Here is a 260,825-nt window from a genome sequence, read left to right on the forward strand (position 1 = left end):
TGGGGAATTTCTGACTTGTACCTCACTTGAGTTTAGGTCCTTGGAGGTGCCCATTAAGCTGATTTGATTGGTACCCTCTTCAGTTCCTTCTTCTTGCAACTTATTGATCCTTTCCAAAAGCTCTTTCATATAATCTATTGTGTCTCCAAGTATAGATGTTCTGTCCATCTGCCATTTTTCACATTTATTAACCCTTCAATTAATCTTTACCAAATAGTAATTCACACAAATTGTCAAAACTTGTAGGGAAAATTTGCGCAGCATCAGAAGCAGATAAAAAGTAAAGTTTAGTTAGTGATTTTCACGCTCTCCATCTTTCAGAAAGTTAACATGATTGAAACAACAAAAACAATGAAATGCCACCATTTTAAAACATAAAAATAAAAAGAAGATTGAAACTTGGACAAATGGAAAAGTTGGATCACCTTGCTAATCTTTGGGACAATTGATCTGAGCATGGAAAGGCGGTCATTCAAGCGCTTCCTTCTTCTTCTCTCTGCCATAAGATTCTTTGAAGGCTGCCCTTCTAACTTCTTAGACTTACTGCTTCTCTTTTCACCACACAATCCCATGGTAAAAGCTGAAGGAATAATGTGATGATCTGCTGCTTGCTGGTCCATCTCAACTTTGCAAGTACTGAGATTATCATTGTTCTTGCTTTCTTCCAACTCCAAGCAGCTGCTGTGGTTTTCACTCCCAAGAAAATTACCAAACTCTTCATCTTCCACCATTGGAGGGTAATCTTGATGATCTGGTGGTGGAAATGGAGGAGGGGTAGTAGTGCCATTGATCTCTGGGACTGCACAGAGCCCATCAACGACAAAAGGGTAGGAGGAGGAGGAGGCAGTAGTGGTGGTGGTGAAGGGGCATTCTTCAAAGCTTGATTGTGTGGAGAATCCGACAAATTGAGGATTAAGTGAGGAAACCAGAACTGGGTTCTCTTCAAAAGAATCTAAACTCCATCCATTGATGGGAAATAACTCATTCAATCCAGAGTTGAAGCTGCTCCAACTGTCTCTTCTTGGAGCGAGTAGCAGTTCCTCTAAGAAACCATGTTCGCTAAGCTCCATCTCTCTCTCCACACTGCTCAAGGAATAGTTACTAGGAAATCTAGAGAAGAGGCTTAAGAACATGAACTAGTTGCACTTAAAAGTTGAAAGTATACACACACGCACACACACACACATATAGATATATACACACAACGTTGGCAATTTTTTGCACTTAATTAAATGTCTCCAACGATTTTGAATTAGGTAATATTTTATTAGGTGTAATAGACAAATAAACGAAATATTTGAATTGATATAAAGTGAATTTCATAATTAATTTCTCTTAAAATAAAAATCCCTTTAAATTGGATATGTGTGTCTATATATATATGTGTGTATATATATACACTCATTTCACATCAAAGAGAGATTGTCATGGGTCGAACTTGCCACTACCGTGACGTTGTGGACTACTACTAACACCAAGCTACATATGTCTTTTAAAAATAATGTTATTGTGAAACAGACTTATAAAATTATGTATAAATCTTCTACACATGACATTTTATTGATAACTTCAGATGATAACAAGTTACACGTAAACTTTACACACCAGAATGCATTATAAAAATATAATGCATTACATAGAGCTAAAGCTATAGCCCTAAAGATTGAAATGGAATCTGCTTTTTCCTCTCTTCATTCTCTTTCTCTCTCTCCTACTCAAATCTCAAGGTGAATTTATGTCCTTTTCATCAAATTAATAATCAGACAAATTTATAATTTAAAAATTCAAAAGTTTGGCCCACAAATCTGTCTGATCCGAAAAAGGATGCATTAGCATCAGATTGTCAGGCGTTTATTTTTCTATAAGTTCTCAATAGGACTGGATGTACATGCAGATACGCGTAACTTGTCATGGATAAATACGCATAATTGTCCCTAATTGAAATTAACAATTTAATTTGTCTATTTGTTCAATTTGTTCTATGTGATTAGTGCAAGTAACCTAATTAACTATCTATCATGTCCTGGCTTAAGGAATAATCAAGGAAACAGGAAACAAGGTTTGCATGCGCACGCGTCTTGCGAAAATAAATATAGGGGGTGTGATATCTACATATTCCTTTTTTATTTATCACACACTATTTTAATTTTCAGCCATCGAATCGGATGAATTGACGAAGATCAACAGATAAAAATTAACAAGGATGTGTAAAAAGTAAAAAGTGATATGTGGATAGCACACCCCATAATAAGTTCTTAGCCCCCTCGTGTTCCCTTACCCTTTTCTCTCTACTTCTCGCATTTTTTATTTTATCTTTCTTTCTCTATAAAAAAAAATAACATAAAATGTTGACATGATTTAATTATGATCGTTCAAATAAGAAGTGAATAAAGTGAAGGAAAAAAAGAGGGGAGCTAATTTCACTTTAATATTTTAACGTTTGTTGGCTCTTTTGGTATGATTGGATTGGATACAACAAAGAAAATGTTTTTTATTTTTTATTTTTTAATTTTTTTTTTCACAGAGAGAAAGACTTGGCTCTTTAAGGATTAAGGAGGAACTCCATTATAAAAGATCTTGTTTGTACCATACTTGACCAATCTCGAAACTACTAAGCACCGGTCAACAACATACTGTCAAGGACTCATAAGACTTTTCCTCCAACCAGGAGGCCAATCACAACACGACACATGTCTGTATCAGAGGCCAATCACAGCGCAACACGTGTCGATGTCAGAACAAAGCTAGAAACTCTCTTCTATAAAAGGGGATCATTCTCCCACAATAATCCCTAATGTCATTTGTACTAAACTATTCACTAGAACTCACTAAAAGAGAGCTTGAACCTATGTATTTGTGTAAACCCTTCACAACTAATGAGAACTCCTCTACCCTGTGGACGTAGCCAATCTGGGTGAACCACGTACATCTTGTGTTGTTTGCTTCCCTATCTCTATTCATTTACATACTTATCCACACTAATGACCATAGCAACGTAGCGAAGGTCACAAACTTGACACTTTCTATTGTACCAAAGTCCTTGCCGATTTTGTGCATCAACATTTGGTGCTGTCTGTGGGAATCGTACTTATTCCTACTTTCTCCAGCTTTGTCAAGCTGGTTTCCACCATTCGCACACTTTCTTTCGACCAGGCACCCTTCTCCAACATGGGGAGTGAAGGGAGCCACAACACGCAGAATGACGCCCCCTTCGCACTTAGTGCAAAGCAACGAAAGAAGGAACGAAAGAGGTTTGCTCTTCAGGCTAAAGTCGATGAGCTAGAGGCTCAGAACAACAAGATAGTGATAAAGAATAAGATCCTCCAGGAGCAGTATGAGAAACTCTTCGGAATGCTCCAAGAAGCTAGGCATACTTAAACACATGAACTCATCGCCCCCGGGGAAGTCAACCACCACCTGGGTGCCCCCTAACACGGGGGATCACCTGCCTTCAACATGGATATCCCTAATGGGGAGCGAGTTACTCATCAAGGTGTTGATCAATATGAGACATCTCTCGACCCAGCTGCTTTGACCCGAAGCAGGAGATGTGGAGGAAGGCACCTTCTTGCAGAAGGAGTAGAAGGATCAAAAACCGTTTATCGCGACTGTCGGGACTTCCTGAGGCAACGTCGAGAGAACCCCATCCATATAAGCTCGAAGGTCAATGATCCAAGGGTTTCTAAAAGGTTCGGTCCTCTCCCATGCCCTAAGCCAATTGCCAATCTAGGGAATAAGTGACATGTCCTAGAGGAATATGAAGTTACAGGGGACTCGGGGGTGTTTCGACAGGCTCGCCCTGGAAGTAAGTACGGTGAGTCCAAAGAAAAATCCCATGCCCTTGACCAAGCTTTCCTACTTCCAATAGGAGATGGAGACTTACGGAAGAAGGATCCAGCAGTACCTGACTCCATTCAGGACCCCATTGTCTTACAACTCCTTGAGGAAGTAAACAAGTTGAAGGCCAAACGTCAGACTGAAATACCTGACTGGAACCAACCTAGGCCTAGCCCTTTTACAAGGAGGATCCTCGACACCCCCTCTAAGCAAAGACAAAGCAGAAGCTTGGCTTACAACTCTACAATGGAAGGGAGGACCCGATTGAACACCTAAACCTCTTTGAGTCTACCATGGCATACCGGATGCACACTGACGAAGAACGATGTCTTCTCTTCCCCTCTACCCTCTTTGGCGGAGCTCTGAATTGGTATTGCCGTTTTCCACCTGAGACAGTAGACTCATTTGAGGAACTGAGGAAACTATTTGTCTCTCAACACATCTTCCAGACAGATCGCTTGCATTCCGCAGATGACTTGTACACTATTCGCCAGAAGCCGGATGAGTCACTACGAAAGTATGTCGGTCGCTTCAACCATGAGTATTCTCACTGCGCTGAGGCAGATGACAAGACCGCCCTTAAAGCCTTAACGGCAGGCCCACGTGATTGTTTTTTCAAGTACATGATCAATGCTAACACTTGGAAGACTTACTCTGAGGTAATATCACATGCTTATAACCATGCCTCTGCCAAGGCAATGACATATCAAGGGAAACTCCCTACAGCCATCCCTTATCAGCAAATGGGGAGTGGAAGCCAAATCCAACCGAATGAGAAAACCTCAACCTTCCAAACAGCAGCGATGCTTCCCCCTGCCCTACCTAATACCTTGCCAAGTCAACAGGCGTATCATTCTCAGGGTAAGAGGAAAGACTTCCATCCTCACCAGTCCCATTTTAATAAGAAGAGTAAGGGGCACCATCGCGATAACCAAAGGTATCACCACGATAATACCCGCCCCTAGGCAGTCAATGCAGTGGGCCAAACACGTGTCAAGAATGGTCCTACCCCGAGGTATGAGACATACACACCTTTGAACGCCACATGCACGACTATTTACCCCAGTATAGCTCACTTGATACCAAAGCTAAGGCCGAGGGAGCCAGATTTCAAGTCCACAAAGAACATAGGCATGTTTTGTGGTTACCACGAGTATAATGGCCATGACGGCGAGAAATGTATCACTCTCCGTGATCATATTGAAGCTTTGGCACGTGAAGGAAAAATTGACCAGTTCTTCCTTCACCCTCCAAAGGATAACTGCAACCAATGCCAAGTGAATGTGATATATTCCATAAGCGGTGGCACACCCATATCTGAATCTTCCAACAGGGCCATGAAAAACAATGAACGAACGTTGAGGCCTGGCCACCAAGTGTTTCACGTGGAAGACATCAAGAGAGGCAAGTATCAAAAGCCTAACTGGGATCCAATATGTTTCTACCTTGAGGAATAAAGAGGTATCATTTATCCTCACAACGACCCATTGATTATGGAGGCTCACATAGCCAACTTTGATGTACGACAAATCCTGGTAGACATGGGGGCGTCGGTCAATATCATGTTTGCTGAAGCTTTCAAAACACTTAATGTAGCTGAACACTTGCTCGATAACTCGGTTTCTCATTTGATAAGCTTCTTTGGTGATGTCGTGCAACCTTTAGGGAGCGTACATTTACCCTTCACCATCGGTACAGGCCCGTACACGTCCACCATCACCATTAACTTCTTGGTAGTTGACTGCCCAACGGCATACAATGTCATCTTTGGGCGCACAGGCATTAATGATCTCAAGGCCATGGTATCCACACATATGTTGTTGATGAAATTTCCAACCCCGTATGGCAATGGTTACATCAGAGGAGATCAGCTTAGTGCACGATCATGTTATAACACTTCAGTCAAGCAACAACACTTGCATGTACCCAAAGAAACATTTTCTATACATGACCAAGTTATAAAGACCAGCTCGAACAAAGCGAACATGGATCTTCACAGTGGTATCAGTCAACTCGACGATCTTCGAGATGACTCTTTCACCCAGCAAGCACAACTTGCTGAAGAGTTGGAGAAGGTCTCTATCTCAAAAGATTATCTAGACCACATAGTGAAGATTGGCACCACTCTGTCACCACCCATTCGGTTGACGTTGACCTCTTTTTTGCAAGAGAACACTGAAGTCTTCGCCTGGTCATACGAAGACATGCCAGGCATTTCTCCCGATATCATTTGTCATCGCTTGAGTATTGATCCCAAGACCAAGCCAGTGAGACAGAAGCAAAGATCTTATGATGCTGAACGATACGAGGCAATGAAGGCAGAAGTTGAAAAACTCAAAAGCATAGGCTTCATCCGTGAAGTCAATTATCCAACATGGGTAGTAAATGTGGTCATTGTTAAGAAAAATCCGACCAAGGAAAGTCTTTTGCTTCAAAAGATCTTGTGGAGAATGTGTGTCAACTACACCGACTTAAACAAAGGATGCCCAAATGATAGCTTTCCCCTTCTTCTCATTGATAGACTTATAGACTCTACAGCAGGGTATGAACTCTTGAGCTTCATGGATGCTTACTCAAGGTACAACCAAATCCTCATGAACCCTTCGGACCAAGAACACACGCCTTTCACCACTGATAGAGGACTATATTGCTATAAAGTTATGCCATTCGGCCTAAAGAATGCAGGGGCGACTTATCAAAGATTAGTCAATTCAATGTTCGCTGAACAGATTGGGAAAAACATGGAAGTTTATGTTGATGATATGTTAGTCAAAAGCAAACATGCTGATCAACATATCTCCAACTTGTTTGAAACATTCTTCATCCTGAAGAAGTATCGAATGAGGTTGAACCCCAACAAATGCGCTTTCGGTGTGGGCTCTGGAAAATTCTTGGGCTTCATGATTAGCTAATGAGGCATTGAAGCTAACCCTAAGAAGATGAAAGCAATCATGGACATGAAAGAACCCGTAACCTTAAAAAACATCTAGAGCTTAACTGGCAAGGTGGCAACCTTGACCAGGTTCATCTCTAAGGCTACAGACAAATGCGCTCCTTTTTTCAAAGTACTTAAGGGAAGTAAGAAGTACATTACATGGACCGATGAATATGCCGAAACATTTAAGAATCTCAAGGATTACATGAGTAAAGCCCCTCTGCTTTCCAAACCTGAAGTTGACGACACCCTAATTATCTATCTATCTGTCTCAGCTTCAGTAGTTAGTTCTGTCCTCATTCGTAGAGATGGTAGTATCGAATGACCTGTCTACTACGCTAGCAAGGCTCTACAAGATGTGGAGACACGATACTCCAACATTGAGAAATTAGCTCTAGCATTAGTCATGTCTGCTCGGAAACTTCGCCCTTACTTCTAAGCACATTCCGTCATCGTGCTTACCAATCACCTCCTTCGACAAATACTTCAGAGTCCTGATACTTCGGGGCGACTGATCAAATAGGCCATAGCACTGGGAAAGTTTGACATCTCCTACCACCCAAAGCCAACTGAAAAGGGCCAAGCAGTTGCAGATTTCATCGCCGAATTCACTTATCCCGTTGACATTTCTCCTACACCTGAGGCAGCGGCTTTATCACCCTTGGAAACTCGGAAGGAAGAACCAACACTCCCAATATGGACTCTATATGTTGATGGCTCATCCAACCAACAGGGCTGTGGAGCAAGACTAGTCCTGACTACCCCCAACAAAGTGGCAATGGAGTATGCTCTTCGCTTCAAATTCAATGCGTCAAACAATGAGGCCGAATATGAGGCCTTTTTAGCAGGCTTACGTTTGGCCAAACACCTTGGAGTTAAACAAATAATATCTTCAGTGACTCCCAATTGGTGGTTAACCAAGTCACGAACAACTTTGACGCTAAGGATAACTCCATAACAGCGTATCTTGCGCAAACGCAGCTTTTGCTCAAGCACTTCCCCTACCAGATCATCCAAGTCCCTCGAGCGGCAAACAGTCATGTAGACGCTTTGGCTCGCCTTACCTGAGCAGTGGAAGACAAGATTAGGAGAAAAATTCATGTCGAATTGTTGGCAACACTAAGCACTATGGTCACAGAAGTGTGCAACTTACAACAGGGGGATAGCTGGATCACCCCAATTTATAAATTCCTTGTTCATGGCACCCTCCCAAATGATAAAGTCCAAGTTAAATAGATTCGATACAAGTCTACCCGCTACCTGATCATTAATGACCAACTCTACAAGTGAGGTTTTAACCTACCATACTTACGGTGACTCATACCTGCGGAAGCGAAAATTGTCCTTCGAGAAATACATGAAGGAGTCTGCGGAGATCATGCTGGATCTCGATCCCTAGCACACAAGGCTTTTCACCAAGGATATTATTGGCCAACACTCCACCAAGATGTTATCAGAATATCCCGCTCATGTGATAAGTGTCAACGTTACGCAACTAGTCATCACTCCCCTCCCGAGCCACTTACTCCTATGATCAGCCCTTGGCCTTTCGCCCAATGGGGACTTGATTTGATCGGCCCAATGCCTGTAGGAAAGGGCAAAGTCCGTTATGCAATCGTTGCAGTTGACTACTTCACAAAGTGGGCCGAAGTAGAACCCTTGGCAACCATTACTGAGGTAAAAATAGAAGACTTCGTATGGAAGAACATCCTTTGCAGATTTGGCATTCCTAATGCGATAGTCACGGACAATGGGCGACAATTCGACAATAAGAAGTTCAGGATGTTCTGTTCTAAGTTTAACATCAACTTATGTTTTGCCTTCTCAGCTCATCCCCAATCTAACGGACAAGTTGAGGCCATCAACAAAATAATCCAGCGCACTTTGAAAACCAGCTTGGACAAGGCTAAAGGTTGTTGGCCAGAATTTGTAACCCAAGTTCTTTGGTCATACTGCATTTCATATCGGACTTCAATAGGAGAAACTCCATTCTCACTTGCCTTTGGTACAGAGGTTGTTGTCCCAGTTGAGCTTGAGCAAGCAACGTTCCGAGTCCAGAACTACATGCAAAGTGAAAAGGACAAACAACTCATCCTCAACTTGGATTTAGTCGAGGAACATAGAAACCAGGCTCACTTGAGGAATGTCGCCTACAAGCAGCGCATCTCCAACTACTATGACTCAAGAGTCAAACCTCGCTCTTTCAAAGTGGGGGACTGGGTATTGAAGAAAAGACTACTCTGTGACAGAGTCTTGAGTGAAGGCACGTTTAGCCCAAATTGGGATGAACCGTTTGAAGTTATTGGCATCAGTCGCCCTGGTTCTTACAAGCTTAAGAGCTCCGATGGCAAGACCCTTGGCCATCCATAGAACGCTGATCACTTGAAGTACTATTACAAGTAGACTCACACTGTACAAGTGTTGAGCTACGGCCATTCGGTATCCTATGTAATGAAGGCCATTTGGCATCAATTCAATAAAAAGGTGATTTAGACAACTTGGTCCTAACTCCCTTACATCCCTATCACTGAAACGCTCATGTTTTAAGCTTCAACACGAATGCTTACAACATGAAATAAAGTCTAAGTATATGTCAACATGACTTATATCCAAACAAGGGATCCCTTCATGCATAGCAAAACATTCATAAGCATCACTTATGTCAATCAACATAAACATCATACATTCCAACACATACATACATAAACATCATACATTCCAACACATCCATACATAAGCCAACTGTGCTTCGAACGGGTTCAACATACTTTGTGTCATTTGGCACTTGCTACAATGTGCCTCGACACCTTGCCCTTATTTTCACCAACCAAGTGATGAAATGTGAAGAAAGAACTCATCTTCATGCCACCAATGAGGTGATGAAATGTACAACCTGTACTCTCCTTCATGCCCCTAACTAGGTGATAAAATGTACAACCTGTACTCTAATATCATTTGGTAACTTGCCACTCGTGCCACCAACCAAGTGAAGAAGGAACTCATCTTCGTGCCACCAACCAGGTGATGAAATATGATGAAAGGTGATAAAGGAACTCATATTCGTACCACTAACCAAGTGATGAAAGCAACTTACCATTCATTCCACCAACCAGAAGACGAGTGATATAACTTGTACATGTGAACTCCTAGCATTCACAAATAATAAAAAACCCTCAAGCTTTACAACTCAACTAGGGGAGCACTTATGCCTAACAAGAGTTATAGTCACCAACAAAGTCTTATTGCAAGCCAACAACGGCTTCAGTGCATGGTATACGAAGATCAAGCACTTCAGCCCTCTTACATCTGCTTCAGACATTTCTCCTCTGTAACAATACAAACACTACAACTTGTAGAAAGCTTCACACACTCTTGATCAAGACTGTTCGAAGCAAATTCAATTTATATGGTTCATCCAAACCTTCGACTACTACAACGTGTGGCTTACATCACAATCTCTTGCTCAACAGTGTGGAAGCAAAATTTATATATGTTGTCTCTCCCACATTTTCAAATTTCTAATTTTCCCAAAAAAAAAAAAAAAAAAAAAAAAAAGAAAAAGAAAAAGAAAAAGAAAAAGAAATTGGGAAATTCAACAACTTCAACAAATGGAGAACAACTCTCAAAAAGCTTCACACACTCTTAATCAAGATAGTGTGAATCAAAATCAATTCATGGTGCCCAACAAAGCTTCAACCTTAAAGCTTCACCTACAAAGTTTCAACATCAAAGCTTCACCACAAGAGCTTCAACAAATGGAGGGCAACAACAAATGTCAAAAGCCTCACACACTCTTGATCAAGATAGTGTGAAGCAAAATCAATTTATGGTGCCAACAAAAGCTTCAACAAGTGAAGGGCAACAACAATTCTCAAAAGCTTCACACATTCTTGATCAAGATAGTGTGAAGCAAAACCAACTTATGGTGCCAACAAAAGCTTCAACAAGTGAAGAGGCAACAACAAATGTCAAAAGCCTCACACACTCTTGATCAAGATAATGTGAAGCAAAACCAACTTATAGTGCCAACAAAAGCTTCAACAAAGGAAAGGCAACAACAAATCTCAAAAGCTTCACACACTCTTGATCAAGATAGTGTGAAGCAAAATCAATTTATGGTGACTAACACAAAAGCTTCACCTACAAAGCTTCAATACAAAAGTTTCACCTACAAAGGTTCAACTCTCAACTACAAAGCTTTAACATCAAACAAAGCTTCAACATCAAACAAAGTTTCATCAACGGAGAGCAACTACAATCCTCAAAAGCTTCACACACTCTTGATCAAGATAGTGTGAAGCAAAATCAATTTATGGTGCCCAACAAAGCTTCAACACAAAAACTTTACTTACAAAGCTTCAACACAAAAGCTTCACCTACGAAGTTTCAATACAAAAGCTTCACCTACAAAGCTTCAACACCAAAACTTCACCTACAAAACTTCAACATCAAAGCTTCACCCAAAAAAAAAAAAAAAAAAAAAAAAAAAAAAAAAAAAAGAAGAAAGAAAGAAAGAAAGAAATGAGCCTAGGCCTCCCTTTCTTTGGGCCTAACAACTTTTATACCAAATATATATGAAGGAGGAGTTTTGGGCAACCACTTAGAAAGGAAAATGGTGAAGTTTTGTTTGGAAAATTGCCTACTAGCAAGACACCTCCCTCGATCGGAGACTTGGGGGACTCCTACCATATACCACTACACCTTGGTACTCAGAAATTTCGTGACTACTCAGTGCCTTAGATTTTTCAAGTCCCCAACCGAGAAGTTTTCCTCACTCAAGAAATTAAGGGAGCATTACTTCAACCTATAGGGTTTACCACGAAGTTTCAACATGCAAACTTCAACAAAATAAAAAAAATTCAAAGAACTTAATGGAGGATACCTTAGTGTATTTAACACAACACGTTGAATGAAGTAAAGCTTATTTATTGATATCTTCGATAAATTACAAATACGTGCATACACATGAATCAAAACAAACAAACAGGAGGGCGCATTCACAAAGGCTGCTCAGGAGAAGTCTTAACACTCAGCAAAGCCCCAGAAATAGGAGGCACCGGAGGGTGATTATTTGGAGCCTCAATACTGGGCAGAACCCCAGAAAGAGAAGACACCAGAGGTTGATCATTTGGAGCTTCAGTATGTGGTACAACCCCAGAGGACGAAGGCAATAAATGCCTTTCGAACAAACTCACAAACCTCTGATGATCATTTAAAATCTGATCCTCGGATTCCTGTAACTGGTCAAGCTTTCTCTTCATGGTTGTAGCATAGCTATGTGTAAGCATGTGCAACTGTCTATTCTCGTACTTAAGCCCTCTGATCTCCTGTTTGAGACTTATCACTTCAGCCGCCAACGATTCAACTTGGCGAGTTCGAGCAAATAGGCGTTGGGCCATATTAGACACAAAACCTGCACATTGAACATTGAAAGCCAGAGAATCCTTAATAGCCAACTCATCGGATCGTTTGGAAAGTAGTCTGTTGTCTTTGGGAGTAAGAAGATTCTTGGCTACCACCGCAGCGGTCATATCATTCATCATCATAGAATCCCTAATAGTAAGGGGACCAGTATGAGATAAGAAGGATGAGTGCCATATGTTATCTTGAGGAGACATGGCTACCTCTTCTACAACATTCAAGTCCAAACGACGGTCGGACGGGACATACATTCTCAGAAAAGATGAAGAAAAATGAGGTACAGTAAGTCTCAGAAGTACGAAAATAAGGGAAAAATTCCTACAAGCAATAACTTTCAGAACAGACTCCTTGAACTTAATTGGTGCTCCTATAAAAGAAAGAGCCAGATCTTCAATAGGGCTGCTTGTTCAAAAATCGAAGAGGCACCACTCTCCAAATTTCGAGAAGCGGATTTCCTGAGTTAAAATTTATTAGCAATCTTCACACGCGACATCAGTTCCTCGGATACTAAGGACAACTTTGCCAAAGAACTCTGACAAAGTTAAGACAGGTAAATGTTGAAGGCCCAGTTACCCTACTATTACCCATAAGGATAAAGGAACAGCAATACTGCTTGATTATTGGAAAATCCTTATGTATGTCAACCTCTATGCTCCGTGGCAAAGCAGACTTGCAAAAATGCCCAACCTTTCTTCACATCTGAGAAAACACTCCCAACAAGATTGCTTGCCCAGAAATCGAAGAGGCACCGATCTCCAAATCTCGAGAACTATATCCCCAACAAGATTGCCTGCTCAGAAATCGAAGAGGCACCGTTCCCCGAACTTCGAGAAGTCGGATTTCATTGGATAAAATTTGTCCACAATCCTCACACGCAACATCAGCTTTCTGGATACCACAGACCACTTTTTCAAAGTGCTCTGACAAAGTTAAAACACGTGAACCTTGCAGCGACCACTACATTGCTTTGACCGAGAAGGGTAAAGGAACAGCAGTACCACTTGCTGTTGGGACAACTCCTATATATGTCGACCTCCATCCTCCACAACCAGGCAGACTTGCCAAATAAAAAAAAATGCTCAACCCTTCCTTACATCCGAAATGGCACTCCCAATCTAGCCTATTGAAATACTCCGTTTTCTTCTCATTCGATAATACCCATGCTAACCAGCCACATCAGAGCAAGAATATCTCATAGCATCAGGGTTAAAAGCAAGAGTATCCCATATCATGCTTTTTCCCAGTCTTTTCCTTTGCCCTTACTCTTACCTGCAGGACAAGGAGAAAGAATGCAATCAATCGGAACTTGAAATCAAACTTCCGATCTAGAATTGATTACCCGGAACCTTTGCCTGGTCGCTTGCCTAGCATTGCTCTCGAGTACTCATCCCCAACTGTTGTCAAGGTCATGAATCCCTTTGGCAAATACCTCAGAACAGTTGGGACGATATTTGCTCTTTACACTGAAGCTACCAAGCATGGATGAGTCACTGAAAAGTAGTGCTCTGAAGGACCATTTAAATACAAAGGTTGCGCACCATTTCTGTTATACAAAAGATTGAAACAGAAGGTTCAACAGCGAGCTAGAACATATCACTACAGTACGACGCCCTTCTTGTGGAACCGCACAATCCAGACGGAAGAGTCTAAGTCAAATCCAAGCTCGGCATCATTGCTCTAATTGAAGAGATCGAGAAACCTCAACAGCTTTTTGCTAGCACTGTCGTCGAAGAAGAAAGCTTCGCCATACCACATCTACTACTTTGTCAAACAGCAAAAGTATCCCATATCATCAGGATCGAACATACTCCAGGTTTGACAGACTTGTTTTGACCCTCAAATTCTGGAGTCGGCTCGCTCATTTGGAGGAAACCAGAAAACCCTCCAGCCCAGTTCAAGAATACACCTGTGGAAAGTCAAGTACAACAAAGCATGTGCCGATTCGTCCGTCTTCTCAAAAACCAAGAGTACCTCATATCATCTCTTCTCCCTGTTTCTTCTCTTTATTCTTATTGATGAATGAGAGACAGAGAGAATAAGTACAATTAGCCGGAACCCAAGATCAACTTACCGATCTGAGACTAATTGCTTGGAACCCTGATTGCTTACCTTGTTTGTCACCTCATTCGGCAGATCTCCTCGCTTAGAGACTTGGGGGACTCCTACTATATGGTTTGTATTGCACTTGACCAAACCCGAAACTACAAGTAAGCTTCAAATGAAAATGATACATTACCTTGTGCGTCAACGCCAACTAAAGATACCATTCCTGGATGAAGGAAAAGTACTTCCAAGAGAAGATGCCACATCTACTTACAGGACAGAGAAAGCAAGTGAAGGCGACACGACACTTCGGTACTTGGAAGTTTCGTGATTACTTAATGGCTTAGATCTTGTAAGTCCCCAACCGAAGAGCTTCCCTCACTCGGGAACTTAGGGGAGCACTGTTTGTACCATACTTGACCAATCTCGAAACTACTAAGCACCGGTCAACAACATACCATCAAGGACCCACAAGACTTTTCCTACAACCAGGAGGCCAATCACAACACGGCACATGTCGGTATCGGAGGCCAATCACAGCGCAACACTTGTCGATGTCAGAACAAAGCTAGAAACTTTCTTCTATAAAAGGGGATCATTCTCCCACAATAATCCCTAATGTCATTTGTACTAAACTATTCACTAGAACTCACTAAAAGAGAGCTTGAACCTATGTATTTGTGTAAACCCCTCACAACTAATGAGAACTCCTCTATCCCGTGGACGTAGCCAATCTGGGTGAACCACGTACATCTTGTATTGTTTGCTTTCCTATCTCTATTCATTTACATACTTATCCACACTAATGACCAGAGCAACCTAGCGAAGGTCACAAACTTGACACTTTCTGTTGTACCGAAGTCCTCGCCGATTTTGTGCATCAACAGATCTCGTGATTTATTTACAGAATTTTGTGTCCATGATCATAACCATTCATTTATATGAATTAGTTTATCATTAGGTCATTAATGCTAATCCCTCTTTTTGTACTACACCTACTCATAGGACGAGAAGAAGATAAGAAAAAGCAAAGTGTTCTCTATGTAAAGATCATCTCAAAAAGCAATTAAAACTAATATTGTTTAGTCATCGAGTTTTATAAAAATAGATGAACGGCTTCGGAAAATCATTATGAACTGTATATATATTTGTTACAATTGATTGACTAAACAATCTTAGTTTTAATTTATTTTTTGCAAAGAGGATCTTCAGAGTGATTTATAATATGAATGGTTCTGAACATCAACACGAAATTCTAAGAACAGCCTACGAAATATTTTAAGGAGGAACTCCTCCTTAACCTTAAGGAGCCAAGCTCTTCTCATATTAATACAAAAAAATACTAGAAAGGGTGAATTGTGTCTAAGACCGTGAGTGCAAAAGTAAATGCTCTTGATCATGATTGACCATGCTTTAGTGGGTTGTCACACGTAACACCAATTCCATATCGATGACTCTATTTGATTTGATTTGGGTTTCAAAGATTTTTCGGGTTCAATGAGGTCTAGAGGCGGCCCACTAAGATACCATGTCATAGTTTTGAAAAGAGTTCAACGGCTCACTACTAATCCACATCAACATTCTTCTCAGCTTAATTAGATATAGTGCAATTTAATAGGTGTAGGGTTTTGTACAAATAGTTCTCGATACAATTGGTAGAGGAACCATGAGATTCCAATTTTTTCATATATATCATTTGTGAGTTTATGTACTTCAACACTACAAACCCCTTTGAAGTATTTGTTGAAAAATTAACTACATGTAAGCGTGAAGTAGTACACAATTACCGCAAATCATATATAGCAAAGAATCATAGTTTGTTAATAAAAGGTACAAAATCATCACTTGTAACATGGGTAAGATCTGTTAATCTAAATGAAGGGTGCTAATATTGCTAATAGCCTTGCCCATCAATTTTTGGAATTAATCTATTCTCCACCGATGGTCACCAAATCAAGAATTTGGGACATAACATCCAATGTCAATACTTTTTTTAATTTGGGGGAAAACATAAATGGCAAATAGCCGAACATACATTATTCTTTTTACGGGAAAACAGAATTCTTGCATGAACATGCATGTATTTCCCTTGCAAGGACCTGTATATATAATATATGCGTATATCGATCCAAATTATCAAACGAATTGAAAACTTTAAGACTAGCTTAGGAATTGATTCTTTTCACTAATAAGCATAATAATTTTTTAACACTAGCACGGCGGCGCGGCCCCAATGTATATATAATTACGACAAGCACATGTCAAAACTGTAGGTTTATCGTCCTGGACTGGAGACTACGTAATGGATTAATAATCATTAATCTTGTATTAAGAGTCAAACTATTCTCTGGGGCGCATCTTTTGTCTTATGCTTTGTCTTAGGTATCAAGATTGGATGTTCGTGTCCTTTAAGTATTTGTTAGAATTAATGAGCATTAGTTAATTGTTAACCCACTAGGATTGTACGTTAATCTCCCATATTAAATATTGATTATAAATGTGATCACTGGCGTTTACATAAACGGTGGAAAAACTAATTTACATGTTGCAGAGCGCAGACAGAGAGTTCAACAATAATATTATTGAAGTTGGAGGGAAGGGGAAAAGGGAGGTGGATTGTCTGCTCTCCCATTTTTATACTCTTTTCATGCTCTCTTATTTGTGTGGTCACGGTCACAGTTAAGCCACGTCAACATTTTATATTCCTATTACTTTTTGTTTTATTATTTCTATAAAAATTAATATAAAATATTGACGTGACTTAACTGTAACCACACATCATAGAAAGACATATACATAAATACATACATATACATACATACATACATACATATATAGATATATATATATATATATATATATATATATATATATATATATATATAAATCTGGTCTAGATTTCGTATGGTTGACATCACATCCTAATGGTAATGCCATTGTCTTAATTTAATTATTTATGCATATAAAAGTTGTACGTGACACATTATTAATCTTTCCATTTGCACTAACAAGAAAATATTATTATAGGAAATTTTATTTTTATCTTTGGCAAATATGACTTTTAAACTAAAACCATGAGTAAGATCAAAATCTAATTTTAATCCCTTGATACATTAATCAACTTATTTATTAATTATATTTTTGATGTTTTAAATATTTCTCTTTTTTAATGTATTAATTTTATTTCGTTATAATTATAATTTTCATTTCATTCATCATAATATATTTTTGTTGTAAACATTTAGATAAATTAATTTTTATTTTACAATATATTTCGATATAGTTTGTCTTCTTATTTTATGTACCTTAAATTCATTATAATACATTTCGGTGCATACATTTAGGTGCACACATTTCAGTATATATATTTGGATACAAACATTTAGGTACATTAATTCAATATAATACATTTCGGTACATTAGTTTAATATAATACATTTCGGTACACACATTTAGGCACATTAGTTTAATATAATACATTTCGGTGCATATATTTGGGTACATACATTTCAGTACTAACATTTAAATACATTAATTCAATATAATATATTTCAGTACTAACATTTAGGTACATTAATTGAGTTTTTCAAGTTTAAAGAATGTTAAATAAAATTAATAAATTTAAAAAACTTTGGTTTGGTAAAAAAAATATATTAAAATGTGTATATTAATAAATTTAAATATTTAATGGGAGACATGAATAAAATACACATTAATTATTTTGAATTAAGAACACATTAAAGAACTATAATTAATATGTAATATAATACCAAGTTTATTTTAAATTTCAAACTTTTTCAAAGATTAAAGTTAGAAAATCCCATATTATTATTCTTACGATAACCTTTTAGGACACTGTTTTTGAGTAGTCTTTTCGTTGTCTTTCCTTCTGTTTATAGGATAGCAAACTCAAATAATGAAATCAATAGATGAGTCATTCAACTAATACAGACAAGAAATTCAATTATTTATTATATATAATGATGGAGACGCATTCGTGGAAATATTTTTTTTTACGCAACTTTTGACACATATTTTTTAGAGCCCATCTAGAAGTTAGTATTGTATTTTAACAATTCGTATTGTCTATCTTTTAGGTATTTCTTCAAAGATTATGTCTACCAAAATCGCCCAGATGTGGAAACCGTATGACCGCTAGATTAAAGGGTTTAGAATTTCTGTAAAAAACAATATTGTTTATTTTCCTATATATTTGCGCTTCTCATCTCCTTTTTCTTCACAATTTTGTTCACCTTATTCTTCAGAATTTTTTTCGTCATGAGATGGAGGATAAAAATAAGGATGATGACGTGATCGACGTTGACCCAAATAATTTGATGCATTATTTTTAGTTCGCGCATGCGATTGCTGTAGCCATGGGGAACAATTGTCCTACTGCGGAGTGGCGTTCTTGGAAAGATGTCCCAGAGAATGCGAAGAAGGCGGTGATGGATGAATTATTAGTAAGTATACTGTTGATGGATCAATAATTAATTTTGTGTTATATGTTAGAATTAATTATTTGCATATATGTGTAACAGTGTAAGTATACTCTTGATGATGATACAAACGAATAGTTGATGAAGTTGATGGACGATGCATTAGTGGGAGGTTACAATAGGTGGCGTTATGAAGTCCAGGTCCAGCAAAATGGAGGACCATCGAAATAGTAGTTTTAAATTTATGTTTTATATGACAATATTTAAATTTAAGGTACTTTTTATAAGTTATGTATTTCGACTTAATTATGTTTTAATTCATGTTTGGTTATTTAAATAATTGGATGGAGTAAAATATCAATCTATTAAGGTATTAATTGAATGGAATATAATATAATTTATTTAAGGTATTAATGATTTAGTGTATTAAGTGTTTGGAATATAATATCAATTTATTTAAGGTATTAATTATTTAAAGTATTAATTGAATGGAATATAATATCAATTTATTTAAGGTAGTAATTATTTTTAGAATACATATTATAATTGAAAATTTGTTGGTAATTATAAAGTTTACGTAAACATTGGTAAACTTTAAATTACAATAGTTTGTCGCAAAAACCTTTGCACGACAAATTTTGTCGTTGTGCAAACTCTTGTGCGACAAAGGTTTCATTGTGCAAGGGCGATCAGTTATTAGACAACGTATTTGGTGCATCTGAATCAGAGAAATAAATACTGTATTTATTGCATGTGTTTGCGCGACAAATTTTTCATTGCGCAAAGTCCCTAACCTTCCTATAAATATGCACTTCTGCTGTCCTTATTCTTCACAATTCGTTTTGAAAATGCTTTGCAATTCTGATGATTTTAATTAGTTCGTTCTTTGAGTGTTGGTATGATGGTCGACAAAGGTGCACATTCATCAAAGGCAACAGATGGAGAAGGTTTTGGAAAAGGTTTGCGTTGAAATTTTTGCATTTTGCATAAAGTTTTTATTTAACTTTAGTATTATGAAATTATTTTTTGTTGATAGACAAGAAGAAAAGAGCTGCGGTAAGGGTTCGACACACATATGGGAAGAGCCACTACCGAATCACTACATACAAAATAATAAGGGTTGTGAAGTCTGATAAGCGCGCTAGCTTTTCGTTAGACGTAGGAGAAATGGTGGGTACCAAATGTGATGCGGATTGGGAGTCTTGGAGAGCCATCCCCGAGGAGTTGAAGATGCACATGATTGATGAGTTAGCTGTATGTGCTAATTTCATTAGTTAAATAATAAGTATGTTTGTTAAATATAATATAATAGTGAGATTTTAATTTATTAATTTTTGCATGACAGGCCAATTAGGACATTGACAAAAGTGACCCAAATCTGATGAAGGTTATCGACAATGTGTTCAAATTGAGATTCTGGGAATAGAAGTTTGATAATGAATGCGCTGCAGCACTACAACACTACAACAAGAACAACAAGTACCGGCAGATGAGTAGAATATATTTCTTATTTTAATATTATTGCTTATTTAATAATTATATATGAATTTTAATTTTTTTTAGTATGAAATTTTTTTATTAAATATGTACTTGATTTTTATTATGAATGAAATTAAATATGCATAAATGGTATTATTTATTAAATATGTATGTGGTTTGAAAAAATTTGAAGAGTTAATGGAAATATCCCCCCCCCCCCACCGCCAAAAAAAAAAAAAAGAAAAAAAATCACACACACACACACACACACACATGTGACGAACCATTGTTCGTCGCGCAATGGGTTTAAAAAACCAGGGAAAGTCAAAGGCGTGCAAAAAGTTGAAGGCCACGTACGTCAATGTCCCAAAAAAAAAAAAAAAAAAAAATCACGACGAACAATTGTTCGTCGCGCAATGGGTAAAAAAATCCTGGGAAATCGTAGTCTAATGGCGACAAAATTGTTGAAGCCCAAGGTTTTGTGCGAAGATGGTTGTGTCGCGCAAAAGTTCTTCACTTTACTAAACTTAATCAGATTGCAGGAAGGCAGAAGTTGCAAAACATTTGTGATAGGAGCATATTCATGCGACTTAAATGGCTTGTTCTCGTGCATTTACGTTATGTTTCTTTAGTTATTTTAGTACTTTAAGCTATTTTCGTGTGTTTGTAGGTTCTAAGGGCAAGGTATGCAAAAGGATGCCTTTTGGTGCCTTTTGGAGCAAATTAGAGATTGGAATGGATATCATATGCTTGGAGCCAAGAGGATGGACGAAATTGAAGACTTGAAGTAGGAAAGTTAAATCCTAAAAGACCTCATGTTTGAGCATCATTGAAGACTCCTACGCATTTTAGAACACAAAAACAACATTCCTTGCAACCTTAGGACATTATCGTATGTTTCCTTGTGTCTCCCTTCCTTGCCATGCAAGGAAGGGCCTTGTTCCCTATTTTAAACACTTAAACCATTCACTTAACATATCATTCATCACATATCATACACTTATCATATCATTCACTTATCATATCATACACTTATCATATCATTCACTTATCATATCATACACTTATCATCACCACTTATCACTTATAATAACCACATATCATATCACTTATAACCATACACTTATCACTTATCATACCCATAATCATTCACACCTTGCAGCCACATTCATCACCAAAGAAACCATCATTTCAGCACATTCCCTTGCATTCCAACCAAAACCGTGCACATGCTATCACCATGCATTCACATGCACTTGTTCCTCCATCATTCCATCCTTTAAAACATTGCACATGCACTTTAATCATTCAACACATGCACTCCCATTCTTTAATCCATGCAGCCACACATTCACCCACATGCATTTCCACCCACATGCTCTCCCATTTCAGATTGCATTTCCATTCACACACCAACACATCCCTTTGTGCCGTGCACTTTAATCATTCAATTCATCCATTCCACATGCTATTGCAGCCACATGCATTTCTCTTTTCATTTCCAGATTGTCCCCTTGCACATGCAGCCACATATTCATTGCACATGCATTTCCAACCCACATGCATCCTTTAATCATTCAAACATGCAGCCACATTCCTTCCTAGCTGTCATGTTCCCCCCATTTCACCTATAAATAAGGATTCTTCCACATTCAGAAATTCATTCACTCTTCCATATTCCAGAAATTCGTCAAAACCTCTCCACACCCTTGCAGCAGCCACCAAAACACTTTTCTCCTCCATTGCAGCCACTCCAACCACTCCCCATCCATTCATACACAAACCCTATCATTCTACATCATCCATAATCCCCAAAACTCACCTTAGACCTTGTGCAGCAACGAAGAGGAAGATAAGAGGGCCTAAACGTTCATACAATTCAAGTTTGAGTTGTTGGAATGTTTAGGTGTTTCTTTGATTTCAATGTTTAATTTCAATACTCTTTGTTTTGTACGAATGAGGAATGGAAGAGAAGAGGGCCTAAACGTTCATACAATTCAAGTTTGAGTTGTTGGAATGTTTAGGTGTTTCTTTGATTCTCTTTGTTTTGTACCATGAGGAACTAAAACCCCCTTGGCTAGGGGGTAATTCGAAATATATGTTTATGCTTGCATTTTGATTTGATTACTTCTAATTACGTTTCATAAGTTGTGAATTCAATTTGTTTAACTGTTTTATTGATAACCTATTTATGTATGTTTATTGAGAGTGCACGCTTAATTTTCATGCATGAATATGACGCTAGAATATAAGTGAGTTTCACCTAATAGTTATGAACTTATATTCACAAGTAGTGGAGGTTGCTTATAAACAATCGCGTTAAATAAATTCTTGGCATAAGTTTCATGCAATCATAGTAACGAATGCCTCGTCAACACTTATAGTTTTCAAAGAACTTAATGATTCTTGCTTGTATCTCTATTATGCAATTCATGTAGGGAACTTGTGGGGAATGCTTTGGGTTGTCGTATGCAATCATCCAATTCATTAACTTAAGGAAAACTTGACGGTTAATTTAAGCGGACCTAATTAACCCGGGGTGATGAGAATTCATGGTTTATTGAAATGCAATTGGAAATCATTTTATTATGCAAGTGTAACATGTGTGGAGATGAACCCCTTAGCTATTCTATCATCCATTCATTCCATTTCATCAATTTCATATTTACATTATGTTTTAATTGCAATTTGTTCATTTAATTTAATTTCGTATAAACCTAAATCCCCCTTTACTTTAATGTCAAATTAGTTAGAAATCAATTTAGTTTGTGTTTTTAAGAGTCTTGAGTCAAGTTACAACTTAATTTCGTCCAAATTTGTGTTTATACTCAAAACTGCCCAGAAAGTGGTTTTTAGGCAGATTTGAGTGTGTTTGTGCTGTTTTGAGTCTTTTGGTTTGTTTTGGTGTTTTAAAGTTTAGTTTTGCATTCTTTGAGTCTAGTATAGTGTTTTATATTGTGTTTTTACGTTTTTGAGTCAAATCCAAGTGATTAACAATCCCTCCTAATCCCCGGTCCAGAACGATCCCTACTTATACTTATACTACAATTTGACAAAAAGAGGGTTTAATTTGTGTGCGTATAAATCTCGCATCAATTTGCAGCAGCTGCCTTCCCCTGGTGAATTTCCAACAGTTTGAGGTATCATGTTTCTTAACTAAGCTATCTAAATTAATTTCCATTCATTTAAATTGTGTTGTATGTAGTTTATAAGTGTTGTGACACAACCCGACCGAGATCGAGGCATGCTGGCCGTCACGTGGAAGTGACGTAACCATGTGCATAGTGCGGAAGCTAATAAATAATAATAAAAGTATGAATAGATAAAAACCAGCTATACACAAAATAAAAACATACATGTGCAAGCTTAAGTGTGAAAACAAAGTTCAGAGCACGAAGACCTAACGCAGTCAGGGAGAAACAACACTACATAAACACACCCAAAGATGGTCCTACACTGGTGATAATCTGTCAGTTATGCCGGGAAAATCCTCTGGGGAGCCACCACAAGTGCTAGCCAACTAGAACCTGGAGGGGCGCAAAACAGAAAGTGTGAGTGGGCAAAAACAAAACTTTTCAAAAACCATTTCATAAACAAAGTTCTAACCCCTCGCCGTAAAACTTGTATACTTCCCAGAAAATAGAATATACATATATATATATATATATATATATATATATATATATATATACAAGCCATGCTCAGAAATATGCCATGCCAAATGTCTCGAAATAAAATGCAAATGCTCAGGTAACGCCAAAACAATGCCATGTAATCTGTCAGCCGGAGTCACCTAACGTGACTTGTACGGCTGAATATAGAGCTCAAATCTCCATCTCACTAAGTATACCTCTACACGAGTCGGAACCACCTAAAGTGGTCTGTATGACAGGATTGGGTGTATAATAAGTACGCTCAAGTGCTATGATCACGTGAAAGTTGGGCGAATAATCGCGGGTCACCTACGAGTCGAAACCACCTAAAGTGGTCTGTACGACAGGATTGGGCACCTAACTTGGATCCAAGATGAGCGTATGGTGCGGGAGGTGAACATCACGTAAAGGACTGTGCCCAACTCTGGGCAGGAGCACTAACACCGGGGGTGCAGGTTATGAGCTCTCTATGCATCTTAAATCACTATTGAACATAAACATAAATCATAACTCACCTGACACTTACCTGTGCGTCTGCAGCACCAACACATAATACATATGCAACTAATAATGCATAAATAAATGGCAACCATATGCATGGCGTATAAACGTTTCATTTCACTTTCTGGGAATAATATAAGTATATAGGTATATACGGAAAACCAAAGCCCACTCACTGCTATGTAGAAGGGTCGTAACCTCTTTGCCTCGAGTGATCGTGCTCGTCCTCGAGATAAGTCTCACCTATATGCGAAACAACTATAAAAACGTTAATTTTAAAGCACATAACCAACCATACGAAATAACTTCTCATACAAAGCTTAAATGGGGTGTATGAATACACCAACGTGATCTACTCAACCTCAGGAACACCCCCATATTTTTAGAAAAATTTTCCGACGCTGTACGCGCCCTCACGCGCCGGCCAAGGCACGGCCACACGCATCGCCCACGCGCAGGCACGTGCCTGGCATACTGACGGCATTAGTTAACGCCGTCAGGAATATTCCGTTAAATCTAACTGATGCCATTAACGCCGTTAGGAATATTCCGTCATCTTCTCCGGCCAAACTCCAGCGCCGTCGCTGGCGTCGGAAAACCGGGAAATTTATAAAACTTCGCATCTTCTTCGTTTTTCAACCAAATTTCACAAAATTGGTACCAAAATGAAGCTTACAACAAGAAGAACAAATCCATACCACTTCAACCACTAAAACCCACAGAATCTAGTCGGGAAAACACCACCAACTCCTGCTAAACTTGTAACTCACGATCCCGACGTCCAAAACCTTCAAACGAACCACCCCGAGCCTCCTAAGGACCTCACCAAGCTTCCTACAAGCTTGAAATTCCCAAAAACATAAGAATTAACGTGTGCATGAACAGTGACCAAATCGGGGGATCCTGAGTTCGATGTGAAAACGAAGGTATCCTGACCTGAAATGGGTATGGTTGAACTCCTAAGGACCTCAAGAGCACGAATATGTAATTTGTTTCCTCGATCTGTGAAGGTTTCAAGGGTTTTGGGTGTCGTCTGTACAAAAAGAATAGGAATGAGAGAGAAAGAGAGAGAGCTCGGGACAGGGTAGAGGGAATAGGGGAGAGGGGTGATGATGATGATGGATGTGTGGCTGGGATGCAACCAACCAAAAACCCAAAACAACCACACAAACAACAATTATCCATTAGGGGCAAAATTGTCATTTCACCCCTACGGTACGAAAAGTTCGGGATGGGCTGTCACATGTTCTGAGTTTATGTATTTGTATGCAACCATTTTTGTATGGATGTACAAAAAATGGTTTGCAATGTTCATATGAGATTAGTTTCTCGGTTGACAACTAGTTGGATTTCGCAAATGGATGTGAAAGCATGACTGTGGTCCAATTAATTCTTGAATTGTCCCAATTTTTTGGACAATTTGAGATTGCACATTTACATGTTGTTGTTTGCGGTTCATGCATTAGAGTGTGACCGTGGGATATGTGGTAGTATCTCTTTGTGTTCTTCGTAGTTTTTTGTATCTACGTCACGTCGTGCACTTGAAGAATTGCAGGGAGAAGTTGCCAAACTTTTTCCATGCTCGAACTCTAATGTGTTGAAACCGTAAATTACAACACGTAACTGTGCATTCTCGAATGAGATAGGATCTATACCGAAGGCATAAGGTGGCATGTCATAATTGAAGTTGTTGTAACCATTGTAATTGTTTTTTTTGGTTGCAGGTGAAATTGACAAACAGTGGATACATAATCCTAACAGATGTGCTGATGAATATTTGGATGGAATAAATCAGTTCATCGATTTTGCAATTGCAAACAACCGCAGTTCAACTCAAATTCGGTGTCCTTGTAGAAAGTGCAACAACTTTATGATTGAATATTTTGAAACTCTTTGATACCATTTAGTGAGAAATGGGATGATGGAAGCCTATACTACATGGAATCATCATGGAGAACAAATACAATATGCTTCATCCTCCGACACTATCTGAGCAGTGGATATAGTTGACGTTCTTGTGGATCCAAATGATCAAATTATGGACATTATCAATGATACTTTTCCAACCGCTAGTTCGAATACGAATGTGGAAGTAGAAGATGGCGTCCCTTCCACCATGGATAATGAAGCATTTGAAAAATATGAAAAACTATTAAAAAGTGCCAAGCAAGAATTATACCCTGGTTGCGAAGGATTTTCGATGCTCACGACCATTGTTGAGTTGATGCATGGAAAAACAAAGTTTTGTATATCGAACCAATGTTTTGATTACTTTTTAGGAGTTTTCAAGAGGATGTTTCCAAAGAACAATTGCCTTCCTAAAGATCATAAAAGTGCAAAGAAGGTGTTTAGTGGTCTTAGATTGGGATATGAAAAAATTCACGCGTGTAAAAATAATTGCATTTTGTTCTACAAAGAGAATAAAGCGTTGGATAAATGCCTTGTATGTAATGAGTTGCAGTTTAAAATGACATCTCATAATAGAAGAATGAAGATTTCACAAAAAGTTATGCGTTATCTCCCATTAAATACCAGGTTACAGCGATTGGATATGTCGACGCATATTGCAATCGATACGAGGTGACATAAGGACAAATGGGTGGATGACGATGTTATGAGACATCCTGCAGATGGAGAGGCTTGGAAAGAGTTTGATCGGTTGTACCTCGAATTTGCACGTGAGCCCCAGAACGTTGGATTGGGACTTACGACAGATGGGTGTAATCCGTTTGGGGTTCTAAACCAATACCACATCACTTGGCCAATCTTCGCAATTCTATATATGCCTTAGAAGTGTATGAAAAAAGAATTTATGATGATGACGTTGTTAATAATCGAAGATCGGGGCACGTGTATTGATGTGTATTTACAACCATTGATCGATGAACTAAAAGAATTATGGAAAAATGGTGTTCCCATGTACGACAAATCTACCGGGAATATGTTCACTTTGAGAGCAGCCGTGATGTGGACTATAAACGATTTTCCTGCGTACGCTATGATGTCTGGGTGGAGCACTAAAGGCTACTACGCATGCCTAATTTGCAAAGAGGACACGACGTCTAATTGGCACGCGAGAAAAGTTTATTACCTAGGGCATCGTAAGTGGTTGCTGTGGGACCATGAGTGGCGTCAGAATGAGACAGCCTTCTTCAATGGCACAGAGCTTTGGCCAACACCTAGAGAATGGTCCGACGATGAAATTTTGGCTCAGGTGAATTGGTTGGATTTTTCTCCGTTAGGCAAGTCCATAAATAGGACAAGACGAGACACACATCTAAACTGGACACACAAGACGAGGTTGTTCGAGCTCCCGTACTGGTCCAAATTAAATTTGAGACACAATATTGATGTAATGCATGTTGAGAAAAATGTGTTTGATACACTAGTCGAAACTATACTAGACTTTAAGGGAAAAACAAGGGACACAATAAAAGCTCGGATTGATGTGGAAAAAATGGGCATTAGGCCAGGTTTATGGATGACGAGGGACGGAGACATAGCCAGAAAGAAGCTCGCATCGTTTCTGGTGAAACAGGATAAGAGGAAAGAGTTTTTGTAGTTTCTATCTTCTATAAAGCTTCCAGATGGGTATGCTTTAAACATCGACCATTGCGCAAATGTGGATAGAGGTAAATTTTCCGGCCACAAGAGTCATGATTGTCATGTCATACTTCAACGCCTTCTCCTAGTGGGAATTTGACACCTCTTGCCTGAAGACGTGGTGAAGCCGATTATGTTGCTGGCGAGATATTTTTCTCAATTAATTGCAAAAACTTTATGAAAGTCCAATGTTAAACAGTTGTGCGACGATGTTATTGAAGCACTATGCAAGTTTGAACAAATATTTCCTCCATCTTTCTTCACAAGCATGATCCACATGATGATTCACTTGCCGGATAAGACACTTCTAGCCGGACCCGTCAACTATCGATGGATGTATCCAATTGAAAGGTATATAATTGCCATAAATACTTTAGTTCGTGATGTATGTAGAAGTACAGTAATATTATACGATAATTTCTTTATTGATACAGATTACTGGGTGAATTAAAAAAGAGTGTACATAACATGACAAAGCCCGAATGATCAATTGTGGATGCGTAAGTCAGCTTTGAGTCCTTTACATTTTGTGCAATGTACCTATAAGACGTTGAGACTACGTTCAACTGACAACTGCACAATAATGACGGTGGTACGAGAAGTGAAAAAATTTCTGTTTTTTCGTAGCTGATCGCGATGACAAGCTTTGTACAAAAATAATGGGGTACATGTACTGGGTGCGGACAACATTGCAGACATTAATTTCTATGGAAAACTCCCAAGTGTTGTGCAATTGCTTTACATAGACCAATGTCAAGTTATCCTCTTTAAGTGTCACTGGTTTGATATAAACCCACGTCGGGTTGGAGGTGTTAAGTAAGACGATGGTTTGCTATCGGTTAACACTAACAGATGTTGGTATAACGATGACCCATACATTTTGGCAACAATGGCTAAACAAATTTTTTATATAGATGACCTTAAGGCCGGGAGGGGATGGAAAGTAGTTCAAAAGATTGAGCATAGATGGTGTATGATATTGTGGACCGAGATCCTGCTGCTGATGAAGATTACGGTAACATTGCTGACCAACAATTGGGGTTTTCAACGACATTTGGTGCAGATACACTGCGGGATATGACTATTGTATAAGAACCGTATTAGGTAGCTGGAGGTCCTAAAATCAAAATACGGATCGATTCCATTACGATTGACCTCTGGGATTTACCGTGATACAATGCACCCAAGCGCACGAACGACGATATTGGTGCGTCTACAGACGAGGAGGAATGTGAGTCTGAATCTGACGATAGTGATGATCTTTATTCTAGTTTAGACGAGGATTAATGAAAAATTGTGACGTAGATTAATTAAATGTATTGAATGGTATTTAAAAATGTTGTATACAAACAAAAGTTTCCTTTACAATTTGTACCAAAATTAAATTAAAAAAATTTATTTTTTATTTAAACCGAAAAATAAATTAAATTTACAGTTATGCACAACGACGTTTTATAAATAGTTGTCGCTCAAATATTAAAAAATTCAATTTTATTTTTGTAAAAATTGGTTGTGCGACGAATGTTAAAACGTCTTCGTTGTGCAAACATGTAAAAATTTGATTTTTTTTTCTCAAAATTGGGCGTGTTTGTAAGTTGGCGCCTTCAATTCATTTCGCACAGATATTTGTCTCAGACTCAAGCTCATCTCTCTCGTTTGTAATTCGAACTCTTCTTAGACCCAAGCTCCCCCCCCTCTCTCTCTCTTTCTCTCTCTCTCTTTCTCTCCATTCAGTCAACCTCCTCACTCTATCTCTCTCTATCTCAAACTCAATCTCAATGTCTCCCTCTCTCTCTCTCTCTCGCACTTCATCGGTTTCTCTATCTCTCTATCACTTTCTGGTTTGAAACCACAGCACTCCGATGCCACACTGCACGCAACTTTCCTAGGTAAGGACCCAGTCTAATTTATCTCCTTAATTCAATTAATTTTAAGTACAATTTTCTGAATTTTGAACTTCAGTTGTTTTAGTTACAACATTTAGGGATTTAAGGTTGGAATTGGGAAGCTTGGGTTAGGGATTTAGGGTTGGAATTGGGAATCCTGGTTTAGGGATTTAGGGTTGGAATTGGGTATCGTAGTTGCTCACGGTGTAGGGTTTTTGAATTAGGGTTCGAATTACAGATTTACAAGTTGGGGAGTTTATTTATTTATTTAGGGTTTTGAATTATGAGAAATTAGTAGGGAAGGGAATTTAGATGTCTAATCATTGTTGATATAGCCCTGTGTTGGATTGGTGAATGTTCTGAATTTTTTTTATTTATAACAAGCTAACAACTAATATTGCTTTTTTTTCTTCTGTTGGATTGGTGAATGTTGGATTGTTGAATCGTACTATATAGAGCCCTGTGTTGTCATTGTCCTGCGAAAATTAAACTGAATTTGTTTATGTTCAATTCCCCAATATAGTTGATAGGAGTCTAGGGAATTTCCTAATGGTTCAAATTATTCTTACCATTCGTTGTATATATACTACTACTGTTTTCACGAAACATTCAACCCTGTGTAAAAGCAGAAATGAGGCAGATTTGAATTGTTTAGCTAAGAAGGGAAAAGAAAATAGTTTAGTTCATAGATGATAACCTCTACAATACCACTTTAGATGTAAGTATTGCTTAACATATACATATACATATATATATATATATATATGTGTGTGTGTGTGTGTGTGTATGTGTGTGTGTGTATTGCTTAACATATACATATATATGTGTGTATGTGTCACATCCCGGCCTGGGCAGGACCACTTCCCGGGCCCGACTCCACCGTAGCATGATATTGTCCGCTTTGGGCCCCCAGCACACCCTCATGGTTTTGTTTCTGGGAACTTACATAAGAACTTCCCGATGGGTTACTCATCCTGGGAATGCTCTCGCGCGCTACTCGCTTAACTTCGGAGTTCCCATGGAACCCAAAGCCAGTGAGCTCCCAAAAAGCCTTGTGCTAGGTAGAGATGAGAATATACATATAAGGATCACTCCCCTGGACGATGTGAGATGACACAATCCACCCCCTTTAGGGGCCCGACGTCCTCGTCGGCACACCACAACCAGGCTTAGGCTCTGATACCAAATTGTCACATCTCGACCCAGGCGGGACCACTTCTCGGGCCCGACTCCACCGTAGCACGATATTGTCCGCTTTGGGCCCCCAGCACACCCTCACGGTTTTGTTTCTGGGAACTCACACGAGAACTTCCCGATGGGTTACCCATCTTGGGAATGCTCTCGCGCGTTAATTGCTTAACTTCGGAGTTCCCATGGAACCCGAAGCCAATGAGCTCCCAAAAGGCCTCGTGCTAGGTAGAGATGGGAATATACATATAAGGATCACTCCCCTGGGCGATATGGGATGACACATTATATGTGTGTGTGTGTGTGTATAAGTATTGCTTAACATATACATATACAAAATAAAAATTAGTTGCATGATCAATGATATTAGATACTAATGTTATAGTGATATTGCACAGTGTAGAAAAACATGAATGATACGCTGAGAAAAAGTTGAAGTGCTAAAGTATGATTAAGACATTCCCAATTACATTATATTAGTTGGTCTGTTTGTCACTGTCTTCCTCACAATGACATTGTCATTGTCTGTTTGTCATTGTCTTCCTCACATGAACAAAGCTCTCACTCACTTCCTTACAGTGTTACTGTCTGTTTGTCATTTTCCAATCATATTTAGTAAGGACCTATCAAAATTGCCTAGATGTAATTTATGTATGAATAATTTTTAGGTAGCAATTACCTTGATACAACAATAAAAGGTTTTATCTTCCCCCTCCCATAATCTTCAAGCTAATACATATTCTGTAGCTGTCAACAGTGGAAACTTTTGTATTATCTGACCAACTTCAACGCCATTGTTTTTCTCCATCTGTAACTACTCATGCTGAATCAGCATCTTATCCCATTGTTCTCTGTAATCATTGTCCATGTACAAGTCTCTCAGCTTCTCAGGAGAGCAATTCTCAAATAGCGTCATACTCAAGTATGTTAAAAGACCATCCTGAATGTAAGAAAAAAGATGCATAAAATTGGGTTGGGATTCAGGGATTTAGGGCGGCAACGAGGATTCTTTGGTCTTGGGGAAATAAAGCAAGGTCTATGAAACAATCCTTGACAAGGGCCATTTCTATATTCAGTCATCTAAGCAACTTTTGAGAAGTACAAGCAAATTTTTCTCTAAATCAAGAATAGAAGATCCTTTAGATAATTCTATGTTTGATTCTCCATTTGTCTATAGGCTGATTACGAAATGACATCCCTTTCATGCATGAGTTTTTTGCTTTATTTTTTTATGATATGTGACATGCATTACAAAGTAAGCCTTCATATTGGAACCTATTATGTGAAATGCTTTGGTATTTGTACAAGTCAGAAAATAAAATGGAGCTTCTATCACTCTTTGGATACATAAAGCATCTATTGTGATGTTTGTGTGCTTGAAAGATCGAATAACTTATAATTAGTGGCTTCAAGCGTTGAATAAATCATGGTTTATGGTTTTTTGGGTTTTCTTGTGTTGTGTTCATTCACCTTATATATGTCATTGAAGTGCATATAATAATTTGATTATCTAAACAGATTCATGATAGTTTTTGTAGATGTCGAACTTAATATCAAACCAGCGGGTCGCTAGTAGTGGTAGTGAGACACCTTCTCAAGGAGGTATGATAGGAGCATATTCATGCGACTTAATTAGCTTGTTCTCGTGCATTTATGTTGTGTTTCCTTAGTTATTTTAGTGTTTAAAGTCACTTTTGTGCATTTTCAGATTATAAAGCCAAAGTGTGCAAGAAGATGCAAATTGGAGTCTTTTGGAGGAAAAGAGGAACGAATGAGTTGAAGACTTGAAGAAACGATGAATTCCTACTCCAACGAGGATTCCTACTCCAACAAGGATTCCTACTTGAAGTAGGAAAGTTAACCCTAGGTTTCCCATTTTGGTAACCTTTCCTAATCTTAAACGTCCGTATTTACTAGCCACTTTGAAGGCCTTGTAGGCACTTTAGGACACAAAACAAAGGCCCTAGCCCCCTTAAACCTCTTTGCCTTGCCTTTCCCCTTCTTCCCTTCCCTTGTCGTGCAAGGGGGGGGGGCAATTTTGTCCTAGGTTATGCACTTAAAACACATGCTCCTAACCCTAGCTGCACCTTGCAACCACTTCCCTTTTAATTTCTGATTTAATTTCCTAATTCTAGTAGCCTTTGACTTAATTTTAGTTTATAAAAATTAGCAAGGGTTTTATTTTCTGAAACCATATATATTTTAAACCCTAGCCGCACCCTATTCTCTTCATTCACACTTTTCATTCATTCATCATCCCATATCAGCCGCAACTCCCATCCATTCTTCAATAACCCTAATTCCACATCTCAACCGTACCCTTTATTCTCCCTAGAGCCTTTTGCTTTTCATTCATTCTTTTCATATTCAGCCACATTCATCATTCCCACTCTAAGCCGCAGCCACCATCAACCCTAAAACCTTGTCAGCCGCAACTTCCATCCATCTCCCATCTCTGCCGCAACCTTCCCTCCATTGCAGCCACCATTCCCAACCTTCCTCCACCACTCATACCCCTTGCCGCACCACCATATCCCCATAAACCCATCTACAACCCAGAAAATCATCCCAAAAATCCATAAAACCTTCTTTGCCGCAGCAAGAAGAAGGAGAAAGAGGAGCTTGAAACATGCAGAAATTCAAAGTGGATTCGTTGGGCGTTTTAGGTGTAATCAATCTTTTGTTCTCTATGTATAATTTCAATTTTGTTTCTCTTTATGTGAACATGAGAGGCTAAACCCCTAGTTAGCTAGGGGGTGATTCGAAACCATGTTTATGCTTGCAATATAAATTGATTACCTTCGGTTGAAATTTCATGATTTGTGGATTCAATTCGTTTAACTGCTTGATTGATAACTTATTTGTGTATGTTTATTGAGAGTGCACGCTTAGTTTTCATGCATGAATATGATGCTAGAATATAAGTGAGTTTCACCTAATAGTTACAAACTTATATTCACAAGTAGTGGAGGTTGCTTATAAACAATCGCGTTAAATGAATTCTTGGCACTAGTTTCATGCTCATCATAGTAACGAATGCCTCGTCAACACTTATAGTTTTCATGTTGCTTAATGATCTTTGATTGTATCTTTATTGTGCTATTCACGTAAAGGACTTTTGGAGAATGTTTTGAATTGTGTATGCGCTGTCCCATCCAATTCATTAACTTGAGGAGAACTTGAAGGTTAATTTAAGTGAACCTAATTAACACGGGGTGTTGAGTTTCATGATTCATCGAAAGACCAACTGAAAATCATCTTGTATGCAAGTGTGACATGTGTGGAGAAGAACCTTCTAGCTAGCATTCCATCCATATTTTCATCAAATTCATATTTACAATCTGTTTTAATTCCAATCTGTGCACTTTGTTTAATTTCATCAAAAACTAAATCCCCCTTTACTTTAGTGTCCAATTTAGTTAGAAAGTGTCTTAGTTTGTGTTTCTAAGTGTTTTGATTCAATTTATCACCCAAATTCGTCCAAATTAGTGTAGGTGCTCAAAATTGCCCAGATTGTGTTTTTAAGGCAGTTTTGAGTGTTTTGGTGCTGTTTTGAGTCTTTTGGTTTGTTTTAGTGTTTTAAGTGTTTAGTTTTGCATTCTTTGAGTCTAGTTTAGTGTTTTAACCTTTGTTTTACATTTTTGAGTTAGTTTCCAAGTGATTTAGCAATCCTTCCTAATCCCCGGTTTAGAACGATCCCTACTTATACATATACTACAATTGTCAAAAGAGGGTTTTAATTTGTGTGCTTATATATTTCGCATCAAGGTAATGTTGATGGCAACTCCACACCTGATTTGGACACAACGGGTGTCCCTTTGGTTGCGCCATTGGGGCCAAAGGTGTCTAGTACAGCTGCTGCATCATTGACTTCTTCGGTGATGCATCCTGTCCCAAGCGCTCGATAGACTCATCGACGGCCCCAGACTTCTAAGGAGGCTCAGCCATTTGGTGACGCTTCCTCTGTCCATGGAGAGGCATCCTAGATAGGTAAGTTTGCTCTTTCCCTCCCTCCTGCCTTCTCCTCCTATTCTGGTGTATATTAATGTAGATAGCTTATATGCAAACATATATAAATCTCTTTACGCTGTCGTTTTTTGTGGGATCAGACCTGTGCATATAGATGTCCATAAGCTCATAAACATGAGCGATTAAATTAATAGCATCAAGCCCTGACCGAATGCCACATGTCTCATAAACATATTTAATCCCAGACAAGTTGTTTCTACAGTTTTTATTACCACAATAAGTCTTTAACTTTATTTCCTTGAGTTACCTTTGTAGTTTGGTGTAATGTAATTGTTGAGTTTAAATCTTCATGGACACAATCTTAAGCTAATATTTGTTTTACACCCTTAAACAACCATTTTATTCTATTTATTTCTCTTAATCTCACACCTCGAGTTTTGGGGTGTGACAATTTTGCTCTTAGCAACTAGAGGCATAAAGTGCAAATTTACTGCATTATTAGTTGCAGATAATCAAATTTCCACCTAAAAGGTGGATATTCAAAATCCCACCATTTCCCTTCAAGTATAGAATGTGAACTTGTCTTGTATAATTAAAATGTGAACCATAATATAATTAAGGAATCTTATCCTCTCTAATAATTGAGCAGCAACATTAAAAATATTTGATGCAAATCGAACTGATCTTTTAATTTATGCTGAGAATAACATACATGCTAGCTAGTTATTTTGAATTGTGATTTTGACCTATATTAATGATTGTTAAGTAGCACTGAGAAGTCATATCAACAAGTTGTAAATTTTGTTTTAACATCCCCATTTGGTATAAACTGTTTGAATTGTTGGGTGGATGTGTTGTTTATGTTGTTATATTGTGTGCAGGTTTTAGGAAATGTTATAGTTTTAGGGGAGGTTCTGCTGGATTTTTGGTAGAAAATAGAAATCGTCTAATGTTTACTTTGTTTTTTTGGTAGGTAAAAAAAAAAAAAAAAAAAAAAACCAGGGGCCCTTGCAGACCACAAAAGACTTCTTAGACCACTCGCACCACAACCCAGAAGATCACCATTACGTGGGATCCTCGACATCATGCGGCTGCAACAAAGGAGCAGCATAGTGTGTTGGCCATCGACATTGGTTGCGTTATCAGGAGCCACTGCCGCCTCAGGTGGGAGTCATGGAGAGCTGTTCCACAAGAAACCAAAGATGCCGTGCTTTATGAATTATCGGTAAGTATTTTCAACCTCAAATACTACATTTTTATTAAGGTATACAAAGATTATAAATTTGAACTACTATTTATTTGTTGAGTTTTACAACATCACTATGAGTTCTCCAACCTCGATTCCAACCAAATGGAGTACATCAATGACCTTTGCTCCAGTAGGTTCACTCAATAGAAGAGCGACCTCCACAAACATTATGAGCTATATGACGGTCCGGAGGTCGCTTTAGAAGTTGGGTGCCCTATGGAGTTGCTAGATCGTCGAGATGAATGAGAGTGGCTCTGCGGCCATTTTCAAGATGAGAAATACTTGGTGTGTATAATTTATATTTCAATAATATATTAATAAAAAATTTTACAATTTAAAATAAACATTTCATTTTTTTCATTGATTTGTTAAATATATGTAAACTAATATGTTTTTTTTTTTTAATTCAACAGAAAAAAGTGAAGGCAAACTTAATCAATCTGTCGAAGAAGAAACTTGTTCACCAATCCGGATCACGATGCTTCTTTTATAGGTTGGAGGAGCGATGTAAGGTAACTGTATATTTATTTTAAGTTTTCAATCTTTTTACTCTTTATTACACAATTGGTAATCTATGTTAACACTTTTTAAAAACTTTCAGGGGGGGTCAAAGTTTCTTGAAATTGACATGTTCAAGGAGGTGTACGTTTGGCCCGGGGATGAGCTGACGGAGCAGCTTCATGTAAGTTCTTTCACATTTATAATATTCAATTTGTATTAATATTAATTACATTTATATTCAAATTAGTTTGTTTTTCCTTTTTTTTTTCATTTTTCTAGTCCACCATGATGGAGAAGGGCCAGACAGTTCTGAAGGAGGTGGCTTCCCAGCTTCCCCTAGAGACTCCTAATCGAGGAGGTGTTTCCCCCTGAGGATGCTGGGTTTCAGATCATGACCGACACACTTGATTAGACCCTCAGTTGTTAGCATGGGAATGTTCACCAGGGGCTTGGGAAAACTAGCCTTCAGGATCTGTCTGCCTCATCCTCCAGGCAGGGAATTGAACGGGTTGATACGCTGACATCTGAAGTGGTTGGCTTGAAGGAGCAGATTAAGGCTTAGCAGTCTCAGATTGCGGCCTAAACAATTTTCATGAACCAAATATGTCGTGCATTTCAGATCTCTGGCATTCAATTCCCCGACGTTGAACTACCTCCATAAATGACCTCCCAGCCCCCTGTAGCAGCAGCTACATCTTCCTAGCCTTCCCCCCCCGGTTGCAGCAGCTACGATCTCCCAGCCCCCTGACACAACAACAACACCACCAACAATCGACGATTGTGACGTCAAAGACTTCTTTTGTTAGTTTTTTTTTTAATTGTTTTAGAATTTAAAAATACTTTTTTCCATTGTATGTACATTTACAATAATTTTTCAATTCAATATTCTTCTTTACATTCTCTATTTTTAATTTCATTAAATTCACTTTTACATAAACGGAAATTTTTTTTTTTTTATAAAACTGATTTACAAATAAATAATAGATTATTTAAAAAATTAATTTTAAAATTTCATGGCGACGACCTCTATATCCGTCGCTTAAAATTTTGTGGGTCGAACGGAACATCCGTCGCGCAAGACTTTGAGGGTCGAACTCGTGTCATTGTCACACAAGAGTTTGGGGGTCGAAACTCAGTTTCGTCGCTCAGTATGCGCAACGATCACGACTTCCGTCTCGCAATCTGCATTTTGCACGACGATGGAATTTCCTCTATCGCACAATGCCTGACGTCACGAGCATTAAGCGACGGAGTCTTCACTGTCCAATGTTTCCAGTGACGGTTTTTCCCTTTGCGTGATAGTTTCCCCTTCGTCGCCCAAGATGTTATTCCTATTGGTGACAAGGAACAATAAGATGAAATTAATGTGTGAAGACTCAATCCTAACTTCCAACTAGTAATCCAAACACAATGAAACTAACAAATTCTCTGAATGGTATCTTTACAATCAAAACTATTAAAATTGAAATGTATCCAAACAAAATGAAAATAACGAATTCTCTGAATAGTATCCTTACAATAAAGACTATTGCTAATATGCAATTCAAACAAGAAAATCGAGGAATTGATAATTATGTATCCAAAATTTGGAAGCTAAAGGTTCCACTTAAGATTAAACTTTTGCTTGGTTATGTGAACACGAAAAATTCCTGAAACAAGAAACAAGAATACGTGTACAAAATAATATTTTTGTGTTTAATGATTTTGGGGTTACGATCTCTCTCAAATTTGGTCCTTTGATTCTATCTTCGTAAGGTGTAGGTTTGTGGATGAGTTGTTGATCTAAAGGGTCGTCGGGGCTTGATCTAAGGATGAACAGTTGATGAACGGATCTTCAAGGGGCGTTGGGCTTGATCTTGAAGAATGGGTGTATGGGTTTGTTGAGGTTGTTGATCCAAAGGGCCGTTGGGGCTTGATCTTAGGATGAACAGTTGATGAATGGATCTTCAAGGGGCGCTGGGCTTGATCTTGAAGAATGGGTGTATGGATTTCTTCAAGGGCTTTTGGGCTTGATCTTGAAGGTTGATGGATGAGTAGATCTTCAAGGGCTTTTGGGCTTAGTCTTGAAGAACGATCGGATGTGTGGATTTGTTGAGGTTGTTGATCCAAAGGGCCGTTGGGGCTTGATCTTAAGATGAACGGATGATGAATGATGAACACTTTCTTCAAGGGGCCGTCGGGGCTTGATCTTGAGTTGGTGGGAGTTCTTCAAGGGCCGTTGGGGCTTGATCTTGAAGGAGGATTTGACGAAGAACGAAGAGTGCTTTCTTGATCCTTCGGGATTTTCTTGAGAGCCTTAGAACTTTAAGGCTTCAAGGTTTTGGTCCCCCTTGTGTGGGGAGTATTCTCTTCCATTTTGGGAGTAGAGAAATGTATTTGTGAATTGGTTTTCCCTCTTCCTCTTGATGGAGAAGCCTATTTATAGGCTTTGAGAGTGAATCACCACCATTCATTTTTTTGGTGAAGTGAGTGGAGGTTGTAGGTGAAGTGAGTGGAGGTTGTAGGTGAAGTAAGTGGATGTTGTAGGTGAAGTAAGGTGAAGTAAGTGTGTGAGGTTGGTGAAATAAATAAATATTGTAATTTTAATACATTGGTTAACATTTATTTTACCGAAATTTCGATGTCTACAAATGCCCCCACTTCAAGGCGCGTTGTAGACATGTGCTTGTCACGTGTAGAAGATGCGTTTTGAAGTCCCTTAATGTAGATGTCAACCCAAGGGCCGTCGAGGCTTGATCTTGAATTGGGCTGGAAATTTCTTCAAGGGCCATCGAGGCTTGATCTTGAGTTCGACTGGAAGATTTTCTGGTTTCCTCCAATCGTTGATTTTCCACAGGCTTAATCTTGAACTGGGCTGGAGGATTCTTTTGGTCTCCCCCGAAGGTCTGAACTTAACTCCTTTTATCTGGAGTTGAATTTGATTCAAGGGTGGTGAACACTTGATTTTGAATCGGACTTGTGATTTCTTCAAGGGCCATCGAGGCTTGATCTTGAGTTCGATTGGAAGATTTTCTGGTTTCCTCCAATCGTTGATTTTGGTGATGATTTTGCCGTACACAGTTTATGCTCTTGCGGGCCAGGAGCGTTTGGTTGTCACCTTTTAGGCTCGTGCGAACGAGGAGCTTTTGGTGTCGTTTGCAGTTTCAGCTCGTGCAAGCAAGGAGCTTTTGGTTATCGCCTTTTAGGCTCGTGCGGACGAGGAGCTTTTGGTGTCGTTTGTAGTTTCAGCTCGTGCAGGCAAGGAGCTTGTGGTGCCGTTTGCAGTTTCAGCTCGTGCAAGCAAGGAGCGTTTGTTGTCACCTTTTAGGCTCGTGCGAACGAGGAGCTTTTGGTGTCGTTTGCAGTTTCAACTCGTGCAGACAAGGAGCTTTTGGTGCCGTTTGCAGTTTCAGCTCATGCAGGCAAGGAGCGTTGGTTGTCACCTTTTAGGCTCGTGCTAACGAGGAGCTTTTGGTGTCGTTTGCAGTTTCAACTCGTGCAGACAAGGAGCTTTTGGTGCTGTTTGCAGTTTCAGCTCATGCAGGCAAGGAGCGTTTGTTGTCGCCTTTTAGGCTCGTGCAAGCGAGGAGCGTTTGGTGCCATTTGCAGTTTCAGCTCGTGCAGGCAAGGAGCGTTTGTTGTCACCTTTTAGGCTCTTGCGAGCGAGGAGCTTTTGGTGTCGTTTGCAGTTTCAACTCGTGCAGACAAGGAGCTTTTGGTGCCGTTTGCAGTTTCAGCTCATGCAGGCAAGGAGCGTTGGTTGTCACCTTTTAGGCTCGTGCGAACGAGGAGCTTTTGGTGTCGTTTGCAGTTTCAACTCGTGCAGACAAGGAGCTTTTGGTGCCGTTTGCAGTTTCAGCTCATGCAGGCAAGGAGCGTTTGTTGTCGCCTTTTAGGCTCGTGCAAGCGAGGAGCGTTTGGTGCCGTTTGCAGTTTCAGCTCGTGCAGGCAAGGAGCGTTTGTTATCGCCTTTTAGGCTCGTGCAGGCAAGGAGCGTTTGTTGTCACCTTTTAGGCTCGTGCGAACGAGGAGCTTTGGTTGTTGTTGTGGATTTGTCAAGCGATCTGGGAGAGGCGTTCCTCGCAATCTTCATAGGAAGGAGCCTTGACCGAGTAATTGAAGAAGTCTTCTGGGAAGAGGTCGCACATTGTGATGGGGATGGACGATCTTTGTGTCGAAATTTCATCCAACACTTTCACATTGTTCTGGAGGTTGACAAGAGCTGCTTTGCCCCCTTTTCGAGTGATAAACTTGTGGACAAGATGGTTGCTGCTTGTCTAATTTCTTCAAATGGATCTTGGAGAGACGCTCCTCACAATCTTCATAGCAAGGAGCCTTGACCGAGTAATTGAATAAGTATTCGAGGAAGAAGAGATCACGCATGAACGATCTTTGTGTTGAAATTTTCATATTGCTTTGGAGGTTGGCGAAACCTGTTTTGCCCCCTTTCTGATTGGTGCACTTGTGGAGAAGACATATGTTTCTCATGCAGTTTCTTCGGAGTGACATGAGTCCATCCTTTAATTTCACTTGACTTGGAGCATGCCCCCAACGGTCGAGGTGAAGACTTTGAGTCGAAAGAGCCAGAAGTGACGTCTTTCTTAGGGATTTCATCTTCAGTGCCATCCTCTTGGGTTTGTTGGCATGAAGATTTGCCAGTGTGGACGATGATGCGCCTCCTTACCTTCAATGGTCCTTTTGTGTCAACCTCCAAGGTTGCTTGGCGCTTCATCCTTGAAGGAATCGAGCTTCGAACGTCGTCTTTTCCTACTAGACTGTCGAGCTTTTCTTCCTTTCGCGTTGTCTTCCTCTTTCTAGAAGGCTTCTTGGTTTCTTCAAGTTTTTCCAAAGCCGATCGTTGCGGAGGAGAGCTAGCCTTGTTGCTTTGTTTCTTAGGTTTTGACAACCTTTCAAAAACAGAGCTTTGGCGTGTTGGCCTGTTAAGCTGTTTGAACACGGAAGTTCGGTCTTGCCCACCAATGTGATTAAGTGCCAAAATTCTGGGTTTTGAATGATTCAGCCTATCGAAGACTGACACTCGAATGAGAGGTTTAGGCTCCTCTTGATTTTGTTCAATGCTTACGCTGATGTGTTGAGCGCTAGCGTTCTTCACTTTGCTTGAAATCTTCACGGGTAATTTTGGTGTGAAGCCAAGTCCGGCTTTGTTGTTGTCAACTCCGTAAACATGCTCCTTCAACTTCTTTTGAGTTTTGGTGAGGTCACGATCTTTGTCGTTGACGGTGTTTGAAACCTTCTTTCCAAGATTTGAAGAGGAAGCAAAGTCATGCCTAGCCTTTGACATGAGTTCCTGCATTTGGGTTGAAGCCTTCTTCGGTTCTCTTAGTTGGAAGAGAGCTTGGTTTCACTATGACACCATGTTGCGCCTCCAGACGGTTGATGAGTCTGGCAGTTTGCAAGTTTTTCTCATCTGCAGTCTTTATCAGCCTTGCAATTGTTTCCTTCATCTGAACCAGCTGTTTTTCAATGGAGGTAGTGCCGATGGTCATGACTTATTCTTTGTTTGAAGCCATGGAGTGTGCTTGAATATCTTGAACGGAGACAGAGATGAGAGGTAGAGATGGTCCCACTGGGCGTGCCAAATTTGTGAACACGAAAAATTCCTGAAACAAGAAACAAGAATATGTGTACAAAATAATATTTTTGTGTTTAATGATTTTGGGGTTACGATCTCTCTCAAACTTGGTCCTCTGATTCTATCTTCGTAGGGTGTAGGTTTGTGGATGAATTGTTGATCCAAAGGGCCGTCGGGGCTTGATCTAAGGATGAACAGTTGATGAACGGATCTTCAAGGGGTGTTGGGCTTGATCTTGAAGAATGGGTGTATGGGTTTGTTGAGGTTGTTGATCCAAAGGGCCGTTGGGGCTTGATCTTAGGATGAACAGTTGATGAATGGATCTTCATGGGGCGTTGGGCTTGATCTTGAAGAATGGGTGTATGGATTTCTTCAAAGGCTTTTGGGCTTGATCTTGAAGGTTGATGGATGAGCAGATCTTCAAGGGCTTTTGGGCTTAGTCTTGAAGAACGATCGGATGTGTGGATTTGTTGAGGTTGTTGATCCAAAGGGCCGTTGGGGCTTGATCTTAGGATGAACGGATGATGAATGATGAACACTTTCTTCAAGGGGCCGTCGGGGCTTGATCTTGAGTTGGTGGGAGTTCTTCAAGGGCCTTTGGGGCTTGATCTTGAAGGAGGATTTGACGAAGAACGAAGAGTGCTTTCTTGATCCTTCGGGATTTTCTTGAGAGCCTTAGAACTTTAAGGCTTCAAGGTTTTGGTCCCCCTTGTGTGGGGAGTATTCTCTTCCATTTTGGGAGTAGAGAAATGTATTTGTGAATTGGTTTTCCCTCTTCCTCTTGATGGAGAAGCCTATTTATAGGCTTTGAGAGTGAATCACCACCATTCATTTTTTTGGTGAAGTGAGTGGAGGTTGTAGGTGAAGTAAGTGTGTGAGGTTGGTGAAGTAAATAAATGTTGTAATTTTAATACATTGGTTAACATTTATTTTACCGAAATTTCAATGTCTACAGGTTAATGCTCCAAAATCGATTAAATAATGGACATAAACCTGCTAGATTTACAAATATATGTACTGTGTGTAATTTGTATTTAGAAGATATATCTCATCTTTTCAATACATGTTATTTTGGTACACTCGTGGAATATTCTTACTAATATGGAATTACTAAGCCATCTGATGATATAAATTTGATTTCTTGTATCATGTCAATTTTGAATAATGTCTGCCTTTACTTAAAAAAAATGTCTTATAGTTTGCTGAAAAATATGGAATTTATGTAATAAAGTAATTTAGAATCAACAACCTAATATCAGGCTTATGTCCTACACATTAAGAGCTATTCCTTAGGTTATTGGCAAGCAAATAAAATCACTTTTAATAATTGGAAAAAGAAAAATATTTCCTTCTATGGTTGGAAACCAGTTAATAATCATTGTTTTAAACTATTTCCGTTGATGATAAGTAAAAGCTAATGGTCAAGCTGCTGCGGGTTTTTTAGTAATAAAAATATAACCGTTACACCAAGAAACCCCCCCCCCCCCCAGCTTTCCCCTTCGTACCAATTTTATTAATAAAAATATGTGAAATTAAATATATAATTGTAGCACTTCAACCATTTCTAAACATGATTAAGCATGGTAATATAGAAAACTCGATTGTACCTAAAGATCCAAACATTATGGACGATTGAGAGGTTAAGAACTTCATAAAAACAAACCAATTTTCGCCAAATTTCCACATAGGAACCCGGGTGGTTGCCGGATCGTCTAAAAGGTAGAAAAAATGCATGTGAAAGTTCTTTGGAGACCCTTCGAAAATTTGATACAGGATTTTTTTGTGTCTATTAAGTGTTTGACGAAACGCCTTACAAAAATATCTTTTCAACATTTGGCAGGACATGTCGATAACACTCGACATGGGTCAACATCACTCATCAGATTACTTTGGCATTTGTTGATATGAATGCATATGATGATATGTTCACCAAATGCTCCACAAATTTTCTCCCTCAAATTTTCGGCGTAATACAAAAAATGACCTATCGGAAAATATGTTTGTATGATGCAGTGAATTATGTTTATAAAATGAAAATGACCTTTAGAAAAGTAAATTAACGAGGCCTCTAACATCACAATGCCTATGTCACTTAGTATTATGGTCAAATGGTATTTCACTTTACTTGTAAGTAAGAGATTTTAAGCTCGATTCTCACAAAAACGAATTTCAACCATATTATTGCTAGTTTATTGTGAGACTAAGCCCATCTCCTCCATCTTGATGTAAATAATATCGTTTGTTAAAAGAAAAAAACATCACTCAGCCTATATGTTATCTCCTTCAACGTTTGGAAAAATACTATGAATTGACATTTTTTTAAGAATTATTAATAACTAACATAGGATAGGCATGTCAAATGTGAACCTACGTGAATCTCAGGCAAATTTACCCATTAAAACAAAAAATTAAAATAAAGGTGGTTTAGTCAATCAATTGTAGTAAATAGATAACGGTTCTCAATGTTTTTACCTAATCCGTCCATATGTTTTTATACAATTAGATGGCTAAATAATTTCATATTTTACTATTTTTCTGCAAAGATGATCTTTACAAAGTATCTTATAATATGAATGAATTTGATCATGATAATGAAATTCACTAAATCAACGACGTCGTGAATTAAAGATGAGCTCCTCCTTATTCATTGAGGAGCCAAATTAATTTCAACAATTCTTACCCAACATAATTCGACATATTATGTAGCTTATCAGTTATTTTGATAGGTTGTAACATCTAACTTTAAAGAGAGAAATAATTATATAAACGGATGAGCAAATTTGACAGTGGGGAACATGTGTATATCCATAAAATTAATGAAGTATTGAAACAATTATGTGCATAGGATATATAGGTGGTAGGAATCGGGATTAATAGACGCATGAAACAATTTGTGTTTAGCTCGCATGGAACAATTTCTGTCGAGCTGCAAAATCATCTAAAAAAAAAGCGGTTTTGGTTGTGAGGAGTGACAGAAAGCGATGTCATCAGTTGGTGGTATTCGTACGTGATTGTGGCGTTTGCATTTGCATGAATTCAAGAATCCAACGTCGCCCACAATATCATCTCACTTTTTCTCAGTACGATACCAAAACCGCTTTTCGTTCACTTTTCCATTTTCTGCATGACCTTTCTAGGGTCCTACCCACAGACTCCTCCTTCCGCGAAGAATATGTGTATGGAATGAATTCATCGCAATCATCGCGTTTCATTCGAATAAATAATGACATGTATAAATTTTTTTATCCATGTTATTGTTTTAATGTGACATTTGATGTTAATATAAGTTGTTCTCCTCCTTCTGCACGTTGATTTTGCGCTGTATTCGAGAATTGTGCGAGAGCTCAGCTTATTAGCTGCTGAATGGCTGATGCACATTTGGCATGAGAGTATCTGTGTATTGGGCTCATGAGTGGGTGACTCTCACTCTGAAAACATGTTAATCGTCCGGTGACACCTTAATTAGATAATATACAGATAAGTGGTGAGAAATTTACACGTTATATTATATCACTTAATGTTGTGTTATTAGTGTGAAATATTACAGTTGCGAAGAACTCGCTTTATTTAATTTCACATCCACAGTCCTTAAAAATTCATTCAGTGTGAGTGCATGATGCTAGAAAATGTATTGTTGTGTAGTCTAACTAAATCACTTAGATTATAAAGTGTAGATTTATCATAAGATTATATATCGTTGACGCAAAACAGTATTAAAGTATAAATTAGTTATGCGACTTTGATGGTATTCCAATCCATACAATTAATACACTTTTCTATGTCATTGTAGTTGGCTTTTCGTGAAATGAAATCAATGGATGCATGATAGGAAATGGGAAGCTCCATATTTCTCTCTCACTTTCGGTCACTGTAATCTTGCTTTTCTTTCCTATCTGATATGAAAGGTAGTAGTAGCACAGTACTCATCTCTTCTATTCTACTTTCCAAACCGATCTTCGCACTCCAAAAGTTATGGTTGAAGATCATATATACTAGTTAGGGTGGGTTGGAAAAAGCGAAAATCGAACTGAACCGAAAGTTATTGATTCGGATTCGGTGATTTAAAAATCAAACCAAATTGAACTAAACCAAATTAAATATAATTAAGTTTATTTATTTATTTAATATTTGAGTGTTTATATTCCAAGCCCAATTTAAGTTTAGACCCAAGTTTCACTAGTAGAGAAAACGGCTTGCTCGACGAAACAAATTTCGTCGCCTAAGTGGCACTTGTGAGATGAAAAAATATATTCGTCGCATAAAAAAGTCAGGAGAGGGAAAAAAAAAAATTTATGCAACGAAATTATTCGTTGCTCAAGAAAACGTGGGAAATTTTTTTTTGCCGCCAAATGTTTGCGTGACGAAAATTTCCACATATTCATCGCGCAAAGTTTCACTGAATCGGTCAATGCCTTCACATGCTTCCATTTATTGTGCATTTATGACACGTGTTGCGCGACGAACAAAGCAGTTTGAACGACGAAGGTGTTCATCACCCAAAGTGTCCTGAGTGCTATATAAACACAGTGTCAGAACCCTAATTTTCAAAGATTTTGTTTCAAAGGTAATGGCCAATTCGAGAGAAGGTTCTGGCAAAAAGAAAGTTGTAGTGCGAGTAGAGAGGTATCGACGTAATCAAGCGCCCTACCTTGAAGACAAAGTATGGCTGATGCGTACGTTGAACTTAAGTTTGAAATTGGGGGTTTGGTGCAAAGGGAATGCTCTGCCGAGTTTGAGTCTTGGAAAAAGGTGCCTGAGGAGTTAAAGAAGTCCATGCTGGGGGAGTTATTGGTAAGTTTGTATTAAATAATGTATAATTATTTTTGTTAAAAAAGTAGTATTTTTTAAATTACTAATTTATTGTTATTGGCATTAATGTAGGTTCATTGGGATGTTGATGAAACCGATGAGAAGCAGTGGAATTTGGATGAGCTTTTCAAGAAGCATTTCCAGTAGTGGAAGTTTGATGTGCTGCAGGATGCGAAGCGAGGTCCTGTTGCCCCAGAGGAGGAGGATTGAAGTTGAATTGTGTGTGTATATATATATATTTTTTTTTTTATGAAATAAGATTTTTAGGACTTTATATTTGATTTTAATTAATAAATTTATGTTATGTGGATGACTATTAATATTTACATTAATTATAATATGTATTTGGGATAATAAATTAGTTTTGTTAATTAATTTGGTAATGTTTTGACACACCCCGACTCAGAAAGTCCACTTGGACCCTGAATCGAGCTGTGCTGGCCGACACCTGGAAGGTGATGAAGCCATAAAATGTGATAATGTATAAAAAATGAATTTGAATCTAAAAGTGTCTAAGTACCAGAGTGCGCTACGAGTGGGAGCGAACCCATTTCACACGTGATGTCAGAGCATAGGTAAGGTACAGTAGTGTGGGTAAGAATCATACCCTCAGAAATATCCATCAATACTAAGATTCGCCACAGATTCTTATCGATACAAACTCAGTAGCTAAAACCTGGAGGGCACCAAACAGAAGGTGTGAGTAAGCAATAAAACGAAGCTTCCCAAAGTTATTACCTCTCTAAAAGTAATGCCCTAAATGTAAAACCCGTATCGTTTTCCATAAGACAGTACAACATATATACATATATCCAAACCGTACTCAGAAATGACCAAAACCACGGTTTGCCATCAACTCCACCATACATTAATAAGTAGGCTAAATGAACTAAATCAATACAAAGTGATATATCAGTCAGAGTCACCTATAGTGACCTGTACGACTTATCCATATCTCATCAATCCTGGCTAGTATATAAGTCGGAGTCACCTATAGTGACCTGTACGACTTATCCATATCTCATCAATCATGGCTAGCATATAAGTCGGAGTCACCTATAGTGACGTGTACGACTTATCCATATCTCATCAATCCTGGCTAGCATATAAGTCGGAGTCACCTATAGTGACCTGTACGACTTATCCATATCTCATCAATCCTGGCTAGCCAACATCTCAATAAGTATACCTACACACGAGTCGGAACCACCTAAAGTGGTTTGTACGACAGGACTGGGTGTAAATAAATACGCTCAAGTGCTATGATCACGTGAAGACTGGGCGAATAATCGCGGGTCACCTACGAGTCGGAACCACCTAAAGTGGTTTGTACGACAGGACTGTGCATCTACCTTGAATCCAAGGTGAGCGTAAGGTGCGGAAGGTGAACATCACGTGAAGGACTGTGCCCTGGCCACGGGCGGGAGCACTAACACCGGGGTGCAGGTTTATGAGCTCTCAATGCATCTCAATATAACACGTGAAACTCATGGCAACTAGTACGACAATATCGAAGTTGCCTAACACATAACTGTAGTCATGCTATAACTCAATTGATTCAACTAATACCATAAACTCACCTGAACTTACCTGGGTGTCCTGAGTTCACATTTGCACTTGAAAGCATTCCCAATAATTATATGCAAGTAATATACATATTGATATACCATGATGCAATCTAATACTCAACCATGTCGTAACATTCTCAATTATAAACAATACGGTGTGAAGTGTACAATCAATAACGCCCTACTCCTGAACTACTTATTTTCAGGGATAATTATCCATGACGACCCAATTAACACTAATTTAGCTAACTAATTCATAAAACTAAAACTTACCTTTACCAATTTCCTTCGCATTACTCAATTTCCCAAGCAAGGCTTTTGTCTCAAATATTTTATGGATGCATCTAACGTCTCGTTAGACTGCCTACGTACCCTAAACAGGGATCAAGCCATTCGTAGTTCATATAGTACTTCAAGCATTCACAATAATTATATATGAAAGTAATATACCTAATCAATTTAAAAGTGTCGATAGAACTCTCAACAATATGTACGATAAGAAGGAAAATATCCACTTACCTGGAGGCCACGCTATGATTCTCTAGCGTACACATCGAGGCGTCCTGAATGATTGGTCCCTGCCACGAAGTCCAAAAGTGGACAGAAGATGGTCAATTTTGCCCACAAAGCCAGCGGGTGCCTAAAACTTCCCAACGTCGATTCGTCGTCTACGGTGGTCCAACGGGGTCAAGGTTGGTTGCGTTTTGCTCCTGGGATGATGGGCTACAAAGCCCAAGTGGTGGCATCGGCCATCGCTTTGCCGATTTGCCGAAAAATCGAAAAGGGTGGCCGGAGCACCATTGATTTTCGTCAACTTTCGTGACCTCAAACCGCCCCATACCATGGTTAATCAAGGTGGTTCTTGGGTGGGTTTTGTAGAGGGGAATGAGAGCTTCAATATGGTGGTGGTGGCATCGAAAAACTCCACCGGAGTTGGCCGGAATCGGCCTTGGAAAATGGGTGGTCACATATGTCGGGTATGGGTGCGCGGGAAGCTTTCCCTTTTTTTTTTTTCCTTTTCTTTTTTCTTTCTTTCTGATTGGCTGCAAGCTTCACTTCTCTCTTCTAATTGGTTCCTTGTCCCTTTAATTTAATTGGTCCACTAATCCCACAAGGTGGGAATTCAAATATTTAAATAACCAATTTTAAACGTCCATAACTATACCGTTATAATCCGGACTCGCAAACGGCTTTCGCCTATACGTTCGTACCAATGAGTACTATGAGGATATGCTAAAAGAATAAGTCCCACATCTCTCAAGTCGATGGTCAACAGAAGTCAAAGTCCTTACCTCTAGGACAATTTCGTAAATTCACGCTTTTAAAATAAAATAAAAACGTAAAATTTGGAACGGGTTGTCACAGTTTAATTAGGTTTGAGTTTTTTATTTAGATTAAAATAAAAATTAACATTAGATAAAAAGAAAGCGGAAAATAAAAAAAAAAATAAAAAATATGCATTTTGCACGAAGAAAGTAGTATTCGTCGCGCAACTTGTTTACATAAATAATTTATAAAGTAAAAGAAAAAAAAATGTAAACTTGAGCGACGAATACATATTAGTCGCGCAAAGTGTATTTGCGTGACGAATATTGTATTCGTCGTGCAAAATCATTCGTCCAAAAGTTAACTTTATAATCTGGATTCAGCTGCAGAGGCTTGGGTTCAATATGAGTTGATGTGAAAATTATACGCACACAAATTAAACCCTATTTGTGACAATTGTAGTAATGATGTAAGTAGGGATCGTTCTAACCGGGGATTAACTAGGGGTGCTAAACACTTTAAACTGACTCAAATAAATAAAAACAAGTTTAAAACACTATACTAGACTCAAAGAATGCAAAACTAAACTTTAAAACACTAAGACAAACCAAAAGACTCAAAATACTTTAAAAACACAAACTAAATTGATTTCTAACTAAATTGACACTCCAAGTAAAGGGGGATTTTGATTTTGACGAATTTGTAAACAAAACTTAAAACTTTGTAAACGAATAGATTTTAAAACGAATTTGGATTTAATGAATGGAATGAAGGCTAGCTAAGGGGTTCATCTCCACACATGTTATACTTGCATATAAAACGATTTCCAATTGCTTTTCAATAAACCATGAATTCTCAACGCCCCAGATTAACCGTGAATTGCACTAATTAACCCTCAGATTTTCCTAACGTTATTGAATTGGATGATTGCATACGACAACCCAAAACATTTCCCACAAGTTCCCTATATGAATTGCATAATAGAGATAGAAGCAAGAATCATTAAGTTCTTTGAAAACCATAAGCATTGACGAAGCACTCGTTACTATGAATTGCATGAAACTTATGCCAAGAATTTACTTAATGCAATTGAGATCATCAACTTTTACTACTTGTGAATATAATTCCATAACGATTAGGTGAAATTTCCTTATATCCTAGCATCCAATTTATGCATGATAATTAAGCGTGCACTCTCAACCAACACACACAAATCAATGTAATTCACATAGATAAGTAAATTGAATTCACAACTTATGAAACACAATTAGAAGTAATCAAATCATATCGCAAGCATAAACATGTATTTCGAATCCCCCCCTAGCAAAGGGGGGGTTTAGTTCCTCATACGTACAAGACAAAGATAAGTAATTTTAACCATTGAAATCGAGGAAAGGAAAACACCTAAAAATTCCAACAACTCAAACTTGAATTGTATGAACGTCTAGGCCCTCTTCTCCTCCTCTTTGTTGCTGCACAAGGTGTAAGGATAGGTTTAGGGCCTTAGGTGTATGGAGGAATGGATGTGTGATGGTAGGGTAGTGTTTTGGAGGGATGAGGAGTGGTTGGAGTGGCTGCAATGGAGGAGTAAATGCTGGAATGTGGAATGGGAGTGCACGGCACAAATGCTGCTGGAATGGATGGTTTTGCACGGCTCAAGGATGCTTTCGTGTCTTGGATTTGTGTATGAATGAATCCCCCCTTTTGTGGCTGCAATGGATGTTTATTTATAGGTGGATGAATGATTAAAAGAGGGAATATGACAGCTAGGAGGGAATGATTAAAGAGGGAATGCATGTGGAAGTGTGGCTGCAATGAAGGAGAAAAGCTGGAAAATGCTTGCTGTTTTGCACGGCAAAGGATTTGTGTTAGGTGATGGGTGCATGTGTTGGCTGAATTATTTGTTGGGAAAGCATGTGAGGGAATGATTATGGTGAATGCATGTGGATTAAAGAGGGAATATGGAAGATAATGTGCTGCAATGATGAAGTGGGAAGCTGGAAATGCAAAGGGGGAGCCACGGCAAACAAGGGAAGTTGCTGGAATTGAAAGGTTTTGCACGGCTAAGGCTTTGTCTGATTGGGCTAGGCCCTTTGTTTTATGTCCTAAAGTGCATACAAGGCCTTCAATTTCGTCCAACACTTTGGCTCCAAGCATAAGCTATCCATCCTTAGCCCAAAAGTGCTCCAAAAGGCTCCAAAATGCACTTCTTTGCTCCTTTAGCCCTTAGAACCTGAAAACATACGAAAATAACTTAAAAGACTTAAAGAACTAAGAAATAACAACGTAAATGCACAAGAATAAGCCAACTAAGTTGCCTAAATATGCTCCTATCATGAGTCTCTTACATTTTGTGGAATATATTTAAAAGATGTGGAGACGACTTCCAATATTCCTTAGTGCAATAATGATAGGGGTGTGAGAAAGGAGAAACTTTCTGTTTTTGCCCAATGTGCACGACCCTTTGGAGATCCTGTACGAGGTGAATCGTTTTCCAAAAATGACATTGAGGTAGCGCATTGGTTCGTACTAAACAATTGTGATGAGATAATGACATACCTAGCTGAGCATGAAAAGATGATGATGTGAGAACATCCATCACATTTGTATGCCAAGAAACACCGAGAATTGTTTCCATAGTGGTTTCTCGAATATGTAAGTTATAAGTGTTTTGTATTTGACATATATATTGTAGTATTTAATTTTCTCAAACTAACAGGTGTATGTTTTTGTATAATGTTAGGTGAATAGATTGAAAGCATTGAATTTTCCCACTTACAGTGAAGAGTTATATAACTTGGCGTTCGGCCCGATTCATGCTAATTTGTTCTCAAGTTCCCATGTTAACAACGTCAAGTTTTTGGGAATTGCACAAGATGACAAGTTGTGTATGCAAAACAGCGGTGCCCATGCCCCAGGTAGAGGCGAAAGTACGCACATTGATTTCTATGGCAAACTAACAACTGTCGTGCAATTACTTTACAAAGACCGATGCCAAGTGATCATGTTTAAGTGTTGATCATTTCATACAAACCCAAATAGGTAGGGAAGTGTTAAAATCGACAATGGCTTACTATCTGTGAACATTGTGGATGTAAATTTCTTCCTCAATGATCTTGGACAAAATTGCACCTACAAAACAAATAACACCTTAGGTCAAGGCCAAGAGCCTCATGCGCCCACTATGATTGGGGGCGGGGGCTTTGGCTGAAGAGCCTCCGATGCCAAAGTTAGAATTTAGAGAGAAAAGTGTTTGAGAGTTTTGGAGAATTTTAGCAATAGTGTGGAATCAGGTTTTGGTGAAAATTGGAGCCAATATATAGGGCATGGCCGGTCCTATTTGGAAGAAAGAATGGACGGCCCTTGGGTATTTTTTGGGGTGTAATGAGTGATTTAATTGGTGATTAATAGATTAATTAGGAATTAATCCATTAATTAGCCAATTAACCTCCACTTAAATGGAATGTTATGTAGGTTATAAAATAATTACCTAAGATGAGGATGGATGAGAATATCGTTGAATTGGTTACCTATTTTGGACACTTTTGACTTGATTGACGGATGATTGTCCACTGCCCGCGCGTAGGAATCCTGGTATGCCTCAAGGGTATTTTTGTCCTCTTTTATCCAAAAATCTACGTGTCGCCTTGTGAATATTTTTGGCTCCACAAATGCCCCCACACTTGCTGAGCTACTCGTAGGAAATGGCAGTAAGTGTAGAGATCTTCTTGCTTGAGCAAACTTAGGATTGCTTCCTGTTTTGATGAAGATTCCCTCTTTAATATGAAATTAGATCCTTCTAGGAAAGGGAAATAAATTTCTCTCAAAGCCTATTTAAGTCCACCTTAAGTGGGTTATTAAATCAACTTTGGATAGTGATTTATTCTACCTTACAACAGAGAGAGAGCTTAGAGGATATTTGTTCCCCCTCCTCTAGCAATCTTCTACACCTTGCCCGTGCAAAGGACCATATTTCGTTGTTTTCTTTGTCTTCTTCGTGCCGCACCAGTGTTGTCGCAGGGCAACCGTCAGGGTAATGCGGCACAACGGCTGGCAGGGGCTAGGAGTCGGTTTGGCATGGGCTGAGAAGGTGTTATGGCAGGGATCATTACTTGGGCTGCTCGGCTTGGCTAGAGCCAAAGGCAGCTTGCGCGGTTGGGGCCGCAGATTGAGGCGCTGGGGCGCAATGCTAGACGAGTCGCATGGCTTATGTCTTTTGGGCTTTTGGACTTGACACGGGCCAGGCTGGTGATTGAGAGAGATAAGGAGGTTGTGGGCCTCATGAGCTGCTGAAATGTTGGGCATGCAGGCTTCTTGCCTGCTGGTATGAGAGAAAAAATGAGGAAAAAACCAATATGGGTTAAGTTCCCCTACTGAGTACCGTGAATATCGTTGGCTTCTTAGTTCTCTTTGTCGGGAGAAATGTGGGTTACTCTCTTGAGAGAAGGTAAAGAGGACCAAGGCAGATACTTTAGCTCGTCTGATCGTTATCGTGGAGCCTACTGTGAATGAAGGTGGAAAGAAAATATCTTCCCCGTCTACTCAAGAGATGCTGGTTAAGAAAGAACTGAAGATTTCCTCCACTGCTCGTGAGGGTCCACCAATTGTCAAGAAGCCTGTGATTGACATGACTTTTTCCAATGGGAAGAAAAATAAGGCTGCTAGATCTGAGCTTGTGGCGCCTGCTATGTCAAGAATGGCTAATTTAATTGTTGATAGTATTGCTCAGTGTAGAGGTCTTGTTATGCCCCTAGTGCCAAGGTCTATGCCAAGACGTCCGTTGGGAACTAAGTCCAGTTCTCATTCGGAAAGGCTTGCTATTATGAAGAGCGATAAGGTGGACTCTGCTGCTAAAGTGGCGCTAAGGCTTACTTTCTCTGTTGCTGAGGCTGATTTGCCTGTTGGGAAAGAGAAGACTGCTCACGTGGGCAGCTGTGAGAAATCCACTAAGCCTGCTTTTAGGGAGGCTGCTGAGGTATGTGTGCTCTTAAACCAAATCTGCTTGAAGACATGGACATTTGTGCCAAGTTTGTTGATGGCGTTTGAAAGGTTTGTTTGCCCAGTTGTTTTGTGAAGCATACGACCCAATATAAAAGGACTGTTTGCTTGCTATGATGCATATATAGTAAGGCTCAGATTCAAGATCTTGAGTTTGCAGTTTCTGAGCTTCATTTCGCTGCTTATGCAAAAGATAAAGAGTTGATTGCTGCTTATAATCAAGTAATCCACTTCAAGAGAATTGTCGATAAGCTTGAACCCCAAGTGTTGGAACTTTGAGGTGTACTAAAGATCAACGAAAGTTTGAAGAAAGAAGTGGATGAGCTGCAACGCGTCTGTGTTGGTCTGCTCGAGGAGCATGAACAACTGAAGGGTGAGAATGGTGGGTTCAAGCTTTCGAGACCTTCTCTATTTCTCTGGAAGACTTGCTTGCTTTTACTTTTGAGGCTTCCATTGGTGAAGTAGTTGAAGAAGTTGGTGCCCAGGCTAGGGCAGCTGGGGGTGAAACGCTGGATGATGCCGTTGTTAAGAGTGTCACTGCTGCTAAAGGTGTGGTGACCGAGTAGTCGTAGGATGTCTAAGCTACTAGAGTGTAGTCTTCTAGGTAGCCTTTAGGATTTTCTTTGTCTTTCCTTGTAGTTCTTGTTTTTCTTGAACTCCTCTGGCCTTTTTCAAGTTGTTTATAAACATCCTTCCTTCGTTTTTTTCATCTTTGTTTCTTTTGTTCATGCCTTAAGCTTTAGACTTGATAGACTAATGGCAGGCGTGCTACTTTTCTATAAGCAGACAGGCCCGCATAGTCTATGCAACCATAAGTGTTGGTATAGAACTTTGAAAAGTTGTTAGCCATAGGGTTGGCAGCCGGATGCCTTACTTATAGAAGCAGACAAATCCGCGTAACCACTAGGCTGTTAACCTTGGCTTTGTCCAATTCTGTAGGTTGTGTAATAAGTATCACAACATTTTAGGACTTGGTGTAAGTTGTTCCGCACTTGGCTGAGGTGAAGCTTATCGACTATGTAGCATGTCGGCAGTGGATAAAGCTTTGTATATGCATACGAGCTTGTTTAACCTTTCACAAGAATGTGGAGTTGTATAAGTCTAACATGGCTTTACTGCTCGAATGGCAAACCGTAGGCAGTCTTATGGAAACCGTAGGCTACCTTAGTGCACTCGGTAGCAGCTTTAGGGTTCCAAGGCAGCCGTGCATCAGATATACTGCATAATGTGCCCTCTCCATCTCTAGAGCCTGGTTCCTCACAGATTAGGCCAAGAAACCCAAAATCTTTCAGTTAGCTAAGCCTTGAAAAAGACCATTGTGGCTACTTCTAGGAATCCCGGCGCAAGCCATCGTGCATCTAGTTATCCTAGGGCAGCCAGACTCATCCATGTCTGGATATTCGGAGTGTAGAGCATGGTTGGTCCATCGGGGGGCGCAATTCTTGCAACGAGTCTCTAAGAAGGGCAAGGTCTTCTTTTGAAGTGCAGGAGTGACCAGTTGTTGTAAGCATGCAGCCGAGCCAAGTTATGATTACTTTTGAATTCCTCATTAAAAAACGAGTGAAACGAACAAGAACTTAGCTATAAGGTAAGAACTTCCTCAAATTGTAAGCGCTCTACTACTTTTCGATCTTTTTGTCGTTTCATGATGGCGAGGGTGTAATTACTTTAGCCGCCTACTGTGCTGATCTTATACGGACCTTCCTAGATGGGATGCATCTTTTTGGAGCCTTCTCTATGGGCAATGATGAAGGCTTTTCTTAGGACTAGATATTCGGGTTGGAACTGCCGGATCTTGGCCCTTTTATTATAGCTGGAAAGGAGCTGCTGCTGGTAGGCTGCGATGCGGGTGATGGTCTGCTCGCGTTTTTCTTCTGCCAGATCTAAGCTTGTGGCCATCTCCATACTGTTATGCTCAATGCTTAGTAGTAGAGCGGTGATACTTGACTTCATGGCATTGGGATGAATGATTGCTTCTGAGCAAAATGCCAAAGAAAAAGGAGTATTACCGGTTGCTCGTCTTTTGGTGATATGTTATGCCTGTAGATATCCAGGGAGTTTGTCTGGCCATTTTCCCCTCTTGTTGGTAAAGGATTTCTTGAGGCAGTCGAGGATCATCTTGTTGGATGCTTCAGCCCGTCTATTGCCTTGAGGATATCTCGGCGTGGACATCTGCTTCTTAACGTCATACTTTTGGAAGAACTTCGCCATACCTTTGCTCACGAATTGCAGGCCATTGTCAGTGACGATAGACTATGGGATACCAAATCAGCAAATGATGTTCCTCAATATGAAGTGCTCTATTTTTGTTTGAGTCCTGGTAGTCTTGGGCTCTACTTCTACCCATTTGGTGAAATGGTTGGTTGCCACGATCATCATGCCTCTGCCCTTAGTAGCAAGCGGCATAAGTCCTACCAGGTCGATTGCCCACTGTATGAACGGCTAAGGACTCATATGCAGGTATAGCTCGCTGGCAGGCAGTACTGGTATCAGCTGGTAGGGCTGGCAGCGGTCGCACTTTTGTACTAACTCCTTACTATTCATGGAGCTGGGGCCATGTTACATGTAGCAGGAGATGCTCAACTGCTGGTATCGGACCATTCTAGAGCTAAATTATGGAGCAAGGGTTGGCTAGGGCCGTGTGACGCACAACAGGAGGTGGTGCTCAACTGCCAGTACATATTGCTCCTATGTAGAATCTTTTGGGGCGACGAGGACAAAACTTGCTTCCTAATGTGTCATTCTAGTGTTTGTCTGCCCTTGGCGTGTCTTTTGGGCTGAGTCGTTGCGTTCGTCAGAAAACTTTGCATCCGCTAGGTCTACGCCTTTATCATCGCGCGTTTGGATTGGGCGGAATAATGCATCATGAGGATGACTGCATGTGTTTAAAGGTAAAACTTAAGCTTTCGGGTTGCAACAACTATCGCTAAAGTTAGCTTTTGCATTTCTAATAGCATTGAAAAAAGCTTTTGAACTATGGAATACAGGTAGTCGAGCCCCCAGCTCTTTTCGTATGATGGTAGAGCTTATTGCTGCTTCAGATACCATCAAACATGTGAATCAGTCTTCCTCTGCTTCCGGTTTAGATAGTAGGGAGGTGATGTCGGGTACTTCTTCAAGTCCTTGAATGTGCATTGGCAAGCCTCATCCTAAAGTGCATGCTTCTCTGCTAGAGTGAAAGAGTCTGCCAGAGTTAAATCTTCTTTCATGATTAATTTTCCGAATAGCGGATGGTCTGCTGGAAGTCCTTTTTGGAAGGCTGCTCTAGGTATCGAGTCATTGCATCCGACTATCTTTGCCTTCTCTGCTTTAAACCTCTTCATATAGTCACGAAGTGACTCTTTTAGGTTCTTCTTGACGTTAAACAAATGGTCGGACTTCTTTTTGATCGAGCGATATGATGAATATTCTTTGGTGAAAACCAAAGAAAGTTCGTAGAAACTCCGAATAGATTGTGGCGGCAGGGTGTAGAACCAATTTTGTGCCTCGCCTTGTAGAGTGATGGCGAATATCTTGCACATGAGATCGTCGTTGTTTCGATAGAGGATCATTGTGCTTCGATAATTCTTTAAATGTCTCTCCAGGTCTTTTTCCTCTTTGAAAGATGTGAAATATGGCATGTTGAACTCGCGTGGAGACTTTGCCTGCTTGATCTCATCCGTGAAAGGTGACCTGCTTATGTTAGTCATGTTTCGTCGTAGTGCCTCGTCGGTGACCTCTTTACGTTAGAAATCACACAATCGCTTAGTTAAGAGTCTCTCGACTTCTTCCTGGATTTGTCTTTGTTGGGGTAGTGGAGCTCTCGGCTGCCCTCAACCTTGACTTGCTAGTTTAGGCTGCTCTCCCATGTGTTTGGCTCGTTTATGCCACAGATGCAGTGAGTGTGGTACGTTCCTAATAGGCGAGGCGTTTCGCATGCTGCTGGTTGAACTTGAGCCAGATTGAGTGACTGTTTCTCCCCATCCGTTGTGCTGTCTACTTCGATGTGATGTGGAGGATGCTCCTTACGGGCCTAGCCACGAATGAACGCTTCGCTTAAAAGGCTGTTCATATTGATTATCAGAGTGTGGCCTCAATTATGAGTGTATGTTCGTCGAGAGTACACACTTCTCCATGCCCTAAGACGGGAGTATACGTTATCTCGGGGGCTTAATCGGGAGTGTACTCTGCCCGAACGCTCGGTTCGTGGCTGGTCGAGTGGCTGCTTGTCGGGATGCTGCTAGAAAAATTCTTCATTTTCCCTTGTCTTACTTTGGGACACCTCGTCTGGGGCACGTTGTATCTTGGTATGCTGCAAGAATTGGTTCACCATGGTCGTCTACTGTGCGAGGGCGCTCGTCAACTCTATGACTTAGCGAGACAAGTGTTGTTTTCCATTTGGGTTGGAAAAGTTTGGAAGGAATGCATCTCTTTGAGCAGTGGAAGTGTGGTAGACTTCGAGCACGAGATTTGAGTTGGGAAATGTCAAATCCGCAGAAAAATGTGGTAAAAATGCTCCCGGTTTGATCATCGGTTCGGAAATTTGGAGCTGGGATGCTTGAACTAATCTTGGACCGATTTAGGCTGCTAGGAAGGCCACGGGAGCAGGCTGTGCCACGAGAGTAGGCTATGCCACGAGAGTGGGCTACTCGGTGGGAGCAAGCTAGGCCACGAGAGTGGGCTGCTCGACGGGAGCAGGTTGGGCCACGGAAGTGGGCTGCTCGGCGTGTGGCACAAGTGAGTGCGAGGCTTGGGCTCAGGCCCATGCAAGCTTGGATGGCACCGCTTAGGCCATGGTGGAACCTTGTAGTGGTGGTGCCACTCCGCCTATGACCACGTTTAGCCTTGCGGATCGCTGCGGTCCCATTTCTTAAGTATTGGAATTTTCACTTGTGGAATTTTCTAAATTTCTAGCCATTATATTCCTCTTTTACGTTTTATCAAAGAATCTTTGCGAATAAAAAATTCTAATAATAAGAATGTATGAAAAATACAAGGGGACTAGAAAATAGAAAAAATAGAGAAAAAATCTTTTTACACGATAGTCTTCTACGAGTATGGATCTCAACTCTCAAAGAAAGCACCAATTTGTGGATGCAAACTTCTTCCTCCTTGATCTTGGACAAAATTGCACCTACAAAACAAATAACACCTTAGGTTAAGGCTAAGAGCCGCACGTGCCCACAATGAATGGGGGGGAAGGGCTTTGGTCGAAGAACCTCCGATGTCAAAGTTAGAATTTAGAGAGAAAAGTGTTTGAGAGTTTTGGAGAATTTTAGCAAGAGTGTGGAATCAGGTTTTGGTGAAAATGGGAGCCAATATATAGGGCATGGTTGGTCCTCTTTGGAAGAAAGAGTGGCCGGCCCTTGGGTATTTTTTGGGGTGTAATGAGTGATTTAATTAGGAATTAATCCATTAATTAGCCAATTAACCTCCACTTAAATGGAATGTTATGCAGGTTATAAAATAATTACCTAAGATGAGGATGGATGAGAATATCTTTGAATTGGTTACCTATTTTGGACACTTTTGACTTGATTGACGGATGATTGTTCACTTCTGGCGCGTAGGAATCTTGTTATGCCTCAAGGGTATTTTTGTCCTCTTTTACTCAAAAATCCACGTGTCGGCTTGTGATTATTTTTGGCTCCACAAACACTAATAGAACTTGGTATGGTGACGACCCTTACATTTTGGCAAACATGGCAAAACAGATTGTGTATCTAGATGACCCTAAAGCCGGGAGAGGTTGGAAAGTTTTTCAGAAGATGGATAAAAGGAATGTGTATGCTATACCAGAACAAGACCCTACTGATGACGACGTCGACAACGTCACTGACCAACGTTTAGAATCTTTAATGGAAATGATGCGAAAATACTTCGAGATACAAATCTTATCCAAGAACTGTTTCAGATACAAGGAGTGGCTTCAATCGAAATACTAATTCAGTCAATTACAATTGACCTTGGTAATCTTCCATGATACGATGGTGCAGTGGCCCCGACCTATAACAATGACGTACCTATTGAGGAGGAGGATTGGGAGACCGAAAGTGATGATAGCAACGGTAGCGAAAGTTATTATAGTTCGGATGATGAATAATGCAATTTATTTGTGACTTGCTATGTAAAACATATTAAATGAATTTTTTTTGTAATTTATTTATCTTATGTTATAGATAAATTGTTTTTATTTGAATAAATATAAATTTAAAAAAAATTGACTCGGATTAAATTTTCAGCTCATTGTGCGACGAACATGAACATATTCGTTGCTCAAATGCTATTTGCACGGTGATTAATTTCTCTTCGTCACGCAAGGAGGTGAAAAATTTGACTTTATGGGTAGGCATGAAAATAATTTCGTTAAAATTTGAATTTTTTGCACGACGAATATCTTATATTCGTCGCGCAAGAACCTTGGGATTAAATTGAAAATCGCACACACTTTCCCCTCACCTCTTCCTCTCTGTAAACTCTCCCTCCAATAGCCATCTCCCTCAACTCTCCCTCGCACCCTCTTTTCCTCCTCCGACAGCCCTCTCTCTTCCTCCTCTAACAGCCATCTCTCTCTGAGGTAATTTTCAATTTACTTAACTCTAGTAAATTTAGGAATTAGGGTTCTAACGTCCCTTGATTTTTATAATTAATTGATTTATGGTTGCTCGAAATCTAATAGTTTGAATATGGGTTCTAATCTGCTTTGATAATTGCTTTGCTTTTTATAATTGATGTTTATACACATAATCTATCAAGTGCAAATTCATGGTAGGAGGGAGAGGGTAGTATGACAAAGTTACTGCCATTGATGGGTTGTGCCAGTTGAAGAGCTATGTTATGTTAGTTGTTCTGATATCCCAAATCTCGCATACCTATTGCAGTGGGAAGACAGTGGCTGCTTTAGTAAGGCCTAGGAAACTACATATATATGAACAAGCAGTCGAGGGAAAATTAGGGAACATCTCTGGAATTTGGTGCAGTATAGAGTTAGAGTGAGCTGATTGTATAGAAGGGTGACAAAAGCTCTTATCATGTGAATATTAATTAGAAAGCAACAGGATGAAATGCTTAATTGCTTTTCTAGTCATGTTAAAAATGTCAACATTAGCAATTGGTCTGAGAAGGGTTACTTTTGAGTTGTTTGAGTTCAATTCAACAAACATAAGTACTCATTCGAGACTGAATAACCATTGAGGTCCATAAGTGTTAAGAAGAACGTGGGTATGAGATATTAAATTATATATGTTTTGGTAAATTTGCTTTCATCCTGAATAATTCATGATTTCTCTACAAACCCGAATTTCAGTATTGATTGAACATTCTTAGTAGTGTAGGCGAATATGATTTTCTTATATTGTCGTATGCTTTCTCATGCAGCGCGTCAAGATGGTTGTTGCATTATCTGTCTTTAGTCTTGTGCTTGTTGTGCTTCCCTTTTCGGATTGATGAGTGTGGAGTGGGGTGGTGGTGTCGGTGGAGTTGAAAGGGTTGTTCATTACATTTCATTATTGTTATAACCATCTAAGAATTTAGCTTTTACTTTAGTTTGGAGATCCTGTTAGAGCTCAATCTGTATTATTGGAAACTATTATGATATATTGAGTATCCCAGGAACTTGTCTATAGAAAGTCTTGTTGCTGACAAGTGAGCATTTTTTGTTAAATGAAGGCAAACTAGAGGTCAAAATAAGGGAGAACCAAAGCTAGCTAGATAAGAGAATAAAGATTTTCACGTCATGTGAATGTAATGACAGCTAATGGCTGACCCAAACAAAAAAAGAGAACGAGGATTAGCTTCTTGTCCAAGTCTATAAGGATATGATTTGTAATCTATTATATATATATAAAGAGAACACAAAAGGTAAATAGTGTTTTGGTGTCATAATGCTTTACCAAAATAATTGGACAAAAATGCCCCCAAAACAAAAAACTTTAAAGGCATCCCAAAATATTGCATCAAATAAGGCAAGGGCATTTTCGCCATTTTAATAGTATTTTTTTTTAATAATTAATGATTTTGTGTTTTTTTTATAGTTTTTTTTTAATTCGTACCTCACAATAGGCTAGCAATAATGTGATTTAATTTATCTATTTTTAAACACGTTCAAAACATCTTAACAAACGTGTAATGCCAGTTATAAATTCGCACGCAGATAATAATGTGATTAAATTAGTTGTCAAATGATTTTTTTTTTTTTTTGGTAACAAATGATATTATCTATACTAAGTGGGAAAGAGGTGGGCTTAGTCTCATAATGGGCTAGTAATAATGTGATTCAATTAGTTGTTTATTAAACATCAATTTATCTATTTTTAAACACGATCAAAACATCTTAAGAGACGTGTAATGCCGATTATAAATTCACACGCGGATAATAATGTGATTAAATTAGTTGTCAAATGGTTTTTGTTTATTGTTTTATTTTTTTTAACAAACAATATTATATATACTAAGGGGGAATGAGGTGGGTTTAATCTCATAATGGGCTAGCAATAATATGATTCAATTAGTTGTTTATTAAATATTATTCTCTCTATTTTAAACACGTTCAAAACATCTTTAGGGACCTGTAATACCAGTTATAAAAAAACCTTTTGCACGCTAATAATAATGTCTTAGTTGTCAAATGATTTTTTTCTTTTTTTTTAACAAACGATATTATCTATACTAAGGAGGAGGGGGCGGGCTTTGCCTCACAATGGGTTAACAATAATGTGATTCAATTAATTGTTTATTAAATATTATTTTCTCTATTCTTAATGTCAATTTTATAGAGACTGATTTTATTATGTGAATTCAGTAGTTTTAATTGGGTTATGAAGGGTTTCTTCTAGCATGATCTAAGATTATTCATTTACTTCAAATATTTTACTTTTCTTCTAACATGATTTAAAATGTATAAGTCGCGCGTAACATGCCGTGATTCAAAAAATACCTTCTGCACGAGCGTGAGCCTGTGCATGAAGGCTAGTTTTGTATTCAGTTGACTAGTGGTCACCACTAACCTTAGGATTAACGAGAACAATTGAAAAATGTTGCATTATTACCCATGTTCACATGTTTTTTTTTTCCGTATATTTTGAGGTGGTTGCTTTTAGTTCTTAGGAGTGATGTTGTAAGTTTATGCTTCCGATACAAAACTAAATAAAGATCTTTTCAACATGATATTGGTTCATAATCCTATAAGCACAGAAAAGTGATTATTGTGGTCATTTTCTTGTTTGATTTTGAATTGCCACTGTGGTTTTTGTTTTCCTTTTCTAAGTTGCATTCTTCACACATGTTATATCTCAAACAAAAATTTCACTTGTACTATACATTAGAGATTTGGGTTGTGATAGTGCACTTGAATTACTATTGCATTCCCTAATCTTGAGCTAAATATATGTGGTTGGTGTTTATTTTACTATGTTTACTCTTCATTACACAATCATTGCAGCTGAAGTCTCTCTCTCACTCACTCATACACTAGCCAACACATAAAGCAAGGGTCATACATACAGAACATCCACAAACAACCCTTACTCCTCTCAAGTTGGTTGACTAGAAGAAAGGGTACTAATTTTTCTTTGATTGCAATTTGTTTGCAATTGCTTTCTTTAATAAGGTTTGCTATCCTATCAAGAAGGATGAAATATGTTTTACAAGCTGTCATATTCATGCATTGTTATATTTTCAGTTTAACAAATTGAACACTTGGGCAAATAATACTACTAATTGATTGAACACAACGATGAAATACATGTTCATATTCGTCTTGCTTTCTTTAATAAAGTTTTGCATGGCTTTAATTCGATTGATCAACAGTCTAGAGAGCAATTTATTATTTTCTAATTGTGCAGATGTCGCGGCTTAATAGAAGTCGGAAGGGGGGACGATTGCACCCCGTTCAATTCCCCCGCCCGTTACTTCAGCCGCCAATGCTATAGTAGAAATGGACCCCAAATCGGTTAATCTGGTTGATTCGGTTGATCTGGTTGGTCCTCGGGTCTCCCATGCGTTGGCGTCGTCAGCCTCTTTAGTGGTGTTACCTATTAGCGCCAGGCGTGGTCACCACTGTCCCCGCACGCCCGACACGACATCGGCATCCACTACTAATGCCTTGGGGTCACAACAAGGTAAAGTTAAATAACTCCCCTTATTGCCTTGTGAATTTAGTTGTTCATATATTAAGTGCAATAAAAAATTTTACATACTGCAACTGTGCGTTAGGTCCAAATTTGGCTTATTCAACTGTTGTGATAGTTTTCGGATATCATATATTATTCATTACAATGTCCAGGGTTTGGAAATTGTTGTAACTTTAGGGGAGGTTATACCAAAATTTTAGTATAATTTGTAGTGTTTGTTTGACTGTTTTTTATTTTTTTTCAGCAAAGAAAAATACCAGGGGACCTTGTTGTCAATTGAACACGGCAAAGGTCACCCAAGTGACCAACAGATGTATCATGATCGGACATGACGACTAACATCGGGCTGCACCAACGCTGGAGCAGCATAGCACATTGGCCCACGACATTGGTCAAGTCATTCGGACCTATTGCCCTATGCAATGGAAGTCTTGGAAGGCAATGCCAGATGAGGTGAGGACGAAGGTGCGCGCTTATTTGTCGGTAAGTATCCTGCCTTTTTATTGCTTTTCCTTTAAATTTTATATATTTATATTACTTAATGTATGTAATTAATTTGTTACATTGTAGATGAACTATAATTTTAACGACATCAACGACGATATGTTGGCATACGTCAACATGCTCTTCGCTGAATGGTACAAGCAGTGGAAGAGCAACCTGCACCAATATTTTGAGACATTTGATGATCTGCAGGTTTCTTTTGTAAAGGGTTACTCGAAGGAGTTTGAGGATCGAGAAGGTAATTAGGGATAGCTCTGCAGTCATTTTCAAGAGCCAGGCTATGTGGTACATTTTTTTATATTAAGTCTAAAAGTATTACACATTTCTTACTAATGTTTATTGATTTTTTTTTATATTTCATTTAAATTAGAACTAATACATTTATTTTTTGTATAATAGAAGAAGGCGAAAGCCAACAAAAACAATTAGGAGAAGAAGACTCTTCTCCACCATTCGGGTTCGAGGCCCTTCTCATTAAGATGGAGGCACGACATCATGTAATAATAAATCTTTTCATATTCAACTTTTAATATGTCAGTAATAATTTTTTTTTTTCACACTAACATTTTTCTTATCTTGTTCTATTCAGGGGGGTTCAAAATTCCCAGAGATCGATATCTTTGGAGACGTTTATGTTCGACTTAGGGATGAGTTAGCCAAGTCCTTTCATGTAAGTATTCTTCAATTGTAATTACTATCTTACACATTCAAGTATCATGGTTATTATTTGAATGTTATTATTAATATTTCATGTTATATTACACAGGCAACAATGATGGAGAAGAGGCAGTTGGTTCTTCAGGAGTCCACCTCCCAGCTTCTTCCCGAGACTCCGCTCGATTCTGTGGATCCCACTGAGGATGCGGGGTTTTAGATCCTTACAGACACCTTGGATCAGACTCTTAGGCGGAGGCCGATGACGTATTGTAGGGGAAGGGGAACGCCCGGCGGCGGGAACCTAAACCCTCTTCATCCTCACAATTGAAAGGCGAAGTGATAGTTTTGACAGCAGATGTGGCCGACCTTAGGACTGAACTCATCTTGTACAAGAGCCAGATGTCACTAATCGTACAAGATCTCAGTCAGTTCGACATTCGTCATTCGGATATTCGTCCCCTGTCAATGTCTGAGCCCTTCCAACCCAAGCATGCCCAGAATTCCTCATTCTTTTCTTAGTCCCTTACTTTTTAAAGATTTTCCTTGTGCATGCATTTTATATTTATTTTCAATAAATTATTTTTCTCTTCATTACAGTTTTTAATTGCAATTTAATTTTATTATTTTATTACAAAATTAAAACCAGAACAAAAATATAAATTAAATTTTTTTTTTCTTTTTCTTTTTGCACGACGAATACCTTCGTCTCGCATAATTTTTTGCGACTAATCCATTTTCGTCACACAAGAATAACTTGTCATCACACAAAGTTTTTAGAGACGAAGATTAGTCATCCCATGTTTGTATTCTGGAATTTTGTGCGACGAATACATTCGTTCCTAAAACTTTTGTGCGACGAAGGCCAAACCGTTACACCTTCTTCTTTGTGACCAATACTATTATTCGTCGTGCTGAGTCTTTCTTCACGATCTTTGCACGACGGATTCTTCTTCGCGCAGACTGTTGCATAACGAAAATATGCTTTATGCGACCAATTTGTGTTCGTCGCGCTAATAGTAAAACATAGTTGTGTTTTAAGCTTTTGTTTTAGGCCAACCATTAATCTATAATCCAAGTCCTTTTTCATTCCCCACCCAACCTTTTTCTTTCTTCCATTTTTTTTCTCCCCATCTGACCCTCTACTTTCTTCCTTTTTTTCTCCCCACCTGACCCTCCCTGCATCTTCTTTCTCTTTGTTTCTTCTTGCATCTTCTTTCTATTTCTCTTTTTTTTTTCCCTTACTTTCTTTGAAATGGAAAAACTGTAATCAAAGTTGTAGAGCATAGACCAATTTTCAAATTTAAAAAAATTAGGTTTTATAAAAAAACTGAACCGAATAAAAACCGAAAAAAATGAACCGAACCAAACTGAAATTTCGGTTTGGATTTGATTTTGGCAAAAAACCGAACCGATTGAAACCAAACCCACCCCTAATACTAGTAATTAAAAAACTAGCATGTCTTTAAGGGAAGGGTGGGAAACAAAAGAAACCCCAAAATTTGGGCTTAAAACCTCTTAAAGGCATGTATTTTGGAAGTGCGAATTTTGGAATTTTGAGTATGGTGGTGGGAATTTGGGACTAGTACCCACCGCAGATGGATAAGATTGCAAGTGAACCAGAGAGCCCACATTTCAGCAACTGCAACTTGAAGAACAAATAAAGGCAGGCCCTACCTATTAGCAGAATAAAAGGAGATGGATTCCATGGGGGTGTGCACATGGAAGGCGCAAGCTCTACTACCGAGATTAAAGGGCAGTTGGTGTTAGGACCAAATTCCCACACCGCTGTGGATGGTGGAGACCTTTTTAGAATATAATTCTCGTTCTAAGCTGGCAAAATTCTAGAGGATATCTAGAAGTAGATATTGCATCCTCTTTACGAGTGTGATTACTACGTCACACGCCATTTTCTAGATTGTAGGAATAGCAAAATCTGGCTGATTCCATACCGATTCAGATCCTCGCGTCTTGCGGAACAAGCATGGTCATTCTCAGCAATGTCGCTTAGACTTTGCCCACTACTCCGGAATAGTATGATGATGGTACCATCGCTCCGCTCAAAACTGTTAAGTTCATGACCAGACTTTTAAGGTAATTGCATTCCAATCTGTCTTACTCCTGCCTTGAAAAATCATGGTTCAACAGTTGGCATTCAATGGTTGAGTGTCTTTAGGGTTTTTATCTAGTGTCACGTGCCCAGTGGAATCAATTTCCAACGACTATTTAATGTGTGACCTAGAATTTTTTACCGTTGTAATCCATTTGTAAGTTTTAAATTTTTTTCAAAGGTAAAAAAAAAGAAAGATTCAACAGCTCAAATTTAAATCCAGAGGTCAAAATAATATTATTAATTATTCCAAATCAGAACCTATACCAAAACTTCTGCAAAACTCTATAAACACTCATCAATTTGTTCACAACTAATCCATAAAAAAAAAATTCATTTTTCTCATATTTTACTACCAAATATCTTCAATCATTCCATTCTTCTTTTAAATTTAGCTCATATGGTAGACAAAGAGAGCGTTAGAAACGCCTATTAGCTTCCTATTGAAGATGTCGCCTTATGCTTAGTTTGGGTGTCGATGGCCCAAGATGAATCTGTTGGTCGCTTTCAAACATTTAATACCGTGTGGGTAAGTATTTGCAAAAAGTTTCTCACCAACAATTCAGGCACTGTAAGGGAAAATTTGACTACGAGGATGTAAGGCTCACTTCAAAAATCTTAACCAACAATGTCAACTATAGAGTTGATCTTTAGGATACCGACCGGAGATGATGTGGGTGATCCACAGTGGTAAAAAAAAAAAAAAAAAAGTACAACAAAATGAGATAACTTATTCTAACACTTCCCCGGTGATTTCATTCATCTAACCTTGCAATAGATAATTCTCATATTGTCATACACCAAAACTAAGTCACTAGAAATCACAAAGGAAGCTAGGACACATAACAATCAAGTACTGTAACCAGGAACCCTAAAATATAAAAAATTATTACTCAATACAAATAGGAAACATGTGAGAACAAATAAAGTCCGGAGTATATAATCACCCCATGACACAAGAGATACTTTCATGTAACCATCATATGCAAACATCTATTCAAATGGATAGTTGAAGTAATTAATGAATACGTGGCAAACATTCAATTGATCGGTAACACCATTAAGACTATGCATTCAAAAGAGAATTTCTCCTACGATACAAATGACCAGCTTGTTTAAGTTTCGTCATGTTGGTTCCTCTCTTGAAACAAAAACAGCCTTTAAAAAAGTCCCAATTTAGAACTCAAGCAAAATTTTAATCCATAACACCTAACTTTGGGCCGCTATTTTAACACAGATGTCCTTAATCTTTTTATTTTTTTTATTTTTTTATATTCTTTCCTAACATGATTTTATGGTACTTGAGTCTCAATATCTTATCCTCAAATTAGTTACGCATGAATGATTGGTAGTTGCTGATTTATGGTCCTTAAGTTCTTGAATTATTGAAAAGTGAGATTTTCCTATCTTAAAATTACACATTAAAATTTCAGTTCAAAATTTATTTTCCATGAATGATGCGAAACGAATGTGACACACAAATTAAACCCTATTTGTGACAATTGTAGTAATGATGTAAGTAGGGATCGTTCTAACCGGGGATTAACTAGGGGTGCTAATCTACTTGGAATTGACTCAAAAACACAAAAACTAAACTTAAAGATTCTTAACAAGACTACTATGACTCAGAATAGCTTTGAAACACTCAAAACTGCCTAAAACAATCAAATTGACTCAAACAGAAACTAGAACTTAATTTGGACGAATTTAAAAGTGTTTGTGACTCCAAATACTTAAAAACCAAAATAAGACAGATTATAATGACTAAGACTTAACAAAATATGGGGGGAATTGTGTTTGGACGAGATTAAATTAAATGGACAGATTATAAAGAAAACAGATTGTGAAACAAATTGTGATAGACCAATGGATGATGGAATAGCTAAGGGGTTCTTCTCCACACATGTTACACTTGCATACAAGATGATGTTCAGTTGGTCTTTCGATAAATTATGAAACTCAACACCCCGGGTTAATTAGGTCCGCTTAAATTAACCGTCAAGTTCTCCTTAAGTTAATGAATTGGATGGGTTTGCGCAACGCAATTCACAACATTCTCCAAAAGTCCTTTACGTGAAAAGCACAATAAAGATACAATCAAAGATCATTAAGCATCATGAAAACTATAAGTGTTGACGAGGCCTTCGTTACTATGATGAGCATGAAACTAGTGCCAAGAATTCATTTAACGCGATTGTTTATAAGCAACCTCCACTACTTGTGAATATAAGTTCATAACTATTAGGTGAAACTCACTTATATTCTAGTGTCATATTCATGCATGAAAATTAAGCGTGCACTCTCAATAAACATACATAAATAAGTTATCAATCAAACGGTTAAACAAATTGAATCCACAACTTATGAAATTCCAACCAAAGGTAATCAATTCATATTGCAAGCATAAACATGGTTTCGAATCACCCCCTAGCTAAAGGGGGTTTAGTTCCTCATACGTACAAGACAAAGAGAATTGAAATTAAACATTGAAATCAAAGGAAAAGAAACACCTAAACATTCCAACAACTCGAACTTGAATTGTATGAACGTTTAGGCCCTCTTCTCTTCCTCTTTGTTGCGGCACAAGATCTAAGGATAGGTTTTGGGATGGTATTTGTATGGAGGAATGGATGTGTGATGGTGGGGTAGTGTTTTGGAGGGATGGGGAGTGGTTGGAGTGGCTGCAATGGAGGAGAAAGATGCTGGAAAATGAAAGGGAATGCACGGCAAAGAATGGGCTGTTTTGTGTTGGTGTGTTGTGTGCTTGTTTTGTGTTGAATAGGAATGGTGTGTATGAATGCATTGCATGGTTTTATAGGGAGAGAATGGATGGGAGAGCATGTGAATGGCAGCTAGGAGGGAATGATTAAAGAGGGAATGCATGTGTAATGACAACTAGGTTGGTTGGTGGAAAGCTGAAAATGCAAAGGGGAATGCTGGAAATGGGATGGAAGTGCACGGCAAAGGTTGTGTGTTTGTGATGGGAGAAAATGGATGAATGATTAAGAGTGCATGTGGGTGAATTATAGAATGGGAAAGCATGTGAGTGACAACTAGGGTGAATGGTGGCTGCAATGATGAAGTGGGATGGCTGAAAATAGGGGTGGGAGGCCACGGCATTGGTTGTGTATTTGTGATGCATGTGGCTGAAATTGGTAGGTTATGCATGGGTTAGGATGGTTTTTGGGAAGAGAATGGGCTAGGCCCTTTGTTTTATGTCCTAAAGTGCATACAAGGCCTTCAATTTCGTCCAACACTTTGGCTCCAAGCATAAGTTATCCATCCTTAGCCCAAAAGTGCTCCAAAAGGCCCCAAAAGGCTCCACAATGCATCCTTTCGTCAAATACGTCTTATGATCCTGAAAACACACAAAAGAAGCTTGAAGAATTAAAATAACTAAGAATTAATAACATAAATGCACGAAAACAAGCCAACTAAGTTGCCTAAATATGCTCCTATCAAATTCCCCCACACTTAGCTTTTGCTAGTCCTCGAGCAAAACAGAAAAAACAAAACAAAACCTAAACCTTCCAACAATGGTCTCAGGGGTTCCCAATGCACATGACATGTTCAAGAACATTACTCACATAGATTTTAATCATCCTTACACTTAAGTACATACTTAATCATAGTCACCACATATTAGTTCACAATTAAGCATTTAAAACCATGTTTGGAATGTAGTAACATGCCTTAGAGAATTTGCTCAATTCCTTACAAGATATGCACTCAATTTTCACTCAGATTTTCTAACTACACACCCTAATCTAGTTACATGTGAGAAGATTGATGTAAACATGAAAATGAACACTCACATATATGTATCATAAAGAAAGCAATTTCTGGAGTTAATAAGCATGTTTAGGTATGATCTCATGAATGGAATGCTACTACTTAGATGCGAGAACCAGTGACACCATATGCTCATACCAAGTTCAAACTCCACAAATTGAAACACATAACACTCAAGATTGAAGTCACGGGTTGTACTGGGGCTTGGGGTGTTTGGATAACAAAGAAAGGATAAGGAAAACAAAGGTTCTTAAAGAAATAGTGAGCAAAACACTTGAATCAACTTAGAATTCACTTTTGAATGAAAACTCAACTTTTGAACAAAAATGAAGAACAAGCTCTTTTTCCTTTCTTTCTTTCTTTTCTTTTCTGTTTTTCTTTTTCATACGTTTTTCACAATTTTTTTTTTCTTTTGAATCTCAAAACATACATAAACACTTAAGAACAAAACATTCTCTCCCCCACACTCATTTTCTTTCATAATGTAACTCAAAAGGAATTCATTTAAGTCATGCTCACTATCTTTTAAGAACAAGGGTGTGGACTGTCCTAAACTAGGCTAGGTGAGGATAATGTGGGTTAACAAAGAATAAAAGCTAAACAAAGCTCGACGGGGTTAAAACTTACAACATATACGAAATATGGGAAGTAAGGCTATTTGGCTATGGTGGCAACTACACAACTTCATCTTGATATATGTTATGCAATTCAATGTCATGCTTTGAATGAAACGGATATAAGTTCTAGCATTTAGTTCTATCATGATACAATTGCATTCTAAGTAGCAACCAAGCAAGGAATAATGAGATCATGCAACAACTTTAGAAAACAAAGAATCACAGATTATAACTCTCCAAAGAAGGTAATGGCTCGAGTCTCACAGGGATGTAGCGTTATTATGAGTTCCTTCCTTCAAGCATGTTACAAAAACTGATTTTTTTCTTTATGATTGCATGTGAATTCATAAATTATAACCACAACCAAGCATAACTCAAAGAGTAAATCAAACTTTCATCCAAGTTTATAACTCTCTTTAACAGCCATGTAATTACAAACCAAATCCTCATCATCATTGTGTTGGAAGGTACCCTAAGACACAAACACACAAAAACGACTCAAAACACTCTTTTTAGGTTTTTCAAAACATGTTTTTCAAATTTTTATGTGATTTTCGGAGTTATAAAACAAAACACACTAAAACACTCTAAAATAGCTTAAAAAAAAAACACTTAAAAACAACAAGGAACAACATTGGAAGTTATGGGTGATAAAATCCCATGAATTTGCATCAACAACATTAGTTACCCCTCCCCCCCCCACACTTAAATCAAACATTGTCCTCAATGTTTTAAGCATAGATTCACACAAAACAGAAGTAAACACATAAATAGCAACTAAACATACTAAACATGGCAGAATGTAACTAACAAAGAGAAGAGTTTAGGGATGCAAATCTGGTTATGGAGTGTAAATTCCATCTTCTCCTTGGTGATTGCATTAAGGCTTGATATTGGTGATTCCACAGGCTTAATCTTGAACTGGGCTGGAGGATTCTTTTGGTCTCCCCCGAAGGTCTGAGCTTACTCCTTTTATCTGTTTCTTTGTTCAATCTCTCCAATTCGTATTGAAGAGGGTTAGAGGATAACTCAACATAGTTGTTGCGCTTGTCTCCACATGCTTCAATGTATCATTTTTACTTGCCTTACTTGCTCCCCTTGCAGAAGTGGTCCCTTCTCTGGAAGTGTATCAACCGTTGAAGATGACTACTCGAGAGCAACGCTAGGTAAGCAACCAGGGAATAGATTCCAGGTAGTCGGTTCCAGATCGGAAGACTGACTCCAAGTGCCGGCTGATTGCTTTCTTTCACTTTGCTATGCGAGTAAGAACAAGGACAAAGGAAAAGACAGGGAAAGAGCATGATATGAGATACCTTTTCTTTTGCCTTTGATGATATGAGATACTTTTGCTTTTGAAGAGGCAGCGAATGAATCAGCACATTGGGGAAGGAGAAAAATTGAGTATTTCGAGAGGCTTTGCTGGGAGTGCGCCCTCGGAGGTGAGGAAGTGTTGGGCATTTTCTTCAGGTCTGCCTTGCCACAAAAGATGAAGGTCGACATATATAGGGATTTATAGCAAGTGGTGGTACTGTTCTTTTACCATTGTCGACAAAAGTTTTGATCCAGCAAATCAGGCTTTTTGAAAAAGAGTGATGACTTTTCGATCCTTGAATAAGCGGCCCAGCTTTTGAGGTTCGGAGAGTGTTACCTCTTTGATTTCTGAACAAACGCTTCTTCGATTTTTGAGCAAGCGTCTCTTCGATTTCTGAACAAACGCCTCTTCGATTTCTGATCAAGCGCCTCTTCGATTTCTGAATGGCAAGTAGTAGTGCGGATGCGGCTCTGTCACCCACGCTTGTCGGCAAAAGTGTGTAGTTGGGATGATGACCTCCACGCGTTTTCAACTTTGTCAGAGATCTTTTGACAAAGTTGAACGCGTTATCTGAAATGCCGAGATTGTATCTGAAAAGCGTTGCCGAACTTTACGCAAGAAAATCCGACTTTACGCAGGAAAATCCGGCTTTTTGAATCGGTGGTTGTGTCGTCTTTCCTTTTTATAGAGGTATCGATCACCTCCAACATGCACACTTTGAAGATTGCCCATTTGTGAAAATCGTCTCCGGCCCTTTGAGATTTAACTCCATCCACCCTTCTCTTTTAACACCTTTGAAAATGGCTAACCCATCTAATATTTGCTTAGATTTGAGTCTCAGCAGTGATCCGGGTGCGCCGCCTCAGGCTAAGGTATGGTGCCCGTCTTTCTTATCTTCTAATGGCCCTCTTACAGGTGAAGACTCTGTGATGACGGATGCAACAACAGCTACGATAGTAGCTAGGAACCTCCTCACTCCTAAAGATAGTAGGCTGCTTTCAGGATGGTCCGATGAGTTGGCCGTTCAAGAGTCCCTAGCTCTCAGTGTTCAGTGTGCGGGCTCTGTGTCCAACATGGGCCAACGCCTACTTGCTCGATCCCGTCAAGTTGAATCATTGATGGCAAAGGTGGAAAATCTTAAGCAAGAGATCAAGCAGCTTAAGTACGAGAATAGAAGTTTGCACGTGCTTGCAAATAATTATTCGACGGGCATGAAGAGGAAGCTTGATGAGCTGCAAGAATCTGAAGGCCGAATTCAAAGTGACCGTCAAAGGCTTTCGGCTTTCCTCCAGAGGCACATTTTTCCTGCATCATCTAGCGTTCCACCAAGTATTGAGGCCTCGAATGATCCATCTTCGATGCCTTCCGCTCCTGGAGTTTCGAAAGAAATTTTCTGTTTAAGGATACCTCCATAACCGATTTCAGATGCGTCGGTTTCGACTATTTTGAGAGAGCCGGGAGTTGGAATGCCAAGGCAAGGCAAAGTCTTGACATGATTTTTGATCTGTTTGACAATGGAAGTATGATTTTGTGACCATGATGGAGGATTTTCCTTGAGACGATCAAACAAGGGCTTACATTGTTGACGCAGATGAGGATAAAATTCTGAAACATAATTGAGAGATCCAAGGAATCTTTGAAGCTGGGTTTTATCAATAATTTGATCTGGAAATTTATCAGCAAACTGGATGACTCGATCAATTGGTTGGATGGTAGACCTGTAAATATGGTAACCTAAAAATCTAACTTTGGTTTGAAATAACTTAATCTTAGATGTCGAGACGACTAACCCATTATACCTAATGATCCTAACAAATGCATGCAAATGCTTCCAATGCTCATCTATTGATTTTGAGAAAATTAATACATCATCAATATAAACAATCGAAAAATGGCTGTATTGATTAAAAATTTCATTCATGATATTTTGAAATTCACTTGGTGCATTTTTCAAGCCGAAAGGCATTACATTCCACTCGTAATGTCTGAAAGGAGTTACAAAAGCAGTTTTGTATTTATCAGATTCATGAATTTGAATTTGCCAAAAGCCTGATTTCATATCAAATTTAGAAAAAACAGTTGCCTGAGAAAGTCTTTTTATCAAATCTCTTTTGTTAGGAATTGGATATCGGATCCATTCTAAAACATCATTCAAAGGTTTGTAGTTGATAACCAATCGTGGAGCGCCGCGTTCTAATTCTACGTTTTTCTGGACATAAAAAGCAGGGCAAGACCATGGAGATTTGCTTTTACGGATAATTCCTTTTTCTAAAAGTTGATTAATTTCAGTTTTACAAAACTCTAAAACTTCTTGATTCATTTGAATTGGTCGTGCTTTTGTGGGGATTTTTTATTCAACAAAATCTTTAATATAAGGTAATTTAACAATATGCTGTTTTCTATGCCAAAAAGCATTGGGGAGATCTGAACAGATTTCTTTAGTAAGCTTATCAGAAAACTGGGAAATAGAATCTAATAAAACTTTATTTGTGAGTTGTTCTTCAACTCTTTTGTGTCTAATTTCGTCTTGTAAAAACGCAATTTGCTGGGATTTTGCAGTAATCTGGTTGAGGGTTTTTGAAACATTATCTTTTTGAAGTTGTTTTAACTTTTTAAGATCTGTTTCCATGCAAAATTCAAAAGTAATTTTTTGGCCAAAAACCTTGGTAGAAATGCAGTTATGATGAACTTTGAAAGGATAGATTAAAGCAATGAAAGGGAGTCCCAAAATGACTGGATCAGAAATATTCTTGATCAAAACAAATGGAGTTTTAAAACAAACATTTTGTTGACAAACGTGAGCTTTGGGAATTTCATAGTTTAATTTCATCGGGGATTGATTTGCAGCGCTAAGTGTTTCTGTAGACTTGTGAAAATATTTAGTAGGTATTAACCCTTCTTGAATGCAATTTAAATCTGCACCTGAATCAATTAAAGCGATGGTTTCTAAATGAAAATCTTCGATTACTATCGTAAATGAAAATCTTCGATTACTATCGTAACTTTAGAATACCATTTTCGAATTCTTATTTTGTCTAAAAAACTTAAAACAAGTTCTTTTGAAGAAGAAGATTTAGCTGAGTGAGCGTCGGAATCGGAATTTGAGGAAGAATCATCTTGTTTTTGGACGAGCTCTTGCGTACGTACTCTACTGAGTTGTGAACGAATTTCGGTATTTTCGGATTTTAAAAACTTAATTTCTGATTTAATTTGATTAATCTCTTTTTGTAAATCCTTGATGGTCAAATCCTTTTTTGGTTTATTAAACCGTTCCAAAGTGGTGCTGAGAGAAATCTTTTGAGAAGAAGTTTGACTAGTGCCAGGTTCATGAGGAGAAATCAAATTTTTGAGTTTTTTCAAATAAAAATATTTTAAATCAGGGTCATCGACTTTACTAATTAATTCCATTAAAAACTCTTCTTGTTCTTCTTGCTTGTTAAGCACTGAAATTTTATTACAACAAGTGTCCGTGCACCCAAACTTAATGTTTGGCGAGGAGACGTCGCTAGAACTGCTAGAGTCGGAGACGGAAAAATCGGGATTTTTATCAGATTGACTAGAGTCGGTATTTCTAATTTCTAAAGCCAGAATAAGTTGAACTTTCTCTTCTTCAGAGATTTTTAGTTGGTTAATAACCTTTTTAACCTTGCATTCATTTGCATAATGACCAAATTTACCACACTTGTAACACTTTCCCTTTTTATTTTGAAAATCCTTTGTAGACTTTCGAAAAGGTTTTTTGTTTGAAGATGGTTTTTCATAAAATTTATTTGTTTGAAAAGGTTTGTTGGAAGATCTTTTGTTTTTATAAAATCTGGATTGATGTTTAGAAAACTTGCTGGTTTGTTGGGCTTTTTTCTTTTTACTCGAATGAGCGATTGGAGGTAAACCATATTGTTCACAAAATGTTCCAAGTTCGTATTTAGCAATAGATTTATCTTTATGAACTTGTTTTGAAATCTTCATGTCGATACACATTTTCAATCCTTCCTTTTGAATAACATTAACTATGTTACCATAAGTAAGGGTATGATAAGGTATGACACCTTCTTCATTTACTAAAACATTTCGAATTTTGTGAGCAAAAAGATTTGGTAAACCATTGATAAATTTTTCTTTCCAAAAAGGTTGATTACTATCTTCCCGAAGCATAACTCTGGATATGAAAACATCTTTATACCATCTGAAATCACTTAAGGTTGGACACCTTAAATTACTCAGTTGGTCGTGAATACGCATAGTAACGTTGCTGGGTGTTCCTATAAAGTGTTCTATAATCGTATAAAGTAAAGTATTTACTCCGTCGGGTATTCCCTGTCCTATCGTTTCGTCAAAAATGGGAAATCCTTCCTCATCTTTTTTGACCGCAAAGCGTATTTCATCTCTGGACTGAGAAGTTAAGTGCTTCTCCCACCAAGAATGAAGCATTCCAGTGAAACCAGTGACGAGAAGATCAACGATTTGTGTTTGTGTAAAATTGTGATTTGAAATATAGCTATTAGCAACCATGGACATGTGTTGAAGTTTGTTCAAAAGTTCTTGTTCGGATAAGCCATCTATGTTCCACTCATAAAGTTTGTCGACTGAAACTGAAAATTGATTTTGAATATTTCGTTCTTCAAATTGAAGGTCAGGAGGAGTTGGCCTGGGATACCAGTTTTTTGTGAGAGAAGTAGGGTTGACCGGATGAGTACGAATACGTTTTAAATCAAGAGTTGGTTGAAGATCAATGTTGTGAAAAGCATTTTCAATATTTTGAATAGCAGAACTAGTTTCCGTGTCCTGAGAAGAATCTGGATCAGATGTGTTTTCTTCTTCGACAGAAACATCATTGTTTTGCAAAACATTAACAACTTTTTCTTTTTTGAGCTCAGTGAGCATATGATCAATTTTTTGTAAAGTAGTCATAGATTTTAAAGCAGTGGAACTTGAAGCAGTATCAGTAAAATTTACTAAAGGTTTTTCTTTTTGAGAAGATTTTGGTTGAGACAATTTGTCAATTTTTGTTTCAATTTTGTCTAACTGTTTTCCAATAGTATGAAGACTTTGGTTTGTAAAATTATTCTGTTCAATGACAGGTTTAAAACCAGAATCTTCTTTTGGAATTTTGAAAGGAGTTGCGGGAATGTTGGTATTACCGGTGGAAATCAAAATAGTTTCTTTGGGAGGATGACTAGAAGAAATCAAAGTTTTGTCTTCCTTAACCCAATTTTCTTTGGTAACAACCGTAACTTTATTTTTTGTTTCATAATGTTTTTCAATAAAATCAAAGAAAGATATTTCAAATTGGTATTGTTCTACAAAAGCTTTCCATTCAGCATAAATGGCTAGCTTTTCTTCATCACAATACTTTTTTCGAAAAATATTTCTTCTGGGGATGTTTTCCTCAGAAGCGATGTCAGCTTTAAGCTTCCTCCATCGTATTTTATGTGGTTTGTTTAAAACAAGTAATTGGTGATTCACCGATGTTGTTTCAAAATCAGAAGGAGTTAGAGAAGTGGGCTCTTCTTGGTTTGGAGGATGATAAACAGGATGTGCAACTTGTGAAGAAGTGTCGACAGACTTTAATTTGATTAAATCATTGACTAAATCTTGTTGTGCAGCTTCCTGCTCTTTTAGTTTTTTGTTTACTAAAGATTTGATCAAATCTTGATCTCGACCCAGTCTATCGGTTGACGTGGATCCAGAAAAAGACTGTCTGCTAGGAGCAAAAGATTTGTGTGAAAAAACTGATTCACAAGATTTTCTTGCTGGACGATCAAAATTGATTTTAACTGTGCCGTTAAAATATTGTTCAATGATGTCAAGATTAACAAGACTGTTTGGGACGGAAACCGGCTTACTTTCATTAATTAAACACCAATCTGAAGGGAGACTGATGTCTGACCACCTAAAGGTTCTTGGTACTCTTATGTTTGCGCTTTCTTGGGTTGTTTGGATCAAAAGAGTGTGGTCGCGAGGACTTTTGTTCAAAGCTTGAAAATTCATGTTTGTGCCAGTGACTTTGTAATAAATTCTAAAAATAAGTGCCAAAGGTTGTGTTCCTTCCAGGACTTGGTATCCGGAGGTTTTGATATTAAGAGTAAGAGCTTTTAAAACATGTGGATCTGAAAGACTTATTGTGAGATCGGGAAAGCAATCAAAATGGATAGGTCCGTTGTAAAGACTTGATTCAATCATTCCAAGAATACTATCGTTAAAATCAGTAAATCGGGCGTCACGAAGACATAAAAGAATAGACGTATTAAGACCTTTTCGTGTTAAAGGTTTAACCGCGATTTGAACTAAACCAATGTGAAGATAGTTATGACCGTTTTTGCGATGCGCTTTGATTTGTTCTGGAGAAAATAATTGACAAGTCTCATGTTCTTTGCTAAGAGCATAAGCCTTCTCAACTGTTTTGACGTGATGTTCGGATTTAAAAGAGGTCAAAGACCATTTTTTCTTGTAAATATTTTGGGTTGAAACTTTTGGAATGTTCCAGTCGGAAAAATCAATACTTTCGTCTGTTTGAAAATCCAGTTTTTGTTCTTCATTGACAATGTCAGGTATAGTTCCTAAGTTGGATCTAGAGCTAGTGCTGGCCATTGAACTAGATCTAAATAATCTACTCATGATATGCACAAAACAAGTATACTATATGCAAGACTTAAAAGATTCACCTTCCTCGTATGTCTAGACTCTTCCCCCGCTCATGCGCTCCGCTCATGCCTCTCCTGGGACTTATTGTTTGGACCACGTCTTACTGTTTGGCTGGAAGAAAGAAGAACTGAGGACCGACGATTAAGAAATGCAGATAAGATACAAGTATGTGAATAGCAATGGACAGATTAGATAGATGCTAATGCAATTACCAACCACTTGGCTCTGATACCAAATGGGGCGGAACTAACAAGTGCAGGCGGCAAAGCCGTCCATAGAATTTAAAGTGCGGAAGTAAAACATATAAAAACAGAGTAGCATATCAAAATAATGAATTAAATATTTCTCCCTCATCCCATTATTGCTTGTATAAGAAAAATTCATAGTTAATCAACGATTTACTACCAAATTGGGGAATGATAAATACTTATTATATCTATTTGTAATCCCCAACCCTATATCAAGTGTAGTCTTCACCAAGAATACTTTTACATATAAATACTAAATCCATGTATGTGACAAAAATTGGATGATGAAGAGACAATTCTGTAGAACATGTGTCTGGCTTGATAATGACTTTACATTATATAAATTGGCCAGGGGACTGTAATTTGCATCTTTGTACACTTTTTGAAAAATGATTGGCCACATCCATCCAAGTGCTCCTTGCCTTGCCTTCGCGAGTGATGTATTCAAATCAATAACTAAGGTATATATAAACAAGGGAGAGAATAAAAAGGAAACAAATAAGTAGAGAAAGAAGGTTCAATCATTCAGATACTTGTTAGAAATATTCAAGCAGTATTTGGAGCATGTGAATATTATACAACTCTAAATTTAGCATTAGCTACTTTACATTGCTTTGTGGAATTTAGAAAAAGACAGAGAAGTTTTAGACTATTGTAAGCGGTGAATTGTTTTAGTGGTTACGACTTTGTTCTTTTTTTTTTTTAGTTTAAATTAGAAGTAGTAATATTAAAAAGAATATTGAGCAGTAAGTTTCCTAACGACCCATTAATTTCCTCATAACCATTTGCTGCTAAGGAAACTCTCAAAGTGAAGCGTTTCATGAACTCTCTAACACTCACAATTTTACGTTAATTCCCATCCCAATAGCATAAAACAATTTGCCAAAAACATGAAATGACAAAAAATCCATAAAAAAAATCATACTTTTGAGAGAATCTCTTAACACTTTTTTTTTTTTTTTAAAGGGCAGTGTGGAAAAAAAAAAAACTTTTCTCTTAATAAAAAAGGGTGGATTTTGAGGCGAATTTGTTTTCCTTTTTGCTTGGGAGTGGGAATTAGCAAGTGAAATTTTTTTGACATGCATGTTTTCATCCCTTGGTTGCCCTCAAATTGTTTGATATTAGGTAGGGTTGGGCTTTGGATGAACCAATGCATATGTTTGTCCTAGGTATGTTACTGGGTGGACAGCAATGTAGCCATGAACACTTGTTTTTCAAAGGGCTTGCCCAATTTACTAGCATGTCAAAGATTTGTTTTGTAACAGCGATGAAGAAGCTTGTCTCTCTCTTTCGATTGCTCCTGTTAAGGAGCTTTGTAATCAACAATGCTCGGACCTCTTTGTCTTATTCTCCATTGCGATCGATCACTACATTAATGTGTAATTTCCTTAGGGGCCGTACTCTGTTGGATATCAAAATTGCCTAATTGATTAAATTTGCAGTACATTGAGAGCCATGCGGAAGCATGCATTATTTATCGCAAGTAATGATGAGGAGAGAGGTGCAGACAATATATAATGATATCTTGTAGAATACCACCGATTCATCATGCATGCCTGCAGATGATTGCTAATCACAAGAGTTAGTAGCATTCAATTGCTTTTATCTCCAAGTCAACTGGGTTTTCTAGAAAAATCATATACAACAAGTTATACTTACAAGTCAAATGGTTGGTGGTTTGACAATGGAAACCGTATAAATTTGAGACTGCTTTTTAGAGATCATCTTTAAAAAAATTCACTAATGATCATATCGAATAAAGCTGTTATTAGCGCGTGTATAACAAATTGCACTCATAAAAATCTGTTTATCATGCATTTTTTATAGTGAAGTAAATAAGAAAGAGGAATGTAAGATACATTTTTTTTAAAGAAAAACTAATGAAAAAGGTTTGAAAACTTTGAGTTTTAATGATAAGGACAAAATAAAGGGTAAGGTGAATAGTAACAGAATTGATTTTTTAGTGTAAAAATGTGGTTTTTCGTTAAAATGAACAGTACCGCGGGCTTTTCGTTAAAATTCTCTTTTGTTTAATACTAATAACAATACCAAATCGAAAATAGTTTTTTTTTTTTTTTAACGATAAATTTTATTAGATTAGCTACTAACGAAGTTTGAACCCACGCTATCATGCAAGAACTCTACTCTTTTAGTTTAGGCATTTGATTATCATTCTACGTTTAATCAAAAAGACTATTCGTTCATTTATTTTATTTTGGTGACGTTAAATAATTAAACAATTTAGAAAGTACAGAGTTTCAACTATGAGACCACAATGAGAGGAGTAATCCTACTAACAATTCTACTATATATATATATATATATATTTTTTTTTTTTAATTGTTTTTTTCACGTTTATGCTCTTTTCGATTCGAAGCTTTTGAAACTACTCCAAGCCTCCAAGGGTTGGTTTTATTAACCTTGTCTCATAATCATATCAAAATTAATTGGACTTTCTAAGGAGATAATATGTATGAACCCTACTTCTTCAAGATCCTTTTCGAATAGAGGAATTTTTTAGTGTCTTGAGAACACGATCTGATACACTAAGTGTCATAATATAAATGGTTGAATTTTTTTTTCTTCCAAATATTCAACCACTTATATTATGACATTTGGTGTACCGAGCTATATTCCCTACACACTGAAAAATCTCTCTTTCTAATAGACTTTAAGGACCAACAAGCGTTCTTGTCTGCCAAATCCTCAACTGGGTTTTTGTACCTAGTAATAATTTCACTTTCAAATTTTGTTTCATTAAGGGAATTAAAGTTATAAACCTCTACCTAAAAAGTGGCTATTTGTGGTGGAAAATTCTCTAGGGTCCAAATATACTTGAACCCTTCATGCACAAGCTATAGCTTTACTGCACATTTCTTAACTTTATCGAATCAAATTGAAACTTGGATGTCTTTAGTGTTAACTAATTCAGATTCACGTGTCAAAGTTCCAAATCTATATACTGTAATGAATGTCATCATTGTTCTGAGTTTGTCAAATTCATTATTGTGAATCGAATCAATCGATGATTCTTTTGCAGTCATCATAACAATCTTGCCAAGTACATATTACAGCTCAAAGTATATCTTGCGAATATGAAGGTGTTTTTGGCGAGGTTTGATATCAATTAATTTGTGTTCTACTGCAGTCAAGGTCTTTTTGGCAATCAAAAAGAGTTCTTAGGTTTTGATGATCCTCATGTATTATAGGAAAACTAATAAAAATGGTTTAAAATTTTTGAGTTTTAATGATAAGAACAAAATAAAAGGTAAAATGAATAGTACCATGATTGACATTTTAGTGTAAAAATATGGTTTTTCGTTAAAATGAACAATACTAAGAGCTTTTCATTAAAATTCTCATATTATTATTTGGACTGTATTAATATATAAAATGGTCATAGTTTGTAATTTGTTAGCATTGCGACACTCATTTTCTTGGAACGATGCTACATTTTGATACAAATTCATATTACATTGATGAATACTGTATCCTCAAAAACACATAGGCAAATGAAACTTATTGCATATGTACGATTCATATAATAATTGTGTTATATAAAACACTGTAAAACCTTTTATTTTGTGTGAATGGTTTTCATTAAGATAAAGAGTAATAGGTACAAGAGACTGATACATAGATTAATCAAGATCTTGAAATTAAGGCCCATACAAGCTATTATGCGAGTTAGACTCCAACGTGAATGAAAAGCAATGAGATGACTGTAAAGTAACCAAGGAGAAGGACTCCTTAAATCAAGAGACTGACAGACTTTGCTTTACTCAACTTTCCCCCTCAAGTTGAATGGATGTTGATTATTCCTAACTTGCAGAACAAAGTCGTGATTTGGTATAAGCTCTGTGACTTTGTGAAGAAGTCGGCTGGCTGTTCCATGGTTGAAATGTGAGATGTCCTAATCATTTTACTTTGAACCTTCTCTTGTACGAGGTGGCAGCCAATTTCTATGTATGTTTGGTTCTTTCGTGAAAGATCGGATTCAAAGCGATGTGAAGTGCCACATTATTATCGCAGTATAACTTGATTGGATGTTTATGTTTGATACACAACTATTGTAAAACATATTCCAACCAAGTGACTTCACAACAAGTTGCAGCCATTGAACGGTACTCCACCTCTACATTGGAATGTGACACAGTTTTTGTTTCTTAATCTTACAGGGGATCAAGGATTCAACAAGAATTACACAATATCTGGTGGTAGAACGACGTGTGTCATGACATCTGGCCCAATCTGCATCACAAAAAGCATTCAATTGAATGGACTTCTTGCATAGAGGATAATACTTTGCCCTGGTGTATGCTTAACATGTTGTAAGACTCGGTAGGCTTCCTCTAAGAGTGGAGTTTGAGGCTTCTTCATAAATTGACTCGAAATGTGGACATCATAGACCAAATCAGGGCGCGTGATCGTCAAGTAGACTAGTCGCCCGATGAGCCATCAATAAGAAGAAGGACCAGCGATGCATTTTCCCTCGTCCTTCCTGAGTGATAAGTTTTTCTCCATATGAGAGGTGGCTGGTTTCACGCCAAGGTAATCTGCATCCTCAAGTATTTTAAGGGCATATTTTCACTGTGAGGGAATATTGAGCGCCCTTGCTAGAGTGAGCAATTTCGATACGCATAAAATATTTTAATTATCCAAGGTCTTTCAACTTGAATTGCTTCATAGAGGAGAGATTTGGTGTTCTCAATTGCTTGTATGTTATCCCTTGCCAAGATAATGTCATCAACATAGACAAGGAGGGCAGTGAATTTACCATCGTGGTTTTGGACGAACAATGAATAGTTTGTCTTAACTTACTGATAACCTGTCGTTCTAAGAGCACAAGAGAGTTTGATTAACCATGCGGCACTCTTGTTTGTGGTTTGTGCAACGGTTCATAGGAATGAAACAGGGATCCAAAATTCGTTAATTTCGTTAGGTATATGTCCCTATCAAATTTCTTTATTTAATTCATATACTTCCAACAGCATGTGTTGGTTAAGTAACAAAGATGTAAGGAGGGGGAAGAGATCTCTTATTTAAAATATATTTCATGTGTCTCTTTATTTGACAAATTCATGTATGCATGCGTGAGTTATGGCATTCTCTGAATAAAATCCCGTGAGGGGGAAGCAACTAACCTAAATCTTGTATTATAATCATTTGAAGGGGACCTGGTGTAGTTTTTGTCAGTTCATATATCCACATTTTTAGCTACTATCTAAAAAGAAAGAAATACTAAGAAGATTTTCTTAAAAGTGGGATTATCTATAAACTGTTTATCACTTAATATTTTTCGAATAATATTTTATAATGTTGACATAAGAATTAATATCCAACTGTGAGATGCCAAATAATTATTAGAGAGTCTCACTTTTAGCTTTTCTCCCAAAAAAAAAAAAGAAAAATTGGTTGTCATGGTTGGCATATGTCATTTTTTCTAAAAGATATTTTAAACAACTAGACCTTTGGAATTTTTGTGATTCACAGATCGTTTTATTTTATTTAAAAACATTTAATTAAGTTTCTGTTCTGTGTTGATCTGAAACTTAATCATCCTTTGGATAAAGAATTGATACTTAATTTCAATTCAAGATTGATTGCATCTAAAGTGAATCACGGAAGGTCCTCTACTCAAAGACTTCATTTCATGAGAATATGTATTTGTGACCTCTATTTATACTCTATTTGCAAAGTTATTTTCTTATAGTTACATGAACTACAAAGAAACTAGATGTTGACTATAGAACTCTCTATGATACGTGATTAATAAGTGTTCAGCGTGTGAAAATCGAGTTGTATTACGCGGGTCATGTCATATTCTTGCTCTTGTAAGCAATTAATCAACCAAAACTGTTGACTAGTTCGCGTCGGTTTTGAGTCATATTCTTATGTTCCCACCACAGCTTCGCAGTAGTCCAAGTAAGATAACACTAATGTTCATAGTGTAAATAGCAGATTAGAAAAATTGATTCGGAGAAGAGGTTTGTTTGCTCACATAACTTGGTCCATTGTGTTGTACGCATGGAAATATTCTTTGCTCATAGCCAAAGAAAACCACTTACATATAACGAGTTTATTACCACATAATATCCTAATCTAATAATGTGATGCCATGTGAAGAAAAATTTATACATACCATCGTGATATTTGACCTGAAACACCACATGCAAAAAATCCGTTCTATGTAAGTTCTCTTTGACAAGGCTAGCTACTTTTCGAAAGTGTAATTTTAATGCATGTTTTATCCGCAAATCACCCTTTTTCTGATAATAATTCAAAATTTGGAAGAGAATTATTATTGACACTCTAAAAATCTCATTTTGCACTCTAAACTTTCTATAATTAGAAAGAAAATTATTATGAAAAAATGTAAAATAAAGTTTTTAGAATGCTAATAACAATTCTCATTTAGAATATGAAAATAACATGTCATTATCACACACACAAAAATATGGTGTGGGTTGGGTAAGGATAGCTCTTAATGGCCCAAGTTCATAATTCGATTGTTGGTCCATCCATTCAATTTTGTCTTTGCAAATGACTCATAGCTTGTCATTACAATACTGGCTTTGCAAATGATTAGTTTTTTTTAATAAACTAATTTTTTTAAAAGCATCACAATTCTAAGCTAGCTCCATATCTATACTAATAAACAGAAAGCATTCGTATTTATTTTTCACGCTATATAATTAATTGTTAAGAGAGAAGAATCTGTAGAAATTAAATTAGAACTATATAAGTATATATGTACGATGGATTTATGTCATCGAAATAAAGCAATCCGCTAAAATGGCAATTTCATACTTTGTATTAATAAAGATCAATAGTTTGCTGGTGTTAGGCACTGTATAAATCCGAGATAAAAAGATTTTGAAACCTATAACAAAAATCCAAATCCAAACTCTGTAAATCTTAGCAGAAAAAGTGCGTCGTATGCAAGTTTGCAAGTAGAGTCTTTCCCCCAATACAGGAGAAACTCTTGGAACTCCAACATTCCTTCTCTGTACTCGATGCCTCATCACTGGAAATCCCTCTTCCTCCTCCTACAGCTCCTCAATCTCTGCTCCACCAAATCCCAGCCGTTCACATCATCATCAAATCCCCATCTTCAATTCCCATGCAAGCCACCCCACCACAGCTCCTACCCTTTCTGCAACAACTCCCTCCCGATCCCCACCAGAGCTCAGTCCCTAATTTCCCTCCTTACCCTCCAAGAAAAGATCCAACAGCTCTCAAACAGCGCTTCTGCAATCCCCAGACTTGGCATCCCACCTTACGAATGGTGGTCCGAGTCCCTCCACGGCATAGCCACCAACGGCCCTGGTGTCTCCTTCAATGGCACCATCCCTTCAGCCACAAGCTTCCCACAAGTGATTGTCACAGCAGCTGCTTTCAACAGGACTCTCTGGTCCTCCATCGGGGCAGCCATTGCTGTTGAGGCCAGAGCAATGTACAATTTTGGGCAAGCTGGGTTGACTTTTTGGGCACCCAATATCAATATCTTTAGGGACCCCAGATGGGGGAGGGGTCAGGAGACCCCTGGGGAGGACCCCATGGTTGCTTCTGCTTATGCTGTTGAGTTTGTGAAGGGTTTTCAGGGTGGGGGAATTAGAGATGGTGGGCTTGGAGCGAGGACAGTGTTGGAAAGTGATGAGAGTGGTGATAGTTTAATGCTCTCTGCTTGTTGCAAGCATTTCACTGCTTATGATTTGGAGTCGTGGAGGAATTTCAGTAGATATAGCTTCAATGCTGTGGTAAGAGACTTTCCTTTCACTTTCTGATTTTCTTGGAATATTTAGCTAATTTTAATTTCATTTGGGTTTAAAGTGTTTTATAGCTTGTGCAAATTCAGTTTTGTGTATATCTGCAAAGTTGTTAAATTGTGGGTGAAAATTGAAATAAAAGGACATTGTGGGATTTGGAGTCTAATTCATTTCTTTTTAGTAGGTTTCAGAACAAGATTTGGAGGATACATATCAGCCGCCTTTTCGAAGTTGTATACAACAAGGTAAAGCTAGCTGCTTAATGTGTTCTTACAATGCAGTAAATGGGGTTCCTGCTTGTGCACAGAAGGATCTCTTGGATAAGGCTCGGAACGAGTGGGGATTCAAAGGGTAAAAGTTTCTTCTTGCTCTTTCTTTGAAAAAAATTATAATTGAAAATATTACATACTCAATCTTGATAGATTAACAACTCTCATATCATATATTACTTATAGATATATCACCTCAGACTGTGATGCTGTGGCCACAGTGTTTGAATATCAGAACTACACCAAAAGTCCCGAGGACGCAGTTGCTGATGTTCTTAAAGCAGGTCTTTATCATTGTTTCTTTCCATTAAAATTTTTGAAAGTTTTGTGCATTGACTATTAACGGCAAATGTTTGGATTAGATTTGTTTTGAGAAGTTATAAATTTGATTGCCTATTTGTAGGGACGGATATTGATTGTGGCACATACTTGCTTCGAAATACTCTATCTACAATCAAACAAGGGAAGGTGCAAGAGGAAGACATAGACAAGGCGCTTCTCAATCTTTTCTCTGTTCAACTCCGTCTTGGGTTATTTAATGGAGATCCCAGAAAAGGGAAATTTGGTAGGTTTGGAGCTCAGGATGTCTGTACCTCAGAGCATAAGACGTTGGCACTTGAGGCAGCAAGGCAGGGAATTGTGCTCCTTAAAAATGATAAGAAGTTTTTGCCTTTAAAAAGGGGTGTTGATTTTTCCTTGGCTGTCATTGGTCCATTGGCAAACAATGCAAGTTTGCTGGGTGGGGATTACACAGGTAAGATTTACTACACTACATGTTTTACTAGAGTGCCATATTATATAAAGTTTCTTGGACTCTATATGTAGATATATAGATTTTTTCAGTTATTGAAATGGCAATTTGATCATGAAAATTAGAATGGCTTCCACCTCTCCATCAAAGTAGAGATTTATCTTACTACTCTTCGTTCAAAATCTTTGCATATTTTGTGATTAATTACTGGGTTCCAAAATTTTCTGTTTACGTTTTTCAGATGTTGTTACTCAGAGTTTAAATTACTAACCAAGCATAGTAATTAGAGCATATCATGAGAGCCATTAGGCTAAAAGATGTTCTGTGGTTTTGGTTCTTTGATTATAGGAATTCCCTGCAACCCAAAGAGTCCTTTTGAGGGTCTTCAAGAGTACTCAACTAGAACATCTTATGTAGCTGGCTGCCAGGATGTACCATGTATGTCTGATGCTGGGTTCAAAAAAGCAATTTACGCTGCAAAAAAAGCTGATTTTGTTGTTATAGTCGTCGGTATTGATGCATCGCAAGAAAGAGAAGATCACGATCGAGTTAGTCTTCTCTTACCTGGTAAACAGATGGCCCTTGTATCTTCTGTGGCTGCTGCAAGCAAGGGACCAGTGATTCTAGTTCTTGCTGGCGGTGGACCACTTGACGTAACATTTGCCAAAGAAGATATGCGAATTCCAAGCATTCTTTGGATTGGGTACCCTGGGGAAGCTGGCGGGAGAGCACTAGCAGAAGTCATCTTTGGAGATTTTAATCCAGGTAAATATTTGGACAACATGAATATTCTATTATGGAGTTTATGTTTTGCATAAAACGAAATCACGTCTACATGCAGTCCTCTAGAATGGAGTCGCTTCTCGAAATATAATTGTAAAGACGAAATTTAAAATTGATACAGAAACAGGACGCATTGTAAATGGCATGAGTAGATTTTGATTTTCGAAGGCAAAATTTAACATGATGACTTGATATGATTATAAATAGGTGGAAGGCTGCCTATGACTTGGTATCCTGAGTCATTCACCAATGTACCAATGAATAATATGAACATGAGGGCTGATCCTTCTTTAGGTTACCCTGGAAGAACCTACCGGTTTTACAGTGGGGACAGGCTATATGGATTCGGGCATGGGTTAAGCTATAGTAGTTTCACTTACAATATCGTATCAGCGCCAAAAAAGTTAAGTTTATCAAAACCCTTCAAGGTAGATTTGAGTAAAAATGTACTACACCAACCCGGAGATGTACTTGACCATTTACACATTGATGAGGTAACGTCGTGTGATTCTTTGAGATTCTTTGTTGAAATCGTTGTGAAGAATAACGGAGACATGGATGGAGGCCATAGTGTGATGTTGTTCTCCAGAGTGCCAAAAGTAGTCAAGGGTGCTCCACTACAACAGCTGATCGGATTTAACCGTGTGTATACGGTTTCAAACCAATATACTACAGCATCCATTCTAGTTGATCCCTGTACACATCTAAGCTTTGCGGATGAGCATGGGGAAAGGATATTGCCATTGGGTGAACATGTATTAATGGTAGGAGATATACAACACTTTGTCTCAGTTGAAATTAGTTAATGTAATTTATGTCAAACAGACGCTTGAAATTTAGATTGTACATGATATGTGCGGATTAATATGCACATACAATACTTGGAAATAACAATGATTCTTGATGAGCATTCTATTTTATGACACAGTATATTGTGAATTTGGAAAGATTTTCTACTCATGCACATTTCAATTTCAATCTACAGATTCAAAGAGCTCCACAAGAAAAAGGATGAAAATTGTTATTAAGAAAAGAAACTTAAGGCGACACTAATTCGTTTTAAGTTTTTTATTATTGGTTTTTACTTTTTGTGTTAGCGATAAAGGAGAAATACGTGAGATATGATGGATCAAGAGGAGTGGATGATGGTGTGAAAGATGTAGAAGAAATTGGATATGCACCTAAATGAAACGGAAAACAGAGATTCAAAGATTCCAACCAAGAAAAATACATCAAGTAAGCTCAGTTTTCCTTTTCATTTTTCAATGAAACAACACCAAGTAAACAACCAGTCTTGGAGTACATGGCAATAGAAAAAGGTACAAGGACCTCATGTTTTTTCTGATAGAAGATGAACCGTCCTAAATGTTGTAGTAAAATGTTGGCAAGGAAATGCAGTGACAAACCAGTATTTCGATGCACAGAGAAATTATTTCTCTTCATTTCTTACTTACCTGCCATGATATTTGTCAAGCGAAACTAGAATCTCATTATAATTCACCACATTAGACGACCAGGATGCATGCTCAAGACAATAAAAGGCACCCGCAACGTTGTCAAACTTGGCACCTTCAAGATCAAGCCCGTCTTCTTCAAGATCAAGCTGATCTTCTTCACGATCAGTTCTTATCAAGTGATCGTGAACACACTCGTCTTGTTCTGCTGTGGGAAAATCCTTGCTTGAACCTTTCGCCACAACCATACGACTTTCCATATGGACCGGATAACAAAATACTTAAGACAACTTGAATTTTTAGATTTGCAATTATGCCAAGTTTCAAAGATGTGTGTTATTTTAGGAATTTAGGGTATTCTTTGTACCGCAATGAATTGTATAAGAAAGAACAAACAAATGCACGAGGATCTGAAAAAATCATTCTCAACTTTGAGTCTTCTGTTTTGAATATATATTTAATCAAGTATACAATTAAATAATCAAACATACTTATCTGTTAGGGCACTACCATGGTTTGAACTAAGGTTTTTCACCCGTTGGATGGGTCTTTGAGTTGTTTTCCTCGTTCATTTTCAACGAAGCATTTGAGAATCCCAGTGCATATCTTGGAGTAGATATTGCATCCTCTTAGAAGTGTGATTACTTGCGGTGCATACAATCTCTAGATTGTGGAACAACCATGGTCAATCTCAATGAGGCTCCAAAACAAGATGATAGTTGCATGACTAATCTATTTGTGCAACTCCAAGATGGAAGATTTTTAGTCCATGACCAGACTACGAAGGCGAACTTACTCTGATCCACTTTACTCAAGATAGTTGCAGAGGAAACCGAAGTAATATGTTGGTTGGACTTCTTCATGTGTAGGAATCTGGATATATTACGGTCATGTGGTGTAGGAGTAGTTTGGATTCCTAAAATTCTTTTTCTTACTCCATATGCCCCTGCCCTTTTTCATTACAAGCTAGTAGTGGATGAGGACAAGTATGGAGTTGTCATGCAGTTCTTTGTGAGTAATTTTAGATTTTAGCTTGTCGGAGTGGACTTGCATTGGTTGTAACCTAACCGTTAACTTGATCATGACTGTGTGTTCTGAACTCATAGGTTGTTGCGGATTGTTTGATATGAGTTCGAAGGAACAATCTTGAGGAATTATGCAGAGAATTCCAACCTGCACTATGACTGGTAAAACAACAATAACGTTGTCCATGTAACTCAAAATTGTGTTTTGTAAAATTTTATAGAAAGATTTCACGATGGTGTACGAAAAAAAAATCTATTTCACTTTAAGGAAATACAGTTTAGCCTGTCAATTAACAGTGCTGCTACAATGTGCCGGTTGGGCTGGCTTGTGTTCAGCTTCTTTGCATGCCAGGTTTGATACCGTTATGTCTTCCTGAAAATTCTAAAAAAGAAAGAACATTGTAGCTCTCTTTGTTTCTTTCCAAGCATATATGTCATGTCATCGGAAAAATCGAGAGGGGTGTGATATCCACACACCCTTTTTTACATTTCACTTACGCTTCTAATTTTCGACCATTGAAACAGATGAATTGAAGAAGATCAAAGGACAGAAATCAACAAGGGGTGTGTGGATAGCACACCCTAAATCGAGAAAGCTTCAAAATCTTCGTTTTTCCACAGTTGTGCAATTCTGACAGGAATGTAGCTTCGATTGTTTTTGTTAAAAAAAAATTGGAAGGATTAGTTGTGTAGAAAATTCTGAAAATTTGACACAACAATCTTTAGCATCTTAACTTTTGTCCCTCCACTGGTCTTGTGTCGAAATCATCCAGGAAGTCAGTTTTCCGCTGAAAATCATTCAAGTGCGCATAATGGGTTTTAGGCATGATTACATTGCCCCTAGAGCTTTGCGAGCACTTGCTCCAATCGGAATGCAGATGGACTCATATTAAGTTGCACGAAAAGCTGATTGTAGACTTCAGATGAAAGGCCTACAAATCAAACTTATGATGAGGTATTTCGTCCACATAGAGCCAAACTTGCCTTTGCTTCCTAGCTTGGAAGGTCTTTGTGAACTAGGTCCATGTTTGTTACTTTCGGAATAAGCCAAGTTTGGCTGCATTATTATGTGCCTTTCCTAACCATTTAGTCGGAGCTTGCAGCGAATAGCACCTTGTTTTGATCCGATTCGGGGATTCTTTGGCATAGACAAGCTGAGAGTCTCTGCTAGGCGGAGTTGTGATGTGCTCTGAATGAGATGCCCCTAGTTCATTGCGCTTTGGGTCAAAAGCGGAGCTGCGTTGTAGAATTGTCATGGTCCGTTGTTTAGTTCGAAACTTCGAAGAACTCGAGACGAAACTCTAGAGTTGAACTTTATGCCTTTTTCTAAGGTTGACCTTTCCCCCAATGAATTTCTTCCCATGATGACTTCATTATACTTGTCAGAATGGTGTTGGATTGAGTTATTCCAATGTTGCATGATCAAAAAAACAAAAAAAAACAAAAAAAGAGGATGTGCAATCAACACATATCCATTTCGCAAATCCATAACATGTAGTCAGACAATGCTCCTAGTTGCTTCACGTTAAAATGTTTTAAACTTTCAAAACAATTAAGATATTGGAAGAAAATAAACAAAGGTAGTACAAACCATCATTTTTGTGTTTGCTGGAAGAACCAGTCCTTGATCATGGACAATAGCAACAACAAGTTCATTAAAAAAGCATTCTTCGTGTGAGTCACTAGAATTGGTGGTTGTTATGAACCGCAAAAGATTTCCTTTTTAGATCATCAGTGAAACCCCATCTTTAGGATATTTTGGCTTTCATCGTCGCTCGTGGTAAAGGATGCTGATAAAGGAAACATGAGTTTAGCTCTCAATGAGAGCACCAATTGTTGGAACCAAATTTGCGCGCATTAGCCGATGGAGGGGAGATCCAATCAAAATTTGCCTATGATCTTTCCCGAGAGGAGAATGGGATTGATTAGGCAGTGTAGTTGAATCCAGATTGGACTACGTACATATGTCCGAGTAAGAGAATCAAACCACCGATGTAGTTCTAAAGAAGAATGGTGTGAAGTGTGTGAAACCATTTTTCTTTAGAACTATGGCGGGGCGTAAAGGAGATGATTCCCCATGATATGTCTATGCGTAGACGGTGGCATATATGCAAGATGAGACTCTGTTAGACATAGAGAGAATATGTGTGTAGTAGTTTTATAGAGAAGATGAAGAATTGTCCATGATAAATGCCCAGACTAGAGTATTTATAAAGAACTTCTTAAGAATCCTTGTAGGGAGAGTAATCCCAGTGGGAGTTTATAAGAGATCCCAGAGGTTCGCTCGGATGGGCTACTATACCATACCTTTTGACGGAAGACTATCTAGGAGAAATTCTAGGATAAGATATCCAATCCTCTTAGGATTACAATTATGTTGTCTAACCCCCAACCCCAAGATATATTAATTTGACTTGACTTGGGGCTTTCTTACTTGTGAGATAAGTAATATCTTCAATGGGCTTAAGTCTAGTATGTTGGACTAAGGTTGTAGACTATGCTTCATGGCCACATGCAATCCGTTGCTTCTTACCACCCAAGGTGCCACATGTCAAGAGCCCAGAAGATCATCCCAAAATGTCCATTCAACGACCTTAATTGCACGGACCAATGACGTAATATTGAGTCCATACAATAACATTATAGCTAACATAGCTCGAGCCAACTAATACACAACTTCAGATTCCTCAAAACCAGTTTTTGCTTTGCTAGTAACAAGGAAACTTCAACCTTGCAAATTGTTAATTACCCTATCCACTTTTTTTTTATATTTAAATTTAAATACTCTTGAGCCTCAAATTGGCTGCCAGAGAATAAGGCTGCTCCTATACTATGCCAAAGTTCTTAAACCACTTTTTATCAAAAAAAAAAAAAAAAAAAAAAGTTCTTAAACCACTTCATTAGGAATATATTCTCACTTATTTTTGTTTTTATTGTTTTTTTATTGAGATAATCTTTATATAATAATTTATAATATGAAGTTCTATCACATACTTATTGGTGACAGTATCTTCTATTATTTCAAAGAGTCTAGGGTTTATACATATAGTTTAATATCTTAAAACTTGTTTGGATATGCTTTTAAAATGATTAAAAGCGTTTTCGGTGAAAATATTTTTGAAACCAATCCTTAATAAAAATGTAAGTAAATTTTAGAAAAGCACTTAAAGTGCTTCCTCGAAGAAGCATATAACTAGTGCTTCTTGCAAAAAATACTTTAAATGCTTTTGGAATAAAAAAACATTTTCTTTAAAAGCGCTTTCAGTCATTTTAAAAGCACATCCAAATAAGCCCTTAATAGATAGAATGTTGTGTTTTTACCTATGTATCCCAAGTTCGAAAAGATTTATCATCCTCTAAATTATTGTAATACTTTCAAATCATCCCCACTCTCCTTAATAACAATTTTTTTTTTTTAATGTCTATGGTTTATATTATAAATTAGGGTATTACTATATAAAGATTGAAACCCATAACTTTTTCACGAATAGTTAATGTTTAAACACGTACGCTTAAATGGAGATAGAACTTATTCCTCTCAAAGGCAGTCCATTTGAAAATTCCAAAACACGTGACCGAAAGCAGAATAAAGCCTACAATTGAACAAGAAGGCTTTTTCTAGGGAAATAAACGATTCATTCCAACTGGATCATTCCACATCACATGATCGTTTAGAATTTTGGACTAAAAATAATAATTCCTTTACATTCTTCATCTCATCAAGATAAAGCCTGCAGTATAATAATATCATTTCATCGTATGCGATTGGTATAAAGGCTTCGCTGTTTTCACATTTGGAGGAGTTGTTGCATTAAAATTGTTATCTTATATTTTTAAAAAAAATTAATGAAAATGATTTGAAAACTTTGAATTTTAATAATAAGGACAAAATAAAAATTAAAGTAAATAGTATCATAATTGATTTTTTTAATGTAAAAATATGATTTTTCGTTAAAATAAACAGTATCGAAAACTTTTCGTTAAAGCTCCTTAATATTTTTAACAATTGAAGTTTTTTTTTTTTTTTTTTGATCAAAAAGTAGACTGGTATTATTAATAATCAAAGACGACTTGATACATTGACATCAGATAAACAACACGTCGCCCCGCACGAATAACTCCATAGAAAAAAGTTCTTTATCATTGCCGTCACGTCATCCCCCACAACCTCCCAAAACTTATGGTAGAAACCCCTACTAAAACCATCCGGAGCCGGAGATTTAGTAGGGTTAATTGAAAAACAGCCTCCTTTATCTTTTCCTCATGAACCGGACCAATAAGATCATCATTATCCTCCTCCCCCACTTGATTCTTTGCGCCTTAGTAGCTCCGCCTCTGCTTCATTCCACACGGCGGATTATACATAAATCCATTTTTTCCCACCGCCGAGGACTCGGTTCCGTATGCAAAAGTAAAGCATGGTTGGATCCTTCCAACTTGCAACACAACGTGCTGCACTTTTTCTTCCGGATATGCCTGCCTGAGTCCAGCTCACAGATGCTAATTTAGCCTGACCCAAGCGGTCTTGAACTAGCTAGTCATTTCCCCAAGTAAAGTCTTCGTATGCAGAAGTAAAGTCATTTTTCCAAGTAAAGTCTTCGCATGGACCCAGCTAGCCTCGTATTCCCACCCTTTCGTATGCAGAAGTAAACATTTGTCCTCACGTAACCGGGTTTCTCGTGCCAAGAATAAAAACTAGCTAGCACTCCTCTTTCAAGAAAAAGAAAAAAGAAAAAAGAAAAAAGAAAAAAGAAAAAATTAATAAGCTCTCTAAAATAGTAAATTTTGGAGGGAATGAAAAACAATTTTTTTTTTTTTGTCGAAGGAATGAAAACAATTAAAATGTTTTCAATTTCACATACGGGTGGCAAATCACAGGGACTCGCGGAAGAACGAAGCAAGAACACATTCGAGTACCCATGAGATAAAGAATAATTCATGTAAATAAGTATCGCTTGTAAATTAATTTGAAAAATTAAGAAAATCTTACTTTAATTGATTAAGAAGTTCTTGCAATAGTCAGAGTCTAACTGATATTTTTACCATTAATGGTAGGAAGATTACATTTTTGTATCATATGATGTGGCAGATGACTAGCGGTGGTAGAAACCAATAATTTCTATGCACATCGGTGTAGGTTCAATCTTTGCCTATTTCCTCCCCCAAACGTTTAACAATTTAACCTTAGTAAAATTATAGTTTGTTAAAAAAAAAAAAAAAAAAATCCAATATGAATAAATTTATTAATTGACATGACATGTATTACAAAAATGTGATCTCCATAGCATTTTCCTATTTGTATTCACTTACAGGTGACAGATCTAATGTTCAACTTATATAGATGATGAAAACTTATTATATTTGTATTATATTTAGTACTTAGTGTCTGGCCTAACTCAATGTCTCACCCCTCCCTTTTTTTTAGGAAAACTAATGAAAATGATTTGAAAATTTTGAGTTTTAAGGATAAAAACAAAATAAAAGCTAAAGTGAATAGTACCAAGGTTGATTTTTTAATGTAAAAATGTGGTTTTTTTTTATTAAAGTGAACAATACCAGAAGTTTTTTTGTTAAAGTGCCCTTTTGTTTCCTGTTTACTCCCTCCCTCTATTCTTTAATTTCTCTTTGGTTGGGGATTGCAATACCAAATATAAAAAAAAAAAACTAATGAAAATGACTTAAAAACTTTGAGTTTTAACGATAAGAACAAAATAAAGGTAAAATGAATAGTACATGAGTGAATAGTACATGATTAACATTTTAGTGTAAAAATGTGGTTTTTCGTTAAAATGAATGGTACCAAGAGATTTTCGTTAAAGTTCCCAAATAAAATTACCAATAAAGATTAAATTAATTTTAAAATTGATCTCACTCACTCTTCTCCATGTGCTTGCATGCCTGCTCAGTCCGGTATCTAAGATATCTATTGACAAAATTCTTCTTAAGGTAAAAATACTTTATAGTTTTCAATAACAAAATAAAATTATGGACAGAAAGTAAATTCGAACAAATCAATTTTTTAATTCTTTTTCTTTAGGCACATGTCATGATAGTATAGCTCTAATTTTAAATTTAAAAAATAAATATCTAAACATTTCTCTCAAATTCCTCTCTTTCACATATTTTTTTTCTTTTCAATTTTTTTAATATTTACACAAACATAATGTCTGAGCATGCATACTCACTCTAGTATATTTACTATAAAAAAATTTGAATATAAACTTAATAAATTGATTTTTTTTCCCTTAATGAACATGATCAATGACTTTATCTTTTAAATGGCTATTCACGCATCTATTTTTACTTTTCATACACTCTCGTTAATCTTATCTATTGATCTTCTTCAATTCATATAATCTGATGGATGAAAATTAAAAAAAGAGTGTAAGAGGTAAAAATTTGTGTGTAAATAACACTGCCCTATCTTTTCTACCAGGCAATATTTTTAGCTGCTTTGATTTAAAATGAAAAAAATTCAAACTTGATGTAACAGACAAATATACTATATCAATCGATATAAACCACTCGTGCGTAATAATTTGATTTGAATTTGATTCAAGTTCTTAATAACATTAAAACATAAGAAAAATAATATAGGAGTGCCCGAATCATATCCTGTGGGATATCAAGAAAAGAAAGAGAGGAGAGACAGGAACGTTGAGAGGGTGGAAAAGAAATTAAAGTGCATTAAAGGTGATGCCTGCAATTTTCGTATATATAAAAAAAAAAAAAAAAAAAAGGCGTGTGTGGTTTGAAACCAGAACCTTTTCCACATTTTACTTATTACTACTATAAAAGCAATAGAAACCTGAGTTTTCCCTTCCCATAACTCTCAGTTCGCCATCTACTGAATCTGCCCTTCCTTTCAGTCCAAAAGCTTGAGTCCTTCTCCGTCACCATTTAGCAGAAATGGCCGACCAAAAATATGGTTATCCCTACCCTGCAGTTCAAGGTTATCCCCCTCAAGGAGGTATTTTCTGAACTAATTTCACCTTTTTATGTACCAAAAAAAGTTTATTTCAGTTGGTTTTTTCAGGTTATCAATTTGCGCCTTCTCTTTGTTGCCCTTTGTTGGTCTCAAAACTCAACTTTCTCCCCTGGTTTTAAGCATATATAAGTTTTCTTTTTTGCTCTTAATTTGTAGTTAATCAACAGTAAGTGTGCTTTTGTATTTCTTAACATGGATTTGTATGTAATTAATTATAAATATTAGTTTCCTAATACCAATCTTCTATGTCACTGTATGTGATGGATTCTTGTTTGAGTATAGTTTAAGCTAGTTTTATTAACGCTCCAAAATATTCATCGTGCGTTCGTTAATTTACTCCATACATGATGACGGCTTTGAAGTGCCAGAAATAGCTCAGTAGTTTAGGTCTTTTTTAATTTACTTGTAAATTTTTGTTTTAAGTTATAATTTTAATTTTGTGTAGGTTATTACCAAGGCCCTCCAGTAGTGGCACCTCCACAATATGCTGCTCCTCCACCCAGGAGAGAACCAGGTTTCCTTGAGGGATGGTAATTAAACTTTCTCAACTATCTCTTATCTAACATGAAATTCATTTTTTTTTCTTTTCTTTTTTTTTTTTCTGGTTAGTTTCCTTTTCTTTCACAATTAAAATCTAATTTCTATATATGTTATACCTAGTTGTTGATGATCTATTTTTGCGTTTGTTGTTTGGATGTGGTGTCAACAGTCTTGCGGCTTTGTGTTGCTGCTGCCTAATTGACGAGTGTTGCTGCGATCCTTCTATCCTCTGTTTCTTTTAGAATTAATATATATCCATTGGATAATTCCACAACCATATATTGTTGTATAAGTGTAATGCTTCTTGATTGCAAATTATCTTTAATTCGGTAGAATTTATGTACAAGACTACTAGTTGTTTCTGTTCTGCAATCTATGTATGGTATCCATAATAGTTATATATCTTCTTCATTCACCAGTTCAGCCAATATTAGATAGACAGATTCTAATACAACATCAATACTAACTGACATCGTGGCACAGAATGAGGTGTTAGGGTTTAGGGCTAAAGTTTTTATACACTTATAGTCGTTCAGCAATGTAATGCTTAATTTTAGCTAGCTCACGATGTGCTCCAATGTTGGTTACTATCATCGTTTTTGGAAAGGTAATTCTCTATTTTTTTCAGCTATTTTTAGTTCTGTCTTGTAGATTATTGTAGATTGAGTGAATCAAATGAAATCAACAATCTTGATTAAACAAGTGTACGTAAAAAGCTGAAAAAAAATGTTTATTATTTCTCTTATTTTTCTTGTTGGAGTGAATTATTGAATCTTATGATACATTTAACTTTTATAACATGAAAGGGATGCGCACGTCACATGTATATAATGTTCACCTGATGATGATGCCCCAAGTGACGTTTCACTCGCATGTGTGAACAAAGTAAATGGCGAAGGTAGAACATAAAAATTCAAAACCGATTTGTTTACTTCTTGGACTTTAGCTAGCATTTGCAATGATGTCAGTGAGGACACGTAAGTCCCCACATTTTGAATTTTGGATCACAAGCTGACAAGGCGATGGACCTTCACCAGTTGTCCTCCAAGACCTTCAGAACCGCGTGGGGCTGGATTGATGAATTTTAAACACGACGATGGATTTCTTTAATTTTTATTAAGATAAATGATAAGGAAAAGAAGATAGCCAATGATGGCACCCTCAAACGGTGGAGTCGTGGCATGATTGCAACGAAAATTCTAAATGCTCCGGTGTATGACCTGTCTTAAAACAATAATTAAACGATAATAAATGCTTGGATGTATGATACATATTATCGTGCGCTCAAAAATTATAATGAATAGAACAATAATATTAACTTTTCTTCCTGAACGATCACATGATTAAAACTCTCACATTTTCTACAAATCTACTTCATAAGCTAGAAAACATGACAATTCAAGACATGATAATTTTCTTTGCATCACAATTTAAAGATTCATAATTGGATGGACACTCATGTCAATATGGCTAATTGAAGTCCCATGACAGCACAACCAACCTAGTCTAGAGAAACATTTGAACATAAAAATAAGGAAAGCGATGTTTTTTTAAGGAAGTCCTGGGGATTGATGCCAAGCGACTAAGGAATTAGAAGTGCACTATATGAACACTACAAAGTCGCGTAGAAGTGATTTATAAATAAGTAGCTCCTTCTAAGTAGGTATTTACAAATCATTCTCATATGCCTTTATATATGATGTAATTCTAATCCGTCCTATCTAACATTTTGTGATCTATTACTAACTAACCTAACTTCAATTCCTTGGGACTTGGAGATTTCTCCTATGAACATATCTCAAAATAAAATCTGAAGTACTTAGGGTTAGTCCGCTTCAATCAATCCTATCTAACATTTAGATCACCTATTCTTGTTTAGGATTGAGTCAATCAATATTTTGTACTTTTAAGGAGGGGTCAATCAAGAGAAATCTAGCAACTGTTATTGACCTTAATTAGTTGGAGAGAAATAATTCGCTCACCTTTAGTTGAAGAGAACAGCAGTTTTTACTAATCGATGTTAGAAAATAAATATTCATCAGATATGAAATTATTTATTGACTAGAACAAATTTCCTATTTTGTTTAAGGGTTTACCTAGGTTTCTCTTAAAAAATAAAAAAATAAAAAAATCTAAGTGACCCTTATAGTAATGTACCCAAAAATATATAAGGATACATTTTATTACACACACACACACACACACAAAACCGCATGGGTACATAATAGGAACAAAAAAACAAGGGGGAAAAAAAAAAGGAATCATGTCAAACTAAAAAAGAATTGTTGCAGTCCTATTAAATTAGGAATGTGATTGTATAAATCCTAGTGTATCTAGGAATATCTCTTATATTCCTATTAGGAGTTGATTACCTATTAAGAGTTGTAATCCTAAAAGGGTAAGGAATTAACCTTCCCTACTATTATAAATAAAGGCATAATGGGGTGGAATAGAACACACCTCACAATTATGCATCTCTTTCCTCTCTCTACTATTGCCACACCCTCTCTCTATGACCTCCATAATTGTTCAGTAAATTATGCCTAGAACACGTTATCAGCACACTCTTGACGCTGCACTAACAAGAGAATTTATTCTTCAATCGAGGGAGTATTACATTTTAATCATTCTTTTTATGATTAATTTATTATTTTATTGAATTGATATATATATATATATATGCTATTGATTCAATTTAATTTTTCTATGTTAAACGTGATACAATGCATTGGAGATGCAATTCTGGCTTTCCGAGAAGGATCTTCTACAAATTCAAAGGTTTTTATTGTTTTCTGTAAATCAAGTACGCTTAAAATAAAGTAAGATATTTGACATGACCTTGAAGCATGAAAACATTCCGCATGATGCATGAAACCCCTATGTTTATATTTTCCTTCCGATATATATATATATATATATATTCTGCAAATCAGGTACGCTTAAAATAAAATAAGATATTTGAAACGACCTTGAAGCATGAAAACATTCAACATGATGCATGAACCCCCTATGTTTATAGTTTCCTTCCGATATGTATATATATATATATATATTGTATATGTTCATATATTTGTTTCATGCATTAAGCAATTTTACTTGCTATGTGGAATTTGTGAGTCAATGTATATAAAATAAATTAGAAGCAAATTTTGGGTTTCCTAAACCCTAGGTTCGAAATTTTTTTTGGGTAATCCTTGGCATCACTGTGGCAACACCATGGCGTCACCGTGGGATGGCGTCGACAAACTGGACCAGCTGCGCAGCCCTTTTGGGCCTACTGCTCCACAGCAGACACAACCAAGCCTTGACTTGGCTTACATGTCATACGGGCCTGAAAGCCCTAGTTCACCCGAGCCCAAACCCACATGCCAGAAGCATGTTGGGCTTGTTCCCAGGCACGGGCTTGCAACCCTGATCCCTTGTCTCGGCCCACGCCAGCAAGCTGCCATGCTTGCTGGGCTTGTATTAGCCTCAACCCGCAGTTTTTCAGCCAGCCCATGTGGCTGGGCTTTATCCCTTGGACCCGTGGCCTGCAGCCCATTTCCGAGCACCTCTTTTGCTCACGACACCCAACCCTATCCTTTGGGCTATGCTATTTTCGACCCGATAATATTATTCTAATATTATTTTGTTTCTACAATTGACCATGTTTGGTCCCGATTTATTGAATTAATTAAAAGTGACCTAAAGTCCATTAATCCGATAATGAATCCAAAATTATTAACTTGAAGATCACTTTTGGACATTAACGATTCAACAATTTATTTTTATACCTTAAACTGTTGACATACTTTCGTAGTAACGAAGCTCTCACACTTAAGTTCTCGAAGAAACTCAAATCCACTACACTTAGTTGTATATTGCATTCTGTGTTCTTGAAGGAACCTCTCTTTTATGAACTAAACGTTCATAAACTAAATTGAACCTGTAGTTTCAAATTTAGTGCCTTTGAAACCCGAAGTTTTCATAAAACAATACACCCATTAAAACCCGACATTTTTCATGAAAACCATGTCTTAGAACTTGAATGTTCTAACTTTGATGCTTATGGATGATTCATTCCCATAACACTAATCACAATCTTGTTCCCTCCAATTCAGTGGATTGTCGAACTGTCACAAGTTCGATTTTCCTAAGGATGCTTCTAATAGAAACCACTTTATGTAGGGTACAAGACGTGAATCTCCACTGACTATCAAGAATCTAAGAAACCATTGTAGCCAACAATGGCATGGAAGAGTTGAATAAGCCTTTGCCATGATCTTCATTCGAAAACTTATGCTCGAAGCATTACAAATAGAAATACCTCCTAAACGAGGATTCCATGGCTTTTTGGCTCGCTCATATGGACAGTCTAATCATGAAAAACATTGCTTAAAGCACACCATGATTACGTCCATGAATGAGTACAATTCTGAAGTTTATAAATCTAATTGAATTTTGACTAGAGAATACTTTTCTCGTCCTTCCATGTTTCTAACTCGCTCCTAAAGCAGTAATGTAGAAAGTGGAAGTTTACCAAATTCTTGAATCTGATTACTACCACAAATGTGAGAGAAAGGTATGGCTTTATACCCAGTTCGGGGTCTGTCTGTCTCACAATCTAATTTCGAGTTTGTTTTTACAACATATGGTAGAATCAGGGCTGCCAAGGTGTGGCGTCATGCCCGAAGTATGATCCTTGGCACCTAAGACCTAAAACTTCAAGAATAAGGGATAGTATTCCCAAACCTTAACCCTGCAGAATCTACTTCCGTCTCGATGGAATAGATCATTGGTTATGCACCTGTTCGTGCCCCTGCCAATGTTGTTGAGGAGTACCATTCTCGTAGTCAATATGTGAGATTAATTTTGCTCCATTGAACATCGTTGGAAGAGCAAAATTTTGACATGGATAGCCTTGTTGGCCAAATCCTCTTAGTAAACTATTTACTTTGTGAACATTTTTCCATGTTCTTGGATTCAAGTTTGGTGTATGTTTTACTTATGGATAATCTTATTGATATTGTCCTCGAATATGAGTTAATTGAATCATGTTTCTTAATACATGTGACCAATTCAATTAAACACGTGATTAGGTAGGAATGTGGGAAAGTTAGTTGTCTGGATGATTGCGATACTACGCACGCTAACTTTACACCTAAATCACATCTGTAACAATGACTTCAGGTCTATCCAACCTAATTAAGAGCATTGGCACGCTCCTCGTTGTATGAATGGTACCAAATTACCATTTAAGGGACCTTAAATTCTCCATGTCGTTGAGTTTTCAAGGATATTCGAGAGAACAATGATCATAAATGACACCACTAAAAATAGAGTGGAATATCTTTGTACCACCTCCTAAAATGAGCCTGAAGCTTTGATTTGGGGCCAATGGGTTGTCTCCTCACTGGGAACACACCACATGTGGCCAGCCTGGAGCTTGGTGATTGAGCAGTTTACTTAACTTGGCATGACCTTTTTGGGACACTTAGGTCAAACAATGATGCTACAACATATCTCCTTACTTGAAGTAAGGATCTTGTGCCTACAAGCACACTTTGCCAAGCATGCTCATTAGAAAATTGATTTTCTAAATCGTCCCTTGCAAAGATACGAAACGACTTTCTTTTCACAGTGGATTCAAAGGAATAAATGTGGACTAATCCAACCAAAATGCGGACCATATAAATACTTATGGTTTTGGTTGATGAATCGACAAACTGGTCACATGTTTGTCCATACACATTGCTGCTAAACCTCATGGCCGATTAAGGGCTCACCACCATACTTATCCCTTAAGGTTCGGGAGACTAGATAATGCCAGAGAGTTTATATTGATGGTTTTTGATAAAGTATTGCATGTATTTTGGGTTTATAATTGAACATCGAATTCCCATGTTCACCCCCATATAGCCTTGCCTAGTGATCATAAAGCGCAACTTAAATGATTGCCCGAATTTTGGTAAACGTCCTAAGTTTTCAGTTTCTGCCTAGGGCTATGCAATCTTGTACGCAGCTACGTTGGTTCGCCTTGAGGCCCATTGCCACCTAACCTATATGATGTTATAGTTGGTTACTAGGTATGAACCTGACAATTTTCGTATTTACACATTTGGGTGTGCATTCCATGTGCCAAGTTGTGTCGCCGCAATGTACCAATATGGGTCCTTAAAGAAGGATGTGAATCTTTGTCAATTATGATTCTCCTTCACACTAGCTCTCTTAGAGCCATTGCACACGATCTTTTTACCGCTCATTTGTGAGTTGGTCACTTTAATGAGGCAGTATTCCCGCCATTAAAGGGAGATAAGAACGTCAACGTTCCTGTAGAAAGACGCGAATTTTCATGGACATTGGCCACTATGTCTCATCTCGATCCCTATACCGCACAAGTGTGATAAGCAAGTGTGATAAATTCTAGCTTTCAGAATGTTGCTCCAGACGCATTTCTCTGATCTAGCTAAAGTGACGAGATCATATACCAGTTGTAAACATGCCTGCAATGATAGACGTACTTAACAGACGTTGAGTCAACATCCCTAGAAGGTGTGTCGCCCCTGTTGGACGATTTGGACGCCCCAGTTGGACAGTCCGGTACACCGGTGGATAGCCAATCAATCTGTCTTGGCCTGAAGCACGACAAATTACTCAGTTCATAGGATTCACGTCTCTAAAAGAGGAAGACACGGCACAATAATGAATCCATACTTGATCGCTGTCTCAAATCATTTCCATCTCATGAGATTAATCTGGATTACTCCCAAGACTTGAAGTTCTTGGTCCAGTATACTAGTTTGGATGAGCTAAATGGAATTGAAATGAGATTACCATCGATGATGTTTTCACTTATATGGTAGCTACCGACATAAATGAAAAGCGATGACATCAAACCGTGTTCCGTTGATTAAATGACAACGTAGAACTGATTGGACAACTAAAGTTACAATCTAGGTCAAATTCCTTACCAAAGTGTGTTTTGGACCTATCGTTCCTACACTGCCCAAGGTAACCCCGTTGTGTTACAAGTGGGAAATGAAGCATTATGAGATGAATGAAATAGTGCGATATGATGCACGCCTTATGACGCAAGGTTTCTCTCAAAACGTTATGTGATTGATAGCAGCATTATGAAATGTAGTAAGCGCTTTCTCCATAGGGATATAGATACAAAGATTTACATGTAAGTTCCCGAAGAATTACATGGACTGGTTCAAATAGTTCCAAACCATGGAACACCTTCTTAACTTGTTTTGAGGCGTTCACTTATGGATTGAAAAATCCGACAGATGGTATACCCGTCTAAGTGATTATTTGATCAGTCAAAGATATGAATTATGCCCTTGCTTGTTAAACTATGAAGTCTTATTCCGAATTGTTAGAGTTATAGTTTATGCCATTAACACGAATCTCACTAAAACTCCGGAAGAGCTTGAGAAAACTGCCTCACACCTGAAGATGGAATTTGAGATGAAGGATCTTGGGAAAACTCGTTTATGCCTTGACCAGAAGTTGAAGCATTGTTTTGACGGTATTTTGGTCTACCAGTCGAACTACACCCTAAAGGTGTCACCTTTTAAGTATATTTTTGATCGTCCATATGTTATATGCAAATGAGACCCTTGAAAACGTTATGGAATCCGAAATTCCATATCTAAGGTTTAACTTTACGCTTTGTTGTACTTAGCTCATTGTATTAAGACAAGACATCTCCTGCACTGTTGATCTTGGTAAAGATGCAGCACCACGCCTACACGCAGCCACTGAATTGGTATTAAAGACGTACTCTGAAGGTACTATGAATTTGGGCAAATCAAATCCCGACGCATCTCGAACGAATCCGACCTCCTGATCCTTGAAATGATGATTGTCTTGTTTGTTATGTTGACGCATGTTACTTATCAAACCTACATAAGGCAAAATCCCTAAATGGTTATGTCTTTACCGTTAAGGATATCGCAATATCTTGGAGGTCCATAATATAACCTTGTGAAACCTTCGAATCGTTCCAAGACTCACCTCACTTTACTACGCCACAAGTGAGACATGGTTAGAAGTTCTTGTTGAGCATATTCGAAGTACTTGTTGTTTTCATCCATCATTGAGTCCCAACAACGATCCATGAAGACTATGATGCATGTATCCACCCGATCAAGCCATGCTACATCAACGAAGTCAACACCAAGACATATTACGTCTACATCTACATCAGCAAAGCATCAGGAGATTGAAGTCATGCAAGCCGATCCCAAACAACCTTGCCGACCTCTACACGATGTCACTACTGAAGTCAATCTTATCCTGTGGGATAACAAGAAAAGAAAGAGAGGAGAGGAGAGACAGGAACGTTGAGAGGGTGGAAAAGGAATTAAAGTGCATTAAAAGTGATGCCTACAATTTTCTTATATATAAAAAAAAAAGCGTGTGTGGTTTGAACTTCGAAACCAGAACCTTTCCCACATTTTACTTATTATTACTATAAAAGCAATAGAAACCAGAGTTTTCCCTTCCCATAACTCTCAGTTCGCCATCTCCTGAGTCTGCCCTTCCTTTCAGTCCAAAAGCTTGAGTCCGTCTCCGTCACCGTTTAGCAGAAATGGCCGACCAAAAATATGGTTATCCCTACCCTGCTCAATGGGGTTATCCCCCTCAAGGAGGTATTTTCTGAACTAATTTCACCTTTTTAGGTACCAAAAACAGTTTATTTCAGTTGGTTTTTTCAGGTTATCAATTTGCGCCTTCTCTTTGATGCCCCTTGTTGGTCTCAAAACTCAACTCTCTCTCCCCTGGTTTTAACTATATAAAAGTTTTCATTTTTGCTCTTACTTTGTAGTTGATCAACATTAAGTGTGCTTTTTGTATTTCTTAACATGGATTAGTATGTAATTAATTATAAATATTAGTTTCCTAATACCAATCTTCTATGTCACTGTATGTGATGGATTCTTGTTTGAGTATAGTTTAAGCTAGCGTTATTAACGCTCCAAAATATTCATCGTGCGTTCATTAATTTACTCCATACATGATGACGGCTTTGAAGTGCCAGAAATAGCTCACTAGTTTAGGTCTTTTTTAATTTACTTGTAAATTTTTGTTTTAAGTTATAATTTTAATTTTGTGTAGGTTATTACCAAGGCCCTCCAGTAGTGGCACCTCCACAATATGCTGCTCCTCCACCCAGGAGAGAACCAGGTTTCCTTGAGAGATGGTAATTAAACTTTCTCAACTATCTCTTATCTAACATGAAATTCATTTTTTTTTTTTTTTCTGGTTACTTTCCTTTTCTTTCACAATTAAAATCTAATTTCTATATATGTTATACCTAGTTGTTGATGATTCTGGTTACTTTCCTTTTCTTTCACAATTAAAATCTAATTTCTATATATGTTATACCTAGTTGTTGATGATCTATTTTTGCGTTTGTTGTTTGGATGTGGTGTCAACAGTCTTGCGGCTTTGTATTGCTGCCGCCTAATTGACGAGTGTTGCTGCGATCCTTCTATCCTCTGTTTCTTTTATAATTAATATATATCCATTGGATAATTCCACAGCCATATATTGTTGTAAAAGTGTAATGCTTCTTGATTACAAATTATCTTTAATTCTGTAGAATTTATGTACAAGACTGTTGTGCCTTGGCCCGTTCGTTAGTGCGGAATCGAGATTCAGATTACACACACACAGTTGAACAAAATAAAATACAAGAAATAAAGACACCGAGAAATTTACGAGGTTCGGCAAAAACCTGCCTACGTCCTCGGAGAGATATTGCTCTTCACTATGAAAAAAACAGTATAAGTTACACATGAGTTAAATCGACATAACCCAATCCCATAACCCTTGTACACCCACTCACAGAATTTTCCCAAGAGCATCACTCTAACCCAAGAGTTCTTTCACAAGAGATCTTCCACTCTAGCTCTCTTGATTTCTCTCACCCATGCCCATGGTAGAGCCAAATGCTCACACCATCTCTTTTGGATGCTTTCCTTCTCTCATCCGTATCCTTGTTTTGCCAAATGCTCTCTTTTTATGCTTTTCTTAATCCAAGCCTTCTCCCACAAAACATGGCTTTGAAAAAGCCACAAAACATGGAGCAATTTAAGCCACAAAACAAGGAAACATTTGGCCATTATCCAACAAAGACTACTAGTTGTTTCTGTTCTGCAATCTATGTATGGTATCCATAATAGTTATATATCTTCTTCATTCACCAGTTCAGCCAATATTAGATAGACAGATTCTAATACAACATCAATACTAACTGACATCGTGGCACAGAATGAGGTGTTAGGGTTTAGGGCTAAAGTTTTTATACACTTATAGTCGTTCGGTAATGTAATGCTTAATTTTAGCTAGCTCACGATGTGCTCCAATGTTGGTGACTATCGTTGTTTTTGGAAAGGTAATTCTCTCTTTTTTTCAGCTATTTTTAGTTCTGTCTTGTAGATTGAGTGAATCAAATGAAATCAACAATCTTGATTAAACAAGTGTACGTAAAAAGCTGAAAAAAAATGTTTATTAATTCTCTTATTTTTCTTGTTGGAGTGAAATATTGAATCTTATGATACATTTAACTTTTATAACATGAAGGGGATGCGCATGTCACATGTATATAATGTTCACCTGATGATGATGCCCCAAGTGACGTTTCACTCGCATGTGTGAACAAAGTAAATGGCGAAGGTAGAACATAAAAATTCAAAACCAATTTGTTTACTTCTTGGACTTTAGCTAGCATTTGCTATGATGTCAGTGAGGACACGTAAGTCCCCACATTTTGAATTTTGGATCACAAGCTCACAAGGCGATGGACCTTCACCAGTTGTCCTCCAAGACCTTCAAAACCGCGTGGGGCTGGATTGATGAATTTTCTCCCTGTTGTTTACCTACTTGCATTCATTTCTCTTAATGAGCAGATTGGACAACTTAGCTGTTATTAGTGCTAGCATCTGTTCTTACAGGAAGAGAAATCTTGGTTGAGCAGGTAAAGGAACGAAGCGAGGAGAAAAAACACTTTACATTACAGGGGGGAGGAATGATAAAGTAAAGTTTAAAGACGACGATGGATTTCTTTAATTTTTATTAAGATAAATGATAAGGAAAAGAAGATAGCCAATGATGGCACCCTCAAACGGTGGAGTCGTGGCATGATTGCAACGAAAATTCTAAATGCTCCGGTGTATGACATGTCTTAAAACAATAATTGAACGGTAATAAATGCTTGGATGTATGACATACACTAAAATAATGATCGTGAGCTCAAAAATTATAATGAGTAGAACAGTAATATTAGCTTTTCTTCCTGAACGATCACATGATTAAAACTCTCACCTTTTCTACAAATCTACTTCATAAGCTAGAAAACATGACAATTCAAGACATGATAATTTTCTTTGTGTTATAAATAGGTCAAAGTTAGAGAGATAACATTTTTAACGGTAGGTGCAAGGTAGATGTTAAATGTCACACTAAAAATATAGCACAAGAGGATAACAAATAAAAAGGCAGAGGAATGGATGATGTTACTGATATTTTTCTCTCGTTCTCTTCTTCTTATATTTTCTGTAACTTGAAAACATGCGGAGTGCTCTATCTATAGAGCAACTCCAAACTAATACATTAACTGCATATTGAAATTTACGACATTTCGTCTGACAATACAATCTCTATGTATTCAACTTTTACTTTGCATGGGCATTGAAAACTTTTGCCCATGCTGAAGACTTTTGCTAACATACTGTGTGGGCATTCATTGCCATCAGACTTTTCAACACTCCCCCTTGGATGCCCACATATCAACATGAGTTGCCTCGTTAAAACCTTGCTTGGAAAAACCTAATGGGAAAAAACCATAGCGAAGGAAAAAGAGTACAACTTTCCTGGATCGTTGATATAGTGTCAAGTATGCTTATGTTGCCTCGTTAAAACCTTGATAGGAAAAACCCAATAGGAAAAATCCTAATCGAAGGAAAAATAGTACAACAAGCATGTATCATGGATACTCCCCCTGATATGTATCTCCCCCTGATTCCGCATTCTCCAAATTTAGCTGTTTGGTAAGTCGACGTAATCCGATGCCTTGCACTAACTTCTGAAACGTGCACTTTGGTAGAGATTTGGTGAACAAGTCTGCCAGATTTTCATTTGAACGGATTTGTCTGACTTCAATAACTTTAGCCTTCTGAAGCTCAGGAGCATTGAAAAACTTTGGAGATGTGTGTTTAGTTTTATCGCCCTTGATGAATCCTTCCTTCATTTGGGCAACACAGGTTGCATTATCTTCATAGATGATAGTTGAGTTGTCTGTCTTCGAAGCTAGACCACATGAATTCCGAATATGATGGATCATTGATCTTAACCAAGAACATTCACGACTTGCTTCATGTAAAGCAAGTATTTCTGAATGATTTGAAGATGTGGCAACTAATGTTTCCTTGGTTGAGCGCCATGGGATTGCTGTATCTCCATTCTTAAACACATATCCAGTTTGTGAGCGGGCCTTATGCTGATCAGAGAGGAAACCAGCATCTGCATATCCAATAAGGACTTGGTCATTTGTGGAGTTCTTTGAGTAGAAGAGACCCATGTCTGTTGTCCCACGAAGGTATCGCAATACATCTTTGATACCCTTCCAATGGCGAATTGTTGGAGCAGAGCTATACCTTGCTAACAAGTTAACTGAAAAAGCTATATCTGGTCTAGTACATTGTGCTAAATACAACAAAGCACCTACTGCACTCAGATATGGTACTTCTGGACCAATGACCAGTTCATCATCTTCTTTTGGACGAAATGGATCTTTCTTAATTTCCAAAGAACGAACGACCATTGGCGTGCTTAGTGGATAAGCCTTGTCCATACCAAATCGCTTCAGAATTTTTTCAATGTAAGCTGATTGGTGGACCAAAATTCCACTAGCACAATGCTCGATCTGCAGGCCGAGACAATATTTTGTTTTTCCAAGGTCTTTCATTTCAAATTCGCTTTTCAGATATTCAGCAGTTTTATTGAGCTCTTCAAGAGTTCCAACTAGATTCATATCATCAACATATACTGCCACTATAGCGAATCCAGAATTGGATTTCTTAATGAACACACAAGGGCAAATAACATTGTTGATATACCCTTCTTTGATCAAATACTCACTGAGACGATTATACCACATTCGTCTAGATTGTTTCAGCCCATACAATGATCGTCTTAATTTGATCGAGAGCATACCTCGTGGTTTGTTACTTGTTTCAGGCAACTTAAGTCCTTCTGGGACTTTCATATAGATGTCAGTATCTAATTCTCCATATAGATACGCAGTGACGACATCCATAAGTCGCATGTCAAGTCTTTCTGAAACCACTAAACTTATTAAGTAACGGAACGTAATTGCGTCCATTACAGGAGTGTATGTCTCCTCATAATCAATTCCAGGTCTTTGAGAAAAACCTTGTGCAACGAGTCGTGCTTTGTATCATGCGATCTCATTTTTCTCATTGCGTTTCCTTGTGAATACCCATTTGTAACCCACGGGGTTTACACTAGGCGGGGTTTGGACTACTGGTCCAAAAACATTCCGCCTTTCCAAGGAATTTAATTCTGCCTGGATTGCATCTTTCCACTTAGGCCAATCCTGTCTCTGTTTGCATTCATCAACAGAGCGAAGCTCAATATAATCACTTAAGATGATTTCAGTGGCTACTGCGAATGCAAACATATCATTGATGATTATTTCATTATGATCCCACAATTCATTTGTACATGCATAATTTATAGAGATTTCTTTGCTTTCATGTACTTCTGTCTCTTCAGGGACATATGTCTCATCAAGGACATTTTCTTTTTCTGGAAGTCCAGAATCATGAATTGTGGATGTATCATTCATTTTCTCTTCCTGAATGATTTCATTTGGATTCAGTTGTGCCCTCGACTTTCTCTTTCGAGGGGCTGAATCTTTTGAACCTTGGGGTCTACCATGCTTCAGGCGTGCACCAGATAAATCATTCGCTGCCACTTTATTTTGTCCAACAGGGACATCAATTCTTGCAGGTGCATTTGCAGTTGGTATATGTGATTTTGTCACTTTCATAGCATCATTAAATGCATCTAGCATTTGATTGGCAATGCTTTGAAGATGAATAATCCTTCTCACTTCATTTTCACATTGAATGCTGCGAGGATCAAAATGAGACAAGGTGGGAACAACCCATGTCAGCTCTTTCCGTTATTCTGGAATGATTTTTTCTACCCCTAATGACGGGAAAATTGTCTCATCAAAGTGACAATCAGCAAAACGAGCTGTAAACATATCACCTGTCAAGGGTTCCAAATATCTAATGATAGATGGTGAATCAAAACCCACGTAAATTCCCAGTCTACGCTGAGGTCTCATTTTAGTGCGTTGTGGCGGTGCAATAGGCACATAAACAACACAACCAAAAACTCGTAAATGGGAAATGTTTGGCTGATGTCCAAACACGAGTTGTACTGAAGAGTATTGATGGTTGGCTATAGGTTTCAATCGAACCAATGATGCAGCATGTAAGATGGCATGTCCCCATGTAGAGACTGGTAATTTGGTTTTCATAAGCAGAGTGCGAGCTATTAACTGAAGTCGCTTGATCAATGCTTCTGCTAAACCATTTTGAGTATGGACATGAGGAACAGGGTGTTCAACATCAATGCCCAAAGTCATGCAATAATCATCAAAGGTTTGAGACGTAAATTCACCAGCATTATCAAGTCGGATTGACTTAATGGGATAATCTGGGAACTGTGCTCGTAACTTAATTATTTGAGCAAGAAGTCTCGCAAAGGCTACATTCCGAGTAGACAAGAGACAAACATGTGACCATCGGGTAGATGCATCAACCAAAACCATAAAATATCGAAATGGTCCACATGATGGTTGAATATGCCCACAAATATCCCCTTGAATTCTTTGCAGAAATGATGGGGATTCAGCATCAACCTTTAGTTGAGATGGTCTAATTACCAACTTCCCTTGAGAACAAGCTTTGCAAGGGTTATCATTTGAGGCAGCAATGTGTCTGCTCATTAATGGATGTCCATTAGAGTTGGTAATGATCTTACGCATCATGGTAGATCCTGGATGACCCAGACGGTCATGCCAAAGCATGTAAACTTTTGAATCAATGAACTTCTGGTTTATGACAGTATGTGATTCAATTGTCCTTATGTATGTATAATACAATCCACTCGACATACCACACAACTTCTCCAATATACGCTTCTGGGTATCATTAGAGGTAATGCATAGATACTCCACATTTTCTGCACTTTTTGTTTCAATGTGGTATCCATTTAAACGTATGTCTTTGAAACTCAACAAATTTCGAGTAGATCGAGCGGCATACAATGCATTCTGTATGGACAATATTGTTCCATTTGGTAACATAATCTGGGCTTGCCCTGAACCTTCAATTACATCTGAAGGTCCTGATATTGTTGTTACCCCTACTCTTGTAAGTATTAAGCTTGAGAAATACTTTCGATCACGAAGTATTGTATGTATGGTTGCACTATCTGCAAGATAAATATCTCTGCCATTTCTCATGTTCTGAGAATAACCACAGTTTTTATCCATGCTCTCTGAGTAAGAGAATCAGAGTTAAAAGCAAGTTATAACAAGAAATTTACATGCCACTTTTATTGAATCTGAAATACTACAAGTTCAGCATAATAAAAGTACATCAATGATTCAATCGGACCGGTATACTTCATTTCCCCTTTCCACAATAAAGTCTGGAACATCTAGATGAGTTGTGTTCAACTGCCCTGATAAGTCAAACACCGAATCAGGTATATCCATTGGTCTAGCCTGGTTGAGAAAATTGGTTTCGACACCCTTCTTCTTGAGGGAGGCTTGATACAGATCCACTAGATGTTTTGGGGTACGACAAGTACGCGCCCAATGCCCATTGCCACCACACCTATGGCAGGCTCCTTCAGAGTTCCTGGGAGCATTGTTCATATGAGCTTTGCCTTTGTGGCGATTCGCATTTTTGAAGCTCGGGCCTGAATTATGCCTCGGAACCTGGTTGTGAAACTGAACTCCACGGTTCTTGCCTTTCCTATTCCATCGACCTCGCTTGTGGCCACGTCCTCGTTTATGATTATCACCACCAGAGGATGTGGCGTTCACTTCGAGGGAAGCAGCATTCACTTCTGGGAATGGTGCAGATCCAGTAGGTCGGGAATGATGGTTTTTCATCAGGTGCTCATTATTCTGTTCAGCTACTAAGAGCACAGATATCAGCTGGTTGTACTCAGTGTAGCCTCGTGCTCTATACTGCTGCTGCAGGAGCACGTTGGAGGCATGAAATGTGCTGAGAGTCTTTTCCAGCATATGTTCCTCAGTAATAATGTCCCCACAGAGCTTCATCTGAGAGGTAATTCTGAACAATGCAGAATTGTATTCTGCCACTAACTTGAAGTCTTGGATCCTCATATGAGTCCACTCATAGCGGGCCCTTGGAAGAATCACCGTTGTCTGGTGATTGTATATGTTTCTCAAGGCATTCCAGATAGCTAACGGATCTTCAACTGCTAAGTACTCGCTCTTTAGCGCCTCATCAAGATGACAGCGAATGAAAATCATAGCCTTTGCCCGATCTTGAGAGGATGAGTTGCTCTCTTCCCTGATGGTATCTCCAAGATTCCCTGCTTCCAAATGGATCTTGGTATCCAGTACCCAGGTCAGGTAATTCTTCCCGGTAATATCCAGGGCAGCAAATTCAAGCTTCGCCAAGTTCGCCATTTTCCTTTCTGAAAGAAAATGAGATGTGTAAGAACTTGCAATAATACGTATTCCTGGAGGAATATGATGTTAGAACTTCTGGTTCTTACAAAATTTTCATTTTGATCTTCAGGCCAAAATGATAAGCACTCGAAACTTCTGGCTCTAGATTTTCAGGGTGAATGAGGAGGGCGATTATACCGCACCATTCTCATTGAAATAATGTAATATAGAATGGGCGATTATTCCGCACCACTCAAGTAACAGGAAAATTAAATATGCAGAGCAATGTGGGCGATTATACCCCACCACCTAAAATTGCAATGAAATTAAATAGCAGGTAAATTTATATATGCAGGGTAGGGTGGGCGATTATATCGCTCCACCTAAAATTTGCAGTAAAATTAAATCTGCAGTCCAAGATAGGCGATGATACCGCACCGTCTTGGATCGCAGTAAGAATAAATTTGCAGTTCAAGATGGGCGATTGTACCGCACCATCTTAGATTGCAGTAAAATTAACATAAATAAATACTGGGTTAGTAATCAATCTCTACACCAAACAAGTAATCAAAGATGTATGTAACCGTTAGATTAAGAACTAAGAGCAGGCATGGAGCAAACAGCTCATCGTGAGGATATACCGCGCAGTTGAGGCAGAGGAAGAAGATGAACAGTAAAAACCTTAAAGGAAACATTTTTCTTTCTTTCGTTTGTTCGGCGAAGAGAGATGAGAGAATAATTATATTTAGAGACTCGTGCTGATAACGTGTTATAAATAGGTCAAAGTTAGAGAGATAACCTTTTTAACGGTAGGTGTAAGGTAGATGTTAAATGTCACACTAAAAATATAGCACAAGAGGATAACAAATAAAAAGGCAGAGGAATGGATGATGTTACTGATATTTTTCCTTCGTTCTCTTTTTCTTATATTTTCTGTAACTTGAAAACATGCGGAGTGCTCTATTTATAGAGCAACTCCAAACTGATGCATTAACTGCATATTGAAATTTATGACATTTCGTCTGACAATACAATCTCTATGCATTCAACTTTTACTTTGCATGGGCATTGAAAACTTCTGCCCATGCTGAAGACTTTTGCTAACATACTATATGGGCATTCATTGCCATCAGACTTTTCAACACTTTGCATCACAATTTAAAGATTCGTAATTGGATGGACACTCATGTCAATATGGCTAATTGAAGTCCCATGACAGCACAACCAACCTAGTCTAGAGAAACATTTGAACATAAAAATAAGGAAAGCGATGTTTTTTTAAGGAAGTCCTGGGGAATTAGAAGTGCACTATATGAACACTACAAAGTCGCGTAGAAGTGATTTATAAATAAGTAGCTCCTTCTAAGTAGGTATTTACAAATCACTCTCATATGCCTTTATATATGATGTAATTCTAATCCGTCCTATCTAACATTTTGTGATTTATTACTTACTAACCTAACTTCAATTCCTTGGGACTTGGAGATTTCTCCTATGAACATATCTCAAAATAAAATCTGAAGTACTTAGGGTTAGTCCGCTTCAATCAATCCTATCTAACATTTAGATCACCTATTCTTGTTTAGGATTGAGTCAATCAATATTTTGTACTTTTAAGGAGGGGTCAATCAAGAGAAATCTAGCAACTGTTATTGACCTTAATTAGTTGGAGAGAAATAATTCTCTCACCTTTAGTTGAAGAGAACAACAGTTTTTACTAATCGATGTTAGAAAATAAATATTCATTAGATATGAAATTATTTATTGACTAGAACAAATTTCCTATTTTGTTTAAGGGTTTACCTAGGTTTCTCTTAAAAAAATAAAAAATAAAAAATTCTAAGTGACCCTTATAGTAATGTACCCAAAAATATATAAGGATACATTTTATTACACACACACAAAACCGCATGGGTACATAATAGGAACAAAAAAACAAGGGAAAAAAAAAAAAAAAGGAAACATGTCAAACTAAAAAAGAATTGTTGCAGTCCTATTAAATTAGGAATGTGATTGTATAAATCCTAGTGTATCTAGGAATATCTCTTATATTCCTATTAGGAGTTGATTACCTATTAAGAGTTGTAATCCTAAAAGGGTAAGAAATTAACCTTCCCTATTATTATAAATAAAGGCATAATGGGATGGAATAGAACACACCTCACAATTATGCATCTCTTTTTTCTCTCTACTATTGCCACACCCTCTCTCTATGACCTCCATAATTGTTCAGTAAATTATGCCTAGAACACGTTATCAGCACACTCTTGACGCTGCACTAACAAGAGAATTTATTCTTCAATCGAGGGAGTATTACATTTTAATCATTCTTTTTATGATTAATTTATTATTTTATTGAATTGATATATATATATATATATATATGCTATTGATTCAATTTAATTTTTCTATGTTAAACGTGATACAATGCATTGGAGATGCAATTCTGGCTTTCCAAGAAGGATCTTCTACAAATTCAAAGGTTTTTATTGTTTTCTGCAAATCAGGTACGCTTAAAATAAAGTAATATATTTGACACGACCTTGAAGCATGAAAACATTCCGCATGATGCATGAAACCCCTATGTTTATATTTTCCTTCCGATATATATATATATATTCTGCAAATCAGGTACGCTAAAAATAAAATAAGATATTTGAAACGACCTTAAAGCATGAAAACATTCCACATGATGCATGAACCCCCTATGTTTATAGTTTCCTTCCGATATATATATATATATATATATATATATATATATATATATATATTGTATATGTTCATATATTTGTTTCATGCATTAAGCAATTTTACTTGCTATGTGGAATTTGTAAGTCAATGTATATAAAATAAATTAGAAGCAAATTTTGGGTTTCCTAAACCCTAGGTTCGAAAATTTTTTTGGGTAATCCTTGGCATCACTGTGGCAACACCATGACGTCACCGTGGGATGGCGTCGACAAACTGGACCAGCTGCACAGCCCTTTTGGGCCTACTTCTCCACATCAGACACAACCAAGCCTTGACTTGGCTTACATGTCATACGGGCCTGAAAGCCCTAGTCCACCCGAGCCCAAACCCACATGCCAGAAGCATGTTGGGCTTGTTTCCAAGCACGGGCTTGCAACCCTGATCCCTTGTCTCGGCCCACGCCAGCAAGCTGCCATGCTTGCTGGGCTTGTATTAGCCTCAACCCGCAGTTTTTCAGCCAGCCCATGTGGCTGGGCTTATCCCTTGGACCCGTGGCCTGCAGCCCATTTCCGAGCACCTCTTTTGCTCACGACACCCAACCCTATCCTTTGGGCTATGCTATTTTCGACCTGATAATATTATTCTAATATTATTTTGTTTCTACAATTGACCATGTTTGGTCTCGATTTATTGAATTAATTAAAAGTGACCTAAAGTCCATTAATCCGATAATGAATCCAAAATTATTAACTTGAAGATCACTTTTGGACATTAACGATTCAACAATTTATTTTTATACCTTAAACTGTTGACATACTTTCGTAGTAACGAAGCTCTCACACTTAAGTTCTCGAAGAAACTCAAATCCACTACACTTAGTTGTATATTGCATTCTGTGTTCTTGCAAGAACCTCTCTTTTATGAACTAAACGTTCATAAACTAAATTGAACCTGTAGTTTCAAATTTAGTGCCTTTGAAACCCGAAGTTTTCATAAAACAATACACCCATTAAAACCCGACATTTTTCATGAAAACCATGTCTTAGAACTTGAATGTTCTAACTTTGATGCTTATGGATGATTCATTCCCATAACACTAATCACAATCTTGTTCCCTCCAATTCAGTGGATTGTCGAACTGTCACAAGTTCGATTTTCCTAAGGATGCTTCTAATAGAAACCACTTTATGTAGGGTACAAGACGTGAATCTCCACTGACTATCAAGAATCTAAGAAACCATTGTAGCCAACAATGGCATGGAAGAGTTGAATAAGCCTTTGCCATGATCTTCATTCGAAAACTTATGCCCGAAGCATTACAAATAGAAATACCTCCTAAACGAGGATTCCATGGCTTTTTGGCTCGCTCATATGGACAGTCTAATCATGAAAAACATTGCTTAAAGCACACCATGATTACGTCCATGAATGAGTACAATTCTGAAGTTTATAAATCTAATTGAATTTTGACTAGAGAATACTTTTCTCGTCCTTCCATGTTTCTAACTCGCTCCGAAAGCAGTAATGTAGAAAGTGGAAGTTTACCAAATTCTTGAATCTGATTACTACCACAAATGTGAGAGAAAGGTATGGCTTTATACCCAATTCGGCTGGAGTCTACCGAATCCAGTTCGGGGTCTGTCTGTCTCACAATCTAATTTCGAGTTTGTTTTTACAACATATGGTAGAATCAGGGTTGCCAAGGTGTGGCGTCATGCCCGAAGTATGATCCTTGGCACCTAAGACCTAAAACTTCAAGAATAAGGGATAGTATTCCCAAACCTTAACCCTGCAGAATCTACTTCCGTCTCGATGGAATAGATCATTGGTTATGCACCTGTTCGTGCCCCTGCCAATGTTGTTGAGGAGTACCATTCTCGTAGTCAATATGTGAGATTAATTTTGCTCCATTGAACATCGTTGGAAGAGCAAAATTTTGACATGGATAGCCTTGTTGGCCAAATCCTCTTAGTAAACTATTTACTTTGTGAACATTTTTCCATGTTCTTGGATTCAAGTTTGGTGTATGTTTTACTTATGGATAATCTTATTGATATTGTCCTCGAATATGAGTTAATTGAATCATGTTTCTTAATACATGTGACCAATTCAATTAAACACGTGATTAGGTAGGAATGTGGGAAAGTTAGTTGTCTGGATAATTGCGATACTACACACACTAACTTTACACCTAAATCACATCTGTAACAATGACTTCAGGTCTATCCAACCTAAATAAGAGCATTGGCACGCTCCTCGTTGTATGAATGGTACCAAATTACCATTTAAGGGACCTTAAATTCTCCATGTCGTTGAGTTTTCAAGGATATTCGAGAGAACAATGATCATAAATGACACCACTAAAAATAGAGTGGAATATCTTTGTACCACCTCCTAAAATGAGCCTGAAGCTTTGATTTGGGGCCAATGGGTTGTCTCCTAACTGGGAACACACCACATGTGGCCAGCCTGGAGCTTGGTGATTGAGCAGTTTACTTAACTTGGCATGACCTTTTTGGGACACTTAGGTCGAACAATGATGCTACAACATATCTCCTTACCTGAAGTAAGGATCTTGTGCCTACAAGCACACTTTGCCAAGCATGCTCATTAGAAAATTGATTTTCTAAATCCTCCCTTGTGATAGGAGCATTTTTAGGCGACTTAACTACCTTATTCTTGTGCATTTGTGCTATTATTTCTTAGTTAATGTCGTATTACAACTCAATTTCGTGTGTTTGTAGGTCATATGGGTCAAAGTATCAAGAAAGTGCATTTTGGAGCTATTTTGGACACTATGGGGATAGCTTGCATATGGGCTAACATGGATGGACGAATTTGAACTTCAAGAGGCTAGATATGTGATAAGAAGAGGAAGGAACTAAGCTAAGGACAAAGTGGATAAGGAAGGAGCTCAAAAGAGGAAACCTTATCCAAAACATTATCTAAACATTATCCAACCTTATCCAACATTATCCAATTATCCAAAACATTATCCAAATCTTATCTCATCTTATCCTATCCAAACCTTATCATGTCTTACTCCTAATTGCATGGGGACCTAAATGGATAATTCTAGAACCTATTTCTAGAAGCATCCTATTCTAGAAGGCCCAAATCTGCCACAAAACCTATTCTTTCTATAAGCCCTAGAAATGTGGCGCCCCAATCCATTCTAGAAGGCTTTGGCTTGCCTTGCAAGCCAAGCAACCCTCTCCCCTAAGTCAGCCGCACCTCCCTAGGCCCAATCCCTTTGGGATTCTGATTTCCAAGGCCTAATCCTTGTGGATTTGGGTATACAATTCCTTTTATAAAACTATGTGGGCCAAAAACCTCTTCCTAGGTGTATTTGACAACCCATGGCCGAATTCTAGGGCCCTAATCCACCAAATCTGCTAAGTAAACCCTAATCTAATAAACCCTAGGACTATATAAACATATTTTCAGCCACAAATTCGTACCACCCCCTTATGCTATTCAGAAACCCTTGTGCCGCACCTCCATTCTCCATTCTTGACCTCCATAGACCTCCCTCCACATCCATACATCTCTGCCGCACCCTTCCCCACCATAATCAACCATCCTCCATCCCTCCAAACAAGAAAACACCACCCAAAACCACCAATTCCATCACCCAAACTTTGTGCCGCAGCAAGGAGGAGGAAGAGGAGCCAATCTGTGCATCGAATTCATCTTGGATCGCTGAGCAATTAGGTGTATTCTTTCTTATGATTTCAATGTTTAAATTCAATACTTTTTGTTGTGCAAGCATGAGGAACTAATCCCCCTTTGGCTAGGGGGGAAATTCGAAACCATGGTTATATTTGCATGATGATTTGATTACTTTTAGTTGTGATTTCATGAATGATGAATTCAATTTGCTTATCTGTTTTAATTAAAACTTGCTTATGTATATGAATTGAGAGTGCACGCTTAATTTGCATGCATAAACATGATGCTAGGGTATGAGGGAACTTCACCTAATCGTTGGGAACTTATATTCATGAGTAGTTAAGATTGTTGGTCACAATTATGATAAGTGAATTCTTGGCATAAGTATCATGCGCTTTCATAGTTACGAATGCCTCGTCAACACCTATGATTTCCATAGAACCTAATGATCTTTGATTGTCTTTCTATCATGCGCTTTCATATAGAAAACCTTTAAGGAATAATTTGATTGCAATGCGCTATTTCCATTCAATTCAATGACCTAAGGGAAATCTGAGAGTTAATTTAAGCGTACCTAATTAACTTGGGGTGTTGAGGTTCATAAATTCATCGAATAAGCAACTGGAGATTATTTTGTATGCAAGTATGCCATGTGTGGAGAAAAACCTCCTAGCCATCTCACCATCCATTTAATTCCACCAATTTCGTCAAAATCTGCCTAGTTTACGTATTTGTTTTGTTTTGTTTATTTTCGTCCAAAACCAAATCCCCAATTGTCTTAGAGTGTCTAATTAGTTCAAATATGTTTTAGATTGTGTTTTTTAGAGTTTTGAGTCAAGTTAGAACCAATTTTCGTCCAAGTTTGTGTTTAGGCTCAAAACTGCCCAGATTGTGTTTTTAAGACAGTTTTGAGTGTTTTTAGCCTATTTTGAGTCTTGTGAACGTAGTTGAGTCTTTTTACGTGAGTTTAAGTGTTTGAAAGGTTAATTTTATTTATTTGAGTCAGTTTAGAGTGTTTAGCAATCCCTCCTAATCCCCGGTGTAAGAACGATCCCTACTTATTTATATGCTACAATTGTCAAAAGAGGGTTAATTTGTGTGTTAAGTTAATTTTCGCATCACCTTGCAAAGATACGAAACGACTTTCTTTTCACAGTGGATTCAAAGGAATAAATGTGGACTAATCCAACCAAAATGCGGACCATATAAATACTTATGGTTTTGGTTGATGAATCGACAAATTGGTCACATGTTTGTCCATACACATTGCTGCTAAACCTCATGGCCAATTAAGGGCTCACCACCATACTTATCCCTTAAGGTCCGGGAGACTAGATAATGCCAGAGAGTTTATATTGATGGTTTTTGATAAAGTATTGCATGTATTTTGGGTTTATAATTGAACATCGAATTCTCATGTTCACCCCAAATAGCCTTGCCTAGTGATCATAAAGCGCAACTTAAATGATTGCCCGAATTTTGGTAAACGTCCTAAGTTTTCAGTTTCTGCCTAGGGCTATGCAATCTTGTACGCAGCTATGTTGGTTCGCCTTGAGGCCCATTGCCACCTAACCTATATGATGTTATAGTTGGTTACTAGGTACGAACCTGACAATTTTCGTATTTACACATTTGGGTGTGCATTCCATGTGCCAAGTTGTGCCGCCGCAATGTACCAATATGGGTCCTTAAAGAAGGATGTGAATCTTTGTCGATTATGATTCTCCTTCACACTAGTTCTTTTAGAGCCATTGCACACGATCTTTTTACCGCTCATTTATGAGTTGGTCACTTTAATGAGGCAGTATTCCCGCCATTAAAGGGAGATAAGAACGTCAACGTTCCTGTAGAAAGACGCGAATTTTCATAGACATTGGCCACTATGTCTCATCTCGATCCCTATACCGCACAAGTGTGATAAGCAAGTGTGATAAATTCTAGCTTTCAGAATGTTGCTCCAGACTCATTTCTCTGATCTAGCTAAAGTGACGAGATCATATACCAGTTGTAAACATGCCTGCAATGATAGACGTTGAGTCAACATCCCTAGAAGGTGTGTCGCCCCTGTTAGATGATTTGGACGCCCCAGTTGGACAGTCTGGTACACCGGTGGATAGCAAATCAATTTGTCTTGGCCTGAAGCACGACAAATTACTCGGTTCATAGGATTCACGTCTCTAAAATAGGAAGACACGGCACAATAATGAATCCATACTTGATCGTTGTCTCAAATCATTTCCATCTCATGAGATTAATCTGGATTACTCCCGAGACTTGAAGTTCTTGGTCCAGTATACTAGTTTGGATGAGCTAAATGGAATTGAAATGAGATTACCATCGATGATGTTTTCACTTATATGGTAGCTACCGACATAAATGAAAAGCGATGACATTAAACCGTGTTCCGTTGATTAAATGACAACGTAGAACTGATTGGACAACTAAAGTTACAATCCAGGTCAAATTCCTTACCAAAGTGTGTTTTGGACCTATCGTTCCTACACTGCCCAAGGTAACCCCGTTGTGTTACAAGTGGGAAATGAAGCATTATGAGATGAATGAAATAGTGCGATATGATGCACGCCTTACGATGCAAGGTTTCTCTCAAAACGTTATGTGATTGATAGCAGCATTATGAAATGTGGTAAGCGCTTTCTCCATGGGGATATAGATACAAAGATTTACATGTAAGTTCCCGAAGAATTACATGGACTGGTTCAAATAGTTCCAAACCATGGAACACCTTCTTAACTTGTTTTGAGGCGTTCACTTATGGATTGAAAAATCCGACAGATGGTATACCCGTCTAAGTGATTATTTGATCAGTCAAAGATATGAATTATGCCCTTGCTTGTTAAACTATGAAGTCTTATTCCGAATTGCTAGAGTTATAGTTTATGCCATTAACACGAATCTCACTAAGACTCCGGAAGAGCTTGAGAAAACTGCCTCACACCTGAAGATGGAATTTGAGATGAAGGATCTTGGGAAAACTCGTTTATGCCTTGACCAGAAGTTGAAGCATTGTTTTGACGGTATTTTGGTCTACCAGTTGAACTACACCCTAAAGGTGTCACCTTTTAAGTATACTTTTGATCGTCCATATGTTATATGCAAATGAGACCCTTGAAAACGTTATGGAATCCGAAATTCCATATCTAAAGTTTAACTTTACGCTTTGTTGTACTTAGCTCATTGTATTAAGACAAGACATCTCCTTCACTGTTGATCTTGGTAAAGATGCAGCACCATGGCTACACGTAGCCACTGAATTGGTATTAAAGACGTACTTTGAAGGTACTATGAATTTGGGCAAATCAAATCCCAACGCATCTTAAGCGAATCCGACCTCCTGATCCTTGAAATGATGCTTGTCTTGTTTGTTATGTTGACGCATGTTACTTATCAAACCTACATAAGGCAAAATCCCTAAATGGTTATGTCTTTACCGTTAAGGATATCGCAATATCTTGGAGGTCCATAATATAACCTTGTGAAACCTTCGAATCGTTCCAAGACTCACCTCACTTTACTACGCCACAAGTGAGACATGGTTAGAAGTTCTTGTTGAGCATATTCGAAGTACTTACTGTTTTCATCCATCATTGAGTCCTAACGACGATCCATGAAGACTATGATGCATGTATCCACCCGACCAAGCCATGCTACATCAACGAAGTCAACACCAAGACATATTACGTCTACATCTACATCAGCAAAGCATCAGGAGATTGAAGTTATGCAAGCCGATCCTAGACAACCTTGCCGACCTCTACACGATGTCACTACCGAAGTCAATCTTCCAGACGCTTGTCCGAGGAATTGGTATGCCTAACTATTCATATGCAATGCTTGTAGTTCTCATTTGGAAGTTATGTCAAACTTAGGGGGAGTATCCAGAAGTATACTCACTTGATCTTAATGTACACTTTTTCCCTATGATTAGGAGCATTTTCCCCATTGGGTTTTCGCTACCTAACTAGGTTTTAACGAGGCACCCATTTTGTGTTGATCATACCCTTGTGAGCTCTTCTATTTGCTTCCAAAAGACATATAGCTTTGACTTAATGCAACTTCTCACTTTTCTCCTTAGTCTATGGGTTTTTCTCCCACCTTGGGTTTTACCCTAGAGAGGTTTTGTGAGTTTTACTTTTTCTCTTTTTATGCATTCTTTCTTTGATCTGAGACTCGCATTCGCTCATTGTGCTGACGACTTCATCAACTGTACTTACTTCATCGCTGAAGACCTGATGCGTCATTTACTTGAGTATTTACACAATCAAAGGGGAGTGTTGCAGTCCTATTAGATTAGGAATGTGATTGTGTAAATCCTAGTGTATCTAGGAATATCCCTTATATTCGTATTAAGAGTTGATAACCTATTAAGAGTGGTAATCCTAAAAGGGTAAGGAAATAACCTTCCCTACTACTATAAATAAAGGCACAATGAGGTGAAATAGAACACACCTCACAATTACATCTCTTTCTTCTATCTATTATTGCCGCACCCTCTCTCTATGGTCTCTATAATTGTTCAGTAAATTATGCCTACAACAAGAATTTAATTGTATTAAAAAGGATGATATTAGTTGCCTGAAAGGAGGAGTTAAACACTTAATTAAATTCTTAAATACTTATTTATAATAAAATAATATAAAATATTGAATTGCCAACTAAAATACTTATGTGGAAAGAACTAAGGAATCAAAGGACTTCGATCCAAAGTTGAAAAAACACAAGGTTTCAATCAAAGTATACCTTAGCCTAATTTTGTTTTTAATATTTTTGGAAAGGCAATGTAAGCTTTAATGAGTATGACAATATCATTAACCTTCAATTTCAAATTTCCAAAAATATTATTCAAGTTTTTTGGTTACAAAGTAAAACATCACAACAAAGAACAAGAATTAAATATAGAATATGATCAATATCAATGTGACTGCTGGACTTATTAAATTATAGTCTCTCAAAAACTTGCTTACCAAGTCTTGTTATTTGCTTAAAAATAATTATTTATGAATATAAAGTGTGTTATGTGCATTGTCTTATTATTATCTTTCAGCGTCAATCGATCAGTAATGCTAGCCGTGAAACATTGGGAAGACAGGGAACCTCATAAGCCCGTCCTTACAGTGTAAACCATCGTGTTCGCCGCAAGCGAAGTAGTAAGGCCGCCACCTTTGGAGCACAAACTCAAGGCCATCTCCACCACCTTGTGTCTAATTTCCCACCATTCTTGCTCGACTCAAGTCACAGTTCAAGAAGCTCTGAAAGTCTTGGAACAAGTACACGCTGTGAAGACGTATGGTGTCACTTGGTGGTTCATACTTGAAAACTGCAAACACCCAAAACACCATTTATCATGTAAATACTTGTTCACTTATATTCATAAAGGAAAAAGCGTTGCTCATATCAAAACAAATCAAGGAGACTTGATGAAAGTTTTCATTGTTGTAAATCGTTTGTTTGACACATTATGTTATTAAATTGTCGATATATAATTTACAATAGAAATTACATCCAAGACTTTAAACAAACTCAAATCTTTTTTGGTTTCAATAGGCTAAAGACAAGGAATCGTTTTTTTTTATACAACAATACACACACACACACTGTAAGGGGTGATGGACGAATTAGTATTGAACTAGTAAATCACAAGATTCGAACCTAAACCTCTTACTTACAAGTGAATATCTGTACTACTAAACCGTAGTACTAAGTGGCAATGACTAGAGAAGCTAAAGAAGTGACATTTTTGCAAACAACAATTTAAGGGGGGAAATGTACAACAATTTTTTGAGTACTCACCTAGAGTATCCTTGATGTAAATTGGACCATTCTCCAAAGCCCAATCTGTGTAGTTAAATCCGAAATGCCAATTTTCCGATCCACCAACAACGATCTTGTTGGGTCCCTTGGTCCAATTGAGGTGGTACGATCCATTGTTGAAACCCCAGCCTGTGTAATTACTATATTGCCAATGTTTGTTGGCTGTGCTAACTGCCAGCATCGAAGCAATTAGCACCATTGCTAATGTAATTTGTGCAAAACTCGAACCCATTGTTTTCTATCAAATGCAAAAACTCAAGCGATGGAGTGGTGAAATTTAGAGGATAGAGGGGAATGAAACTTGAGTTGTGGTGAATACATATTAGTAATATGGGTTCTTTTATAAGCCAATTAAGTAGTGCAAACTGGCCAAATTGACACCTTTTCAATATTGGTGGGTAAAACAAGGAAAAAAAATGTTGTAAAATTATAATGCTGCTCCTAATTAAGTTTAAGTTTCCCTAATTAAGTTAGTCTTCCACTTAATGTCTCTTTCTCCCAGTCTCTAATAAACAATTACATGCGTAACGTGTTTGTTATGTCAAAATTAGTTTTGTATTTTCTTAATAGCCAGAGTTAATATTTGGTTTCTTTGGAGGTTCAAATTTTAACAAGCCTTTAGACTCAAGTGTTGCAGAAGGTAAGAATCACATTAATTTGTTATGGATGTTGAGATAACTTACCTTACCACGAGAGTTAGAAGTATTATTCATTTTTTTTTCTATTTGATTTCTATGATATTCGAATTAATTTAGTGTAAATAGTGGAAAAGGAATTCAAACTTAAGCAGAAAGAGAAAATGATATTACTCTAATCAACTCAGCTAAATATAAGTTTGCTAACATGTTTTGTAAATATAAAATTGTAACAACCTCCGAAGTCTACTGAGGACCCTTTTTTTTTTTTTTTTTTTTTTTTTGGTGTAGCAAGGTTTTCACAACTTCATTAAACCCACAAAACAAATTTACATGAAAGAGGTCCGACCCCAATATATAACCCAACACGAAGTTGTGAGCCCAAAGAAAAATAAAAAACCGAAGAAACTAAACAACTTGCATCTGCCGCCATCTTTGTCGGAAATATCCCATCCAACGCTCCAGAAGCGGAGAAAAAGAAAAGCATCCTTCAAGTAGCGCGCGCACACAAGCCCTGTTGGTTCTCCTCCCTCTTAGCTTTCTATTGGAGAGTTCTTCAAAATATTAAACACAGTTTACATTAAAAACTTCATACTGTTGCAATCATATTTAGAATAGCAAAGTGATTGTGTAAATCTTAGTGTATTTAGGGATATCTGGAATATTCCCTAAAGTAGATATTATCCTATTAGATTTGTAATCCTATTAGGGTAACGATTTAACCTATCCTACATCTATAAATAAAGGCACAATGGGGTGATATAACACACACCTCACAATTAAATCTCTCTCCTCTCTCTCTTATTGCTGTCGGCCCTCCCCCTCTCCATTCCTCTAGAATAATTCAGTAAATTAGGCTTATAACACGTTGTCAGCACGCTCTTCCCAAAAACTAAGGAACTGAAGGATCGTAGGAGGAGGCTTTCTTCTACAAAATTTATAGGCTTTTATTTGTTTTCTGTCAATCAGGTATGCTTAAAATAAAGTAAGAAATTTGAATCGTCCACAAAGAATGAAAATATTCTCCATGATGCATGAACCCCCTATATTTATATTTTCCTGCCGATTGTATATGTTTCATATATTTGTCAATATATATATACATATATGTTTCATGCATTACACAATTATTATTTTGCTACGTGGAATTTGTGAGTCAAAGCATATAAATAAATAGAAGCAATTTAGGGTTTTTCAAACCCTAGAAAAGTCAACAAAAAAAAAATGGGAATTTATGCGGCATGGCTGCGGCTCGTCGCTGCTCCGTTGCTGGCACTACTGCTGAGCATTGTCATTGGCTTACAGCCCAACTGCGTCGAGCACGATACCAGGATGGCGTCATTTTGACGTCTGGACCACGGCAACAACCCTCTGGTCTTTGCTGCGCCTACACGGACCCCAGGCCTCAGCCTGGTAAGGGTTATCATGGACCTGCAGTCTCTTTAGCCCAAACCAGAAACCTTTTGAGTTGTTGGCCTTTGTCCCGTGCCCTAGGCCCACTTACAGCAAGTCCATGTCGTTTGCTGGGCTTTGCTAATCCTCGGCCCAACTCACCAGCAGCTTTAGATGCAGAAGGGTTTGAATTGCCTCGGCCCAAACTCTAAAGCCAGCTTTGGCTGGATTTCAATGCCAACCCGCAAGCCAACTTTCGGTTGGGCCTGCTCCCGTACCTCGTTTTGGCCCAAACCAGCAGCTTTTGCTGGTGGGCTTTATCCTAGACTCAGCTTAATCCATATATGGGCTGCACCCGCAACCCTTCCCAAGGCCCAATAGCCTTTAGTCGTGCTGCAAGGCTTAAGGCTGGGCCACAATATTTTTTTGCCCCAATGCTAATTTTTGGTATTCCCGTGTTATAAATCATACCCCATTATTTTAATTGGGGTACTTTGTTTTACGCTAATTAATTCTAATCTAATTATCACTTGGTTTATCACCAACTGAAGCTAATATGACCCGTATATCATTATTTTGCTTCCACAATCGACCCCGTTTAGTCTCGATCTATTAAATTAAATAAAAATGATCCGCATTCCATTAATCTGATAATTAATCCAAAATTGTTGACTTGAAGATCACTTTTGAACATTAACGATTCAATGATTTATTTTTCTACTTTAAACTGTTGACATCCTTTCGTAGTCCAAAGCTCACACACTTGAATTCCCAAAGTAACTCAAATTCACTACACTTAAATCAGCATATTGCATTTTGTATTCTTGCAAGAGCCTCTCCTTTATGAACTAGTCATTCTTAAAACTAAATTGAACTTGTAGTTTCATATTTAGTGCTTTTGAAACCTGAAGTTTTCATTCAAAACTTACCACATGAAACTTGAAGCTTTCATGCTTAAATTAAACCTACACATGTTTATAGAACTTGAATGTTCTACGATGTATATCTATATATTACCATATAACTAACCACGTTTTTGTTGTACCCTCTGTTTTAGGGACATTTCAAACTTGAACAAGCTCCATTTCACCGCTTTGGAAGTATCTGGAAGAAACTACCTAAAGTGGATTCAAGACGTGAAGCTCCATCTTATCGTGAGGGGTATTAGAGCCACCATTGAGGAACCTACCGACGACGACCTCGTTGATGAAGCCGAGAAAGTTACTACAATGATCTTTATTAGAAGACACATCCATGATGCACTGCAGACCGAGTACCTTGCTTAGGAGGACGCACACACCCTCTGGCTTGCTCTGGCCGATCGTTTCAATCACTAGAAAGACATTTACTTGCCTGAAGTAAGGCATGACTAGCAGTGTTTACGCTTCTAAGACTTTAAGTATGTGAATGAATACAACTCTGAAGTTTGTAGAATCCGATCACTGTTTAAGTTCTGTAAAGTGGACTTAACTAACGAAGATCTCTTAGAGAAGACCTATTCGACCTTCAATGCCACAAATATTGTCTTGTAGCAACAATATAGGGCATATAAGTTCACCAAATTTTCGGATTTGATCTCTGGACCAAATTTTCGGATTTGATCTCTGTTTTACTTCTCGCTAAAAAGTAGAACCAGCATTTGATGAGAAATCATCAAGCTCGACCCACTGGCTTGAACGCTCTGCCTAAAGCGCATGTGACTAATTCTAGCAGCCACAAACGACGAAAGAACAGTTGTGGCCGTGGTAATGGGCAGCAAGCCCCACCATAGACCCAAGGTCAACAAGGCAGAGACCCACCCAAGGGAGGAAATTTGACCTAGAAACGCCAACCTTTTGCCCTTAACACCCCAAACTTCAAGAACAAGGGAAAAGCTACCGTTCAATTGGCTTTCACTGAATTGGACATGTTCTACCGCTGTGGATCAAAGGATCATTGGTCACGGATATACTGAGCTACCCCCGAGGCTATTACCAAGTATCATTACCGTCGTGAGTCTAACTTTGCCCATGCGGAAAATCTCAAAGATACTACCACATCCATAGAGATATCAGATTTTCAGGAGGCATAAACTCCTATGGAGGAATAAGTTTTATTCTTCTATGTTTTTAGGGTGTTTTTACCCCCAATGGCTGAACCCACTAGGAGTGGCCGAACCCCTTCCTAATTTTTAGGTTTATGGTTTAATTTTTGGACAGTTTTTTCTAAGTTTTTGGAATAAATTGTTTGGTTTAGTTTGTTTTGAATTATGGATAATTATTTTTTTATGGATATTATTTCTCGATTGATTAATTGAATGAATGGAATTATATTTACACATGTGACCCATTCAATTAATTTATTTCTAGGTATGACTAGTGGGCAAGTTAATTGTGTGGCTGATAGTGCTACCACACACACCATCTTACGTGAGCGACATTATTTTACTAACTTCGTACCTAAAAATGCACCTCTGACAACCTTCTCAGGCTCATCCAACCTGATAGAAGGATACAGAAATGCTCGTATAATGTTGTCCAACGGTATTGTCTTAACCATTAAAGAGGCACTCTATTCTCCACGTTCTGGAAGAACGTTGCTAAATTTTAGAGATACTTGAGATAATCAATATCCTGTTGAAACCATTGAAGAAAATGGTTCTGAATTTCTTTGTATCACTTCTTACGAATATAGCCAGAAGCGTATTCACGAGAAGCTGGAACGTGGGTTGTACATCACAACCATTCGCGGCATAGAGACCCATCATGTGGCCGACCTTGTGCCTGAGTTCCAGAGCATTCTGCTGCTTTGGCATGATCGTATGGGACATCCCGAACGTGACATGATGCGCCATATCCTCAAATCATGACATGGGCATCATTTACCTCCATATGTTGAATCCCCGCCATGCAAAGCTTGTTCTTTGGGGAAGTTAAACACTCAACCCTCAATTACAAAGATTATTCACAACCCTTCTAAGTTTCTTTAGAGGATTCAAGGGATATTTATGGATCTATCCAACCAACATGCAGACCATTTAGATACTTTATGGTGTTAGTTAATAAATTGATATGTTGGTTACATATCTGTTTATTGTTCACACACAGCGCTGCATTTGCAAAACTCCTACCACAAATTGTTAAGCTTAGGGCTCACGACCCTGATTATCCGATCAAGTTGATTCGACTGGATAATGCTGGAGAGTTTACATCACAGACCTTTGATCATGATTGCATGTCAATTGGGAATGAAGTCGAACATCCTGTACCCTATGCTCGCACCCCAAACGGCCTGGCAAAAACTTTCATAAAGCACCTTCAATTGATAGCTTAAACTTTGGTTATGTGGACCAAACTACCGGTATCTGCTTAGGGCTATGCAATATTTCATGCAGCTATGTTGGTTCGCCTGAGGCCCACCGCTACCCAACCTCATTCACCATTACAATTGGTTACTGGATATGAGCCTGACGTCTCGCACTTACGTGTGTTTGGGTGCGTAATCTATGTGCCAATAACGCTGCCACTACGTACCAAAATGGGTCTTCAAAGAAAAATAGGAATCTATGTTGATTATGATTCGCCATCAATTATTTGCAACTTAGAGCCCTTGACCGGAGATATCTTTACTGCACGTTTTGCAGATTGTCACTTTGATGAGACAGTATTCCTATCGTTAGGGGGAGATAAGAACGCTAACGTTCCTATAGAACACCGCGAATTGTTGTGATATGCTCCCACTATGTCTTATTTAGATTAGACCTGGCATTCGTGTCTTGTTTCTCGTGTTCGTGTCGTTTTCATGTCATACCCAATAGCTTAACGGGTTATGTCGTGTAATACATATTAAAGTAAACTAGTAATATGACCCGATTCGAAATCAACCAGTTAATATTATCAATATGACCCGACCCGTTACCCCTTAAGAAAAATATATTTTAAATCAATAAAAATGAAAATGAAAAACATAATTTGACCCAAAAAATGTACAACATAATATTAAATTAGTATATACATACTAAATTTTGGAGTTGACCTCTTCATGAAAGTTGTAAAGATTTTCATTACGAGTGATTACATTTTTCACACTTTTACAATAATTATTATTAATTTTATTAATTTTGCACTCAAATAAAAAACATTGTTCATGAGATTTGGAGGGTTTTGAAATTCTAAACTACCATGTAACCATCATCTAAGCATTGAGAATGCAATTATAAACATTTATTATGCTTTCCCACCTTTCAGACTTATACATTAATGATTATGAATTTTGTTTATTTTGAACTCCCTTAAAAATACTATTCATGAGAGTTTTTATGGTTTTAAAAACTCAAACGATCATATACCCATCCTCAAAGCGTAAAGGATGCGACTACGAGCGTTCGCATATTTTTTGCACATGTAAATTAATTATTATAATTTTTTTAATGTGTTTGGTATTTTTAAATTACTTGATATTTTTATTTTTAATATGTTTTATGATTTTTAATCTCAATATTTGCCTATAATATCCTATATAAATAAATAAACCTTAAATTTTAAAATTTAAAATTTATATAGAATAATAATTAATAAGCAATATATACATATTCATTATATCTATTGTATTTTATAGTAAGTTTTTTTTAGTAGTTTAAAAAATTAAAATCATCAAAATAACTTTTTTCTTATCGTATCGAAATAGGTTACCAATGTGTTAGTCTTGTGTAAACTTGTTAAGGACCTGTTATTAACTGGTTATTATTGTGTGACCCGATTAGTTATCGTGTAGACCCGAAACCCGTTATTTTCGTGCCTTTGACGTGTCGTGTTAACGGGCCTTGTAAGAAATTGCCAAGTCTGATTTAGATCCCCGCATTGCCTAGTCTGAAACTGAAGTGCAGCATATTGTAGATCTTCAGAGCATTGCTCAAAGCATGCCGGATGCTTTTACTAATCCTGCAAAGGTGACAATATCACATATACCCACTGCAAACACACCTGCAAAGATCGACATACATAGAGTACGTCGTAATACCACCTTGGAAGGCTGAACCGTCCCTGAGGGTAGGGCGGCCACACCTCCCAAACGACCCGATACGCTGGCTACTAGCCAATCATCTGCTCCTACCCTGAAGTGTGGCAGACCCCCTGGTTTAAAGGATTCACAATCCCGAAAGAGGTAAACAGCATAAACTAGTGACCTTAGTCTAAATCCAACCATCGTTTACTCATATGTTCCAACACATGATGTTATTCTTGATTACAGTGATGTCTTAGATGAGACATACCGACCTTCCGAGAATTGCGAGATTTCGGTACATTACAAAGTATAGGATAAGGTTTGGAATAATAATGAGATGATCGTCGACGATATATTTGCATACACAGTAGATACTGACATCATGCTTAGCGATGACATTAAACCACATTCCATTGATGAATGTCGATGTAGAACGGATTGGTCAAACTGGAAACAAGCAATCCATGTCGAACTCGATTCGTTTGCGAAACGTAAGGTGCTTGGGCATGTAGTTTTTATTCCACCACATATGAAGCTCGTGGTCTACAAGTGGGTTTTCATAAGGAAGCGTAATGAGAAGAATGAAATAGTGCGATACAAAGCACGCCTCGTAGCGTAAGGTTTCTCTCAATGCCCTAGGATTGATTACGAGGAGATGTATTCCCCCATAATGGATGTCATAATGTTCTGCTACCTTATCAGTTTGGTAGTTTCTGAAAAATTGAATATGCAGCTTATGGACGTGGTAATCATTTATCTCTATAGGGATCTAGATACAAAAATCTGCATGAAAGTTCCATAAGGACTTCTATTGACTAGTTCAAATAGTTCTAGACCACGGAACACTCTCTCGATTAGATTGAGGAAATCACTCTACGTATTGAAACAATTTTGACTAGTGTGTTATAACTATCTGAGTGAATATTTAACAAGTCAGGGTTATGTGAACAATGAACTATACCTATGTCTGTTCATCAATAAGTTATATTCCAAATTTGCGATCGTTGCAATTTATGTTGACGACATGAACCTTATCAAACTCCTGCAGAGCTTGATGAAATTGTAGTTCACTTGAATTCGAAACTTGAGATGAATGATCTTGGGAAAACTTGATATTGTCTCGACTTGGAGATTGAGCATTGTTCGGATAGAATCCTAGTACATCAATCAAACTACACCCAAAGGGTGTTGCAACATTTTAATGAGGATAAAGCAAAGTCTTCGAGTACTCCTATGGTCGGTCGGACTCTAGATGCTCAAAGAGATCCCTTTCATCTAAAGGAGGATGATGAAGAGATTTTGGAGCCTGAAGTTCCATACCTAAGTGAAATTGGTGCTTTATTGTACTTGGCTCTATGCACTAGATCCGAAATCTCCTTCGCTGTTAATCTTTTACCTAAATACAGCAAGGCACCTACACGTAGACACTGGAATGGTGTTAAAGACATTTTTTGCTACCTCAAGGGTACAACAAATTTAGGCTTGTTCTACACCCATGAATCCTCGAGATGAGCAGCCTTGTTGGTTATGCAGATGCTGGTTATCTGTCTGACCCACATAGGGCATGTTCTCAAATGGGCTATATCTTTATCATTAGAGACACCGTTATATCTTGGAGGTCTACCAAGCAAACGCTAGGTGCAACTTCTTTAAACCATGTTGAGATTCTCGCCTTGCATGAAGCATCACGTGAGTGCTTTTGGTTAATAGCAGTCATGGAACATCTTCTAAGCACTAGTGGTTTTACTACCATTGTTAACCTTTCTACGACAATCTTTGAAGACAATGCAACATGTATCGAGTAGTTAAAGAATGGATACATCAAGGGAGACATACAAAGCATATAACGCCGAAGTTTTTTTATTCTCACCAGCAATAACAGCATCAGAACATTGAAGTCAAGCAAATCTGTTCCCAGGACAACCTGGCCGATCTCTTCACCAAGTCATTGCCCAAGTTTACTTTTCAGAAGCTCATCCAAGGAATCGGTATGCGTAAATTATCTAAGTTGAATTGCTTGTAGTTCTTTTATTTGGAAGTTATGCCTAACTCTGGGGGAGTATCCTCTTATTTGGAAGTTATGTCTAACTCTAGGGGAAAATCCAGAAACATACTCACTTGATCTTAATGTACTATTTTTCTACGATTAGAAGCATTTTTTCCACTAGATTTTGTTCTATCTAACGAGGTTTTGATGAGGCACCCATCCTGGGATGATCATACTCCATTAAGTTCACTACCTTTGCCCCATATGACATTTGTTTTAGACATTATGCATACTTTTCACTTTTCTCCTTAGTCTATGGGTTTTTACCTACCCTAGGTTATACCATAGCAAGGTTTTGTGAGTTTTACTACCATTGCATACTTTCTTTAAATTTGAGACTCACATTTGCCTGTTGTGTTAACAACTTCATCAACTGTTCTACCTCAACTGCTGAAGACTTGATGCGATGTTTTGTTTGAGTATTTACACACTCAATGGGACGTGTTGCAGTAATATTTAGAATAGGAATGTGATTGTCTAAATCCTAGTGTATCTAGGGATATCTTGGAATATTCTCTAAAGTAGATATTATCCAATTAGAGTTGTAATCCTATTAAGGTAAGGATTTAACCTATCCTACTACTATAAATAAAGGCACAATAGGGTGATATAACACACACCTCACAATTAAATCTCTTTCTTCTCTCTCTTATTGCCGTCGGCCTCCCCATCTCTATTCCTCTAGAATAGTTCAGTAAATTAAGCCTACAACACATACCATAATACATTCAACCTGAATTATATTTAGGGGTATGTAAATGCCAAAAACAACTGAGAAGAGTTCAAGGCTGAATTCAACCTTAATTAAATTTACATATTTCGACAAGGGAAATGTTAGGGATACCAAATTTCTAAATCAAATTTTGTAAATCAAGTATGTTTATGATTGCATTATTACTTAAATATTGATTAACGTGCTTATTTTATATTGGTGACTCATCATTTGGCTTGCAAATAAAAAATATATTATTTATTATTAAATAAATAATATAATTATTATAAATATTATATTAAATATTATAATGAATGTAAGGATAAGTCGTCTCGTTAAACAAGTTCGAATCTTCTTAAAAAAATGAAGCTTTATTTACCGTAGATAAAATAACATAACAAATAAAAACTGGGCATCTAACAAGTATGAACAGGGGCATTAGGCAACTACTCTCACATGACTAGGTGTTTCCTTTTGGTGTTCCTCAGCACACAAGTTATCAAATGTGTTTTCACTACCCTTGACAAGGCTTCCGCATCAAACACCACAACCACCACAACTACCGCCACTACCACCGCAACCTCCTTAGCCACCACTCTTCAGCATACTTCCACAGCCACCACCACTACCACAATCACCGCTACTACCGCAGCCACCTTAACCCTACTCTTCAGCATGCTTTCACAACCACCACCACAACCACTACCACAACCACCACTCTTCAAAATGGCTCCATAGCCACAACTCAAATGACTACCACAGCTGCAAATTTTCACCATGTTTCCACATTCTCCACCACAACCACTGCCACATCGTATAGATACCTCACTAATTGTTACATTTCCACACCAGCTACCTTATCCTCCAACGCAGCCACCATCTTTTTTTAGCATCATTGCATCTCATTGAGCCGTATCATTGTTCTGCTCAGCCTAGGTTACTCTTGAAGAGGTCAAGCTGGTTGTTTTGATGCCCTTATGGGAGTCATGGCTCTCATTATTCCTCAACTACACCACCCATCTCTTTGGCATTAACAGCCAAAATGTCATATAGTTCCTTTTTCAGCATATCAGATGATATAAAAGCCAGCGTGATCCTAGGAACTAGAATCCATCCTTCCTTCACCCTTTCATTTTTTAAGTAAGATAAAGGAATTGTTTATGAAATATGACAAAGCGAGAGAACTAGGGAAGTGATCACACAGTAGTCAGTACCCAGACATATCTGGATTTTAAGTTAAGCAATGCCACTACTTTGCCATAAGGATCTTCAGCATAAAATTTAACCAAGGTTATGAAATCTTGTTCATTTATGTTTGTCTGGGTTCATTGTCTTGCTTTCTTCCGCGGAATATTTTGACATGTATCAAGAGATAAATTTAGGAAACATAATATAGTGTTGTATGCAAGCCTTTCTCTTCATTTCCTGGTTGAAGAGGCCGTCTGCGTATATATACACAAAGGGGGAAAAGGAACTAAAAATATGAATAATTATGATTATTAGGAAACATGCGAAGTGATTCGAGCAAGGATGCATACAATCTTCTATGCATTTCCACATACGGCAGTAAACAATCAATGCTCAAAATTTGTATGTTAACAAATTAAAATATAGGACACTTAGTTGGGTTGAAATATGAGCTAAATGAAATGGACACAAAAGTTCCAATAATTCAATCTTTAAAGTTCGGCTACATCTATTGTGTTGCTCGGATTCTATTCATTACAAGACTAAAAATAGCAGTCGGCTAATACATGAACCTTTTTTCTCTTTAGATCTTCTTCCCAAATACAGAATGTGCTTACCCCCCGCCTTGTATAGGCCCTCATGAACCCCTAGCCTTGGGCCTTCACAACTTAGCATTTAATGCGCCACCTACGTAGACTAGCATACTAAAACTTTTTCACCTATCAACCAGGTATTTGGCAATGAAGTGATAGGCGTTCAGTTAAGAAAGCGTGCATTTTCAAAATGGTGCGAGCCGAGCATCTCGCTCGGCCTTCGTTATCCCACCCCGTCTCTCTGAGTGCTGCTCTAAGCACGTTTACATCCCATCTTGGGTTTCTATCACTGACTGTAGTTCACCATGTGGCCTGATTGTCCTTTAATAGACTTGTCCCTATAGACTTATGCCATAAAGTTGTCAGACTGCCCACGTGCCCCTAGCGTTGGAAAAGTACTTTACATATCTTGATCGGACTGGAATTATAAGCGGTCGGCTTTAGCACATGGGATCATTCTTTTTTGAACCTCTCGGGCCTTAGGTTTCTTGAACTTCTTGGGGCTTTTCATGGCCTCCTTTCTGGCCTGCACCATTACATGGGCCTAAAAAGTGCCTTATTAAAAGATAGTAATGTAATTTCGCACAAACCAAACTTTGCTTTTTTTGGTTTCAAATCTTGCCCATATGTCATTATTGCATCTTTAATTTTTTTTTTTTTTTTTAAACTTCTCTCTCTCTCTCTCTCCCCTTTCTTTCACTCACATTTCCCTCTAGCTTCTCTCTTTTTCCATATTATAGTTTTTTTTTAATTTTATATTTACGAACACAGTGGTTGTGATTCATCTAGTTATAACAAAATAATATAAGATGTTAAGTTGGCAACTAAAATATTGATGTGAAAAGAAGTCAAAGGACTTGAATCAAAAGTTGGCAAGATACAAGTTTCAATCGAAGTAATATCATCACTAGAGAGAAGCCTAAATTTCCTTTTTTTTTTTTAATTTTTTGAAAAGGCAATGTAAGCTTTAATTAGTACAACAATATCATTAACCTTCAATTTCAAACTTCCAAAAATATTATTCAAATGTTTTTGTTAAAAAGTAAAACATCACTACAAAGAACAAGAATTAAATAGACATGATTAAACCAATATGACTATTGAACTTATCAATTATAGTCTCTCAAAACTTGCATACCAAGTCTTGTCATTTGCTTAAAAATAATTGATTATGAATATAAGGTGTGTTGTGTTCATTGTCTTAATACTGTCTTTCAGCACCAATCGATCATGAATGCTAGTGGCGAAACATTGGGAAGACGGGGAACCTCATAAGCCCATCTTTACAATATAAACCATCATGTTCATCGCAAATGAAGTAGTAAGGTTGCCGCCTTTTGAGCACAAACTCAAAGCCGTCTTCGCCTTTTTGTGTCTGATTTCCCACCATTCTTGCTCAACTCAAGCCACAGTTCAAGAAACTCTGAAAGTCTTGGAACAAATACACGTTGTAAGGACGTATGGTGTCACTTGGTGGTTTATACTTGAAAACTACAAACACCCAAACATCATTTATCATGTAATTGTGGAGACTTGATGAAAGTTTTCATTGCTATAGATCGATCGTTTGACGCATTATGTTACCAAATTGTCGATATATTATTTACAATAGAAATTGCATCTCATGACTCCTGTGGTGAGAGCCCCAAACGTTCAACATCGTGTTTCTAACTAGCAACGATCTTCCTTTATGTCCCTCATATTTGGCAACAAACATGATGGTGATCCTCTGTTGGTTGAGGATTTGGCGCAAGCCAAACGAAGCTGCATCTTATTTCCCTCTACCTATGCTCCAACTACATCTGCGATGGCTGCGGTTGGGCAGCCCCGCCGATCGCCATGAACTAGGTCACCTAGAACTGCAGTAGTTTGCGGAACGACCCAATAGTTCAAGCTCTAGAAATTCTCATTTCCCAACAAGTTCCCCAACTTCTCTTTCTCTGTGAAAGAGAAGTGCGATAGGAAGATATGTTTGTATGTTCAAAATCATTTGGGTTTTTGTAATTCCTTTTCTGTTTCTAGTTCTGGTAATTTAGATAGTCTTGCATTATTTTGGTCGGAGGAGATCCCTCACCAAATTTTGTCCTCTTATGTGCATCATATTAATGCTGAAATTGGTATGGCTGATGATGTTTGTCAATGGAGGATTACTGGTTTTTATGGTTTTATCGCCACTACAGAAAGGTACAAATCTTGGGATCTCATTCAGTCTCTGAGTACTGTGAGCTCATTACCCTGGCTTATTCTTGGGGGTTTTAATGAGGTGATCCTGGCCTCTGAGAAATTTGGAGGCAAGGTGAGTAGCTATTCCCAAATGCAATGTTTTAGGGACGTGGTTCGACATTGCAACCTATTAAACTTGAGTTTTGAGGGTGATTCCTTCACTTGGGCGAACTCAATTACAAAATGTCGTTTAGATTGCTATCTTGTTTCTCCGGATTGGCGACTACTGTTGAATTATTTGAAGGTTATCCATCTTGCTCCATTGACTTCAAACCACATCCTTATCCTCCTTAAAGTACGGCAAGGCCCATCACAGGTTCATGGAAAGCACAAATAATTCCGCTTTGAAGAAGCGTGGCTCCAACTAGAGGATTGTTCACAAGTGGCCTTCGCATAATGGTCTAAAGAGTTCTATGACACCTTCTCTTTAAATGCCTGTGAGAAAATTAAAGCAGCTAGGGTTGAGCTACTAAAATGGAATCACTATTTTTATTCGGTTAAGGGGGAGATATCTATGATTCTAGAGAAAATGCGAATGCTCTTTCAGTTTCTGTCTGCATCTTCAGAGTGGGAACTTGGAAGCACCCTTCATGGTAAGCTCGAGTCTCTGCTCTCCCAAGAGGAAGCTCACTAGCGTCAGCTGTCTAAGGTTGCTTGGCTTCACGATGGGGACAAGAACACAAAATACTTTCATCAGAAAGCCTTTAATCAGCATCGAAAAAACTGCATCAAGGGTCTTTTTGATGTGAATAGGGTCTAGATACAAGTTTGGAGGATATTCAGCAAGTGGTGGTGGACTATTTCTCTCAAATCTTTTCCTTTAATGAGTTACCCCAAAGATGAATCAATTCTTACTTGCTTCTTATTCGAATGAAGAAATTAAACATGTCATTTTTCAAATGGATCCCCACACAGCCTCTGGCCAATACGGAATACCCCCTATTTTTTTCCAGAAATTTTGGAGCATAGTTGGCTCTGATGTCACCTGTCTTGTCCGGTCATTTTTGTCCACGGGACATATCTTGTGACAACTCAACTACATGCTGGTGTCCCTTATTCCTAAGACCACGAATCCTCAAAACATGACTCAACTTCGTCTAATAGCGCCTTGCGATGTCCTTTATAAAATTGGAGCTAAGGTGATTGTTAATCGATTGAAAAAGGTTCTTGATTATGCTATTTTGTCTCAACAATGTGCTTTTATGCCTAGGCAAGTGATTTCAGACAACTCCCTTATCGCCTCTGAAGTGGGCCATTATTTGCATAATCTTCGGAGGGGTAAACGGGGATATATGGCTATAAACCTTGATGTGAGCAGAGCATATTACAGGATGGAGTGGACCTTTCTCCATGGGATGATGATTAAGTTGGGTTTTGACTTAGCTTGAGATTATTATGAACTGTGTCTGCTCAGTTTCTTATTCCTTCCTTGTCAATGGCGAGACCATTGGTCACATCATTCCCTTTCGAAGGCTTCGATAAGGAGATCCTTTGTCCCCTTACCTCCTTCTGTTATGTGCAGAAGGACTGACCAGTCTAATAGCTAGGTTTGAGCGTGATGCACACATTCACAGTGTCTCCATTTGTCATTCGCTCTTATTATTTGTCAATGACAGTCTTCTGTTTCTCCAAGCTTCTTTTCAAGAATGCTGGTACTTGAAAGAAATCCTCCATTATTACGAGATGGCTTCAAGACAATGCATTAATTTTCAGAAAAGTGCAGTTTCTTTCAGCCCTAACATTAGGCATGCAATTTAAGACTAACTTGCTACTTTCCTGGGGGTCACCAGTGGTTATTGGTTGTCGACGTTCCGAGTGCTTTGCCCATATCAAAGACTGGTTATGGAAGAAGCTCAAATACTGGAAAGATAAACTTCTTAGCGTAGCCAGGAAATAGGTTCTCATCAAAGTGGTCAAACAATCCCTCTTCTGGATCTATACAATGAATTGTTTTCTGCTGCCCAAGATGTTTTGCAATGATCTACAGTGCATTCTATGTCGGTTTTGGTAGAGGGACAACAAGAATTCACGATGCATTCACTGGCTCTCATGGGAGAACTTGTGTCGTCCAAAAGAGAATGGTGGGCTCAGCTCTCGTTCCCTCTATGACTTCAACCTTGCTCTTTTAGCTAAGCAGAGATGACGGCTCCTTCACAACCCAAATTCCCTCGCCTCTATTAGCAATGGCTGACGCGACCCCACTTGTTTCGACCCCTTTGTTCCCACCCCGACCGATGTGCTGTTGAGTGGGTCTTAGATATGATTGATGAAGAAACATCCTCGTGGAAGGCATATCTAATCAATGCTTTATTTCCTCCAGATGAGGCCGCTCTAGCTCTCTGTATTCCGTTAAGTGGAAGGCTTCCCCCGGATATATTAATGTGGCACAATGATTCCAAAGGTGTTTTTTCGGTTAAGAGTTCCTACAAAGTTGCCTATGGTATGCGGGATTCACCATCCACATCGTCTGCAAGTATTCTAATGGGTTCAATGTGGAATTCCATCTGGAAAGCTAAGGTTCCAGGTAAAATCAAGATGTGCGTTTGGAAAGCTTGTCATAATATACTCCCTACCTATTCGGCGCTGTTAACCAAAGGGGTGGCTGTCACGCCCCGATCCCAACAAACGTCGAGAATCGACACGTGACAAGGAAAATAACGTTTGTTGAATACGGTATGAGCGACTGAAGGAAATACTTTAAATGATAACCCAAATTAATATGAAGATAATTAAGTTCACCACTTGATATTTACAAATATGTACATTCCAAAAAGAAGTACAACCTTCGCCAGACCAAAAGCAAGTTCAAGATGCTCAAAAGAAAGTCCCAAAATAAAAAGTACAAGAGTGAATCAAGGGTAACCTAACGCTCCAAGTCTTTGATACCGCACTGCTACCCCCACCTACGACCGTCTCGAAGTCTACTCAACCTTCACCTGTAAGTTCAGTGCCTCGAACCCACGCTAATGCACCTTAGCACGAGAGTCAAGGCATCACGTTCTATCACCTCCTGGGGCCGAGTCCAATTTGGCCGGGAAGGCCCTCAAATTGGCTCGCACCCAACGAAACCCTAAGGTGGGTGTTCTTCAATTCGGCTTCTTTGGTGTTCCAACGCCCCAATCACCAGTTGGGTCTTGTTCCTGGGTCCAAGGGAAGTTGAATAAGGGTGATGGTGAATGGTGACACTCACCGGAATGACGAATCGCCGTTGAGAATCACTGGGTTCTCCGGTGGAGTTCTACCTGAAGTAAGCCTCAAACAAACTTGATTTTTGGTGGAGATGGAAGGAAGGAGATAGTCAAGCAAGTTACAAGTGAAGTAGATAAGAAGGTCAGCTGAGAACCGGAGGAATTGGCTTGAAATTAGCAGGTTTTAATTTATGTTGGTGAAGCATACGGGTGACAAACTAAGGGGGGGGGGGGAAATGTCCCCTTCTCACCTCCCTCAACGTCTTTTTATAATCCCCAAAAAAAAAATCTGATTGTTCCCTTTAGAAAAAACTAACTTAACCTTTACCCACTTATGGAATTTAATAATTCCCACAATCTAAAGTTCACAATTCAAACGTCCGTAACTATACCGTTATAATTCGGACTCGCAAACGGCTTTCGCCTATGTATTCGTGGGTTCGAGATCTATTAAAAAAAACTAGTTGTAAATTCCAATTGTCAATGAGAGATAAAGATTGATTATGAAACTTCCAACTCAATGCCAAATCAATTTCTAAACTTAAAATTAATGGTATTAAAATTAACTAATAAAGATCACGTAATCACGAAATACGAATTTAAAATACGGGGTACATAATGCATGGTGAAATTCCGGGGATGGGATTTCACATCCTTCCCCCCAAAAAAAAAGTTTAGTCCACTAAACTCGACGCACCTGAGTCAAATAGATGGGGATGATGTTGGCGCATTTCCACCTCTGGTTCCCAAGTTGACTCCTCCACCCCATGATTATTCCATAACACACGCACCAACGAAATGGTTTTGGTGCGGAGAGCTTTCTCTCTCCAATCAATAATTTCAACCAGGTATTCCTCATAAGTGAGATTCTCCTTAACCTGAATAGGCTCATAAGAAATGACATGGGAAGGATCACTACGGTACCTCCGGAGTGAAGAAACGTGGAACACTGGGTGAATGTGAGACAACTCGGGAGGTAGAGCAAGGCGATAGGCAACTTCGCCCACTCCTTCTAGTACCTCAAATGGTCCAATGTATCTTGGACTAAGCTTCCCTTTACGCCCAAATCTAAAAACGCCTTTCATAGGTGAAACCCGTAAGAAGGCATATTCTCCAATATCGAACGTCACCTCACGTCGGTGAGGATTAGCATAACTCCGCTGTCTACTCTGAGCGGCTAATAAATGTTCACGAATCATAGAAATTTTTTCAGCCGCAACCTGTAACAACTCTGGTCCCAATAATTGACGCTCTCCTACTTCGTCCCAGTATAAAGGAGACCTACACTTCCTCCCATAAAGTGCCTCATATGGTGCCATCTTAATACTAGCCTGGTAGCTGTTATTATAGGCAAATTCAATCAAAGATAGGTGTTTATCCCAATTGCCCTTCAATTCAAGTATGCAAGCTCGAAGCATATCTTCCAACGTCTGGATAGTGCGTTCGGACTGACCATCGGTTTGAGGATGAAAAGCTGTGCTAAAACTTAACTTAGTTCCCATAGCATTATGAAGGCTACCCCAAAAACGTGAAGTGAAACGAGGATCACGATCAGAAACGATGGATACTGGAACTCCATGCAACTTAATAATCACATCCAAGAATAGTCTTGCAAGTCGTTCAAGAGTATAAGTTTTCTTAACAGCAATAAAATGTGCAGATTTCGTCAATCGATCGACGATCACCCAAATAGAATCGTGTCCATCACGAGTTTTCGGTAAGCCTGTCACAAAATCCATGGTAATGTATTCCCATTTCCACTCGGGAATAGGGAGTGACTGAAGTAAGCCTGCAGGTCGTTGATGCTCTGCCTTAACTTGTTGACAAGTCAAACAATGTGCGACGAACTCAGCAATCTCTCTTTTCATATTTCCCCACCAGAAACTCTCTCGAATATCTCGATACATCTTTGTACTCCCAGGGTGAACGGAAAATGGGGAAGTATGAGCCTCCTCCATGACCTCCCTCCGTAGGTTTCTAACATCCGGAACACAAAGTCGAGTCCCGAAACGGAGTACACCACTGTCAGAAATAGTAAAATCGGGCCGAGTACCTGTTCGTACTTCATCCATGATCCGAACTAACTCTGGGTCCTCACTTTGGTTTGCCTGAATTCGATCAATTAACGTAGGTTGCACCGTAAGGGTTGCGAGGAGATGATCTCCACCCTGATCAATCAGCTCAATCTCCATTCTTTTAAGATCCTCTGTTAACTGACTGACCTGAAGTGGTAAAGCTGCGACACTAGTTAAGCGTTTTCGACTCAAGGCATCAGCAACTACATTCGCCTTACCAGGGTGATAGAGAATCTGACAATCATAATCTTTCACCAGCTCTAACCATCGTCTTTGTCGCAAGTTTAGCTCTCGCTGGGTGAAAATATACTTAAGGCTCTTATGATCTGTATAAATCTCGCAAAACTCCCCATAAAGATAATGTCGCCAAAGCTTTAATGCATAAACCACCGCAGCTAGTTCTAAATCATGGGTGGGATAATTAAGTTCATGCGGCTTAAGCTGGCGAGAACCATAAGCCACCACATTACCGTGCTGCATCAGAACGCAACCTAATCCCTTACGTGACGCATCAGTGTATACTACAAAGCTTCCAGAACTAGATGGAAGTGAAAGAACAGGTGCAGAGATGAGTCTCTTCTTTAGCTCCTCAAAACTAGCCTCACACTCATTATCCCAAACAAAAAGAGTATTCTTCCTTGTCAGTTTCGTCAGAGGAAGCGCCAATGCTGAAAAACCTTCAATAAATCTGCGATAATATCCAGCTAAGCCCAGAAAGCTCCGAATTTCAGTCACCGTGGTAGGTCGACTCCAACTGACAACTGCCTCCACTTTAGCAGGATCCACCTGAATACCATCCCTAGAAATCACATGGCCAAGAAATCCAACACTTTCTAACCAAAACTCACATTTGCTAAACTTAGCATACAACTGATGGTCTCGCATCGTCTGTAAAACAAGTCTTAGATGTTCCTCATGTTCTATTGCACTCCTTGAATAAATCAGAATGTCATCGATGAACACCACCACAAATTGATCAATAAACGATCGGAACACCCTATTCATCAAGTCCATGAATGCAGCAGGGGCATTAGTCAGACCAAACGGTAAAACCAAGAACTCATAATGACCATAACGAGTCTGAAAAGCTGTCTTTGCTATGTCCTGATCTCGGATCCTCAATTGATGATAACATGTCCTTAAATCTAACTTACTAAAATATTGAGCACCTTGAAGTTGATCAAACAAGTCATCAATCCTCGGCAAAGGGTATTTATTTCGGACTGTCACCTTATTAAGCTCACGATAATCAATGCACAAACGCATAGATCCGTCCTTTTTCTTCACAAAAAGAACAGGAGCACCCCATGGTGAAACACTAGGGCGAATCAAACCTTTATCCAACAACTCCTGTAATTGAACCTTAAGCTCCCTAAGTTCCAAAGGTGCCATTCGATATGGAGCCTTAGAAATAGGTGTGGTCCCTGGCATAAGATCAATGATGAACTCAATTTCCCTCACTGGGGGCAAGCTAGGCAACTCAACTGGAAACACATCAGGAAACTCCTTAACTACAGGGATGGCGTCAACCTCCCTATTTCCTTGATCGGTGGCCATGACGTGAGCTAGATAACCTTGACACCCATGTTTCATAAGTCGCCTAGCCTTAGCGGCTGATATCATTGCTGGTGGTGGAATAGGTTTACGATCTCCATCAAACTGAAACTGAGGTCTACCAAGTGGTCGAAAAGTTACCACTTTCTCAAAGCAATCAAAATTCGCACGATACAAGGATAAGTAATCCATGCCAATAATGACATCTAAATCTCGCATTGGAAGAATCATCAAATCCATTGTTATTTCACCCTGGCCCACCCTAGCCTCACACGATCAAACTACTTGAGTAACAATATAAGGTCCCGAAAAAGGTGAGGAAATAGAGTACGTCACATCCATTATCTCTATAGGTTTATCCAAAGACCTCACAAAATTATTTGATATAAATGAGTTCTCAGCCCCAGGGTCAAATAATGCTTTAGCAGGGAGTGAATCAAAATAAATAATACCTGTGATTGTGTTCGGTTCCGCCTCAGCCTCTAAAGTAGATAATGCACAGACTCTACCAACTCGTTGAGTACCTGCCTGAGACGTCCCAACTCCACTGCCCTGGGCCCCAACTCGCTGAGAAGCTCCATTAGACTGCCTACCACTTTGCTGCCCAGTCCTCTGCTGACCCGAGCCTGAATGTGCTACAACAGGCCTACTCTGTGCTGAAGATGCCACTGAGCCCCCAATACTGGCAGCAGGTCTGCCGGCACCACCAGCGGTAATATGGGGACAATCACGAAAGAAGTGACCAATCTCGCCGCACCGGTAACAAGTCTTAGAACTGGCTCTACATGTGCCATTATGTCCGCGTCCGCAATGAGCGCAAATCCGTGGAAGTGTCTTATGTGCCTGGTCATGAGATCCCCTGGAATAACTCTCTGAACGACCTCCAGAAGAAAGTTGGGGTCCACGTCTAAACGTGTTCTGGGTACCTCCTCGGAAACGGTTCTGATGACTCGCCCCGGTAGTATGCTGGGAGCCTCCTCTCGAAGTAGCCTGGAAATCCCCACGAGAAGTACCCTGGTATTCACTATGTGACGATCCTTGAGAACCACCATACAAGAATCCCTGACGCTTTTGGAATTTACCAGAAAACGCATCGGATGTCTGACCCTCTGCCCGGGCCCTCTTCCTATGTTCCCCACCTTCCCGTGCATCGCGCCCTTCATTAATCTCAGCCGTGCGTGCACGATCAATTGCCTGAGCGTAAGAAGGCAATCCTTGGACCGATAATAGATTTCTGATACTAGGCTTGAACCCCCTAATAAGTTTCTTCGTTTTCTTATCTTCAGGAAAAGGCTGAGAGAAACGGTAAAGTCGAGTATAACGGGCCACATAATCAGCAACTGTATCAGTACCCTGCTCCACAGTGGCAAACTCAGCCTCCAACTCATCTCGAAAAGACTCGGGAAAATACTGCTCAAAGAATGCAGTATAAAACCGCTCCCAAGTAAAAGATCCCCTGGCTAATAATAAGGGACGGGTGATCTGCCACCACTCATAGGCCTCACCTTTCAACATATACGCTGCAAGATCAACCTGTTCCTCAGATGAGCAACGCAATACAGTGAAAATTCTGGCGATCTGATTGATCCAGGTCTCAGCCGCCCACGGATCAGCACCACCATCAAAGGAATGCGGCTTATGGGTACGGAACTCCCCGTACAAAGACTTCTCTTTGCTAGAAGCCGCCCGAACATGAGTCTGCATCAACTGTGTCAAATCCTCGATGGCCCGAAATGCTCCATCGGGTCCATCATAATCATGGCTAGCCTCCTGACCAGAAGCAGGAGTGCCCTCATCGGGAACATCATCCCCAAACTACTGAGTAGTACCGTGTGAGGTCGACATAATGTCTGGTACAAAAAGAATTTAACGTAATCATATAAACAACATTCGAGAGACGAAATCATGGACCAATCAAGGTTCATTACTTAACCCACCCAAGACTTCTCACCCTAGGGTTAAGGTATGAAACCCTGAACCTAAGCTCTGATACCACATTAATTGTCACGCCCCGATCCCAACAAACGTCGAGAATCGACACGTGACAAGGAAAATAACGTTTGTTGAATACGGTATGAGCGACTGAAGGAAATACTTTAAATGATAACCCAAATTAATATGAAGATAATTAAGTTCACCACTTGATATTTACAAATATGTACATTCCAAAAAGAAGTACAACCTTCGCCAGACCAAAAGCAAGTTCAAGATGCTCAAAAGAAAGTCCCAAAATAAAAAGTACAAGAGTGAATCAAGGGTAACCTAACGCTCCAAGTCTTTGATACCGCACTGCTACCCCCACCTACGACCGTCTCGAAGTCTACTCAACCTTCACCTGTAAGTTCAGTGCCTCGAACCCACGCTAATGCACCTTAGCACGAGAGTCAAGGCATCACGTTCTATCACCTCCTGGGGCCGAGTCCAATTTGGCCGGGAAGGCCCTCAAATTGGCTCGCACCCAACGAAACCCTAAGGTGGGTGTTCTTCAATTCGGCTTCTTTGGTGTTCCAACGCCCCAATCACCAGTTGGGTCTTGTTCCTGGGTCCAAGGGAAGTTGAATAAGGGTGATGGTGAATGGTGACACTCACCGGAATGACGAATCGCCGTTGAGAATCACTGGGTTCTCCGGTGGAGTTCTACCTGAAGTAAGCCTCAAACAAACTTGATTTTTGGTGGAGATGGAAGGAAGGAGATAGTCAAGCAAGTTACAAGTGAAGTAGATAAGAAGGTCAGCTGAGAACCGGAGGAATTGGCTTGAAATTAGTAGGTTTTAATTTATGTTGGTGAAGCATACGGGTGACAAACTAAGGGGGGGGGGGGGAAATGTCCCCTTCTCACCTCCCTCAACGTCTTTTTATAATCCCCAAAAAAAAATCTGATTGTTCCCTTTAGAAAAAACTAACTTAACCTTTACCCACTTATGGAATTTAATAATTCCCACAATCTAAAGTTCACAATTCAAACGTCCGTAACTATACCGTTATAATTCGGACTCGCAAACGGCTTTCGCCTATGTATTCGTGGGTTCGAGATCTATTAAAAAAAACTAGTTGTAAATTCCAATTGTCAATGAGAGATAAAGATTGATTATGAAACTTCCAACTCAATGCCAAATCAATTTCTAAACTTAAAATTAATGGTATTAAAATTAACTAATAAAGATCACGTAATCACGAAATACGAATTTAAAATACGGGGTACATAATGCATGGTGAAATTCCGGGGATGGGATTTCACAGTGGCAGTGGACAACACCTATCTTTTCTGTAGTTTCTCTCCAGAGTCAGTGCTACATGTGTTTAATTCTTGTCCTTTCGCCTGCTCTATCTACCTCATTGCCAACTTGAACCTTGTTGTCCCTCATGGTGTCTCAACCTAGTTTTGTGAGTGGTTTTATCATTGCGTGACCTCGTTTTCTGCCGATCAACACAATATGTTTTTGGTGCTCATTCACTCAATTTGGCGGGCCAATAACATGTTAATATGGGAGGATAAACTTGATAACCCTGCTTTGATAGGCTATATGGCCAATCTTTTTTTGCACAATTTCCTTAAAGCCCAACCTGCTATTCCTCCCAAACCTTTTGCACTCGCCATCCTGCTGGTGTGCTCCCCCCTCCGAATAGGTAAAAACAAATGTTGATGGGTCTTTCTATTCTGCTGCGAATTTGGGGGGTGTTGGTGTAGTTTTTTGTGACGAAGCCGATAGCTATGCAGGAGGTTTTGTCCGAAAAATACCACATGTGACTAACCCCAACATGGTTGAACTTATGGCTACTTAGGATGGGATTCTATGGGTTGTGCAGCGGCACTGGCAGCAGTCATTTTGGAAAGTGACGCCCTGCAGGTGGTTCAAGACATCGGTAGCTTGAATAAGGGCTTCTCGCCTACTGATCTCTTGGTTGAGGATATCAGAGAAGGTCTAAGAGTCTTTGTTAAATCTAAGGTTATTCATGTTCGTCGATCAAATGTTGTGGCACACTGTATGGCCAAGTTGGCCTTGTCCTCTAATTTCAATTCTTGTTGGTTTGAGGAACCTCCAGATTCATTGTCGGAGGTTGTTCTACAAGACTGTATGCTTTCTTGATATTTGATGAATAAATCACTATCTTTTCTTCTCCAAAAAAGAAAAAAAAATTTAAGTGCAAAAGTAAAAAAAAAAAAATTAAGTGCAAAATAAAAAGATAAAATGTTAGAATCACAAATTCGTTTCTCTAGTTTCCTAATAAAGTTATGAAATAACACTGTGGAAGCAAGAACCAAAAAACTGATAAAAATACGACACGGACTTAGCCAATGGTTTGACTTGATGTATTTTTCTTTAACAACCGAAAAGAGGGTCAACCATTTGCTTTGAGTTTGAAAGTTGGTTGAAAATGGAAAAATAAAATTTTGGGCATTGCGATTTTAACCGAACTGCTAGAGTGGAGGAAAACAAGTAATAAAAAGGGCGACTTAAAAGTTGTGGAATGTGTCATGTTTGAGGGGAAAACTGAATGTCATACGTTTGTTCATATACTCATGACATCAATAAATTAGACAAAATCATACGTTTTTAGAATAATGAGTTATTCTTCTTATATCACGACCTAACATTATTTTATCATATAAATGTCATTGTTCGAACAGTTGAGTCAAAATGACTATAAAAAAAATCAAGGGGGAGATCACGAACATCTTTCAAGAGCATATCAAAAGTTAAGTGCAGTTAGAGAGCATTGAAGTATGCTATAATATTGTGCGATACGATGATGACATCATCTAAAACACAACATTAGTTCCAAAATTATTGTAATAAGGTTTTTTGTGCATTAAATGGCTCACATGTATTAACTCTTTGATGAGTAATTTTTAGCGTGAATGTAACACATGTTAAATTGGAATGAATTAGTAAGACTATATTAAATGTTAGATGGTGTTATTTTTAGTTCTTTTTTCTCTTTCAAGATATAAAATTAAAATAGTCTTAATTAACTTTATATATATATATATATATATATATATATATATATATTATCAATATTAAGTGGAGAGGGAGAGTTCGAAACTATTACAATAATTAAAGAGAGGTAGGGGGAGTTTCATACAAGTACTTGGATAAAATTATTAGTAAACTTGCTTATACTACCACTCTTCCTATATTTCTTGTGTGACCAAGAATGAAATTATCTACATCTCTATGCATCTCTTATTATAAGTACTAACCATCAACCCATTTATCCCTCGAAGGTAGTCTTTGAAATTTCTAATTCTATCGAAACTTTTTTGCATGCTACTCAGGTAACTGGCTCTTGAACAACTGCTCCTCCATTTACCGGTGGTACCTGTCACGTGGACTCCTCCAAGCCCGGGGTTTATCAAGCTTAATGTGGATGCTAGTTGGGAAGCGTCATTGGGCTCGAGTTTTGTTGGGCTGGTTGCACGAAACAATGCTGGGGGTTTTTTGGGTGCAGGTAGATATAGTGTGAAGGCTCGGAGTGTGGCTATGGCAGAGGCGTTGGCTGTTAAGATTGGATGTGAGCTTGATCATCAGTTGGGTTGGCATTTTGTGGTTCTTGAATCTGACTCCTCTGAAACCATTTTAGCTTTGTGGGACTCACCTTCTAAGGGCAGGTGGGAAGCTTTCCCTCTTCTTCAGCAGTGTATTCGCTTGGGAGATTCTTTCCATGTATGTCGCTAGTCTTGGATTCAGCTAACAAGGCTGCACACTTTTTGGCATCATGGTGATGTTGGGAGATGAGCAATGGGGTTTGGGTTCACAGACCTCTATCTTCCTTGGTTTCTGTGCTTCGCAATGATGGACTTCCTTGTCCACACTAGGTATCTCAAAGGGTAGTGTAGGGAGTGACGTTTTAGCATCAGATGAGGTGTCGGGATCCTTGTATCTCCTTGCATTGCCTGTTTATGATGTAGTTTCTGGATGTTTGCCTCTTTGTAGGCTTACTTGTACTCTTTTGGTTGTTTTGCCCATAAATCTTATCTAGTTTTCAAAAAAAAAAAAAAAAAAAAAAAAAAAAAAAAAAAAAAATGGCTACTAGGGGTCCACATTATCACTGAACGCCATTAATATCTTCACTTAATGCTGTTGATCTAATAGAAGTCTAATTTTCAAAAAGTTGGGTAGTCTTATCAAATGTTTTAAAAGGTTAAAAACAATTTGAAATCAGGCGAGGTAAGGTGGTTATCTATATTTAAACTAAAATCCATTCTTCTTTTACCTGTTCATTTTTTAGGTAAGATAAAGGAAGTGTTTATGAAATATGACAAAATGAGAGAACTAGGGAAGTGCGCACAATAGTCAATACCCGAACATATCCAGATTTTAGGTCAAGCGATGCCATTGCTTTGCCATAAGGATCTTTAGTAGAGAATTCAACCAACGTCATGAAATCTTGTTCATTTTTATGTTTGTCGCAATGTTTAGGTTCATAGTCCAGCTTTCTTCCACGAAATATTTTGATATATATCAAGAGATAAATTTAGGAGACATAATCTAGTGCTACATGCAAGCAGCCCTCTTCATTTCCTAGTTGAAGAGGGCGTCTGCGTATATGTAAGCAAAGATGGGGGAGGGGAACTAAAAATATAGATAATTATGATGTAATTCCGAAACATGCGATTTGACTGGAGCATGGATGCATACCATTTTGTATGCGTTTTTACACACGACGACAAACAATTAATGCCCAAAATTTGCAATTTAACAAATTAAAATATAGGATCCTTAGGTCTTCACAACTTGACATTTAATGCACCACCTACATAGACTAGCATACTAAAACATTTTTGCCTATCAACCAGGTATTTAACAATGAAGTGGTAGGCATTCAGTTGAGAAGGTGTGCCTTTTCAGAATGGTGCGAGCCAGTGTCCCTATGCCCCTAGAGACTTGTGCCATAAAGTTGTCAGCCTCCCACATGCCCCTGGTGATTGAAAAGTTCTTTACATATCTTGGTCGGACTGGGGTTATAAGCGGTCGGCTTTAACATACGGGATCATTCTTTTCTAAGCTTCTCGAGCCTTGGGCTTCTTGAACTTCTTTGGGCTTTCATGACTTCTTTTCCGGCCTGCACCATTATATGGGCCTAAAATTGCCTTGTTAACAGGCAATAATGTAATTTTGCATATACCAAATTTTGGTTCTTTTTTTTTTTTTTTTAAATCTCGTCCACATATCATCATAGCATCTTTAATTTTTTTTTTAATTTTAAAAACCACATTCTCTCTCTCTCTCTCTCTCTCTCTCTCTCACTCACATTTCTCTCTAACTTCTCTCTTTTCCATATTATAGTTTTTTTTTAACTTTTATATTTACACACACAATAGGTGGGCTTCATCTAGTTATAACAAAATAATATAAAATGTTGAGTTGGTCGAGCCTTGGGCTTCTTGAACTTCTTTGGGCTTTCATGACTTCTTTTCTAGCTTGCACCATTACATGGGCCTAAAAGTGCCTTGTTAACAGGCAATAATGTAATTTTGCATATACCAAATTTTGGTTTTTTTTTTTTTTTGTTTAAATCTCGTTCACATATCATCATAGCATCTTTAATTTTTTTTTTTTTTTAATTTTAAAAACCACATTCTCTCTCTCTCTCTCTCTCTCTCTCTCTCTCTTCTTTCTTACGCTCACATTTCTCTCTAACTTCTCTCTTTTCCATATTATAGTTTTTTTTATAACTTTTATATTTACACACACAATAGGTGGGCTTCATCTAGTTATAACAAAATAATATAAAATGTTTAGTTGGCAACTAAAATACTGATGTGAAAAGAAGCCAAACGACTTGATCGAAGTAATATCATCACTAGAGATAGGCGCTTAAATTTCCTTATTTAAAAAAAAAAAATGAAAAGGCAATGTAAGCTTTAATTAGTACAACAATATCAATAACCTTCAATTTCAATTCCAAAAATATTATTCAAATTTTTTGGTTAAAAAGTAAAGAGTAATAATGCTAGGAAAACTAAATTTGGAGACTAAAATTGCAAACTAAATGAGCACGTCTTTCAAGACTTAAGTACTAAACCAATCATCAACTTTCATGTCCTTTGGTTTTTAAAATTTAGTCCCGAAATTGAGTCTCCATAACATTACTCAAAAAGAAAACATCACTATAAGAACAAGAATTAAATACAGGACATATCAATACCAATGTGACTGCTAAACTTATCAAATATAGTCTCTCAAAAACTTGCATACCAAGTCTTGTTATTTGCTTAAAAATAATTGATTATGAATATAAAGTGTGTTGTATTCATTGTCTTTCAGCACCAATCGATCATTGATGCCAGCCGCGAAACATTGGGAAGATGGGGAACCTCATAAGCCCGTCCTTACAATGTAAACCATTATGTTCACCGCAAGCGAAGTAGTAAGGCCGCCACCTCTTTAGCACAAACTCAAAGCCATCTCCGCTTCCTTGTGTTTGATTTCCCACCATTCTTGCTCGACTCAAGTCACAGTTCCAGAAGCTCTGAAAGTCTTGGAACAAGTACACGCTGTGAGGACGTATGGTGTCACTTGGTGGTTCATACTTGAAAACTGCAAACACCCAAAACACCATTTATCATGTAAATACTTGTTCACTTATATTCATAAAGGAAAAAGCATTGCTTATATCAAAACAAATCAAGGAGACTTGATCAAAGTTTTCATTGCTGTAAATCGTTTGTTTGACACATTATGTTATTAAATTGTCGATATATAATTTACAATAGAAATTATATCTTAGACTTAAGACCTCTTATTTACAAGTGAAGAGAGATACTACTAGATCGTAGCACTAAATGGCAAAGACTAGAGAAGCTAAATAAGTGACATCTTTGCAAACAACAATTTATGGGGGGAAATGTACAACAAATTTTGAGAACTCACCTAGGGTATCCTTGATGTAAATTGGACCATTCTTCAAAGCCCAATCTGTGTAGTTGAATCCGAAATGCCAATTTTCCGAACCACCAACTACGATCTTGTTGGGTCCTTTGGTCTTATTGAGGTGGTATGAACCCGAGCGAGTGTAATTACCATATTGCCAATCTCTGTTGGCTGTGCTAACTGCCAGCATCGAAGCAATTAGCACCATTGCTAATGTAATTTGTGCAAAACTGGAACCCATTATTTTCTATCAGATGCAAAAACTCAAGGAATGGAGTGGTGAAATTTAGGGATGAGGGGAATGAAACTTGAGATTGTGGTGAATGCATAATTAGTAATGTGGGTTCTTTTATAAGCCAATTAAGTAGTGCAAACTGGCCAAATTGTAACCTTTTCAACGTTGGTGGGTAAGACAAGGAAAGGAAATGTTGTAAAATTATAATGCTGCTCCTAATTAAGTTTAAGTCTCCCTAAGTTAGTCTTCCACTTAACGTCTCTCTATTAACATGAATTACATGCGTCACCTGTTTGGTTTATATTTCAAAATTAGATTTATATTTTCTTAATGGCCAGAGTTAATACTTGGTTTCTTTGGAGGTCCTAATTTCTGCTTTATAACAAATAAGTCTTTAGACTCAAGTGTAGCACAAGGTAAGAATAAAATTATGGATGTACAGATGATGCATTTTACCAAGAGAATTAGACGTATTCATTTTTTCTATTTGATCTGAACGATATTCAAATTAATTTAGTATAAACAGTGGAAAAAAGGATTCATACTTGAATACAAAAGAGAAAATTACACTACTCTAATCAACTCGGCTAAACATAAGTTTGCTAAGCGTCCACTTTTAATAAATAGTAAAATAGTAACAACCTCCAAAGTCTTATTGAGGGCTCTTGGATTATGTGTTTCTTTCTCATTTGTATCCCTTTAGTTAGGTTTCCCTCTTTAATTTGTTGACAAAATGAATTTTCTTATATATAGTGTAAATACGAACTTCGGCCCTCTGGTTTTCTAAAGAAGAATAATTAAGCGCAAAATAAAATACGTAAAATGTTAGAATCACAAATTTGCTTCTCTACTTTCCTAATGAAGTTATGAAATAACACTACTGAAGCAAGAACCCAACAAACTAAGAAAAATAAGACATAGATTTAATCAAGTTGGCTAGAGTAGTGTACCATCACTCTCCGCACTCAAATTTGAATACGCCTCTCATTAATTTAGATAAAACGCCTCTCAATATTTTAGATAAAATTAGTGTAATTATCCTATCGTTTGTAGAAAAAGAAAACGTATTGATGAATATGCATTCTTGCAAAAAAAATAAAAGAAGCTAACATAATCGATATTTTTCCAAAAATGAATGGTAAAGGAGCCAATGGGTTGACTTGATTGGAGGGATTTTGTCTCTAACAACCGAAAAGAGGGTCAACCATTTGTTTTGAGTTTGAAGGTTGGTTGAAAACGGGAAAATAAAATTTCGGCCATTGCGATTTTAACCGAACTACTAGAGGGGAGGAAAATGAATAAGACTGGCTACCTCAAAGTTGTGGAATATGTCATGCTGAGAGAAACGGAATGTCATACGTTTGTTTACAACTGATGACATCCACAAATTAAACAAGAACAATACTTTGCTACTTAAAAATGATTAGGAATTCTTACTCAAAATTTTTAGTGTTTTAATCACGGAGCTTTATGCTTGTTATCAGAACCGTTCATACTATGAATCACACTGTAAAGATCATCTCTACAAAAAAAAATATATTAAAACTAAGGTCGTTTAATCAATCTATTGTAGCAAATACATAGACGGTGTGTAATGCTTTTACCAATACTGTTCATTTGTTTTTAAACAATTTGATGATTAAACGACCATAGTTTTAATTGATTTTTTACAAATGCAATCTTTATAGGGTGATTTATAATATGAACGGTTCTGATTATAAAACATGAGGTTTTATAAATTGACAACAAAAAATTTTGAAAAATTTTGAGTATGAATCCCTACTCATCTTTAAGTAACCAAGTATTGTCCATTAGACAAAATCATACGCTTTAGACAAAGGAGTCATTCTTTTTAATATCACGATGTAGTATTATTTTATTGTATAAAAGTTATATTTGAACAGTTATTTCAAAATGACCATCAAAAAGCAAAAAGGATATCACAAGGGGGCATATCAAAAGTTAAGCGTAGTTAGAAAGCAACGAAGTATGTTATATTATTGTGTGACATGACAATGACATCACTGAATTACACAATGTTAGTTTCAACATAATTATAATACTGTTTTTTGTGCATTATACGGCTACTATGTATTAACTCTATGATGACTTGATGAGTAATTTTAGTATGAATATAGCATGTGTTAAAATTTGAGTGGACTAATAAGATTAGATTAAATGTTAGATGATTTTTTTTTCTTTTCATGATATAAAATTAAAATAGCCTTAATTAAAACTTGGATTACAACTCTTTCTATATTTTTTGTGTGACCGAGAGTGAAGTTATCTACATCTCTATGCATCTGTCAGTATAAGCACTAAAGATGGCTACTAGGATCCACATAATCATTGAACGTTAATAATATCATCACTTAACAATAATGACTTAACATATGTTCAATTTTCATAACGTTAAGTTTTTTGAAATGTTTGAAAATGTTAAAACTAATTTGAAACGAGACAAAGTAAGATGATTATTCGTACTTAATCTTAAAAAAATTAAAAATTAAAAAATAAAAAAAATGCTCCCGATGAACAAATTGGCAATAGTTCTTATGCAGGCGAATGAGGCAAGGACGCACTTGTACAAATGGATCAATGGGCTTTGGATATTTCTATTGGAGAATCACTTTTTGGCTCCACAATATTCAACACAATTACATTAAAAACTTCAAACTATAATATATTCAACCTGAATTATATTCAGGGGTATGTAAATGCCAAATACAATTGAGGAGAGTTCAAGGCTGAATTATGATATTCAACCTTAATTATATTTACATATTCCGATAAACATAAACGAAAAGACTTCGGAGGAATCGAGTTCTATATACGCAGTTGCATCGATTGATTCGCAAATCGGAGCTGCTTGATGGATGAGAAAGATGAAGCTTTATTTATCGTAGACAAGATCACACAACAGATGGAAACTGGGCACACAGCAAGTATGAACAGGGGAGCGGGCATTAAGCAACTACTCCCTCACTCACATGACTGGGTATTTCCTTTTGGTGTTCCTCTGCGCATGAGTTACCGGATGTGTTTTCACTGCTCTTGAAAAGACTTCCACATCCTCCACCACAGCCACCACAACCACCACTACCACCACAACCACCGCAGCCACCACTCTTCAGCATGCTTCCACAGCCACCGCCACAACCACCACAACCACCACTACCTCCACAGCCACCGCAGCCCCCACTCTTCAGCATGCTTCCACAGCCACCACCACAGCCACTGCCACAGCCACCACCACAACCACTGCCACAGCCACCACTCTTCACCATGCTCCCACATCCTCCACCGCAACCACTGCCACATCCTGCAGAAACCTCACTCCTTGTTACATTTCCACACCCAGTACCGCAGTCTCCACTTTTTTTTGGCATCACTGCATATCCTTCAGCCACATCATTGTTCTGCTCAACCTCGGTTACTCCTGAAGAGGTCAAGTTGGTTGTTTTGACTCCCTCATGGGAGTCATGGTTCTCATTAATTTCCTCAGCTACACTACCCATCTCCTTGGCATTAACAGCAAAAATGTCATATCCTTCCTTCTTCAGCATATCAGATAATATAAAAGCCAGCGTGATCCCAAGAACTAGAATCCATTCTTCCTTTACCTGTTCATTTTTGAAGTAAGATTAAGGAATTGTTTACAAAGTATGACAAAGCAAGAGAATTAGGGAAGTGATCATACAGTACCTGGACACATCCGGATTTTAGGTCAAGCAATGCCACCGCTTTGCCATAAGGATTTTCAGCAGAGAATTCAACCAAGGTCATGAAATCTTGTTCACTTTTATGTTTGTCGCAATGTTTAGGTTCATAGTCCAGCTTTCTTCCGTGGAATATTTTGACCTGTACCAAAGATAAATTTAGGAGACAGATCTAGTATTGCATACAAGCAACCCTCTTCATTTCCTGGTTGAAGAGGCCGTCTGCGTATATGTATGCAGGGGGGAACTAAAATATCTATAATTATGATGTAATTCGGAAACATGCGAAGTGAATAGAGCATGGATGCATACCATCTTCTCTCCATGGAGAACAAAGAGGTGGCCATCTCCATTGGAATTCTTTTCATGATGAAGGGACCAGTGAGAATCCATCAAAGTCCAGCCAGTCCCAACAGACTTAGCAAGAGCAGATATTTTTCCAGACTTGGTGATTCCAATCACCTCTTTCCCAAGAATGGTGTTTTCCCTTGCCTTTGCCTTTTCAGGATGCCTGTATATACAAATATCCAGGCCGGCATAGAGCTTTAGAATAAATCATAAAATGCAAAAACATTCACAAGTTGAGAAGGATAAATTGTTCTGGACATACTTAAATGCTACATATGTATAATTTTCCTTCCAAACTGAATGCAGCATGTAAAATGCAATGTCTCAACTCAAGAAATATATACTTTGATACCTCATTTGCACGCTGATAAGCTTTGTACCAGTTTCATCAATCACATGCGTCAAATTCTTGGCATCTACTACCTTCCCAGGAAGTGGTAAAAAGCAAGAACTTTTGGACAATGGTCGAGAACGAACCATGTTGAATGTGCGTTGAGCCAAGGCCGGAATAGTAAATGACACGGCAACACGAAGGTAGATTGGTTTCGAGTTCACAGTTCCAGAACTTGGCACTACCTCCAACCATTTTTCTGCATCTAATTTAGAGAGTGGGACCAGAAAGTCTTGAAGAGAGAGTGAAGTAGAACCTAATGTTTTATAGGTCCTTATCATTGGTAAGTGGGAAGGTGAATGAGATATCAGTTCAAAAACCAGCTCTCCAGTAGGTTCACATTGGAAACAAGCAACCTGTTTCTCTCCAGACTCAGACAAAATACTCAGTCTCCGCTTCACGTTAAAGAAATAATCATTTTGGGTCTTACTAAATGTGACAAAGAGACTTCCTTTGTGCCCTTCTGGTAAGTTTCTAACTTCCACACACTCCAAAAGGACCTGGAAAAAGGTATAGGAAAATATATTAAGAAAAATAACTGCTGTGTAATTGGCTCAGGCACGTGGCAGCATAGGTCCCTAATTATATAGGAGTACAAGAAACTCGTTTATATGTGCACTGCCTTAAAATAATTGAGGTGTAATAGAAATGAAAGCCAGCTGTGGTGCTTAGTTATATATCAACAGTCTGAATTCAAAAGCATGCTCAACATTTGCTGAAGGTACTATCTTGGTTCTAAGTTTTCACTGGAGGAGAAACATTCAATCTTGACACATACATTATGAATCTGAAGAATGAAATGATGAAACATTTCTAAACTCCTACAAAGGCACTTCAAAAGTCATCAGCTGCCTTTAATGAGGTCAACGATTAAAGTGAGGAGCCACAAGTAAGATGCTGTAGACTAAGTTAAATGTTTATATTTTCATCGAACAAAAGTTCAACGTTTATATTCACCAAACAAAAGTTCTATGTTTAAATTGGGGGCTTCTCTTCCTGTCATTTCTATAATATTTCTTTATTGCAAAGAAAATAAAAGGGAAAAAAGCATTTGATTGAAAGAAATCTACCTCCACAGATTTAACCTCTGGAAGCTGAATTAGTTTCTGATACTCGATGGATGCAGCTACATCCTTTCTCATCATGCTAGATTTGTAAGGAGTGGTCGTAACAGGACATGGAGCACTACCTCTATGCATTGCTCCTGCCTTCCAATACCTGATACCAAAGGTCTCTTCCCATTGCTTGGTAGTTCCAGAAAACCCAACATCAAGTTTCTTCCCTTTAGTTCTGTCAGAGTCCATGTCATCATGCTCCAATACCTTGCCCATTAGTTCATTCAGGTCTTTACAATAAGATACAGGATGCAATTGGTGAGTATGCCAGATAAGGTCAACATCGTATGTCGGAACACAGAAACGTTTTACAGACTTCTCTCTGTTTCTCTTGATTAGATGAAGAAAGCCTTTATATCTAGCCACAGCCCCTTTGATAAATAGATCATGGTTCATGTGGGGTCTGGATACCTGCCAAACATAAGGAAAAACACATAAGCCAGAAGAAGCAAAGAAAATGAAAAAAGAACAATGGAATGTTATAGGGGAGAACCATTCTGGCAGGTCTGATATTTACTTGTGGGTCTAGGTGTATGTGTTTGTATATATATTATGCAACTAAACCTAAAATGCAAGCGGGTAATGGCATATGACATGAACTGTCCTTGGATCCAGTAACCACATAGAAATCTGTGGATGGCCTCACAACACCAATAATAAAGAAGAAAGTATTCCAAACAAAAAGTTCTCAAAACGGAGTTCCTTGTATAACCACATAATGGAAACATATAATAACAGTCCAAGAGAAATTAATGATAACACTGGATGATCCTATAGATACAACAATGTTCCCTTATATCGGAACCCCCCAAACTCTCAAAAATACTTGCATACAAAGTGATCTAGAATCTGAATTAGTCAGCAAAGATGGACCCCTTGAAAACTCAGAATAAGTATATTAACAAATGTATTGGCCACAATCTCATATTACCTGGTAAAAGAAAGGACTCTGTCTTTTAACAGCTGAAACCAGATCATATTTGGTGCTTTTTTCAAGTCGAGCAGATCTTTCAGATATATCCTCCGAGAACACCTTCTTTAAGTCTAAGTCGTATGGTTCTTCTGGATACAAACTATTCCAAGTTTCTTCAGTTTTCCTTTTACAAGAGTCTTGAACAGACGATAAAACATTAGAATTGTCAAGGATCTTTCCATAAAGTTTCTCACAGTCAGTCTTGTATTGAACCTGAAACATATTCAAAGCGCAAAGCTTAGCAATTCAATCTGTCGATTAAAGATAACCAAAACTCCAACAGTTCAGCCAGAGAAGCATACCGGATTTAGCCTGTGACAATGCCAAATCCATTCACAATCAAGAGGTACAACCAAAGGTCCTTCAGAAATCTGGGACTCTGAATGTTTGGCAAGCATCGGGAGCCAACAAGCATTGTACCTGTAATTCCAATTTGACATATAAAGATCAAATGGCCAGACAAAGTATATGATTGCAAACCCAATAAGCTCAAACTAAGCATACATCTCAAAAACCCCGAATTGAAAACAACAGGAAACCAGAACACAAACCATCAAAACTAAAAAAACAAAACCGAGAAATGTGATCTAATAATGGCCAAGAATCTAAACTCTAAAGCACCCAAAAACACAAGAACTGAACCAAAGCTACAAAGCAAAAAATCTGCAGGATTTGTTGTACCTATAGATTGCCCTTTCAAGAGCAGGCCCTTCATAGAGATATCGATTCCGATCAACAGCAGCAAGAAACTGAAGCTGATGTTTGGCTGCAGCAACAAGGTCTACGCTTATTCCAATGTTCTGAGCTTTGATCCACTCAATCTCTTGTTCCTTCTCCATCTTCAACTTCAACCAAAAACATACCAAAATTTTCAGTCCTTCCACATCTGCAACTTCTATTTTTCGATATCGAGTTCATAGTGCAATAAAAGCTTCAAAACTTTTGGTAATCAATAACTCAAAACAGAGTCAACGCATAACCATTGTAAAAACTAAGCATACATACAATTTATGCACACAAACTTACGGACAACATCTCTATATCCATTTCTATTTTCTTTTCCAAATTTGCTCAGCAACCAAACAGAAAACTTCGAAATTGCAGTCTACTTTACCAACTAGTAAATTGCAATTCAAGTTAAAATTTGAGAAGGAATGATTGCAATTTACCGAAATGGATTGGAAATCCAAGTTTGACCAGGTCGCCGGAAAGCTGGCTGCGCCGCCTGAATCTTCTCCGATGACGGATGGTTAACGCGCACCTTTACTGATTGCCAGAAGCTTCGGGTTGCCTTCCCATTACAAGCTGTGAAGGATATAGATCGCTCAGAAATTTATAGGAGGGAGCTTGGGAGTTGCAGCAGTACGATCTAGGAAAATCATTCGTACAAGTATTCTTTAATGACATAAATAACCTTTATGGTTCAGATAATTACCAGCCACACATTTTTTAGCTTTCTGTTTTGTCCTTTCAGTTATTATTTTTTTAAGGTTTGATTGGATTGATAGGCCTCGTAGTGATACGATAAACGGAAATTGCCCCTTAAAGAAATTAGAATTTATGTCCCTATGATAAAGTTTGTTGAAATTTAGACCTACAATGAAAATTTTGCTAACTATTTTTTAATTGTTAGCATATGAAACTCACATGTGATATTAAAAAGATAATATTAGCATCACATGTAAGCTTCAATCGCCAACAATTAACGAAGAGTTTTGTTTTAGCCTCATATATGTGGTTCACGTGCTAATAATTAATAAAGAGTTGACGAAATTTTCAATTTTGGACCTAAATCCTAATGGACTTAACCGCAGGGACTTAAATCCTAATCTTTTCTCTACAGGGATTATCTTCCGACTGCTTTAATACCATGGGACTAATAATCCTATTAGACTTGTTTTTAAAACAAATCATATAAAATACTATTGTTAAAAGGAAAAATATTAAAAACGCTAAGCCTATAAACAAACACTCTAATAAGAAGAAAAAACACTCTGATTCTCCTTTTAATCTTGTCTCGTCCCTCTATCTATTCTCTCTTTGTTCTATACTTCATATTTTATTTCCAACACGAGCAATATAAATTAGATAAAACAATGGGTTCTTTAATCCAATTTTAACAATGCTATTTGGAATTTGTGTTAATTTCATCTATCGTTGAGACAGCAATGTAAGAGGTATAGCCAAAGCTTCAAATCTTTTCCAACTTATGTTAGAGTCTAACACGACACGTTTTGAGTTCGATTATTGGCACTGATGAATCACACAACGATGATTAGAATGAGGTTAAAATACATTTGTGACTCTTTCCAACCCATGATGGAGTGTCATGACGAACCCTACAACTGGTCTGCTTTTAAATAGAAAAGGAGGTAAGCATCCAACATCTATATATGATCCAACATGAGTGAGCATATATGACGTACGAGACACTCAAGGGTTTATAACTTGGCTAATTATTCATAGCGAGCAAATTTTCAACTTGGAAAACAAATCATGTATACCATACATAACGAAAGTCACTTGGCAACTACTAAAGCGGGACAGCTTTTCTTTATTTCCTTCTTTCTGTTAGGTGAAAGGCAAAAGACAAAGTGAATGACCTAAAACAAATGGACGTTACTTACCAGTATTATCCTTATCTAATCCCGAATGGAGCAACAGACAAATCGAAAACACATGAACAATGTGGAAAAAGATGCCGATCATCACTCACGCTTAACATGCAAACCCTACACGCCGTTTGTCCTGCTTTTAGTAGTACGAAACAGAGAAGAGTTGCAGTACCTGACACTTGCAGTACAACATATGCCAGGATACGACCTTCAAGAATCATACTGAGCATCACCAAACAGTTGTTGGGAGCAAAAATAATCGGATAGTACTAGTAACAGTTTTGTGATAAATGATTTGTAACTCAGTTGATTAAGAACATTCGACCATTCATTTGAGGTCCTGTGTTTGAATTTCCCTCTTTGTAGCTTAGATGAATTTAGTATAAAACAGTTTGAACTTTTCTACCAAAATAAAACGAGGAAACACTTTTAATGCCATAAGAAGCGTTTTACAGCCCAAGGATGAACAACGATGAGATGTGCATTTTCTTTTATTTCTGCACAGCTCTATTTATTTATGTTCCTTTATTTTCTTTTGATTCATTTAATCCAAAAGCTAACCATAGAATAAAAATAGTTTGTTGAAATCACATCCCATATGATAGATCCAATGTATGGAGGTGTAGGCGAGGGTGTTTCATGGATAGCCCCACCTAGGTGTGAGGTGAAATATTACGGGACCCAAATAACTTTATATATATATATATATATATATATATATGTATGTATTGCATACATAATTTTATATATAGTATAATACTTTGTAAAACAAATATAATTATCTATTCTAAAATTGAGGAGGAATTGACTGTTCATTCAGCTACAGTCAATTGTTTGTCCCTTGATTTCATCTTATTTACAATAAAACCATCAGATTTGGGCTGGGTTTGAAGGGTATTTATTAGAACTTAGAAGGGTAATTTTGTCCCGAGGGTTTAGGACGGATTACCCCTTGATTTCACCTTATTTACAAGAAACCCATCAGATTTGGGTTGGGTTGGGTTGGAGGGCAATTTTGTCCTCTCGGTTTTGAACGAATTCGGGGGTTGCCATGTAGGTTTCCATTTGTTGTCCTTCAATGAGGGTTTCGGGAGGATGGAGGCTCTAACAGCGAGAGAGAGAGAGAGAGAGAGAGAGAGAGAGAGAGAGAGAGAGAGAGAGATGGCGATGGAAAGAGAGTGAGGGGGAGGGGTATGGGTGATGGATTTCAGAAGTGGGAGAGTGGGGATGGTCAGAGAAAACCATACGGGTCGTCCGGATCTGCCGCTGCATGGCTGGATTTCCAAAGATAAGTTCCTTTTTTTAATTCCTTTTTTTACTGTCAGGTTAGATTGTCATCGTTTCTGCCTTTTTGTTGTGGATTATTTTCGATTTTTTTAGTGTGTTAGGTCAGGTTTTAGTGGATTCATCAGAGATATTAATTTCCCTTATTTGTTTTGTTTTCTCTCATTTTAGACATTCATCTCTCTTTCTTTCTGTTTGTTCTCTGTTTTAAGGTCAGTTGCTTTTTTTTTTTTTTTTTTTTGGGTTTTTTTGTGTGGCTTTTTATTTTTTTTTCCAGGTTATAGATCTGATGGTTTTTTGTATACCAATCTTGGTTTTGTTTTTCCTTGAAAATTGTTTTTATCTGATTGTGGGTTCGTGGGTTTTAATTTCTTTCGTTTGTTTCAGGTTGCAAAGCAGGAGGTTCTGACCTAAGGGTTCAGTTCAAGGTACTGTTATTATTATTTTTAGTTCTTATAGTTTAATGTTTCGAACTGATGTGATGATTTGGTTGTGAAATGTGGGATTTTTGTTCGGCTTATGTTGCCTATGTGATGTTCTCTGTTTTTATTGCTGGGTAGAGATTCCATATATTCTAGGTCTCTAGAAAACACCTCTTTAGTTCTACGAGAGGAACCAAATAACACATTTTTCCTGAATCCCATTAGCCTGCAAGAAGCAAAACAAGCTAAGAGTCATTTATACAATATAAACACCTCTTTAGTTCTACAAGAGGAACTCTATTCGAATTCTTACTCTTATTCTCTCTCTGTTTTGGCTGTTTAGTTTGGACTCCCATCGCAGCGTCATCATTTTGGTATGCATATGTGGTTCTTGGTTTGAAGAACAAAAGTTACCTTTGTTTTGAAATTGCAATTTAATTGCTGTCTATGTCTGTGTGAGTGTTTTGTGAATTTGTTTTTAGGACTAAAGTTATATTGGTTTTGAAATGGTCTTTGAAGATGATTGTGTTGTTTTATAAACTGCATATAATTTAGATATAATGAGAAAACTAATTAAACTGAATCTTGGTAATGATTTAGTTCTTGAGAAGTTGTCGAAAAACAAAGTTTAAATAGGAAGACCATCATCCTTACCAGATAAGTCATTTATAGCATTTTGAGCATCTTGAAAAAGTACATGAGAGTATGATGCGATTCAATATAGTTACAAATCAACCAACTGTTAAAGGCAGAGGCTAAGCTCTAAACTATTGACTCTTTAAAAGAAAATTAAAAATTTAATGTCATTATATCAAGCCGTTACTTAAGTTCTCTCATCCTAATCCCTTGCATTCAGTTGCCAATCCATTAGAGGCTACCATTCAGACTCACAATAGAGTATTAATAAAAATAAATTAACCATGCATTCCAAAAGATAACAGAAGTAAAAACTTAGTATCGAATTTAGTGTTCTGTAATTTGAGAACTAGGGTTTTGTTGCTTTAGAATCTTTAGGGGTATTTTTATTTACTCAGAGTTCTCATATTTTTTTTTTTTTTTGCTCGAACAAATTGCTTTATTTTAAGGTTAATTAGTTACTTTCAGTATTTTTATGAGCTTTGAATTATTGGAGCTTTGGACTGCAAATTGTTTATGGTAGCTATTTTGAATGAAGCATAAAGGTGTGGCCTTTTAGGTGATGGTGGTTAATTAGTTACTTTCAATTTTTTTATGAGCTTTGAATTATTGGACCTTTGGATTGCAAATTGTTTATGGTGGTTATTTTGAATGAAGCATAAAGGTGTGGCATTTTAGGTGATGGTTGTTTTAGTATAACCATAAGCAGCATAACTATATTACTTGCTACTAACTGAGAGAGTGCACCTGCAATAAGCCCTTAACGTGTTCTTTATTTTTTTTAATTGAAAATCATGTTTTTGTACCCTATGTTTCCACCTTTAATTAAGGAAGTGGTGAGATGTTGGATCTTCTATTGATGTGTTATCTGCTTCAATGTTCGGGTGATGCCTAAATTAGTTGTGGCTCTTGCTGATTGTTCACATGTTCCTGAGCATAAATCAATAAATCTTAGAAAGAAAGAAAAAAAAACATTTTCTTTGGTACCTGTACACAGTTGAACTTTTTTTTTCATAACTTTTTCGAGTGGTTCTTTTCTATGATTTCAGAAATTGAGGATCCATTTGAAAGACAGTAGTACCGATAGACACTTGGACATCTATATATATATATATATATATATGTAAGTTATTGTAAATATGTTAGTCATTGTAAATGTGGTTGTGAATAGATTTTCACATGTATGTAAATATGTTAGTCATTGCAGTTTCTGGTCCTTTTTACTGAAATTGTTTTGGTCCCTGCTACTAAACTCTGCTTTCTGCTATTAATTGCTGTTGAAATGTGACTTTTGCTATAAAAAAAATTTCCCTTCATATTTATGCTGCTTTTGGATTCCATTCGAATTAAATAATGTAGTTAATCTTCATATGAATTCTCTTTGCAACAATAATTAGGGATTTCAGTTTAAATTATTGCTGATTTGTTCTTGATCTGGCATTGAATCTTTCTTAATTTGGACTGCAAGTGGTTCTGACACGGAGGAGAATCTGTAAGAGGTTATGATCTTGCTGCACTTAAGTACAGCTGTTCTTCAACTCATATAAACTTTCTGGTAGGGTTCAAATTGTTAAGAGTTTTATGATTTTGTAAAAGCTTTTTTAGCAGCAGAAAGCTTGGTGTTTTGTAGTTACGTTATTACACTATACAACTTGAGTTAGTATGGGTTTCTTGCTAACCGATATCACTTAGGAATTCTAAAAGCAATTGCATTTTACAATATACAACTTCAATTAGTATCAGTTTCTTAATTAGTGGCATGTGAATTCTTAATTTAATTTCGGAAGGAGATGCATTTAAAGTTGGTGCTATGCGATGAAGTTAGCATTCTGTTTTTTACTATATACTGGTGGTGAACATTTTTAGCATATTGGTTGAGAAAGATTTTTCATTTTCTATAAAATAAATCTTCATTCTCACCATGTTGTTGATGTTTTTTGTAATTTGAGTTTATAGTGCTTCTAAATGATGTTTTAGTTTTAGGAATTTGAATAATTGTTTTAATTTCGGTTAATGCAGGATTTGAAATTTGTGATGATCATTTTTGTATTTCTATAAATTTTGAGACAAAAAAGCATGTGCAAAAGTACATTAGTCTCTTGGTATAAATCACATTAGTCTTATTATGGCTAGGATAAAAAATCATGTGATAAACTGTGGCTTTTCAATTATTTTATCATGCATCTGTAAACCAGAGGTTCGATTAAGGGCGAAAGAGAAATAGAATGGCCAGAAACACAACTACATCGTCGAGTCTAAATCTTTTAGACACAGTTAGGTTGATTTAGGAAAAGTTTAGGACAAAGATAAGTCTTCGTTCTTCAAAGATCAGAAAGGTGACAATGTAGTAAGGGTGAGAGTTTCCCAGGATGAAGTAAAAAGAGGAATACATTCAACAATTACCCACTAAATTAGGCCAAGAGTGAAAACCAACTAGCAAAGATTATGGTAATTCACTAATTTAGACATAAACCAGCTTTGAGAGTGATACTCACCCATTGTCGGTTTTCCTTGCGAGCATATTTCCTACCTAAATTTTCCCAAATTGTTCTCGAACCGTTGCATTGGCATATCTTTCCAACTTCTAATAGTCTCTGGTGCTAGAACACCTTCTAACTTCATTCTAAAAAAATATATTTATAAGTAAAGACATCTAAAATAGAAAAAACAAGAATGCGTTACTCATGTAAAACATGCGTTCTCTGACTTGTTACATTTATGAATGCAATTGTATTGTTCTAGCATTTTCAGTTAAATTTTCTATAAATATTATCCATGGTCTGAAAACCCGCAGCAAAGCGCAGGCATTCCTGCTAGTTATAACTAAGTCAAAGATAATATCTTCTTCTTCATCACTAAGTCTAGTTGTACTTGGAAATTATGTCATATAGTATTAAAATGTTGTAATTATTTATTTTTATTGTAAGCAATTAGAGTGAACTTGAAGAGAAATAAGGCTGAGTGACCACAATTATGGGAGTATGAAAGGAAATAAAGACGGAGTGTCGCAATTATAGGCAAAGCAAAAGGAAATAAAGGCTAAGTGGAGCTATCATAGAGAATTTAAAATGAAATGAAGATTGAGTGGAGCAATTATTATAAAGAATTTAAAAAAAATCATGGCTGAGTGGAGTAGTTATAGGAAATTTCAAGAGAAAAAAAATCTTTGCTAATCAAAATGATAGGTGGTAGAATTTGAATGGAAAATAATTAATAAAAATCAAAAAATCAAAAAAAAAAGTCAGAGAAACTTTTTCTTTCTTCTCCTTAAAACAAGAACGGCACACAAAAGAACAACAGAAATATACCTAGATTTGAAAGGAAAAAACAGGCCCAAGTGAATGCTTGGCGTAGCTTAGTAACCTTGCCTCCAAGGGCGCCTAGGTGCACCCCGAGGTTAGTTCTTTAAAAAGAAAACTAAGGAAAATGACTTTAAAACTTTGAGTTTTAATCAAAAACTACCTAATAACTTTATTTAATAATAATGACAAAAGATTCAAAAAGGAGAAAAACATAAATTAATCTAACCAAAGCGTATGCAACGCACGCCAACCAATTCATCGAAGTTAGAACCAAGAACCATGTGCAATGCAAAAGTTCATCATCTTCTTCAACCTTCTCTCTCTCTCTCTCTCTCTCTCTCTCTCTCTGAACACGTCCAAATTTAGCCCTTTCGAAGGAATTTTTTTTTCCAGATGACCGGCACATTAGCTTACTTGGAGTTCCCAACCAATACAACTTTAACATGTGCCTATTTCATTATTGAAATAAAAAAAATTGCCATGTTTTGATATTTATGATAGGCGTTAATAAACAAAATTCCTAATAACCCCTATAGTTCAAAGAGAAAGAAGTTAGAAAACTCTTTGACTACCCCCTTCCACGCCGACCACCCACTTTATCAGAAACCACCCACCTTCAGCGCCGCTCTATGATTCCACCGGCGACACTCCATATATTCTCTCTTCCTCTTTTTCTTTCCCCCTTCTCTCTCATTCTTCCCCACCCTATCAGAAAACCACTCACCTCCATCGACCTAGATTTGTTGTCTCCGACCTCCGATTTAAGATCTATCTTTCGGCATCCCTTGTGTCCATCTCAAAAAGAGCACAAGAAGGAGGACAAAATATTGAGATGAAAAAGAAAGGGAGAGAGAAACATGTGGGGAAATGAGGGATAAGTGGGGGGTGGGGTGGGGTGGATGATGCAACTCTCTGGCAAGGAGTGGGCCAATGGGGGAGGCATGGGAGGAGAAGGGTGTGGGAGGCGATGTGGAGACTGGGAATACAGGGAGTCGATTTAATTTTATTTTTTTAATTAATTGTATTTATGTGATAAGAATATAGGTGTTAATAGGTTATTAGTAGGAAACACCACCTGTAATGCTAAGGTGTGTGTTCCAGTCACATGAAAAAATTTCTCCTTTCCAAAAGACTTGCTTCATTAAATTTAGATAAAAGTGGTTACAGTACCAAATGAGGTGACTTGCTTCATTAATTTTAGTAGACATAGATGCTTGTGCCATCTTCTTTTGAATAGTCTAACGCCAATGTCTACATCTAAAACCCTAACAAATTCTGCTAAGTTGCTCTTGTGACTCTCTCAATCTCACATCTCGGTGGGTTTACAAGGAGTGGGCTAGGTTTAAATTGGTCTGGGTTGTGGGTGACCAAAACTAATACGGGTATTTTTATATGCGTAAATGGAGAGAGAAGGTTGAAGAAGGTGAACAGGAAAAAGGAGGAGAAAAACTTGTGTGGGGAAAGATATGACTCAGTTTGTGTGAAAAAAAAAATAAAAAGAAAAAAAAAATAAAATGGAAAGAGGATGTTAGAATAGAATCCCCCAACGAAAGCACACTTAGCTTTTCTCATATTCATTTCTGTTTTTATTTTTATTTTGTATTGAATAAATTAAAGAAAAGTCAAATAAATTGATTGAGAGAAATTTGATAGTACTAGTGTTCATTTTAAAAAATAGTCTAGGTTTAGTTTACAAAATAATGATAATACTACTGTTCTGTTTAAGAAATAGTTAGTGTTTAGTTTACGAAATATTGATAGTACTAATGTTTCGTTTAAGAAATAGTCGGTGTTTAGTTTACAAAACAGTGATAATACTAGTGTTCGTTTAACAAACAGTAAGTGTTTAGTTTACGAAATAGTGATAATACTAGTGTTCGGTTTAAGATATAGTCAATGTTTAGTTTAAGAGATAGTGTTCAATTTAAAAAATAATAATAATATTAGTATTCATAAAATTGAAAAAATAATTTTTTATTTTATTTTTGGTCTTGTAATATTATTACTTAATTTGTTCTAAAAAAATTACGAAACAATGATCAAATAAATAAGGGAGTTTTAACGAAAAGCCTACAGTACTGTTTACTTTAACGAAAAACCACATTTTTACACTAAAAAGTCAATCTTAGTACTATTCACTTTACTTTACTTTTGATTTTATCCTTATTATTAAAACTCAAAGTTTTCAATTTTTTTTTATTAGTTTTTCTAATAAATAAATAATAAAATACAAAAATTAAAAATATTTTTTTTATAGAGTGGGAGTAGAAGGAGATTTGGTTGAGGTGAAAGGGGAGAGGAGAAGGAAGAGAAAAAGTAAATGTGGACGGAGGATGTGAAAGGAGAGAGAAATAGGTTAAGGACGTTGGGGGTAGGGGTTTGATTGTGTGTGATGTGACGTGCGGGATTTGCGCCTCAGTTTTTGTTTTTTATTTTTTATTTTTAATTATTATGTTAAATTTTTTGTCTTTTTCATTAAAATTTAAGTTATTTTAATTAAAGTTAAATTTTTTTTTTATTAAATAAAATTAGTAGATGATTTTTTATTAATAAAAAGCTTAGGAAAACCTTTTCATTAAAAGCAGCTCCAGCGGGAGCAACTGCTCGAGGGACAGGCTGCGGAACAGTGCATGATTGCCAGAGGGAGGAAGTCCAGCGTTGGCTGGCGAGCGAGCCCGAGCAGGCCCGAGCTCCAGGCCGGTGGATTCCTGCCAGCCCGAGGGCTGTCTGACGTGGGCTGACGTCGTCGTCCTCTTCTTCGTCATCGTCGTCCTCTTCTTCGTCATCGTCGTCCTCTTCGCCCTCATCCGCGTCGTCGTCCTTGTCGGCGTCCTCCTCTTCTTCGTCTACGCTGTCGTCGGATTTGTCGTCGGACTCGGACAAATTTGCAGAGAAAATCTCCTCTTCTTCGGACAAATTTGTCGTCGGCGTCCTCCTCTTCTTCGTCTGTGCTGTCGTCGGCGTCCTCCTCTTCTTCGTCTTCTTCGTCCTCCTCTTCTTTTTCCTCCACAACTTCCTCCGTAGCCTTCATCCTCTCAAAGCTCACACAAATTTGCAGAGAAAATCTCCTCTTTGTATTCTTGAGAAAACGAATTGGGATTGGATTTGGGAAAGTGAATGAGACAGAGGGAGGGAGGGACGAGAGAGGAGCTGCCAATTGGGATTGGATTGCAAATAAAATTATTTTATAAATAAATAAAATATTAATATTTTATTACCAATTACCGGGGCTATTCAAGTGCAACGGTGGAGATACAAAAGGTGATTACTGTTTATTAATAGTAATTACTGTTCATGAGGTGGATTAAATAGTGAATAGCCAGGGGGAAGGGCTCCTACACTGGAAGTGCTCTAAAGCTTCTTTTTTTTTAGGACACTTGATAGATCCAATGTTCAATTTCTTCCAATGTAACCCGAAGACATAGAACCAAATTAAGACATTGAGGATCCTCTTCAGATATTCTTTGTGAGGATCCTCTCTGGATCATTTTTGTAAGTCATGTCCGTTCATCGTACATCGTACGGTCGAAATCATTTTAAATACTCTTATTTAAAATTAAAAATGAATAGTATTTAAAGAAAACTGACCGCACGATGTGAAATGAACGGACACGATTTGAAAATCCTCAATATCCTCGTTCAAATTAAGAAGCCAAAAACTCTAGATGCCAGAGTCGGCTACCAACTTTTTTCTACAACTGATGTAGCATGATAAAGAGAGTGAAATCATACGATAACCTTAAAGCATATGAAACTGGAATCCACACGAGAATATAAGAAAACTTCAAAGTTGTTCATAGAATAATATGAAACATAGTACACAGCTCTAGGCTTGCTAAGAATCTTAACACCAACCAAAATATCGAAAAGATCTTCAAAATTTACAACACTGTTTTGGGCTAGTAAACATTAGAATGCGGCTACAATTGCCTACTATATGTCAGGGTGAAGCACTGAGTCTAGTCCGTCACACGTTCTCTTCAAAACGGCCGGCCACGGGCTCATATCGGACACCAGAGTTCAAATCTGCAGTGCTTGGACTTTGCTGTCAAATTTGCGCATTCCAATCCGATTCTCGATCTACTCCACCAGATGTACATCAATAACTAAGATTCTTCTCCAACAAGAAGATGACGTCCAGAATAAAGCTATTAATGAATATGGGTGGTACTTTAGAACTCCTCTGGTTTAGCACCTTCTGCTTGAGACTCCTCCTCCGTGCTTCGTTCCAAATATTCCTGTTCGATAGTTTCCTTGAGGATGAAGAGCCTTTGTATAACCACAGGTTGAGTCATCTGCTTGGCTTCTCTAATGTCGGTTTCTTCTGCATTTAGATGATACGCATCAAGCATGATCTTAATCCACTTGTGAAGCTCCTTCGGAGTACTGCTCAGCCACAAAGAGGGAGAAGATGTTATCTCGAAAGTGTAACTTAAGTTTTTATTGATGAAAAATCATCTGAAAAAGAAAGGGGCTCTCTTACGTGTATACAGCTTTGGGGTCCTTGGCTTCAGGTCCATCTCCAGGGGAGAAAGCTGTTGCCAATGCTGAGAATCGCTCTTCGGGATCTGTGATGTTCAGCAAATGCTTGAGTAGCTTTATTTCTTTTGGTGCAATGCTCCGAAGGCTGCTTTTTGTGGCTTTGTACAAATGATACATTACGTCTTTGACCTGCACTAAGACATCTAATCTTGAGGTAACAGACAAGGAAGAGCAAGCATTCAAGTTCATGAAGGCCTACAAAACTTCGTAGTTAAAGATTTTAATAATGGTGAATCTTCGGTTAAAGAAGCCAGAGTTGTTGATGTCCTAGTGCTTCACAGAACCTCGATAGAAGAATATATATTTTTTGTAGGAGTTACAACTGATCAACAAGTAGCTACACACGTCTTTGTCACTATATATGTTCCCTTCTTGAAGGGATAATGTGCAAAGGGAAACCCTTGAAATCATTCTAAGTTCCATTAATACTTGATAGCTGTCAGAGAAATGTTCTTGGGTTTGAAGATACCTACAGTCATATCCTCGTAAGATGAACTCATTCAACAGTATCTCGTGCACCCTCTATAATGACTTACACCCATTAGTACCTAAGGAAACTGAACAACGCAGTGCTTGGCGTATTCTTTAAACGCATTATAATGATTTGAAGAAAACTGATTTATCCTTCGCTTGAGTTGCGCTTCTCTGACGCATTGATTGATTATGATAATTATTAGGAAACCGATGATATGCTATAGGTACAAGGTTAATGACCATACCTCGTTTTTCATAGTTGTGGACTCCTTTGCTGAAGCCCAAGCACTGTTTATCAACAATACTAATGAAGAATCAAGCTCCTTAGCCTTGGCAAGGCTTTTAATCTTCTCACATGCTACATCCATGGAAGGAGAATTTAGGATGTCATCAAATTTGGCCTGTGCAGTATCTAATGTCTCCACGTATTCCAGTGTGTTATCATAAGCACTGACAGCAGATAAACACCTAGCCCCCAGCCGGGCCATCGCTGATCAAAAAATTGAGATGATCATATAAGATAAGTGAACAAACTACAAAACTCTATCTTTAGATGGAAAGAACTGTCATTGTAAGTGTTAAGGTTCAAAATGATCAGTTCAACATCATACGTTTCCACCCAAAGTCGCACCGGTCAGATTTGGCAGAATTTGTGAAACTTTGTGTATTTGCAAAACCATATTGAAAAGAAAACCAGCGACGCTCTCAAATGTTTATGGACGTCAAAATCAAGTCATCATCAACTAATTTCACGAAACATAATCCAAATACAAACACTGAAGATGATTGTGCAATTGTGATTACCATCACGATCCTCCAAACTATCATAAATTTCCGAAAGTAGGTTAAGGTGGCGAAAGAATTCCTCTGTGAAGTCTTTACGTCTCCGTGCAACTATTGCATTAACGTCAGTTGGATTGTCTTGTATCTCATTGAGAAGTTCATTGTGCCTTTCCATTTCATCATCAATCTGCAATGCTCACTCCTGATCAAACATAACCGTAAAAGAGCTCTAAACTCAAACAAGCATATATTTACATGAATCTCTACCTGTTCTTTCAGATGCTAATAAATAGAAGAAAAAACAAGAATGAAGTGTATAATCCTAGTAGACCTGGAAAACTAAACCCACCCCTAAATCAAGTACAATGCTTATCTAATTTTCGGTCTCCAATGTAACTAAAGGCATGGCTTCAACTTTGACCTTCTAATTCCTCACAAATTACAGAAACAAAGAAAGAATCATCAAACCAAAAGAACACGAGAGAGACATCAACATACCTTCTTCACCTTTCTTCCCAAAGAAGTAAACTTTTCCTTCATTGTTGGATCAACCTCCGTATCTGCTCGCGTCCTACACCGGTTGTAAAAATTTTCCCTATACTTCTTCCAGTCCTCCCTAAACACCAAAAACTTCCTCCAATCCTTTGTCCTGGGTTTCTCATTCATGAAGATATCAATAACCTTATCACAAAATTGAGTCATGGTGTAACCCTCAGCAACTTCAACATCTACTTGCTCTGCCACTTGGGCACTGGCTATGTTACTTGCTTGAGTACCTGAGCAACAAATTCCCCTTCTCAAATTTAATATAAAAACAAACCAAAAAAAAATTACAGCAATTTTGAGCCTTTTGCTATATATTGTTTAGGGTTTTCAAAAAATTCAAAAACCCACCTCAAAAAACTCAATTTAGTGGCAAATTATCTAAAACAAATTCTTATTTTCTCAAATTTTCACCATTTCTGCTTCAAGAACCAAAGTAAGACAGGTAGTGCTGAAATAAAAGAATGAAGGTTAGAAAGGACTCACGGGTAGTGGAGATTGATTGAGTTACTCCTGCCTTTCTTCTGTGCTTGGACTGAAGGCGGTGTTTGGGAGGAGGGAAAGGAGAGGCAGAGGACATGGAAGGGATTGGAAGGGTTGCTGGGGAGAGATTTTCAGTGAGTGGGAAGACATTAATGGCGTCGAAGAAGAAGGTGGAAGGTTTGGTTATGGAGGCTGAGAACTCCAATCCCATGAAATTGCTCATAGTGTAGCTTCGCTGCAGCTACTGCTTTGTGCTGCTGAGTGCGTCCGTGCGCTTTGCAGCAGAACGAAGTGGATAAGCAGCAGCAGGAGGTACTGATAAGTTAATGCCGTAATTAGTGAGTGCTTGCGGAGAGACCATCTTGTGGCGTCGTTTTTTACACATGTGTGCAACCAAATATTGCGTCGTTTTATTCATTCGCCAATGCAACCAAGTGTCGCTCGACTCGACTCGACTCACCCACTTTATTTCTTCTCTCCCGCGCATATGGGTTGTGCATTGTCTCTCTCGGACTGAATATATGGAGCGCCTCCAACGACGCGAAGTCGATATTATATCAATATCAATGTTATATTAAAAGGTTATATTGACATATTCGCATCAAGTATTGATGTTGTCTTAAGAGCAGCTCCACCGGAGCTTTTTTTGCCCAGCACCAAGTCCAAATAACAGCCCGGCATGCAGGGAAAGTGTTCCAGCCCGCCAACTTGCCTGGCACCCAGCCCGTGCCAGTCAAGAGCCCAGCCCAAAATGGACAGACCCATTCCCCGGTCTGTTTCTGGCACGTGCACAACACGCGGGAGGCCAGGCGAGTAGCCGACAGCTTTGCAGGCGGTGGGGCCCGCGCGGCAGGGCAACTTGCAGTCGTCCGGGATGAAGGATACGTGGCCTCCTCAGAGCCGTTGGATTTCCAACGGCTAGTTTTTTAGGCCGTTGGATTTCCAACGGTAAAAAAAATTTGAATTTCAATTTTAAATTGGACCGTCCGATCACAGATCAACGGTCCACGTTTATTTCACCAAAAATTTAAAAAAAAAAAAAAAAAGGCCCAACGGTCAGAAATTTGACCGTTGGCCACGTGGCGTAATGAGTGCTGTTGGATTTGATTATTTTTCAAATCCAACGGTCCCGATTAATTACAACATTAAAATTTATTAAAAATTAATTAAAAAATGTCAAAAATTTTAAAAAAAATACAGAAAAATTTTAAAAAATTAATTTTTTTTTTTCTATAAATACCTAACCCTCATCTTCCACCTTACACCACATTTCAATATTTTCTACACTTTCTACACTTTCTACATTTGAATATTTTGTACACTTTGAGAGAAAAAAATGACTTCGTGGAAGCTCAGTGAAGATGTTACGTTGTGTGAATGTTGGGTTCGCACTACTCATGACCCGATTACGGGTAATGAGATGGATAAGCGAGAAATGTGGAGTAAAATTACAAAATCGTTCAACGATGTACATGGAAAAGATGTACATGGAAAAGATGTCAGATCTAGTCAAGGTCTTCAAGGTCGTTGGAAAAAACTCAACGCATCCTTTACTTGTTGGAAAAACGCCCTCTCTCATGCTTCTGGTAATTTGCGTAGTGGGACAAGTTTAGCGGATGAGGTAACAATATTTTTATTTATTTATATGCATTCCACCCGATTTGATTATTTTAATTTATTTAATTTCTTATGTAATTTTTATGTAATATGCATTCCAAATACTTATGTAATTTTTATGTACTTTTTATATAATTTTTATGCATTCCACAATTCTTATTTAATTTCTTATGTAATTTTTATGTAATATGCATTCCAAATACTTATGTAATTTTTATGTAATTTTTATATAATTTTTATGCATTCCACAATTCTTATGTAATTTTTATGTAATTTTTATAGACACTACAAGCACAAGCATTCTACAATGCAAAGAACCATAACAAATCATTCAACAAATGGGAATGTTGGCAAATTGTCAAAGATTGCCCTAGATACAAAATTGTGGCAACCGGTCCAGAAGTTGTCATGCACGGTATGGGTCTACATAGTTCGCCAGAAGCAGACACAGCCGAACAAGAAGCCAACACATTTGAACTTAAAATTACATAAAACACCATTTAAACTTAAAACACCATTTAAACTTAAAATTACATAACCTCACCATTTAAACTTAAAACACCAAATAAAATTACATAACCTCACCATTTAAACTTAAAAAAAAAAGCAAACACACTAAATAAGATCACTTAAAAAACAATACACTTTATTCTTCAACCACAAGCCTTATTTTAATTATCTTCGCCTTCGTGCAATCTCCACTGATGGTCAATCAAGTCATTCTGGCGGGCTATGTGCCAGTATGGCTCTTGCAATGAAGTGTATCGTTGAACGATCAATTCATTGTAACGTCCATCCCGTTCCAATGGCTCGTGTTGCACGGGATCTTCGGTCCGGTCATGAGCATAGTAGATTTGTGTTCTTGAGTTGTTCATCGGATCCAGCTCGTATTCATCGACGGCATCATAATCATACTCGTCTTCAACAATCATGTTGTGGAGAATAATACACGTCATCATGATGGATCGAAGAGCCTCGACATCAAACATTCTAGCTGCACCCCTGACAATGGCCCAATGAGCTTGCAGGATGCCAAAACAACGCTCGACATCCTTCCTACACCCTTCTTGACACTTTGCGAAGTGTTTATCTTTTTCACTCTGCGGGTGTGGCACTGTTTTGACAAATGTTGACCACCTTGGGTAAATACCATCTGCAAGGTAGTATGGTCCCTCGTATTTAGTACCATTAACCCAATATGTGCATCTCGGCCCACGCCCTTGTAGCAGTTCGTCAAACACTGGAGATTGGGTAAGGACATTTAGGTCATTCTGAGCTCCTGGAACACCAAAAAAAGCATGCCAAATCCATGTATCAAAAGAAGCCACCGCTTCCAAAATGATGCTTTTGGCTCTTTTTCTGTCGCCATAAGCTCCTTGCCACGCACTTGGACAGTTTTTCCATGTCCAGTGCATGCAGTCGATGCTTCCAATCATGCCAGGGAAGCCTCGCATCTCACCCTTCCTCAGAAGCCTTCGCATGTCCCTTGGCGTGGGTTGCCGAAGGTACTCATTGGTGTAGAGGGCTTCAATTGCAGAGCAAAACCGCATCAGGGACTCCAGAACTGTTGTTTTTCCCATCCTTGCGATCTCATCCACTTGATCTGCAGATGCTCCATATGCAAGCATTCGCAAGGCAACCGTAATTTTTTGCTCAGGAAGAAGACCTAGCACATGAAAAGCATCCTCTTTTTGCACAAAATATGGATCATGGTTGCAAACATCACTCATGATTTTAGCGAACAAACTTCATTGCATTCTAAAACGACGTCTAAAAACATGATCAGGGTAAACGCTGTTGGGAATAAAATAATCTTCTAAGAGATCTTTACCTCGTCTTTCCCTTCTTCTATCGATGTTTGCCGCACGTCCGGGTTTGGCTATCTGACCCATAGCTTGCATGATACGGCGGGAATGTGAGGCCCTCCGCCTTCTATGGTGATCATCCTCATCCTCCTCCATTGCGAAGACCTCATCTCCACCTCCATCTTGGTCAAGATTGACCAATTCTTCCTGTTGTGCCAACAACCTTTTCTGTTGCTCTTGCAACTGTTTATACGCTCTCCTTGAAGAAGACATTGTAAGAACTCAAGATTTGAAAACGATAAAGAAGAATTCTGAGCTAAAAAAAAGGATTGAGTTTAGTGTGAGGATGGATGTAGGGATGTAGGGTTTATATGGACAAAAAAAAAGAAGATGAGGTTCTGGACAATGCCACGTGGCACTACGTGATTGGTTGAAAATCTTAGCGGAAATCTATTAAAAAAATAGTACGTTCGGATAATGACACGTGGCGTGACGAGATTGGTTAAAAATCTTATCGAAATCTTGCCTAAATTATTGTAAACAGGAAGTGACACGTGGGTTGTCGGGATTGGTTGAAAATCTTAGCGGAAATCTATTAAAAAAATAGTACGTTCGGATAATGACACGTGGCGTGACGAGATTGGTTAAAAATCCTATCCGAAATTAAAACTATTTTTTTTTTTATTATTTTATAAAAAAATTATTTAATATTTTAAATGGACTGGGTGCCAGCGCATTTTGTAGGGGTGGAGATCGTTTGTGCAAGCGCATTTTTAGACTAGGTGCCAGCACATTTTTTTTTGGGGTGGAGATGCTTTGGCCTATTACTGTTCATTGAGTCTGTTACTGTTCAATTAAGTGGATAAATGGGCTGGGTGCTGGCACAAAGTGGATAGGGGTGGAGTTGCTCTAACAATAATTGTATATTGAGGAGGAACTCAATAAGTGTGTATTGTCCTGGTTGTTCAAATGTTCTATTTAATCTATTGTATCTTGAGTTCAAACCCTCTCCTCCTTATAGTTTAAATAAATTTAGTGTAGATTTTATTTCTTGTGAAAAAGGAAGACTGGAAATAATAGCATCTCTAATGTAATTTGTTTTTCATAAAAGAAAATTGTAGCAATTGTTCCTCAACTTTAATCTAATTGGAGCAATGGTCCCTCAACTAAAAATCCATGACCATTGGTCCCTTAACTCATCAAAATGTGCAGCTATGGTCATTTTCGTTAACTCCATTAGAATTCCAAAATGAGTTATGTTGGGAGGACCATTGCTACAATTGGGTTAAAGTTGAGGGAACATTACTCGAATTGGATTAAAGCTGAGAGATTATTTCTCCAATAGGGTTAAAGTTGAGGGACCATTACTACAATTTTTCTCATTTGGTTTTCCATATTTGCTCCTCGATTCAGCCTCATGTGCATGACACGTGATTCATTTTGACGGAACTTTTAACGGAATTGAAGAAAATGATCATAGCTACATGTTTTGAAGAGTTAAGGAACCAATGATCGTAGATTTTTAATTGAGGGACCATTACTCCAATTAGGTTAAAATTGAGAAATCTTTGCTACAATATCTTGGTTGGATTGCCCCAACCCGCATCGATGCCATGGATGGCTTGGATCAGTTGCTATCAACCCTTTATACACTTGGAAAAATGTGATGAAAGGAATGGAAATACTCTCTTGAATATTAGTGACGTTTGAGATTTAACTAAATGAGATATAGTAAAATCTGTATCCATTTAGTTAAATGGAGGTCCATTTAAGTGTAGATATGTGTTAATTATGGTGGTGAGTGATGATATTTGTGCTTGTGACCAGGGGTGGAGCCAATGAAGGCTCAAAGCAATCACATGACCATTCTCAAGTTAACAGATTGCGTATTTGTATATGTTTGAATTTGATTTTGTATATCATTCTCAAGGCATGACCATTCTCACCGACTAGATCTTTAATAAAACAAAAGCTAACATACATTTCACAAGTATGCAAATTTTGAGTTGCTTACAAAAGAAACTCCTAGTGGTAGACTTGGGATTTACCCGTTTTAGACAGAATTATCCATTAAAACAGCCTAAATTGGTCAAAATTTACCTCCTGCCAACAGGTTTCTATTTGTTTTAAAGCAAGGTCAAGAGCAAAAGGCCGGCTGTACTTATTGTACCATCTGAAAGTTAGCAACACCCAATGCACTCTCTGTAAGTGAAAGCTAAACATTTCATGAGGAGGACAAGGACCTCTAATTTTTATCCACGCACAAGTAATGTGGAAATAATCATTTCATCATCACCCAAATTATCTCTGAATTTTACACTTGAACCTAATTACACAAATAAATTTCCGACACCAACGGATACGAGAATTTCGTATTTGATTTGAAAAATTAAGGCCTAAAGTCGACACAAACAAAATAAATGAAACATTGTCATGTTAGCTGTTATTTCAGAAATTGGTGTAATAAGTTGGTGTCTCTAACAGTAAAAGTCGCAACAAATTCAGCTCGTACAAATTCCAATTCCATAGGCACCAATGAGCTTCCATTTGAGTAACTTTTCATCAACTGGGGGAATCTTGATTGATTGGTCCAATAACATTGCATGCTCGGCAAAAATGGATTTATCTACAACAATGAGTTAAAATTCCAGGGCAATTCCATCACTCAATTACAAACACAAATGCCAAAACCAAACGATGAACAGCAAGGAAACCATTTTTTTTCAATCTTTTTCGATTGAAACGAGTGAGAAAAGGATTTATCAAAGAGGACAGCCTCCTCCTAGCTTTGGAACTCACTCCTTGATATGCTCTTCACCAGCTGTAAGGAGCCCTTTGCCCTCACAAACTCCTTCTTTTTAATTCCCCATCTGTACCTTCACCCTAAACCTGGGAGATCCCTAACCACAACCGGGGGAAAAAAAAATCAAGTTCCTCTCTCTATATGCCACATAAAATCCCATACCACTAGTTGCTTTGATTTTGTCGGTATACATGGCTCCTAGTGTTGATCGTCGGCGTGATACAGTGATTGACATAGGGAAGCCGTCGAGCTTCACAGGGGGACTTGAGTTTTCCACCCTCACGTACACGGTGAAAAAGAAAACCAAGGATGAGGAGGGAAAATGGATGACGCAAGAAGTGGACTTGTTGCACAAGATCACGGGATTTGCTCCGAAAGGGTCTATCACGGCTGTGATGGGTCCTAGTGGCGCCGGGAAGTCTACGTTCTTGGATGGACTAGCCGGGAGGATAGCGAGTGGGAGTCTTAAGGGAAAAGTGTCCTTGGATGGCAAGGAAATGAGTCCAAGCTTGATTAAAAGGACTTCAGCTTATATTATGCAGGAGGATAGGCTTTTTCCAGCTCTTACAGTTTATGAGACTTTGATGTTTGCTGCTGATTTGAGGTTGGGACCGGTTTCAACTGCAGATAAGAAGCAGCGAGTCGAAAAGTTGATTCAGCAGCTTGGATTAACTGTGAGTAATTCTTATTCAATCTTTTTTCTTATGTTTCTGGATATATCGGGATATTTCAATCTGGATTGAATATTTATATGAATTTTCAGTTTAATAAATAGTTTAGATTGACAATTTGATAGCAAAACAAGTCAAACTATAAATAAAAAAAATATTTCCCGGCATATATGCATGTGTTATAGGGTCATCTTCCAAATTAACTACAATCTCAGTTTCCATTTCTTCGTTGGTTTATCGATTGTACAAAACCCTAGTGCGCACTTACATCAGTTTTTTTTTTTTTTTCCCTTTTCATTCTTATTGCAGTCTGCTAGAAACACCTTCATAGGTGATGAGGGAACCCGAGGAGTGTCTGGTGGCGAGCGTCGGAGAGTTTCAATTGGAGTGGACATCATTCATGGACCATCGATCCTCTTCCTTGATGAACCAACTTCTGGTCTAGATTCCACCAGTGCTCACAGTGTCATCGAAAAGGTGCACCACATCGCACGCTCTGGAAGCACTGTAATCCTCACGATTCACCAACCCTCGTCCAGAATTCAATTGCTTCTTGACCATCTGATCATCCTTGCTCGAGGGCAGCTCATGTACCAAGGATCACCAAAAGATGTTGCTACCCACCTTGGTCGAATGGGGCGCAAAGTGCATAAGGAAGAGAGCCCCATCGAGTACCTCATTGATGTGATTCAGCAATATGATCAGTCTGAAGTCGGGGTTGAGGCACTAGCCGAATTTGCACGTACTGGAATGAAACCCCCGCTGTTAGTTGATGTGGACGTGTCACTTTCGACTGCTATGCCAACACCAACACCGCCACGCCATGGCGGACGTGGAGGTGAAGACCTCGAGGACAAGGGAAGGTCTGGAAAGCGCCTGCACTTACAAACTAGTGCACATGCAGTCAATGATTTTGATCACAGTGTGAGAAGTCCTTACGGTAATAATAATTCAAGGTCATGGACTCCAAGCCATAGTGGAGTTATGCAGAAACTGCAGATGTTTACCCCTTCAAGGCAACGAGCAGGTCAAAAGATGCAAAGCCCCTTGAGTCTGAGGTAAGTCAACATGAAAAAAGTCATGTTTCAAATTTGATGCTAAATGTGTTGGATTAATTTACGTTGGTTAACTCATACAATTAAGCTTGAATAGTTGTCTTACATGATACCAGAGATCTATGCACTTATAGTGTCCCCATTTTACGCTTTTTGGGGTCGAGTATATTTCATATAACGTGATTAATTGTTTCCACCGAATTAATCACATTTGTCAATAGTTGATCAGAATCTTCCTCTGGTTTTTATACTTAATTGAAAATTTGATGTCTCAAAGCCTAAATAAAACCGCATTGTATTATGTTGCAGTGCATCCCCGGGCTACAACTATTCGAGTGAGATTCTTCCAAGCACACCAACACCCCGTAGCAGTGACTACACAGTGGACGAAAATGACTATCGGACCCCAGATCTTGGTCCAAACACCAAGTCATACCACCATCTTGGTCCCAAATTCGCCAACTCATTCTTCCCGGAGACTTGGATTCTCATGAGGCGTAACTTCATCAACATCAGGCGGACGCCCGAGCTCTTCCTCTCAAGACTAGTAGTCCTCACATTCATGGGCTTCTTGATGGCCACCATGTTCATACACCCACCAGATACCAGTCAAGGCATAACCAATCGCCTCAGTTTCTTCATCTTCACTGTCTGCCTCTTCTTCTTCTCATCAAACGACGCTGTCCCAGCCTTCATCCAAGAGCGCTTCATCTTCGTCCGTGAGACTGCTCACAATACCTACAGAGCCTCCTCATACACAATTGCAGGCCTAGTAACATATCTCCCCTTTCTTGCGTTGCAAGCATCTGTTTACGCTGGCATTGTTTGGTTTGCCTTGGGACTTAGAGGGCCATTCATATACTTTTTAGTGGTTCTCTATGTTTCTCTCCTCTCAACCAATTCATTTGTGGTGTTTGTCAGCTCAGTTGTGCCCAATTACATCTTGGGATATGCAGCCGTCATTGCCTTCACTGCGTTGTTCTTCTTGTTCTGTGGCTACTTCTTGAATAGCCATGACATCCCTGACTACTGGGTATGGATGAACAAAGTCTCCACCATGACATATCCATATGAAGGACTTATAATGAATCAGTACCAAACTGACGATACTTTTGGAAAAAACCCTGACGGGACCAACATTACCGGTTTTGACATCTTGGACGGGCTTCGCATAGATTACGGCGGACAACACACCCTCTCTGAAGTAAAGAAATGGGAGAAGGTGTACATAATGTTGGGCATGACTGTTCTGTACAGGGTTTTGTTTTACATAGTCATTCGTTTCGCGTCCAAGAACCAGAGGACGTAGAAAGAAATCACAGAGGGACGAGAGAGTGTGATCATCATGTAGATCAATTTGCTTTTCTAAGTTATTATTTGTGAAAGTGAACTGTTAATTTCTCTTGCTAGCTTCTTTTGCTTAATATTTGAAATTATGTTTAGAGCTGCAATATATTGTTTTTATGTCCAATTGCATGAAACTGGTGGTGCGTGGAGCATATTGGTTAACAAATGTAAACCACATGAATTAGTAACAACTGAAAACACAGTTGTTTGGTTTTTCTTTCTTCGTCAACAACAATAAGAATGAAAAGAAACTGTTTGTTGAAATGTGTAAAGAGATTACAGACTCTAAATCATCATACTTTTAGGTGAAATTACGCGTGAATATATTATCGGAAATTAATTTGATAAACAAAACATGTCAAACAGTCTAAATAAAAAGAAAAATAATTACATAGTAGAGGGAACAAACCAAAAGAAATGTTATCCTGTCAATGTTTTGGCCAAATTATATTGAGAACTGACAAAGTTTAATACTTGTTTTGTCAAAACAAAGTTGATGCTTTGGATATGCGAGCAATGTGTTGGAGGCATCGACCCACACGTCGCTGTGCACAGAAGACCAGACTACAACTTAACAGTTAATATATAAATTGTTTGACCCATATAAAATCAAAATCCATGGCTTTAGTCATAGTTCATAGGTCATGGTCGGCATTAGCAAAAGGGTACTATTCTTTAGGTTAATGATTTTGCTTAATTACTATTTTGATGTAAATCAACAGTTAAACAGATTATAAGCCCGGAATCTTTTTCATTTGGTATATATAATATATAGTAGAACAAAACATTCTACCCAATCATTGATCTTTTATGTTTTTTATATATAATTTACATGTTTCAGTGGGAGCAAAGATAAACTCATATTTCACCTAATAAGATTAATAAGTGAAGGGCGGGGTTCAGCCCCCTGTTCAGAAAACAACTCTAGAAGAGAGAGGAAAGCTTGCTTAGTGCATGGAACCTCGACTTTCCTTTCTGTCAAGACGTTTTTTCCATCCCTAATTTACTTATTATTCATGCATGATGCTCTGCGAACGTTATGGCTCATAGATTAGTCAAGTTAGCCTTTTTTATGATGTTGAGTTTTTTCTCTTTACTCAACATCCGGATATTATCTGTGATGTTTTACTTGAAGATTGTAACGTTTAATTTTTAATAAAATTTCTACCGTTTTCGCCTAAAAAAAAGAAGAGGAATTTGTTGATTAATACAAATTTTCCCCAATATACTTTTTTGTTTCAAAAGCAATTGTTCCAAATTTTGACTCAAAACTTATAAGTTGTACATATTTAAGTGAAATATTCTAAGCTTTGCAAGTGTGGGACCATGAATTTTCCTGATCCAAAGTAAGGCGTATTGTAATAAGAGCGTTTTCATAGTCCAATCATTGTTTAAACGGCTTCGATTGGACTAATTGTATAAATGGACCAACGGTGCCACCACACCCAATTGGGTTTTGTACTAGTTGGTAAGACCTGCAAGTTTTCTTGAGAATGACCATATTTGCTCCGTAAGGCATGACATTCATTTCGATTGAATGGTTTTTGATGAGATTCCTACAATCTAGATATTGGATTTAGCCTCAAGGAATCACAATCTTATAAGGAAAGAATATCTATTGCTAGATATTGGCTAGGATTCTCCTGGTTTACATGGATTCACTATCCTAAATGGACTCTCACACAATCACTGTAAATATACTAGTTTAGGGCTCATCAAAGGTGCATTGGTAACGTGCAATCTCCTACATATCACTCTCTCGCTCTCTAGCCTACTGCTTGAGTTCTAAGACCATGACTACCTTGACTATTGGAGAACCCTTGGTTGGTACCACACCACTGCCCTAGGGATTCACGGTTCATGTCTCTCTTTTGCAAGTGGTTGTTCTTGCACTCCTCCATCTACTATGGTGCGCAAATTTAGTTTCAACAGTTTGTGCTTTCATTGAGAGCCAAATTCTTACTCATACTGCAACCGAGTGCTCACCATGTCCACCTGCAACGAAAATAGCTCCTTTAACGCTAACAACCAATGGATTGTGCTTGGTAGTTTTTCCTGAAGTTCATATTTTTCCTTATCACCATATTTAAACTGATATTTAATATGAATTTGCTCCTTCTGTTTTCATACAATATAAAATAATTGGAGACAAATCCAATTTAAAAATAATGAAAATCATACTAATATTACTATGTTTTTTTTTTTCTTACTAAAATGATGCCATAATTTAGAAGAAAAATTGACGAACATGTATGGAGAGTGCCTTTTCAATGGCTTGACCCTCTTCCTGTTGAATCTCTTTTCATAAATTAGAGGATTTTGAGATGTCAAATTTTAAATATAAAGTTTAATTTAATAGTTTATGTGGCACTTTTACATAGATTTGAAGTTGCTGTCAATTTTAGCACTAAGGGTAACGGTTGCCAATCCATGTCATGCACATCAAAATTCACTTTTTAGTTGGAAAATGTTGTTCTTGCCGTTCTTGACTGTTAGTGCTAATTTGAACATTTTGACTGTTGATTTGAACATTTTGACATCTTATTTAGAGATATTCTTAGCAATTTTCATATTACGTACTGGAAAATCAAGCATTGACCTCAGGTCTACATAATTAACTTTTGCATTAGCACAAAAAGAAAAGAAAAAAAAAAATCAAGCATTGACCTCACATTTACATAATTAACTTAGCATCTGCACATAGCGCTTTATCGCAGTAGCAGAACGTAATTATGCATATATCCTTTAGTGTGAATTCAATCCCCATCAATTTCCCTCCCTTCTAAAAACTAACTATTCAACCACTAATGCAATTGTTCTACCAAAAAAATTTACAGTAGTAAAATGCAATATGGTTTTTAACCGGAGAAAGCCAAAACCCAACTTCTGTGATGTTGCTTCCATGGTAACAGACAAGGAGACAGACGAAGGGTTGCTCCACCTTGTTATTAAAAAACATTTTGTTTAATTGTACAATTTATAATAAGCATCATCCACCAGTATAAGAAACAACTGTAATAATTTTTTAAATAATTGTTTGATTAAACATTCTATTATTCTAATCCAGAAACACTCATTCTTCTTCCTTGTTCTTCGGTTTTGCGCTGCTCCTCCACATTACAAGTCAAACCATTTTCCCAGTTCTCTTCCCTCTCCTATTCCCCCCACCCTTTTGATTCTCTTTTGTCTCTGCAGCTCCAATATCATAATTCCATGTTAACAACTTTTTAGCTTTCTACATATACATCTTTGTCACATGTGTGTATTTTTCAGCCACGATCATGATGCTTAATTTGTTTTACTAATTACATGCAAGTTAGTGGAAATTAGTCGAAGATCTCGGTCAAGTTGACTGAGGTGAGGAATTTCGTAAGCTGGAAAGCGGGTGATTTTGATGAAATTTATAAGAGCTTGTTGTGTATAGTTGGTGGAATATGAAAAAACAGGTCACATATGTTGGCATGGTTATGAATTTGATTAGCAAACGGGGCGACATCGGCCTAAGATAAAACGATGATGAAGAAATTTGAATATTGGGTTTTAAGACTAATCGAGTTTTCGATCATCTGCCTCTTCATTTTTGTTCCATCCACTTCTGCAGATGAAGGTAAGCATATTCATGATCATCATTAAGAGATCAACATAGTAATTATGGTTTTCAGATTTGTACATGATTCTATAATTATAATAACTGTGATCCATATTTCATCCTGTGAGACTCGGTTTCAAACCTCCTGATAAGATCAAGAAATTAGGTAGAAAGAAAGTGAGTCAACTCTTGTAACAGATTGATTTTTCTCATGTCATAATATTGGAGATCAATGACATAACATTTTGCAACGGCAGATCTTTTCGAAGATTTGAAACTAGGGTTTTCGAGATTTAGTCACATATATTTCGATTCTTCCTAACATGTTCCGGAGTAGGTTTAATTTCAACCCCAATGTTCTTAACAAGAATTCATGTAGTATCTGCTTTGTTACGCAGGCAGCTTTGTGAGCATTGCGTGCTGCGCTGAATCGAATTTCACAGATAGCAGAAACATTAGTTGGATATCAGACTTTAATCAGTTTCCGAATACCACAGGCTGTCACACAAGAGTTCCGTCAAAGGCAGACTATTCCGGTTACAACAGAAGTAGAGTATTCTACCAAAATTCAAACCAGAAAAGATGTTATAAGCTATCAACAAAAAAGGGTGAAGACTATCTGATTAGGGCTACATTTCTATTTGGACACATTTGGAGCTCTAGTTTTTCAGTTTCGGTTGGTGTGACCCCAATTGGTGTCGTAGATTCGTCAGAGGACTCAGCAGTTGTTGAAGGGATTTTTCGAGCTACCGAGGACAATACATACTTATGCTTGGTGTATGGCAAGGGAACTCCCTATATTTCAGAGGTTGAGTTGAGGCCTCTGCAGGGATTGAAATATTATTTAGAGGACTTCCCTTCAAGTGTTCTGAAATTGGTTACAAGAAGTAGTTTTGCAATTACAAAAGATGATATCAGGTATGCTTTCTATTTGATTTCTTCAAAGCCAAGGAACAAGGGTGTTAGCTTAAAGTGTAATTAAAAAAAAATTAGTACCTGAAAACAACGATTACTTCTTCTTAATTCACAAGAGGAAATTATGGCAATGGTCCCTCAACTTTAACCCAATTGGAACAATGGTCCCTCAACTAAAAATCCATGACTAGTGGTCTCTTAACTCATCAAAACGTGCAGATATGGTCATTTCGTCAACTCCATTAGAACTTCCGTCAAAATAAGTCATGTGCTATGCACATGAGGCTGAATCCAATTGTAGCAATAATGATCCCTCAACTTTAACCCAATTGTAGCAATGGTGCTTCAACATGAGTCATTTTGATGCAATTTTGACGGAGTTGACGAGAAGGACCATAACTGCACGTTTTGATAAGTTAAGGGATTAATGGTCATGAATTTTTAGTTGAGGGACCATTGCTCCAATTGGGTTAAAGTTGAGGGATCATTGCTACAATTATCTCCAATTCACAAATTTCAATCATCAAATCTCAAATACATATCTTAGTTTATGTGTCAGACAACTTGTTTACACATATTTAAAATGAGTTTAATACTTTAAATTATGCCAAATCTAGGTAGATAAACTCACATGTAAACTGCTTTATACTATTGGTGGCTCGTAACATGTGACACACTTGCATGCATCTACGAATGAGGAATATTGTAATAGTAACAAAAGGAGCAATGATATGTAGAAATCATATACAAAATGGAATGTATGTTCTTATGTGTCATATATATATATATATGTTACTATTTAGTATGATGGACACATTAAATTGTAAATACTCAAATATGTCAAGAGAAATCATAGGACACACACTATTATTTCCTCAACGCTCAATTAACTTCTACGCAATTGATGGGTAGAGTCTTATTCTTTAACCTGCTATGTCCCAGATTCAAACAAGATATTTGTTGATATAAGATATCATAACATGTCACATACTATACATGATATTCATATTTTACATATCATTACATTAGTAAATGATGTAGAATGTCTTTTAAGAAATTTTTTCCACAATTAAAAGTTGAAAGTACAATCATGTCGGCAAATATGTATAAGGTAAGTTGGTCACGATAATATTTTCTTCTTGTTGCACTTTAGTTCAATCCTCTTTCCTTGTTAGGTAGAGTAGTTCACACTATAACTTTGTTAAAATCGCATTTCTAAACACCAATTTAATAAAGTATTATTATGTGTAAATTTCTTATTTAACAATATATTATTTAACCGAAACATTTAAACATGGCAAGGTTCAAAGTTGCTCTCCTATGATATTTTTTGGGTTGGTAATTTTCAGGTACCCATACGACACAAGTGACAGAATTTGGAAATCACATTCAGGTGCCGACCCAGGAACCGGAACCTACCACATATCACAGCCCAACGTCTCCATTTCCGGCAACGCCACCACGTCTCCGCCTCTGCAAGTCCTGCAAACAGCTCTAGCGGCTCCAGACCAACTGCTCCTTCTCCACAATGGCCTTCCCACAGAAAGTTACCAGTACCTCGTGTTCCTCTACTTCTACGAGGTCGATCGGACGGTCCAAGCCGGCCAGAGGGTGTTCGACATTTTCCTCAACGATGAGCTGAAAGAGCGGAGATTTGACGTCTCGGGAAATGGGTCCAACTACAAGGAGCTTTCTTTCCCTGTCACGGCAAATGGGTCTCTGAATTTGACTCTGGTTAAGGTCTCCGGGTCGGAAAATGGACCCATTTGCAATGCTTATGAGATCTTGAAGGTGCTTCCATGGCGTCCAGAGACTAATAAAAGTGATGGTAAGCTGAGTTTTTTTCACTGGATTTTATAGCTTCCAATTGGGTGTTTGTAGTAATTAACTGGGTGTTCTAATCACTGGCAATTTTGTTTACAGTGGAAGTGATTTTGGAGGTGAAAAATGAGGTGCTGAAGAGTAACCAAGAGAGTGAAGTTTGGGAAGGGTGGTCTGGATGTCCATGTCTTCCTGTTCCATGGGATGGTATTACTTGTGAATCCGTTGGTGGTTATGCTGTCATTACTGTATTGTAAGTTATTTGTTTCCATTTTCTTAGAAGTTCTGCAAATAGCTTTCATGGAATCATGAGAATATGGCATTTGTATTGAATTATACTAGTTTTCAGTGCTGCGGGATGCTTTGGGAGTGAAGTTTTATCGGGTTTTTCGACAAAAATGTATTGTTAGAGACCATAAATCCAGAATTGTAATAAAGTCCTTAAAAACCATAATAAGTTTAACATAGAATATTTGATAATGATTTTTTAGGTTCTTGTTAAATTACTAAAGAAGGTTTGATTGCAAAGTAGGTAAAAGAAGACAGTTATCAGCTTTCACCGGAAATTGATAATTCATTAGATTAATTGCTTTTGCTTTCTTAGAGGTATTTCACATATAACTTTGCTCATGATTTCGAATTTCAGGGATCTATCGTTAGGTATTCAGAGGGGCGGCTTTCTTAAGGGGCCAGTTCCTTCAAGTATCACTAAGCTGGCCCATCTAAGAGTCCTGTATGTTTGAAGCACCCTTTGGGTTTTGTATTGTTGCACTTGACCGAGTAACTATAACTCTAATTTCAATGATTTGCTTTCTTTTGTTTGTGATGTGCAGGAACCTTAGCCACAATGACTTTACTGGCAACATTCCAGCATTTCTTCCTTCCTCCCTGTTGACCTCAGTGTAGATTTCTCTTTCAAATTCAGTCTTGAATGGCAGTCTCAGTTGGTGATTTAATAAATTGTTATCCATCTCCAGCCATGGAATACTAACATTTGGAATATTTATTAACAGAAGAGATTGGTCTAAAAATTGCGAACAGCTTGTATTGCTTCGGTAAAATCATTTAAGGTCACGGTGTGATGTATAGGAAAGGCCTCCATATGTTACCTACTACCGTTACTTACTGCCATTGTGTAATCCCTAAATATGGCATGACATAAGCCAATAATGTTAAGCTTTCTAAACTGGCTTAATCCATAAATCTGGCCTTGATCTGTAGGAAAGTGTCCTTTTCTTTCATGGATCAATTGTGGCATACCTGTGTTGGGCATGCTTAGGAAGATAACATCCCGGATATTGTGCTGATACTAAATTTACAAGGACATTCACACATTTCCAATTTGTATACTTGCATGAAAACATACCATATGAAATTCTAAAATATCTACTAAAATAGAAGTTGAAAGGTTGTAGTTATTTTCTGGTACTATCTTTTGGAGATAATGTGATGATTGGCCCTTGATGTTTGATCTTCTGATTTTATAATTTAGATAAAAAAAAAAAGTTGTTAAGACTAGCTGCTCAATTTCACTTTTTAATTTTTAAGGTTCTTTATGTACTTCTCTTCAATTTTAGGTATTCTGAACAGTCATAGTTCTGCATGACTCATTTCCGATTTTGTTTTTTGTATCCCTGATTACCTTCATGTCATCAGGGATCTGAGCTTCAATGACCTTTGGGGATCACTTCCAATATCTCTTATCTCACTGCCACATTTGGATATACTGTAAGCTCTTTTATGTTCTTTGTCGCATACAAGTTTAGCTACATAACATTAGACATGCCTCCATAAATTCATTTCCATGTGGTTCATCGACAGAAATATCAGTTGCAACCCTCATGTCGCAAAAGATATTCCCTCCAGCTTCAATGGCTCAACACTTACCATGGGGTGCGATTTTTATTGTCTATCCATCCGAATGAAATTTTTTAATTGAAGAATAACTAGAAGTATTTAAAAAAAATTCTGAAATTTGTGTCTCTATATTACAGCCAAGAAAGTTGTGGTGCTCAAGAAGCTTCTAATCAACGAATCATCATTGGTGCTGCTGCTGCATCTGGGTCTCTACTATTAACCATTGTAGTTGGGATAATTTTCTACACTTGGAGACGAAACTATCTGCCTCAAGGAAAATTTGATATGAAACAACATCATATGACAAAGAGTGAGTGCATTACACACTTTATTGCTCTTGGTATTGCACTTATGCTTTTAGGCTATGTTTGGATGAGAGATTCCCAAGTCATGGGATTGTAAACCAAATTATAAAGAAAAGAATCACAAAATGTTGAACAGTAGGGATTAGGCATGTAAGAGGGATTTGCGAATAACACCTTCCAATGAGGGATTAGCTAATTCCGCTCATATGCCTTTGTAATGCTCATATTATGGACTTCCTAATCCCTCCTATCCAACAATTTGTGATCTTTTCTTTCATTAATTGGGTTTCAATCCCATGACATGGAAATCCCTCACCCAAACATATCCCTAAGATTCTAGGAACAACCAACTTTGTTTTTATTTTGACATAAAAGAAAAAAAAAATTGCTCATCTGGAAAATTTGTCCCCACCACAATAAAAGGAAACAAAAAATTCTTGCTTTCTAATAGTTCTTGCAGTTTTTAAGGTTAAATTAATACAAGTCAGACGAAAATTATAGTGGACTCAGTAACTAGCATTAATATTAATGCTATTAATCATATGTTGTATTCGATGTTTACACTGTATTACAAATGTGAATTTTCATGTAAATCTTGAAACGAGAAATCCTATTTTAATTTTATTTGACAATAATTATTAGTATAATCAGAGCTAGTTTTAATACATAAAGTATAGATAACTTGAGATTTCAACACATTTAGTCTATGTAAGCTTGTCAGAAGGTTACAAGCTTTGCTAGCTTGTTTTGGGACATGATTTTGCAAGTTAATCTAGTTATGACTGTTCTGGTATATAGCTTCTAGATTAGTTACGACTGAATGTATAAGGATATGAAAAATGTCCTTAATTCATCAAGTCTAGTTATGACTGTCCTGGGACATGACATGATTGACATATCTTTCTACTTTCAGTAAAGAAAAAACAATGGGTGTGTTAATTAACTGCAAAGTGAAGACGTTTTTCACGGTCAGGCTAGTTGAGGCACTTGTGGAGATTGTATTTGGCTTTTTTTCAAATCTGCAGCCTCTGAATATAGAAATCCTCAAACTGCAGATTTAATTTTTTCGTTACCGAGCATGGATGATCTGGTTATGAAGTCGATATCCATAGAGACATTTACTCTTGAGTACATAGAGGCTGCTACCCAACGGTACAAAACATTGATAGGTGAAGGAGGTTTTGGGTCTGTTTACCGTGGCACTTTAATTGATGGTCAGGAAGTGGCAGTGAAGGTCCGGTCAGCGACATCAACCCAAGGAACTCGGGAATTTGAGAACGAGGTTGGATATTCTGTTTTTATTTTTAACCATTTCCGGTTATAGCTTTTCATTATTTTATGCAACAGTCGTACTATTATCTACCATTTGGGCGTGGTAATAGTGTTACTCTTTGGTAATGGTGGTTATAGCTTTGTTCTTCTAAATGACAGTTCTTTTAATGTACTTCACAGCTGAATCTTCTGTCAGCTATTCGCCATGAGAATCTTGTGCCCCTTCTCGGTTATTGTTGCGAAAATGACCAAGAAATTCTGGTTTATCCATTTATGTCCAATGGCTCATTACAGGATCGTCTCTATGGTACTGATCACGTCACTGTTTCTTTCGACTAATACCGTTTAATGTTCTTTTTAAAAAAAAAAAAGAACACTGAAAACCTATTATTTTCAGGGGAAGCAGCAAAAAGAAAAATTCTGGACTGGCCGACCAGACTCTCAATTGCTCTTGGTGCTGCTCGAGGCAAGTGATATAGAGTATTTGATACTATTAGCATGTTCAGCCGTAGTTTTATGCTCTACTCCTAGGCTCTGAAAATGGGAACAGAGCATGAAGTCCTGATGAATTTGTTACATGGCATGCGAATGTCCCTTGTTCATTAAAAAAGAAATGAATAGCATATTGATACCGGAAGCATTTTTCGTAAACATGTAAGGTCTGAATGTGCAGAATAGATATGTTACCATGGATTGATACTTGTTATCGTCGGACCTCCATATATTGAAGGACCTGAAATTTGGCAACTCATTTTGTGCTCTGGGATTTTGGTCTGGCTTCGGTGAAGTTCTACTTAGTAGCATTTTATATTTGTGGCATACCAACTCTAAATTTTCGTCATGTTATAACCTCGTTCCTGGTTGTTTTATTGATTTCACCATCTTTTCCATGAGAGCATTTAGAATATCAAAACCTCTGATGAGTAGTTTCACTCTTCAGGTTTGACGCATCTTCACAATTTTGCTGGTCGCTGCATTATACATAGGGATGTGAAATCAAGTAACATACTTCTGGACCATAGCATGACTGCCAAGGTGGCGGACTTCGGTTTTTCAAAATACGCTCCTCAAGAAGGTGACAGTTGTGCTTCTCTTGAAGTAAGAGGGACGGCGGGATACTTGGATCCGGAGTAAGATTGTCTCTTCAACCTAAGTTCTTTATTTTGAAATTTTCTTGGGCTTTTAGAAGTATCTTATTTTGGTTTATATTCACAACCGGTAAACATTTATCAGAACCTGATCATGTCAATTTTCTATTATTCAGGTACTACATGACTCATCATCTGTCAGCAAAAAGTGATGTTTTTAGCTTTGGCGTTGTTCTGCTTGAAATTGTTAGCGGACGGGAACCTCTGAACATACAAAGGCCACGCCCCGAGTGGAGTTTGGTTGAATGGGTATGTTTGATCATGTACTCATTGACCTTTTGCATCACCTTACATTCTCCCATAGTATAATTGTGAAGATAATTGTGAAGATAGTAAAGAAATGAAAAGTAACAGAGACCTTTGCATGCAGGCAAAACCCTACGTAAGGGAATCAAAGATTGATGAAATTGTTGACCCGAACATAAAAGGAGCGTACCATGCCGAGGCCATGTGGAGAGTAGTGGAGGTGGCATTGTCATGCATTGAGCCCTTTGCCGCTTCACGACCAAACATGATGGAAATCGTAAGGGAGCTTGAGGATGCTCTGATTATAGAGAACAACGCATCAGAATACATGAGATCCATAGAGAGCTCGGGATCCAATCGCTTTTCCATGGTGATGGAGAGAAGGATTCCGCCACCCACTCCTTCAGAACCGTCATCTATTTTGTCACAAATGGCTCCTCCAGAGCCAAGATAGTGAATGCTTTTCATCCGTCCTTTGTGAATGATTTGTTTTGTTGCCACGGATCTAATGGTAAAAAATTTGTGTCAAATCTTGTGTAAAAAATATGGTGCCACGGATTTGCCCCCTATATATAAATCATGTAACGTTGATGTTATGAATACAAGGAAAACCAGTTTCTAAAAGGTTTTCCTAGGTGTCAGCACTTGCCAAGTGCGTACAAGGTATGCATTGGGAATTACTCAACGTCGTGCAAGGGATCAAGCCCTTAACCTTAGAGTAAGCCCCAATGCATACCTAGTGTGCATTGGGCGCTTTGAATGGACTTCTTTTCTCTCAACAAATTCTCTTTTGTTTCTACTTCTTGATGTTCTTCCTTTTGGTTTTCTACTCCTTATATGGGAAGTGAGCAAGTGGACGGATGAAATTATTCCATGTCTACGGAATGCGCATTAGGAATGAGGAAAAGAAAATACTTCCATGGATGTAATTCCAAGAGAAAATAAAAGATTCTAACCAGAGCATGCTTTGTTTCAAGCGTATAATTCACAAAATAACCTCACGACAAACAATGATATATCTTCTACTCAAATAAAATGAGAAGAAATGAATAGATCGATGTTGAACAGCGTTACAAGGTGAAGAAATATGTTCATGTCCACACTATAGACAGGAGGAATGCTTACAGGAAACCCGTGTATGCTATAGTCTATGACAATGGCATGATCTGCTAAGCGTCACGAGCAAAAAGTGAAGGGTTGGCTGATGCAGTACCCACTTGAACTTCAAGAAGTTCTAGTTTACGTTCCAATACATCGAGCTTCTCGTTTAATGACGCCAATTTGCTCTTTGTCGTGGCCTCTTAAATAACAAGAAACACAAGAATTAGTCCAGGAATGTAATCCAACCCACCTCCCACAAGAAGAGAAATGTCCATTTTGTCTAATAAACATTTCAACATAAATCTAACCAACATACCAAAAGCAGAAAAGCAGATTCAAAACCAGATGCAAAGATTCCGGCAAACTAAATGATTACGTAACAGGGAACTGATTTTCACACCCTTATTCTCCCCTTACAGACCCCTGCTTATTTTCAACCTTTGGATTGGATAAATCAGACAGAATCACGGGACAAAAATAGGCAAGGGAAAAATCATTTCCGAACATAATAAACGATTAGGTTAAAGTCGGGTTAAGTAGTTGTTCAAACAATGCATCAAAGGAAAGATTCAAGTAGGGCTGCAAGAAGAAGAGATGAGTCAAACAAAAGCATAATGCTTGAACAAGATGATTAACAACGCCACATTCCTTTGATTTCGAAGATCAAATCCGGCACATGTTAACTCTCATTTCTAACTATTTAGATATCGAAAATCGGGTAAATTAGAACCAAATCTTGGGTAAAACCAGGTGCAATTTTAGCAACGGTTCAAGTTAACATGCAATGAAAACAAATTGGATATGTTTGCTAGTCTAAAATCAGCCCCAAATCTCAAAAATCAGAGAAACCATAATCAGTAAATTGACCAAAGCTATCAACTTGATTGTAAAAACAGTCCAAATCTCAGATGGGTCAGCACAAAATTCAGCAATAACCATGAAAGCAGCAGAAGTAAGTCAAGGTAAAGAAGAAAAGAGAGGAAGGGGGTTGATATTACCGAATTGGACAAGGAAATCGAAGAGGCGGCGGACGTTGAGAGAAACGTGGGAGATGAACTCGCGATTTTCCCAATCGGCTTGGACCGCTATCCCTACGTTCACTGCGTTTGTTATCCCACCTGCCCGCGCCATCTCTGATCTCTCCCTCTCTCTCCCTCACACCAGGGAAATCAACCATCCAACAAACTCAGTACAAAATTGATTATTGCTTTCATCTACAGACTGCTCTGTTCGAAAGGAAGCCAAGCAGCTACTCGGTTGGGTGCATTTATTATTACAGTAGTTGGTCTGTCGTTGGAGGTGGTTTCTTCTTTTTTTTTTTTTTTTTTGTTTCTCTCTCTTTTTATATAGTAAATTACTCTAATTTACGAGAATTGCTTACAAACACGAGGAAATCGTTACGGTGGCGTTTCATATCAATGAAATAAATATGTGTAAGTTTTTGTCTAAATGTTTTGACGGTTCAAATCAATCATCGCGGGCCTACTATCTCGCATATTTTCTTCACGGACGATACCCTACTGTTAATCAAAGCTGACAAGCAGAATTGTAGCAATCTTGTGAAATTAATTAAGGAGTATTGTGAGGCCTCGGGGCAACATGTGAGTCTTCAAAAGTCTAGTGTGTTCTTCGGTTCTAATGTTCCCGTGGTTTTATCAAGCATTTCCACCGGAGGTGAAATAGCCTAGCACCCAGTAAAAAAATCAAGCTGGGACTCTGTCAATCCACTACAGCCCACAAATTTGCCTGGCACCCAGCCCGTGCCAGTCTCCAGACCAGCCCATTTTTGACTGACCATGGGACCGGCCTATCTGACGCCAGCGTGACATCAGCCACCCTTTTTTTTTTTTTTTTTTTGTTTTTCTTCCGCGGCAGGTTGCCCAACACCAGATCTCACAAAATGTATGGAAAAGCCGCCTTCGCCCTCATCTTCACCTTCCTCCTCCTCCTCACCTACTCAATCTTCATCGGCACCGTCGACATCTGATCCTACTTCCTCCCATTCATCCCCTCATCACCACCACTGGTTGTCCAGTCCCTCTGCGCCACCACCTCCCCGCCTCTTAAGGTCTACATGTACAATCTCCCGCGCCGCTTCAACGTCAGAATTATGAACAGTCGGAGCACTGACTAGACTTCTATCACCACCCGAACTTGGCCTTCGTGGCCAAAGAACTTCGGGCTCAAGAGGCAGCATAGTATTGAGTACTGGATGATGGGCTTGCTTTTGTTCGACGGTAATGGCGATGATGGGAAGGAGAAAATAAAATTTTATTTTAGTTTTTATAAATTCAGAAATTAAAAATAAAATTATTTTTTTTTATTATTTTATAATAAAAATAATAATATTTTAATAAAATGGACTAGGCTATTTTTTTTTAGGGATGGAGATGCTTTGGCCTATTACTGTTTATTGGGGTCTATTACTGTTCACTTGAGTGGATAAATGAGCTGGGTGCTGGCGTAAAGTCTTTAGGGGTGGAATTGCTCTCAGAGGAGATTGGTTGTATCCTTGGAATTCCAATTGTTGATAATCTTGGAACTTACTTTGGTGTGCCTACCATGTGGGGGAGATAAAAAAGAAATGGGCTCACTTATGTTAAGAACAGGATATTGGGAAAAATACAGGGATGGAAGCATGCTATTTTATCGTAGACTGGCAGAGAGGTTTTGATTAAGGCGGTGGTTCAGGCTATCCCGGCCTATCCGATGAACCTGTTCAAGTTTCCTGCCACAATTTGCAAAGAAATGGGGAGAAACATATACACTAGGTATTCAAGGAAACTCTTGGACTCCCGAAGGTCGAGGGGGGCTAGGTTTCAAAAGCTTCGTAGATTTTAATGTTGCCCTCTTAGCAAAACAATGTTGACATCTAATCCAGAAATCTGAGCCACTGTGGGCAAAGGTGTTGAAGGCTCGTTACTTCCCTCACTGTTCATTTATGGATGCCAAGCGGGAAGGCCGTGCCTCTTAGGCATGGTCGAGTTTGCTCACGGAACGTTAACCTAGAATTTAATGCTTTTTATGGGACGTTAACCTAGAATTTTGTTTTTCCCTTTAGAAAAAGAAAAATATGTTTGCCTTTTAATGTTTTTTATGTGACGTTAGCCTAGAATTTTAAATTTATAGATCAAGATGAAAGTAAGGTGGTTTGGGACGGGATCCCGAACCGAAAGGCATAAACTGAATCCCGAACCGACCTCTTTCGGGACAAGATTCTAAAAACCGAAACCGAACCAAAACAAGTAAGAGAGGAAAAAGCCTAATATCTTTACTTTTTGTTTTTGTAATCACAAAACCGAAACAAATAAGAGAGGAAATCCTACTGCATTCGTTTCTTCTGTTATTTTCAAGTTCTTGGAGAAGAAATACATGGTTCATACGAGCACCCTTGAAACGCACCGAAAATGATTTGAAAAAGACCAAGTAAACGTTTTTAATTCCGTGTAACTCACACAGAAGCTGTGGCTAATAGGCCATTGTGCCTGAGCAGAGGTTCTGGTGAAGGTTCACGACCTCGGAAGTCCACGAAAACCTGGACAACAAACAATCATAACATTAACAAAGGAACTTGGGCTGAGAGTAGACCATATAACGCTTTTCCTGCAAATAAATTGTGCAATAAGAATAAAAGGCAAACTACGGAAAGGTAATGCTATGAACAGATTGTCTAACCTCTAGTGGCGCTTTCCCACCTCCAAGAGCAAGGATGGTTTCTCGGAACTTGTTCCCAGTCTCTTTAACAGCCTGTTGCAACATTAAAAATCACTGCTGATATATGAATGTGGAGGGTCAAGTATGCAGAGTCTAACATGCTTGATGAATTTGAATTAGTGACTAATGACAAGATAATGCACCAGTCACCGATATGCATTAAAATGGCTCCGATAACAAGCCTTCTGAAAACTCCTAGCCCTTATGGCAGTTTTGAGATGAAAGCAGAAACATAATATCACATTCGATAAGATACAGCAAGCATCAGACAAGTGTATGGTTTTGTGCAACTTTCAATACTGATGGGAGAACATGTGACCGTACAACATTTAAGGATGATGACTGTTAACAAAAATCTCCGACCTAGTTATGTGTTACTTCCCTCTCAATCTAGTCCAAGCGTCCAACTCAAACTTGTTACCAGATGCCAATAAAAAAACTTCGTATCTCTTCATGTCACTTAGTTTTGTTTGGCAATGATCAAGTCCAGAATCGCATATGGGTGTTCAAGCATGCCTAGCATGACTTTGACAGTAGGCGGTAAATAGAAATCAACCGGGAGCTACATGGAGGTGATACATAAATAATTCAAGAATTATTACTCTCTATTGCTCTGATCTTCTGCACAGGTATTTCAAACTTACCTTGCTGTTATCCAATCCCGCATCCTCAAATGCAGAGAAAGCATCAGCAGACAGCACCTCAGCCCACTGACAAATAGTGAGTTTCATCAGCACACAAAAAAGATCCTTACGGAAAGTAAAATCAGCATAAGGTGCAAAGCTGTTTTTTGTTTTTTTGTTTTTTTTTTTCTTTTCAGAAAGTTGAATGTAGGTTATCATAAAAGAAAGAATGAGAAATACCTTGTAACTGTAGTACCCAGCTGCATATCCACCTGACATTCATAGAACATAAATATATACCTTCATATGAAGTTAAAAATGGAACACTTCTGAGAAGCTGAAGGTTAGATAGTAAAAGCAAACCTGCAAATATGTGGCTGAAACCACAAAGGAACCTGTCTTCTGGAAGTGGAGGGATCACTTGTGTTCGTTCACTAACCCTGCGATCAACATCAAATATGGATTCTGCTCCACCAGGTACATAATCTGTGTGCAGCTTCAGATCTACACTTGCAAATCTTATCTGCAAAAGGCAAAGACAAAATGTGTCATGTATGAATACAGATGATATGCAGAAAATTATTACAATAAAGAAAATGGTGAAAATCATGTACACATTAAAATAGAATAAAGAATACAGAAATTTAATGTATTATAGTATTTCTATTAGGCATTCTCTTATTTCACCAAGGGTCTAAATTTTTATTCCATTTATTAGGTTTTCCTTTGTATTTATCTGTTCAGATTTCTCTCCAATTTTTTTTTTCTTACTTTTGCACGTAAATTGTATGATTGTATCTTAATAAATGCTTCATCTCTTTGATTCTCTATTTGGTTTGGCCAAAGTCTACATATGCATTTTACGTTAAAATAATTTTTTACACCCTTGGAACATTCTATAGTCATAATAGATTGCACAAAAATGTCAGATTCAAAATTTGACAAGACGTTTCTAATAAATCCTTCAAGATGCCAAAATGGCTTACACCACCCGAGTTTAATACCATAATAAAAGACAAATCCTTCAGAGAGGGCACACGATAGTGTACTTCTGTCTAGCACAATGACAAAGATAATTTTGATAATATTTGAAAAGCAAGACAAAACCCAACAAAGAATCCAGATTTGCATCCCCGAAGAAAGTAAATTAGTAAAATGAAGCAATATTCAAATCAGTAGTACAAAAAGATATAAAGCAATATAAAATACAGACAAAATGTCAAGAAAAAGTAACATCAGATATTGAACTGACCTGCCGAAGGCTCAGGGAGCCTGCACGGAAAGTCCTAGCTGCCAGAAGCTTCAAAAATGTCTCTTCTGGAAGAGTCTCCCCAGTTTCATAATGTTTTGCAATGCTCATTAAAGTATCCCTACAGCCCCAATACAAGAAATAAATCACCAATACAATGACAAATAAAATCATGGGAACTGCCACTTGATACTACATGGAAGGAAATGAGCTCCAAGTTTTGGGGCATGTAAAATCTTAACAAGGTACTAGCAGCTGCATCCTGCAGGCCATTTACCCATAAAAGCTAGTATTGAGATACAAAGTATAAATAGAATCTTTGCAAAGTGGTTCAGAATTCCCCAGTATCTAAAGTCTGCTAAATCATAGCTCGCATATTTGACACAATCAGTATATAGGTCAGTAATTTGAGAAATAAAGGTCAAGTTGAGTGATGATAAAGCAAATTGCATATTTGAATACCTAATCCCTTTCCTCTTCCTATCTCCCTTCTTTGACACAATCAATATAAAGGTCCTTGATTTCAGAAATAAAATCTAAATTGAGATGCATAATCGTTCAACCGACTTTAGCAGACAAGATTACCTATGGTAGCACCAATTTTCCATGAACTGAGAGGGTAATTCCACAGCATCCCATTCTATTCCCCGAATACCAGCAACTAGACCCTCATCCTGCTTAGTCAGCATATGCTGAAGTGCATGACCAAATTCATGGAAGACAGTCTCTACCTGCAAATGGATCGGTCGTTCATAACTTCGAAATACAAAATTGCGGCATCCACTGCCCAATCCAAAATTTCCCAGAATTTCTTCCCACAATGAAATTAAAGCCTTCTTCCTAAGCTGTTGATATTATCCACACAACATATAATAAAGAGTTTAGTGATTGAAAAAAAAATTATCCCAGTAGAAGAACTGGACTTGTCAGTTGTTAGCAATAGCACAAGCCTAGGCTTGGTAATACATATTGGACCAAAGCCAGTCACAGCATCAATACTAAAAGTGTGAAAATATTATAAATAACCTGCTTGGCACTCATTCATACTGAATCAGAATTTCTAAAGTCCCTCCATCCACTAAATGGATGGATCCTAACGAATGCATTTCAGTCTGATGTGACATCCGTAATGCACTATTCAGATTTCTGACACACTTCCTCATACAAAATATGATGGGCCTTAAAAACAGGACCACTCCAATTCCATTCATGCTCAACCAAGAACACATTTTTTCTTCCATGTCCCCTGACCCGTTATTTTCGCTCCCCCTACTAATTAAACAGTCTTTCTGTTACTCTAGCTTTTTGGTCATGACCAGTAAGCTGAAAATGAGTGTAATTTAATTTACCTCACGGAAGGTCATAAGGCTGGGCTTGCTTCCCACTGGTGGTGATTGATTGCACACCATGTGTGCCACAGGTAACCTTGCAGAGGTACCATCACGTGACAAGACATGACTCCTAGCAAGAACTTCATCCATCCATGCACCACCCCGTTTCTCAGATGGACGAGTGTATGGATCAAAATAGAAGTATGCAATGGGACTCCCAGAAGAATCTTTGATGCGATAGAATCTAACATCAATATTCCAAACCTGAAAAACATGTGTGTATCAGTGTATCCAGTGTATGTACATATATATATATGTATTATATAATAATGTGTGTGTATATATGTATTATATAATATATACGTATTATATAATAATGTGTGTGTGTGTGTGTGTGTATATGTATATATATGAGTAGGGGACACAAATTCATAGCTTCGTCAATGAACCAAAATAGAGCACAAATGAAGCAACTGAAATGTTACCGGCGCTAGACCATCAGCCGGCTCAATATCAATTCCAAAAAGCATGTTTGCTAGTCTAAATAGGCCATCCATGACCTTGGGCAAGGAGAAATATGGACGCAATTCTTCCTGTATACAGAGATTGAAAACAAGAAAGCAAGAGTTAGAAAATCCTTTGCAATTATGTTTCTCCAGTATTTTAAACCATAAGTTATCACACAAAAGTGATACAAGATTTAATGAAGTAAATGAGAGTAGCAGATCCTAATTACACCATTTCTTGTTACACATGCAATTCCAAACCAGTTAAGATTACAAGTTGAGTACAACAGACACACACACACACACACACAGAAAGAGAGAGAACCTCATTGATGTCAAATTTTGACTCACGAAGCCTCTCACTCCAAAAGCTGATGTCCCAGTGATTCAAATCATCAGCTTCTGGAGCGTCTTGACTCTTGGAAAAATTCTTAAGATCTTCCATATCTACAAGAATCAATAAATAAATTAAAAAACGTCAGTTAACATTCTAATGTGAACGACTTCTGTTAAACATAGTTTCATTAAATTATATCCATTTTCCTCCTTCTTTGCTATCAGAAATAGCTAAGACACTTTGAGAAACCAAGGAACATAGAAGAAAGAAACTTCTTTTCTAGAAATCAAAATTGGAAACTTTAAGTCAAAAAGAAAAATTTTGAATACCAGAAAGAGTGAATGGTAAATCCATTTTAAGAATGAAAAGCTCTTGCATGCATTGAGATCACTGTTAAAAATAATAGCAATAACCTCCCATGCAGTATGCCAATAACGTACCTTGAACTGCAGCATCCCATGAAGCGCTTCGAAGCTTTTCTAGGAGCTCCTCTGCTTTTTCAACAGTAGCCATTTTGGTTGCCATGCTTACCTGATACACTATATCTCAGCAACCCTATCATAAGAAAGTTTCAAACCAAATATAACAAAATGAATTGGCGTACCTCAGCATAGTTATTGTAATTCAGAAGTTTCGCTTTTTCCAACCTAAGTTTCAAAATCGAGTCAATGATAGGAGTATTATCCAAATCTCCACTGGATGCACGAGCTACATAAGCACGGTATATTTCCTCACGCAAAGCCCGGTTTCGAGCGTGTTGCATGACAGAAAGGAAACTTGGGCCGTCCAATGTAATAATCCAAGGCCCATTCTCAGCATTTGCATTTTCATGCCCCTGATGAGATACACAGATTAGAGATGCAACAGATGATACAAAGAGAGCTAAATAACAAATACTAAGATCCATCGTCCAGGTAAGAATTGGCTTACCTTTGACACCGCTGTTTGTGCAGCCATTCCCAGAGCAGTGGCTGGCAATCCTTCAATTTCATTCTTATCAGTAATTAACTTTTCAAACTTCTTTGTTGCATCCAAAACATTGTCTGAAAATTTTTGAGACAGTCTTTCTAGTTCCTGCACTTAGAGATGCCAAACTGAAGTAACAGTGAAACCCAACTATAAAGAGAATATCATCCCCGAAATCTATTTGTCAGAATAAAACTTATCTAATACAGCAAGCTCAACTAATGTCTCCAACCCACTCATCCCCCCGTAAAAAAATATAAGAAAAAAGAGAGAATTGTTAATATGCAGTGCTCATACAAGGCTACATGAGACTGTTACCGAGAAATAATGCAGCATAAATTAGCATGTCATTGTAGCTGAAGCAACTCATATGATGATGATAAATACTGAGTTATCGTAAATGGTACCAGGCCTTCTTCACAAAACAAAAATATCAGCAACTCAGGATGATGGTCAAAAAGACTTCTATAGTACTTGCTTAATAATAGTATTGAAAATTACCTGTTCAATTTTGTTGAATTCATCTCTTTTGTCATCCTCAAGAGAAACACCACTCAACACTGCCTCCTTTATTTGGGCTGCACAGGCACGATTAAAAGGGAAAAGACAAATGTCAGACAAGATAAGCACAGAACAACAATCTCAAGGTAAAAGAAAAACTAAAATTTATGAGGATATTGGTTTAGCAGGATGCTTAGAAGTTACTTTTGTTCCTTAATGATTTGACAATTATAAATCTTGGATATCCTATCAAGAATTTACAAACATACATTAAGGTAATAACATGCTTTGCACACGGCTCCCAGTCCAGTTCCCAGTTAAAGCACAAAATGCAAGCCATATTTTTTTTCAAGTGTAAAATAAGGCAAGGATCAGAGGTACATGTGTAGTTCATCAAAAATGACAACTACTCCAGAATAACAAGGTTGTGAACAAAATGACTTGCGCAGATTCCACTATACATGGTACGATATTATTCGAATACTCACCTTCAACTATACGTTTGCGAGCATCACTCAGTGTCTGCCAATCAGGAGATTCTCGAATAGCTTTAAATGCATTGTAAATTGGTTTACTCTGCCCCAACCTAAGCTGAAACTTAACTTTCTCCGGCTGCAAGACACCACGAAAACCAAAACCCGAAGGAATAATCAGAACACAAAAATTTCATTCATTAAGACCCAAGTAACAGTAGAACTTTCAGAGTCAAATCAATATCATCTAACATGGCCCCTTTGAAATAAACCCAGCAATTCGAGATTCGAAGGCGTAAAATGGAACTACAAGAAATCGACAACACACAGAAACAAAATCTAACAAACCAAAAATACAGACCTGGACTTCTTCAATAGCGGAACGTAGCTCGGAGGAGTCCTTAACAGCCTTGAGGTGGTTGACTAATCCCCAAACCACAGTTAATCGGTCAACGATCTTCTCCAGCGGCACGACCAGCTTCGTCCACGTCGGCTCCACCGTGCGCTCTAATTCCTCCAAATCACCCTCCTTTAAACCCCACCATAAAAGCCATCAAATCCAAAACCCAGAAAACCCCATAACCCAAATCCTCAAAAATCACAAAAACAAACGAAAACACAAAGAACCCAGAAATCAAAACACATCAAATAATCAAACGACATGAAATACGATGAAAAGATTGAAATTTTCCAGTAACGGAAGAGAAATATTACGAGCTCCTTCAAGAGGGCGCGAATCCCAGGGCGGACGTGCCGGGCGTCGACGACGTCGAAGGGAGGGAAGTCAAAGTCTTGGAGGAGGGGGTTGGCTGCGAGAGCTTCGTCTGCGGCGGCGGAGGCGGCCATGGCGGTGGCAGAGAGGGAGGAGCAAGAGCGACTGGAGAGTGACGATGGAATGGTGGGAGTGGTGGGTTTGTGGAGAGTAGCGAGGCAGAAGGAGAAGGAGGGAGACCACAGGGGGCAAGGATGAGATTTGGGGAAACGTTTGGGGGCAAAGTGGGGAAAAGGAGGAGGGCGTTTAAGGAGAGGGTGGACTGAGCGAGAGAGGATGAAGCGAGTTCCCATGAGCACGTTGAGTATAAGAAGAGAAGCCAATAAGACTCTGTTTCGTAAGATAATACGCTTCATTCTGTTTTTTCTTTTACCTCTTTCTTTGTCATGGCCAACAAAATATCTCTTTGTTTCTGTCTCAGGTTCTATAATGAGTGGGAATTGAATATGGACTATGGTGTATGGATATGATTGTTTTTTGTCATTGTGATAAAACGTCATGCATCATTATGCACTTCTTTCTATACAATTTTTTGTTGTGTGATGACTACTTGGAGTTTTAATAACAAATATTTTAAAACCTTTTAGGCCTAGAAGTATTGGATTTAAAATTATGAAAACTATAAAGTCTCTTACGTAGGTCTTCCAGCTTAATTTGGGTGAGTGTGATGTCTAAATATAAGAATCCAACACCGTGAGTTTGATTCATATTACACTATCGGCACACTAGTGCGAGTTTAGTAGGGGTGAGCTTTATATATTAAATATATGACCCGTCTACTTCTTCTTTTTTGTATTTTGTGATGGGTAGTGCTATCACAACCATTTTAACTTTTCACACACCCCTCTCAATTTATGGTCGTCGGATCAAATGAATTGAAAAATATCTGTAAACACGGAAAATTCCTGAAAACAAGAAACAAGAATACGTGTACAAAATATATTTTTGTGTTTAATGATTTTGGGGTTACAATCTCTTTGTAATTTGATCCTCTGATTCTATCTTCGTAGGGTGTAGGTTTGTGGATGAGCTGTTGATCCAAAGGGCCGTCGGGGCTTGATCTAGGGATGAACAGTTGATGAACGGATCTTCGAGGGCTTTTGGGCTTGATCTTGAAGACTAGGTGTATGGATTTCTTCAAGGGCTTTTGGGCTTGATCTTGAAGGTTGATGGATGAGCGGATCTTCAAGGGCTTTTGGGCTTAATATTGAAGAAACGATTGGATGTGTGGATTTGTTGAGGTTGTTGATCCAAAGGGTCGTTGGGGCTTGATCTTAGGATGAACGGATGATGAACACTTTCTTCAAGGGGCCGTCGGGGCTTGATCTTGAGTTGGTGGAAGTTCTTCAAGGGCCGTTGGGGCTTGACCTTTGAAGGAGGATTTGACGAAGAACAAAGAGTGTTTTCTTGATCCTTCGGGATTTGCTTGAGAGCTTTAGAGTTTCAAGGCTTCAAGGTTTTGGTGTGATGTAAATTCCCTTCTTTTTTTCTCTTCTTTTTTTTTCTTCCTCAAAATGAATGCCTTGGCTTCCTATTTATAGAATTCCAAAACTTGATTTTTGGATTTAAATAATCAGATGAAATAAATCATTTCTGCCAGGTATTGACACGTGTCCTATTTGATGACTTTTCCAATTTATTTCGATTTTTCGTTGAGTCACACGCTACATGTAAAATTTATGTGACACGTGAGCGTTGAAATTTTAATTATTGGTCAACATTCATTTCACCGAAATTTCGATGTCTACAAATGCCTCCACTTCAAGGCGCGTCGTAGACATGTGCTTGTCACGTGTAGAAGATGCGTTTTGAAGTCCCTTAATGTAGATGTCAACCCAAGGGCTGTCGGGGCTTGATCTTGAATTGGGCTGGAAATTTCTTCAAGGGCCATCGAGGCTTGATCTTGAGTTCGACTGGAAGATTTTCTGGTTTCCTCCAATCGTTGATTTTCCACAGGCTTAATCTTGAACTGGGCTGGAGGATTCTTTTGGTTTCCTCCAATTGTTGATTTTCCTTTGTGCTACTCTTGAATTGGGCAGCAGGATTCTTTTGGTCTCCCCCGAAGGTCTGAGCTTACTCCTTTTTTCTGTTTCTTTGTTCAATCTCTCCAATTCGTATTGAAGAGGGTTAGAGGATAGCTCAGCATATGCAGTTGTTGCTTGGCTCCACATGCTTCAATGTATCATTTTCACTTGCCTTACTTGCTCCCCTTTGCAGAAGTGGTCCCTTCTCTGGAAGTGTATCAACCGTTGAAGATGACTACTCGAGAGCAACGCTAGGTAAGCAACCAGGGAATAGCTTCCAGGCAGTCGGCTCCAGATCGAAAGACTGACTCCAAGTGCCGGCTGATTGCTTCTTTCACTTTGCCATGCGAGTAAGAACAAGGACAAAGAAAAAGACAAGGAAAGAGCATGATATAAGATACTTTTGCTTTTGACCTTGATGATATGAGATACCTTTGCTTTTGAAGAAGCGGTGAATGAATCAGCACATGCTTCAATCTATCGTTTCCTCCTGGGTCATCTATACTCCAGGCATCTGGTATCATCTTTGGGGATGAAGAAAAAAATTGAGTATTTCGAAAGGCTTTGCTGGGAGTGCGCCCTCAGAGGTGAGGAAGAGTTGGGCATTTTCTTCATGTCTGCCTTGCCATAAAAGATGAAGGTCGACATATATAGGGATTTCCCAATAGCCAGTGGTGGTACTGTTCTTTTACCCTTGTCGACAAACGTCTCTTCGATTTTTGAACAAGCGTCTCTTCGATTTCTGAGCGAGCGCCTCTTCGAAAAAGTAGTCACGGGTGCGGCTCTGTCACCACGCTTGTTGGCAAAGGCGTGTAGTTGGGATGATAACCTTCACGTGTTTTCAACTTTGTCAGAGATCTTTTGACAAAGTTGAACGCATTATCTGAAAAGCCGCAAAAGCGTCGCCGAACTTCACGCAGGAAAATCCGGTTTTTTGAATCGGTGGTCGTGTTGCCTTGGCTTTTTATAGAGGTATCGATCACCTCCAACATGCATACTTTGAAGATCGCCCGTTTGTGAAAATCGTCTTCGGCCCTTTCTGATTTTACTCCATCCACCTTTCTCTTTTAACCCTTTGACAATGGCTAACCCATCGAACATTTGCTTAGATTTGAGTCTCAGCAGTGATCCGGTTACGCCGTGTTAGGCTAAGGTATGGTGCCCGTCTTTTTTATCTTCTAATGGTCCTCTTACAGGTGAAGACCCCATGATGACGGATGCAACAACAGCTACGATAGTAGCTAGGAACCTCCTCACTCCTAAAGATAGTAGGCTGCTTTCAGGACGGTCCGATGAGTTGGCCGTTCAAAAGTCCCTAGCTCTCAGCGTTCAGTTTGTGGGCTCTGTGTCCAACATGGGCCAACGCCTACTTACTCGCTCCCGTCAAGTTGAATCGTTGATGGCAGAGGTGGAAAATCTCAAGCAAGAGATCAAACAGCTTAAGCACGAGAATAGAAGTTTGCACGTGCTTGCAAATAACTATTCGACGGGCATGAAGAGGAAGCTTGATGAGCTGCAAGAATCTGAAGGTCGGATTCAAAGTGACCGTCAAAGGCTTGCGGCTTATTTCCAGAGGCACCTTTTTCCTGGGTCATCCAGCGTTCCACCAAGTATTGAGGCCTCGAATAATCTATCTTCGATGCCTCCCGCTCCTGGAGTTCTGCCAAGTAGTGGGGCTTCACGTGAACAACCTTTGTGAAAGCTCGATCTTTCTCTTTCTTTTTTTTTTTTTTTTTTTTTTTTTGTACGCACTTGTAATTTCTCGGAGATCAATGGACATGCTTTATTTTATTCAGTGTATTGTGCTAAATACAGATAAAACATATATATCACCAAGAAATTTTTTTTTTTTTTTTTCTTCTTCTTCTTCGGTGGCGCTGATCCACCAAAGATTTTTTTTTTTTTTTTTTTTCGGTGGCGCTGATCCACCAAAGATGTTTATTTATTTATTTATTTATTTATTTTTATATTTTTTTTATTCTTTACTTTCATCATTACTTCCCAACATCATCATTTCCTTTTACTTTATTTTATTTTTTTTATTTTTTTATTTTTTTATTTTTTTGCTTTCGGTGGCACTGATCCACCAAAGATGTTTTTTTTTTATATATTTTTTTTATTCTTTACTTTCATCATTACTTCCCAACATCATCATTTCCTTTTACTTTATTTTATTATTTTTATTATTTTTTTTTTATTTTTATTTTTTTGCTTTCGGTGGCACTAATCCACCAAAGATGTTTTTTTTTTATTTATTTATTTATTTATTTATTTATTTATTTATTTTTTTATTCTTTACTTTCATCATTACTTCCCAACATCATCATTTCCTTTTACTTTATTTTATTATTTTTTATTCTACATCGTCATTTTTTTTTTCTTTATAAGAAGGTTGAGGCTGCAAGGTTGAAGCTGTCAAACCGACGAAGAACCCAGGAACGCATAAATTGGTGGTGTAGAAAGAGTGGTGTTGTGCAAAGATTGCAAAGGGATTTTGCTGTGTAATGCCTTTTGGTCACAGTCTTCCCCTGGTAGTGACGTTGCCGTGCCTCTTGCCGCTGCTTGGAGCTTGTTGCAGTGTGTCACTTTTACCGTGTGAGGTTATGCAAAAGACTGCAGCGAGTTTATACTGTGTAGTGCCTTTTGATCATAATTTTCCTCGGTGGTGACGTTGTTGTGCCTCTTGCTGCTGCTTGCTGCACCGTCATCGCTGCATTGTTCGCTGCACACCATTGCACTGTCTGTTGTCCTGCTGTTCAAGTTTTGTGGCTGTTTTTTATTTTTTTTTTATTTTTTTATTTTTTTATTTTGTTGCGGTCATGGTATTTTTCAAATGTTTTAAGAGCAACACCATCACCATTCTCGTGAAGGAAAATGATTCGCAAGATAGGGGAACAACGCTGAAGATTTACGCCCCACTGACTGGCCTTAAGGCGCTTGCTCTTCCTACAAAAGACAACTCCATGCATATTAAGTCGTGGTCTTCTGAAGTATCTTGGAGGGTGGCAGACTTTGTTCGATCAAATACGGAGAAGGAGGCGTGCACACCGGGGATTCTTATCTTGAACCCTTCGCACCATGCTCGTGACAATCATCCGGCTTCGTTTAAGCTTCTCGGAGATCACATCCGCAGCGGAGCTATGGCTTGGAATGATGCCTTGTCGATTACCGGAGAAGCTGTTTTTGATGAGTCTTATTGGGAGTGGCTTGAAGATGTCTTGGGCCGATCTAAACATGTGCTTACTAGCATAGGCCTTTACCATGCCGTGTATGCGTCTTTGTTTAGTTATGATCTCCATCATTCTGTCCTTCATGCGTTCTTCGAGCATTGGTGTTCAGCGACTAACACGCTTCATACAGCTCAAGGAGAGATGTCAATTTCACTTTGGGATCTCCACAAGATAGGGGGATTGCCAATCCAAGGTAAGTTTTATGACGAGGTCGTTCCCAGTGCGGAGGAACTTTCTCTCTGCAATAACCGAGGATTGCCTGCGAGTTGTCGCTGTTTATTTTGGGCATATCACAAGCTTTCCCAAGATGCTCGAAGTAAATCAGGCGTGAAAATTTCTTCATGGATCCGCTTCTGGTATTGGGAGGACACAAGGTACAAGAAGTCCTCGAAGAGAAGAAGTTGCAACAAAACCACTAAGCCAAAGGGAGACTCATATCCGTCTGGTGCCATTGGTTCAGCTAGGCGCCGTTCCCCTGCCGAGTTGAGAGCGTTTGAGGACCTTGGCATAGCATCAAAGCATGTGGAAGAATCTTACCTAGCTGTTTTCTTAGCTTGTTGGCTTTGTAAGTTTGTTTTTCCAATCGGCGACGTCAACTTTGTTCGTCCTGAGGTTTTCAAAGTTGCTAGCAAGATGGCTGCAGGTGAATCTTTCAGTCTTGCTATCCCGGTTTTGGCCAATATTTATAACGGCTTGAGTGTTGTTTCGAACTCAGCAAACACTGAAGATCGTGCTGCGGTTCTTCCCTACCACTATGTGTATGGTTGGTTGGGTGAGTACTTCGGTACTCATTTTTTTTCTTCAACTCTAAACAAGTCAGGGCCTTTGATGACGAAGTATTCTGGCGTGCTTTCTTCGAAGAGCCTCGATGATTCCCAGGCACAAGCACTGTTTAGAAGCTGCGAAGGCTTGAAGATGGACTATCTGGCGAGAGTTGGCTCGGTGCGGCGAGGCATCATGGACGATTCGCATCTTCGCTTCTCAGACTTATCTTACCTTATAAGTCTTCGCTCAGGGTATGTTTCTTTGCGGCAAGAAGATCGATGCATTGTTCAGCCGTATAGTCCCCACCGTTTCAGCAGGCAATTTGGTTTTGTCCAACATGTGCCAGGCAAGCTGAAGGAAAAAAAACAATTAGACTCCTTGCAAGCCGTGTATATGCGTTGGGAGTCTTGTACCCGTGCATGTACAAATGCTTCTGTCACCCTGCCGGCCAAAGACGAGTTCAAGAGTAGTCCAGTAACCCGTGCTTACGTAAGTTGGTGGTCAAAGGTATATTATGAGAATTTGGGGATGGCAAGTGGTACCAATTCTTCTCATTCACACCTTAATGTATTGAAGGAGGGGTGTTCTGTGGTTCCTACACAACTGATATCTTTTGATTGCGCGAGTGCTGCTACTTTGCAAGATAGACCAGTGGTTTTAGTCCCTCAATGTTCACACTTGTCTTCTCAACATCTGGATGTATCTGAAGAGGCTGGTGATGAAGTTGATTCGCACGAAGATGGACTTATTTTGCGGCGGCAGGCTCAACAAGTTTTAAACAAGCGACGTCTTGAAGGCGCTCAGGCCGATAGCGATGTCAATTTTCGTCATAAGAAGAAAGAAGTGTTTAGGCTCCCTCAACTCGATGGCAGTGTGTCGTTTGAGAAAGACGTATGCATCTTCTCCTCTCTTATGACTTCTTCTGCTTTCATTGTTCTAGCTTTTGCTTCTAACAGCTTTCTTTGTTTTCTTTAGGTTGGGCCTTCTTGTTCTTTTGACTTGGCGACCACAGGTATTTATTCTTATACGGAGATGCTATTTGGAGGCGACCTACCTACAGGCGAGGAGATTGGGGATCCACCTGGTACAGAGCTTATCCCAAGTTCGTCAAGTTTAGCAAGTTTGCCATGTGTAGATGGAGGCATGCAAGATCCCGTCATGTGTTCTATACCTTTGCCAGCTAGCTCTGAGATCTCTCTGAGAGGGCCAAACCTTAGTGGTACTGAGCAGCTTATTCATCGCATCAATCTTCGTGCGGCAATGGATATCAAGAGCCATATTGAGGGGAGGATTTCGAAATGCCCATCGGAGGACCTTGCGTTGCTTAAGGAGGACTTGTCGAAACTTATTTATGCAATTGACAATCTTAACATTGATTCTTCATCCTTAAAGATCAAAATTGCTGAAATTATGGCCGCCTCAACTGAGTATTCTTCCTTGCGTGTTATTTCCTTGAAGAAGTTGAGTCCAGATGTTAGAGCTCACCAACTTGCTGCAATAGACTTGTCACTAACCCAGTCCCGGTCTTCTCAGCAAGCTGCTTCGGGAGATTATCAATCTACAGAGACTTCTTTAGCTTCCGTCCGGGTACGTCTAGATATGTTGATGCGAGAACAAGAACAGCTGGGCAGCGAGGCATCACAACTTGAAAGTGTTCTCGGGGATCAGGGAGCTACACTTTCTCAATGCCAAGAGGAGATTTCACGCCTAGAACAAGAGAAAGACATGGCTATGGAGTTGCCCATCCTGTCTCTCACCGAGGTAGAGACTTTGAAGGCTTTGGAAGGCTTGCTTGAAGACCGCCTCCTTAGTGTTAGGGACATAGTTTTCGAGTAGTGTTTTCTGCCCTTTTTTTCTTTTGTAATCAGACTTTTTCCTTTAAAGCAATAAAATGTTTGCATTCTTGAATTTGCTCTTTATTCTTCAAAGTGTTTTTTTTTTTTTTTTATTTATTTATTTTGATGTGACTGTACTTGAAGTTTTGAAGTTTCAAGTTGCCTACGTACTCTTCCAAAGAAGAGATCAAGTCATAACGTAGTTCAAATGAGTGATGGTTTTGATGATGATTTTGTCGTACACAGTTTATGCTCTTGCGGGCCAGGAGCGTGGTGCGTTTGCTTTAGGGGTAGTAGCGCTTCAAAAATTTGCCGTTGATGGGGCCGATCTTCAACCCGTCTTCTGCCATGATTAAGTAAGCGCCATTGGTGTAGATCTCTTGTATTACGTAGGGTCCATCCCACTTTGATGTGAACTTGCTTTTTGTCTTATGAGTTGTAATGATAGGCCTACGCAATGCCAGCACGAGATCTCCAGCTTGGAAAGACCTTGGGCGGACTTTCTTGTTGAATGCCTTGGATAACCGTGCTTGGTAGCATTCCAAGTGTTGTTGAGCTTTGAGCCTTCTCTCATCCAACGCTTCCAACTCCTGAAGGCGCAACTTTGCATTTTCTTCATCAGTCAAGCCTTCTTGTATAGCCATCCTTAGTGAGGGGATTTGACTTTCAAGCGGTAGAACAGCTTCTACGCCATATACGAGAGAATAAGGTGTAGCTTGGGTAGGAGTCCTATGTGTAGTCCTATATGCCCAAAGTGCTTCACTTATTCTTTTATGCCGGTCTCTCTTTGTTCGGCCGATTACCTTTTTCAGGAGGTTGCACAGCGTCTTGTTGAATGCTTCCGCGAGGCCGTTGGCCGGAACATGATACATGGAAGACTTGTGCTGCTTGAACTTGTATTTGTCGCAAAGCTCGTCCACGAGTCGGTTAGAGAACTGCTTTCCGTTGTCAGTGATAATGTAGCGAGGCACCCCATATCTGTGGATGATATGCTCCTTGATGAAACGAACAACAGTTTCCTTTTTTACTTCCCTTAAAGGTATGACTTCAGCCCACTTGGAGAAGTAATCTGTTGCAGCTAGGATGTAAGCTTCCCCTGCAGATGACTTTGGCGTAATTGGTCCTACAACGTCCAATCCCCATGCGTCGAACGGCCATGAAGCAACTGTAGGGTGTAATGGTTCAGGCGGTTGATGTATGAAGTTGGCGTGGAATTGGCAGGCTTGGCACCTTTTGGCGTGTTCCAGGCAGTCATTCACCATGCTCGGCCAGTAGTAACCCATTCTTTTAAGCCGGAAATGTAGCTTTGGTCCAGACTGATGTGCCCCATACACACCTGAATGTGCTTCTTCCATGGCTTGATTAACTTCTTCCTCACCTAGGCATCTCAGGAGCACTCCTTCAAAAGAGCGTCGGTAGAGTGTTCTTTGTAGTAAAGGAAGCGAGGTGCTCGTCGACGTATTTCGGAACGATGTCTAAGATCATCTGGAAGCTTTCCGTGCTCTAAGTAGTCGATCAGCGGCTGTCTCCACTCTTCAGCATCGACTGGAAGTACCGAGATGACATTTGTATCATCTAGTGACATTTCATTAACGAGCGGAATCACCCATCTTTGACAAATTGGCACGTCTGCAACTTCATCTTTTCCTAGTGTCATACTCGAGGCTAGATTGACGAGAGCGTCTGCCATTTGATTTTCCTTTCTTGGCACATGTTCTAGTGTCACAGCTTCGAACTTTTGTAGCAGTTGGGTCGCTAGCCGGAAGTATGGGACGAGATCATCTTTCCTCACCTCATATTCAGTTAAGAGTTGATTGATTATGAGCTTGGAATCGCCATATACCTCAAGAGCTGTGATTTCCATGTTGATCGCCATTTGGAGCCCGATGATCAATGCTTGGTACTCAGCAACATTGTTGGAGCATAGCTCATTCATTTGGAAGGAGTAAGGTAGTATTTGCCTTTGTGGCGACATGAATACTACTCCTGCCCCCGCTTCGTCTGCTCGTGCGGATCCGTCGAAGAACATCGTCCATGTCGGGAAAATATCGATGTAGAACACCTCTTCGTCAGGCAAGTCGTCTGAGATTTTCCAATCAGCCGGGATTGGATGATCGGCAAGGAAGTCTGCTAGCGCTTGTCCCTTGACGGCTTTAGCTGGGACGTAGATGATCTCATATTGATTAAGAAGCAAAGCCCATTTAGCGAGTCGCCCTGTCAAGACTGGCTTAGTCATAATGTATTTGACAGGGTCGGCTTTAGCAACCAAGTGGATGGTGTAAGCATGCATGTAATGTCTGAGTTTCTGAATGGCAAACACCAAAGTGAGGCACATCTTTTCTATTGGGGAATAGTTCAACTCAGCGCCGGTGAGAGTTCGACTGAGGTAGTAAAGTGCTCATTCCTTTTGGGATTCATTCTCTTGCGCCAAGAGTGCTCCAATTGAACTTTCCTGAGCAGCAATATACAATATGAGTGGTTTCCCGGGCACAGGTGCCCCCAGGATAGGTGGACTTGACAAATATTTCTTTATGCTTTCAAAAGCATTATGGCATGCTTTGTCCCATACGAATGGAACATCTTTCTTCATGAGGTGACTAAATGGTTAACAACGCCTTGCGAGGTTGGAGATGAAGCGTCTGATGAAGGCTAGCCATCCTTGTAGACTTTTCAGCTCGTGCAGGTTTCTTGGCTCGGGCATGCTTTGAATGGCCTTGATCTTTGATTGGTCTACTTCAATACCACGGTGCTTAACGATGAAGCCGAGGAATTTTCCAGAGGTGATGCTAAACGCACACTTTAACGGGTTCATCTTGAGGTTGTATTTTCGCAGCCTTTCGAACACTATTCGTAGATCCTTCAAGTGGTCTGATCTTTTCTTTGTCTTAACCACCACATCATCTACGTAACATTCTACGTTTTTGTGTAGCATGTCATTGAAGATTTTCTGCATTGCGCGTTGATACGTAGCTCCAGCGTTCTTTAGACCAAATGGCATCACCTTGTAGCAGTAGATACCTTTTGGAGTACGAAAGGCTGTTAGTTCCTCGTCTTCGAGGGCCATGTGAATTTGATTGTACCCAGAAGAGCCATCCATGAATGATAATGCCTCATGGCCAGTGGTTGCATCCACCATGATTTCAATGATTGGCAAGGGGAAGTCATCCTTTGGGCAAGCATCGTTGAGGTCCCGGAAGTCTACGCAAACACGTATTTGTCCTGATTTCTTAAGGACAATGACGATGTTGGAGATCCACTTAGGGTATTGCACTTCTCGAATAAAGCCTGCTTCGATTAGCTTGTCGATCTCGACCTCGATTTGTGGGATAAGCTCAGATCGATAGCGTTTTTAAGTTTGCTTTATCGGTCGTGTTCCAAGCCTGACCGCAAGATGATGAACAGCGACGATAGGGTCCAGGCCGGGCATTTCTTTGTAGGTCCAGGCAAAGACGTCTTTGTACTCTAACAACAGCTGATAATACTCCTCTATCTCATCTGTACTTACTAATGCACTTACGAAGATAGGCTTTGGTTCCTTGCTTGTACCTAAGTTGAGTTCCTTGAGATCATCGACCGTGGCTTGCCCCCCATCTTCGAGCTGTGGTGGTGCAGCAGTGACATCTTCCTCGGGGATTTCGTCTTCTTTACCTTCTTGAACCGTGATGTGGAAAACATCTTGGATCTCCTCTTCAGTGCTGTGTTCTCGAGCTTGTTGGCATAAGGATTGTCTGGTGTCGTTAAGCCTCTTGAAGACAGAGGTTCGGTCTTGACCACCAATGCGATTAAGCACTGAAGTTCTGGAGCTTGAATGGCTCATCCTATCGAAGACCGACGTCCGAGGGGAGGGTTTAGGCTCTTCTTGGTCTCGTTCAATGCTCACGCTGATGTGTTGAGCGCTAGTGTTTTTTCGCTTTGTTTGAAATCATCACAAGTGCATTTGGTGTGAAACCAAGTCCGGCTTTGTTGTTGTCAACTCCGTAACCATGCTCCTTCAACTTCTTTTGAGTTTTGGTGAGGTTACGTTCTTCGTCATTGACAGTGTTTGAAACCTTCTTTCCAGCCACCGCAGAAGAAGCGAAGTCGTACCCGGTCCTTGACATGAGTTTGTAGGCGTTGGGGTCGAAACCTTCCTCGGTCCTCTTGGTTGGAAGAAAGCTTGATTCCACCTTCTTTGGTAGAGCTTTTATGAAGCCTTGTGGTAGTCTTGCGACCTTAGCACCCCCTAGCTGTGTCAAAGGCAAAACTGCATTTGTCTTGAGCAACTTCAGATTATCCGCGTGCCACTGTGTGTCGGCTTCTCTTGTTCCAGTTTCGAATGGAGATTGACCATTCTTTCTTCTTAACATCGGGATATATCGAAATATGGGTGCGTTCGGTCATTCTGACGGCATCCTACTCCCTTTGGTTGTTGCAGGTTTAGCAAACTCGTCATCGTCTTTGCTTGAAGATGGCACGGCCTGCTCTTTTTGCTTTTTAGGCATGACTTGCCACTCCTGCTTTTTAGGTGCTGCTTTGCCCGTGGATCTGATATCTTCCGGAAGGGCTTCGGGTACCATGTCTTCATCCATGTAGAACTTGGCGTCTGCAAAGTGTGATTCGGCTTCGGTGAATGGCTTGGTATCACCTTAGATCACCTTCACTCCTTCTCGGTAAAATTTTAGGCATTGGTGAAGGGTGGACGGCACTACCCCATTTGCGTGGATCCAAGGTCTTCCTAAGAGCAAGCTGTAGGAAGTTCTTGTATCAATCACGTGGAATATCGTGCTTGATTTGAGCTCACCCATGGTCATCTCTACTCGGATCATGCCCATCGCCCTTTGTCCTCCTTGGTTAAAACCCTGGATCAGCAGATGGCTCAGGGATAGTTCATTCACCTTGATGCCGATTATGGTCATTGTTGATTTTGGCATGATGTTTATGGCCGACCCACCATCCACAAGCATGCGGTTGACTTTGTATTCCCTTATGTACCCGGAGACGAAGAGAGGACGGTTGTGAGGCTTTGATCCCAACAGTAGGTCTTCGTCAGTGAAGTTAATTACGTCATGGGTGGCACAACATGTGGCACATTCATGTGGCTGAAGCTTCGAGCCTTCGTCGTTACTTTCTCGCACTTCGTGGTCGCCGGGACCTGCCAGGACTGCTGCTAGTGCTCTTCGCATCTTCTTTGGCAATGGTAGCGCTTCCTTGATGCTAAAGTGTGTTGGCAGACCTTCTTCAGGTGTGAGGGTCTTTTCTACCTCAGTGGCGATAGCTTTGCCTTTTGAGGGCTTTTCTACTTCTACTTCAACCATGTGACAGGCCACAGTAGTGCACTGTTGGAAAAAGTCATTCGGGAAGTACTCACGCAAGGAAACGGGAATGCGTGGCTTCTGCTCCATAGGTTCCCTAGCATATGTTGTTTTATTATGCTTTATGTTTCTTTTAGGCTTCGCATTGTTGCGGCCGCGGTGATTTCTTCTTTGTTCCACCTTTGGCTGTATGACTCGTGGTCTTGGTTTCCTTGTCTTTTTGTAGGTTACCAATATCCATCCTTCTTTATCATCAGCATGTGCATCTTGGTCGCTTCTCTCCAGTGATGGTTGTGTAGGAGGTGCCGTGCAACTTGAGCATTCACGGGAACGGTCAGGTGTCGTTTGGAGAGGCACAGGATTATACGATCCAAACGCAATTGTAGTGGTATGCGTTGCGGCCGTGTCCTCAAGGTCGAGCTCAATTTGCCCTTGTTGTGCTAGCTTCATGATGAGTTCTTTAAGAACGAAGCACTTGCCAACAGGATGGCTCACAATACGATGGTACTTGCAGTACCTAGGATCGTTTGTGCGATTCATTTCTTCAAGACGCTTGCATTCGGGTAGCTCAATCACCTTTTTTTCCAGCAAGTCATCTAACATGGCAGCCATGTCAGAGTCAGGAAAAGGGTAAGTTTTCTGTTCCAACTCTCTCAAGGTGCTCTTGTATCTGTCTTGGGTGCGAGAAGGCTCACTTGTCTTTATCTCCTTTGCTTTCTTCTTGAAGGAGATCTTGATGGGCGCTGAGGAGGTCTTGATGGGCGCTGAGGAGGTCTTGATGGGGGTAGTGTTGACGATGAAAGCTTCCTTAGCAGGCTTCTTCTCGGTCTTGTTTACATTTGGGGCGAATACTTTATCCTTGTTGAAGTTAGTAATCGGCTCCTATTTCCCGTGATTAGTGATACTCAGCTCCATGTCGTGGGAACGAGTTGCTAGCTCTTCGAATGTTCTTGGTTTTATGCCTTGGAGGATGTAATGTAACCCCCAGTGCATGCCTTGAACGCACATCTCAATGGCAGAGGTTTCAGAAAGCCGATCTTTGCAATCTAGACTTAAGGAGCGCCATCTATTGATGTAGTCGACAACAGGTTCATCTTTCCACTGTTTCATACTGGTCAGCTCTAGCATGCTTACAGTACGACGAGTGTTGTAGAAACGGTTGAGGGATTCCCTTTCTAGCTGGTCCCAACTGTTGATAGACTCAGGTTCGAGGTCAGTGTACCAGTTAAAAGCGTTACTTTTCAGCGAACGCACGAACTGTTTGACGAGGTAGTCTCCCTCTGTCCCAGCATTGTTGCAAGTTTCAATGAAATGGGCGACATGTTGCTTCGGGTTGCCTTTTCCATCGAACTGCATGAATTTTGGGGGCTGATAACCCCTTGGCATCTTCAAAGCATCAATCTTCTTGGAGTAAGGCTTTGAGTACAGTACGGAGTCATGCGAGCTTCCTTCGTACTGTGTCTTGATAGTGCTTGCGATCATCTTCTGTAGCTGCTGGATAGAGAGAGATCTCATGGATGTCATTGCTTGGTTTAGCTTCGGCTTCTCTTCAACTTTCTCCGCTGGTGGCTCCTCTTCTTTGTCGACTTCTTTCTTTAATAGGCCAACATTTGGGTCGACTTTCACGTCGGGCAGCGCATCTAGTTGGTTGACAAGTGCGGCAATCTGCAAGTCCTTCTCTTCCACAGTCCGTGTGAGCTTTGCGATTGCTTCATTCATCTGAGCTAGCTGCTCCTCGATTGAAGTTGCTCCAGTGGTCATGGCTTGCATGGTTGTACTGCCGCTCGAATCAGCGTCAGAGAGTAGGGACTCTGAGTATTTCCTCGGGCTTTCCCCCCTTGATGCCTTTAGCGAGGCTATGGTGATCACAGGCTCGTACCTCAGGTGCTCTTGTTCCTTTGACAGAGTTAATGCAGGGGCGGAAGCCGCGGCAAAAAGATCTCTTGCCTTACTTCGGGTTATGATGCCCGAAATATCACCACTTGCGGCGATGATGTTCTTGTTCTTTGCTTTGATTGCAGGAACAGCTTGATCATTTCTTGATGCCATTTGCGTTTTTCGATGATTTGAGGATAGAGATGAGAGGTAGAGATGTCCCATTGGGCGTGCCAAATTTGTAAACACGGAAAATTCCTGAAAACAAGAAACAAGAATACGTGTACAAAATATATTTTTGTGTTTAATGATTTTGGGGTTACAATCTCTTTGTAATTTGATCCTCTGATTCTATCTTCGTAGGGTGTAGGTTTGTGGATGAGTTGTTGATCCAAAGGGCCGTCGGGGCTTGATCTAGGGATGAACAGTTGATGAACGGATCTTCGAGGGCTTTTGGGCTTGATCTTGAAGACTGGGTGTATGGATTTCTTCGAGGGCTTTTGGGCTTGATCTTGAAGGTTGATGGATGAGCGGATCTTCAAGGGCTTTTGGGCTTAATATTGAAGAAACGATTGGATGTGTGGATTTGTTGAGTTTGTTGATCCAAAGGGCCGTTGGGGCTTGATCTTAGGATGAACGGATGATGAACACTTTCTTCAAGGGGCCGTCGGGGCTTGATCTTGAGTTGGTGGAAGTTCTTCAAGGGCTGTTGGGGCTTGACCTTTGAAGGAGGATTTGACGAAGAACAAAGAGTGTTTTCTTGATCCTTCGGGATTTGCTTGAGAGCTTTAGAGTTTCAAGGCTTCAAAGTTTTGGTGTGATGTAAATTCCCTTCTTTTTTTCTCTTCTTTTTTTTTCTTCCTCAAAATGAATGCCTTGGCTTCCTATTTATAGAATTCCAAAACTTGATTTTTGGAATTAAATAATCAGATGAAATAAATCATTTCTGCCAGGTATTGACACGTGTCCTATTTGATGACTTTTCCAATTTATTTCGATTTTTCGTTGAGTCACACGCTACATGTAAAATTTATGTGACACGTGAGCGTTGAAATTTTAATTATTGGTCAACATTCATTTCACCGAAATTTCGATGTCTACAATATCAATGGCGAAAAATTAACAAGGGTAAGTGAGAGGTAAAAATGAGTGTGTGAATAATACTATTCTTTTGTGATTAGTTATCTTTCACTCTTGTCATTTATTGTATAGGAATCACACTCGTGAGTTCCAATACATTGAAAGAATCACTCTCGTGTCACTTTCTAGTCTACTTAGATTTCTTTATTGGTATCACACTCAACTTTCCAACTCATTGTGGAAGCCTTTAGGCTCTTAGCTAACCTCTTAAGAATGAAGATACTTAAATGCCACTTCAGGACGATGCCATAAATTTTTTGGGGTGGGTTATAACTGTAAGCTACACAACCTATCAAAAAGCCTCTGAATATTGTTTTCCACATATGCAACTAGAATATATACAGACAAACATGTTTGGATATAAATAAAAAGATGTTATTGACATTCCAAAAACACATTGTGCACTTCAAACTTTCTCAATTTTATAAGAAAAATTCAATTGTAAGGAGTGTACAATAAGTTTTTTAGAGTGGCAATAACAACACCTATATAAAATTGTTTTGAATAAAACTTGACAATGCAAAAGATTTTTATCAATAACAAGAAATATACACTTATTCAAGGAGACATTATAAGTCTTGTCCCGCAAAGTACATACAGAATACCGATATAATTACAAAATTAATACTATATCTTCAAGTGTTAGTGTTCATAGCCACATTTCACATGGTCCACACATCTTTTCATAGTTTGTTGTAGGGGTGGAACTTGGGTTAAGCCAATCTGAACCCGTCCATGTCCAACCCGACTTTAAACCCGAACAAGTAGATTTTTTTTTTCGTTATAACTTGCTTGAACCCAAGCCAACCCGTTCATTGATTGGGTTGAGATGGGTTGATCATTTGCCCTTCCATCCCTAACCCAACCCAACTAACCAAACCTAGTCTAACCAGATTGTAACCCATATCAATTAATGTTTATACTATAGCCAAGTGAAAACCAACGTCTTTTCTAATAATTTTTTTAATAAATTACCCTTTATAATTACTTAAGCTTTTAGGAAATAAGAGGCTTTAGTTAGTCAGCCCAGTAGTCTCTAAATCCTAAAGCTTTATAGTAGATTAGTTTATGAAATTAAAGTTAGCTAGTTTTAATGCTACTTGGCTTAATTTTTTTTAGGAATTCTTGGAAACTAAATTGTTACAAGAGTAAACTTGAAAATGTTGGGTGACCCGAACCCAACCCAAGTAAACCCTAACACAATTAAACCCGAGCCCAAATGAACCCGAATGAAACTCAACCCGAACCTGAGCCCGAATTGTAAAAGTTGGGTTAGAATTGTGTTGACCTTCCAACCTGCCCTAGTTGCACCCCTAGTTTGTTGTATAAAATATGTCTTACTATCTATTTGTATTGTTATTTGTATCATATTTCTTATAGAGGTAGGGCCCATGGGGTTTCATCTGTATTAAATATAGGCTTTTTAGCTAAAATGATCCTTGAAATTTGCATAACTCCCCATTTTGGTCCTTGAGATTTGAAATCAATAGAATTGGTCCCTGAGTTTGTCCATCATCAATTATTTTAGTCATTTCATGAAAAATCTCCATTGAATAAGAATAAAATGACCAAAATACCCTTAATTTTGTCAAATCATTGTTTACTAAATTGAGGGTATATTTGTCCTTTTGATCCTTATTTAACATAATTTTGCACGGAATGACCAAAATAATTGGTAGTGGACCATCTTAGGGACGATTTCTATTGGTTTCAAATCTCAGGGATCAAAGTGATGTGTTATGCAAATATCAGGGACCATTTTAGCTAAAAAGCCTTAGAGATGTGATACAAGTAGATGGTAAGATTAACATTTTTGAAATATACCGGAAGACCAAAACAAGTAAACAATAAAGAAAGCACACTGTTCCATTAAATTTAGAAAAGCTAGTTGTCGGCTTCTTTTCTCCCTAGCAACGGTATCAGACAACATTAAATAAGAAAGAGTAATGCAAGGGAGACCAAAATTTCAAACCAAATGATGTGTCACCAACACAAAATAAGTATGTTAGTCAACACTTAGTAATAATCCAATTATCAAAATCCACAACATTTGGTTTACAAAATTTGGTTTAGAAATTTGGTTTCTCTAGCATTACCCAATACGAAAACTAGAGAAAGTGATACAGGTGAAGGAGAAATTGTGTGAGATGGTGGTAGCAACAATAGTATAGCGATGATAATGGCGTTAGTGGTGGTGGTTTGGTGGGCGCATTGCTAGTGGTGGCGGTGGTAGTGATGACCTAATGGGGTGTTTGAAGGTGGTAGTGGTGGCAATACTCGAGATGGGTTTGGTTGTAGTGAGAGTAAGGGGGGTGGTGGTGGCAAAGTTGTACCAATGTAGTGACAGTTATGATAGCGGCAATGATGGTGAAATGGTGTTGGTGATGGTTGTGGTGATGCAATACATTTGACAATCCAAGAGTGGCTTTTGGTGACGATGAAATGCTAGTTTATAGTGATGGTTGCGTTGGGACTTGGGTGACTACTTTTTTTCTTTTGTAAGACCTCAATGCTTAATTCTTTTTCAGACATGTATGATATTCATCTATTAAGATCGAAATAGAATTCTCATTGCCTTTAACAAATTAAAAATGATATTCTATTTGAAGTCATTATTAACACTAAAAAAATACCGTCATCATCCTGTAAACATTTAAATTTCAGTAAATTTTTGTATTTACACATACATTTCTCATTTAAGATATTTATTTAGGTGAAGTTTAAAGTCAAAATTTATGAATTGCATTATTTAGGTGAAACCTCAATGTTCCCCTTATCCCTTGCAATCAAAGAAAAATGGGAAAGACAAAGACTTTGGAGTGAAGGAATTCCATCCATACTTGTATAAACTATGTATTAAACTCATTTGTTCATTGGACATAAGCAGCATATCATGTTGGCCATACTGATTTGTCTTACTACTTTCTTTTCTTTGTGCTTTTTTTGTTTTTTTTTTTTTTTTTTTTGTGAAATGAAGGTAGGTTTATTGCATAGCAAAGCTTCAACAGATATACTTATATACATTCATCAGGATCCGAATCAAGGTTTTGCTGAATTTAGATACACCGTAGCTCTAAGTTCGATCTTGACATACGATCCTTCTTGTTTCTCAACCAAGAAAACTCCGTTCATGATGACCGTGCCTGTTCCACAACGATAAATTAAATCATAAAGTGAAGAACACTAAAATCAGAAAATTAGGATACCAGATCAACCACATACCACAAAGCAGCTAATCAGACCATCAAAGACTACTAATTAACATGAGATTTCAGTGAATGTTAAGATAGATTACAGCATTAAGATAGTAATGTAAGCATGCTTTAGCAGCAGGTGCAAAGCGATTGTTGGCATTTTTTTTTTTTACTTTGTATCGGTTTGAAAGATTATACACTGCGCTGAAGTCCAAATGCATAAAAATGCATTGATTGTTGGTGATGGAGAGATATCTTTTGGCTCCCTATTGTGTTTTTCACATAAACAAACTAAATCACAAGACGTGCCTTTAGAGTTGCTTTGATTGAAGTACAAATTTGTGTCTCGTTGTTCATAAAACGCAAAAGCGTCATATGAACATACATGGCTTGAATTGTGATTGAGGTTATCTCATACCTAACACAGCATGATCTCTTCTTCAGTTCTTGTACTTCAAGGTTTCTTTCTCAAACCCAATTGTAGGAAATTGCTTAGCATACTCCTCAACATCGTGGCGGAGCTTTGCAGTCTCAGATTGGAAGTGAGGGGCAGAAAGTGCGGCCACGAAGTCCTTCAACTTCGTTCCTGGTATACAGAAATGAACGAAATGCAATTCCAGGTAAGTCGATGCAAGCACTATGATTACTCCACTTGTATATGGAAGGCAACTAGACAAACAAAAACTTGGTGAGCATGGAATTTATGATATCAAAGATTATTAGGAACCTTTGGCTTCCCCCTTGATCTTCAATGCCAAATTCACAGCAGCATCAAAAAAGTCTGCAACCTTAGCGAAATCCTCCTCAACAAATCCCCTAGAAGTAAGAGCCGGGGTTCCTGAAGTTGCAAAAGAATTACCAAGTAAGGTTACGGAAAATCCAAGGAAAAAAAGAGCAACTAAAATGATGAGAAGGCTTTACCCATCCTGATGCCACCAGGAACCATAGCAGACACATCTCCAGGAACAGTGTTTTTGTTGGCTGCAATGTGAACAGCCTCCAACACCTTTTCGACCCTGGAACCGTCAATTCCCTGAAAAATGAGATTCAAGAAATATAAGGCTATATCAGTACATAATTTGTAACAGAGAATCTATATGCTAACGCTATAAGCTTCTCGGTTAAGTATTACAGAAAAGAAAGAACGTCTATTACCTTGTTCTTCAAATTGACCAAAACTAAATGGTTCTCGGTTCCCCCAGAAACAAGTTCATATCCTTTCTGAGCCAAAGACTGCAAATTTTGCCAATTTTGCTATTAGACAAATGTACTAGAAAGAGAAAATCATCAGCGAAATTCTAATATGTGAATAAAAGGATACGTCTAAAGTTATTCGTAATTAAGTATGAATGAATGTACAGGTGTAAGATCTTATCCCAGTAACAAAGATTCATGCATCTGATAATCTGATACCTGGGCAAATCTTGAGCAATTGGTGAGAACTTGCTCCTGATAGGCTTTGTACTCTGGAGTAGTAGCCTACATTAAAAGAAGATTCGGACAAGATGAACTATAAGATTTCAACATAATATGAACTGGAGGGAAGGAGAGTGATTGTGCAGAGCATTTAACTTAATCAGCACGTATACCTGTTTCAAGGCAACTGCCAAACCAGTAATTGTGTGGTTGTGTGGGCCACCTTGAAGTCCAGGAAAGACAGCTTGATTGATTTTGTCTTCGTAGTCGTACAACACCTTGGGGAAAGTATAGACATAGGGCCAGTTTGAAGAATGAATACATCAAATAAACGAAAAATGATTACGAGTAAAATGCAGCTTACAAGGTAAATATACTTAAGTTTTTGAACTGTGATCTTTGGAAACTCACCTCTTGCCCTTGTTTGTTAGTCTCTTTTACCCCCTTTCTAAAAAAAATCATGGCTCCACGAGGGCCACGCAGTGACTTGTGCGTTGTGGTGGTCACTACATCTGCATAGTCGAAAGGTGATGGAATAACACCAGCTGCAACCAACCCACTGATATGTGCCATGTCTGCCAACAATATTGCTTTCTGTTTGTTGCATACCTGTCAAGTACTTGAAATGTAAATCTTGGACTTCTCCACCATCAAATTATAATTTTAGTACGAGGGCTTTTATTTTGAGATTTTCTACTATTATTATACAAATCCAAACAAGTTTACCTTACGAATGCGGTCATAATCATACAGACGTGCATAAGCACTAGCACCAGCAACTATTAATTTTGGCCGGTATAGCGTGGCACTTTTCTCCAACTGAACATCATAGTTATTCATGTCAAATGAATCTTATACATGCACAGGTAGAAAAAATTAAAAACACAGTTTATATAATATGACAAGCAAGACTAAATAGAATGAGATAGAATCCGTCTAGTAAACTTCAGTTAAAATGTTGCGGTTTAATTCATCCATCACAGCCCTGATTTAAAAGATGACTTTTCACTATTCCTACAGGTGAACTAGTGGGTTTGATTTGCGATGGTTATTTGGCCTTAAATGTTCTTCACGAATTCCTCTGTTGTGTCAAGGTCTGAAGAGGGAACATCCATAAATCATGGCATTTTTAACAATTTCCTGCACCTATGCACTGCAACAATGAAAAAGAGTTGTACCGCAAGAATCACTAGAACAATAAAATTTCTAAGCTACCTGGGCGTAGTCAATATAGCCAGTGCTCTCATTCAGTCTGTATGGCATGGTTTCGAAAAATATTGACACAGCAGATATCTTTTTAGTGTCAGTCTGCACGGTACCAAAACAAGAAGTAATGTAATCGCTATCAAACATTGAAACAACACAAATTAAAATTTATAAACATTGTGAGTTTCAAATTTCTTCAAAGTTAATAGATGTTATAAGTTTTGAGGCCAATGTTACAACAAGGTATGGAATTGTTTGTGCCCACACTTCAGAGGAAATATTGAGCACACCCTTTGGCTTAAAATCAAGACAGATGAACAATGATCATAAATTGATATTAGACATTTCATCACACCAGTCACCGCTTAATGGAAGTTGTAAGCACCTGATAACCGTGAGAAAGATGACCACCATGAGGAAGATCAAGTGCCATGATTCTGTCATGAGGTTTTAACAACGCAGTGTAAACCTGGAAATTAGCTGGAGATCCTGATAAAGGCTGCACGTTCACTGCAATGTAAAGAAATGACATCATGTAAAAGAAAGCTTTGTTTAAAACACAACTATTCAAGGTTTTGATTGACTTAAATTCATATTGTAGCTGTTTGACAACTGAATACATGGTTCCAGTGAGTGTTGAGAACTTGAGATGCATAGTTCACATGTATGCTTACTCTAGACATTGTAACAAATAGCAGGAGGCTGCTCGTGAGACATGACATATGAATTACCTCCCCATTTTGCTGGATCCAACCGAAAAGCTTCCAAAGCACGCTTCTGACATAAGGATTCTGCCATGTCAATGAACCTGAGAATATGAACAGTTGACTATGTAAACACTCTGCTTTCAGTCACATAGTTTTGTATCTTGAGCAAAGGCAACAATCGGGAAGCTTTCACATACTCATTTCCTCCATAGTATCTAGCACCAGGATATCCTTCGCTGTATTTGTTGGTCATGACTGACCCAACTGCTTGCATGACAGAGACCGATGTGAAGTTCTCTGAGGGTATCAGCTCTAAACCCTTCAGAAATACAACAAAGAATTTCATAAAGAAATGAAGTTAAAGCACAGGCCAATACTTGATATGTATACTAAAGAACCAGTTACCATCATTAAACTTCTCACCAAGTAATCACGGAAAAATGAAACAGAAAATGTTTTAGCTGGGTTTAGTTCTCGACATACTAATAAAAGAAAGCATTTTTGACAATAATACACATTACTCAATGAAAAATAAGCCTAAACACTATTCATAATAAAGTCTTGAGTTGATTATAGAACAAGATTATACCTTCCATTGCCTGGTTTTCTCGTGCTCAATGATATCCGCGATTTCGGGATCCACAGCCTCCAGTGGAGCATTCAATTGCTTAGGCCACTGCAAGATTTTCACAGTTTCACTATTCAGAAGCAAAACACAGGAACAAACAAAAACACAAACCAATATAGGAGCTTACACTGACACCAGGCTTCTCATAGACAGCTTCATTAGGCAAAGATGACTGTATAATGAAAACAGACAAATGGGTAAGTGGTGAAGTTATCAGATATTCAAAAAAGTTCGAATCCTCATATCCTCATGCCTGTAGTTTAGATTAGATTTATTAGAATATTGCTCGAATAAAAAAGTAGAAAAGAACCCAACAAAAGAAAGGGATAGTAGAAAAACCATGTAATAGTGAGAGGTGGCATTGAAGAGGGGACGAATGGACTTATCCCCAGAAGCCGAAAGCCTGCGAAGCGCCAATGCCATCGCCATGGTTGGTTAGTTTTCCTCACCCTTTGGCTTCTGCGTTCAGTTGGGTGGTGAGGTTTTGTCTAAAAGCTTAACAGTTGAGGTTTCAGTGTCAACTGTAAAAAACAAAAACTGGATTTTTGTATACTTGTAACACAGTTATGTGGGAAAAATAGTTAGGAGACAACCATCCATGAGAGGCCTATCCGAACTTATCATTTCTCAGCCACAAAGGGGCTCTCAGCAGGATATAGCCTGATCGGGTTTTTTGTGTGTTTTGTGAGATATATTTGGCCACCCAAGCTTTTTGAATGAATCTTGCAGGAGAGAGGACTTCACCAAGTCAAGTGTCATTTTCCTAGAGCTGTTGGAGGTAAATCTACCAATATACCAAAGTTTCATTTTATATTTTTTATTGTAGAGCTAATTACAATGACCTATTACCAAAAATTTACAATGAACTATTTGTCAATTTGCCCTAAACTTGTATAAAATTGGCAATTTATCCGAACTTTAATTTTCGCCGATTACTTTCCTGAATTTTTGTAAATAGTCAATTTCTCACATCGTTAAATTTTGAAAATTTTGAAATCTAACCTCAATTACAAAATACATCCCAATGTTTAGGTACTTTTAGCAAAGGACCCACTTTTAGCAATGATTATTTGAAAACTGCAAGGATTAAAAAACAGTGATCTTTCAGGTATCGTTTGGTATGTAGACGGGACGGGACGGAATAGAATGGGATGGGACGGGACAGGACGGGACAGGACGGAATGGAGCGGAGCGGGAGCAAAGATGCCCTAGGATGGAAACAAGGAGGAAGAAGAAGGAGACGGAGAGGTTATAATTTTGTGTTCCACAAATGTGGAACGAGTCGTTCCAGGAGGGTGAGGCAAAATGAAAATTCACCCAAAACTCGTCCCGTGGAACAGCTCGTTCCACCCGTTTTAGGCGCACCAAACGTGGGACGGAACGCCTTGTCCCACTCTGTTCCGTTTCGTTCCATGTACCAAACGGTACCTCAGGTAACACAGGTTGTGTGTTTTGTCCCTCTGTTTCGTCTTTATTTATTTATTTATTTTTGAAATAATATTGCATAGTACATTGTAGAGTCTATTCTTATATATAATTTGCCTAAGTTGGGATCGGAATTTCTTTATGGCTACATGGAGGTAGTGATAAATGAATAACCTCCATTAGTCATAAAAAATACAGGCTCCAATTGTGCCAATTATATATAGAAATAAATTATACATAACATATTATAATTTTTTTAAGTAAGCCAAGAAGACCACATATTTATACCATATTAGTGTACCATTATATGTGACAAGTGATGCATCCAATTAGATAAAGTATTAATTGACGTGATTTGTATGCATCACTTACCACATCAAATGATACACCAATGTGGTTTCTTGAGCACTTTCCAATTTAATTAGTTCTCGTCATAAAAACTTGTCTTCACATATTGGTAATTGTGAATAAGCCTACAAATAAAAATTTAAGATGCAATAAAATATTCTTTTGAAAGCAAGAGATTTGATGTTTTTTTTTTTTTTTAATTCACCTCTTAAAAATGGACATAACGTGTGCATAGGTTGTGCATGATCCATATTTATAACATACACACACCATATTGGCATGATAATGACACTACAACATCCATATATAATCAATAGGATAGAGATACGTTATTAATACATTATCAATACCGGTCATGCACAACCAACGTGTGCTGGGGCGGATCCATATAAGGACCCAGGTGGTCCCACAGCCTTCGGAAGCCCGGAGAAACACCTATGATCGACCTTCGAAGACCGTCCAAAATTTGGGGTAGGTGAGGTGGAGAGGCTTGTTACCTTCATGGATATGTAGACAACAACTGCTTATAATGAAGAAGAAGAAGAAGAGGTTTTTAATTGGGTGAAATACACAAAACTACCTCAACTATGGGTCGAACCACAATCTCATACCTCATCTTACAAATTTGTTGTAATGTCAAACCTTCGTCAGCTTTTCTGTCAATTTCTTTATTAAATGCTGACGTAACTTGAGTTAGGGTCCACCTCCCTAGCCCAACTGAATTAAAAAAAAATTAATTAAATATTTAAAAATTAAAAATAAAATCATTTAAATATTTTTATAAAAAAATTATAGGACCCACCCCTTACAAACCCATCACCATAACCCCTCTTCCCCAGTTCACCCGACAACATCAACCTCACCCATCTCCTGGCACCCCAACCTCACCACATGCCTATACCATACCGACCTCGCCATCTTCTCCCTTACCCGGTCCCTGCTCCCTCCCCAGCCACTCCCTCCACCTCAACCTCCTTCGCTACTCCGACTCCCCATCCCTCCGTTGCTCTACTCATTTTCCTTCCACCTCCACATCAAGCCCTTTCTCTTCTGGAAGAAGCACATGTCCAAGAAACTTTCCCCCGACATTTTCCTCTTTTGGGACCTCTCCAAGACCCGGGCCCAAAAATCCGATACTCCCTAAATACCAATCTTAAAAAAGAGCACGTCATCAAAAAGAAAATCTACACCATTAAGGCTTGGTTTGGCAAAAAATTGCAGAAGAGAGTAACGGAGAGGGGAGTCTTGGTAGTGGACCTTGCAGACTTTCTTAATTTCAGATTCCTTGGATCGGGAGAAGTGTTGGAGATGTTGTAACAGCTTCTCGGGCTTCCCGGAAGTTAAGGTGGCCTTACAGACAAATGGGCTTATATCATCACCGTTGTAGATGGCAAAGGAGAGAAGCAGCTGGTTGAGTCGCCGTTTTCCATAGCAAATGAAGCTACTTTCCGCTGAGACTTCATGGGTTGCATCATGGCGAAGTGAGAGAATAGAGCGCGAAGAGATTTAGGAAAAATGGAAGAGAGAGAAAAAGATAGGGGGTTGTTACATGGACATTTGGGGGGTTTTAGTTGTTTGACAAAAATACCATCGGGAATAAGGGGAATATATGTATGAAAGAGGTCAAGGTCGGTGTTGGTGCTTGATAGATTGGTGTGGGTGGTTTGGTAAGGAGGGGGAGGAGATCAATGAAGGGAGGGGGAGTCGAAGGAGTGGCAGATGAGATTGAGGTGGAGGAAGTGGCTGAGGAAGAAGCGGGGCCAGGTAAGGGGAAAGAGGGTGAGGTCGGTGTGGTAAAGGTAGGTGGTAAGGTTGGGGTGTTCGGAGATAGGCGAAGTCGATGTAGTTGGGTGTACTGGGGAAGAAGGGTGAAGGTGATGAGTTTGTAGGGGTGGGTCCCACATTTTTTTATGAAAATATTTAAATGATTTTATTTTTAATTTTTTATTCAGTTGGGTTAGGAAATGAGCCCCGCCTCAAGTCATGTCAGCATTTTACAGAGAAATTGACAGAAAAACTGAATGAGGTTTGACATTGCAACAAATTTGTAAGATGAGGTATGACATTGTAACTTTTAAAGCATGATGCATCAGATTGTAGTTCAACTCATAATTGAGGTAGTTTTGTGTAATTTACCGTTTTTATTTTTTTTAAAGAATTGGTCAAAACTATGGTGTTTTGTACTGAGTCATTATAAAAAATTTAAAAATAAAAATATCTTTCTTTCCTTTACTGAGCCCGAAAACCTATCTTTTTTAGTATCCCCAAATTATATTTAAGTATCAGTCCCTCTAGTCCTAATTGATTATATATGTTACATCTAAGTTGATGTGTATGCTTGTGAACCATTTTTTTCTTTGTAAAGTCAGCAATTGCATTATGATGTTGGGGAGAAATTGTTGATTTTGTTACAATTGAGATTAATGTTGATTTATTCATTAAACCAAATTCAATAGAAAATAATGATGTGAAATCAAATTAGTCTAATATATATATATATATATATATATATATATATATATATATATATAGGTTAATCTCAGACCATGAAGGTTTTTTTATTTTCAAGATTTCATACATTAAGTTTCTTTCGGATTGGTATCTAAAGTCATAATTCTTGGACATTTTCATTCATCCATTAAGTTTCCATCAGAACCTTCATGCTTTGGCATCCAGATGTACAATAACTGGACGCCCATGAACTGCAGGAACAACACCTTAACTGAAAACGAAAATAATGGCAGAGGTCGACGAGGCAGAGGGCTTCAGAGACTTTCATGTTCATCACCGTCGTCAATCCCAATCCCAAGATCAACGAACAAGATTCGACCGTCTCAGATGACAATTGGGGCAACTTCATCTCCGATAGCTCGAGCTAAATCAATGCCAAAGTCATGCTCTCCAATCGAAATGGGTTAGAGTCGAATTTCAGTTCTGGCGGTCTTAATTCGACCAAAAACAGGTTGAATTTCATTGCAAATGGGATGGATTTGAAGTTTGACGCCTCCGAATCCAAAAGGAAATGTGAAATTTGGTGGTTTGAATTGTTTGGATTTGAAATTTGATGGTGTGGGTTCGAATTTGAATACAAGTGTGTCAAATTCGGGTTCTGGTTATCCTAATTCGGTAAAAAAAAGGTTGAATTTCAGGATAGTAATGCCATCTCCAACCGAGGGCTGGCCAGAAGGCTCATTTTAGCCCTCTGGCCCTCCAAGATTCTCCAAGATATTTATATTTTAATGAACAGTATAGGGCCATATTTGCCTCCGTCTCCAACCAAGGGCCAGAGGGCTTGTTTTAGGCCTGTCACAAAAAACCGTCTCCAACTGAGGGCCAAAGGACCATAGGGCCATAAGGCCAAACATAATTTATTATTTAAAAATTACAACTTAAATTCCAATCCAACGGCTAAGTGACGTCAGCTAGCCGTTGGATTTGAATTTTTCTTTTGCTATAAATTGGGTGCATATTGGGTTATAATTCACACAACTTTGAATTCAATCTATTTCAATTCAATCTCTTTCAATTCAATCTTTTTCAATTCAAGTTTGCAATGAATTCCAACTTTGGATCCTTTTCGGATTCCAACTGGGGTCTTCGTCCAATTCCAAATTGAAAACAAAATGGGCGCAAATGAGACGAGAAGATGAGGAGTCTGATGAAGAAGTACAAGTAAGGCGTAACAAACAAAACAGAGCAGCAGCCATGGCTGCGGCCATGGTGTGTCAGCCAACTGAGGAACAACCTCAATGGGGTGGCTCTATTGCTGGTCGCTCTTACAAACCACGAAACATAGCAATGTCGCATGCCAATCTGATGAACAACTACTTCAACTCTAATTCGGTGTACACAGAAGAGGATTTCAGACGTCACTTCCAGATGAGGCATCATGTCTTCGAGCGTTTACTTCGTGATGTCTAGCAGGTCAATCCATACTTTCGACAGAAGCGGGACAGAGCAGGCTGCCCTAGTTTCTTACCTCATCAAAAGGTTACTGTTGCACTTCGAATGATGGCCTATGGCTCCCCAGCTGATTCGATGGATGAAACCCATGGTATGTTTGAGTCTACATGCCTTGATACTCTTGAACAATTCTGTGACACAATTGTTCATGTTTATAAAGACGAGTACCTCCGCAAGCCAAATCAAGAAGATTTGAATCAGCTTCTTCGCAAAGCTGAAGACCGTGGGTTTTCGGGGCATGATATGGTCATTAGATTGCATGCATTGGGATTGGAAGAATTGTCCCAAATGATGGCAAGGAGGCTTTAGCAGAAGGTCGAGAAAGCCAACAGTTGTGTTAGAGGCGGTTGCCTCATATGACACATGGATCTGGCATGCTTTCCTTGAAGTCCCTGGATCCCAAAATGACATTACAGTTCTTGGGTGTTCACCCCTCTTCAATAACTTGACGGAAGGTAAAGCACCTCAACTTGACTACTACATCAACAATCGTCAATACAATATGAGGTATTACTTGGCAGATAACATCTACCCAAAGTGGGCGACACTTGTCCAAGCAATTCCATACCCTAGGAATGACGCAGAAAAGTTGTTTTCCTTACACCAAGAGGCATACCGGAAAGATGTTGAGAGAGTTTTCAGTATTCTACAATCACGGTGGAAGATCATTAATGAACCGACAAGAGGGTGGAGTCGAGAAAATTTGGACTCCATCATGATGTCTTGCATCATATTACACAATATGATAGTGGGGGATGAGTGAGATGGGTATATTGATGGAGAGTTCGATGACAATCAAGAAGATCCAAATAGGTCAAGAAGGGCTCGTGCAAAAATATATGATGGCCCTTTGCCTTTCAATCCAAGAACTGGTAGTATCTCTATAAATGAGTACATGAGGCGCTATAGAATAATACGTTCTCGTGCCACAAACAAGTACCTACAACAGGATCTTGTTGCACATCTTTGGGCCAAAAGAATCAAGAAGTAGGCATTTAAGTCTTATGTTGTTAAATGTTTTTTAAAATGTTTTTTAAGTTTCTTGTTGTTAAATGTTTTTTTTTATGTTGTATAATTTGTATGTTGGTTAATGTTATTTAATGTTGTTTCATGTTACTTAATTTAATTTAATGTTGTATAATGGCTTAGGAAGTTATAGAAAAAAAAAATATGAAACAAATTTTATGAAATAAAAGTTACAGGATAAAAATAGAATTTAAAATAAAATAAAATAAATTTTGTGAAATAGAAGTTATAGGAAAAAATGGAATTTAAAAAAAATATTTATACGAAAAAAATAGAATTTAAAAAAAAATGAAAAATAGAAGTTATAGGAAAAATTTTGTAAATAAAAAATAATAATAAAATTGTAAAAAAAAAAAAAAAAAAAAAAAATTCAAATGCAACGTCTAGCTGACGACAGGAATATATTTATATTAAATAATATAAACGTATTCCTGTCGGTTATAACCAACAGGAAAGTTGATTTTTCTGGCCAGCCCGGGGCTGGATGGCTGCATGGAGCCAGCCCTCCAGCCTTCTCCGATTCCACAGCCCTCTGGCCTAGCGCTCGGTTGGAAACGGTTTTCAAGTTATTTTCGACCATCTAGACCCTTCGGTTAGAGATGGTATAAAGTGAGTGACCCTTTTGTTTTGTTTTTTTTCTTTTACATTTTATATTGGGAGAATTATGATGACGCGGGCTTGGGCTTGCGGTAGACATGATGATGCGGGCTTGGGCTTGCGTTTGGTCAGGATCTTGTTGCACATCTTTGGGCCAAAAGAATCAAGAAGTAGGCATTTAAGTCTTATGTTGTTAAATGTTTTTTAAAATGTTTTTTAAGTTTCTTGTTGTTAAATGTTTTTTTTTATGTTGTATAATTTGTATGTTGGTTAATGTTATTTAATGTTGTTTCATATTGTTTAATGTTGTTTCATGTTACTTAATTTAATTTAATGTTGTATAATGGCTTAGGAAGTTATAGAAAAAAAAAATATGAAACAAATTTTATGAAATAAAAGTTACAGGATAAAAATAGAATTTAAAATAAAATAAAATAAATTTTGTGAAATAGAAGTTATAGGAAAAAATGGAATTTAAAAAAAATATTTATACGAAAAAAATAGAATTTAAAAAAAAATGAAAAATAGAAGTTATAGGAAAAATTTTGTAAATAAAAAATAATAATAAAATTGTAAAAAAAAAAAAAAAAAAAATTCAAATGCAACGTCTAGCTGACGACAGGAATATATTTATATTAAATAATATAAACGTATTCCTGTCGGTTATAACCAACAGGAAAGTTGATTTTTCTGGCCAGCCCGGGGCTGGATGGCTGCATGGAGCCAGCCCTCCAGCCTTCTCCGATTCCACAGCCCTCTGGCCTAGCGCTCGGTTGGAAACGGTTTTCAAGTTATTTTCGACCATCTAGACCCTTCGGTTAGAGATGGTATAAAGTGAGTGACCCTTTTGTTTTGTTTTTTTTCTTTTACATTTTATATTGGGAGAATTATGATGACGCGGGCTTGGGCTTGCGGTAGACATGATGATGCGGGCTTGGGCTTGCGTTTGGCCCTTTGACCAAAATAAGAGAACAAATGGTAAAAAAAACGCTAGAAGGAGGGTTCGAACCTCCGACCTTGTGGTTAACAGCCACACGCTCTAACCAGCTGAGCTATTCCAGCTTGCCATTATGGTGTCCCATTTTATTATTATGTACAAAAAAATAGCTAAGTACATTAAAACCAAACCTCAAGTTTTAAGAATAAAAAGAGAATCCAAAGGAGGGGTGTTGAGCAAAAATTGTACACAATATGTAAACCAATAATTCACTCGACACAATTTCACCCTCGTTCATTTTTCGAAGAGGGTTTTATTAAATTGAGTTCAACCCATTCTAGGCTACACGCCTATTAATTACAACCATTCTTTTGAGAAAGGAATAATACCCTTTGATTCTAATTTGAATAAATTGTAATTTGGGGATTTAGGTGTTTATTTAATTTTATGACTATACCTAGGTCGTGCCCTAGATTGCCTACGTACCCTCGTTGAGGGATCAAGTTACTCGTAGCTCATGATATTTGGTATTTGTTTGGAGTTGATGCCTTATGCAGTTTTAGCTCATGCAAGTAAGGAGCATTTGATGCCTTATACAGTTTTAGCTCGTGTAGGCGAGGACTTTGAGCCATTGGAGCACGATGTGACTTTGTGCCATTTGAATTATGTTGCGGCTTCGTGCCGTTTGATATTTGATACGGCCTCATGCCATTTGAAATTTTTCTTCGGCTTCGTGCCTTTTGGGATTTGATATGGCTTCGTGCCATTCGAGGTGTATTTGTGCCATTTGTAATTTGAATTGGCTTTATGTCATTTGAGGTTTGATGTGGCTTCGTGCCTTTGGAGTGGCTCAATTTTTATTCACGGAGTCCAAAAATATAGAGCTCACGTGAATACAAAATTGTTGTTTTACTTCAATCTCATATGGAGCAACATTCCCTTAAAAATTAGGAACTTTGTTGCATGAGCAACATCCATTAATTGGTAATCTAGGAACTTGTGCTTGAAGGCTTCTCTTTTACTCTTTGTAGAATTTGTAATTATTTGATCAAAGTAGCAGGAGTGAATTTAGTTTATATAAACTAAGGATTCATTTTGGTTTCACAGTTGCCTCTAAAACTTGATATCAGACTATCTACGTATCCTTAACAGAATCAAATCGGCGTAGTTCGTAGATATGCTTGTTTTGGATTAGCCTACTTGTGTTCAGACTTGGCAAAATGAGTAGCCAATTGGATTTATTTCATTTGATAATATCTAACAGCCTTTGTGAAATAGGACTTTGTTTTTTCCTTAAGTAGAAACCCGTGTGAGATGCACAGTTCAAAGTGAAATAGGATTTAGTTCCACGTGAGATGCACAGTTCGAAAAAAAAAAAAAACAAAGGAACAATCAGAAATCTTCCCTGCTCCAGTATTCATTCCACCAAAACAGGGATGTCGATATACTCGAGCTCCCCGTCGATTTCGCAATGTTTTTTTTTTTTTTTTGAAATTCCTTTTGGGTTTATTAGCCGTTGAATTCCAAACAAAGATGGGTAAGATTGGTGGAGTTCAAACTCTTTTGAATTGCTCCAATTTATCCTCTGTTCCTCCTAAATCGCAGAGGGTTTTTTTTCTTTTTCTTTTATGCAGGTCACGAGAGCCTTCGTTTTTTTGCTGCCTTGTTCTTTTGCTCGTGTGCTTCCTTTGTGGATCTAAAACTCAAAATGAAGAGGAGGGGAGAGATCAAGTAGGTTACTCATTTTTGCTTTCTATGTTCTAGGTTTGATCTGGGAGATGACAAACCCCACTTGTTGTTGGTAACTTTTGTAGCCTAAATTCATTTAGCTTTCGTTTATCACGAGTAGCTTTTCGGTATCACTTTGACTTGGTTTTTGACATGGTTGTTGGACCAACTATTTTGCAGCATCGAGGTCGTTGAAAACAAGCATTGATTCATGGCTCCAAAGGTGAGAATTGCACTCTAAAGTTTGCAGGACGCCCTTATTTCTTTTTGCTTCTATTTGTGTGCTGCCTTCTATGTTTAATCAGAATAGGTACTATACTTTTCCATTTGAATGTCACGTGAGTGGTTTTATAATAGCCTGTGCTCATGGTAGTTTTGTCATGCTTGCCTTTCTCATCAACATTAGTCATCCATAGCATTTTGGCCTCAGTATCCTATTAGAGTAAATATAGAAATATAGAGAATAATCTGAATGATGACTTTGAGGTACGACTTGAATCGTTTTCTTAAAGTGTTATTTGCCGCCACTCGAATGAGTTTGCTAAAGGGTTCTTGGCAAGTCACTTCTAGGATACAACAAAGTATAGAATATTCGATTAGCAAAACCTAATTGTATTCCCTTATAAATAACTAGAAAGAAATTGTATGAATGTGATGGAGAGAAAAGAGAGCAAGGAATGTAGAAACAAATTTCTGAAAATTGTGTGTGAAATATTATACCACAATAGGTATTTATAGGCATTAAAGCACCCGTTCATCGAGTCTTTTCATTTTAGTTGAAGATATACAACCCTTCTTAATAGTGTTGACCCAAAAGACATGTCTTCTATTTAGAATTTTCAGAAAATAAATTTTGATTATTTATATCTTTTAATTCTACTCATACAATTTGAGTAAGCATCATGTCTTTTAACTAAAAGTTGTAACCATTCAACTAATTACATTTACTGCACTTGCAGCACCAAGTCATTATATATATATATATATATGTATGTGTGTATATATAAAATATAATTTATATATATAATAATAATTTATATATTTATTATTGAAATCTCTAACATATCCATGAGTAAATGTAGTTTGATATTGAAGTGTTTTACATGGTATGTTTCCTCAAACATAGTTGCACCATTTTTCGAACACAGTAGCTACTTGTCCCATGCTTTAGCTTTTCTTTTTGGTAAAGTCCCGTACTTTGACTTTAGTCTATTTTTGAAATACTTGTGCAAACACCGTTCCATTATATTTTGCTGGAGCTTTACAAATAGAAAGGGAGACATCATCACTTTTAATTTCTCCTTTTTCTTGGACTCTTATCCCAAGTGAGTTTTCATAGGATTTTATGCAAAGGCCTTCTCCTCGTCTTGTACTCGTTAGTAGCAAAGAAAACTTCAAAGAATCACAAACAGAACAATTTCTTTCCTTTTGAGTTGCATTTTGTTATATGTTGATCCCTTCTTGTTTTTCTTCACAGAGACCAAGCATGTGTCGGTCAAGGGGAACAAAAGTTGCATTTGGCTTCTTTTCCCTTTTATTTGTCCACAAATGCATCTATTTTCTCATTGGACCGCAAAGAATGACTTTACATATAAGACTTAACTTTCTATATCTGCTTCCTTGGCTTGCCGTGACACCGATTGCTCCTTTCCTTCTTGGCATGGACGGCAAGTATGCGTTACTTAGACTTGATTGGAACTTCACGGGATAGTCTAGGCCACCCCAAAGAAATTCATGAGAATGACGGCAGTGGCGAGGAGTGGAACTCTTGTGTACTTTTGTTCTCTTCAGATTTAGGCAGAAAGAAAACATGTGGCTACTTTTTTTTTTTTTTTTTTTCGGACTGCTTTGTGTTGTTGTTGTTGCAGGTATAGAAGAGTAGTCGGGCTACCATTTAAGAAACCCTCCGTGCACAGAAACCTTTTATGGTGGCTTATTGGCAATTCTCTTGTATAAACTGAAGATTACAGGTTCTAGGTAGTTGATTATGCCCCATTTTTTTCACTTTTGTCTGCAACATAACATTATACAAGAGAGATAAATAAATTAACAAAACTTGTTTCATACCTGGTGATGAATGTTCTTCTTTGGATCTTGATTCAAAAGCACGAATGGTTGAACTCCTTGTTCATTTTTCTAGAAGCACTTTTCTTTTCTTTTTTCTTTTTATTTTATTTATGGATGTTGATCTGTATGTAAAGCCCATCCTCATTTTTTTTTGGGCTGGATTACATCTTTTGTTTTGTCTTGTAGTTTGACCCAATTTGTATAGACTCTATTTTTTATATATATTATATATTTTTGTTGTTCAACAGTTCCACCAGAGGTGGAATAGCCCAACACCCAATCAAAAAACCAGTATGGCACCTTGTCAATTCACTCCAACCTAGGAACTTACCTGGCACCCAGCCCAAGTTGGTCTCTGGGCCAGCCCAAAATTGACTGACCAAGGAGCCGGGCTATTTGCTTGGTGTGTGCAGCTCATTCGCGAGTGGGTGCGAGTAAAGGACAAGGGTGCAGGCAGCGAGGCCCGCTGTCAGCCCACTTGTGCTTCACCCGAAAGGAGGCGACGTGGCCCTCTCAATGCCGTTGGATTTCCAACGGCTAGTTTTTGTAGACCGTTGGATTTCCAACGGTAAAATAAATTTAAATTTAACTTTTAAAATGGACCGTCCAATCATAGATCAACGGTCCATATTTCTTTTCAACAAAACTAAAAATAAAATAAATAAAAAAAGGCCCAACGGTCAGAATTATGATCGTTGGCCACGTGGCAGCGCCTTGGCTCTTGGATTTGAATATTTTTCAAATCCAACGGTCCAGATTAATTAACTATATTAAATTTTATTAAAAATTATGAAAAAATACAGAAAAATTATGAAAAAATACAGAAAAAGTTTTAAAAAGTTTTTTTTTTTCTATAAATACCTAACCATCATCTTCCACCTTACACCACATTTCAATATTTTCTACACTTTCTACCAAAGCTTTCATATACTTTTTGTGTGAAAAAAAAAATACCAAAAAGCTCATTCTTTATTTTTTTTGTCCATATAAACCATACATCCCTACATCCATCTTTATCGTTTTCAAATCTTGAGTTTTTTTTACAATGTCTTCTTCAAGGAGAGTGCATAAACAATTTGTGGAGCAACAGAAAAGATTGTTGGCACAACAAAAAGAATTGATCAATCTCGAGGAAGGTGGAGGTGGAGATGAGGCTTTCGCAATGGAGAAGGACTCGGATGATGACCATAGAAGGCAAATGGCCTCACATTCCCACCGTGTCATGGAAGCTGTGGGTTAGATAGCCAAACCCAGACATGCCGCAAATTTCGATAGAAAAAGGGAAAGACAAGGTAAAGATCTCTTGGAAGATTATTTTATTCCCAATAGCGTATTCCCTGATCATGTTTTTAGACGTAATGTAACGAAGTTTGTTCAACAAAATCATGAGTGTTATTTGCAACCATGATCCATATTTTGTGCAAAAAGAGGATGCTTTTTGTGTTCTAGGTCTTCTTCCAGAGCAAAAAACTACAGTTACATTGCGAATGCTTGCATATGGAGCATTTGCAGATCAAGTGGATGAGATCGCGAGGATGGGAAAAACAACTGTTCTGGAGTCCCTGATGCAGTTTTGCTCTGTAATTGAAGCCCTGTACACCAATGAGTACCTCCGGACACCCACGCCAAGGGACATGCGAAGGCTTCTGAGGAAGGGTGAGTGCGAGGCTTCCCTGGCATGATTGGAAGCATCGATTGCATGCACTGGACTTGAAAAAATTGTCCAAGTGTGTGGCAAGGAGCTTATGGCGACAGAAAAAGAGTATCATTTTGGAAGCGATGGCTTCATTTGATACATGGATTTGGCATGCTTTTTTGGGTGTTCCAGGAGCTTAGAATGACTTAAATGTCCTTGCTCAATCTCAAGTGTTTGACGATCTGCTGCAAGGAAAATCGTCAAGATGCACATATTGGGTTAATGGCACTAAATATGACGGAGAATACTACCTTGCATACGGCATTTACCCAAGATGGTCTATGTTTGTCAAAACAGTGCCACATCCACAGACTGAAAAAGAAAAATACTTCGCAAAATGTCAAGAGGGGTGTAGGAAGGATGTGGAGCGTTGTTTTGGTATCCTGCAAGCTCGTTGGGCGATTGTTAGGTCTGCTGCTAGAATGTTTGATGTCGAGGCTCTTCGATCCATCATGATGACGTGTATTATTTTCCACAACATGATTATGGAAGATGAGTCTGATTATGATGTCGTCGATGAATATGAGCTGGATCTGATGAACAACTCAAGAACATGTATCTACTGTGCTCATGATCGGACCGAAGATCCCGTGCAACACGAGCCGTTGGAACAGGATGGACGTTAGAATGAATTGATCGTTTAGCGGTACACTGATGTGCAAGAGCCATACTGGCACGTAACCCGCCAGAATGACTTGATTGAGCACCAGTGGGGATTGCAAGAAGGTGAAGATAATTAAAATAAGCTTGTGGTTGAAGAATAAAGTGTATTTGATGAGTTCATGTAATTTTATTTTAGTGTGTTTGTTTTTTTTTTTAGTTTATTTGATGAGTTTATGTAATTTTATTTAAGTGTGTTTTTTTTTTAAGTTTATTTGATGAGTATGTAATTTTATTTTAGTGTGTTTTTTTTTTAAGTTTATTTGAAATTTTATCCGAAATTAGTTAAAAATCTTATTAAAAAATAAAACTATTTTTTTAATTTATTCTTTTAAAAAAAATATAAAATACTTTAAATGGGCTGGGTGCCAGCACACTTTGTAGGGGTGGAGATCGTTTGTGCCAGCGCATTTTTAGACTAGGTGCCAGCGCATTTTTTTAGGGGTGTAGATGCTTTAGCCTATTACTGTTCACTGGGTCTATTATTGTTCACTTGAGTGGATAAATGCGCTGGATGCTGGCGCAAAGTCTTTAGGGGTGGAACTGCTCTAAAGATAGGACTTTTTAACGATGAAAACATTCAGAGTATCAAATTCTTCAGAGCACACAAAAAAGAGTGGCTGGTGGGATCGCCATGTGGTTGTACCAAAATCACGTGCTTTAATCGAGTAGCCAATTTGTTATCTTTTTTATCTTGGATTTTTTTATATCTTTTTAATCTCGTTCATCAACCAAATATCCTATCTGTCAATTGTATTCCGTGCGACTAACCTTCGTTATGTACTGTTTATATTTAATTTTAAATAAAAAAATTCAAAATGATTTTTGACCGCATGATATACGATGAACAAATATGATGTGACGATCCGGATGGGATCCAAATCCATGTTCTTTTATTTCCTTCCAAACTTCCAGTAGTCAAAATTGCTCTCTTTGTTCTCATTGTGCGGGGGAATACCCTGGATTCATCCAAAAAATTGCTCTCATTGTTGAAGAGGTTGAAAGCTTTCATGGTGCATCCCATTCTAGATTAAGGATTTGGTCACTGAAATAAAAAATGTACTCAGTTTGCCACTCTTTTTGTAATCGTGTTGCGATCATTTTTCTTATCAGTCAGTTATCACTACTCGCATCGGTTAAAAAAAATTCTTAAAAAAGAAATAAAATGTGTCGAGTTTTATTGCTATGATAAGTTAAGTTATTCTTTTTCATAAATCCTTGAATAAGGATTGCTTCTTTCCTCAATACTCTGATGAATCTTTATTGTTAATAATCCTCAACTTCTGGCGAGTGATTGACTGACAATTAAAATTTTGATTACACTAACACCCCATCAATTTTTAAATTGATTTCACATCACCCTTTTCTCAATTTCACACCAATTGAAGTCACACCGGTTTAGATGGGATTTTCACAACTGTTAGATATCTTATTTTTACAATCTTAGGTATTCATTTTCCACAACACTCAGTGCTACAATGATTTAAAGGAAGGGAACTTTAACGAAAAACTTTCAGTGCTGTTCACTTTAATGAAAAACCACAATTTTATACTAAAAAATCAATCTTGGTACTATTCACTTTACCTTTTATTTTGTCTTTATTATTAAAACTCAAAGTTTTCAAGTTCTTTTCATTAATTTTTCTTTAAAGAAGGGTACTACTTTTATGTATGATTACTTTCCATCAATCATTAGTTGATGGATTCAATTGATGCACTTCGAGGAACTAGCACTGGCCATATGCAAAATTATAGTAAAGGGCTTCACAGACAATTTCAAACAATTTTAATTTCTCGTACAACCAAGGGTTTTGAATACAAAAGAACGTGTTTATCAAGTTTCCCTTTCTCTCTAACAGCAGTTGCATACAATCGATATCGAGATCGATGATAACTACTAAGATAAGTGTATACAATTATTTTTTGTTTTTTTTTAGAAGTTTTAGTAAGAATTTTGATTTAGGATTTTTCTGGACTCTCAACTCCAACGGTGAAACAGAGTCGCATGCCCAAGTTTTTTTTTAGGGATTGAAAATAAAATAGGTATATAATGGTAAAAGTAGAACCACAATTGGAAATTATATCGCTTAATAAATTTATAAGTTTAAGACTTCAAGACATGAAATACATAGATGGTGAAGATGGGTTTACACTACTGCTCAAGGACAAATGAGGATATAAATTGGCAAGCAAACATTACAAAACCAGAAATGGCCCTGTCAAAAATTCAAATATTTCAACATCACCGAATCTAACTTTACCTGGACTTCAATTACAAGTAATCCCAAAAGAGTAATGGGTGGGTTCTCCAAATATTGTTGCTTACGAAATGAACCTCTAGAGTTTCAAGCAAAGTTTCGATTAAAATGAGGGCATTTGTTGTGTCTTTTTACATAGCAAACTCATAATACGTAAAAAAATAAATGGTTCCACGAGTGATGAAACAAACTTATAAGGAAAATTGTAACATGAATAATTTCAATATCTCTAATCTCTAATATTAGAAAGCCAACAATCAACTTTGGTGTCCAAGGCTTCACCACAAATATTTAGACAAAAAAACTCCTAAAACATAAAAAAAAAAAAAAAAAATATTTACAAGTGACAAAAAATAATGCAACCAAAATAGCAAGGATACTTTTGTCATCTTGAATTTATAATATTAGAAAACTAGTTATCAACTTTAGTGTCCCAAGACTTCACCAATACAATTTAGACAAAAAAAAAAAAACCCCTAAAACAAAAAAATGTACAACTGACTAAAAATAATGCAACCAAAATCGCAAGGACAGTTCAACCACCCAAAAAAAAAAAATCCAGGGATACTTTTGTCATCCAAATTATTGAAAAAGCCAAAAAACACCACGCTAACAGTAAAAATGAAAAAAATAATAATAACGTGGGAGAAGAAAAAGTTACCACGGTCAACACGTTCAGTTTTCAAACTGCATATAAGTTCCTTCAATTTTTAGACTCCCACCTTCGGTTACTGAAAAGAACACTACTTCTCCTCTCTTGCTCTGAGTCAGCCATCGCTGCTAGTTCCAAACCGCCGCCACCACGTACCGAAAGGAAGGAGACGATACGCCTTCCAACACAAAAAGAGTTACGTCGACGTCCATCAGCAATCTAACTTGGAGCGTACTCAATCGCCAACCTACATAATCAGTCTTAATTGAATGCAAACTTTTCTTATTTTTCATGGGTATTCAATGAAACATAATCTGTTGTTTTCGTAACTTTTTTTGATTTCGAAGTTTACTGCTTGATTAAATATTTGTACTAAATTCTTTGTAATGTTGCTGTGATTGGGTAAATTTGGGGTTCATGACTGGGTCTGTGGTTGAAGCTCCGAGAAATTAGCTCAATCAGATGTGCAAATGGTTGCGCCTCTGATTGTTTGCTTTCTTTTGGGTGCATGCGATTCACATAGGGTAAGAAAGTAAGGTAATTTAGGCTATGAGATTTTCTCTCTAAGAGGGAGAGACTTTCTCTCTGAGAGTGATAGTCTTTTCTCTTTGTGTCTGAGAGTAGCAATAAAACTAAAGATTTCCCTTTAGCCGCCAACCCTAATTCCGTTTAGGGTCAGTGGCAACCCTTCGTTTTTCTTCTTTGCTTCCTCTTTCTTCTATTTTTGGTGTTTTTCCCTGCTCTCCTTCCTATTTTGCCTTGCCTTTCCACCCCGATTATCACAGATCTTTCCTACTGCCGAATCATCCATCCATCCATATACATGTCCTTAATTTGGCTTCCGCCGATTCCATCTCTGTTTTAATCTGCAATCAATTTTAACTGCGAACTGATACGGTTTTCAACTGAAAGTGCGTAGAGTTTCAGTGTTCACACCGGCTCGGGTGGCAACACCACCTCATTCTCTCTGTCTGCCTTTTCTGATAGTGTTGCTTGTGGTAATCCCACGGGCTTCTTTGATTTCCCTTAATCAGTGGCTGCGATCAGTGAGATGTTATCTGTTGGAAGATGAAATTCATCTTGTGAGTTCCTAGTGATAGTTGGTGGTAGAGGTTGAGATCGTCGTGGAGTGTTGTTCTGGTGCTTTCGGCGGTGTCGTTGGAAGGAAGCAGTTAGGGTTAGCTTTTGTGTTTTTTTGTTTTGGGTTACTATTAAGGTCCTTTCTTTTGCTTGTGTGGTTAATGTTTGTGGGCCTCTAATTGTGTATTTTGTTGTGTTGCCTAAAGTAACCTTAGGTCACTCGATATTACGGTTTGGTGATATTCCTCTTCATTTGGAAGTGAGAGGTATTAGGTTTGAATCTTGTGGATGACAAATTTGATACGAAATTAGGCTGCCCATTGTGTGGCTTAGCCGATCTCCCCCTCCCCTTAGTATAAAAATATAGATGTACTAAAAAAATAAAATAATCTTTGACAAAAAAAAAAAAAAAAAAAAAAAAGAGTAGGGTATTTTAATATTTTAAACATTTTCCTTTTTTTTTTTGGTAATCAATATTTTTTTTTTTGAATTTCAACTGTTTTGGTGTATACCGAGTCGATTCGCAGGCATTTGATTGCTTCGGAACGGAAGAAAGTAAAGGTGTGAGTAACCCTTTTCAGATCAAGTTCTAAATTTTACTTTAGAAATCCTAATTGTCTATAGAAATTTCGCTTTGTTGAAACGAGTGTTTTGAGTAGATGTTTCCTAATTTTAATAGGGGAGTTAATCCTATTCTTTAAGGGACTAAATTGCCTGCACATTACTTCCCTCGATATAAACCCTAGAACCCTTCAATCTTATCCTACGTTTTCTCACCAAAAAAAGCAGATTCAAAAACCTTTTTTGAGAGTTATGGATTTAGGTATGTATGTTTTTTTTGTCTCTCTTCTTCAAATCAGTAGAAAATGTTAAAGTTAATCCTTTGCTTATGCTTTTTGCTGTCTAATTTTGATGTCCTTTTATGTAATTTGAAATGCTTTGGATTTGATCTATTGCCACATGTATGGCTTAGATCTTTTGTAAAGAGCTACCCAATTGCCTTAGCAGCTGTCCCATGTACTGGGACATTTAATCCAAATCAGAAAAATATCTCTTTGTGAAAAAATAGCTCTCTACTATCTGTTTTCATTTGCCCTGCTGCTGCCTCTTACTCAAATCTCCATCTTTCTCTCATTTTTATTCTAGTTTTATTAATGATGAAGATGGTCTGAATACCAACATGGTATTAGAGCCAATCTGATCAAAAAGTGGGGTGTTATTTTATTCTCAAAAGGGGGAAAATTCTAAGTGAAACCCAAGAATCAAAATTTTCAAATTCATGGCTGGTTTAAGTAGCTGTGGATAGATTCAAACTCCTATCTTTAGTGGAGTGAATTATGACTTCTGGAGGACAAAGTTGAGATAGATTCAAACTCCTATCTTCAGTGGAGTGAATTATGACTTCTGGAGGACAAAGTTGAGAACAATTTTTGTATCTCATGATTTGTGGAGCTTGATTGAAGATGGCTATGTGGTACCCTTAAGTACTGTGGCTTTGACAAAGGCTCAGACAAAGGAACTGAAGGAAAACATCAAGAGAGATACAAAAGCTTTTGGGGTCATCCAAAATGCTATCTCAGATGAAATTTTTTTGAGAATCTTGAATGAGACAAGTGCCAAATCAGCTTGTGATGTGCTGGAGAAAGTCTACAGAGGCTCTATTAAGGTAAGGGCTGTCAAACTCCAATATTTGAGAAGACATTTTGAGTACATAGAAGAGATTTTATCTATATAAGAACGAAATATGATGAATAGTTAGATGATTACCTGAGTACATTGTTTGAAATTATTAATCAAATGAAAAGCTATGGTGAAATCTTGTCCGATGGGAGAATAGTTCAGGAGTATCTAATCAGCTTGCCATGAAAGTATGACAACATAGTTTCAATCATAGAGGAGACTAAGGATTTGTCAACTTTGAGTGTTGAAGAATTGATTGGTTCAATCAAAGGTTTTGCTAAGAGACTATTCAGGCATGCCAAAAATGATGTAGAAAATGCTTTCCAAATGCTTACAGTGAATCCAAAAACTAAAGCTAGTTCAAGTCAAAGCAAAGCAAGTCCAACAAGAATTGGAAAGGCAAAAACAAAAAGTGGGAAGGAAAGGGTAATTTTGAAGAGAAGAAAAAGGTTGAGAAGAGTTTGTATGATTCGAAGTGCAAAATTTGTGACAAAGCTCATTACGGTGAATGTTGGTTCAAGGGAAAAGTGAAATAACATAAGTGTAGCAGATTCGGGCATATGCAAAAGGATTGTACCTACAAGGATAATTAGCTAGCTCACTACATCGAAGCAGAAGGTGAAGAGACCAATATGTTTTATGTTGGTCATGATACAACTGTCTACGAAGAAGCTAAAGTTTGGTTTATGGACAGTGGCTGTAGTAATCATATGATGGTGAACAAGAACATTTTCCATAATATTGACACTACAGACCTAACCCGAGTGAATATGGGAAATGGGCAGCTAGTTGATACATTGGGAAGAGGTACTATTGCTGTGCACACGAAGAATGGAAAGATGTTCATCAAGGATGTCATGTTAGTTCCTGATTTGAAGCAAAATGTGCTAAGTCTTGGATAACTCATTGAGCATGGCTATTACTTGTATTTTAGAGACAATACTTGCAAGGTATATGATGGGAGGAATCGTGAACAACTCTTGGCTAAGATTAAGATGAGGAACAGTAGAAACTTTCCTCTCACAATTGAGTATGCAACTTAGTCTGCACTTAAGATAGAAGTACAAGAAGATTCAAAGCTTTGGCATAAAAGGCTTGGCCACTTGAATTTTCAAAGTCTCAAAAAGCTACAAGAAAAAGAAATTGACACGCCCCGACCCCGATATTCCCCGAATACTAGGATAGGCACGTGCTGGCCGACACCCGAAGGTGACGAAAGCCAACACGTGCCTATCCTGGTATTCAAGAAATATCGGGGTCGGGGCGTGTCAGATTTGGTATCAGAGCCTAACCCTGGCCGCGTCTGTGCCGACGAGGACGACGGGCCCCTAAGGGGGGTGGATTGTGACATCCCACATCGCCCAGGGGTGTGATCCTTAAATGTATATTCCCATCCCTACTTAGCACGAGGCCTTTTTGGAGCTCACTGGCTTCGGGCTCCGGAGGAACTCCGAAGTTAAGCGAGAGGGGGGCTAGAGCAATCCCATGATGGGTGACCCACTAGGAAGTTGCTCGTGAGTTCCCAAAAACAAAACCGTGAGGGAATGGTAAACCCAAAGCGAATAATATCGTGCTACGGTGGTGGAGTGGGCCCGGGAAGTGATCCGCCTCGGGCCGGGATGTGACAGAAATGGTGCATGGGTTGTTGAGTATCTAAGAAAATGAAGAAATCTGTGAAGGTTGTGCACTTGGGAAGCATCATAGAGATTCATTTCCACATGGTAAAGCTCGGAGAGCAAAAGCTCAATTGGAATTGATTCATACAGATGTTTGCGGACCCATGAAGACCTCTACACCAGTGGGAAACATGTATTTCCTAATCTTCATGGATGATTATTCCATAATGACTTGGGTGTACTTTCTAAGACAGAAATTAGAAGTGTTCTTAATCTTCAAGAAGTTTCAAGCTATGGTTGAGTAGCAATGGTTATCTAATCAAAGTTTTTAGAAGTAACAAATGAGGAAAGTACACATCCACAGAATTTGATAAGTTTTGTCAAGATATTGGCTTGGAAAGACAGCTCATTGTCAGCTACACTCCACAACAAAATGGAGTAGCTGAAAGAAAATACACAACCATAGTTGAAATGACTAAGGTAATGTTGCATGAAAAGGGAATGCCTCAATATTTATGGGGTGAGGCAGTTAATACATCGGTCTACTTGATAAATAGGTATTCAACAGTGATGGTTAAAGGCAAGACACCATTTGAGGCATGGAGTGGAAAAAAACCTTCTGGGAATCACTTGAGAGTGTTTGGGTCAATCTGCAATGCTTATGTTCCGAAAGAACTAAGACAAAAACTTGATGAGTCAAGTGAATGATGCATTTTCGTAGGCTATGCTTCACACACAATAGGGTATAGACTTTACAATTTTAAAAAGAAGAAAGTTGTGTTTTGTAGAGATGTTCTCTTTAGTGAGAAATCTTCTTGGGATAGGAATCAAGCAACCATCCGAGAGGAATTTGCGCTAATCAAAATTGAAGAAGAAAATCAGCCAAATAAAGAGGAAATTGAGTCGGAAATTCCATAATTGTCACCTGAAAATAGTCCACAAGTTCACTCTCCCACACCCTCGAGTCCAAGTCAACGTTGATTCGGTTAAGGAGTTTAAATGAAGTCTATAAAAGCTGCAATTTGTGTTGTAGAACGGAAAAAACTTTGATGATGCAGTGAAAGAAGAGACATGGAAGGTTGCAATGTAAGAGGAGCTCAATGTTATTGTGAAAAACAAGACATGGGAACTAATGGACAGACCTTGTGACCACTCCTTCATTGGAGTGAAGTGGATTGATAAGACTAAACTCAATCAAGATGGTTCCGTTCAAAGGAACAAAGCTATATTGGTAGCAAAGGGTTATTATCATGAAACAATTGGAGGCCTTATTTCTATAGCTACTTAGAAGGGGTGGTTTCTACACCAACTTGACATCAAGTTTGCTTTCCTAAATGAAGTCATAAAAGAAGAGGTGTTCGTTGATCAACCTCAAGGATTTGTTCTTAAAGGACAAGAGCACAAGGTCTATAAGCTTAAGAAGGCACTTTATGGCCTGAAACAAGCTCCGAGAGCATGGTATGGAGAGATTGACTCATATTTCAATGAAAGGGGATTTCAAAGAAGTGAGAATGAACTTGCCCTCTATGTCAAAACTGAAGGTACTTCAGATATGCTTATTATTTCTTTATATGTTGATGATTTGGTTTATACTGGAAGTAGTGATAAAATGATCTTGAATTTCAAGAATGACATGATGAGGAAATATGAGATGAGTTATCTAGGTATGCTGCATTATTTTTTGGCAATTGGTATCATTCAATCAAATGATGGTATCTTTATTACTCAACATAAATATGCAAAAACACTTCTAGAAAAATTCAAGATGGTTGGTTGCAAGCCTGTTTCAACACTGCTAGTTGTGAATGAAATGTTTCAAAGAGAAGATGGTAGTGGTGATGTTGATGAATCTGTGTATAGAAGCCTAGTTAGGAGTTTGTTGTATTTGACAGCGACTAGACCCGATATTATGTATGCTGCAAGCTTGTTGTCCAGATTTATTCATAAGCCTGCTCGACTTTGGTATTATGTATGAAAGGAATGTTGAGCCAAAATTGTATGGGTTATGTGATAGTGATTGGGGAGGTAGTGTGGATGACTTGAAGAGCACATCTGGCTATATTTTTACACTAGGGACTGGTGTATTCTCTTAGGCGTCTAAGAAGCAGAAATTAGGTGCACTATCCGTTGTGACAACAAGTTAGCTATTTCCATGAGCAAGAATCCTGTCTATCATGGAAAAGCAAAACATATTGCTCTGAAGCATCACTACATCAGAGGTGTTGTGGAAGACAAGGAAATGGATGTGGTATACTGCAAGACAGAAGACCAAGTTGCTGATATCTTCACCAATGCATTACCAAAGGACAGATTCATCTACCTAAGAGAACTTTTGGGAGTGAAGTAGCAAAGCATTAAGAGGAAGTGTTAAAGTTAATTCTTTGCTTCTGTTTTTTTGCTGTCTAACTTTGATGTCCTGTTATGTACTTTGAGATGCTTTGGATCTCTAATCTATTGCCACATGTATGGCTTAGATTTTTTGTAAAGGGCTATCCAATTGCCTTAGCAGTTGTCCTATGTATTGGGACATTTAATCCAAATAAAAAAAATCTCGGTCACGCCCCGAACTCGGGGTTGGTGGAAAAATCACGAACCCGAATCCGGTGCGCAAGTTAAAAAATAAAATTAAATAAAAGGAAAGTGAAACTGGGTGAGAAAATATGAAATTCCTCTTATAAAAATAATTCATGATTCCTTACAAGACTAAAATAAATAAATACAAATTCTATCTTCACACTTAATCCGATCTCATCTCGTCTACCCTTTTTGACTGTTTAGTTCATAAACCTGCATAACAATAGAGGGGTGAGCTTTTCCAAAGCTCAGTAGGGACATAACCTTATCACAGTAATTGACAATACTAAATTAAGTGTCATAAAATCATGTAATAAAGTACCAAATCATTATCAATAACAATGCATGAGTGCAATGCAATACTCTTCATCTCTACCCATTGATTCATATAATAAAACAGACAGACCTGCACGTCCTATACCGTGCATTTTAGCT

The 260,825-nt window shown here is 38.1% G+C and overlaps 16 protein-coding genes, 3 long non-coding RNA genes, 1 other non-coding gene and 2 pseudogenes across 28 annotated transcripts in view; 9 read left to right on the forward strand and 13 right to left on the reverse strand.

Annotated features, from left to right (window-relative positions):
- Positions 1 to 1,365, reverse strand: part of LOC137721048 (transcription factor bHLH93) — a 2,045-nt gene extending 680 nt beyond the window's left edge. The window contains exons 1-2 of one of the 2 annotated variants that reach the window (XM_068460168.2): positions 426 to 1,365; positions 1 to 168 (exon numbers count right to left, since the gene is read on the reverse strand). The exon at positions 1 to 168 is cut by the window's left edge and continues 3 nt beyond it. In XM_068460168.2, coding sequence (XP_068316269.1) covers positions 1 to 168; positions 426 to 1,133 — 876 coding nt within the window. In that variant the 5' untranslated portion in view covers positions 1,134 to 1,365. The remainder of the gene's footprint in view (positions 169 to 425) is intronic. The other variant, XM_068460169.2, reaches the window with a different exon arrangement.
- Positions 1,366 to 3,168: 1,803 nt separating this feature from the next.
- Positions 3,169 to 5,294, forward strand: LOC148699205 (uncharacterized; annotated as a pseudogene).
- Positions 5,295 to 5,378: 84 nt separating this feature from the next.
- On the forward strand, positions 5,379 to 6,749 carry LOC148699206 (uncharacterized). Its single transcript, XM_088692362.1, has one exon. The coding sequence runs from the start codon at positions 5,379 to 5,381 to the stop codon at positions 6,747 to 6,749; it is 1,371 nt and encodes a 456-aa protein (XP_088548488.1).
- A 5,020-nt stretch (positions 6,750 to 11,769) lies between these two features.
- Positions 11,770 to 12,444, reverse strand: LOC148699207 (uncharacterized). Its single transcript, XM_088685751.1, has one exon. It carries the CDS (start codon positions 12,442 to 12,444, stop codon positions 11,770 to 11,772), a length of 675 nt encoding a protein of 224 aa, XP_088541877.1.
- Positions 12,445 to 29,505: 17,061 nt separating this feature from the next.
- Positions 29,506 to 33,796, forward strand: LOC148699208 (uncharacterized). 2 transcript variants are annotated; one of them, XR_015954736.1, is made up of 3 exons: positions 29,506 to 29,800; positions 32,515 to 32,587; positions 32,694 to 33,796. It is a non-coding gene; the product is annotated as an uncharacterized LOC148699208 (long non-coding RNA). The 2 variants fall into 2 exon arrangements; XR_015954747.1 differs by having other exon boundaries at positions 32,524 to 32,587.
- A 24,270-nt stretch (positions 33,797 to 58,066) lies between these two features.
- Positions 58,067 to 58,606, reverse strand: LOC137719843 (uncharacterized). The gene has a single exon (XM_068458847.1). It carries the CDS (start codon positions 58,604 to 58,606, stop codon positions 58,067 to 58,069), a length of 540 nt encoding a protein of 179 aa, XP_068314948.1.
- A 28,876-nt stretch (positions 58,607 to 87,482) lies between these two features.
- LOC137720395 (Glycosyl hydrolase family protein) lies at positions 87,483 to 91,387 on the forward strand. The gene is made up of 6 exons (XM_068459462.2): positions 87,483 to 88,665; positions 88,859 to 89,025; positions 89,130 to 89,227; positions 89,347 to 89,697; positions 90,043 to 90,459; positions 90,685 to 91,387. Exons 1-6 carry the CDS (start codon positions 87,922 to 87,924, stop codon positions 91,281 to 91,283), a joined length of 2,376 nt encoding a protein of 791 aa, XP_068315563.1. The 5' UTR covers positions 87,483 to 87,921; the 3' UTR covers positions 91,284 to 91,387.
- Positions 91,388 to 108,943: 17,556 nt separating this feature from the next.
- Positions 108,944 to 110,679, forward strand: LOC137721367 (uncharacterized). Its single transcript, XR_011066633.2, has 3 exons — positions 108,944 to 109,123; positions 109,590 to 109,674; positions 109,913 to 110,679. It is a non-coding gene; the product is annotated as an uncharacterized LOC137721367 (long non-coding RNA).
- Positions 110,680 to 116,181: 5,502 nt separating this feature from the next.
- Positions 116,182 to 117,240, reverse strand: LOC137719844 (uncharacterized). The gene has a single exon (XM_088682498.1). It carries the CDS (start codon positions 117,238 to 117,240, stop codon positions 116,182 to 116,184), a length of 1,059 nt encoding a protein of 352 aa, XP_088538624.1.
- An 11,417-nt stretch (positions 117,241 to 128,657) lies between these two features.
- Positions 128,658 to 129,646, reverse strand: LOC137719845 (uncharacterized; annotated as a pseudogene).
- Positions 129,647 to 150,280: 20,634 nt separating this feature from the next.
- LOC148699209 (uncharacterized) lies at positions 150,281 to 153,369 on the reverse strand. Its single transcript, XM_088692491.1, has 2 exons — positions 153,337 to 153,369; positions 150,281 to 151,819 (listed from the first exon to the last, which is right to left on the reverse strand). Exons 1-2 carry the CDS (start codon positions 153,367 to 153,369, stop codon positions 150,281 to 150,283), a joined length of 1,572 nt encoding a protein of 523 aa, XP_088548617.1.
- Positions 153,370 to 158,103: 4,734 nt separating this feature from the next.
- Positions 158,104 to 159,176, reverse strand: LOC148699210 (uncharacterized). Its single transcript, XM_088682582.1, has 2 exons — positions 158,884 to 159,176; positions 158,104 to 158,550 (listed from the first exon to the last, which is right to left on the reverse strand). Exons 1-2 carry the CDS (start codon positions 159,122 to 159,124, stop codon positions 158,288 to 158,290), a joined length of 504 nt encoding a protein of 167 aa, XP_088538708.1. The 5' UTR covers positions 159,125 to 159,176; the 3' UTR covers positions 158,104 to 158,287.
- Positions 159,177 to 161,709: 2,533 nt separating this feature from the next.
- LOC137719991 (DNA-binding protein, putative (duplicated DUF1399)) lies at positions 161,710 to 167,084 on the reverse strand. 2 transcript variants are annotated; one of them, XM_068458978.2, is made up of 9 exons: positions 166,834 to 167,084; positions 166,346 to 166,509; positions 165,967 to 166,084; positions 165,623 to 165,877; positions 164,647 to 165,102; positions 163,538 to 164,076; positions 163,150 to 163,348; positions 162,824 to 162,979; positions 161,710 to 162,741 (listed from the first exon to the last, which is right to left on the reverse strand). In XM_068458978.2, the coding sequence occupies exons 2-9, from the start codon at positions 166,501 to 166,503 to the stop codon at positions 162,085 to 162,087; spliced, it is 2,538 nt and encodes an 845-aa protein (XP_068315079.1). In that variant the 5' UTR covers positions 166,504 to 166,509; positions 166,834 to 167,084; the 3' UTR covers positions 161,710 to 162,084. The 2 variants fall into 2 exon arrangements, with proteins under 2 accessions (XP_068315079.1, XP_068315080.1); XM_068458979.2 differs by having other exon boundaries at positions 166,346 to 166,503; positions 166,834 to 167,001.
- A 10,613-nt stretch (positions 167,085 to 177,697) lies between these two features.
- LOC137720803 (endoribonuclease E-like protein) lies at positions 177,698 to 181,324 on the reverse strand. Its single transcript, XM_068459911.2, has 6 exons — positions 180,752 to 181,324; positions 180,221 to 180,498; positions 179,744 to 179,909; positions 179,185 to 179,429; positions 178,407 to 178,594; positions 177,698 to 178,309 (listed from the first exon to the last, which is right to left on the reverse strand). The coding sequence occupies exons 1-6, from the start codon at positions 180,969 to 180,971 to the stop codon at positions 178,096 to 178,098; spliced, it is 1,311 nt and encodes a 436-aa protein (XP_068316012.1). The 5' UTR covers positions 180,972 to 181,324; the 3' UTR covers positions 177,698 to 178,095.
- Positions 181,325 to 187,164: 5,840 nt separating this feature from the next.
- Positions 187,165 to 190,008, forward strand: LOC137719975 (ABC transporter G family member STR2-like). Its single transcript, XM_088698384.1, has 4 exons — positions 187,165 to 187,647; positions 187,954 to 188,476; positions 188,549 to 188,702; positions 189,009 to 190,008. The coding sequence occupies exons 1-4, from the start codon at positions 187,165 to 187,167 to the stop codon at positions 190,006 to 190,008; spliced, it is 2,160 nt and encodes a 719-aa protein (XP_088554510.1).
- Positions 190,009 to 193,077: 3,069 nt separating this feature from the next.
- On the forward strand, positions 193,078 to 201,823 carry LOC137719846 (nodulation receptor kinase). 2 transcript variants are annotated; one of them, XM_088698389.1, is made up of 15 exons: positions 193,078 to 193,653; positions 194,034 to 194,553; positions 195,900 to 196,378; positions 196,474 to 196,624; positions 197,018 to 197,104; positions 197,205 to 197,273; positions 198,028 to 198,099; positions 198,193 to 198,264; positions 198,366 to 198,538; positions 199,589 to 199,815; positions 199,986 to 200,112; positions 200,203 to 200,271; positions 200,746 to 200,935; positions 201,070 to 201,202; positions 201,324 to 201,823. In XM_088698389.1, exons 1-15 carry the CDS (start codon positions 193,560 to 193,562, stop codon positions 201,651 to 201,653), a joined length of 2,793 nt encoding a protein of 930 aa, XP_088554515.1. In that variant the 5' UTR covers positions 193,078 to 193,559; the 3' UTR covers positions 201,654 to 201,823. The 2 variants fall into 2 exon arrangements, 1 of the variants encoding a protein (XP_088554515.1); XR_015965179.1 differs by having other exon boundaries at positions 193,102 to 193,653; positions 200,746 to 200,993; positions 201,039 to 201,202.
- LOC137720615 (protein BRICK 1) lies at positions 201,564 to 203,570 on the reverse strand. 2 transcript variants are annotated; one of them, XM_068459703.2, is made up of 3 exons: positions 203,299 to 203,570; positions 202,325 to 202,499; positions 201,564 to 201,704 (listed from the first exon to the last, which is right to left on the reverse strand). In XM_068459703.2, the coding sequence occupies exons 1-2, from the start codon at positions 203,429 to 203,431 to the stop codon at positions 202,369 to 202,371; spliced, it is 264 nt and encodes an 87-aa protein (XP_068315804.1). In that variant the 5' UTR covers positions 203,432 to 203,570; the 3' UTR covers positions 201,564 to 201,704; positions 202,325 to 202,368. The 2 variants fall into 2 exon arrangements, with proteins under 2 accessions (XP_068315804.1, XP_068315803.1); XM_068459702.2 differs by lacking the exon at positions 201,564 to 201,704 and having other exon boundaries at positions 202,216 to 202,499; positions 203,299 to 203,569.
- Positions 203,571 to 205,546: 1,976 nt separating this feature from the next.
- On the reverse strand, positions 205,547 to 213,143 carry LOC137720614 (putative cytosolic oligopeptidase A). The gene is made up of 17 exons (XM_068459701.2): positions 212,715 to 213,143; positions 212,362 to 212,529; positions 212,016 to 212,139; positions 211,528 to 211,604; positions 210,991 to 211,134; positions 210,665 to 210,895; positions 210,501 to 210,591; positions 210,049 to 210,170; positions 209,703 to 209,810; positions 209,236 to 209,481; positions 208,472 to 208,617; positions 207,890 to 208,007; positions 207,001 to 207,160; positions 206,878 to 206,909; positions 206,659 to 206,724; positions 205,976 to 206,047; positions 205,547 to 205,835 (listed from the first exon to the last, which is right to left on the reverse strand). The coding sequence occupies exons 1-17, from the start codon at positions 213,126 to 213,128 to the stop codon at positions 205,752 to 205,754; spliced, it is 2,403 nt and encodes an 800-aa protein (XP_068315802.1). The 5' UTR covers positions 213,129 to 213,143; the 3' UTR covers positions 205,547 to 205,751.
- Positions 213,144 to 217,615: 4,472 nt separating this feature from the next.
- Positions 217,616 to 220,627, forward strand: LOC148699211 (uncharacterized). The gene is made up of 2 exons (XM_088698403.1): positions 217,616 to 219,682; positions 219,767 to 220,627. The coding sequence occupies exons 1-2, from the start codon at positions 217,616 to 217,618 to the stop codon at positions 220,625 to 220,627; spliced, it is 2,928 nt and encodes a 975-aa protein (XP_088554529.1).
- An 11,118-nt stretch (positions 220,628 to 231,745) lies between these two features.
- On the reverse strand, positions 231,746 to 236,801 carry LOC137719550 (serine hydroxymethyltransferase, mitochondrial). 2 transcript variants are annotated; one of them, XM_068458586.2, is made up of 16 exons: positions 236,423 to 236,801; positions 236,211 to 236,255; positions 236,045 to 236,131; positions 235,653 to 235,774; positions 235,480 to 235,556; positions 235,134 to 235,258; positions 234,758 to 234,850; positions 234,269 to 234,361; positions 233,954 to 234,151; positions 233,716 to 233,820; positions 233,540 to 233,605; positions 233,282 to 233,359; positions 233,048 to 233,159; positions 232,854 to 232,964; positions 232,545 to 232,712; positions 231,746 to 232,075 (listed from the first exon to the last, which is right to left on the reverse strand). In XM_068458586.2, exons 1-15 carry the CDS (start codon positions 236,510 to 236,512, stop codon positions 232,567 to 232,569), a joined length of 1,548 nt encoding a protein of 515 aa, XP_068314687.1. In that variant the 5' UTR covers positions 236,513 to 236,801; the 3' UTR covers positions 231,746 to 232,075; positions 232,545 to 232,566. The 2 variants fall into 2 exon arrangements, with proteins under 2 accessions (XP_068314687.1, XP_088554542.1); XM_088698416.1 differs by lacking the exon at positions 231,746 to 232,075 and having other exon boundaries at positions 232,182 to 232,712; positions 236,423 to 236,788.
- Positions 236,802 to 244,430: 7,629 nt separating this feature from the next.
- On the reverse strand, positions 244,431 to 244,504 carry TRNAN-GUU (transfer RNA asparagine (anticodon GUU)). Its single transcript has one exon. It is a non-coding gene; the product is annotated as a tRNA-Asn (tRNA).
- Positions 244,505 to 245,752: 1,248 nt separating this feature from the next.
- LOC148699212 (uncharacterized) lies at positions 245,753 to 248,171 on the forward strand. Of its 3 annotated transcripts, XR_015965201.1 has the most exons (4): positions 245,753 to 245,916; positions 246,014 to 246,110; positions 246,288 to 246,330; positions 247,585 to 248,171. It is a non-coding gene; the product is annotated as an uncharacterized LOC148699212 (long non-coding RNA). The 3 variants fall into 3 exon arrangements; XR_015965202.1 differs by having other exon boundaries at positions 245,753 to 246,180; XR_015965200.1 differs by having other exon boundaries at positions 245,753 to 246,110.
- The last annotated feature ends 12,654 nt before the right edge of the window (positions 248,172 to 260,825 follow it).

The sequence above is a fragment of the Pyrus communis genome, chromosome 1 (assembly GCF_041283825.1).
Source record: "Pyrus communis isolate YQ-2024b chromosome 1, ASM4128382v1, whole genome shotgun sequence".
NCBI lineage: Eukaryota > Viridiplantae > Streptophyta > Magnoliopsida > Rosales > Rosaceae > Pyrus > Pyrus communis.

Excerpts from the sequence above, each read along its gene's own strand:
- LOC148699206 (XM_088692362.1), top strand. The coding sequence starts at position 5,379 with ATGGGGGCGTCGGTCAATATCATGTTTGCTGAAGCTTTCAAAACACTT.
- LOC148699207 (XM_088685751.1), bottom strand. The coding sequence starts at position 12,444 with ATGTATGTCCCGTCCGACCGTCGTTTGGACTTGAATGTTGTAGAAGAG.
- LOC137719843 (XM_068458847.1), bottom strand. The coding sequence starts at position 58,606 with ATGACTAACATAAGCAGGTCACCTTTCACGGATGAGATCAAGCAGGCA.
- LOC137720395 (XM_068459462.2), top strand. The coding sequence starts at position 87,922 with ATGCCTCATCACTGGAAATCCCTCTTCCTCCTCCTACAGCTCCTCAAT. Across the intron at positions 89,228-89,346 it reads TGCTGATGTTCTTAAAGCAG|GGACGGATATTGATTGTGGC; the intron begins GTCTTTATCATT and ends GCCTATTTGTAG. Across the intron at positions 90,460-90,684 it reads CTTTGGAGATTTTAATCCAG|GTGGAAGGCTGCCTATGACT; the intron begins GTAAATATTTGG and ends GATTATAAATAG.
- LOC137719844 (XM_088682498.1), bottom strand. The coding sequence starts at position 117,240 with ATGGCGAACTTGGCGAAGCTTGAATTTGCTGCCCTGGATATTACCGGG.
- LOC148699209 (XM_088692491.1), bottom strand. The coding sequence starts at position 153,369 with ATGAGGGACAACAAGGTTCAAGTTGGCAATGAG. Across the intron at positions 151,820-153,336 it reads AGGTTCAAGTTGGCAATGAG|TTTGGGGATGATGTTCCCGA; the intron begins GTAGATAGAGCA and ends ACTACTCAGTAG.
- LOC148699210 (XM_088682582.1), bottom strand. The coding sequence starts at position 159,124 with ATGGGTTCCAGTTTTGCACAAATTACATTAGCAATGGTGCTAATTGCT. Across the intron at positions 158,551-158,883 it reads TTACATCAAGGATACCCTAG|TTTTCAAGTATGAACCACCA; the intron begins GTGAGTTCTCAA and ends GGGTGTTTGCAG.
- LOC137719991 (XM_068458978.2), bottom strand. The coding sequence starts at position 166,503 with ATGGAGAAGGAACAAGAGATTGAGTGGATCAAAGCTCAGAACATTGGA. Across the intron at positions 163,349-163,537 it reads CTTATCAGCGTGCAAATGAG|GCATCCTGAAAAGGCAAAGG; the intron begins GTATCAAAGTAT and ends TTGTATATACAG. Across the intron at positions 162,742-162,823 it reads TAAAATCCGGATGTGTCCAG|GTAAAGGAAGAATGGATTCT; the intron begins GTACTGTATGAT and ends AAAAATGAACAG.
- LOC137720803 (XM_068459911.2), bottom strand. The coding sequence starts at position 180,971 with ATGAGCAATTTCATGGGATTGGAGTTCTCAGCCTCCATAACCAAACCT. Across the intron at positions 179,910-180,220 it reads TGGGAAGAAAGGTGAAGAAG|ATTGATGATGAAATGGAAAG; the intron begins GTATGTTGATGT and ends TGAGCATTGCAG. Across the intron at positions 179,430-179,743 it reads TAGTTTGGAGGATCGTGATG|CGATGGCCCGGCTGGGGGCT; the intron begins GTAATCACAATT and ends TTTTTTGATCAG.
- LOC137719975 (XM_088698384.1), top strand. The coding sequence starts at position 187,165 with ATGGCTCCTAGTGTTGATCGTCGGCGTGATACAGTGATTGACATAGGG. Across the intron at positions 187,648-187,953 it reads TTCAGCAGCTTGGATTAACT|TCTGCTAGAAACACCTTCAT; the intron begins GTGAGTAATTCT and ends TTCTTATTGCAG. Across the intron at positions 188,703-189,008 it reads CAAAGCCCCTTGAGTCTGAG|TGCATCCCCGGGCTACAACT; the intron begins GTAAGTCAACAT and ends ATTATGTTGCAG.
- LOC137719846 (XM_088698389.1), top strand. The coding sequence starts at position 193,560 with ATGATGAAGAAATTTGAATATTGGGTTTTAAGACTAATCGAGTTTTCG. Across the intron at positions 193,654-194,033 it reads ATCCACTTCTGCAGATGAAG|GCAGCTTTGTGAGCATTGCG; the intron begins GTAAGCATATTC and ends TTTGTTACGCAG. Across the intron at positions 200,113-200,202 it reads ATTACAGGATCGTCTCTATG|GGGAAGCAGCAAAAAGAAAA; the intron begins GTACTGATCACG and ends TATTATTTTCAG.
- LOC137720615 (XM_068459703.2), bottom strand. The coding sequence starts at position 203,431 with ATGGCGCGGGCAGGTGGGATAACAAACGCAGTGAACGTAGGGATAGCG. Across the intron at positions 202,500-203,298 it reads CGATTTCCTTGTCCAATTCG|AGGCCACGACAAAGAGCAAA; the intron begins GTAATATCAACC and ends TTGTTATTTAAG.
- LOC137720614 (XM_068459701.2), bottom strand. The coding sequence starts at position 213,128 with ATGAAGCGTATTATCTTACGAAACAGAGTCTTATTGGCTTCTCTTCTT. Across the intron at positions 211,135-211,527 it reads AATTCAACAAAATTGAACAG|GAACTAGAAAGACTGTCTCA; the intron begins GTAATTTTCAAT and ends CTCTAAGTGCAG. Across the intron at positions 208,618-209,235 it reads GCCTTATGACCTTCCGTGAG|GTAGAGACTGTCTTCCATGA; the intron begins GTAAATTAAATT and ends ATCCATTTGCAG.
- LOC148699211 (XM_088698403.1), top strand. The coding sequence starts at position 217,616 with ATGGTATTTTTCAAATGTTTTAAGAGCAACACCATCACCATTCTCGTG. Across the intron at positions 219,683-219,766 it reads GTGTGTCGTTTGAGAAAGAC|GTTGGGCCTTCTTGTTCTTT; the intron begins GTATGCATCTTC and ends TGTTTTCTTTAG.
- LOC137719550 (XM_068458586.2), bottom strand. The coding sequence starts at position 236,512 with ATGGCGATGGCATTGGCGCTTCGCAGGCTTTCGGCTTCTGGGGATAAG. Across the intron at positions 236,132-236,210 it reads ATGAGAAGCCTGGTGTCAGT|TGGCCTAAGCAATTGAATGC; the intron begins GTAAGCTCCTAT and ends AAAATCTTGCAG. Across the intron at positions 235,557-235,652 it reads AGATACTATGGAGGAAATGA|GTTCATTGACATGGCAGAAT; the intron begins GTATGTGAAAGC and ends TCATATTCTCAG.